At 36.5% G+C, this 288,358-nt stretch overlaps 2 protein-coding genes and 1 long non-coding RNA gene across 3 annotated transcripts; 2 read left to right on the top strand and 1 right to left on the bottom strand.

Moving 5' to 3' along the window:
• The first annotated feature begins 12,404 nt into the window (after window positions 1-12,404).
• LOC311618891 lies at window positions 12,405-17,187 on the top strand. The gene is made up of 3 exons (XR_014794406.1): window positions 12,405-12,697; window positions 13,738-13,829; window positions 16,892-17,187. It is a non-coding gene; the product is annotated as an uncharacterized lncRNA (long non-coding RNA).
• Window positions 17,188-31,744: 14,557 nt separating this feature from the next.
• TSPAN19 (tetraspanin 19) lies at window positions 31,745-44,858 on the bottom strand (the record flags this gene model as incomplete). Its single annotated transcript, XM_084876444.1, has 8 exons — window positions 31,745-31,813; window positions 32,986-33,069; window positions 34,213-34,356; window positions 36,508-36,618; window positions 39,479-39,553; window positions 41,032-41,156; window positions 44,624-44,696; window positions 44,793-44,858. 8 exons carry the CDS (start codon window positions 44,856-44,858, stop codon window positions 31,745-31,747), a joined length of 747 nt encoding a protein of 248 aa, XP_084732570.1.
• A 9,048-nt stretch (window positions 44,859-53,906) lies between these two features.
• LOC311618890 (leucine-rich repeat- and IQ domain-containing protein 1-like) lies at window positions 53,907-281,366 on the top strand (the record flags this gene model as incomplete). The annotated part of the gene is made up of 26 exons (XM_084876624.1): window positions 53,907-54,045; window positions 56,035-56,146; window positions 61,363-61,454; window positions 63,496-63,610; window positions 64,461-64,684; window positions 70,070-70,144; window positions 74,570-76,210; window positions 82,480-82,632; window positions 85,159-85,309; window positions 121,515-121,708; window positions 122,223-122,350; window positions 127,114-127,187; window positions 132,276-132,369; window positions 141,804-141,983; window positions 145,158-145,604; window positions 153,811-154,021; window positions 163,118-163,237; window positions 177,819-177,908; window positions 178,566-178,687; window positions 179,214-179,309; window positions 179,568-179,650; window positions 187,160-187,261; window positions 237,209-237,341; window positions 239,519-239,579; window positions 248,927-249,047; window positions 281,224-281,366. Exons 1-26 carry the CDS (start codon window positions 53,908-53,910, stop codon window positions 281,364-281,366), a joined length of 5,100 nt encoding a protein of 1,699 aa, XP_084732750.1. The 5' UTR covers window position 53,907.
• Between the last annotated feature and the right edge of the window lie 6,992 nt (window positions 281,367-288,358).

Below are 288,358 nucleotides of genomic sequence, written 5' to 3'. Positions count from 1 at the left end.
CCCCAGGTGGTGGAGACCATGCGCGGCATGGGCTTTAGGGAGGAGGACATCAGGGACTCCGTGGCGGGCCAGACATTCGATCGGGTAATGGGGACTTACCGCATCCTCCTCATGACCATGGGCAGGATGGGCATGGGCAGGATGCCGGGCCGCACCGTCCAGGTCAGGCCCTACCGGCCCCCTGACACCGGGGCCGCCACCCCTTCCAGCCGCGAGGAGTCCCGGGCATCGGGGGGCTCGCCAGGACCATCCATGCTGAGGCCCCCGTGCCTGGGGGTGAGAAAGACCTACGCCCTGTCCGCGCCGCCGCCCAGCCTGGAGACCATCCCCTCCTCCCCTCTTCCCCTGGAGCCTGTGCAGGCGCTCCAGCCAGGGACCTGCGGTCCAGCCCCGCAGCTCCGCCCGGGAGGCGCCCCCACCCCCCGCACCAGCAACCGATTCCGCTTCCGCAGCAGTGAGAGCAAGCCTGCAAAGGCGGAGAACCAGGAGGGAGCCCCCCCTGACCGCTCCCCCCAAGACGGCAGCCCCCCAGCCTCTCCCGCCGCCAACACCCGGGCCCGGCCGGGCTTGGCGCACAGGGCCTGGCAGACATTCCTGAAGGTCTTCTGCTGCGGCGTCGACAAAACCAAACCCCGCAGGAAGAGAACCAGAGTCCACCCTGGTAACACTTGAAAGGTGAGGAACTCAGTCGATGTTAATATTTAAGTCATTTTGGAAAGTAGTTAACAAAGAACTTTACATTGTTTCTGATCTCTCACAGTCCACGCGGAGCTGCAGAGCTGCAGGAGGCCGGGCGCGCTGAGCAGAGGAACAACAGGAGGCGGGGCGGTTGGCAGGCAGTTGTAAAGCAGATGGTGGAGGTCTCTTCGGCTCTGGCTCCCACAGGTAGGTATCCAGCAGCGCCTTGGAAAGCATCTTTTTTTAAATTTTGTTTTATGTTTTGGTTTTCTGTTAGTTTTAGTTTTTTTATTTAATTTAATTTTTATTTATTTTGTTTTTGGGCATTAACCATGCCTCATGACTGGGGAAGACTGCGTGGCGCCCCCTGGAGGTCAAGATGAGAGTCTGCTCTCGTAATGGGCCCATTCCTTTGGCAAGGTAAGATTTATGAAGGAAAGCAATCTATACATCATCTTCAAGTTAGCTGATTACTAAATTAGCTATTTAAAATTAGTTTTAGAAATTAATTGATTACTAATAGTTTATATATATATATATGAAAACACCTACTTTCCTAATTATAAATTAAATTAAGCTTAAAATTTTTACATGTGAATTTCAACATCATATGCTAGTCTGGCCATTATAAGTTAAGAGTTTGAATAGTCTATAAATCAGCCTCAAAACTAAACTAAAAAAAAGTGGGGGGCATTTTAACATGAACTTTGATAATGAAAATATTAAACTTGATTAGATCTAAAACCAGGAATTAGTTTTGAAAATCATCTTTCTTGAATGAGGCATTAACATGTTTTTTAATATCAAAAGTCTAGTGATTTCTCACTTTATGTTATTAATTCTTAAGTTGATGCAATACAAGTTTACTATAGTATTGTTACCAAGCAATAGAGTCTATTTCCTTTCAAAGGCTCAATTAAATGTTTGCCCTTAGCTTACTGTATGGCAGATATCTTTTGCAATTATGCATAGCCACTTCCTCTTGGAATTTAATTCTTTGTTTGCAAACTTACAAACAATAAAAATTAGAAATTCCTGTTACTAACTAAAATTACCTTTCACATTTGTATTCTATATATTTGTTCCACACAAAAATCTTTGATTAATTTTAAGTAAAAGTTAAATCACATGATTTATACATAAAATTAAAATTTAATATTAAAACAGTGAGAGTCACGTCAATATTTTACAGTAAAACAATTAGAAAATAAGTTTCCTAATTTCTCACTCCACTAACTCATTCATTTAGAGGATTTTTGATAGACAATGAGTGATAATTTATTTATTTATTTATTCATTTATTTTTTTAAAGAAACTGCTGTCATGGGAGGCAAACAATTTATTGGCTTCCCTTTCATATTTCCGACCCCATAAATTACTATTCAGGATTAAGTTTTTGTGGAATGAACAAAGGCAATTTAGTATTGACTATATACAAGTAATAAGTATAGGTAGATCAGAAACAATTTAAAGTTCTTTGTTAACTACTTTCCAAAATGACTTAAATACGTATTGACATCTACCTAAATTCCTCATCCAGCTCCTGAGATGCAGCCTTCATGCCAATTGCAGAAGGAGGTAGTTTGTCCTGCTGGAGCACCCGTAGGAAGCGCGGCCCGCCTGCCTGGGGATTGGCTGTTTCCATGGTTACAGTTTGTTTAGTTTCTCTTTCACTTAGGTGGAGGGATTTAGCTGCTGGTGGGTTAGCTGGGGTCACTCACACCGGCCCCCCCAAAAGGCGACCTCCCCTGCAAGGTCGCCAAGGCTGGGCCCCCAAGGTGGGGTCGTGGTGGGAAGGAGGCAGCGCCGCGGGAGCGCAGAGGAGCCGGAGCCTCTGGGTCCAGGGGCCGCGGGCCGCTGCGCGAGGCTCCAGGCTCCAGGCTCCCTCACTTTGGGGCAGTTTGGTGGCTTAGTCACACTTGATCTGCTCCGGTTAACCTTCCCTCAATGAAGGTGCACTGCCTTCCGCACTCCCTTCTCTATTCTTTCTCTTAGTCTATTTTTTCAAACATAAATTTGGTTACTTTTTAAAAGTAGATTTCGCTCCCCCTTTATTATAGTTGAACTATGGTTGAAAGGTAGAGTTACTTAAGATTTACCATGTTTAGCGGCTTTATCCAATTCTAAGTGATTCAATATAAACTTCAAATGTTTGCTGTCGTCACGTCAGAATCAGTCTAGGGCTGCACTCACCTGCCAGGTAACCACAGCCGTTGAGGGTTTGAAAAGCAGCCAGTCCGCGTTGAAATGTGCTGTAGGTGTCAAATGCACATCAGATGTTGACTAGTTAGTTTGCAAACAAGAATGTTGCCTTTTTAGGTTGAACTTCATAACAGTTTTTCACTGATTACATGTTGAAATACTATTTTGGATAAAATAAGTTACATAAAATATATTATTGAAGTTAACTTCACCTGTTTCTCTTTATTTCTTAAACGTTGCTAATAACTAGAAAATTTAAGGTTACAAATGTGCTTGAATATGTAATTGGACAGGGCTGATCTAAAGATCAGCCGACGAGCTCAGGGGGGACATATAGTGGAAGTGACTCTTACCTTTCCCTTAGTCTCCTGTCTTTCTTTCTACATAAAGTTTTGTATACCTGTGTATTCTGCTTTATAGCACGTTAAAAAAAAAAAAAAAAGTTTCACCTAACCTTTGGATTGCACTTTAAGTTGGTTTGATTACAGAATCACATTTTGCACCAGTGGTGGTGTTTTGTTCTCCTTTAGGTGAGAAAGGTTGTGGATGAACTGAGTATTTTTAAACTAGCTTTTAAAATTATGAAAGTACTGCATATTTATTATTTTAAAAATCACTCAACATAAGGTATGAAATGACAATCAAAAGTTCCTCAATGCCTCCCAGCATGTTTCTGTCTAAAAATAAAGGGTGTGTGTGGTTACATAAGAGTGATATTATTCTGCCTCTCTCTCTGATACCTGCCATTTTTAAATTATTTCTCTGTGGCTATATTTCCTGAGGAGGATAGTAAGTGTGCTTATTTTTATTGAAAAACTTGTATAGTATTCTATTCCTTGGCTGCACTATATTTTATTTATCTGTTTTCCTATTGAGTACGTAGGATATCTATACACTTTAGTGGTGTAATTGTAGATTCACATGCAGCCTTAAAAAATAATACTTGTACACAAATATAGCCTTGTATACACTGTCCAGTGTCTCTCAGTGATAATATTTTGTAAACTATATTATAATATCATGACCAGGATATTTATACTGATGCAATCTGCTTTATTTGTAATTATTTGTATGTGTATATGTCCTATATAATTTTTATTATCTGAATAGATTATACTACCACCATCAAGATAATGAACAGTTCCAACATTATAAGGATCTCTCATGTTGACCTTTTATCATCATAACCATCTTCTTCCAACACAATCAGCTCCCAACTCTTATCAACCACTTATATGTTCTCCATTTATAAAATTGTGGCATGTAAAAATGTTATAGAAATGGAATCCTAAAGTATCTCATGCTTTGGTTTCTCAGCATAATTCCATCTTGAATCCACCAAAAAAGTTGATTTTGAGATGGATGAGTAAAATAAGGGAAAAAATAGGAAGGGAGGGAAGGGAAAGGAGGGAGAGAGGGAGGCAGGCAAATCCAAGAAGACAGAGTTCAGAAGTCGAAAGGCCAGGGACTTGAGGAAAGAATGAAAGTTTGGAATAGTCTCTAAAATAAAATAATAGCTGACTAGTACAGTTATTTTCAAAATTATTTTTACCAAGAGCCACAATAAAACAACAACAAAATAGGTTACATTGTAATTCAAGCACACATACATACTTTAGAAACATGTTTGTTTTTTAAACAAATCTTTAGCATATATAGTGTAATTATAGTTTTTTTTTCTGGCCTATTTTAATATTGTCTATCCTATTCTGTCATTAATACTTGATAATCAAGAGGCACTAAATTAACCTTTTGATCTGCTAATGGGTTATGATAAACAATTTGAAGATTATTAGAAAAGGAAATGTTCAGAAGGATTGCTGGGCAGATGAATAGCTTGAGTTTGGGGACCATTTGGTAGTTAAGAACAGAATTTGAATTCAGGATGTCTGAATTATGATCCTGCCCCCATTACTTATTAATGTAATGGCTATGGACAGTTAAGTAACCTTTTCAAACCTGAGTGTTCTCATCTATACAATGACTTTCATGACCTTTAACCTTTTAAGTTACTCTGAAGATTATCCATTTTACAAATGTCTTCTAGTGCCTGCCTTGTTACAGCTACTTAATACTTGGAAGCTAATGATAGTGATGATGATGATGACATGAAGTTATACTGAAATATACTGATTAATGCATATATATTATAAGTATTAAAGATTTAAATGGCCCATCTGGCATGGTTCAGTGATTGAGCATTGACCTATGAACCAGGAGATCATGGTTTGATTCCAGGTCAGGGCACATGACTCAATCCCCAGTCGGGAGCATGCAGGAGGCAGCCAATTAGTGATTTCCTTTCATCATTGATTTTTCTAACTCTTTCTCCCTCTCCCTTCTTCTCTGAAATCAATAAGATATAATATTAAAAAAAGATTTAAATGAAATAAATTTTGATTTTACATGCCATAATTATCCAATATTACATGTATTGTTGCAAAACACAGCTCTCTCTGCTAAAATGAACAACTTGTGAGTTAATGAATAGAAACTAACCTTATATTTTCCCCGTATATAGACTTAGGTTGTTCTCTTGTATTTTAATCTCTGAATATTCAAGCTGATCATATGCACTTTTCCATTAATCATTTCTATTATGATGAGTTTTTCTGTGAAGTTTCTTGGTTCAGGAAGGCAAGCCAGCTTATTCCATGTAATTTTTCCCTTAGAGAATTAAAAGTCTAGGGAAATGGTCTGACTACCATTTTGTAGTCAAACATTGTTCTTAAATATATGGTTCAGACATGATAAGGTATGATAAACATTTGTTAAGCTAAAATGTGTATATAGAACAATGTTGGATTATTATGACACATTAAAGAACCCACAATTTGTATTAGCATATTAGCCTCTTTAATTTTCTTTGATTAGTTCTGTGATTTATTGTAAAGGATGATGGAAGATGCTGATGATACAAAGATCAATGAAGAAATATAAACTGAATTGGACAAAATCAGCATTTCTTCTTTGGAAAAAGATGATGTAGATACTGATTCAATCTCAGAGACCCAGAGTGATGAGAGTGATGCTGTAAGTGTTAAGTTTGGGACTTTTGAGCCCTTTAATTGGAGGAAACTTTTCAGGAGATATTTTACTTTCTCAATGTGTTTTGTATATTTATCTCATGTTTAACCTTAGGATCATCTTTAAACAGTGTAAATTGATAGATATTTAAATATAAAAGTTTATTGAAGACAAAAATCATCCACATTCTTATGTGTATTTTTTGGGTAAAATTGGGATTATCCCATGTTGTGTATATACTAGAAGCCTGATGCATGAAATTCGTGCAAGAGTACGCCTTCCCAGCCAGCTGCCTGGATCCCTCCCTCCCAGCAGTGGCAGCTGCAATCCCAGCATCGTCCTGGAAGGATGTCAATCTAATTAGAATATTACGCTTTAATTATTATACATATTTGTATCCTGATTTTTAACATTAATCATGAACGTTCTAATATGAATATATATGGATGGAAGCAAACTTTATGTGAAAAGATCTATAGGGGTAATGCTTTTTTAAAAAAATCAAACATGCTATCTTTTCACTTGTATATTTCTTCCAATGTTTATATGCTTTAAAAATCTGTTTATGATTCCTTTTCTTACCTCAAAACTCTTAACCCAATGGAAATTTATGATACAAAATGAAGATCTAATTTGAAACTTCCTTGAACATACTTATCTAATGTTTCTAGTGTCATTTGTTGAATAATCATTGATTTATTTTATCTTTTTATACATTTAGTGTTTTACATATAATCTATCCAAGATTATCTTATATTTTCCATTAATCTTAATGTTTTCTGTATTAGTTTTATATTTTTCAATTTCAAATGAGTCCAATTTTCTGTTTTGCAATTTCAAAATCTTCTCAATAAGTTTAAAAAAACAACAACACAAAACTCTCTTGCCAAGCTTAAAAAAATAACTATATTCTCAGTTTTAATTAGGATTTCAATAACCTATACATATTATATTTGAGAAAATTTAATAATTTTACATTATTATGTCTTTTTAACCACACTTAATTTGAGTGAAACTAAATATCCTGATATTTTTCATGTGATTATGAAATTCAACAGAATCATAGATATAATTCATAACACCTGAAAATGAAAAGCAAATTTTTACCATATATATTTGTTTGAAATATTCCCCTTTTTTGCAGTTTTTATTTTTATTTTATTAAAACATTTTAATGTTTGCAGGTGTCCCTCTTCTCTCTCCCCTCTCCCCTGTTTCCTGCTCCCTTGGGCTTCATCACAGTATTGTCAGTGTCCACAGGGTAAGCACACATGTTCTTCAGCCAAAGCTTTCACCTTCTTTATACAGTCCCCCTCCCCTTGGACACCATCCAGTCTGTCCCACATATCCAAGCTTCTGGTTCCAATTTGTACATCAGTTTATTTTATTCATTAGGTTCCACGTATTAGTAAGATAATATGGTACTGTATTTGTCTTTCTCTGACTGGATTATATTGCTTAGCATAATTCTCTCCAGGTCCATCCATTCTGTCACAAAGGGTAAAAGTTCCTTCTTTTTTAGAGCAATATAGTATTTCATTGTATAAATGTACCACAGATTTTTATCCACTCGTCTTGGCTATTGTAATTAATGCTGCTATAAACAGGGATGCATATATCCTTTCTGATTGGTGTTTTGGGATTCTTAGGATATATTCCCAGAAGTGGGATCACTGGGTCAAAAAGCAGTACCATTTTTAATTTTGTCGTCCACAATGGCTGCACCAGTCTGCATTCCCACCACCAGTGCACAATGGTTTCCTTTCCTCCACATCCTCACCAGCACTTGTCATTTGTTGATTTATTGATGATAGCTATTCTGACAGGTGTGAGATGAATTATGTTCTTTACAGCCTTTTACCTCATCTATGCATTTTCTCACATTTTTTATGTGGAATGAAGGAGGGGACATTTGATACATAGTGTTAATGAAAAAGTTTATACTTTCATTATTGAAATTTTCAGGACTTAGTTGAATTACCGGAGTCAGTTCTTCACTGTATTAACATCATAAAGAATAAGTAAAACCGCTGAAGAGCTCATTCTTCAGGACTTAGAAGATACTGATGTTTTAAGTAAGTACAGTTTTTATCTGCTTGAAAGATACATTTTTTTTGTGAGAATAATTAACCTAAAATGTAGAAAATTAAGCTGTTTAAAGTATGTGTTTCTTCTTTCATGCATATATTTAGTCTCTAATATAATATATATAGTATATTGGACTGTTCAATTTAGTTCATTTGTTTTTCTTACTAACCTTCCTTATTTTCTCCAATAAATACTAATCACCAATATTTGTTTAATCAGCCTTAATTAAAACCAGACATTCTATTGTATTACTTTACATTAAAAAAAAACTAATAAAAAATAATAAAGAAAACTAATCATGGGACTATTTTAAAAGTATCAGTTTATATATCTTTTTGGAGAAAAGTATAATTTATATAAAAAGCCTAATAATGTTTATTTTCTTCAACTGATCAAATTTACTCCTGGGAATTATTCTATCTAATAAAAGAGTAATATGCAAATTAACCATCACTCCACCACACCCACCAGCCATGCCCACCAGCCATGCCCACCAGTCAATTAGAGAGAGTATGCAAATAAACCCAACCAAGATGACTACAGCCACAGAGAGCAGGAAGGAGGCTTTGGTTTCCCAGGCGATGGAAGAAGCCAAGCTTTCTGCCTTCCCTTGCCAGCCTAAGCCTGCACTCAAGGCTACAAAGTTTCAATTATAGAAGGTAAACAAATCCAAACAGAAATGGCTGCTGGCCATGGAGTGAACAGGAGGCTTGGCTACCCTCCAGGCTACAAAATTTCAATTGTAGAAGATAAATAAATCTCTGATACCAGGGCCTCCACTTGGGTCGCCAGGGGGATGGCTGGCCTGCAAATCACCACAGACCCCTCGCCCAGGCTGCCCCACGCCCCAAGGGAACTCCCACCCTGATCCGGGACACCCTTCAGGGCAAACCAGCTGGCCCCCACCTCTGCACCATGCCTATATTCTAATAAAAGAGTAATATGCAGATTGACCATCACTCCAACACACAAGCTGTCTGCCCCCATGTGGTCAAAGATCCTGTCCCTATGTGTACACAAGATGGCCACCACAAGATGGCCAGAAGGAGAGGGCAGTTGGGATGCACTATGCCTGCAAGGGAGGGCAATTGAGAGGGACCAGGTCTGCAAGGGTGGGCAGTTGGAGGTGATCAACCCTGCAGGGGAGGGCAGTTAGGGGTGACCAGGCCAGCAGAGGAGGGAAGTTGGGAGCAAACAGGCTGACGGGGGAGCAGTTAGACATCAATCAGGCTGGCATGGGAATGGTTAGGGTGTGATCAGGCTGGCAGGCTGAAGTGGTTAGGAGCAATCAGGATGGCAGGCAGGTGAGCAGTTGGGAGCCAGCAGTCCTGGATTGTGAGAGGGATATCAGACTGCCCTTTGAGACTCGATCCCAGTGGGACAGTCAGACATCCCTCAAGGGGGTGGTGCAGATTGGAGAGGGTGCAGGCTGGGCTGGGGGAGACTACCTCTTCTCCCTCAGCCTCATGCACAAATTTTGCACGGGGCCTCTAGTTCTAAGAATAATTAAATAATAAAAGATTTCATTAGAATTAATTATGGCTTCACTTATAATGAAAAATTGCAACCATCTAAATGTTCAACAGGAGGTTGGTGTGTTCAATAATATACCCATTATAAAGGTATTAAACAAATATTTAATGACATAAATATTTATGATATATTATTTAAATTGTTATAAAATTCAATGTAATTTGTGCAAATAATAGCATAAGTCATAATGTGAATATTCACAGATACTCATCAACAAATATTACTGTGTGAAAATATCTCTTGTAGCCACTGAGAATACAGCAGAGAACAGAATAGGCAAAGCTTCTACTCTACTTTCCTAATGTTCCAGTGTGGACAGACAGGTAATAAACAAATAAATAAATATGTAATGTTCTGGTACAGATAAATGCTATGAAAGAAAAATAAATTCAAAATAAAGGGATGGAGTTTGGAGGTTCCTATTTTAGATAGGGTAGTTAGGGAAGGCCCCTAGGGGGAGGTGCTATTTAAGCAATGACTGAGAAGGTAAGCCACATGAATGTGATAATGAATGAGATGATGAACCGTGAGGATATCTAGAGAGCTGATGTTCTAGAAAGAAGGAATTGTAAATGCCTAGACACATTGAGTGGGCTTAATATATTTGAAGAACAGTAAGCCTTTGTGATTATATCTAAGAATACTAGGGTCTGATCATATAGGGCTCTTATAAATCATGTTGGATTATGACAATAGTTAGAGATGAGAGTTATCCTATATAATAAAAGTGTAATATGCAAATTGACTAAACAGCAGAATGACCAGTAGGCAGGGGCCGGCATGCATATGCTGCCAGGCCAGCCAAAGCATGTGCCAGTGGGCAGAGGGAGGGAAGGGTGATGGTGGAGGGGGCAGCAATCAGCAGCCACGGGGTGATGGGGTGAAGGGGCGGCACCATCCCCTGATCGATCTGTCCGGTCACCTCCCACAGATGTCAGTAGGACATCCCCTGAGGACTCTTGGACTGTGAGGCAGGGGCCAGGCTGAGGGACCCCCAACTCCCGCAGTGCATGAATTTTCATGCACTGGGCTTTTAGTCCTATATAATAAGAGGCTAATATGCAAATTGACCAAACAGTGGAACAACCAGTTACTATGGCATGCACTGATCAGGGGGAAGACGTTCACACAGGAGCTCCCCCTGGTGGTCAGGGTGCTCCACTCAGCCAGAATCCAGGCTCATTGATGGCAAGTGCAGTGGTGGTGATGGGAGCCCCTCTCTCCTCCGCTGCAAGTGGACAATAAGGAGCGATGGGTCCTGGACTGCGAGAGCCCTGGACTGTGAGAGGGATGTCTGACTGCCGGCTTGGGGATTGGGCCTAAACTGGCAGGTATACATCCCCTGTGGAGTCCTAGACTGTGAGAAGGCACCAGCCAGGCTGAGGGACTCCCTTCCTCTAGTGTACGAATGTGGTGTGCCGGGCCTCTAGTTTGAGTAGAAATGATGAAAACGGTCATATTCTAGAAACCATTTTTATGGTAGAAGAACCAAAAGGATGTATTGATGGATTGGTGTGAAAGAAAGAGAAAAAAATGGCTCCAAGATTTTTGTCCTGAGCATCTGTATGAATGGATATGTAAAGACTTGTTATATACTATAGATGCTTCAAATTTTGGCAGTGATTATTTATAGTTGAGTTATTAGAGATTTTAATGGTATGATAATTTATTTTTACTAAGGTTTATACAATGAAAATAAAAGTATATTTCCAACTATATAGCTTAATTATGAAAAATGCCAAAAGTAACAATTATAGAAAACTAGAGGCCCATGGCATGAAGAGATGTGTGCAATAGGCCTTCCTTCCCTTGGCTTCCAGTACTGATTTTCCTCTGGCATTTGGGACCCAGGCCTTCACTCTAGCTGAAGTCTGCCTTTTTTGTCTTTGCTGCAGGCTACGGCTGTCTTCTTTGCTGTAGACCCCGACTGGAGTCTGCCATCTTCGTCTTCACTGCAGAGGAGTCTGCAGTCTTCGTCTTCACTGTGGCCAGCTGCTCCTGAAGATCCCTTCGCCCCCTGCCCTCCCTCTCATAGCAGGCGTCCTGCCTCAATGGGCACTCCAAGCCTGGAGCAGCTGGGCAGCCACCATGTTTCTCCTCCTAATGTGCTTATTCCCTCCTGATTGCCTGGTGGGCATAGTGGAGTGATGGTTAATTTGCATGTTTCTCTTTTATTGGTTTAGATTAGTTATATGAAAGTTTATATAACTATAATTATGGCAGTGATTTAGAAAATTATGAGAGGATCTCCTATACATCTCTAGTCAAATAGGTTTAATAGTTTTAATGAATAATTTTCCAAGAAAATTAAAATTATCAATATTTATTGACAGAAAATAGAAATATTTTTACATCAATAATCTGGCAAGATGGTGGAAATGTATTTCTTTTCAGATGTCTTTAGAAACTAGAAATAATTTTGCAATAGAATTATTACAAACCATCCAGAAGCAAAAATCTGTAGGCTATATACTAATTTAGTTATAAAAAGGTACATATTTTAAAAATACAATTGTATAGTCATAACACATACAGTAGAAGCCAGAGTCTAACTCAGTTTATGAGTATAAATGTATTGATTAGGGCTCCCAGTTTTAGACATCAGAAGCCATTGAGGGTATTTGTTTATGTGTTTGTTTTTATGGGTTAGAGTAAATGTTTTGGTTATTACTGCAAAACAAACTTGGTGATTTAAAATAACAATTTGTTATTATCTTTTATGATTCTGTCTGTTGACTGGGGTTAGCCCAGCAGTTCCTACTTTGGTATCATATGCATTTGGCATCAGATGTTGAGTAAGGCTGCAGTCACCTGAAATCTTTACTGGATTGTAATTGTAATATGGCTCACTCAAGTGTCTGGCAATTTATGCTCATTGTTAGCTGCGTGTTCAGTTGGTGCTATCAGCAGGAGGCCCCTGCATGTGGTTTGTCCCTAGGGCCTGCATGCCACCTGCATGGTGAGAAGTACCATATCAGGAACAACATACCAAGAGACTAAGGTGGGACCTTTTAAGGTTTCTTTATGACCTATTCTCAGATCATGCAACATCATTCCTACCAGTCCTGATGGTTACACAGGGTTAGTCTAGCTTCTGTGCAAGAGGATCTATGCAGAGTGTGCATACCAAGGAATGTGGGAGAAGAATCTTTGGAGATTTGTTATGACAGTAAGTAACAGATTGTTAACAGAACTTAAGAAACAGATTGTAGACTGAGTATCCAACATGTACAAAATACACACGTACATATACATTGCAGAACCTGTCTGCTGCAGAAGCTTGCTATCTGATATAATTAAAAAAGTCAAAGACATTTATTATCTACTATGCACTCCTGTCTCCAAACCAAAGCTCCCTCTATCTATCATGGTTGGGCCAAAAAAAAAGTTAAAATATGGCTTCCTGCTTCTCTTCACACATAATATTTTATAAAAATAAATAATTACACAGATATATCAATTGATAGAACATAAGTCACCCTTAGAAACCTAGTGTAAAGGGGATCTGGAGAACGTTACTTTTTGCTCTACAGCCCCTCACACAGGAAAGCATGCCAGAAAGATTGTGCATAGTTATTGAAGATGAAAATCTATATCTGACAAAATAGTTGTGAATGGAAAGTTAACCAACAGAATGATTAACTTAATAAATAGTTTACTGTTAGGAGACGTTACCATGATCTAACACATTAAATGGATAAGGAAAAGAAACATAACTACATCTACACAGATAATACAAAGACTTGATAAAATAAAACAAAAACTCACAAACTCAAGAAAGTTTACTTCATTTACATGTTAGTAATTATAATCTTTCAAACTAGTACTTTTATTAAAGTGATTTCAATATCTTGTGTAAAATTATATTGCTAGTTGTAGCAGGTAAAGTTCAACTTTTCTTGATTTCTAATCAAGATATCATTACAATATCAAACAAAACATTATTATGTGTATGTGGAGAATGAGCTTTATTCTAGAATATAAAAGAGGATACCAAATTAGTGATATAAAAATTTCTTACATTTTAGAGTAAAAATCATAGATTTCTTTTGTTCTTTATTCTTCATTGCTTTTCTGTGGTTTTGAGTTACTGATCAATAATATGCTATGATAGAATTTGGGATTAAAGAATCTTCTAAGGTTTGAAATTTCAATATTTTGTTCCTTACTCTAATATTTAAAGTTATAATATTTTTTTTCTTTCTCTAGACTACACTTATGGAGCAGTTTCTAATAATTATATGCGCTTAAGGGTAGAATTATCGACTGAACATGAAGAAAACTCATACCAATTAATGAAGGTATATGCTCAACATTTATCTAAAATTACTCATTATTACCTTTCCTCTTACGTCAGATGATATACACTGGTTTCAGTGATTTAAAATTAAGTAGTATTTAAGCAAATCATTTTTAGTTTATATTTTCCTTGGCATATAAAATAAAACAACTCACATTTCAATATTTAAAAATATAAGAAATAGAAATTTGGGGGGGAAAATGAAACATCACTACTTGGGAATTTTATGTGTATATAGATTAAAGAATAGAATTATATTGATTCCCCCCCCCAAAAAAAAACTCTGACCCCCAAAAATGAACATATACTAGTGATATTGACTTGCTTACGAATGTAATGTATTCCAGCAGAGATTTTAAATACTGTATAGAAAATTTCAACTTAGAACATCTTATGTTAGTTTTTCTTTAAAGGTCCTCAAACTTTTTAAAGTGGGGGCCAGATCACGGTCCCTCAGAGAGCTGGAGGGCCGGACTATATGAACTACTAATTCCTACTGTAACACCTTGGCTGCATTCACTGCCCAAAAAACCTGGCGGGCAGGATCAGACTCCCCTGGGGGCTGCATGTGGCCCGCGGGCCGTAGTTTGAAGACCCCTGAAATACTCCTAAAATATAAGAGTAAAGGAGAGTTAGCATTTTGGGTTAAAACTTCCACAAATCTATTCTACAGTTTCTTCATCTTGGCTTCATTTTTTAACTCTCATTTTATCTGACTCTATTCTCCAGAAGATGTTTAAAATAAATGAAAATTATACGTATTTTCTTACTTGCTGTTTTTATAACACTAAAGCTTGAAATATTAACTTAGAATTATACTGGTATTTCATTGGAATAGATAATCTTTTTTCCTTCTAGAGTCTGATGGAATCTAAATATAGAAAAGTATTTATCAGGATTATATCATATATAATTCATATTAATGTAGGTAATAGTCCTAGTTTTTAAACATATTTAATAGATCAGAAATTTGAATATGTGAAAAATACTTCAGATAAGAAAAATAAAAATGTATTAGGAGGTAAACAAATATTAGTAAAAATATTTTTAAAAGATTATCAAGCAGTTTAGGAAATTGCTGTGGATTAATATTAATAAAAAAAACAAATATTAGTAAAAATATTTTTAAAAGATTATCAAGCAGTTTAGGAAATTGCTGTGGATTAATATTATTAAATTGCTGTGGATTAATATTAATAAATGTATTAGGAGGTAAACAAATATTAGTAAAAATATTTTTAAAAGATTATCAAGCAGTTTAGGAAATTGCTGTGGATTAAAATATTTTTAAAAGATTATCAAGCAGTTTAGGAAATTGCTGTGGATTAATATTAAGAGTGACTAGAGTTCTAAAAACCATAAGGTTAAAATAGAGTGAGCTTGCATGGGCAAAACATTATTATTCACCATGAAGATAATGATTATGAACGTGCTTTAGAAGTGCATTTGAGAAGGGTTTGAAGTAAATAATTCAAATTTTGATTTATAGCTATAAATCAAAAAACAACAAGTGCTGGTGAGGATGAGGAGAAAAGGGAACCCTAGTTCCCTGCTAGTGGGAATGCAGACTGGTGCAGCCACTGTGGAAAACAGTGAGGATTTTCCTCAAAAAATTAAAAATGTAACTCTCATTTGATCCAGTGATCCCATTTTAAAAAATATATTCTAAGAATCCCAAAACACCAATCAGAAAGAATATGTTCATAGCAGCATAATTTACAAGAGGTAAGACCTGGAAATAGCCCACACATGATGAATAAAAAGGCTGTGGTACAATTACACCACTGAACACAATGCAGCAGAAAAAAAGAAGAATCTCTTACCCTTTGAGGCAACCTGGAGGGACCTGGAGAGTATTATACTAAAGCGAAATAAGTGAGTCAGAGAAAGACAAGTATCATATAATCTCACTTAAATGTAGAATCAAGTGAAGAAAATAAACTGATGAAGAAAACAGATCCAGAGTCATTGAAACATGCAACAGACTGACATATTTCAGAAGGGCGGGGGGAGGGAGATGGAGATTAAACAAAGAACTTCTATGTATATATGCATAGCCAATGGGCAAAAAATATTGTGGGGACAGTCTGGGGAGGGGGCAGGAGTGGGGTGGAGGGCATCAGTGGGCAGGGCAGGGAGGGAAAGGGGATATATTCTGTCCTAATTCTGTTCCAGAGCCTGCTGCTTTTGAACATGTGGATGAACATATTTTGCTAGGTGGATAAAACTCAATAATATTTTTGATAACTTTTATCTGATTATAGTTATTTTAGGAAATGTAGTTTTTTTTGTTGACAGGAAAATAAAATCATATATAATGCTGTGCTTATTTAATTACATACTCTAATAGTTTTGTTTATGCTTCCTAAAGTACCTTGATTGAAATATGTTTATAATTTTTCTACATATATAGCTGACTGCAGTAAACATACCTAGCCTTGAATTTCCTCAGAATGCAATAACTACCCAGGAGCACACACACACTATAATTTTAGATTAAGTTTAGTTGAGTAGTTTAAAGCAAGTTATGTGTTTTCTCTGTTGACCGCAGTGGAATTTCCATGTAAATTTAAGACTATGTTTTTTTTTTTACTAGAGGCCCAGCTTATGAAATTCCTGCACTCAGGGGATTCCCTCAACTGGGCCTGCGTCCTCTTGCAGTCCAGGAGCCCTCGGGGGATGTCTGACTGATGACTTAGGCAGCTTCTCATGGAAGTGGACCTAAGCTGGTAGTCGGACATCCTTAGCGCTGCTGCAGAGGCAGGAGAGGATTCTGCCACCACCACTGCCCTCGCCAGCCATGAGCCCGGCTTCTGGCTGAGCGGTGCTTCCCCTGTGGGAGTGCACTGATCACTAGGGGGCAGATCTTGCATAGTGACCAGTCATTCTGCCATTTGGTCGATTTGCATATTAGCCTTTTATTATATAGGATTTTTATTTTATCACTTTTTCTTTGGTAATATGTTGAAATTATTTCTTCTTTCAAAATTACTTTTATACTTCACAATAGATCACTATTGACAGTTTTAATCTTAAACATAACATTTTTCTTTATGACTGCAGATGTTGGTGAAATAAATTTTGGATACTGTGAAATGGAAGAAAGCTGTAAGCAATTTTTTGAAGGTTGGCAAGATAAACAGAAAGAACTAGAAAACCAAGAGAAAGAAACTCTCAAAGCTCAGAGGGATGGAGAAGAAAAGTAGTTTCAAGAAGAAGAAAAGAGGCATTACTGGATGAAAGTTTGAAGTTGAAAAGGAGAAATTAGAGAATATGCTAAATGTTTTTGTTTTTAAAATTTCTTTTTTTTTATTTTTTTCATATTTCTTTTTAAACTAGTAGCTACTTATGAAGAGTTTTGTAGTATAGTGTGGATTTACTTTTAATTACTCCTGATAATAAAAGGCAATTAACTGGTTAATAATATTTAATATGGTTTCCTTAATTAGTTTTTATTGAAATTTATTGGAATTTCAGGTACTGCTTTGGATGATGGGAGCCACTAAAGTCTTTGAAGTTTCATAGATAATCCGAAAAAGGTTGACATTTATAGCACAAACTGTGGCTTTTTTATACCCTTCTAATTATAGGAAAATTTAACAGAATTTTGTTGATTATACAGGGCTCTTGCTATAGCAATTAAGTAAAACATATTTGGTTGAAGAGGTTCAACCAAGTAGATGATGGTTTGTACTTCATCTCTATAATTGAACTAACTCCTTGGATTAGACGTTTTCTTGGTGTGGAAGACTTTTGTGTTGTAATTCTGTTTCCTCCAACCTCACCTCAGGAGATCTACACCCTGAGGTCACTGTAGTGGCATATTGAGAAACTAGTGGATATTTAGGACCCTGGTTGTGGGCTATCATGATCCTTAGAATCTCTAGATATCAGGCTGGACAGACTTCTCTGCCTAACATCACTATAGTTGATTTACATGTTACCTAGAAATTGCTAGATTTGAATGTTTCAAATATAGACATTACCATGTGGTTGTCTAGACAGTTCAGGGTATCCTAGCCTTCAATGTTGAGTACACTAATTTTCCTGCTTATCCTACCTAATAAAAGAGTAATATGCAAATTAACCACCGCTCCCCTGCATCAACCAGCCACAACTACCAACCACACCCACAAACAATGAGAGCAGTATGCAAATTAACACAACCAAGATGGCTACCAGATGGGAGGCTTGGGTTTCCCTGGCAACCGAGGAAGCAAAGCTTTCCATACACTCTGGTGGGCCTAGGCCTCCACTCAAGGATACAAAGTTTCAATTATAGAAATGGCAGCAGCCAAGAATGGAGCAGGAGACTTGGCTCCTCTCCAGGCTACAAAGTTTCAATTATAGAAGGTAAATAAATTCCAGATACCAGGACCTCTGCTTGGGTCGCCAGGGGGCGTGGCTGGCCTGCAAACCACCACAGGCCCCTCAACCAGGCCGCCCTATGCCCCAAGGGAACCCCCACCCTAATCCAGGACACCCTTCTGGGCAAACTAGCTGGCCCCCACCCATGCACCAGGCCTCTATCCTATCTAATAAAAGAGTGATATGCAGATTGAGCATCACTCCAACACACAAGATCAAGATAGCTTCCCCCATGTGGTCAAAGATCCTGTCCCTATGTGGACACAAGATGGCCACCACAAGATGGCCAGCAGGGGAGGACAGCTGGGAGGGACCAGGCCTGCAAGGGAGGGCTGTTGGAGGTGGTCAACCCTGCAGGGGAGGGCAGTTAGCGATGACTAGGCCAGCAGAGGAGGGAAGTTGGGAGCAAAGAGGCTGGCAGGGGAGCAGTTAGACTTCAATCAGGCTGGCATGGGAATGGTTAGGGGGTGATCAGGCTGGCAAGCAGAAGTGGTTAGGGGTAATCAGGAAGGCAGACAGGTGTGCAGTTGTGAGCCAGCAGTCCTGGATTGTGAAAGGGGTCCCAGACCTAAACGGGCATTCGGACATTCCTGAGGGGTCCCAGATTGGAGCGGGTACAGGCTGGGCTGAGGGACACGCCCCCTGCCCCCGTGCATGAATTTCATGCACCAGGCCTCGTCCTATCTAATAAAGAGGGAATACGCTAACTGACCATCACTCCATCACGAAGATGGCTGCACCCACAGCTGAGGCCAAGTTCCTATAAGGAGCCTTAATGAGGGGACCTGAGGCTACCCCCTCCCATACCCCCATGGGGCTTGACAGGGGACCTCAGGCCGTGTCCCCCACCTGGCAGGGCTTGACAGGGAACCTCAAGGTGCACTTCCCATCCTGATGCTAGGCTAGGGGACCTCAGGCTTCTCACCCCCACCCCAGTGCCAGACTGGGGGACCTCAGGCCATGCCTCCCCACCAGATGGGACTTGACAGGGGCCTCAGGCCATGTCCCCCACCCAGTGGGGCTTGACAGCGGACCTCAAGGTTCACCACAGTGCTGGGTCAGGGGAACTCGGGCTGCATCACTGCCCAGCGGGGCTTAATGGGGGACCTGCCCTGCAGGGCTTGACAAGGTCGGGATTGGCTGGGCTGGATCTAGCCCAATGGTGGGGTCTGGGACCAGGTCTGGGTCTCACAGGATTTTGAGGTGCATGTGGCTGGGCGGGAACTTGACTCTAGGTCCCATGGTGAACCCCAGACTGACAGGAGGAAGGTTTTCATATACATTTTACTAATTTTCTTTCATCTTTGACACTTCTATTATAGAGAAAGGGCAAATAGCAATATTAAATTATTTCCTCTAATTAATCCCCTTTTAATGTGCACAAATTTTGCACACCAGGTCACTAGTATAGAAAATAATCAAGTTAAAGTAATTGTAATATTGTAGAACCACTTTGGTCAGATTTTTATTTCTAACAAACTAAATTTTTAGCTTTCCTTTAGCTATATTTTCTTTCCACAAATCAGATAAATATGATTATTTCTATCATAAAACTATGATTTTAAAAATGACATTAACTTTAAAAGACGGCATTTAAATTCCCGTAGTGGGGTCTCCCAGCTGGAGCTTTTTGGGGCATTTAAATTCAGCTCTGTAGGCATTTACTTTTTTTTGCCTCTATCTTATCTTTTTTGTTGTTGTTATTTATGAAAAGTAAAAATATTTATAAAGAAAATGTATTATTTATTATTAAAGTTATCTTTTAATATATAATACTGATGTTAATGCTGGGAACTAAAGTTTCCTTTCATCCAATAAAAGTTATTAGGTTTAGTGAATTTCTAAATAAGTGCTTTGCTATACCTTGAGGCTTAAAATTTCTGGTGGGGCCATTCCATAATTTTATGATGGGTTTTAAATATGTGATTTACTTCCTTTTAGTAGTTCTTTTCTGTACCATTGTTAGTGTCCTCTTCTCCTCAAAACTGCTATTGTAAGCCTCTTTTCTTGAGTTCCACCCAATTGCTCTCTCATTACTAGCATCTGATCACAGAACATGTTTGCATTAATTACAAGCTTCCTCTTCTTTCTAATCGCATATCTATTTAGTATCAATCTCTACTCACCTTCTCTTTTGCCTTTGCTTCTGTATCAGTATCTCAGTAACAAATGTTTCCTCTTTTACTAAAGGTTAGCTTTTTCTCCTCTGCTTTTTCATTTTCCAGTTTACCTGCTTTTTGTTATATTCAAAACACCCCTTTCAACTTCCTCCTTTCTTATTCTTTATAAACATGTTCAGTTTTCTCCCATCTTAGAAACAAAACAAAGGGAAAATCATGAGATTGCCTATTTTATAATATTTCATTTTATCAAGCTCTCTAGCTATACTGATCATAATTAGCTTTTTAAAATATATACATATATATATATATATATATATATATATATATATATATATATATGTGTGTGTGTGTGTGTGTGTGTGTGTGTATAATGGTTTCATTGATTTTTAGGAGAGAGGAAGGGAGAGAGAAACATCTATGTGAGGGAGGAACATGGATGGGTTGAATCACACACACACACACACACACACACACACACCCCAAATTGCAACCTGGGCCTGTGTCCTGACTGGGAATTGAACATGGGATGACACTCACCCAACTAATCTACACAGGCCAGGCCACAGTCCAGCTTCTCAAAAGTGTGTTATTTTTGCTGCATCCATTTCCTTGTCTTGTTCAATCATAAACCTGCTAGTTACTTACCACCACCCCACCGAGTGAGGCTGTTCTTGACAAAACTAACCAATGACTTCTAAGTTACCAAACTCACAGGCTCATTTTCAGTTTTTATTTTGGCCTCTATCATATTTTATGCCAGGAAAAATGTGATTGTTGGCCATTACTCTTTCCATAACTTCTGTGGGACCACACTGCCTGATCGCTGAATGCCAACTTCTGCTGCTCTTCTTCACTCAATTAGAAAATCATATTGTTTCCAGGCAGAGAGAGTAAATTCTTAAGAATTTAACTCAATTCAACTTCTAAAAACTTATGTGCAAGTTTAATAAATGCAAGAACAAAAGCCAATGATGCTGTATTATCTGAGATTCATAAAACAGACTTGCAATTCATTTTTTTATGACTTTGAAAAAAACATTCTGGTGTCTAGATGAGTTTTATATTCTTAATGGCTTTCAATATATGAACTTTTGAAAGGTATACAAGTTTTTTAGTCCTCTTTCTACTTTTGTATATATGCATGTATTTTTGTTTTCTCCGACTTCATATATATATATTAATATATGCTCATTGCTTTGCGGACTTTGTAAAACTGGTTAGCCAAATGACCAGACTATTTAATTAATTTATTTCCTTGAACATTTTCCCAACTATAGCAACTTTAAAATCCCTGTAACATGCATTGTGACCTCCATGTGCAAGGTACTTGAAAGGATATGAAAATGAACAAGACAAAGTCTGTGACATTAAGAGCCTAGAAACAAGCATGGGGATAGAATAAGTAACAAATAATTAGCAATGATGTAGATGCCTTATTTTCACCATTTACAGATGAGAAAATTGAGACACTAAGTTTAAGTAACTGCTTCAAGATGTGACAGACTGGTGAAAGATAGAGCTGTGTGTGAAAGAAGGCACTTTGACTTATACAAACTGCCCTGCCTCTAAGAAATAGTAGCAAATTCATGTGCTGTCTACATTAAATCCATACACCCATATGTCCCATCTGCTTGTTGATATGTTGTATCTATTAGTAATAAAGCAATATAACTGTGGTTGTCATAAATGATTTGACTGGCCTTTGTCTTTGGTTCCTAGTGTTACAGAGAACCGGAATAACCAAACAATGCCAGAGAGTTTGGAGTCACACTTTATTATATGCAGGTCCAGAGGAAAATGTCTCTCAAAATTCTGGCCCCCAACATGGAGGAATTTTCCCTACTTATACGTTTTTACCTTCTTTGACTCCCAAATATGGGGTGTTTCCGGCCTCTTTTGCAAGTTCTTAAAGAGCCCCTATGTGCTGGGGCCTTGAGACCCCATCCAAAGGCCTGGCCTAGTGCCAGCACTGATAACTTCATCGGGGGAAGGTTTAATGGCCTCTCTGAAGTGGGAGTAGTCTTATTTTCCTTATTATTTAAGCAAGCAGCATTTATAGAAGCCAAATAGAAGGGTTAAAATTTCAAACAGCAGTTTTTATATAAGATGGATGCTTCAGTAGGAGGAGAACTAAATCCCTGAATTTCCCTTGTGATGAGTTCTTTGCTATTGACAGTGGACCCCGAAGGTTTTATACAAATGAGGTGACTCATGGTAGGCCTCTAGCTTATGTTAACAAAATGTTCTAGGAATTGGGTAAGTCACTCCAGAAACACCAACCATGTGACTCGAAGGTTAGAGAATGGAGCCACAAGGTATCTTCTGAAGTCCTGACCTCCTGAAGGGTGGGTGGTGGGGGGACCAAAGACTGGAGAGTGAGTTCAACCACGTGGCCAATGATCCCACCAATCATACCTATGCAATAATGCTGCAGTGAAATTTTGGGCACTGAAGCTCCGTGGAGCTTCCTGTTTGAGGAGTCTGCTGGTGTGCTGAGAAGGTGAGGCCCTGATTTCACAGGGAGAAGCCATAGGCCCTCTCTGTTCCTTCCCACACCTTGCCCTCTGTGCCTACTCATTTGACTGGTGGCCTTTGTTTGTATTTTTTATATAAAAATCCATAACCATGAATACAGTATATTTCTGAATTATGGGAGTCATTTTGAACTTGAGGGGTTTGTGGGAACTTCCAAGTTTATAGCTAGTCAGCCAGAAGTGCGGTGGCCTCTTAAAATGACACTTAAATGTGACTGACATCAGAATTGAAATCAGTCTTTTGAGGGACCATGCTCTTTCATTTGTGAGGATCTCCCTAACTCCAGGTGGCTAATGCAAAAATGAAATTGCAGCACATCCAGCAGATTTTACACCAATTGGGTTACAATGGAATAATAACATAACACCATAATGAAATTTCAGGGCCTTTGCAAAAACTCGAAACACTGTTTAACACAATGGAATGTGAACAAAAAGATTTGGTCTTTTCTCCAGAAAGGCAGAGCCAGGGTTCCAGAAGGATTTTAGGGAATGCTTGGAACTTTGGGGAGACAATTTGGAAAAAAAAAAAAAAAAAAACTTATGAAGGGGGCTATTTTTCAAAAGCTTCTAAGATAGAGCCACTAATGTTCACAGATTATAGTTGGAGGATGAGAGACAAACAAAAAAAATTAAAATATCAGATGAAGGCATCAAAATGTGAATTCCCGCCTGCATCTCATTCTATAATAGGAACACATTTCTTTCAAGATACTTTGTTTCTGTCAGGGTCAGCCTGGTTCAGTTGGGTGGGAAGGAGCTTCCGAGGCATAAGTAATTGTGACTTCAGAGTATACTGTATGTGGAATGACTGCAGAGCTCAATTTCATGTAATTTATTTCTTAACTTTGTGTTTTATTCTGCCATTGCATACAGGTCTAAGGATTAAGTTGGGGTTTTGCTAAATCTGTGAACTATTTATTTGCATATTTATTATTTATGATCATTTTTATAGTTCCTAAAAGAGTACTTCCTCACTTCTCTTCCACTCCATAATAACCTGCACACAATCCTATTCCCCAGGGGAGAGGGTCCTTGCCAGAAAACCACTAGAATTGCCAGGAAGTACTGAGTGCTGATTTGATGTAAGTGATCATGATTTTATAGTGTGCTGTGTAGTTGCAATATTTTCTCCAGGAAACTGTAACTACACTGTAGCCAGCATAGACTTGGCTGCTGAGTTTAAGAGAGTTGTGGATAGGGATGACTGTAAAAAAGTTACTGATGAGCGAGAACCAGCTTGGCTCAGTGGATAGAGCGTTGGTCTGTGGACTGAAAGGTCCCAGGTTCGATTCCAGTCAAGGGCATGTACCTTGGTTGTGGGCACATCTATCCCTCTCTCTTCCTCTCTGTAAAAAATCAATAAAATATATTTTTAAAAAAGTTACTGATGAATTGTGAATCTAATTAAATAAAAAAGGAGGTAATCTAATTAAATAAAAAAGGAGGTAAACAATGATAATGCAGAGGGGCCAATAAACCAGAGGACTTTAAGTAAAGGGACTATTTTGTTTTGTTTTGTTTTTAAAATACATTTTATTGATTTTTTTTTACAGAGAGGAAGGGAGAGGGATAGAGAGTTGAAACATCAATGAGAGAGAAACATTAATCAGCTGCCTCCTGCAAACCCCCTACTGGGAATGTGCCCACAACCAAGGCACATGCCATTGATCAGAATCAAACCTGAGACCCTTCGGTCCACAGGCCGATGCTCTATCCACTGAGCCAAACCGGTTAGGGTTAAAATAACTGTTTTTATGGGGCACTGATGGGCCGAGTGTCCAAAAGAGCAAGCAGATGCCAACATATTTTCTAGTCTCACGTTAAGTCTTCTGAATTCAGAAGGCAAATTGGCCCAACTACACTATTTTGTTGGTTTTAGAAAAAAAAATATTTATTACTCAAAGTCAAACACAGTAAACACTAAAACTCATTATATTTTCAATATTCAACAGACTTGAAAAGCAAACTGCCAAATGCTGTGACTTTTTGGTTCACCATTTATTTGGAGTTAATGGTTATGTTAGGCCAATTTTCAAATAAAACTATTTTTGAGATTTTAAATCAAGGCCCCCCTTGAGGCATATCTGAAATCAGACACAGAACTTACCCCATTCTACCACTTGTTGCAGTTCAGTGACTTATCAATACATAAAAATACTCTTCTGTTTTAAAGTCTGCTCTGTTACCCCATGGATCTCAGCCAGTGACACCTTATTCATCAGAGCAATTAGTAAAGCAGGAAATTTATTCTTTAGGGCAATTATGAAACCAGTACAATTTGTTTATTTACAAATGCATAAATAAATTCACTTATAATCTGCTATCTACAGTTTTAAATGCTTTAATAAAATTAAATTGAATAATTTAATCCTAACATAGTAATACCTATTTTATAGGTTTATTTTTATTATATGTAAAAAAAATAGTTAAAAGGTGGTGATAATATCAATTGTGCACCAGAATAAACACATAAAGCAAATATTTGGATGAAGGTAACAAATTTCTGTGTAATGACAGCATCGTTCCTGAATTTCAACCCCGTTGCTAGAAATAGAATTCTCCTTTCCAGGGAGTGTGTGGATGGTCTCCAAGACTAACCCAGGTTCAGTGACTCACAGGACTCAGCATATAATTTCACTTATGGAGAAGATTTACTACAGTGAAAGAATGCAAAGCAAAATTGGCAAAAGAAAAAGGTGTGTGGGAGAAAAGAATGAAAGAAACCAGGAATCAGCTTTGGGGAGTCTTTGCCAGTGGAGTCACACTGCACGCACTTTATTGGGCAATTCATCAGGGGCTCAGTGTCCAAAGTTTTTATTGGAAAAGAGTCACGTAGTATTCTCTGTCTATAAATTCCATGTGTATAGATTCCAGAATCTCAAAGGAAACAAAGGTGCTCAAAATGAATCACATTGCTTGTGTAAACAGTTCAGGCACAATTAGTTACTCTTATTACTTAAGGAGTCTTTTATATCCGTAGGAAACTGCTTATCAGCCAAGATCCCAGGGGCGAGCCGAGGGTCAATCTTGCAAACAGAATATTCCAAGGCTGGGCAGCTCAGGCCTACTATGCTAGCTCTTCTTTGCACAGAGATTCTTCAAGAAATGCCCTTTAGAAGTAATGTTCTTTATTCTGAGTATGAGATCCCAAGAACAAGAGCATCATGCTTTCGTTAATAAATTAATTTGATATAATAGAGACACTAAATCACAGGATCCAAAGCTGGTCTACAGGTAGACTGTGGATGAGGCCCCAGGATGAAAACCAATACTTGCAAAACACCCTCACATTCAGAGTATAATGCAAGACATTCTTGCAAGTCTTGGAAAGAGGATAGACTATGTGATCTAGACAAACTTTAGCCTATACCCTACATCAAGATTTTATGGAGTGGTGATGGTAGAGGGCTTAATGAAACCTGCATGGCCTAAAAATGAAAGAACTCTTGTGTTTTTCTTCTCCCCAATACATGAATATCTTTCTAAAACCTATGTATATAAAAGGTCCACCCAGCTATGGTTGTGATAGTGGGGCTCATAGATTTAATTTAGAGAAAATAAAGATAGGTAATGTTTCTGAAAAATCTGACTTTTCTGATGGTAAATCCACATCTGGTACAGTGTTTATAGATTGACAAAAAGGATTAGTTGGCTTAGAAATAGACTAAAACTAAAAGATGGGAAAATGATGTCAATAATATTTTAATGAATATGGATGAATATATACTATTATAAATATATACATGTATAACAAGTTGATATACTAGAATCCAGGGTAATCCTTTTCTGGTGTTTATGATGAATTACTAATTAAGTGCACAATCTTGGCCAGTTGCTTAGTGGTTAGAGTGTGGGCCCGAGGACCAAAAGGATATAGATTTGATTACCAGTCAAAGGCACATGCCTTTGTTGCAGGTTCAGTCCTCAGCCCTGGTCAGGATTCAAGCTGGAGGCAACCAATTAACGGGTCTCACATCGATGTTTTTCTCTCTCTGTCTCCCCATCCCTTGCACTCTCTCTAAAAATCATTGGAAAAATATCCTCAGGTGAGGATTTAAAAAAAAATTGCAATGGTATCATGTCTCTGAAGTATTACCCCTCTAAGATCAGAAAAAGGAAATAAAAGTATACAAGTACTTAACAAATATTACAAACATTAAACACTTAGGGCTGTCTGACCCTATTTTTATTGTAATATTCTTTTAAAAATTGTTTCATTGAGATCCTTTTTTAAAATTTATTGTTTAAGGAATTGCAAATAGTAATGTCTCTTCTCTCCCCCCCACCCCCCAACCTCCCCTCCACTCCCGGTCTCCTCTACCTCTGGCACTTGTCCACATCCCTCCACCCCCAGTGTCTTGAGTCTATTGATTGTGCTTATATGCATGCATACAAGTCCTTCAGTTGATGTCTAACCCCCCCAACCTTCCCCTACCTTCCCACTGCAGTTTGACAGACTGTTTAATGCTTCTTTGCCTCTGACTATTCTTGTTCAACAGTTTGTAATGTTCTTTATTATTGAGATCCTTTTAATATTTTTACTTTGCCAACATCCCTCATTGGGGTTCCTGGAGAAAGAAGATGTGGGTGTCAGTGACTTATTGATTTAGCAGCTACTAATTACCAAACAAGTTTGGATAATTTATATTTATGATAGCCTAATGCAGTGGTCAGCAAACTGCAGCTCACGAGCCACATGTGGCTCTTTGGCCCCTTGAATGTGGCTCTTCCACAAAATACTACTGCCTGGGCAAGTCTTTTTTGAAGAAGTGGCATTAGAAGAAGTTTAAGTTTAAAAAATTTGGCTCTCAATAGAAATTTCAATCATTGTACTATTGATATTTGGCTCTGTTGACTAATGAGTTTGCCGACCACTGGCCTAATGAAGTCAATACTATTGAGAACAGTCAGCATAGACAACCTGAGAGGGCAATAGAGTTTTATCTGGTGACCTATTGAGTAATCTCACTTAAAGTTCATTAGCATCTGTTGGCCACCGACATTGTCAAGTACTGAGCAAAGCTTTGGAGTTGCAAAGACGATTCAAAATATTCCTACCTTTGAGTTTTTTATTGACTGTGGGGGGTACAGACACATATCAGATCCCTTCAGCAGGATTTTTGAAATTTTAAGTATTAACTTGAAATACATTGCTTCTCTCAAATTCTGTCCCGTATCCATAAGAGGTGACTCCATCCATCCAGTTAGTAAGTCATCTTCAACTCCCCCTTTTCTCTTATATCTCATGCTCAAACTATTGGCAAATTCTGATGACTGCACCAAAAATCATATATAGAATCGATCACTTCTCACCAACTTCACCTCTACTCTCTGGCCAAATCTACTCTCCTTCTTATCTAGGTTATTAAATAAAAAACCAATCTGTTTTCCCTGCTTCCACACTTGTACCTTTTAAGCCTCTTTTTAACATGGCAGAAAGATTGTGCCTACAAACCCAATCTTGTCACTGGTACAAAACCTGCCAATTGCTTCTCATTTCACTCAGTAAGAACTAAAGCCTTGAGAGTGGCTGACAAGCGCCTACTTAGCTCTACCCACACTGGCTTCCTAACCCTTCCTCGAAGTCAAGATGTTTACTTTCGTCTCTGATCCTTTCTTCCTCCATAATTACTGCTTCCTCTTGTTTACAGTGTACTTTCCTTTTATTCTTTCACTGCTTTTGTTTCTTTACTCAAAAATCATCTTCTCTGTGATACTTGCTTTGCACATCCTATTTAAAACTATAATCCTTAGTCCCCTGCGATATTTTATTCTATTTCCTAACTTTTTTCTCTATAGCTCTTCCCATCATCTGATATATTAGTTTTGTTGTTTGACTCCCCTGACTTGAATGTAACCCCCATGAGGGCAATTTTGTTTTCATCTTGTTTTATTCACTACTAGAGTTTCGGTGCAAAACTTTTGTGCACTGGGGTGAGTGGAGGAGGCTGAGATGAAAAGTTCAGGGGGAGGGGAAAGGTCTGGTAGGCACTTGTCAGCCACTCTCAAGGCTTTAGTTTCTGTGTCCCTCAGCCCAGCATGCACCCTCTCCAATCTGGGACCCCTTTTAGGCCCGAACCTGGTGGAATCAGACCTAAATGGGCAGTCAGACTTCCCTCTCACATCCATGACTCCTGGCTCCCAACAGCTTGCCTATCTGCCTGCCTGACTGCCCCTATCCACTTATGCCTGACAGCCTGATCAACCCCTAATCACTTCCCTGCCAGCCTGATTGATGCCCCCAATTGCTCTCCCCTGCCGACCTGATCCCCCCCAACTGCTCTCCCCTGCAGGCTTAGCTGCCCCCAACTGCCCTCCTCTGCTGACCCAATCACCCCTAACTTCCCTCCCATGCTAGCCTGGTTGTCCCTAATTGTCCTCCCCTGCTGGCCCAGTCACCCACAACTGTCCTTCCCTGCTGGCCTGGTCACCCCTAACTGCCCTCCCCTTGCAGGCCTGATTGCCCATAACTGCCCTCCATGCTGACCATCTTGTGTCCACATGGAGGAGGCCATCTTGTGTGTTGGAGTGATGGTCAATTTGCATATTACCTTATTATATAGGATTATATAGGATTGTTTCTCTAGTACCTAGGTGCTCAGCACATAGCAGTCACTCAATAATTGTTGAATGAATGGCTTTCCTTTTTGAAGCATTCTCTGATCCTCTCAAAAGGCATACTTAGGCATACTCTTTCTGCATGTCTAGAAAGAAGATCATATATGAAACATTTTTCATGTCAGACTGTGTGAGTTTAACTATAGGGACAGGGCCAGCAAATGAATCACAAAGCCCAGTGCAAAAAGTAAGTGTGACATTTCTTGTTCCAAAATGATTAAAATGTCAAGATGGGAACTGCCAAGTACTAAACCAAGTGTGGAGTGCTTCTTAGGACAGGCTGTGTGCGCCTGAAGCCAGCCCTGTGGTGGATTTATACATGTGGCTCTCCATCTTCATATCCTCACAGAGAGCAATCCTCCTGGCACAGAGTAGGTGCTCCATAAGGCTTGCATATCCTTATCTAGAAGTATCCGAAAGTATTGCACTTACATAGTACCATCACAAACCACTCTAACTTTTGAAAACATAATGAAGATGAGGAGCCGGAAGCCAGTTAAATGTGTTTTTGTGAGTGATACAATTGGAAGGGGAAGCAAGGAGTCGTTATTTCCCTAAATTCTAAATTGGTTCACTTCTTGTCCAGATTGATTTTCAGACCTAGTTTTCTATTTCAAAAATTTTTGAAAAAGCAAGTTAGAAAGAGATGATCCTGATCTACTCTATTTTATATTATCAAACAATTCTTTATTTTATTCAAGGTGTAAAGCATTATCTTTCAAGGCAATATTTCTTACAACCATAAAGGTGATAGATTCGATCAGTGGTGCATGTGTTTTGTGAATTAACTGTATTAAGTTAAAATAGGCAATTTGGTATCAAGAGAAACCTTTTTTGTTTCCTTGATGCAAAATCAAATATATGTAATCAAATCTATAACATTTATGTGACTACCAGTAAGTCCACTTTCAACTCCTAAGCAGGAGACAGATTTTTGCTGTAAATGTTTTTGTTTAATGTTTTAGAGCAGTGTTTCCCAAACTTTTGACATATGTGTACCCCTTTTATAATTTTCGTAACGATGAGTACCCCCCATACTCATGAGAATGTAGAATTAGGCGCAGCTAAGCACCGTGCAGTGCATATCCCCACCAAACTCTGGTGCAACGCGGACCCCCACCAAACTCTTCCCGTACCCCTGGGGGTGCGCATACCACACTTTGGGAAAATAAGAATTTGAAAATGAGCTTTAAATGTCAAGATAATTTTCCTTAAAGCATGTAAGTCATATCTATTTGCAGGTCACTTTTGAGAAAACGGTAATTCTATTTTCTTTTTTGCTGACTTAAAAAAGTTCCACAGGTCTCTAAAATACTCAATGTACTGAACATATAGATGAAAAGAGATCTGATTGAATTAGTACATGAGTGTGAGCCCTCTGAAGGGGTGGGAGCAATGTAGGATCTTCAGTTACTCTATCCTCTCTTCATTTTCTCAAGGTCAAGACAGCCTTTTGCTAAAAGGACAATAATGATATAAGAACAGCTCACATCTTTATACTAGTTATTTATATTTTTCAAAATACTGCTTTTTGTTCTCACACTATCATTTTTAAGAAAATAGAAAACTAGGTTATTTTTGTTTCCCCTAGGGAATAGTGCATACACATATTCAACAACATTAAGGAAAAAGAGAATCAAGTGAAGAGTCAGTAAAGAGTATTGGAATTCAGAGATCATTTCGAATAGATTTTTTTTCTACCACAATTTAAAAACATTGTTATTTTAATATATTATTGCCACCAAAATATATTCAAATCTCTGAAATTTTAAGTTTATTATTAATTTGTTAGCATTATCAAAAGAAACAAATGATTAGTTCAGTAGAGATGTATCATGAAGATTTTCAATATTCTTTTAAATTTCCTAAATCAGTATCATTTTCTTAAAATTTGCAAATGTAAAGTGCATGCTATAATTGCTTAATTAATATTTTCTATTTAAGAAACTCAAAATATATGGTAGTATTTGACTACATTTTTATTTTAATATATGTGATATCCCCTGTATTCAGAAAGTAAGTCAAGGTAAAGTTCTAAACTGTAGAATATTTTGATATTTTGAAATATTTGATATGTTGAAAAACCAAGTTAGTAAAAAATTCATGGAGTGATGTATTATAATTTCAAAAAATTTATGTTACAAGTAACCAATGTCTCCAATGACTCCTAAACTTCACTAATGTAATTCAGAACCTTTTTGGAATAAAACAATATATTGTAATTATTTTGTGAATTAATGGTTTCTTCCAGGCAAGTTAAAATCCAAAGATCACATTTCTGCAAATATTCTGTTCTTGATATGTCTGAAGAAAGAGACAGTTAATGAGATTTGCAAAACCTGGAAGAAAAGGAAACAATAGCAGATCAAAATGTAATCAATTAGAATAATTTACAACGTCAGCATTTACTGTGTAAGCATTAAAATGCATACTGTAAAGGGAAAAAAAGATCAAATAGAAAAGATCAAGTAGCGTGAGAAATTTCAGGGTAAGGTACATATGGTTGTGAATGAGAAGAGAGAGTCTTCTAGAGTAACCTCGTCGTCACCAACCTCATTTATAGAGGGGACTAGAATGAATAGACGGGTAAATTTTAATTACATTGACTATCATTGGGCTAGCTGCCTTGATGAATTGCTGATCTGTTTTTTGTTCATCTTTATAACCATATCATCAATCTTATAAAACTCCCTCTTTTTGGCACAGGGTTATGAAAAGTAATGTGTAAAAGGTAGATAGTAAATGGAGCACAGGTACCACCACCCCCTCGGTCTTTCCTGACACTCCTCACCTTGGACACAAAAGCACTTCAAAATAATTATGCTAATGTTTGTAAGAATATCTTGGTTTACCATCATTCAGAGATTAAAACTGTTATTCTACTTTGGCCAAACTGCGCATTATATATATTCATTCCAATGTTATAGTCTGCACTGTAATAATCTGTCCACTTACAGTTTTCTTGAATCCATACCCTTTACTTGCTTATCAATTGTCACTGAGACTAAAAAATGAAGTCTTGCTTCTGAATCTCAGCTCTGTAGCTGGCACCCTTCAGATCATGAAATATATCTATGCTGCTTCCACTGTCTCCCTAACATCTAGTACAGTATCTGAAAGACAGCAGATATTCACCACCCTCCAAATTTTTTGAAAGAATGAATTAGCTTCTACAAGTTAATGTCAAACATCTGCCTAGATTTCAGAAGTTTGCCAACTTGCTAACATGGTGCTCTGGCTGCTGAGATAGGAAGTATTTTTTAAATATCACAAAGCAGTGATGATATGATACCGGCCAAGTGACCCCTTGTTAACAATCCCCACTGACTTAGCTGATTTAGGGATATCATCTGCAGCCGGACCTCTCCCTCTCTTGGTGCTAACAGTCTCAAGATCCTGGCTCCTCTTTGATTAACTTATTTGATTAGGTCTCCAGCTGTTTGTTTCATAGATCATTATGTATTATTTATACTTAATATTTTTATCTTTAAACACAGGAACAAAACCTTACCTCTGAAACCAAAAGTCCAAAGTTAATTCCAATTAATGATAAAGCATTAGCTTGATACCATGTGTTGATTTTATTTTCACAACCCTAAGGAAAAAATGTCACTTAAATTAACTTGGAGATTGACATAGTTTTATATGTAATTCTGTTACCAAAAAGAAGAGACATAGAAATTAAACATCCACTAAAATCTGAAAAGCAAGTCAGTGTCTAACTGGAGACAAGGAATCCAGGAAGCTTCATATGATGACAGGACACCTTGCTTGCTACTTTTAAAGATACTAAGATGTTGTCATGGAATTGAAATCAGAAATTTATTGCTTTAAAGGTATTTAATTGCAGACAAGTGTAAGTTAATAGGACCTAAAATGATTAGTACCCAAATAGCAAAAGCTTAAAAAAAATCCTCTAATCCAGCCAGGTGTGGCCCAGCAGTTGAGTGTCAACTCAGGAGCCAAGAAGTCACTGGTTTGATTCCTATTAATAGTTGGAGCATATGCCCAGGTTGTGGGCTCAATCCCCAGTGTGGACATTCAGGAGGCAGCCAATCAATGATTCTCTCTCATCATTGATGTTTCTATCTCTCTCTCCAACTCCCTTCCTTGCTGAAATCAAATAAAAATATATTTAATTTAAAAAAAAATCCTGTATTTATCTATAAATAAATTATATAATTAAAAGATACGTATTAAAATTAGAATGACATTAGTAAATAAACTATCCAAAGTATTAGAAGTTCTTGGGATGGAAATCTCTAGTTTATCAATACTCCATACCTGTAAATAGTCATTGCTCCAGGTGAACCTGTACTCTCAATTATGCCAAATTTATCTGAATACCACTTTTGTCACTGCTGGGGTCCCCTCCCTTCAGTTTCTGCCAATCTCCATACTCTTTAATACTGGAATGGCAGCTCTCTGACCAAGAGTTGCCAATAGTGCCTCCTTCCTCTGCAAGGATTTGGAAAGAAAGGTTGATGGCATAACCAAGTTCTAGTAGCATTCACCAGTAGATCACATACTCCCAGAGAGTTTACTTATTTATTATATATCGGAGATAGTACTGCAATCACTTAAATATGAGCTCAATTTAGATAAGTCATTAAAGAATCAAACACCAGAAATAACATTGTCTTTATAGAAAAATTGGCTCAGAATTCTAAATTGACTTGCAAAATAAAATTTTAAAAGGCACTGTAAAATATTTGCGGTGGCTTTGACTTATCTTTACCTCTAAGTAAGTTGCATTCAGTGGCTCATCACAAAACCGCTTTCTTAATGTAGAATTTGTGCAAGAACATGGCACCTGTTCTGGATTTTCTTTATTCTCATTCTTTATCCAATCTGTGTAATTGTGTTGGCCACAACACTGCAACTAGGAAAAAGATTTTATGAATTTTAACATAAAATATTCAAAATGCAGTTAATTATATAATGCTCATCACATTATGTTTTCATGATAAATTTATTCTCTGTTAAAATGTAGTGAGTTAAGTAAAATAACTACACATTTGTTTAATCTATTACATTGTTGCTGCTATTGTTGATGTCAGCAAGAGGTAAAGATCTCTACTTGATAAGTGGACTTTGTTTGGCTGAAATTGTTATATATGAATTTATAGGAGTCCAGAATGAAAGGTATGCTTGATTCACCAAATCTATAACCATGTTTCGAGTCAGAACATAGAAGAAAGAATCCTCTTCTGAACTATAGCAGTTATTTTTCTTTATATTTACCCCCCCTATGCTGTCATCCTCTTAATATACATTTAGAGGATTAATCTACTTTCTTTAGGATTAATATGCGATGTTAACTTTCAATTTTGTATTTTGTGGAAAAACTGCAACAAAGAACCAAAAAGGTAATAAGGAAGATAGTCATAGAGATGATCAAACATCTAATAAATGCCTCATTTCCTATCCTATTGAGTTGGGAGGATGTGGAAAAAAATCAGTTTATATATTTGACACATAGAAAACAAGAGAAGGTTAAAGTGAATGTTTCCTTGTTTTCTAAACTTGTTATTGAAAGTTATAACATCAGTATTGTCTATGTTAGGGGTGTCGAACTCAATCAGAGAAGGGGCCAAAATCTAAAATCCAGCCTAAATCGCGGGCCGAATGGTTTACTGAACAGTCATAAACTGACAATGTCATAAACTGACAGCGGAGTGCAGTGATGACAGCGCGGTGCGGGCCACATTGCAAGGCCTGGCGGGCTGGATTTGGCCCGCGGGCCTTGTGTTTGACACATGTGGTCTATGTCATAATAAGTACCAACAATTTTGATAAGAACTTGGGAATGTTGAATGACTATAATAGTGCTTTAGAGTTTGGATATTAAAAGTTAGTTAAATCAATTCAACCTCCATATAATATACCAATTATATTCATGGTTACAAACTTTAAGCTGGACTCTCATTAATGATAGTAATGTCATACATAGAATTGTTTTCCCTTTTATCATTTTATGACAATAAAAAAAGGTTGTAATGCAATATGGAAATAGAATATCTCTACATTTCACATACATCAGAGAAAATGTATGCAGAATAAAACATTTACAATTACATTTCAATTCTCCCAAAGTGAATTTTGTTTAGTAAGGGTACTAAACATAACGAACTATTCCTACATGAGGCAGTTAAGAAAACAAAATCTAGTGCTGGATTGTCTGGGACTGGATGTTGGCTCAGCCACTTAGTAACTGGGTGACGCTGGCTTGGTTCCTGAATCTCCCTGTCCTACATCTATAACATGAGGATGATAGTTTGACCTCATTGGTTGGGAGGATTTAGTGAGTTAAAGCACTTACAAAAGGAGCTGGTACTATGTAAACGTTTGCTACTTTCTTTATCAAGCACTTATTATGCTCCATTCCAGGTGCTCATCTTTTCCTGTAAATTAGTTGGCTGATCATACCAATTCCCTTCACTGCCCAGAAATAGCTGAACTGTTTAATAATAAAACCCCAACAACATTAGCTAATAAGTATTAGCTGCTTACTCTGTTCCAGATCTAATGCTTTCTAAATATTCTCTGTACTACTTCATTTATTCCTGCCAACTAGAGGTAGGAGTTATTCTGCCCATTTTACAAATATGAAATGTGAAGTTAAGAAAATTGCTTGTCCGGGATCACAAAGCTACTGTGGCAATCCAAATGTGCAGGCTCAAATGGGAGCTAGCATGCTACTCTGCTGCTAGCTAGGTCTGCGCTCCCACTTACCCCCCTAGGGTGCAGGAGGACTAATGACTCTACTTGGCAAAGACCACCAACACTTTTCTAGGGAAACAGGTTAAACTGCACATCACTTAACCCAGAAAAGGAGCTGTAAATAACAAAAGGAAGACACAACTGACATCTGTAAGTGGAGACAATGCAATTATACTCTATTTGTTTGGGAAGAAATAAAAGAACGTCTCATTTCTCAGTCCCTATCCTCTACCCTTCCCTCTATTCCTCTCTACCATACAGTGATTGTCTCTGACATTTAATTTTTAGTTTTATGCTAATTTTATCTTACTTTTTTTTGTAAAGCATCCAGAATAGTCCATTTAAGTATGTCTTCAGGCACATCTTTAGATCCATACTGAGAAATGACTAAATCAATTTCATCATGCCATACTTGGTGAACCTGTTGAAAATTGTATAAAAAGTGAAAATTTGATGGGAACTTTCCTTATGTCTCCTCATAAAAGGGTATTCAAAGTTAGTTTTTTGTTTTCTGCTTATTTCCAAAAGCTTTTTTTTCTTCCTTATACCTATTTTTAGCAATCTCAGTGAGTACTTATGTATTTGGTTTTACTTAAGCATTCAAAAGTTCATGACTTTCATAAGTATTCTCCAATTTGGTTCTCAAAAATGCCAAAACTTAGGAAGAACAGATACTATTCCCATTTTATGAACAAGAAGACAAATACTCAGAGAATAATTATTTGCTTTGTTTACATGAATAAGGAAGAGGAGCTGAGATGTCTATATATGTTTTATTTAAATTCCAGCCTAATAACATTTCCTTATATTTTGCTGTCTTTGAATAATGAAAATTTAATAACTGGTGAGAATATTATAATAATTAAAACATCTGAACAAGTCAAATCCTTATGTAGTTACTTATATATCTATGCTTTAATATGTGTAAGATTAGAATAACAAAATGTTACTTAGAGCTATATGTTATCTAACTTATTCTCTAAGTTAATTTTTACTTAGAATAGAAAATGATGTTTTGCATTCTATAGTGTTGCCAGGAGAGGACAGACTCAAGGTCTCATTTACCCTCTAAGCATTATTTGGGAGATCCAAAGCACTTAAGAATCACACCTTCGTACATAAGAGTAAAATGAGTTTCCTAAATAAACTGTGTGACTACTATATAAATAAAATTCCCTCACACATATTTAATTTGACAAACATCCTTTGAAGCCCTGGTGCATTCTCCAACACTGAATTAGGCATTATGAAAGAAGTAAGATATTTAGAGGCTCCTAAAAGTTTAATTGACTTTGAATGTAGAAGAGAAATCAGTGTAAACGAAGCTGTTCTTCTCTGGGATGAGTTAATAGGGGTTCAAGTGCAGGCTGTCATTTGGCCACGATATACTTAAGCAAGTATTTCTCCTCTCAGAGCCTCTGGTACAGTTTTCTGTACCAGAAAGTAGAGTTAACAGTGCACCTCTAAGAGGATCAATAATATAATGCCTAGAACATGCTTATCACAGTCCTGGCTCATGGTAGTTATTATTAAACTAGAGGCCTGGTGCACAAAATTTGTGCATGGGTAGGGTCCCTAGGCCTATCCAGCAATCAAGGCCGATTGGGCCTTCCAGCTGCAGGCCTGGACCTCCCTTTGTTTTGTGTTGCCCTTTGGGGCTCAGTGAATGTCATAGTGAGCGATCAAATTCCTGGTCTCTCTGTGGAACTCCCAAGGGGACACTACATATTAGACTTTTATATATATATAGATGATCTTTATTATTCTTAAAGTAGATAAAGAATGCGAATAATACTTAAGTAAATATGGGTGAGAGTGGTACACTACATTTCTGTGTTAGGGTTTCTTAAGTATTATATTATAATCAGGTTTTATCACTAGTTTTATACCTAGTTAGAAGCTTATTGGTTGGGAACTAGTGCTTTTCCACCAAAGCAGCTTTATAGAACTTACCTGCTGTACAGATACACACACACACACACACACACACACACACACATTTTGGATATAGAGAAAAGAAATTTTAGCTACTAATGCCAGGCCATTAACAATAGGCCCTGAGTAGTTAGATACTCAGGATAGATGCTAAGTATAAGATAGTTAATAAAGGTGCAGGGCAATGGTACCCTAAAGGAAGATTTTGTTGGGTTTGGCCAGTGGTCGGCAAACTCAATAATAAACAGAGACAGTGCAATGACTGAAAGTTCTTTTGAGAGCCAAATTTTTTAAACTTAAACTTCTAACGCACTTCTTCAAAATAGACTCGCCCAGGCTGTGGTATTTTGTGGAAGAGCCACACTCAAGGGGCCAAAGAGCTGCATGTGGCTTGCAAGCGGCTTGCAAGCCTCAGTTTGAGGACCATGGGGTTTGGCCATTACATAGGTACCTTCTTAAAGAGATAATTTGAATGCTAGGAAGCAAGGAATTAATCAAGAGCTCATTTAAAATTAATGAGGGGAAGAAAGGGGGCTGTTGAGGAGCTACTCTATGACAGGAACTTTAAAAATTATTAGTTTCTTTGTAAGGTAAATAGGCACCAGAGGCTACAGATGAAGACAAGGCTTCAGGCTATTAAGTATCTAGTCATATACAAATCTGTATGACTTCAAGTCCATGCTCTTTTTACTATAGGACAATTCCCCTAATACAAAGAAAACCCAGACTGCCCAGAAACAGATATTTCTTGAAGGCTTAAAAGTAACCTTAGGCTGTAATAGGTAGGTTTTGTTATGAAGTTTCTTTATGCAATTTATTATGTGTTATTTTGAACTTACCTAATTAATTTAACTATCTTACTCATGGCCATACTGGTGCAAAATACATAAATTATTCAGTCTATCTTTTTTCCCCCAGTCTACTTAATGCAATTAGTAAACTTTAAATGAATAAAAGTTGAAAATATTTATTTATAGAAGAAAATACAGTAAAGTAATTGGGTCAGCAGTGATAGCCAGGATGGGCTGGGGGGCCAATTTTGGATTTCCCACACTCAGCATCTTCTTCTCTACCTCCACATTCTCTATATCCAAATGTATATTATTTGTACATTCTCAATCTTCTGCAAACAAGTAAAAGACAAGTTCCCAAACCCACCCTTCCCATCTGACACCTGGTCCCTTCCTGTACAGAATTCTAGTACTTTCGTTGACTCTTTTTACCCCGAGAGACATTTACTTTTAGCTTTGAATATAGGCTCACAGGTTTCAAAAATCTAACGTATTCAATTTTCTTTAGATTAAAAAAAAAAAAAAAAAAAAAAAAAAAAGCTGATCTTTCCATACCTCCTCTTTCTTTGTGAAGATGAGTGCTGAAAGTACAACCTGAACACCAAGGGCCCACATTAACAGCACGGCATACTAAAACAGAAGAAAAATAGAGATGACAACTCTGCTTTTAACATATTTTTATTGATAGATGCTACAATGATGAGAGTGTACACCATATGAAATACTCAGTCTTAAAATACACATAGGTATTGCTGAAGTTTCCGGTTCTCAAATACAATATCAAAATTGTGAGATCCTCCTTCCCCCCAACTGGTGGGCGGAGTTATGACATTACCAGCTTCTGCTGCCAAGACATTGAACCACCAATCAGCGCATGCCAAGTGCCGTGGGGCCCACCCCTTCCAGTTCCTTTCCTTACATGGACTATCCACTCATACACCTGTTACTGTCTCTTCCTTCTGTTCTGCAACTGGCAGTTCGGTTGGGTCCCTCCCTTCTCCCCATTCCAGTTTTCCTGGTTTCTCTACTTCCTGCGTAATGAATCTTGCTCATTACTGAAAAATAAACCTCCCTTTTACTATATACCTTGGTTTCTGACTCCCGTTTCCTGCCCCTCAAGTTTTACAAAAATTATTAAAACAACACAGCAAAAGAAAAAAAAATATCAATGAACATTTGGATAAGCAAGAGAGAAAGAAGTGATAGAACCCTCACAGATTATGTGGTCTAAGGAGATGTCGTTGATGCCGTCTTCATTCAGTTCTAAAACCATCACAGAAGGAAATTCAATTAGTCAGTTCCCTTGACCAGAGTAGACTGAAAATCAGTGTCTAGAGTGGCCACCCAGACCTTTAGTGCTACATGAAAAGTAAGTATTTCTGCACTCTTCCCAGCAAGACACAATTACTGCAGTTAAATTTATTAGCTATCTTCTTGACAGGCATTCACCTGTGAATTAAAATTAATTAGATTGAAAAGAAATGTTAAACAGTATAGTCCATCTAAGTGTGTTAGTTGTGATCTATAGCTGCCACATGTATGATAAATGGCTCATGTTCGGTTTATATTCCTGAATGTAATTTACCTTTTCTTGTTATGTCTTGGGAGAGAGAATACTAGCCAGAGGCTAGAGTTTGCTCTTCTCAGCAGTTACATTTCTTTCGTTAAATAATAAATTTTTATCTCAGTTATAAGTCAGTTTTCTACATGGCATGCGCACAAGGAGAAAATGGGCTGACCACAGAATGTGTTTCCTATTGCATGCTAAGCTACAATGCTTGTTGACTTGAATATACTTTATACTGATATTAGTCTTCGTATTCCTACATTAGTTAATTGTAGTTCACCTTAAAAATCAGATCCCTGTTGACTCTGTACTAAAAATTAACGTCTAAGTGCACAAGTATTGAAGTACAGATTTGATCCATGGAAAACTCTCCCCTCAAATTCTACCTAGAGCACTTTCTTGGAAGGGGTGGATTTATTGCCTTATGCCCAAGAGAACTGTACTGAAATGCTGTGATACCATAAATCATTCAGTTCAATTGTGTGACTTAGGCATTCAAAATCAAAGATATACTTTCAGGCTATTGAAATGAAATACATACCAGAATTAGGAGCCATCTGACTTCATATTGAATTCCCAAATAACCCAAGAGAAAAAGAAAAACAAAAGCTGATCCAGTTCCAATCAAAATTCCAAAAATAGTCACTATCAAGTGATTACTTTCATCTGTGGAAATAATAAAATAACTTAGTATTAAGTAATATTTGTTTTCTGTTTAGTAATAAATGCAGCAACCCAAATTTTCTCTAAGCAGCTGTTGCCTAACTACTAGGATTCTTTCTCACTCTTTAAAAAATCTTTTTCTAGACCCTCTTACTTCCTTACAGAAACTTTTCTTCTTTTAATGACATGATGGAGAGTAAAGGGAGAGGAATCCACTCATTCACAGGATAAAGAGGAAAGCCACAGGGAATAGAAAAACAGAAGGGAGAAAAAGAGAGGAACTCCACTGTGGGGTCTGAGCTCTGAAGCTGCTCTAGTGACCAATCAGAGGGGATATCAGGACACAAAGAACTGCAGCCTTTATAAACCTTAAGAAAGAGGGACTTATTTGGTCTCTCTACCCATCCCAACTCTGTGCTTGTTTCCAATAAATTGCGACCTTTTCCTATATCACCTTATGTCTGTGGTTTCATTCTTCAAATCCACCTGGACAAGAACCTGGGAAATCACTTTTGCATCCTGCCCAGAGGAAAAACCATGTGTTCTAATTTAATTTTCATGTTTAATTAAGATGAACTTTTGTACAACTAATGTACATTCAAATATGCATTTATTTATTTATTCATCAAAAAAATGTAAGTACCTAAATTATTTCAAAAGCTACCCTGAGTTTATTGCTAATATGGCCCTATTAAAGCTATATTTTATTCTCTCCACATTTAGATAGAGCTTTCTGTACAAGAGGAATATCCTATATAATAAAAGCCTAATATGCTAAGTATCCAGTTGTCTGGTTGTCCATTCAATCAATCAAAGTATAATATGCTAATGATATGCTAAGGCCACTGAACCACTGGCTATGATGTGCACTGACCACCAGGGGACAGACAGTTGACCGGTCGACCAGTTGCTAATATGTGCACTAATTTAATAATGTAGTAACTGTGTGCAACTCATTTTTTTTTCCTTTTCCCCCTCCATTTTGGACTTGACAGATAATTCTCATTAATCCTAAAGTTCTTACTTATGAAAAACCCCTGCAAAGATAGCCAGAAACATATTCTTTAAGTTTTTTTGCAAACAAAATGGGTATTTAATGTAACAAATCAGAGAGAGATTGCTTCACCTTTCAGAAACCCCAGTTCTTTCTATATAGGATAATTCTTAGGCTATTAAACTTCAGTCCAGAATGACCACATCATACAATGATACGGTAAAATAAGGACAGAATAAAGATCTAACATATTTTAAATAAAGTTAAATGTATTCACTTAACAGTAAGTGAACTCATATTTTGAAAATATTTAAATATATGTTTACATAAATATGTAAAAATAAAAAAATATTACATATTAAAATATATTTAATAAATACTGGAGGCATGCACAAGATATCTGAACAAACACCCTGGGGAAAGTATGGAGATGCATTTGGGCCTTTGCAAAAATCAGAGGTGGGTGATGTCTCTCCCTTTGGAATCTGACTCCTCTCACTTTTTTTCTCTAGACCAGCTGTTGCCGTACTTTAATTTATAAGATAAAATATGGCTGCTGATAGGTTCTGTGTTTTACAATCTTGGGTACCTTGTGTGAGATTAATCCTAGAGTCTTTTGACCTCAAGTTCAGAATTCTATGGGAAATAGTGATATTGAGATAAAATTCGCATTAAACATTGTGTAAGTTTAAAGTGTACCATGTGTTGGCTTTACTATAGTAGCCTTAACGAATGCCTTTAGCCTATCACATATTTATCATTTCTTTTGGTATTGTGAATAGTTAAGATTTAGTCTTTTAGTAGCTTTGAATTATAATACAGTGTTGTTGACTACAATTACTACGTTGTGCATAAAATCGCCAGAACTTGCCAAAACCGGTTTGGCTCAGTGGATAGAACATTGGTCTGCAGACTGGAAGGTCCTGGGTTCGATTCTGGTCAAAGGCATGTACCTTGGTTGCGGGCACATCCCCAGTAGGGGGTGTGCAAGAGGCAGCTGATTGATGATTCTCTCTCATCGATGTTTCTAACTCTCTATCCCTCTCTCTTCCTCTCTGTGAAAAATCAATAAGATATATTTTTTAAAAATCACCAGAACTTATCTACTAATTATGTTTGTACCCTTAAACAATATATCTCCAATTCCACTGCTCCTAAGCACTGATAACTACCATTCTACTCTGTTTTTACAAAGTTGTTTTTTTAATTCTACATACACTGAGTGTGGCCAGATTATGATGATCTCTGAATACATACTAATCTGGCCATTCAGTGTATATTCTATCCTACCTAATAAAAGAGAAACTTGCAAATTGACCGCACCTTCGCTACGATCACAAAGCCCCACTCACCAGCTAATCAGGGAGAGTATGCAAATCAACCCAACAAAGATGGCGGCTAATTTGCATACCCAGGCCAGAGCAAAGACTGAAGACAGCGTAGAAAGAAGCCAAGCGCTACAGAAGGGAGCGAAGCTGAGAAGATGCAAGCAAGCCAGGTGAGGGAGAAAGGAGTAAAGCAGGCGGGCTGGGGGAGAAGGGAGGAAAGCAGGTGGGGCAGAGAAAGAGGAGGAAAGAAGGCAGGGTGGAGACGGCAGCAGAAGCCCTATTGCAGGAATCTTTCTGCAACAGGCCTCTAGTAATATAAGGTTAATATGCAAATTGTCCCCTTGACAGGCCGGCCAACAGCCCATGTCCCCTCCCTTTGGCCAGGCTGGCTGGGCCCCACCCATGCACAAATTTATGCACCAGGCCTCTAATATATGTAATTAATCATTGAGTGGCCAGATTATTATGTGTTCACAGATCACTCAGTGTGTATGTCATATCAAATAATATTTGTCCTCTGTCTGTCTATATCACTTAGTATAATATTTTCAATGTCTGTCCATTATATTACAAATGGCAGAATTTCCTTCTTTCTCATGGCTGAATAATATTCTTATATATGTCTGCCTATCTATCTATCTATCTATCTATCATCTATCTATCATCTATCAATCATCTATCTATCTCCTATCATCTCTCTATCTCCCATCTTCTTTATTCATTTATACATGTTGTTTGTATAGGAAATATATTTTATTTCTAAACATGTGGTGATGAGAATAGATGGTAACTGAGGTTTAGAAGATAATATTTAACTTGGGCAGTGAATCTATGTTGATCTTCATTATTTTTTTCAAGTCTACCTTGTAAAGGTCCAGCGTTAGTAAAACAATTATAATCTTGCATTTCTCTTGTTCCTCTTGTCCAAAATTCCTAGTTTTCTCTCCCAAAATGTGCTCTACTTTATGGTCTTGGATTTAAGTCCTGTCATTTGACAGGGTGTTTCTAAAACCAAATGACAAAGACCTTCAGAGGAAAAAATTGAATTTCAGAGAAGTACTGCCAGCTGCTGAAAAAATCATGCATGCAATTGTTTAAAGTGCAATGCCTTGTTTAATTCAGAGAGAAAAATGAAAATGGGTACATACTTAGAGCAGTGAAAAAATTATTTCTATCTAATAAAAGCCATGCAGCAAATCCCATGAGTAAAAGTCCAAGAACCTGCAAAAAAAAAAAGTCAATGTGATTTTTAGCAATTGCTAATAAAAAAAAAATCATTGCATTTTTTCTAGACCAAATAAATTTGAAGAATCTTACCAGGAAAGCCCCATTAATGAGGTTAAGAAAGTATTTTAAAATTAATGATTTGCTTTTCCTTAGCATTCTTTTTCTCCCAAGAAAGTGATGATTCTGAAAAGATAAACAAAACTTGTAGTATGAACACTTTCCATAGTAACAACTTTAAATTATTCTGATAATGTTGTTTATTTGTACATTTTTCTTTTCATACCAGTGGTCAATATCACATTCCCTTCTGCCCTCTAAATATAAGAAAATATTCACCTGATCTTGAAACTATACTTGTCTTTCTCTATCTGCATTTTTTGGCTAGACAGTTGAGAGAGACCAAGAGGAATTTGTATAACATGTCAATAACTGGTTTTCTCAACTTTTTGCAATTTTCATAAAGTAAAATATTTTATTTGGTTTGTAAATTTTAATATTCTTTTCTCCTTTCCTTTATCTCTTCACTATAGGCCAGGTGTGGGGGTAGGGGTGGGGTGGGGGCTCAGTCCAGTCCACACCCTCTCCAATCCATGACCCCTTGGGGGATGTCTGACTGCCAGTTTAGGCCTGATCCCGATGATCGGGCCTAAACCAGCAGTTTGGACATCCCTCTCACAATCCTGGACCTCTGGCTCCTAATCTTCGCCTGCCTGCCTGTCAGGTCACCCCTAACTGCCCCCCCTGCCAGCCTGATCACCACTCATTGCCTCTGTGTGCCAGCCTGACCACCCCTAACTGCCCCTCGTTGCCAGCCAGATCGCTCAAACTGCCCCCTCCCTGCTGGCCTGGTCACCCCCAACTGCTCTCCCTGCCTGCCCTGGTTACCCCCAGCTGCACTCCCCTGCTGGCCCAGTTGCCTCTAACTGCCCTCCCCTGCCAGCCTGGTTGCCCCCAACTTCCCTCCCCTGCTGGCCATCTTGTGGCAGCCATCTTTGACCACATGGGGGTGGATATCTTGTGCCAAGGTGTGAGGGTCAATTTGGATATTACCTCTTTATTATATAGAATGCCCCTATTGTTTCCCAGAATAAAGTCAGCTCCTCTTGAGGTCTTGCTGGCCTGATCTCAATTTTGGCTTATTTTCTTCTTTACATGTCTTTCTTCCTATGCAGTTTCTGAGGTCTTTATGTGAAGAGAATTTGTCTGGTATACCATTACAACCCCATAGTTTAGCACATAATAGGTATTCAGCAGATATCTGTTGAATGAATGAATGTATTAAATTATTTAACTTGTCTATATTAGGGTACACAGTATAGGGAATGGAACTAACTTAGATTATTTTAACTAAATTTTTCTACATGCCAATTTTCCTAAAACATCTATGAAAAAACCAACACCCCATTGTTTTTGTTGTTGTTGTTGCTTTATTACATATCAATGTTTTAAAATTTACTGATATGTTTATGAATTTGGAATTTTTTAAAAGCATACTTTTACAAAATGAGAAGATAATAAAAACAGGTTCTTATAGAAACTGATAGAAGAAATTTCTAAATGGTGTTACATGGTATAGAAGTTAAAAAAAGTGAGAATTCAACACTCTCAAAGACAGCCAATTTGATAAGGAAGATGTTACAGTAACTTCAAAATAGCAGGGTGTTAGTCCATAGTTCTGCAGGTCAGAGTCAAGATCAGGGTGCCAGTATGGCTGGGTGAAACCCTTCTTCCATGTCTAAAACTTTTTGTATCTTCATATGGTGAAAGGGGCTAGAGTACAATGTGGGATCTCTTTTATAAGAGCACCACTCCCATTCATGAGGACTTCATTGTGACCTAATCACCTTCTAAAGATCCAATCTTTTAACACCATCATAGTATGAATTGCAACGTGAATTTGGGGGATGCACACATTTATTTATTTTATTTTTTTAAATATATTTTATTGATATTTTACAGAGAGGAAGGGAGAGAGATAGAGAGCTAGAAACATCAATGAGAGAGAAACATTGACCAGCTGCCTCCTGCACACCGCCTACCGGGGATGTGCCCGCAACCAATGTACATGCCCCTGACCGGAATCAAACCTGGGACCTTTCAGTCTGCAGACTGATGCTCTATCCACTGAGCCAAACTGGTTTCGGCAGGATGCACACATTTAGATCAAGGAGTTCATGTGAAAGAGTTAGAACACAGAAAACAGAGTGTCTAAGCAACGAATCAAGGAAGCCCAGGGTCATGTTTGCACAGAATAGTAAGCGGATATGTCATGTGCTGATCTGTCCACAAGCCCCAAATACTGGAAACCATGTCAATAAAAATTGTAGATGTGCAAACACAAAAACTCACAAGTCAGTGCAGGTCCTATTTAAATGTTTGTAGCATGAATGATCTATATTTTCTATTGCTGTAGGCAAATAATTTGTTTTTAAACTTAATCAAATAAAGCCCTGGTGCAGTATTTCTTTTGTCCATTTTTTGATTGGTTAATCAATGCAGGGGTGATTTTAATAGTATAAATGCTTTATGGAAGGATAATATATAATATTTGACCTATTCATAGTGCCATTTTAATGAATTAATACTCTAATTGCTTTTATTAAGTTCCTTCTAAGTTCCAAGAGATAGGAACACAAAAATGATTCAATAACAAAAGAAGCCAAATATTAAAACTTGAAATATTTGTTGGGGTTGAACGTATTGGGGGACCATAATTCTGTCATCAGTGCAGAAGTCAAAGACAGGGAGACAATTTTCAAAGCTAACACACTAGTTCATGAGAAATGAATGTGATCTAAACTGCAAGATGGCAGTGGAACAATTCCAGAATATGAGGGATCTAATAGGAAATAGAATTGCCAGCACTTGGATGTTAGAAAGAGGCCATGAGGAAACTTGACCCGGATTTGTAGAGCTTAGATATGTAAACTATGAGCATTATCCCGTACCCTAAAATGTGTCATTTCTACTGGTTCCCTTGACCATCAAAATTTTGCAAATTCAGTACTAGTATGCTGTCACTCTCAAAATTACCAATAAGGAAAGAAACTCAGAAAAGTAAAATAACTTGCTTGATACCATCCAGTTAATATGTAGCACAGCTGAGATTCAAACCCAGAGATATATACCATGTAAGTCATCATCTGTAAATTATCCTTATAATAGCACATTCCTCATAGGGGTGTTGTGAAAATGTAATGAGATTATGTTTTTAAAGCACTGAACCCAGTGTCTAGCTAAATGCTAGCTATTAATCTCATTACACCACATTTTAGTATAGAAATATTAAGGTTATACAAGGGAGGTGGGCATGGGGATGGGAAATGGGAGGGGAACTGTGGAAAAGTGATAGACTCTGAAGCAGGTCATGGCAGCTGCAGGAAGAGAGCACAAAGAAGACCCTGAAGGTTTGGGATAGTCTTTAAGTGGGAAAAGAGAAGCAGAGGTCTAAGAATCTAATACTTTGATTTGCCTATTTAAAATATGATGGCTTGCCTTAGCCAGTTTGGCTCAGTGGATAGAGCCTTGGCCTGTGGACTGAAGGGCCCCAGGTTCAATTCTGATCAAGGGCATATGCCTGGGTTGTGGGCTCAATCCCCAGTAGGGGGCATGCAGGAGACAGTCAATGATTCTCCAACATTGATGTTTCTCTCTATCTCCCTCCTTTCCTCTCTGAACTCAATAAAAACATATTAAAAAATATATATGATGGCTCAATAATCATCTTGCAGAAAAAGAAACAAGCCAATACATACTATGCTGTTATTTGAGTACTACAATGATATTCTGGAGTATTTAAATCACATCACTGCCATATGAAGAATAAGTCATCTGTTGAAGAATACTATTAATCTAAAGCCCACCATCAATTAATATACTCAAATAAATCCTATTTTTATCAGATATCGGAAGCATAAACAGTTCTCTATATCTTTTCATTCCCTCAATAAATATTATATATTCTAGGGAACTATTTTGGGTTAGGGTAATAGGATATAAACCAAGCAGACATACAGATGATTTTCAAAGAAGAACAAAATGTAATTTCAAAAAAGTTACTTTTGAAATGAAAAAAAATCTACTCAAGTTAAAAGGTAATTGGCAAACTAACATACACAATTTTAGGCTATAATTTCTAGGAAGATTGCAATAAAATAGATTTCTGCTAAACAATGCATCATTAAATAATAGTTTCAAATTAAATTGATATATAATCTGTAACTATTTGAGATAATTGCTATATTTTTCATTAATTAGTGATATTAATTAGTGATCACTAAGGTGTGGCTAATTGATATAGTTTTCAGCCTTTTTCCAAAGTAAAAAACCATGAAGATATAACAGGAGTAGTAACACTCATCATGGATTAATTCATCTCAGAAGAACTTTCAAAATTTTTATTTTTGCCCTCAATTTGTTTGGCAAGGTAAGGTTTATGAAGGAAAGCAATCTATACATCATCTTCAAGTTAGCTGATTATTAAATTAGCTATTTAAAATTAGTTTTAGAAATTGATTACGAATAGATTATTTATATATATATGGAAAAGCCTACTTTCCTAATTATAAATAAAATTAAGCTTTAAATTTTTTACATGTGAATTTCAACATCATATGCTAGTCTGGCCATTATAAGTGAAGAGTTTGAATAGTCTATAAATCAGCCACAAAACTAAACTAAAAAAAGGGGGGGCATTTTAGCATGAACTTTGATAATGAAAGTATTACATTTAATTAGATCTCAAACCAGGAATATTTTAGAAATATTTTGAAAATCATCTTTCTTGAATGAGGCATTAACATGTTTTTTAATATCAAAACTCTACTGATTTCTCACTTTACGTTATTAATTTTTAAGTTGATGCAATACAAGTTCACTATGGTGTTGTTACCAAGCAATAGAGTCTATTTCCTTTCAAGGGCTCAATTAAATGTTTGCCCTTAGCTTACTGTATGTCAGAAACCTTTTGCAATAGCCACTTCCTCTTGGAATTTAATTCTTTGTTTGCAAACTTACAAACAATAAAAATCAGAAATACCTGTTACTAACTAAAACTAACTTTCACATTTGTATTCTATATTTGTTCCACACAAAAATATTTGATTAATTTTAAATAAAAATTAAATCACATGATTTACACATAAAATTAAAATTTAATATTAAAATAGTGAGAGTCACGTCAATATTTTACAGTAAAACATAATTAGAAAATAAGTTTCCTAATTTCTCATTCCGCTCATTCATTTAGAGGATTTTTGATAGACATTGAGTGATAATTTACTTTTTTTATTTTATTTTTTTATTTTTTTAAGAAACTGCTATTTCTTGGAAGGCAAAGATTTTATTGTCTTCCCTTTCATATTTCCGACCCCATAAATCACTATTCAAGATTAAGATTTTGTGGAATGAACAAAGGCAATTTAACATTGACTAGATGCAAGTAATAAGTATAGATAAATCAGAAACAATTTAAAGTTCTTTGTTAACTACTTTCCAAAATGACTTAGTAAACATTAACATCTACCTAAGTTCCTCATCCAGCTCCTGAGATGCAGCCTTCATGCCAATTGCAGAAGGAGGTAGTTTGTCCTGCTGGAGCACCCATAGGAAGCGCGGCCCACCTGCGCAGGGATTGGCTGTTGCCGTGGTTACAGTTTGTTTGGTTTCTCTGGGCTGTCTTCCACCTTGGTGGAGGGATTTAGCTGCTGGTGGGTGAGCTAGGGTCACTCAGACCACCCCCCTCCCCCACATACAAAGGCGCCCTCGCCTGCAAGGTCAAGGCTGCCCCCTTCCCCCCCCCCCCCCCCCCGCAAGGTGGGGTATTGGTGGGAAGGAGGCAGCGCCGCGGGAGCGCAGAGGAACCAGAGCTTCTGGGTCCAGACCGGCTTCAGGGCGAGAACGGAGGGGCCGCGGGCCGCTGCGCGAGGCTCCAGGCTCCAGGCTCAGTCTCTTTGGGGCATTTTGGTGGCTCAGTCACACTTGATCTGCTCTGGCTAACGGTGCCTCAATGATGGTGCCGTCCCTCCCTCCCTCCGTCTTTCCTTTCCTCCCTCCCTTCTCTATTCTTTCTTTCTCTTTATTTTTTTCGTACATAATATTAGTTACTTTTTAAAAGTAGATTTCGCTCCCCTTTTATTATAGTTGAACTATGGTTGAAAGGTAGAGTTACTTCAGATTTACCATGTTTAGCGGCTTTAGCCAATTCTAAGTGATTCATTATAAACTTCAAATGTTTGCTGTCTCCATGTCAGAATCAGTCTAGGGCTGCACTCACCTGCCAGGTAACCACCAGCTAAAGGAAGCGGTTGAGGGTTTGAAATGCAGCCAGTCCGCAGTGAAATGTGCTGTAGGTGTAAAATGCACATCAGATGTTGACTACTTAGTTTGCAAACAAGAATGCAACCTTTTTAGGTTGAACTTCATAACAGTTTTTAACTGATTACATATTGAAATAATATTTTGGATAAATAAGTTAAATAAAATATATTATTGAAGTTAACTTCACCTGTTTCTCTTTATTTCTTAAAACATTGCTAATAACTAGAAAATTTTAGATTACCAATGTGCTCAAATATGTAATTGGACAGGGCTGATCTAAAGATCAGCCGAGGAGCTCAGAGGGACATATAGTGGAAGTGACTGTAACCTTTCCCCTAGTCTCCTGTCTTTCTTTCTACATAAAGTTTTGTATACCTGTGTATTCTGCTTTATAGCACATTTTTGTGTGTGTGTTTTTTTTTAATTTCACCTAACCTTTGAATTGCACTTTAAGTTGGTTTGATTACAGAATCACATTTTGCGCCAGCGGTGTTGTTTTGTTTTTTAGGTGAGAAAGGTTGTGGATGAAACAGTTTTTTTAAACTAGCTTTTAAAATTATGAAAGTACTGCATATTTATTACTTTAAAAATCACTCAACATAAAGGTATGAAATGAAAATTTAAAGTTCCTCAATGCCTTTCAGCATGTTTCTGTCTAAAAACAAAGGGTGTGTGTGGTTATATAAGCGTGATATTACTCTGCCTATCTTTCTCATACCTGCTGTTTTTTAATTATTTTTCAGTGACTATATTTCCTGAGGAGTACAGTAAGTTTGCTTATTTTTATTGAAAAACCAGTATATTATTCTATTCCCTGGCTGCATTATATTTTACTTAACTGTTTCCCTATTGAGTACATAGGATATCTATACATTTTAGTGGTGTAATTGTAGATTCACATGCAGCCTTAAAATATACTTGTACACAAATGCAGCCTTGTACACTCTGTCCAGTGTCTTTCAATGATAATATTTTGTAAACTATATTATCAATATAATATCATGACCAGGATATTTATATTGATGCAATCTGCTTTACTTGTACTTATTAGTATGTGTATATATCCTATATAATTTTTATTATCTGAATTCTCACTTATCTACCACCACAATGAAGATACTGAACAGTTCCAACATTATAAGGATCTCTCATGTTGGCCTTTTCTCATCATAACCATCTTCTTCCAACACAATCAGCTCCCAACTCTTATCAACCACTTATATGTTCTCCATTTATAAAATTGTGGCATGTAAAAATGTTATAGAAATGGAATCCTAAAGTATCTCATGCTTTGGTTTCTCAGCATAATTTCATGTAGAATCCCCAAAAACGTCGATTTTGGGATGGATGAGTAAGGGAAAAAAGAGGAAGGGAGGAGAGGTAAAATGAAGGAGGGAGGGAAGGAAGGAGGCAAATCCCAGAAGACAGAGTTCAGAAGTCGAAAGGCCAGGGACTTGAGGAAAGAATGAAAGTTTGGAATAGTCTCTAAAATAAAATAATAGCTGACTAATACAGTTACTTTCAAAATTATTTTTACCAAGAGCCACAATAAAACAAACAACAAAAAATAGTTTACATTGTAATTGGAGCACATATACAACTTTAGAAACATGTTTGTTTTTTAAACAATTCTTATCTTTAGCATATATAGTGTAATTATAGTTTCTTTTCTGGCCTATTCTAATATTTTCTATCCTATCCTGTCATTAAAACTTGATAATCAAGAGGCACTAAATTAACTTTTTGATCTGCTAATGGGTTATGATAAACAATTTGAAGATTATTAGAAAAGGAGATGTTCAGAAGGATTGCTGGGCAGATGAATAGCTTGAGCTTGGGGACCATCTGGTAGTGAAGAACAGGATTTGAATTCAGGATGTCTGAATTATGATCCTTCCCCCATTACTTATTAATGTAATGGCTATGGACAGTTAAGTAACCTCTTCAAACCTGAGTATTCTCATCTATGCAATGACTGTAACGATCTTTTACCTTTTAAGTTACTCTGAAGATTATCCATTATACAAATGTCTTTTAGTGCCTGCCTTGTCACAGCTACTTAATACTTGGAAGCTAATGATAGTGATGATGATGATGAGGAAGAGGTGAAGATACACTGAAATATGATTAATGCATATCTATTACAAGTATTAAAGATTTAAATGGCCCATCCAGCATGGTTCAGTGATTGAGCATTGACCTATGAACCAGGAGATCATGGTTTGATTCCAGGTCAGGGCACATGGCTTAATCCCCAGTAAGAAGCATGCAAGAGGCAGCCAATTAGTGATTTCCTTTCATCATTGATTTTTCTATCTCTTTCTTCCTCTCCCTTCCTCTCTGAAATCAATAAAATATATTTAAAAATATTTAAATGAAATAAATTTTGATTTTACATGCCATAATTATCCAATATTACATGTTATTGTTGCAAAAACACCGCTCTCTCTGCTAAAATGAACAACTCGTGAGTTAAAGAATAGAAACTAGCCTTATGTTTCCCCCGTATATAGACTTAGGTTGTTCTCTTGTATTTTAATCTCTGAATATTCAAGCTGATCATATGCATTTTTCCATTAATCATTTCTATGAGGATGAGTTTTTCTGTGAAGTTTCTTGGTTCAGGAAGGCAAGCCAGCTTATTCCATGTAACTTTTTCTTTGTAGAGAATTAAAAGTCTAGTAATAGACCTAACCAGTTTGTAGTCAAACATTGTTCTTAAATATATGGTACAGACATGATCAGGTATAATGAACATTTGTTAAGCTAAAATGTGTATATAGAACAATGTTGGATAATTATGACACATTAAAGAACCCACAATTTGTATTAGCATATTAGCCTCTTTAATTTTCTTTAATTAGTTCTGTGATTGATTGTTTGAAGGATGATGGAAGATGATGATGATGCAAAGATCAATGAAGAAATAGAGGCTGAATTGGACAAAATCAGCATTTCTTCTTTGGAAAAAGATGATGTAGACATTGATTCAAACTCAGAAACCCAGAGTGATGAGAGTGATGCTGTAAGTGTTAAGTTTGGAACTTTTGAGCCCTTTAATTGGAGGAAACTTTTCAGAAGATATTTTACTTTCTCAATGTGTTTTGTATATTTATCTCATGTTTAACCTTAGGATCATCTTTAAACAGTGTAAATTGATAGATGTTTAAGTATAAAAGTTTATTGAAGATAAAAATCATCCATATTCCATATGTGTATTTTTTTGGGTAAAATTGGGATTATACCATGTTATGTATATACTAGAAGCCTGATGCATAAAATTCTTACAAGAGTACGTCTTCTCAGCCAGCTGCCTGGATCCCTCCCTCCCAGCTGTGGAGGCTACAACCCAGGCTTCCTCCTGGAAGGATGTCCAATCTAATTAGAATATTACGCTTTAATTATTATAGATATTTGTATCCCGCTTCTTAACATTAATCATGAACATTCTAATATGAATATATATGGATGGAAGCACACTTTATGTGAAAAGATCTATAGGGGTAATGCTTTAAAATAAAAATCAAACATGCTATCTTTTCACTTGTATATTTCTTCCAATGTTTATATGCTTTAAAAATCTGTTTATGATTTTTTTTACCTCAAAACACTTAATCCAATGGGAATTGATGTTATAAAATGAAGATCTAATTAGATCTTCTTAAACACACTTAACCAATGTTTCTAGTGTCACTTGTTGAATAATCCAACTTTTCTCAATTGATTTATTTTATCTTTTTATACATTTAGTGTTTTACATATGATCTATCCAAGATTATCTTATATTTTCCATTACTGTTAATGTTTGCTGTATTACAGTTTTATATTTTTTAATCTCAAATGAGTCCAATTTTCTGTTTTGCAATTTCAAAATCTTCTCAACTAAGTTTTAAAAAAAACAACAACACAAAACTCACTTGCCAAGTTTCAAAAAATAACTATATTCTCAGTTTTAATTAGGATTTCAATAACCTACATATGATATTTGAGAAAATTTAATATTTTTACATTATTATGTCTTTTTAACCACACTTAAGTTAAATGAAACTAAATATCCTGATATTATTCATGGGATTATGAAATTCTACAGAAACATAGATATAATTCATAACACTGGAAAATGAAAAGCAAATTTTCACCAAATATATTTGTCTAAAATATGCCCTTTTCTTGCAGTTTTTTATTTTATTTTATTAAAACATTTTAATGTTTGCTGGTGCCCCCCTTCCCTATTCCCCCTCCCCCGTTTCCTGCTCCCTTGGGCTTCACCACAGTATTGTCAGTGTCCACAGGGTAAGCACACATGTTCTTCAGCTAAAGCTTTCACCTTCTTTATCCAGTCACCCTCCCCTTGGACACCATCCATTCTGTCCCACATATCCAAGCTTCTGGTTCCAATTTGTACATCAGTTTATTTTATTCATTAGATTCCACATATTAGTAAGATAATATGGTATTTGTCTTTCTCTGACTGGATTATATTGCTTAGCATAATTCTCTCCAGGTCCATCCATTCTGTCACAAAGGGTAAAAGTTCCTCCTTTTTTAGAGCAATATAGTACTTCATTATATAAATGTACCACAGATTTTTATCCGCTCATCTTGGCTATTATAAATAATGCTGCTATAAACAGGGACTCATATATCCTTTCTGATTGGTGTTTTGGGATTCTTATGATATATTCCCAGAAGTGGGATCACTGGGTCAAAAAGCAGTACCATTTTTAATTTTTTGAGTAAACTCCATACTGTTGTCCACAATGGCTGCACCAGTCTGCAATCCCTCCACTAGTGCACAATGGTTTCCTTTCCTCCACATCCTGACCAGCACTTGTCATTTGTTGATTTATTGGTGATGGCTATTCTGACAGGTGTGAGATGAATTATGCTCTTTATAGCCTTTTACCTCATCTATGCATTTTCTCATATTTTTTATGTGGAATGAAGGAGGGGATATTTGATACATAGTTTTCATGAAAAATTTTATAATTTCTTTCATAATTGAAATTTTCAGGACTTAGTTGAATTACCGGAGTCAGTTCTTCACTGTATTAACATCATAAAGAATAAGAGTAAAACTGCTGAAGAGCTCATTCTTCAGGACTTAGAAGATACTGATGTTTTAAGTAAGTACAGTTTTTATCTGCTTGAAAGATACATTTTTTTTGTGAGAATAATTAACCTAAAATGTAGAAAATTAAGCTGTTTAAAGTATGTGTCTCTTCTTTCATGCATATATTTAGTCTCTAATATAATATATATAGTATATTGGACTGTTCAATTTAGTTCATTTGTTTTTCTTACTAACCTTCCTTATTATCTCCAATAAATACTAATCACCAATATTTGTTTAACCAGCCTTAATTAAAACCGGACATTCTATTACTTTACATTAAAAAAACTAATAAAAATAATAAAGAAAACTAATTATGGGACTATTTTAAAAGTATAATTTATATAAAAAGCCTAATAATGTTTATTTTCTTCAACTGATCAAATTTACTCCTGGGAATTATTCTATCTTATAAAAGAATAATATACAAATTAACCATCACTCCACCACACCCACTAGCCATGCCCACCAGCCACGCCCACTAGTCAATCAGAGCTAGTATGCAAATTAACCCAACCAAGATGGCTACAGCCACAGAGAGCAGGAGGAAGGCTTGGGTTTCCCAGGCAATGGAAGAAGCCAAGCTTTCCACTTGCCCTTGCCTGCCTAAGCCTCCATTCAAGGCTACAAAGTTTCAATTATAGAAGGTAAACAAATCCAAACTAAAATGGCTGCTGGCAATGGAACAAGCAGGAGGCTTGGCTCTGCTCCAGGCTACAAAGTTTCAATTGTAGGAGGTAAATAAATCCAGATACCAGAGCCTCTTCTTGGGTCACCAATGGGTGGCTGGCCTGCAAACCACCACAGGCCCCTCACCCAGACTGCCCTACATCCGAAGGGAACCCCCACCCTGATCTGGGACACCCTTCTGGGCAAACCAGCTGGTCTCCACTTGTCAACCATGACTCTATTCTAATAAAACAGTAATATGCAGATTGACCATCACTCCAGCACACAAGCTGTCTGCCCCCATGTGGTCAAAGATCCTGCCCCTTAGTGGACACAAGATGGCCACCACAAGATGGCCAGCAAGGGAGGACATTTGGGAGTTATCATGCCTGCAAGGGAAGGCTGTTGAGAGGGACCAGGTCTGCAGGGAGGGCAGTTAGAGGCAATCAACCCTGTAGAGGAAGGCAGTTAGGGGTGATCAGGCCAGCAGAGGAGGGAAGTTGGGGGCAAACAGGCTGGCAGGGGAGCAGTTAGGGGTGATCAGGCTGGCAGGCAGAAGTGGTTAGGGGCAATCAGAAAGGCAGGCAGATGAGCAGTTGTGAGCCAGCAGTCCTGGATTGTGAGAGGGATGTCAGACTGCCCCTTTAGACTTGATCCCAGTGGGACAGTCAGACATCTCTCGAGGGGTCCCAGATTGGAGAGGGTGCAGGCTGGGCTGAGGGACACTCCCCCCCTCTCTGGCCTCCTGCACAAATTTTGCACAGGGCCTCTAGTTCTAAGAATAATTAAATAATAAAAGATTTCATTAGAATTAATCATGGCTTCATTTATAATGAAAAATTGCAACCATCTAAATCAGGGGTCCTCAAACTTTTTAAAGTGGGGGCCAGATCACGGTCCCTCAGAGAGCTGGAGGACCGGACTATATGAACTACTAATTCCTACTGTAACACCTTGGCTGCGCTCACTGCCCAAAAAACCTGGCGGGCAGGATCAGACTCCCCTGGGGGCTGCATGTGGCCCGCGGGCCGTAGTTTGAAGACCCCTGCCTGAGACTATGCCCTGAGACTGTGCCCCTCACAACACATCCAAGCTCCAAGCTGTGGACTTTGCATATGAATGGCCCTCTCTGTTGCATTTTAGCAAAATTGAAGCCTGGGGCAAACAAATCCAAGGAGGACAGGATTGTGTGGTTCAAGCTGTAGCTTCTGAGACAGAATTGGCCTCAGACAGCAGCTGAACTGCACCTCATTGAGACCCAGAAACCAGAGTTCTGGTGCTCAGTTTCAATCCCTCACACCCATAGGTGACACATTCGGGAGAAGGTCTCAGTAAGCACCAAAGCCCCACTGAAACAAGGCCTGTCTCTAACACAGCAGTTCTTCCTTTATAGACACAGCAAGTCCTCACAGACAATTGGCCTGGAGGTCAGTTCCTCCTAGTGTACCAACAGCAATCAGGCTTACTTACATCAAGACTTTGCATTAAGCCCACAAAGGATATAGCAAAAGCGACCAACTCAGGTGATTGGGGAAGCTGAGCTACTGACCCCTATAGGTCACAAACCACACAAAGCCACTCTATCAACACAGGGAGGCAGCCAAAAGGAGACACAGAAGCATGACACGAATGGAAGATATGGAGGAGAGTAAACTACTTGCCGACACACAGTTCAGAATCACACTTATAAGATTACTCAAGAATCTTCTAAAAACCTTTGAGAAATTTGATGAGACCTCCAAGAAGCTTTTTGAGACCTTCAAGGACCTTAATGAGAATTCCAAAAAAATGGAAAGGACCAGCCAGAAATTAAGCATACAAAGTCTGAAATAAAGAATATACAGAAACTCAACTATGGATCAACATGTCCCAAGAACCAAACCAAAGATCTGGAATATAAGAAAGCAAAAATCACCCAACCAGAGAGGCAAAAAGAAAGAAGAGTCCAAAAGTGTGAGGATAGTGTAAGGAGCCTCCGGGATGGCTTAAAACGTACCAACATCTGGATTTTTGGGGTGCCAGAAGAAGAGAGTGAGCAGAACATTGAAGGCTTAATGGAAGAAATAATAACAGAAAACTTTCCCTACCTGGTGAAAGAAATAGACCTACAAGTTCAGGAAGTGCACAGGACCCCAAGCAAGAGGAATCCAAAGAGGAACACACCAAGACACATCATAATTAAGATGTAAAGAGCAAAAGACAAAGAGAAAAATCTTACAAGCAGCAAGAGAAAAACAACTAGTTACCTACAAGGGAGTACCCATATGACTGTCACCTGATTTCTCAACAGAAACTATGCAGGCCAGAAAGGGAGTGGCAAGAAATATTCAAAATGATGAACAACAAGAACCTACAACCAAGATTACTCTACCCAACAAAGCTATCATTCAGAATAGAAGGTCAGATAAAGAGCTTCACAGAGAAGAAAAAGTAAAGGAGTTCATCAATACCAAACCAGGATTACATGAAATGTTGAAGGGTATTCTTTAAGAAGAGGAGGAAGAAGAAAAAGATAAAGATAAAAATTTATGAACAACAAAAAGACAGCAAATACATACCTACCAACAAGTGAATATAAAAATCTAGAGAATAAAAAAAAAAATCTGAAGAACAAAATGGACTGGTGAAAATAATAGAATCAGGGACATAGAAAGGGATTGGACTAACAATTCACAGGGGGAAATAGGTCAGAGGGGTGCGGGAAGAGATTGGACAAAAATCTTACACCTATAGATAAAGACAGTGGCGTGGGGAAAGGGTGTGGTGTTGGGTTGGGAATCAGGTGGAGGGGAGTTAAGGAGGAGGGGGAGAGAAATACCTGTAGTAACCTGAACGATAAAGATTTATTTTTAAAGAGTACATATTTAAAAAATACAATTGTATAGTCATAACACATACAGTAGAAGCCAGAGTCTAACTCAATTTATGAAGATAAATGTCTTGATTTGGGCTCCCAGTTGTAGACATCAGAGGCCATTGAGGATATTTGTTTATGTGTTTGTTTTATGGGTTAGAGTAAATGTTCTGGTTATTACTGCAAAACAAACTTGGTGATTTAAAATAACAATTTGTTATTATCTTTTATGATTCTGTCTGTTGACTGGGGTTAGCCATGCAGTTCTTGCTTGGGTATCTTATGCATTTGGCATCAGATTTTGAGTAAGGCTGCAGTCACCTGAAATCTTTGCTGGATTGTAATTGTAAGATGGCTCACTCAAATGTCTTGCCGTTGATATTAATTATTACCTGGGTGTTCAGTTGGTGCTATCAGCAGGAGGCCCCTGCATGTGGTTTGTCCCTAGGGCCTGCATGCCACCTGCATGGTGAGAAGTACCATATCAGGAACAACATACCAAGAGACTAAGGTGGGACCTTTTAAGGTTTCTTTATGACCTATTCTCAGATCATGCAACATCATTCCTAACACTCCTGATGGTTACACAGGGTTAGTCTAGCTTCTGTGCAAGAGGATCTATGCAGAGTGTGCATACCAAGGAATGTGGGAGAAGAATCTTTGGAGATATGTTATGACAATAAGTAACATATTGCTAACAGAACTTAAGAAACAGATTGTAGACTGAATATCCAACATGTACAAAATACACACGCACACATACACTGCAGAACCTGCAGGAGCTCACTATCTGATATAATTAAAGAAGTCAGAGACATTATCTACTATGCATTCCTATCTCCAAACCAAAGCTCCCTCAATCTATCATGGTTGGGCCAAAAAAATGTTAAAATATGACTCCCTGCCTCTCTTCACACATAATATTTTATAAAAATAAATAATTACACAAATACATCAATTGATAGAACGTAAGTCACCTTTAGAAACTTAGTGTAAAGGGGATCTGGAGAATGTTACTTTTTGCTCTACAGCCCCTCACACAGGAAAGCATGCCAGAAGATTGTGCATAGTTGTTGAAAACGAAAATCTGTATGTGACAAAATAGTTGTGAATGGAAAGTTAACCAGCAGAATGATTAACTTAAAAAATAGTTTACTGTCAGGAGATGTTACCATGATCTAGTAACACATTAAATGAATAAGGAAAAGAAACATAACTACATCTACATAGATAATACATAGACTTAATAAAATAAAATAAAAACTCACAAACTCAAGAAAGTTTACTTCATTTACATGTTAGTAATTATAATCTTTCAAACTAGTACTTTTATTAAAGTGGTTTCAATATCTTATGTAAAATTATATTACTAGTTGTAGCAGGTAAAGTTAAACTTTTCTTGATTTCTAATCAAGATATCATTACAATATCAAATGAAACATTATTATGTATATGTGGAGAATAAACTTTAGTCTAAAATATAAAAGAGGATACCAAATTAGTGATATAAAAATTTCTTACATTTTAGAGTAAAAATTAGATTTCCTCTGATTTTTATTCTTCATTGCTTTTCTGTGGTTTTGAGTTACTGATCAATAATATGCTATGATAGAATTTGAGATTAAAGGATGTTGGAAGGTTTGAAATTTTAATATTTTGTTCCTTACTCTAATTTTAAAGTTATAATATTTTTTTTCTTTTTCTAGGCTACACTTATGGAGCAGTTTCTAATAATCATATGCGCTTAAGGGTAGAATTATCACCTGAAAATAAAGAAAACTCAGATCAATTAATGAAGGTATATGCTCAACATTTAATTAAAATTACTCATCATTACCTTCCCTCTTACGTCAGATGATATTCACTTGTTTAAAGTTCACTGATTTAAAAATTAAGTAGTATTTAAGCAAATCATTTTTTGTTTTATATTTCCCTTGGCATATAAAATAAAACAACTCAAATTTCAATATTTAAAAATATAAGAAATAGAAATTTGGGGAAAAAAAGAAAGAAACATCACTACTTGGGAATTTTATGTGTATGTAGATTAAAGAGTAGAATTATATTGATTCCCCCCTTCCCAAAATTCTGACCCAAAAATGAACATATACTAGTGTTTATTGACTTGCTTAGGAATGTAACGTATTCCAGCAGAGATTTTAAATACTGTATAGAAAATTTCAACTTAGAACATCTTATGTTAGTTTTTCTTTAAAGATATAATTGAGTACGCCTAAAATATAAGAGTAAAGGAGAGTTAGTATTTTGGGTTAAAACTCCCACAAATCTATTCTACAGTTTCTTCATCTTGGCTTCATTTTTTAACTCTCATTTTATGTAACTCTATTCTCCAGAAGATGTTTAAAATAATATGAAAATTATATGTATTTTCTTACTTGCTGTTTTGATAACAGTAAAGCTTAAAATATTAACTTAGAATTATCACACTGTTATTTCATTGGAATAGATATTTTTTTTCCATCTAGAGTCTGATGGAATCTAATTATAGAAAAGTATTCATCAGAATTATATCATATATAATTCATATTAAAGTAGGTAATAGTCCTAGTTTCTAAACATATTGGATAGATCAGAAATTTGTATATGTGAAAAATCACTACAGGTAAGAAAGATAGAAATGTCTTAGGAGGTAAACCAATATTAGTAAAAATATTTTAAAATTATTATCAAGAAGTTTAGGTAATTGCTGTGGATTAATATTATAGAGTGACTAGAGTTCTAGAAATCATAAGGTTAAAATAGAGTGAGCTTGTATGGGCAAAACATTATTATTCACCATGAAGATAATGATTATGAATGTGCTTTAAAAGTGCATTTGAGAAGGGTTTGAAGTAAATAAAGTTATAGCTGTAAATCAAATAACAAGTGCTGGTGAGGATGAGGAGAAAAGGGAACCCTAGTTCCCTGGTAGTGGGAATGCAGACTGGTGCAGCCACTGTGGAAAACAGTGAGATTTTCCTCAAAAAATTAAAAATGGAACTCTCATTTGATCCAGTGATCCCATTTCTAGAAATATATTCTAAGAATCCCAAAACACCAATCAGAAAGAATATATGCACCCTTATGTTCATAGCAGCATAATTTACAAGAGGTAAGACCTGGAAACAGCCCACATGCCCATCAGGAGATGAATGAATAAAAAGGCTGTGGTACAATTACACCAGTGAACACAATGCAGCAGTAAAAAAGAAGAATCTCTTACCCTTTGAGGCAACCTGGAGGGACCTGGAGAGTATTATACTAAAGTGAAATAAGTGAATCAGAGAAAGACAAGTATTACATAATCTCACTTAAATGTAGAATCAAATGAAGAAAATACAGTGATGAATAAAACAGATCCAGAGACATTGGAACATGCAACAGACAGGCATATTTCAGAAGGGCGATGGGGAGGGAGATGGAAAGAGATGAAACAAAGAATTTATATGTACCGTGTTTCCCCGAAAATAAGACATCCTCTGAAAATAAGACCTAGTGCATGGAAAGATAAAACATCCCCTTAAAATAAGACTTAGCACAACTTTGGGAGAAAAAAATTAATATAAGACACTGTCTTATTTTCAGGGAAACAGGGTATATATGCATAGCCGATGGACAAAAAAATACTAGGGGGACAGTCTGGGGAGGGGGAGGAGTGGGATGGAGGGCATCAATGGCCAGGGCAGGGGAGGGAAAGGGGATATTTGTAATACTTTCAAAAATAAAGTTTGAAAAAAAGTTGTAGCTATGTGTATAGATATATTTTTATATTATTATACTGATAGCTAGACGCTCTATTTTGGTTCTCTTTAATCACTGGTATTCTTCTAACCTCTTAGATATTGTCTGAAATAGAAAAAGAAGAATTTCTGAGAAGTAAAACCCACAGTGACCGTCCTAATTCTGTTCCAGAGCCTGGTGCTTATGAACATGTGGATGAACATATTTTGCTAGGTGGACAAAACTCAATAATTTTTTGATAACTTTTATCTGATTATAGTGATCTTAGGAAATGTAGTTTTTTTCTTTTGACAGTTAGGAAAATAAAGTCATATATAATGCTGTGCTTATTTAATTATATACTTTAATAGTTTTGTTTATGCTTCCTAAAGTACCTTGATTGAAATATGTTTATAATTTTTCTACATATATAGCTGACTGCAATAAACATACCTAGCCTTGAATTTCCTCAGAATGCAATAACTACCCAGGAGCACACACACACTATAATTTTAGATTAAGTTTAGTTGAGTAGTTTAAAGCAAGTTATGTGTTTTCTCTGTTGACCACAGTGGAATTTCCATGTAAATTTAAGACTATGTTTTTTTTTTACTAGAGGCCCAGCTTATGAAATTCCTGCACTCAGGGGATTCCCTCAACTGGGCCTGCGTCCTCTTGCAGTCCAGGAGCCCTCGGGGGATGTCTGACTGATGACTTAGGCAGCTTCTCATGGAAGTGGACCTAAGCTGGTAGTTGGACATCCTTAGCGCTGCTGCAGAGGCAGGAGAGGATTCTGCCACCACCACTGCCCTCGCCAGCCATGAGCCTGGCTTCTGGCTGAGTGGTGCTTCCCCTGTGGGAGTGCACTGATCGCTAGGGGGCAGATCTTGCATAGTGACCAGTCATTTTGCCATTCGGTCGATTTGCATATTAGCCTTTTATTATATAGGGTTATTATTTTATCACTTTTTCTTTGGTAATATGTTGAAATTATTTCTTCTTTTCAAAATTACTTTTATACTTCACAATAGATCACTATTGACAGTTTTAATCTTAGACATAACATTTTTCTTTATGACTGCAGATGATGGTGAAATAAATTTTGGATACTGTGAAGTGGAAGAAAGATGTAAGCAATCTTTTGAAGCTTGGCAAGATAAACAGAAAGAACTAGAAAACCAAGAGAAAGAAACTCTCAAAGCTCAGAGGGATAGAGAAGAAAAGCAGTTTCAAGAAGAAGAAGAAAAGAGACATTGCTGGATGAAACAATTTGAAGTTGAAAAGGAGAAATTAGAGAATATGCAAAAGGTTTTTGTTTTTAATATTTCTTTTTAAATTAGCAGCTAGTTTTGAAGAGTATTGCTGTTTTATAGTATATAGTGGGTTGACTTTTAAGTACTCCTGATAATAAAGGCAATTAACTGGTTAATAATATTTAATATGGTTTCCTTAATTAGTTTTTATTGAAATTTATTGGAATTTCAGATACTGCTTTGGATTACAGGAACCACTAAAGTCTTCGAAGTTTCAAAGATAGTCCTAGAAAGGATGATATTTATAGCACAAACTGTTGCTCTTTTATACCCTTCTAATTATAGGAAAATATAACAATTTTGTTGATTATACAGGGCTCTTGCTATTGCAATTAAGTAAAACATATTTGGTTGAAGAGGTTCAACCAAGTAAATGATGGTTTGTACTTCATCTCTATAATTGAACACATTCCTTGGACTAGACGTTTTTTTTTTTGGTATGGAAGGGTTTTGTGTGTAATTATTTCAGTTTTCTCCAATCCCACCTCAGGAGGTCTACACCCTTAGGTCACTGTAGGGGCATATTGAGAAACTGGTGGATTTTTAGGACCTGCTTGTGGGCTATCATGATCCTTAGAATCTCTAGATATCAGGTTGGACAGACTTCTCTGCCTCACATCACTATAGTTGATTTTCATGTTACCTAGAAATTGCTAGATTTGAATGTTTCAAATATAGACATTACCATGTGGTTGTCTAGGCAGTTCAGGGTATTCTAGCCTTCCATGTTGAGTACACTAATTTTCCTGCTTATCCTACCTAATAAAAGAGTAATATGCAAATTAACCACCGCTCCCCTACATCAACCAGCCACACCCACCAACCACGCCCACCAAACAATCAGAGTAAGTATGCAAATTAACACAACCAAGATGGCTACTCAAGGATACAAAGTTTCAATTATAGAAATGGCAGCAGCCAAGAATGGAGCAGGAGGCTTGGCTCCTCTCCAGGCTACAAAGTTTCAATTGTAGAAGGTAAATTCCAGATACCAGGGCCTCTGCTTGGGTCTCCAGGGGGCATGGCTGGCCTGTAAACCACCATAGGCCCCTCACTCCAGCTTCCCCACTCTCCAAGAGAACCACCACCCTAATCCAGGACACCCTTCAGGGCAAACCAGGTGGCCCCCACCCATGCACCACGCCTCTATCCTATCTAATAATAGAGTAATATGGAGATTGACCATCACTCCAACACACAACATCAAGATAGCTCCCCCCATGTGGTCAAAGATTCTGTCTCCATGTGGATACAAGATGGCCACCACAAGATGGCCAGCAGGGGAGGGCAGTTGGGAGGCACCAGGCCTACAAGGGAGGGCAGTTGGAGGTGGTCAACCCTTCAGGGGAGGGCAGTTAAGGGTGACCAGACTGGCAGAGGACGGAAGTTGGGGGCAAACAGGCTGGCAGGGGAGCAGTTAGACATCAATCAGGTTGGCATGGGAATGGTTAGGGGGTGATTAGGCTGGCAGGCAGAAGTAGTTAGGGGAAATCAAGCAGGTAGGCCGGAGAGCAGTTGTGAGAATCCAGAAGTTCTGGATTCTGAAAGGGATGTCTGAATGCCCGTTTAGGTCCCATATTGGAGAGGATGCAAGCTGGGCTGAGAGACACCTCCCTCCCCCCCCCATGCATGGGTTTTGTGCACTGGGCCTCTAGTCCTATCTAATGAAGAGGGAATACGCTAACTTACCATCACTCCATCACGAAGATGGCTGCACCCACAGCTGAGGCCAAGTTCCTATAAGGAGCCTTAATGAGGGGACCTGAGGCTACGCCCTCCCACACCCCCATGGGGCTTGACAGGGGACCTCAGGCCGTGTCCCCCACCTGGCAGGGCTTGACAGGGGACCTCAAGGTGCACTTCCCATCCTGGTGCTGGGCTAGGGGACCTCAGGCTGCTCCTCCCACCCCAGTGCCAGGCTGGGGGACCTCAAGATGTGCCCCCCTCCCCACCAGATGGGGATTGACAGGGGACCTCAGGACATGCCCCCCACCCAGTGGGGCTTGATGTGGGACCTGAGGCTATGTCCCCTGCCAGGCAGGGCTTGACAAGGGCGGGACTGGCTGAGTCTGGATCTAGCCCAATGGTGGGTGGGCCAGCTGGGTCTGGGTCTCACAGGATTTTGAGGTGCATGTGGGTGGGCGGGAACTTGACTGTGGGTCCCATGGTGAGCCCGAGACTGTCAAGAGGAAAGTTTTCATATACATTTTACTAATTTTCTTTCATCTTTGACACTTCTATTATAGAAAAAGAGCAAATAGCAATATTAAATTATTTCCTCTGATTAATCCCCTTTTAATGTGCACGGATTTTGTGCACCGGTTCACTAGTATAGAAAATCAGTTAATTGTTATATTTTAAAACCAGTTTAATCAGATTTTTATTTCTAACAAACTCTAAATTTTTAGCTTTTCTTTAGTTATATTTTCTTTCCCCAAATCAGATAAATATGATTATTTCTATCATAAATTTATGATTTTTAAAATGACATTAGTAGGTTATATGAATTCCTAAATATGTACTTTGTTATACCTTGAGGTTAAAATTTCCAGTGGGGCTGTTCCATAATTTTATGATGGGTTTAAATATGTGATTTACTGCCTTTCAGTAGTTCTTTTCTGAACCATTGTTAGTGTCCTCTTCTCCTCAAAACTGCTATTGTAAACCTCTTTCCATGAGTTCCACCCCATTGCTCTCTCATTATTAGCATCTGATCACATACATGTTTGCATTAATTACAAGCTCCCTCTTCTTTCTAATCGCATATCTATTTAATATCAATCTCTACTCACCTTCTCTTTTGCCTTTGCTTCTGTATCAGTATTTCAGTAACAAGTGTTTCCTCTTCTACTAAAGGTTAGCTTTTTCTCCTCTGCTTTTTCATTTTCCAGTTTACCTCTGCTTTTTGTTATATTCAAAACACCCCTTTCAACTTCCTCCTTTCTTATTCTTTATAAATATGTTCAGTTTTCTCCCATCCTAGAAATAAAACAAAGGGAAAACCATGAGATTGCCTTTGTTTATAATATTTCATTTTATCAAGCTCTCTGGCTATACTGATCACAATTAGCTTCTTTAAATATATATATGATGTTTTTATTAATTTTTAAGAGTGAGAAAGGCAGAGGGAGGGAGGGAGAGAAACATCTATGTGAGGGAGGAACATGGATAGGTTGACTCACACTCCCCCTACCCCCAAATTGCAACCTGGGCCTGTGTCCTGACTGGGAATTGAACATGGGATGACAGTCACCCAACTGATCCATACAGGCCGGGCCACAGTCCAGCTTCTCAAAAGCGTGTTATTTTTGCTGCATCCATTTCCTTGTCTTGTTCAATCGTAAACCTCCTAGTTACTTACCACCACCCCACTGAGTGAGGCTGTTCTTGACAAAACTAACCAATGACTTCTAAGTTAGCATACTCACAGGCTCATTTTCAGTTTTTATTTTGGCCTCTATCATATTTTATGCCAGCAAAAATGTGATTGTTGGCCATTACTCTTTGCCATGACTTCTGTGGGACCACACTGCCTGCCTTGATTCTCTTCCTTATATGTTTGGAATTTCCTCCTTGATATCCATTTTAAGTTTCTTTATTCTTTTTCCTTGAATATGACATTACCAAGGCTTTCTTTGTTTTTTAATTCTTTATTGTTGAGAGTATTACGTATGGCCCCCCCCCCCATTGTCCTCTCCCAGCCTGCCCCTGCACCCCAGCCCAGGCCTTCCCCCCCACCTTTCCATTGTCCTTCTTTTCTTATTAATCTCATTCATAGCCTTAGCTGTTTACAACCAAATCTATATTTATAACAAAAGTAAACTAATGACATAACTGTCCTACTGATACTTCACACCTAGAACTTAATGTATCTAAAACTGAGTGCATTGTCTTTCTTTCTGAATCATGTTCCTCCCATGGTGTTCTTTATTTTGATGAACAGCAATGCTATCATAGCCCGAGCTAGAAAGATGAGGACCTTTTTAAACTCCTCCTGCTGTTTTATTATCCTCTTCTTAAAAAAAAATAGTTGTATTGTCTATCCTTTCATCCATATATCTACTGCTACTCCATAGTTCAGGGTGCTCTAATGTCTAGCTTTGGATGTGTATTATGTTCTCTAATTGATCTACCTATTTTTTTATTTTCCACAGACTCATACACCATAGAGCTGTGAGGAGGATAGTTTTTTACATTCTTAAATTCCGTCAAAAGTTCCCATAGCTCACATAAGACAATTTTCAAAGAAATTTTCCATTACCTTTATATCCAATGAGTTGGCAATTTGTGGCAATTTCATGTTCACATTATCTTTGTATCTGTTCTTGCTCCTGCCACGCTATCCAGAGGCCCTCATTAATTCTCACATGGACTTTGCTAATATCTATCTTGCTGATCATATGGTGTCTCCTGGGTTTTCTGTCTCTAACTCTAGCTAATGTGACATCATGATTTTCCTAAACACAGAGGTGTTGTCATTTTTTTTTTTATAGTTCAAAAGCATTTAATGCATGCCTAAAGTGTCTGTCAAACTTCTTGAAAGTTTACTAATTTCAAATACAATTTTCTGCATGAAACCATTCACGATCTACCAATTATAACACCTATTCTTACCATGATTCTATATGATATTCTCTCTCAATAAACTTATTCTGCTAAACTTGAAGTAATGTGTGAACTTGTGATAATGTTCCCATATTAAAGGTTAGTTTTTAGAGTAAAAGAAATTATATTTTGCTTATTTTTGTTTATTCTTCAGATCCTTCACAAAATATGTGCTAGTAAAATGTTATTAAAAGAAAACCACACCCTAGCCATATGACTCGGTTGGTTGGAGTATCATCCTGCACACCAAAAATGTTGCAGGTTCAATTCCCAGTCAGGGCACATACCTAGGTTGAGGCCCACATGGTAGGCAACCGATCAATGTTTCTCTCTCACGTCAATATTTCTCTTTCTCTCTCTACCCCTTAAAGAAATGTTAGCCAGTGAACTGATTTACTATGTGAATTAAGTGGGATGGTGTGGAGAGAAAAATGTTGCAATGCAAAGCCCATCTTATGAACACTATTTGTTACTTTGATACTGTCCAACACTATTTCTACCTGATGCTCTTTATTATATGAATAAACCTGCTCGCATACATAAAATGACTTTCCCAGGTTACAAACATCTTTATGTGTTCAAAATGGGAGCCCCGGGTGTTATTTATATGACTCTGTAGGTTGAGATTAAAGTTGTTATCCTAGTACTAATAATTGAGCACTATTGAATGAGTTGTTTTAACCATTATTTACAAATACATGTTGTGAGAATCATGTATAATGAACAATGTTTTCTGACATTTGAATATAATATTTTAATATTAACATGTGTTCAGCAAGAACAGGCCAAGCTGAATGATGAACTCCTTGAAGAAGAGAAAATGTGGAAAGAGAAATTTAAACAACATGAGGTATCTATTTGTTGTTTTTATTGAGTGCAACAGTAATTTTCATTTGAAATAAATTACTATGCCAAAAATGAACATTTTAAAATATTGCCTAGCTAGTGTAGGATTTAAATTACCAAAGTTTTAAACATTCATTAATCATTAGAAACTGTTTTTGAAATAGAATGTCCTGATTAAAAAAAAAGAAGAAGAAAAAGAAACTGGTTGGTGAGTGAATATGTCTATATAAAAAAATTATAATTAAAAATTTTTTTTCTTTATTGATTATGGTATTACATAATTGTCCTCATCCCCCCATTACCATTCCAAACCCCTCCCCATGTATGTCCCCACCCCCCTGTTGTTTATGACCACTGGTTAGGCTTATATGCATGCACACAAGTCCTTTGGTTGCTCTCTCCCCCTTACCTCCACCCTCCCCTACCTTCCCTCTGAGGTTTGAGGGTCTGATCGCTGCTTCTCTGTCTCCAGGTTTGTTTCTGTTCATCATTTTATGTTGTTCATTATTTCCCCTAGATGTGTTAGATCATGTGATAAAAGAAATACCCTTATAAGAACCAAAACTGAGACAAGCCATAATGGTTATGCTGAGAGGCAAATTAAATCAGTCTGTAGTGAGTTCCTTTCTGGGCTAACAGTTCTTTTGAGTCCCAATTTCAATGTGCACATGGCAGCCATGATATTTCAGATCTGGTTGGTGGACAAATGGTGGTGATGCAGGTCCAACAGTCTCTGGTTTGGTCTTGGGCATCTTTCAGCGACACACAGCTGCTGTCTGCTTGTATGGCAAGGCGTTGTGAGTGTCTTCCATCTCTGGACTGTTTCTCTTCTGTCTTCATGATTGGAGCACTCCTGTCAATTCCTCTCTGTTGCAGGAATCCACATGGTCTCAGAGTTGTTTTCTGAAAATATACAAACATATTCTCCACCAAAAGTTAATAAAGGGATATTTTCTGTAAATTTGACTTGGGATCCTTCTTCATTTTTCCCCCTCCACCAAGTGATTTTCCTCTGGCTTGTTTTGACACCATGTGTGTTTTTCATGGGTATCTTGTTGTTAGCATTTCAAATGAAAATTAATTTTCTAAAGTACAAATTTTCTAGATGAAATTTACTTGCAGGATATTTTTCCTTACATATTATTTTTCAACTATTGCCCCCTTTTTTAATTTAAATATTAGAAGGCTTTTGGAAATTTTATAATGTAGTCTTGATAACTTTTACATTTTAATTATTTGCTTAAATATATGACTGCTTTAGGTTCATTACATGTTATGCAACTTTACCATGAGATGAACTGCCAATAAGAATTTTTGTTAACACTTTAGGAACAGCTTTTTGTACAGTACAATCAATGTTTCTAGAATATTCGCTTATTTCAATTAGCCAATTTAATTTCCTCTGAGAAATACTTACAATATTAATCTTGGAAAGAAAGATTGGAGCAGAAGCAATGGGGTCTGAAGACATAACAGTTGAAATGGTTTTAAATTATCTTTTAAAAATCATTCTGAACATTTAAAGATGATTAATGATCCCCAGTTAGAATCAATACAAATAAAATTACACCTGACTATTGAAATTAAAGACAAAAGGAGAAATATTATTAAAAGCAGCCAGAAGAAAAAAAAAGGCACATTACATAAAAAAGAGGAAGAGTAACAGCTGTCTTCTTAAGTAAAATGATGGAAGGGAGAAGATAGTAAAATAAAAACATTAAGTGCTAAGTGTTAATGATTTTTGATAATCAGTATTCTTTGAATCCCAAATCTTAACTACTTTTTGGATCAGTTTGATTTTCTATATGTATCAAAATACTTGTCTAGAAACATTTTTGGATAGAAATTTTTCTCAGACTTTGCATCCTTGAAATGTTTTAACTTTTGCTTTTAAATCTAAATAATTTGTTTCCTTGGGTTTACAATCCAAATTTATTACCATTTAGTTTTAATAATTTAAAGGTATATTTCCATTGCAAATTTGTTTAATTTTACATTCATCTACAAATATTTACTGGCTTTTAGTTGTCTGCCAGACACTTCTATAAGTGCTCAAGATACAGTAATCTTATCTAATAAAAGAGTAATATGCAAATTGACCATCACTCTGCCATACCCACCAGCCATGCCCACCAGCCAATCAGAGTGAGCATGCAAATTAACCCCAACCAAGACGGCTGCAGCCACAGAGAGCAGGAGGGAGGCTTGGGTTTCCCAGGCAATGGAAGAAGCCAAGCTTTCCACCTGCCCTTGCTGTCCTAAGCCTCCACTTAAGACTACAAAGTTTCAATTATGGAAGGTAAACAAATCCAAACAGAAATGGCGGCAGCCACAGAGGAAGCAAAAGGCTTGGCTATGCTCCTGGCTACAAAGTTTCAATTGTAGAAGGTAAATAAATTCCAGATACCAGGGCCTCTGCTTGGGTCACTGGGGGTGTGGCTGGCCTGCAAAGCACCACAGGCCCCTCACCCAGGCCGCCCCACGTCCCAAGGGAACCCCCACCCTGATCTGGGACACCGTTCAGGGCAAACCAGCTGGTCTCTACCTGTCCTCCAGGCCTCTGTCCTATCTAATAAAAGTGTAATATGCAGATTGACCATCACTCCAACACACAAGCTGTCTGCCCCCATGTGATCAAAGGTCCTGCCCCCATGTAGATACAAGATGGCCACCACAAGATGGTCAGCAAGGAAGGGCAGTTAGGAGGGACCAGACCTGCAAGGGAGGGCAGTTGAGAGGGACCAGATCTGCAAGGAAGAGCAGTTGGAGGCGATCAACTCTGTAGGGGAGGGTAATTAGGGGTGGTCAGGCTGACAGAGGAGGGAAGTTGGGGCCAAACAAGCTGGCAGGGGAGCAGTTAGACATCAATCAGGCTGGCATGGGAGTAGTTAGGGGTGATCAGGCTGGCAGGCAGGTGAGCAGTTGGGAGTCAGCAGTCCTGGGTTGTGAGAGGGATGTTTGATCCCAATGGGATCAGGCATAAATGAGCAGTCGAACATCCTTCAAGGGGTCCCAGATTGGAGAGGGTGCAGGCTGGGCTGAGGGACACCACCACCACCACCACCACCACCCCGCCTCCATGCATGAATTTTGTGCACCAGGCCTCTAGTGTATCAATAGAAAATAACCCATGCCTTCAGGAACCTTACAGTTCTTAGAGTTCTGAACAGTCATTACTATGTACATGAATGTAGTGTGTGTGTGTGTGTGTGTGTGTGTGTGGGTGTGTGTTACCTCAGCTCTTTATCTTCTGCCATTTTCTTTGTTTAGAGAACATTTTTCTATTCCCTTCAAACTTTCTCAGTTCTTTATTCTGGAACTTCTGCTAGTCATGTGAGTTTCTGTGTTGATCCTCTTTATACTTAAACACTTCTGTCTTATAGTTCATGTCATTATTTTGTACGCTGCTTAGGGAAAACATCATTTTAGAAGGTTTTCTTTAGGCAGTCAGCTGTTAAGCCATTCCATTTTTATTTATGTTTGAGTCCTTTTAAAAAAATTTTTGAGCACTTACATTTTATTTTTAATGAGCTTACTTCTGTTTAAATATGTTTTTTAACTTTTTATTTATTTAAATTTTTATTTTCTTTAATCACTATCTTTTCTTAGAAATTGGTTCTTCTTCTTAAACTGTTTTTTATTACTTTTTGTCAGTTTTCATCAAATATTTGCTAAATTTTGTTGATCTATTTATTTTTGTTTTACAATTCCAGTGACAATTGTATTTTCTCACCTAACTCCAAATAGTCTCATTTAATACAATATGAATGCTTCTCAATGTTCTTAATAGTTATGAAAGAATAAGATGTGTGACTAGGCTAATTCTGGAGTCCCTGTGCTAGCTCTGGGAGTCTCCTTTATCAGAACTCCCTTCTCAGAAAGTTGAATTCCTTTTGTCCTACACAAATTTTGGCTTGTAACTTCTCTTGCTTTTTCTCTTGTGTCATTAAATATATATATATATATGTATGTTTTATTGATTTGAGAGAGAGATGGGAAGGGAAAGGAAGAGAGAGATAGAAATGACTATCAGAGAGAAACATTGATCAGCTGCCTCTTGCAGGCACCCTTCTGGGAATTGAGCCCACAATTCAGGCATATGCCCTGTGCCCTAACAGGGAATTAAAGCAGTGACCTCTTGGTGGATGGGATGATGTCCAAGACATTGAGCCACACTGACTGTGCCATTTTTATTTGCTTTCTATCTTCAAAGAATTCATCAATATTAGAGTATCAACTTACAAACTTGATAGAAGCTCTTAAATATCTAAAAAAGTAATATCCTTTTAAAAATTAGTTTTTCTAAGAGAATTGTATATTAATTTTATTATTATTTTAGTTTTAGTATTTGTTTTTAATATTTTTTAGATTATATTTCAATAATATCACACATTTAGTTTATGCTGACTACTATTTACCTTTATTTTAGGAGTTTATTAGGAATTTGCATTTGCAAATGGAAGAAGAAAGAACAAGATTTAAAGACCTGCAGGAAAAAGAAAAAATGCGTTTATTAAAAATGCAGCATAATGCAGCTGTAAAAATTCAAACTAAATATAGAGCATTTGTGGTCTACCGAAAATATGGCCCAATTATAAAAGAACAAATAGAAAATAAGAAAAAAAAAGCGCTAGAGTGGAAAGAAAAGGAAGCAAAAATACGACAGATGGAAGAAGAAATACAAAAAAGATTAGAGGAGGAAAAAAGGAGAGAAGAAGAAATACAAAGGCAGAAGCAAGAGGAAAGAAAAAAGAGAGAAAAAGAATATGAAGAAAAAAAGAACATTCTGAGACAAGAAAAAGAGCAACTACTAAATAAGGAAAAAATAAGATTAAAAGAAGATGTAAGGAAACAGCTAATGATAAGTAGAACATTAAAAAAGGGGGACCATAATGCTACACATTTAACTGTTGAAGATAAAGAAAAGAATAAGGATGAAATACCCAAAATGCTAGGAGAGGAAAAGTCAAAGAAGTGGGAAGCTGCTCCCCTTTGGCTAGATGAAAAGTTGAGTGAGAGAGAGAATATAGATAGACAGTTTGTACTGAAAGAATCAATACCAGTGCAATTAAAAGAATCTATATCAACCCAAGCAATTTTGGCAGAATTTAAAATGGAAGAAAAAAATGAAGACCAGGCAAAACAACAATGTTCAGAGAAATTGGTCAAGCAAGAAGGAAAATATGAAACCATAGACCAAAAAACTGAATTGGAAAACCCAGATCTAAAGGATTACGTGAAAGAACAGTTTCAGCTACAAGAGTTAATCTGTCCAATACAAAAGGAAGTAACCATGAAGGCTGCCATAAACGAGAATATAATACAAGAAACCCAAATAATATTGGGACATAATCAAGAAGTTAATGAGGTGAAAAGCAATGAGTCACAGAAAATAACCAAAGATAATCAACAGAATAAGACACCAGAAGTAGAAAAAGAAGAAATATCACAACAGAATGGAACATTATATGAAGTGGATGACAGTTCAGTGATTTCACTGAAACAAAAACTACTACCCCTAACATTAGAACATTCTGAATATATAGGTGAGAATGGAATACTTCAAGGAAAAGAAATTGATTTAAAATCTGAAGAAACTAAGGAGAACCCAAAAGGCAATGCTCTGAATAGTGACGTAATCATTGGCGGCAGTGATGCTCTGATAAATGTTGAAAGGAAAATAAGCAAGCAAAATTATATTTTAGGCAGACATGCTCCTTGTGAAGACTTGGGTGGCAATTATACAACAAACTCCTTGGTTCTTAAAGAAGTAATCTCTCTAAAGTCTCAGATTAAAGAAATTCCAGAAGAATGTCATGAAAATAGAGCTGAAAATAGAGCCGAGAGTGTTGTGACCTGCTGTGTATCAGAGCCAACACTTCTATCTTCTATTGAAGAAAAGAGGCAAGCTTGGATAAAATCTGTTAAATCCTGGTCAGACATTTTTAAGCAAAATCAACAAAAGAAGATTGTTAAGAGAAAGAGACTTGTGAAATATCCAGCCAACACGATGCCCCCTTTGAATACACAAGAAATTCTTCAATGTGGCCCGTGGGATACTTTACAACAGGTATTTTGTAATTTTATAACATATCATCTTACTTAATGGCAATTCATTTTATAACTGTAACTTTTAAAATATTAGTGGAAGGCATATTCTATCTTATTTTTTAAAAACATATTTTTTATTGTAGATAGCATTAAATATGTCTCCCATTTTGGAAAGCATATTTTATATTCAATAATTATGTCCTTTATGAAATATTGCTTCCAATTGAGATCTCAATTAAAATTATTAAGGGCATTTTCTCCCTCAGCGAATCACTTTAAAAGCTTTTATTTGTATGTTGAAGCCTGTGTTTAAGGGCCCTAAAGTCATCGTTAAGTTTCTAAGAGTGGAGGCATCTGGGAATGTAAGGTTGGATGAAATAGGAAATTCCTGTTATTCAGTTAAGCATTTGCTGTAGTCTTGAGCAACATTACCACCTAGTGGCTGCTTTTGGAATGAAACCAATTTCCCTGTACTTGAAAATTGCCATGAAAGAACTGCATATAATCATAGAAGACTCAAGAATTTCTATAAAAACATTATTTAGTCATGTGCAATGTGAACATGGTGGATATATGCCTGAAATTTAAAATAGTTGTCACCAAGTGCTACTAATTTTCTGTGTTTATGGAACCCATAGTTTCAATTAAAATTAAGACAGAAACTGACACGTGTAGAAAAACAGGGAAGAATTTTCAAATAGTGCAATATCAAAAAAAAAATCTTATCATTAAAAAAAATCATGTATTTATCCAAGGGCCTGAAACTCACATGTATTTAATAAAATTAGTTTCTTCATATAGACAGATGCCTAGGAAAGGAAACATTCACATTAATTTACATGCGTTTTTTATTATTCACTCAGCAAATATTCATCTATCTAATAATCAGTCAGTATTTACTGCTGGAACAAAGGGATGAATACAAAACTCAGTCTCTGCCCCTATGGAACTTATTGTGGTAGAGAAAAAGTTATTAAACAAATAACCTGCAGACAAATACAGATCTTGGTAACTACTGTAAATACAATTTCAGGGTATTCTGTGAGAAGAGAAGACAGTGGGATTTTAAGAGATCCATGGGGTGTCAAAGAACAGTGTAAGGAACAGGCACTACTTTTCCTCTCTTTCCTAAGCAATGCATTTGCCATGTCTATCAGATTTATAGAATCTCTGATTAGCTCTTCTGTTTGTTTGTTTGTTTGTTTTTAACCTTTGGCTACGTTATCTTTGGAATCATTCTTTTTCTGCTTTCTCAAAGATGCTGCTGGAGGCTTTTTGAAGTAATGATGTTAGCTACTAACTCTTTTATTTACCCTAATTTTCCTCATGAATGTCTGTCTGGGCTAAGCATTGGTAACAGCTTCATATACTTGTTTGGAAGGTAAAACTGAAGTTAGGGAGACAGCAGGGCTCCCCTTCCTTGTGGGTCTTTGTTCAGTTCAAGAAGAAGAGCACAGAGGAAGTTAAAATGTGTGAACTCCTTCTCTTTGGCATTTCTTCTCCTGACCACTCAGTTCCTTCCCTGGAACTCTTGTCGATGTACATAAAGTGAGGATTAACGCTTTCTTTTACTTCTCAGAGTGCAGTTAGCATCCCAAACTGCAACGTGTACACAGATTGCCTGGGGTTGATTCTGATTCCGTAGGTCTGGTGACCAGTCCCAACGCTCTGCCTTTTTACAGTGACCCTGGGTGATGCTGTTGGGGCTGGTCCATCCACCAGCTGGAGTAGCAGTGTTCCAAAGGATCCTGAAATCCTCTGACCACTTCTCAAAGCAACTATCTCAAACATTTAATTTGTCTTTGAAGCCTCAAAATATATAGTATAGGGATGAAAAATATGTGTAAATGTGCAATATAAATATTGAAGTCTTGTAAAATACCATTTTGTAATGACTCTAGCAGATGACTTATCATGGTGTTTTCATTCACCACTGCTGCTGACCTATGATTCACTTTATTACTTTGATTTTCTAAACTCATAGCTTTCCATCTTTGATCTTATCTTGAGCACCCATTGCCATAATTGGAAGGTCTTCTGGAAAGGATCTTCAGAAAAGAAAAGTTTACTCTTCTGGAATTTCAGTCAGTAGTTAATTTAATTTGCTTATATTAATCTCTCACTTTAAGCCTTTAGGACACAAATCAGTTCTGCTTCTTGTATTGCCAGACAAGTAGTGGTTTTGATCAATTGACTATGGGGTGGATGAATGGGAGCATGAATAAATAAATCTGGCTGACTGTTCATCTTATCTCCATATTATTAGTAACTTCACAGTTTCAAAAGTGTATTGATTAAAAAGGAAATTGATATAAAATTATTTGAGAGTAATTTAATAAAGTACTAACAAGTGATGTAACAGGTAAGATCAGGGTTCTAATTTTATTTCCGCTATTTACCGTCTCTGTTACCTTGTGCAAGGCACTGGACCATTATGCATTGCAATTTTGTCTTCTGTAAACTGGGAAGAGCAATGCCTACTTTATAGGATTGTTGACAACAGTCTAGGGCTCCTAATTGTCATTGTCAAATGTGGATCCTAAGTACTTGAAAAAAAGGCAAATTGATGTTTGAGAGCTGCCTAATAGCCAGTTTCATCAAATAAATTCTTAAATTGAAAATGCTGGGCCATCCACTCTATGTAATAATATCACAAAAGGATATAACTGAAGATTGGTGATTATTGACAATTAATATATTTTATTTTTTTTCCTAGTTTTACTATTTTTTTTCTTTTATTTTTTGGTATTTGGCTCAAAGTGGTAACTTGCTTTAAATAACAACCAGAGGGGGAAAAAGGTCACTGAATATAAGGATATATGTATATTTTTAATTCCTCACCTGAAGAGATGTTTTTCATTGATTGTAGAAAGAGAGAGAGGAATAGTGAGGAAGAGAGAAAGAAACATCAATCCAGATGTGCCCTGACTGGAAATTAAACCCAAAACCTGGATATGTGCCCTTACCAGGAGTGACCCTTCAGTGCATGGGATGGCACTCTAACCAACTGAGCCACACCCGCCAGGGCAGAATTCTTTTATATGGCTTTATAACATGAAATAAATTATAGTATTTTAGCAGCTGGTTTATTTTTAGACCAGATGACTCACTTTCCTTATACAAGGCAAATCATAATAAAGTGATGATGGTACATAACTTATGTGAAGTAAGATTCTCTTTTATTTAATCGTCTAATTATACCTCACATTCAGTCTCTGCAGCCTGAATTTTTAAACAATATTATTTCTTCAAGTTTAATAGATTTGAGATGTGGCACAGAACAGATGTTCTGTAAAGTAAAACATAGTCATTGCTTTTGTTACTTTTGTATTTTCAATTTACCATAGGCGACTGATACTCTTTGGGTTGAACTCAAGAATAATTGAGAGTAAACTCCCAAATATGTATATATACACATACACCCAAGACTGTAATTAAATCTTGGAGCCTTCAGTCCACAGGCCAATGCTATATCCACTGCTAGAGCAGTATTTGTCTTTCTTACCAATTATTTTGGTCTTTTTTCTTACTTTCATTATAGGTCTCCCATCTGGATCACTTTCCTTCTGCCTAAAATGTATGCTGTAGGCATTGAAATATTGTCTCACTTTTGTTTGAGTGGGGAATGGAGGTTTTTATCCTCATTTTTGAAAAATATTTTCACCAACATATATGTTTAGATTATGACTAATTGAGAAATTCCTAAAATAATTATGAAACTAAAAACTTTATTCACCCAAAGTTTTAAAGATATGGATTGTTTCTTTTGCTACTTAAGCAAGGAATAGACTTAATCACTTCTTTATTTTTTTTATATCTTCATGAGCACATGATCTTCCTATTCACTCGTGTAAATATGTAAATTAAAAACTTTTTGTTTAATATCATGCACAAAAAATTTCAATATTAAGAAAAGTTATCAAACTTAAAATTTTATACTTTTCTAGCTTTTTCTGATGCAATAATGCTTTCAATTTCAACTGAACAATTTTGAATTTCTGTTTTGATTATATATTACTAGACTCTTCTTATAAAGCTAATAATTTTTAAATTGTTTTTCACCATGTGGGAAACCTGGTTTTAGGATTGTTGATGTGACAATATGAAAGTTTTCATACTATAATTTGATTTTTATATAGTTACTAGAGGCCCGGTGCACAAAATTTGTGCATGGGGGAAGGGGTGTCCCTCAGCCCAGGCTGTACCCTCTCCAAACTGTGACATTTGGGGCAGTGGGACATCCCTCTCACAATCCAGGACTGCTGGGTCACAACTGCTCACTTGCCTGTCTTCCTGATTGCCCCTAACCACTTCTGCCTGCCAGCCTGATCACTCCCTAACCACTTCCATGCCAGCCTGATTGAGGTCTAACTGCACCCTTGCCAGCCTGTTTGCCCCCAACTTCCCTCCTCTGCCAGTCTGGTCCCTCCCAACTGCCCTCACCTGCAGGCTTGATTGCCTCCAACTGCCCTCCCTTGCAGGCCTGCTCCCTCCCAACTGCTCTCCCCTGCTGGCCATCTTGTGGTGGCCATCTTGTGTCCACATGGGGGCAGGATCTTTTGACCACATGGGGGCAGCTATCTTGATCTTGTGTGTTGGAGTGATGGTCAATCTGCATATTACTCTTGTATTAGAGAGGATAGAGGCCTGGCACATGGGTGGGAGCCAGCTGGTTTGCCCTGAAGGGTGTCCTGGATCAGGGTGGGGGTTCCCTTGGGGCATGGATGCAGCCTGGGCAAGGGGCCTGTGGTGGTTTGCAAGGCTGGCCACGCCCCCCAGTGACCCAAGCTGCGGCCCTGATATCTGGAATATATCTTCTACAATTGAAATTTTGTAGCCTGGATCAATGCTAAGCCTTCTGCTTGCTCCGTGGCAGCAGCCATTTCTGTTGGGGTTTATTCATCTTTTATAAATGAAACTTTGTAGCCTTAAGTGGAGGCCTAGGCTGGCCAGGGCAGGTGGAAAGCTTTGCTTCCTCCATTGCCTGGGGGCAACCCTGGCCTGCTCTCTCCAGCCCCGTGGCTGCCGCCATTTTTCTTGGGATTTATCTTCTACAATTGAAACTTTGTATCCTTGAGTGGAGGCCTAGGCCAGCCAGGATGTGTGGAAAGCTTGGCTTCCTTCCATTGCCAGGGAAACCCAAGCCTGCCTCCTACTCTCTGTGGCGGCAGCCATCTTTTTTGGGTTAATTTGCATACTCACTCTGGTTGGCTGGTAGGCATTGCTGGTGGGCATGGCTGGTGGGTGTAGTGGAGTGATGGTTAATTTTCATATTACTCTTTTATTAGGTAGGATTTCAGTGCACAGACTCAATTATAGTGAAATAAATAACAACATTATTACATTACTAGAGGCCCAGTGCATGAAATTTGTGCACTGGTGGGGAGGGGCATTGTCCCTCAGCCCAGTCTGCACCTTCTCCAATCTGGGATCCCTCTCACAATCCAGGACTCCTGGCTTCCAACCACTTGCCTGTCTGCCTTCCTGATTGCCCCTAACCGCTTCTGCCTGCCAGCCTGATCACCTCCTAACCACTTCCCTACCAGCCTGATCGATGCCTAAGTGTTCCCCTGCTGGCCTGATTGCCGCCAACTGCCCTCCTCTGCCAGCCATATTGTGGTGGCCATCTTGTGACCACATGGGGGGGCCATCTTGTGTGAGGGTGTGATGGTCAATTTTGCATATTATCTCTTTATTATATAGGATTCATCAGCCCTTTAACTTAGGTGAGAAATCTTGAGTTTAAAAAGTGCAGTGAATTTTCATAATAAAAAAATATTTTTATCTGATATATTCTTGAAGGACGATAAATGTAGCCCTTAATATATATAAAGTTGAATACTTTGATATTGATTTCTATTTTTAGCCAGAGAGTTCCTTAAGAAAAAAGCCTTATGAAGTAATGAGTCTATAGTAATAACTTGGTAATATGAAATATTATAAATGCATGGTCTTCAAATATTTGAAAAATATAGAAAAAAATATTATTCATGACTTTTTTCCCCCACAGATACTATATGGTTGGATATATTACATTAGTCAGTAGTAAGGAATGATTCATATCTTTATAATACAGAAGATGTGTAATAGAATGTTGTTTGTATTACATGGTTCAGGTCTCAAAGTCCCCAAAGTCTCATCAATGTGTGGCCTCAGGCTCAGACTTGAAGCACAGAATCATCTCATTTAAGTCAGATCCAGGTGGAGATGGTCTGCTCAAATAGAGGACACAGAGATTGTTACTGTTAGATAATGTTATGCACTCTAATTTTTTTTTTTAATTTCTAGGTTACAAGAGTAACATTTCAAGATTTGCCAGGTTGTAGTCTTTCCACACTGGCAGAGTGTGCCAATCTTCAGTTTCTCTCTCTTAGACGCTGTGGATTAAATTCTTTGCACGGCCTGAATAACTGCAAAAAACTGAAGTACATTGATGTACAGGTATGTCCTGTATTCTCATTATTTATCTTGAAATAAAATATAAAATGAATTCATCTTTACATTTCCAAAATGACTATTTTGAAATAAAAAGCAACATTTACTAAAATAACATGTAACTCATGTTGTAAAGAGATCAAGGGCCAACATTTCTGAGAGCCATAGAGGGAAAACGATTAGGAAGTATAACCTGGGAATTGCTTATCTCTGTGTGTGGATGATCTTGTTACTTTTTGCTATATCACAAATGGCCACATTACTTAGCAAATTAAAATAATAACCATTTTGTTTGTTCATGGTTTGGGGACCATGGATTGAGGCAGGATTGTCTGAGTATTTCTTTTGCTTCATAGTGCGTTTACTGGGTCTCATATGTAATTTGTGGCTGGGACTGTAATGTCTAAAATGCCTTCTGCTTATGATTTTTACCTTGGGAAGTTATCAATTCCTTAATAAGGACACAGGCTGGCTCCACGGTAATGCTTTTCTATGACTCTTGATTCTGTGCACTGGGCTTTTGAGTACATCCTCAATGCACGCTTCCTTGTCCTCAAGAAGTGTGCTATTTTGCAGCTGATAATTTTTCTCAACCAGTTTCTTTCCCATAGAAGGTGGAGCACCTGAAAGCTTCTTTTCATTTTGAATTATATTCTTTTCAGTTCAAACTGGTGGTACTTTCACCAATATGATTTTCTTTTAAAACATTGTGGGCTTTCTCTGCTTCTCATTAAGTTCACTCCATTAGACAAAGGCTATCCTCATAAATATTTGTGAGAGAGTTGCTATGGTCTATTTATAAAAGTCCATTTATCTTTCTGAGGTCTTAATAGAGAGATGTTGCTGATGCATCCTTGACACGTGACCTTGACACTGAGACCAATATATATGTATTGAAGAGATGTATATGTATAGTAAAAATATAAACCTATACATGAGATGCATACTTAATTCGTGATATTAGCGTTCTTGGGAGATGGAGGAACTGAGGAGGGAAGGTGGGGGGAGATTTAAATTATTTCAGTGTTGTTGTTTTTTTTTTTAAAAAAAAAAACAGTTTTATATAGGACCAAATGTTAATTATTGTTTATTTAAATTGAAATATCTTGTTATACTAGAGACCTGGTGCATGAAAATTTGTGCACTGGGGCGGGGGGGGGGGGGGGGTGGGAAGTGTGCCATCAGCCCAGCCTGAGCCCTCTTGCAGTCCAGGACTTCTCGGGGGATGTCCACAGGCCTAAGCTGACATCCCTCTGGTAGTCTGGGAGCCCTCAGAGGATGTCCGACTGACAGCTTAGGCCTGCTTCCCAGGAGGAGCAGCCTAAGCCACAATTAGACATCCTTAGCACTGCCGCAGAGATGGGAGCGGTTCCACCACTGCTGCTGCACTTGCAGCCACCAGCCCAGCTTATAGCTGAGCAGAGCTCTCCCTATGGGCGTGTACTTGCCACCAGGGGGAAGCTCCTGCGTTGAGGGTCTGCCCCCTGATGGTCAGTGTGCATCATAGTGATCGGTTGTTCTGGGTCATTCCATAATTAGGGTCAATTTACATGTTATCCTTTTATTATATAAGATGATTCTCTGTATTTTCAATATTTTAAAAGATTATATTAATAAATACAAAATTAGTTAATTATTTATTAGATTACTAGAGATCCAGTGCGTAAAATTTATGCCTGGGTAGGGTCCCTAGTGGCTGCCAGTTGCTGGCCAGGGCCTCCCTTCCCCCGGCCATCTACCCTCCCCACCAATCTGATCACCCCGCAACTGCCCGGCCCATCCTCTGTGCCCCTGCCTGGCTCCTCTCGCTCTGTCCCCTGTCCCCTGTCTGCTGGCAGCCCTGTTCCCGCTGCTGCTGCTCCCATGCACTGATGGCACTGCTAATGGTGCAGAGTGATTGGGGCTGGCACCCACAGTGGGTGCAAGTAGGGCCGGTGCCATCAGAGGGTGTGAGCAGCTGCTACTGCCCCGATCGCCTTCAGGAACAGGGGGAGGTGAAGAAGCCCTCAGGAGCGATTGGGACCAGCAGCCGATTGCACCTGCTGATGGTGTGAGCAGTGGCTCTGGTGAGTGCCAGCAGCAGGTGCGCGCCCTGGGCAGGACCATGGCACATGGGAGTAAAGAATTTTCAGCACCCACCAGAGGTTTGCCCCGATGATAGTGATTGGCACCCCACCTCGGCCTGGTGCCCCCCACTCACCTGCTCCACCATCCCACTGCAGCCAATGCCCCCCATGTTCTGTGCTCTGCCACCTGCTGCTGAGGCCCACCATGTTTCAAACATTCCCCCTGGTGGTCAGTACACATCATAACGACTGGTTGTTCGGCAGTTCTGCAGTTTGGTCGGTTTTGCAAATTAGGGTTTTATATAGATAGATTCTATATTTTCATGTAGATAGTATAACATTTTGCATGGTTATCCTAAGTTAGACAATTAGATATTCATTTGGAGATTCTATCATTTTTTTGCAAGCTTTAATTTTTTTATTAACCATTGAAATAAAACTAATTACATTTGTTTTTTTGTCTTAGGAAAATAATATTGAGACTATCGACTGTGAAAATTTGGAAAATCTCTGTGTTGTTCTTCTCAATAAAAATAAACTAACTTCTTTGCATGGTTTGGATGGCTGCACTAATATCCAAGATCTTGAACTTTCACATAATAAAATCACTCGAATTGGTGAGAACAATGGAATTTTAATATATAGACATTTATTTCTCATGATAATGTTTTTTTCATTTATTCATATTAATGAATAGGCCACCATCTATTATTTGTCTATTATATTCATGCCACACTTATTTAACCTTTTATCCTTACTTACTAAGGAAATAAAATAATTCTTAAGTTTTACAAAGGGAATATGCTCCCACCACTAACAAATGGGTAATTGTTAGCAGTTCTTGCTATTAGAATATGCACCTTCCTGTTCCTTTCCTTATAACCAGTATTGATCTGAGCTCTAATGGGGAATATAGTACCCCAGGTTGATGCCATCATTTCTTATGGATCCTATGCTTTCTGGTGGGAACTGCCAGACTTATTTGTGGTAAACCCTTTCATCACTCCTTTGCTTGCCCACATGCATCACTTGTACTAATCTTTTATTCTTTAGCTAAGGCTACTAATACAACCTGCAAGAAATAATTCATCTTCCTAATCTTCTCCATCCCTCCATTTGTATATCTATATACCTATATATTTGTATCTGTTTCCACCTTCATACTTTATAATCCATTTAATTCAGCAACAAAACTTTTTTTTTTTGTTTTTTGTTTAAAGCCAGTCCTTCTAATTCTATAAATATACTGGTCAGTTCCTCTGGTACCTTACTCCATCATTTATCACCTGTTTTATGTCAAGTTATTCCTCTTGCCATTCACTTCTATCCTCACCTCATTTCTCATAAATTTTGCTGTCAAGTTTTGGAGCATTCTGTTGTTGCTTTACTTGTTACTACTCAACTTCTCTATTCTACCAAATGAAATTAAACTTACTTCTATATGTTTCCAGTGTGATAATCTATCCTATATAATAAAAGGCTAATATGCAAATCAACCAAACAACAGAACAACTGGTCACTATGACGCACACTGACCACCAAGGGGCAGATGCTCAACGCAAGAGCCAGAAGTGGGGCTCATGGTTGGCAAGTGCAGCAGGCCTAGGGCAGCACTTGGATATCCCCTGATGGCTACTGGACTGTGAGAGGGCACAGGCCAGGCTAAGGAACCCCCGCCCCTGTGAGTGCACACATTTTGTGCACCAGGTCTCTAGTAGTATACATAAAAGAATAAATGACTGAATGACTGGTTAACTGGTCGCTATATGATGTGCAGTGACCACCAAGGGGCAGACGCTCAATGCAGAAGCTGCCCCCTGGTGGTCAGTGCACTCCCACAGCAGTAGCACCGCTCAGCTGACCAGCAGGTGCTAGATGCCAGGTTCATGGCTGGCAAGCACAGCTGTAGCAGCGCGAGCCTCTCCAGCCTCTCGTAGGGCTACCACGCGGAGGCAGTGGCAGGCACAGTGGGTTCAGGATGAGCGGGAGCAGCAGGGGCACCCAGCCTGGGCTCGGACTCCCTCCTGGCCACCTGCTGCTTCGTGCACATGCTACATCCCTCGGGATGTGGGACTGCTGGTTTCAGCCCGATTCCTGCAAGCTGGGCTGGGCTGCAAGGACAGGGCTGAAACCCGCAGTCCGACACCCCCCGAGGGTCTTGGATTGCGAGAGGATGCATTTCTTTTCGGCCTTGGGTTTTGTTCCCCAAAGTGAAACCTGAAGTTTTTTTTTTTATCTTAGTGATTATGTCATGAATTTAAAATATAATTAGTTATTTTTTTCCCATTTGATTCAGTATTATTTTTGATATGTTATACAGTATGTTTACAAAGAGAAACTGAATTTTTAAAAATAAATTTTTATTGACTTCAAAGAGGAAGAGAAGGGGAGAGAGAGATAGAAACATCATTGATGAGAGAGCATCATTGATTGACTGCTTCCTGCACAATCCCTACTGGGGATCAAGCGGCAACCCACAACCTGGGTATGTGCCCTGACCAGGAATCCAATCCGTGGCTTCTTGGTGCATGAGTTGATGCTCAACCACTGGGCCACACTGGCTGGGCTGAAACTGCATTTTAAAAAGGCATACTCAAAGAGATTTTGCTTACATGCCTGTCTTTTTCACTCTTCTCTCATCTATTTTTATATATAGACTAGAAACCTGGTGCATGAAATTCGGGGTGTATGAAGGGGGTGTATGTCCCTTAGCCCTGCCCGTGCCCTCTCACAATCTGGGACCTCCTCACGTACGGTCCCTTGGCCTGGCCAACGATCAGGGCCTATTGGGGCTTTCTTTCCCCTGGTTGACAGCAGCTGGCCCCACCCCCACTGCTGCCACTGCTTGCCATACCTGCGGTGCTGCCTCCCACTTCCCCTGCCACCAGTCACCTCCCTCTGCGGGGACAGGCATGGGTGCGATTGCTGGAAGGCACCGCACACCACCACAGCATCACTGGCTGGTGGCCGGGGCCTCCATTTGTGAGGGGATCATTTCTGGGGCTCCCAGATCGATCACCATGTAGAGGGAGACCCACCCACCCTAGCACTGCTGGCTAGGTAGCCTGGGCCTCCCTCTTTGAAGTGATTGCAGAGCCCCCCGCCCCCATCAATCACCTCACTGGCCAGTGGCAGGGCCTCCATCTTTGGGTCAATTGATCGTGGAGCCCTCCCATCAATTGCCCCGAAGAGGCTGGCCTGGGCCAATTGTATTGCCCCCGCCTTGCCTGGCCTGGTGCCAGTGTGTGTAATAGTGTGGTCGCCCAGAAGGTTGTGTGGATGGTCCTTCTGCTGTTCGGTTGTTCAGTCGATTTGCATATTATGCTTTTATTATTATAGATGATTTTGTATATACGTTTACTTAACATATATATGTGTGAATATAGTAACATGTATTTCAAAAGTATATGTATATATGTATGCATACATAAATATGCATTTTCAGATATATAAAAATATACTTATATATGCAAATCCTTTCTTTCTCAAATATAGAATACTTTAAGTACTGTGCCTTTCTTGCTTTTTTCACTTAACAAGCCATATGGCTTTATAGTATTTAATTTGTAGATATATCAGAGTGTATTTCAACAGTCCTTGGTTAATGGACATTGAATGGTTTCCATTTTTCTACATTGCCATAATGACTTCCCTTGCACCTATGTCATTTCACACTTTATCAGATATATTTTTGTTAATTTCCCACACTATATATTGTTGGGGCAGAGGACACCTGTGATTTAGGAAGACAGTGAAAGATGCATTTTATATGGGTTGTATAATTTGTATTCCTATCACTAATGCATGCTAATACCAATTTATGTTGTTCTTTTTTTATTTAAATATTTAGTTTCTTTTTCTTTTTTAATGTTATTAACATGAACATTGAAATCTATAGATTTTCCTCTGAGTACTACTTAATGCATAACTTCTGATATAGAGGTATTTTCATCAGTTCTATAATTTTATCTTTTAGCTAAGATTTTAAATTTGCAGAAGAAAAGGACTTTTACTTTATTTTTTTCTAGTTTTATTGCATATAGTCAGAGAATATTTTTATGCTATTTGTACTTTTTGGAACTTACTGTGGTTTTTCTAATTGTGGTCAATTTTTAGGAATATTTCATGTATACTTGAAAAGGAAGTTATTTATTTTTATTTCAACATAGCTCTACCTTAATCATTTGTTTTAGGTATTTTTATCTACTTCATCTACCTTGAGCTATAGGAGCTGAGGTAGCTTAAACATGTCTGTTGCTTATTAGCATATCTTTTTTTGTATCATTTGGTTTCTGCTTAATGAATGTTGCTCCATGCTGTTCATAGATCTTCTTAACTGAGTTATCTTCACTGTGAATTTTAGCCTAGAAATTTATGTTCCTTATTTTTTGTCTCTCTGTTGCTTTCTGAGATTAAATTCTGTCTTGTCTAACAGCTTCTTTATGTTCATATTTACCTTTTTGGCAACTTAAAAAACAACTTTCTTTAATTTTTCTGAATCACTGCGTTTTAGGTGTGTCTTTGTATACAGCATAGATTTGTGTTTTAGATTCTGATCCAAGCTTAAATGTTTCCCCTCACATAGAGACCATGGTTATTTATATTTATTAGCTTAATTTACATAATTGGTCTCAGTTCTGCCATGGCACTCAGGTTAATGCTGTCTCTTACTGGTGGGAGGTCTGTTGATAATACATGGGTTCTTCCACCAATAGGGCACCTCATTTCTTACTTGTCCATTCTGTTTCCCTAGGATTCCCTCTGTGGATTCAGCCTAGAACGTGTTGGCTCTGGATACTTACTTATTGCCCCATTTAGAAAAAAATCAGCTTGTAATTTCTTTATTTCCCATTTAAATGGGAAGGGTAATTTGTAGGTACTTTTATTTCTTTTTGCTCTTTATGAAAATCTGGAGGAGGTATGGAGACAGTTGGATCTAGGCAGTCACAATCATATCCCATTTATTGGGTCGGCAACTAAGTAATTGCGGGTTTCACACATATATGGCTTCAGTTGAATTTTTAGGTTTGCAGACGTAGTACAAATGTAAAACACATTTTGTTATTTGATAGTTGGCTATTCAGCTGTTAATCAGTAAAAAAAGTTTTTTGATCTGTTTTGTAGTTTTCGTTTGGCATTCGTTAAAAAATGGAAAATCAAAAGGAACATTTTCGTCATATTTTGCTTTTTTATTTCCTCAAAGGGAAAAACGCATCGCAAGCTCATAAAAAGTTATGTGCTGTTTATGGTGATGAAGCCTTAAAAGATCGGCAGTGTCAAAATTGGTTTGCCAAATTTTGTTCTGGTGATTTTTCACTCAAAGATGAAAAACGCTCTGGTCGTCCAGTTGAAGTTGATGACGCCCTAATCAAAGCAATAATCAATTCGGACTGTCACAGTACAACACGTGAGATTGCAGAGAAGCTTCATGTATCACATACATGCATTGAAAATCACTTAAAACAACTTGGCTATGTTTAAAAACTCGATACATGGGTTCCTCACGAAATTAAAGAATCACAGTTAACGCAACGCATTAGCAGCTGCGATTTGCTAAAGAAACATAATGAAAATGATCCATTTTTAAAACGACTGATAACTGGCGATGAAAAATGGGTTGTTTACAACAATATCAAGCGGAAAAGATCATGGAGCAAGCCAGGTGAACCAACTCAAATAACATCAAAAGCTGATATTCATCAAAAGAAGGTTTTGTTATCAGTTTGGTGGGATTACAAAGGAATTGTCTACTTTGAACTCTTACCACCCAACCGAACGATCAATTCTGATGTCTACATTGAACAACTAATGAAATTAAACAATGCAGTTGAAGAAAAGCGGCCCGAATTGACAAATCGAAAAGGTGTTGTATTCCATCATGACAATGCAAGGCCACACACATCTTTGGTCACTCGGCAAAAATTAATGGAGCTTGGTTGGGATGTTTTGCCACATCCACCATATAGTCCTGACCTTGCACCATCTGATTACTTTTTGTTTCGATCTTTACAAAACTCCTTGAATGGTAAAAATTTCAATAATGATGATGATGTCAAATCGTACCTGATTCAGTTTTTTGCTAATAAAAACCAGAAGTTTTTTGAACGTGGGATTATGATGCTGCCTGGAAGATGGCAAAAGGTCATTGATCAAAATGGGCAATACATTACAGAATAAAGTTATTTAGTTCCATGAAAAAATTGTCTTTGATTTTCTTTAAAAAATCCGCAATTACTTAGCTGCCGACCCAATATTTTAAACATGAGGAAAATATAGTTGTTAGCACAAAGGAAGCTTTTGTTTTACAAATGCTTCAAAAAAAAAAAAAAACCTTTGAAAATAGTATAATGTAGTTTAATTTGTTCATTTTCCTGTGTGTCTGTGTTGCCTACTCATGACTTCTCCATATGGAAATACTGATACTTTTGATACAAAATTTTTATTTTAAAATTTCAATGTAATATACATATAGGGATATTTTGTTGTTTTTGTTGGAATGAAGACAAGTGCATTGAGATGTATGTTACTGTATTGGCACTCAGTGCAAACACGCTTAAAAAAAAAATTGAAAGGCTATTTGTAAGAAGAAATGCTTGAACTCTCATTCACTTTACTTTCACTGCCAGCAGTGCTGTAGGGGATTTTTTGTAGGCAGTGGATTTCCTGGGGTAGGGTATCTGCAAGATTTATGTGAAAACTGCCATCCTATTAATTGATGTACCTGAGGTATCTCTATGTGGTATAGAGCAAACAAGGTAAAAGACATTTTTGCTGTCTGTTGGATACAATGAAAACACTATTTATTGAGTGTGAGGAGAGTATACCTGAGAAAGTAGGTTTTCTGAAAACCAGTTGGAATCTGTTTTTCATCTTCAGAAAGTGCTTATAGAGATTCTGGTTAAGCTAAGTGAAAAGCATAGATTTTGTCTTTCAATGATAAATTGATGCTGAAAACTCTTATGAAAGCGCACAAAGATAGATTTGTGTTTATAAATTAATAAGTTACCAACCTATGCTATATTTCTTATGTAGGTGAAATAACATTGGAAGCAATACCAGATATTTTATATCTGTAGTTTCAAGTTTAATTTGTTTCTAATTCTTCCTAAGCTGTAGTTATTGCAGTATTTGACATGTAATATTAGTGCTAGTTATACTTTTTATGATAAAACAATAATGAATATTTTCATTTGACCTTCTTTACATTTAAGTGAATGAGAATAGCTACTGTATCAATTTATTTAAGACTATTATTGGAAATTATTCATGCTGAGAATTTTCTATTCTAATTAAACTGTTTATAGAAATAGAAACACACTATGAAATTTACTTTTTGAATGTTTGGGGAAGGGTGTGGGAGAGGGAGGGGGTCATTGGGGAACAAAAGGGGGACATCTATAATACTTTCAAAAATAAAGATACATTTTTAAAAGGTAATTTAAAATTTAATTCTCTAAATTAATATTACATAGTTAATATATTTTTATTATTACCTTTAATGTTTAAACATATTGAGTGTGCTGTAGCTTTGGAAAGAGTTAGTTTTAATCATTATTATTAACTAGAGGCCTGGTGCACAAATTCATGCACCAGCGGGGTCTTTTGGGCTGGCCTATAGAATTGGGTCAAGATCAGCTCTATGACATCCCCTGAGGGGTCCCAGATTGCAAGAGGGCACAAGTCAGGCTGAGGGACCCCACCAGTGCATAATCTGGGCTGGGGAGGGATGTGGGAGGTTGGCCAGCTGGGGAGAGGTTGCTTGAGGACTCCAGGTCATGTCTGGCCCATCTTGCTCAGTCTCAATCAGCTGGACCCCAGCAGCAAACTAACTGATCAGAACATCCGCCCCCTAGTGCTCAGTGCACCTCATAGTGAGCAGTTGAGCAGCCTTAGCATATCATTAGCATATTATGCTTTAATTGGTTGAATGGATGACCAGACAGACACTTAGCATATTAGTTTTTTATTATATAGGATTATAACTAAAATATATAACATTTTAATTTATATTTTAGTTATAATCCTATATAATAAATCACACACATATATATATATATGAATTATTTTCTAGCCAAATTTAGTAAAAAATAAAGTATTACATTAGGATATATATAGGGTCATATAAGTTTTGAAGTAATTTAAAGAATACCATGTACATTTTTCTGTAATATCCTATGATTGGTTATATATTGAGGGCAAGTTTTGATAGTAGAATATTTTTTACTTAATGCGCAAAATAATTGATTTAGTTTAATTAAGTTCACTAGGTTGATAATTTTATTTATTTTATTTATTTTTTAAATATATATATTTTATTGATTTTTTACAGAGAGAAAGGGAGAGAGATAGAGAGCTAGAAACGTCGATGAGAGAGAAACATCGACCAGCTGCCTCTTGCACACCCCCTACCGGGGATATGCCCGCAACCAATGTACATGTCCTTGACAGGAATCGAACCTGGGACCTTTCAGTCCGCAGACCGACGCTCTACCACTGAACCAAACCGGTTTTGGCTAGGTTGATGATTTTAAAGATGAATTATTTTACTCAAACAAGCTATTTTATTATGCTGTTTTATTAATATAAAGTGTTTTATGATTTTTCTTTGAGTTACATGACTATCTTTTATAACTCAGTTAACTTGGGTGGATTTCAGTTTAAGAGTTAAGATTTGTTATATCATTATTATATATCATGCTTTCTTTGGTAAAGCATTTTGTTTTGTGCAAATAATGTGTAAAATTATTCATTGAATGGATGCTATAACAGTGATTATTAAAGTTTACAAAATCTCTGTGGGAAACCTTTTGTATTCTGGGTTAGTATTTTTTTAAATATATTTTATTGACTTTTTACAGAGAGGAAGGGAGAGGATAGAAAGTTAGAAACATCGAACAGTTGCCTCCTGCACATCCCCCCTGGGGATGTGCCTGCAACTAATGAACATGCCCTTGACTGGAATCGAATCTGAGACCTTTCTGTCCAAAGACCAACGCTCTGTCCACTGAGTGAAACTGGTTTCGGCTTGAGTTAGTATTTTTACATATATATTTTAATGAATAGAACAAAGCAGATGAAAAATAGGAGATGTAGAATTTATAATCTAGTTTTCTTTGATCCTCTCATTTTTATGTCAAATTTTATTGACTTTCTAGAAGAAATGTTTGAAACTAAATAATTTTTTAAAAGTTATGCATAATGAAAAAATTGTTTTATAAATTTTTACAGAAATACAACAAAATAATAAATACAGTAATAGATTATTTTTTACCACTTGGCGTTATTTTATGCTATACTAGAGGCCTGGTACACAAAATTCATGCACTGCCGGGGGGGGGGGGGGGGCGTTCCTCAGCCCGGACTGGGCCCTCTCGCAGTCCCCGGGAGCCCTCAGGAGATGCCTGACTGATGGCTTAGTGCTGCAGTGGAGGCGGGAGAAGCTCCTGCCACCGCTGCTGCGCTCACCAGCCATAAATCAGGCTTCGGGCTGAGTGGTGCTCCTCCTGTAGGAGCACACTGACCACCAGGGGGCAGCTCCTGCATTGAGTGTCTGCCCCTGGTGGTCAGTGCACATCATAGTGACTGGCCATTCCGCCATTTGGTCAATTTGCATATTATTCTTTTATTATATAGGGTTATATAGGATTATTTCATTTGATTTCCCTAGTTTGCTATGAGTTAGATATTGTTAATTTTTTTTTTCAGGTAAGATAACTGAAGCACAGAGAGGTTCAGTATTTTGTTTAAGATCACACAGTTAATAAATGATAAAGTCAGTATTTGAAACTCAGCAGTCTACCTTAGTATCTAATTTTTTAATTGCATCAAAATACTGCCTCTCTAATAAATATACATTTAATATTTAAGATTTTTACTTTTTTGTTACATTGTAGTACAATTCTTTATGCTGAAAAAAGTGTAATGACTTCGAGCTTTATTCATTAATGAATTTACTAATGAGCAAATTTATTAAGCATTCATTATGTGCCAGCACTTTTCCAGGCACAAGAACATAGCACTGGAATATTGCTGAGGACGTAGCAATAAACAAAACTATTAAAGATCCTGATTTTCACCAGGATTATCTTAGTGATAAATATTTATATAGAGAGAAAGAGATTAGGGGTAAACTGCTATACTTCATTGATTAAATATTGGAAAACATGAAAATAAGTATGATTTTAATATGTAAGAGAAAATAATTACTTTTATTTTCTCATCTATAAAGCTTCTTTCTGATCAGCTATTTTAGGAAATCTTTAATCTGGAATAAATGTTTCTTTGATGTGAGCAATTAACCTGTTCATTTATAAATTTCAGGTAATAATCTTCCTAGAAAATATTGTAAATTAATAGAGCTACTAAGAGGTTTGTTTTTTTTCCTTTTTTTCCCCCTCTTTGTTTTGTTTTTTTCTCTGCTGTCTTATTTTCACTTCATATCACTTTATGGAAAAGTGACACTAGTATATAGTAAGTATGAAAGATACTGAAATAATTCAGCATTTTCACATAGCTTCATTGCTATATCATGGCTCATAGGAAAATATGCCTGGGCTAAATCTTGCTACCAAATGTCTCTGGAACTTTAGAAAAATAGTGAGGTAAAATAAAGCTCTGGACAGTCTGATCGCTGCTTCCCTGTCTCCAGGTCTGTTTCTGTTTATCAATTTATGTTGTTCATTTTTCCCCCTAGATGCGTTAGACCATGTGATCACTGTCAGGCCTCAGAGGGAAGGTAGGGAAGGGTGGGGGCAAAGGGAAGAGATCAACCAAAGGACTTGTGTGAATGCATATGAGCCTAACCAGAGGTCATGGACAACAGGGGGTGGGCATACATGGGAAGGGGTTTGCGATGGTAATGGGGGGATGAGGACAATTATGTGACACCATAATCAATAAAGAAATAAAATAAAAAGACATATGGTTAGATTTAAAGGAGAAACAGGTTTTATTTTGCTAGTGCTAAATTTTTATCACACACACTCCTCAATGGTGTTATTTCTCTGCACATTGTGTAAAATTCTAAAGTAATTTTGGATTGTATTAAATATAATAATAAAATACTTTTATTATGCTAAAAAAATAAAATAAAGCTCTGGATATTTTGCTTGTAGAAATGTCCTTTGTTACATATTTAGTGAATCCTTTGGGTTCCATTAGATGGTGCTAGCTTTTTAGATTTTTTATTTTATTTTTTAAATTATATTTATTGAGATAACTTTGGTTAATACAATTATATAGTCTTCAAGTGTAAATTTCTATGGTACATGATCTGTGTATTGCATTGTGTGCTCAGCACCCTGGGTTAAATCATTGTTTGTCACCAAACATTTGGCTTCTTTTACTGTTTACTACCTTCAAACCTCCTTGCTTCTGGTTACTACCATGCTGTTGTCTGTGTCTGTGAGTTTCAGTTTTAGATCCCATACCAGGGGCCCAGTGCATGAATTTGTGCACCTTGAGAGGAACTGTGGGCCATGAGGCTGCTGAGGACACAGGGGCGGGTCTCGGCCCATCCTCTGTGCCTCGCCTGGCCACTCCCTCTGCGTCCCCAGTTCCCTGTCTGTGGCCACTCTCATGCGCCAATGGTGCCGGCCCAGCTCACAACTGTTGACAGTGCAAACTGACTGGGGCTGGCACTGTCGGTGGATGCAAGCGATGGCTGCTGCCCCTCAGGAGCAGGGGAGGTAGAGAAGCCCTGAGGGGCGATCAGGGCTGGCAACCACCACTCACACCTGCTGATTGTGCCGAGCAATTGGGACTGGCACTGGGTACCAGCAGCGGGTGCAAGCAGTGGCTCCAGTGCTGGCATCAGGTATGAGCGCTGTATGTGGGAGCAAAGAATCTTCAGTAACCACCAGCGGCTGGCCCTGATGACAGCAACTGATGTCCCGCCTTGTTCCGGCGCATCCCCTGCTCACCTGCTCCACCATCCCACCACAGCTGACACTCACCCCTGATCGTCAGTGCACATTGTTTAGTTGTTTGATTGTTCCACCATTTAGCCTATTTGCATATTAGGGTTTTACATATATAGATATGAGTGAAATCATATGGTTCTTAGTTTTGTTTTGTGTTCTGATATTCTCAAGATCTATCCATGTTGTCGCAAATGGCAGTATTTCATCTTTTCTTATGGATGAGTAGTATTTCTTTGTATATATGTATATCTTCTTTATTCAGCCATCTGTCAAAGAACACTGGTCATTTCCATGTCTTGACCACCATGAATAATGCTGCAGTGAACATAGGGATGCATATATCTTTGTGAATAAATGTTTTCAAATTTTTCTGGTAGATACCCACGTGAGGGATTGCTTTGTTCTTATTTTTTGAGGAACCTCCATACTGTTTTCTGCAGTGACTGTACCAGTCTACATTCCTACCAGTAGTGAACGAGAGCTCTTTTTTTCTCTATAAACTCTCCAACCCTTATTACTTGTCCATTACCAGATGGCTTCAAAAAATTAAAAAAGTGGCACATTTTATGAGGCCAACATAATCCTAATACCAAAACTTTGTAAGGACAATTCCCAAAAGAAAACTACAGACACAACTATCCTAAACAAAGTACTGACATGGCAAATGCAAAAATACATTAAAAAATGATACATCATTATCAAGTGGGGTTTATTCCAGGGTAAAAGGATGGTTCAACATATGCAAATTGATCAATGTAATACACCACATTAGCAAAATAAAGATAAAAATCACATATTCTCTTCAATAGATCCAGAAAAGCATTTTATAAGCTACAACATCCATTTGTGATTAAAACACTCAAGAAAATGTACACAGAAGGAAAGTACCTCAATGTAATAAAGGCCATATTGACCAAACCCTCAGCTAATATAATACTCAATGGTGTCAAAGTGAAAGTTTTCCCTTTAAAATCAGGAACGAAACAGGAGGTTCACTCTCACCACTCTTATTCAACATAGTTCTGGAAGTCCTAGCCAAAGCAATCAAAAAAGAGAAGGAAAGAAAAGACATCCAAATTGGGAATGAAGAAATGAAAATGTCACTTTTTGCAGATAACATGACTTTATATAGAAAAACCTAGTCTCCACCAAAAAAAAAAAAAAAAAAAATAGAAACAATAAACAAATACAGTAAAGTTGCAGGATACAAAATTAAATGAATAAAAATCCACTGCATTCCTAAATTAGTGATGAAGTTTCAGAGAAAGAAATGGGGAAAAAATGATTCCTTTTGCAATTGTAACAAAAAGAATAAAATATCTAGGAATAAACTTAAAGCATGTGAAGGATATACATACTGAAAACTACAAAACATTATTGAAGAGATTGAAAAAGACACAATGAAATAGAAAGTTACTCAGGGTCATGGATTGGAAGAATCAATATAATAGTTAAAATGTCCATATTACCCAAAGCAATAGACATATTTAATACAATCCCCGTCAAAATCACAATTTTTTTCTGCCCTGGCCAACATGGCTCAGTTGTTTGGAGTGTGGTCCTGTATACTGGCAGGTCCAATCCCCATTCAGGAAGTGGAAGGAAGACAAGATATCAATCAATTTTTTTCCTTTCCTTTCCTCTCTCTAAAGTCAATAAAAATAATCCAATGACATTTATTAAAGAAATAGAACCAAAAAATCTTCAGATTTGTATGGAAGCACAAAAGTCCTTGAATAGCTGAAGTAATACTCTAGTTTTGAAACAGAACACAATGCCTCATACAAAGCTGAAAGGGATCTTACAGATCTGCCAGTCTTGGCTTGGGCTTAGTTTACACATGGAAAAACAGACCCACATAGTTTTCATCTAACTCCTGGCAGAGGTGGGGCTGGACTCCAAGTTTGCTGATTCCTGTTTCAGTATTCTTGTTTCCATGTGACATGTATGATCCTGAAGCACTTTTTGCATTGAAATTAAAAATCTCAAATCCACCTCAGCGTGTTTGTAGGTGACTGTCAAACATATTGAGCAGCTAAGGATATAGATGCTTACGAAATACTTATTTAGTGAAAACCACCAGCCTAATTTAACATTTGTAGTTTGGCTGTTCCTTACAAGCGAGTTTTTTGTTTCTTTCTTTTTTTTTCTTTTCTTTTTCTTTCTCTCTCTCCCTCTCTCTCTCTCTCTCTCTCTCTCTCTCTCTCTCTCTCTCTCTCTCTCTCTCTCTCTCTCTCTCTCTCTCTCTCCTGTGGCAGGAATGTTTTTGAAGACTTTGGCTCATTTCAGTGGGAGGAATTCTTTGAAAAAAGATATTTGTAGCAAGTATATCCAAATGCTAATTTTGCCATGGGCAAGGGCCCTTTGCCGGATAAACACACTTGGCTTCAGTTTTATTTTGTGAGGCCTAGAAAACTTTTAAAGAGCTAATAAAGAATACATTGAAGAATATTTAAGCAATTCTTTATATTTATTACATTTAAGTCCTTTGAAAGTTTTTTTGGCTATCGTTTGTTGTTTTGTCTTGGATGTGGAATGGAAGAAATATCAGAAATTTTTACTGGGAGAAAATAATTTTCTTAGATATGTTGAGGAGTAATGGTATTCTAAGGTAAGGCTTGCTATAAGTCTATTTTGCTCAGTTCTTGTTTTCCATTCAATAGCAAAGAATTTCTAAGATTAAAAGAGGGAGGGTGGTTATTTTTTCTAACTTCCTCCCCATCTCGATTTTCCCTTTTGATCCAAATGCACGGACTGGATCAAATTACTGCTTATTCAGTTATATATAGATGTTTATTCAGTAAGTATTAATACCCTATTCCTTCTTTAAGGTTTAGCTCAAACAATTCTCTTTGAAGACTTATTTGGTCACAATTATAGTTTTTAAACTCCTTGTTTTCAATGAACATAATTGTTACAGGAAAGAATAATAGCTATCATTTCTAGTATCCAGCATGTGAAAGTGTTATATAAGCTCTATTTTAAAATATTTTTAATCCTCCCAATAACATAAATCACCCCACTCCACAGATTAAGGAACAACGACTCAGAGAAATTAACCAAGTTATTTTTATTAATACTAGAGGCCCGGTGCATGGAATTTGTGCACAGTGGGGTTCCCTTAGCCCAGCCTGCACCCTCACCAATTCGGGACCCCTTGGGGTATGTCTGACTGCCGAGGATCGGCCTAAACTGGCAGTCGGACATCCCTCTCACAATCCTGGGCCACTGGCTCTTAATCACTCACTCACCTGCCTGCCTGCCTGATCACCCCTAACTATCCCCCACCAGCCTGGTTGCCTCTAATTGCCCCCCATCTGCTGGCCTGGTCACCCCCAACTACCCCCTTGCCAGCCTAGTTGCTCATTATTGTCCTCCCTCTCCCGGCAGCCTAACAGCCTCCAACTGCCCCCTTGCTGGCCTGGTAGCCCTCAACTGCCCCCCTGCTGTCCTGAATGCCCCTAGATGCCCCCCCTCCACTGTCCTGGTCACCCCATGCAGTCTGCTGTTTAGTCATTTGATCATCTCTCACTAACCACCCTGCCGGCCTGATAGGCAGCCATCTTGTGAAGGTGTGAGGGTTAATTTGTGTATTATGTCTTTATTATATAGGAAAACTAGTTTTGAAATAGGTATGATTATTGAAATTTAGGATTGCCTGCCTCGGAGCCTATTCAGTTTTCATTATACTGTACTGCCTATTGATTAAATGGGGGTACTGAATATGTCAGCATAGCCATGGAGAAAATTATGTACATGACTCCCTTGATGATTTTAGATTGTTTGTCTTTAATCTTATATACAATATTTTTGCTTTATAAATATTGTTGAGGCCATGAAATTTGGCACACACAAATTTATAACTGTTAAACATTTCTGTTAAATTGATCAATTTAATCATTTGTAAATGTCCCTGTTCACATGTATTAAAGCTTTCTGCTTTAGTCTTCTATTTCTAATATAAGCAAACTAAATTTCTTTTGGACATAGGAAGGCTTATAAATTTTTATAAATGATTGAGGGCCTCACTCAAACAGCTTTCATTTATGTTCGTTATATCTATTAATATTTTCAATATTTGCTGTATTAGACAAATATTAGAAAACTTTGTTTTTATTCATTCAGAGTTTAAAATAATACTTTTATGCCTTTGCATTCATAACAGTTTTATAATTTTAACTATATTTTTTTAATAAAAAGATATAGTGAAAGGAGGGCCATTGTTACAGGTTTGCAAATTTCTTTAATGTTTTGCTTAACACAAGACAACTGGATTTCCATAGTTTCTTCTCTGTTCAGGTTGTTATATCATATCTCATATAGCCTTTGAAAAATTATACTATGTGCTCTTGAACATTAAGAATAAAAAAGTAAATAATGTCTTAGAATTACTATGAAAATAGCTTTGACTCCATAAAAACTTTAAAAGCATCTCTAGTGTGGGAGGTTCCTCTGGACCACACTTTGAGAATCACTGCTATAGTACTTTCTTAATAGATAATTTTCTGTTATTTTACTTATAATATTTTTACAAATTATTTTTTTTGTATGTATTTTTTATTAATGCAAAAATTTGTAGTTTTCGTTATTATTTTAACAAGGCTGTCTACAAATCAAAGGCTAACTTTGATTTGTAGCAGTTAGTCCCTAATAATCAATTGTATAATTCAACAATTAAGTGCAATTATTGATACTGAGTTTAAATTTATTATCTTACTATTTGATTCTATTTATTCTTTTGATTTGCTTGTTTTTTCTCTTTGGTTTGATTAACATTTTAAATTATCCAATGTTTCATTTCTATTACATTACCAGTTATATAGTATCATTTTACTATTCTTTTGATTTACTATAGATATTACATTATGCCTTCTTGATTTACCAAATCTAAATTTATTTGGTACTTTCCTCTTTTCCCCCAAAGTAAAGTCATAGAACACTTAAACTTCATTAACTCCCTTCCAACTGTGTGTGTGTGTGTGTGTGTGTTTGGAATGAAGATATTATTCTTTTATAATTAGTCATCATTTGGATTCACCCACGTTTTTAAACCTTCCATTGTTCTCTGTTTCCTCTTTCATTTATCATATTTCTTCAAGTGCAGGTCTGCCGGGATGAATTTTTTTTAGATTTTATTTGGTTAAATATGTTTTTAACATAGTACATACACATTTGTATATGTACATATGTATATTTTGTGATATGGACTTAATAGTTGGCATATGTTTTGCATAGTGAATGTATTCCATTTTATACTAGCTTTCCCTGTTCAAGCTGATATGAAATAACCTAATTGTTGGACCTTGGAAGATAATAGTCTTTTCCCTTTTTAAATTTTTCTTTTGGTTTATTATTTTCATGAGTTTACACTGATGTTCCTACTTGTGGTCATATTAGAATTCATTCTGCTTAAATCTATCATGTCTCTTAAGTCTGTGGATTGGCATCTCTATACAGTGTTGAAAAATTTTGAGCATTTATATATATATATATATATATATATATATATATATAGAGAGAGAGAGAGAGAGAGAGAGAGAGAGAGAGAGAGAGAGAGAGAGAGAGATCCCCTTTATATTCCATAATCCTATTATAATCTTATAATTATATTTATATTTTTTTACATTTGTTTTTGCCTCTTTATGCATCACTCTGGATGTTTTCTTGGGACTATTGAAAGGTTCAAGTTGGTGGTACACAGGCAGGCTAAATATCAATCTTGGATGGATAAGAGAGAAAAATTGAATTTTTTTAAATGAACCAATGGATGCTATCTTCCCTCAGTTTGTACACATTTGAGAATGCCTATCATTGCCTTCATACTTAAATAAGAATATATTTATGCATTCTATTTTTAGGTCACACTTTTACTTGGTACTTTGTAAACATTGCTTCATTGAATATATAATACTAGGAGCCCAGCAAGTGAAATCACATGGCACCGCCCATCCACCTGCAACCCTGCCTTGACACCCGAACCTGTCCACACAGGGTTCCAGCATGCCTTGCCCAGCCCCCAAACCCTCTGGCCTTCTCTGGCTGCTTCAAGGCCCGCCCTCAGGCCCTTGAGTTGCCTCGGGCTGGTCCTGCCTCCTCTGGGCGCCTCCCTGCTTCCAACCCATCTTTGGAGCAATGCCCCAGCTAATATGCTAATGGTCCTAATTTTGCCCATTACGGCATCCCCGTCATTAGCACATTAGCTCTTTATTAGTATAGATTATATTTTGCTGTGGTAAACTGATATACTAACTTTATTAGTAGAGATTATATTTTGCTGTGGTAAACTCTCTTCATAACTGATTTGTGTCTATATTTCTGAATAACATTTTCTTTATCTTTGATCAATAACTCACCCAAGAAACATCTTATTTTCAACAAATAACAAATTCACACAAATTTAAAATTTGTCTTGGAATGTAATTTATTTTTCAAACTAAAGATTAAATTATTTTTTTCAATTCTGGAAAATTTTGGAGATATATATATATACACACACACACAGTAGAGGGCTGAAGCACAAAATTTGTGTACTTAGGAGGGTCCCTCAGTCTGGCCTATGCTCTCTCACAGTCTGGGAGTTCTCAGATGATGTCCAGTTGACAGGGAGCAGACCTAAGCCAGCAGTCGGACATCCTTAGTGCTGCAACTGAGGCAGGAGAGACTCCCAGCACCACTGCTGCACTGGTCAGCCTTGTTTCTTCATATTTTATTCTCAATGTGATTATTTCTGCCTTATTTAGCTTTCTGAGTCTGTTTCTAAATTATTCGTCTGTTATGTTCATTTTGGCACATTTGTTTACCGATATCTGTTGTTTAAATATCGTTGGTCCATTTGTTTACCTGCATTTGTTTTAATATATTTTGTCTATTTGTTTACCTGTATTTATTGTTTTAATAATTTTGAATTGTTGTAACATTACATTTCTTTAAATTTGCTTCCATAACCCAAAGCATTTTTAACATATTTTCTTTTTTTGCATGCTTTCTTCAGACTAGAGTACTTATTGTAGTAGTTATGTGTTGTTGTGAAGCAAAGTATCCCGAAGCTTAGAATTTAAAACCACAAACATGTATTACCTCATATTTTCAGTTGGTCTGGAAATTAGGATTCGCTTAGCTGAGTGGTTTTGGCTCAGGGTCTCTCATGGAGTTGCAGTCAAGCTGTTAACCAGGACTGCCTACATCCCACAACTTAAGGAAGCTGAAAAAACTACCTCCAAGTCACTCACGTGGCTGTTGGCAGACCTCTCAGTTCCTTTAAATTTTTAGATGATTTTCTTTGTTTTTTTCTTATTAGAATAATTTTTAGGTTATATAATCAATAGTTGCTATCTTTTTAAATGCATATTCTCACTGTTACATATAGGCCAGTGTTTTAGAGATCCCTCCAAATATCCATTTTAACATTTCACCAAATTTCCTTTAAAATGTTCATGTTAAAATCTAAGTATGTCTTACTATTTATGTACAGAATTCCTCCACTTTGAGTATATAACAAACCCTTTTGGTGGATGACAGAATCATATTTTCCCTTGTTCTTTTACAGTTCAACCACCTTTTGTTGTTGGTAACAGTCAGAATTAAATACAGAATAACAGTTCTATCCAATGTTTACTTTGATTTTTAAAAAGATATATATATATATTTAAAAATTTTACACAAGAAATGCATTCTCATTTAAAATTTATAAAGATAAAGCAATATACAATATAAGCATTGAAATTTTATATCTTTACTGACACCTTCTCTTTATTTTGTAGGAGTAACCACTGTTACCAGTTATTTATGAATTAGTCAAGCCTTGTCGTATGCAATACAATTATATATGTGTAGATTTAGATTCAGGTATACTCAGGCATTAAAAGTCTATTTATGTAACTTAGGTTTTACATATAGTAATAAATCTTAGACATTCTTCTATATTAGAATACTTCATATTGAAGATTATATATTTTCATTTCATAGATACTCCATAATTATTAACTATTCTTTTTACTGATAGTCATTTAACTTCTCTATATTTCTTTGTTTTTAAATAACATGGCAAAGAATCCCTCTATATATTATTATATAGTTTTGTATGTATTACTGTATATTGGACTAGAGGCCCATTGCACGGATTCATGTGCTAGGGTGGGGTCCCTCAGCCTGGCCTGTGCCCTCTTGCAATCTGGGTTCCCTGGAGGGATGTCAGACTGCGGGGCTCCGCCTGATCCCAAGGCCTGGCAGTCTGATGTCCCCTGAGGGATGTAGTATTGTACGAACCAGCAGGTGGCCAGGGAGGAGCCTGAGCCCAGGCCAGGCACTGCTCCTGCTCATCTCGGCCCCCACCTTGCTTGTCACTGGCCCTACTCAGTAGCGCTGCTGTGAAGGTGGGAGAGGCTTGCTCTTCTGCAGCTGCACTTGCCAGTTGTGAGCCCAGTGTCTTGAAGAGTCTTGCATTGAGCTTCTGCCCCCTGGTGGTCAGTGTGTGTCATAAAAACCAGTTGACCGGTCGTTCGGGCATTTGGTCACTTAGACTTTATATAGATAGATAGATTCCTAGAAGCAGAAATGCTCAGTCAAATACATTACTGTATCTGAAGCTTGAGATCATATTAATTCCATCAGATTGAATCTCTTTTGTAGAATCGACTAATCATTCCTTCTCTGTATATTGATTGAAAATCGTGTTGTCTTGCCCTAGCCAGTTTGGTTCAATGGATAGAAGGGTCCCAGGTTCATTTTGGTCAAGGGCATGTACCTCGGTTGCAGTTTCAATCCTTGGCCTGGTTGGAGTGCATGCAAAATATTTCTTTCTCTGTTTTCTCCCTCTCCCTTCTATTCTAAAAATCAACAGAAAAATATCTTTCGGGTGAAGATTAACACACACAAAAATTGTGTTTTCTTAATATTTGAAATTAGCTGATAAGCTTTATTTTATTCTTCCTATTCAAACATGTTCTATATTGATATTTGTTTTTACATATCCACACAACACTAGATAGAAGTATGTGTGGCATATACAAAGAATAGCAAGGGGGTCAACATGTTAGACTGAAACAAGAGAAGAGGACAGTAGTAGAGAATGAAATCAGATAATGTTTTGTGGAACATTTTAAGGACTTTGGAGGAACATCTCTCCATTATGGAGTATCTAAAAAGCAGTCTACACTCATCTTTTTCTACCTCCACTACACTGTAGCTCCTAAGTGGATTATTCCATCGATGCCTCTAGCAAAAGCTGCCTCAGCATACAGTTTTGACCATGCTGGCTCACACTCTTGACTATATAATTTTTTAATTATTTTAAATTTTATTGGGGTGACATTAGTCTTCATGAACATATAGATTACATGTGTAGATTACTAATTTACAGAATATGTAAATAGGACCATGTGCCCACCATCCAAAGTCAAATCTGTCACCTCATATTAGGGTCCCTTTCTTCCCCCTCCCTCTGGCAACTACCACACTGCTGTTTGTGTACCTAAGTTTTAGTTTTATATCCCACACATGAGGTAAATCAGATAGTTCTTAGCTTTCTCTGTTTGATTTATTTCATTTTGCATAATGTTCTCTAGGTCCATCCATGTTGTTGTAAATGACACTATTTCATTGTTTCTTATGGCTGTGTAGTACTCCATTGTGTATATATACACCATATCTTCTTTATCCAGTCCTCTATCGTAGGGCACTTTGGCTGTTTCCAACTCTTGTCTACAGTGAATAATGCTGCAATGAATGTAGGGGTGCATATATCTTTGTGTATAAATGATTTTGAGTTTTTTGAGTATATACCCAAGAGTGGAATTATTGGGTTATATGGTAGCTCTATTTTTAATTTTTTGAGGAATCACCAGACTGCTTTCCATAGTAGTTGTACCAGTAAGTGAATGAGGGTTTCCTTTTCCCTACAACCTCTCCCACACTTGTTATTGCTTGTCTTATTGATAATGACAACTGTAACTGGTGTAAGATGGTATCTCATTGTAGTTTTAATTTGCATTTCCCAGATTGCCAGTGAGGTTGAACATCTTTTCATATATCTGTTGGCTGTTTGTATGTCTTTTTGGGATAGGTATAATTTCAGGTCCTCTGCCCACTTTTTGATTGGATTATTTGTTTTGTGTTGAGTTTTATGAGTTCTTTATATATTTTGGAAATTAAACCTTTGTCAGAGCTACTGTTTGCAAATATCATCTCCCATCTGGTTGGCTATCTGTTTGCTTTGTTGTCCGTTTCTTTTGCTGTGCAGAAGATATTCAGTTTGATATAGTCCCATTAATTTATTTTTGCCTTTACCTCCCTTGCCTTTGGGGTCAAGTCCATAAAATGTTCTCTACCATCCAGGTCCATAAGTTTGCTACCCATATATTTTTTCTATGTAACTTACAGTTTTAGGTTTTATGTCTAAGTCTTTGACCCATTTTGCATTAATTTTTGAGGGGACAAACTGCTATCTATTTTCATTAGTTTTGATGTGGCTTTCCACTTTTCCCAGCACCATTTATTGAAGAGTCTATCTTTACTCCAGTGAGCATTTCTGGCTCCTTTGTCTAAAATTATCTGTCCATATATGTATGGTTTTATAGCTGGGCTCTCTATTCTGTTTCATTGATCTGTGTATCTGTTTCTCTGCCAATACCGTGCTGTTTTGATTATCAGAGCTCTGTAGTATATTTTGAAGTCAGGTAGCATGATACCTCTAGCCTTGTTATTTTTTTCAGAATTGCTTTGGCTATTCTGGGTCTTTTGTGGTTTTATACAAATCTGATGATTTCTCATTCTATTTCTTTAAAAAATAACATTGGGATTTTGATGGGGATTGCATTAAATCTGTATATTGCTTTGGGTAAAATGGATATTTTAACTATGTTGATTCTTTCAATCCATGAGCATGGGATATTTTTCCATTTTGTTGTATCTTTTTCAATTTCTTTTAATAATGTTTTGTAATTTTCAGAATATAGTTCTTTCACATAGTTTAAGTTTATTCTTTTAAAAAAATATATATTTTATTGATTTTTTACAGAGAGGAAGAGAGAGGGATAGAGAGTTAGAAACATCGATGAGAGAGAATCATCGATCAGCTGCCTCTTGCACACCCCCTACTGGGGATGTGCCCGCAACCAAGGTACATGCCCTTGACCGGAATCGAACCCAGGACCTTTCAGTCTGCAGACCGACGCTCTATCCACTGAGCCAAACCGGTTTCGGCTTAAGTTTATTCTTAACTAGGTATTTTATTATTTTGGTTGCAATTGCGAAAGGAATTGTTTTCTCTATTTCTTTTTCTGAAGTTTTGTTGTTAGTTATACAGGAAGGCAATGAATTTTTGTACATAAATTTTGTATTCTACAACTTGACTGTATTTGTTTATTGTTTCCAATAGTTTTTTTTTTTTCCAGAGTCTTTACAGTTTCCTATATACAGCATCATGACATCTGCAAAAAGTGACAGTTTGACTTCTTCCTTCCCTATGTGGAGACCTTATATTTCTTTCTCTTGCCTTATTGCTCTGGCTAGTACTTCCAGTACTATGTTGAATAAGAGTGGTGAGAAAAGACATCCTTGTCTTGTTCCTGATTTTAGGGGTAAAGCTTTCAGTCTTTCACCATTGAGTATGATATTGGCAGAGGGTTTATCATATATCGCCTTTATTAAGTTGAGGTACTTTCTATTCCTATTTTATTGAGCATTTTAATCATACATGGATATTGTAGCTTATCAAATGCTTTTTCTGCATCTGTTGACAAGAACATATGATTTGTATCCTTTTTTGTTGTTGTTGTTAATGTGGTCTATTACATTGATTGATTTGTGAATGTTGAACCATCCCTATGCCCCTGGAATGAATCCCACTTGATCATGATGTATTATTCTTCTCTTGATATACTGTTGTATTCGATTAGCTAGTATTTGGTTAGGATTTTTGCATCTGTATTCATCTATAGTTTTCTTTCTTTGAGTTATCTTTGCCAGGTTTTGGTATTAGGGTTATATTGGCCTCATAGAATGTGTTAGGAAGTATTGCCTCTTTTTAAATTTTTTTGATGAATTTGCAAAGAATAGGCTTTAATTCTTCCTTGTACTTTTGATAGAATTCAATGGTAAAGCCATTTGATCCTGGACTTTTGCTTTTTTGAAAGGTTTTTGATGATTGTTTCAATTTCCTCACTGCTGATCAGTCTATTTAAATTTTTACAGTTCTTCATGATTTAGTCTAAGAAGGTTATATTTTTCTAGGAACTTATCCATTTCTTCTAGATTACTGAATTTGGTGGCATAAAGGCTTCCCTAATATTCTAGTATGATCCTTTGTATATCTGTGATATCTGTGGTGATTTCTCCTTTCTCATTTCCGATTTTGTTTGTATGGGTCTTTCCCCTTTTTACCTTAGTGAGTCTAACCAAGGGTTTATCAATTTTATTAATCCTTTCAAAGAACCAGCTCTTTATTTTATTAATTTTTTACAGTATTTTTGTTTCTATTTCATTTTAATCTGCTCTGATTTTTATTATTTCCTTTCTTCTGCTAACTTTGGGTTGCTTTTGTTCTTTCTCTAGTCTTTTTAGGTGTGATGTTAGGTTGTTTACTTAGAATTTCTCTTATTTTTTGAGATACGTCTGTAGTGAGATAAACATCCCGCTTATTGCAGCTTTTGCTGAATCCCAGAGGTTTTGATATGTTGTGTTATCATTCTTGTTTATCTCTATATACCTTTTGATCTCATCTTTTATTTCTTCTTTAACCCAGTCATTTTTTTTTTTAGTACTATGTTGTTTAGTCTCCACATATTTGTAGAATTTTTATTTATTTATTTTTACCTCCTTTTTGAAGTTGATTTCTAATTTCATGACATTGTGGTCAGAAAATATACTTTGAATAATTTCAATCTTTTTGAATTTGTTGATGCTTGTTCTATGACTCAACCCATGGTCTTATTCTTGAGATTATTCCATGTGCACTGGAGAAGAATGTATAGTCTAACGTTCTGGGATGAAATGTTCTTTGCTTAGGCAATCATTTTCCACCCTTTTACTTTGAATCTATCTTTGTCTCTGCTGTTTTGATGTATCTCTTGAAGGCAGTATATGGTTGGGTTTTGTTTTTTGATCCACTCTGCTACTCAGTGCCTCTTTACTGGTGAATTTAAACTATTTACCATTAGAGTAATTATTGATGTATGAGGATTTTCTATAGCCATTTTATTTTTTGTTTTCTGGTAACTCTGTGCCTCCATTGGTTCTTTTCCTTTATGCTTCTATCTATTGTTTTTGTTTGGTGGTATTCCATACATCTTTCTTCTGTTTCCTCTTTTTTTTTAAACTATATGTCTTATTTGAGGAATTTCTGTGTGTGGTTGACATTAGTTTTATAAAAAGTGAAGTTGCATATATATACCATAGTTCTTCCATTTTGAGTACATCTGATCTTCATCTTCCTTTACTGTCTATACCTGTCCCTCTTCACCTTGTATGTTTTTATTGTCACAAATTATCCCTGTTTATGTTGTGAGTTTTTGACAATCCTACTGGTAGTGTTATGATCTTATGTTCTTTGTTTCAGATAGAATAACTCCCTTGAGTATTTCCTGCAACGGAGATTTTCTACTGATAAAATCCCTCAGTTTCTGTATTTCTGGGAATGTTCTTATTTCTCCTTCATATTTAAAGGATAATTTTGCTGAATATAATATGCCTGGCTGGTAATTTCTCTCTTTTAAGCATTTGAATATTTGGTTCCACTCTCTTCTTGCGTGTAGAGTTTCTGCTGAGAAGTTGAGTGAAATTCTGATGCATTTTCCTTCTTTTTTTCCCCTGGATGCTTTGAGGATTTTTTTTTCGTTGTCACTAATTTTTTACAGCTTCATTACCAAGTGCCTTGGAGAAGGCCTCTTTGGATTGAGGTAACTAGGTATTCTATTTGCTTCTTGGATTTGAGGATCTAGTTCTTTCCTTAGATTTGGGAAGTTCTCATCTACTATACATTTTAATAGATCCTCTATTCCATACTCTCTCTCTTCCTCCTCGCCTATGCCAATGATTCTGATGTTTTTTTTTGTTTGTTTTGTTTTTATGGAATCAGAGAGGTCTCATATGGCTATTTCATATTTCTTTATTCTCAGGTCTCTCCCTTCTTCCCTCTGCATCATATCTTGATTCCTATCTTTAGTATCACTAGTTCTTTCCTCTAACTGGTTGGTACTGTTTTCTATGCTCATCAGTTCACTCTTAATATCTTTAATTGCCTGCTTCATTTCCAGGATTTCTGCTATATTCTTTTTATCAATTCAATTTCTTTAGAGAAATACTCATTTTGTTCATTGATTTGTTTTCTGAGTGAGCTGAATTGTTTGTATTTTTTAGCATCTCATTGAGTATTTTCAGAACTGCAGTACTGAAATCTTTGTCATTCAACTCACATAATTCTGTATGTTCTAGCCTGTTCTCTTGGGATTTTTCATTTTCTTTCTGGTCATAGTTATGTTGTGGTTGTTCTTTGCTTTCCCGTTGATCTCTGAGGAGGTCTTTCTACTCTCTTCCAGTAGATGGCACTGAATTGCAAGATATTTTTTTCTCTTTGGCCTCACAGTTTTGAGCCTCTGCAGCTTCTGTAGGGCTGTATTGCCTCTGGTGCTTGGGTATGTTTGTTTTCCCCTCACAGTAATGGCAGTCCCTGACCTCCCAGGGTCTAGCCCAAGCACCCCTTCTGGGGTTCAGTCACAGAGGGAAACTGTCTCTACTCCTACAGCTCTTGGCCTATCATCTATCTATCTATCTATCTATCTATCTATCTATCTATCATCTATCATCATCTATCTTTATAAAAGGATAATATGCTAAGTCCCTTTGACCATCCTACTGTTTACTATAACACGCATTGACCACCAGGGGGCAGATGCTCAATGAAGGCACTGACATGACGTGCACTGGGCATTTACAAAGAAATGTCACTACAGACCTGGTGCCAACAAAGTAACATTCAGCTTTCCCCAAGTGGGATACAGGCCCCTTCACCACTCCAGAGCGACACCCCACCAAATTGCATCCAATGCTACTGAGACCCCATGGTGCAAAATGTGGCCCACTGCCCAGCCCATCCTGGAAACAGCTGTTGTGGGTTCCAGATTGTGACATCACATAGCAACACATGGCTTCCTTTCCCTAGTGACTAGCCTCCTTGGAGTTTCTTCAGCCCAGGAACACAACTTGCTTTATAGCCAGGTGCAAACATTTTGCAGTTTAACAAAATGTCTATTAAGCATTTTCCCATGCCTCATCTCATTTGATCCTCACGGAAGTCCTAGAGTAGGTAGGTAGGAGACTCAGTAGAATCCTATTTTCTTTTCATTTGTCAGAAAATGGAGATTTAGAAAGTTTAGAAACTTGACCTAACTGAAAAGAAATAAGAAGTGGTGGACTTTGAAAGTGACTTTAAGTTTTCTCACTGCACAGAGTATAGTCACACAATGCTACAGTTAAATATTTTACTCTTTGTTCTCGCTGCATGACCTACAATAATAATCTGCCTCATGTTGATATTTATTGCTGTGTTGCCAACAATTACCTGAAACAGAAGTTGGGGTGCTTCACTGGGCTAGTAAAAGTTTAGCTAAATCAGGAAACAAGTCTCATTAAGCGAGTTTATTCTCTATATATACAAGGCTAAGTTGATTCATGCACGCTCAATACATATAAAGCTCTGGCTGGCACCAATCGCACGCGTACATTTAGATCTGTCATTGTTGATTGTGAATTTGGTTGACACTTCTATTAGAGAGAAAGGGCAAATAGTGATATTAAAATATTTATTCTCATTAATTTTCTTTCAATGTGCACTAATCCGTGCATGGGGCCTCTAGTAGACTATACACTCCTGGACACAATCCAAGGGCAACTGGAGGGTAAGACCTTGTAATCTGATCAGTGGCAGGGCTTGGAGATCTACTTTCTCTCCTGAATGTGGGCAGCCTGGCCCTGAGGTGCGGAGTGACTCTGTAGGGAGCCCTGTAAGCATGCAACTCAGATCACACTCACAACTCGCACCCACAGCTCAAACACTCACTATGTGTGTGTGCGATCACACAGTGCCGCCACGCCAGTGGCTGTCCCAACAGCCAGCCACCTATTGGGTCAGCTCAGCTCGCTCTTGGTCCAGAGTGGCTGAGGAAAATGCCTGCGATTGCTGCCTCAGTTTCCAGTTGCTGCGCTGCAGTCATGCTGTTGTGTTGTGGCCGTGTTTAGCTTCCCTCCCTTCTCCCGTCTCCCAGCTTATCCCAAGGAGCCCACCTCAGTTCCAGTGTGTAGGTCTCTCAGGTGTGCATCTGTGTTGAGCAGGGACTTTTTTGTTGAATTATAGGTGATTATTTTGTTGAAATGTTAAGGGGAGAGGATAGACAAGCCTTTACGCTGCCATTCCTCTGATGTCGCTCAACTGTATATAAATTAATGTAAATAAAAATGCTTTTGATAATTATAAATTATATAGTTTTAGTTTTGGTTTTACTAACCACTATCATCATCCTTACAGTAATCAATTTGCCTTTTCCTCTATTATTCTTCTGATTGTTCTCCTATTTTATCTCCAATTTCCTTCCTCTTCTTATGCCAAATCCTTTATCGTTTTTCATTGTGTAACCTAATTTGTCATTCTGGATTCTCTTTTTGGATGACCTTTGAAAAGTTTCACAAATGTATTCTTCACTTTAAATGAGCTAATTGAAAATTATATTTCTGATTAGCTTTGAAATACTTAAGGGCAATGTACATCCCTTTAAAAAATATTGAGCTTATTCAAGTAGCTTTCTTAGGACATTTAAATATTTGATAAAGGACATTTGAAGTTACACAACTATAAATTAATATTAATTAGTATTTCATTCTGCCTGTAAAGCATTTATCTGCTTCAAGGTATTTTTTTTTATTTCAGCAGACTTTAAATTATATTGTGGCTGATACATATTAACTATTATATGTAATATTCTATTTATAATCCCTTGGAATTGATACTATATAATTGGTTTATTATTCTAACTTAGTCAAATATCTAACAGGGCAGAAAAATTTACCCTGACTGACATCAGATAGTAATTTTCTCTAATCATAATTGCTATTTTATATTACAGGAAAAATACTTGTACATTAATCTTAGATAACAATTTTTAAAAAATGCAATATTACTGCTTAAAATTAAATTTCAGTCTCTCTCTTCTTCTTTGGGTCTTCTAAGCATTTTCCTGCTTCTCTTGGATATGGTGTAATTTATTTCTCACTATAAAAATTTACTTTTAGCATAAAATATATTATTCTAATAATAAATAATCATTTATAACTTTATTACTTTCACTCAAATTATTAGAGATACTGCAATTTTAAAATATAATTTTTCTTGAAATGCATATAAAGTATTTTATAATACACTCATAATCTTTACAATTATATTATCACCACTGAGCCAACCCAGTTAGGGTGTGAATTTTAAAAAATATGAAATAGAATTAATGTGAGATCTTGGTAATGTTAGTTTACTTCTCCATTTTTGGTGCAAGCAAGCTGTTTGTTCTTTCTTTCTGAAAATCACAATATATAATCAAAGGAACATATTTAGTTAAATGTTTTACATTTTTCCAGGTTGAATTGATTACCTACACTCCAGATATTAGTTTCTATACCTAATTAAGTTTCTTTCAAGATTATTTTTAAGTTTGTTATCAAGTAACATTTTTGGTAAAAAAAAAAAAACATACAAAAAATCTTATGTGTTTTAATATTTAATTGAAAATATTATGTGGACTCGGACAAAAAAAAAAAAATCAAAATGGAGCTTGATTCTCCAAGATTTAGCCTCAATGACTCCCATAGGTACAATACTCACTGAAGATATTTTGGGACAATGGAAACTAAAAATAAAATAAATGGGACTACATCAAAATAAAAAGCTTTTACACAACAAAAGAAACCATCAACAAAACAAGAAAGCCCACTGCATGGGAGAACATATTTGCCATTGTTATCACTGATAAGGGTTTAATCTCCAACATTTACAGGGGACTTATACAACTTAACAAAAGGAAGATAACCAAATCAAAAATGGGGAATGGGCCATAAAAGGTACTTTTCAAAAGAAGAAATAAGGAATCCAAGAGACATATGAAAACATGCTCAAAGTCACTAATCATCTGAGAGATGCAAATAAAAATGACAATGAGGTACCATCTCACACCTGTCAGAATGGCTATCATCAACAAATTAAAAGACGGCAAGTGCTGGCGAGGATGTGGAGAAAAAGGAACCCTCATGCACTGCTGGTGGGAATGCAGACTGGTGCAGCCACTGTGGAGAACAGTATGGAGTTTCCTCAAAAAACTAAAAATGAAACTCCCATTTGATCCAGTGATCCCATTTATTTTTTTTAAATGTATTTTATTGATTTTACACAGAGAGGAATTGAGAGGGACAGAGAGTTAGAAACGTCGATGAGAGAAACATCGACCAGCCGCCTCTTGCACACCCCCCACAGGGGATGTGCCCGCAACCAAGGTACATGCCCTTGACCGGAATCGAACCTGGGACCTTTCAGTCCGCAGGCCGACGCTCTATCCACTGAGCCAAACCGGTCCCGGCCAGTGATCCCATTTTTAGAAATATATCCCAAGAAACCAGAAACACCAATGAGAAAGGATATATCCACCCCTATGTTCATAGCGGCACAATTTACCATAGCTAAGATTTGGAAACAGGGTAAATGCCCATCAGTAGATGAATGGATTAAAAAACAATGCTAAATTTACACAATGGAATACTACACTGTGGTAAGAAAAGAAAGAATTCTTGCCATTTGCAACAGCATGGATGGAACTGGAGAGCATTATGCTAAGCGAAATAAGCCAATCGGAGAAAGATAAATGTCACTTGATCTCACTTAATTATGGAATATAATGAACAACATAAACTGATGAACAAAAACAGATTTAGAGACATAGAAGCATCAATCAGACCGTCAAACCTCAGAGGGAAGATACGGGAGGGTAGGAGTAAGGGAGAGAGATCAACCAAAGGACTTGTATGCATTCATATAAGCCTAACCAATGAACACAGACACCAGGGTGGTGAGGGCATGAGTGGGGTGGGAGGGGAGGAGGCAATGGGGCAATAAGAACACATATAATGCCTTAATCAATAAAGAAAAAAAAAAAAGATATTTTGCTTACCAGTACTTATCTAGACCTTAAATTATATTTTCAGCTTTCTAGAATTTTTTATTTCATATAACAGGGTAGTACTATGTGGAACATATATAGCTCATTGTTTAATCTAAATAATATTTTCTAGTTTTTTAATATCTACATAAACATTTTTTCCATTTTTATTGGGAAATCATTGACATACATCACTGCATAAGTTTAAGACGTACAGCATGCTGGTTTGATTTACATATACTGTGAAATGATTACCACAATAGGATCAACTAACCTGCATCTCCTCATATAGATGCAGTAAAAAAAAAAAAAAAAATTATCCTGTGATGAGAACTCATAGGATATACTCCCTTAACAACTTTCCTATATATTATATGGCAGTGTCAGTTGCAATCATCACGTTGTACATTATATCCCTAGTACTTATTTATCTTTGTACCTTTTTATTTCCTTCCTCTAATTTTCCATACTATATACTCTTCTTCTGGTAACCACAAATCTGATCTCTTTTTCTATGAGGTTGTTAGGTTTTTGCTTGCTCATTTGTTTTTACATATCATATAATACAAATGTAATATGCAAATTGACCCTAACAACAGAATGGCTGGGAATGACCAGTTGCTATAATGTGACAACCAGGGGGCAGACTTTCGATGCAGGAGCTGCCCCCTAGTGGTCAGTGTGCTCCCACAGGGGAAGCTCCGCTCAGCCACAGCCAGGCTGATCGCTGTGAACATAGTGGCAGTGGTGGGAGCCTCTTCTGTCTCCTCGGCCGCACTAAGGATGTCCGACTGCAGCTTAGGCCTGCTCTCTGTGGGCCTAAGTCACAGTCAGACATCCCCTAAGGGTCTTGTCTGTCTGAGCGGTGTGTGACTGCTAGCTTTAGGCCTGATCCCCCGGGGAGTGGGTGGACCTCCTCTTCTGCCCCCTGAGTGCATGAATTTTTATGCACCAGGCCTCTGTTAAGTAAGATAAAGTCTATCCATGTTGTCACAATGGTCAAATTTCTGTGTGTGTGTGTGTGTGTGTTATGGCAGAATAGTTCTTCCATGAAACTTTTATAATCTTTCTAAACGTTTTTTTCTAATACTAACTCCCGAGGGTTTGTTTAAACCACCTTCTGAATTTTTTTCCTGTAACCACTGAGCAATAGTCTTAGCCTCCTCTAATGTTCTTTAGTTAGAATCATATTTATTTTAAGTTTATCTGAGCAAAGTGAGGCCACTTGTGATAATCTTGAAATACATAAAGAATATGCTGACATTTCTTAGGTTTATTTTTATTTTATATTTTAAATTTATTTTTCAATTACAGTTGACATATTATATTAGTTTCAGGTGTATATCATAATGATTAGACATTTATATACCTTTCAAAGTGATCACTCTGTTAAGTCTCATACCCACCTGATAGCATACATAGTTATTACAATACTAGTGGCCCGATGCACGAAATTCATGCACAGGGATGGGGTTCCCTCAGCCCAGCCTGCACCCTCTCCAATAGGGAACTACCTCTGCTTGCCTACCTGATTGCCTCTAACCCTTCTGTCTGACTGTCTGATTGTCCCTAACCACCTCTGCCTGCCTAATCACCCCTAACTGCCTCTGCTAGCCTGATCACCCCTAACTGCCCTCCCCTGCCTGCCTGATGTCACCCCCAATTGCCCTCCCCTGCTAGCCTTATCTCGCTCCCAACTGTCTTCCCTTACTGGCCCGATTGCTCCTAACCCCCTGCCGGCCAGGTCTCACCCCCAAATTCCCTCCCCTGCTGGCCTGATGGCTCTTAACTGCCTCTGTCTTGGTCCCCACCACCATGGCTTTGTCCAGAAGGAAGTCAGACATCTGGAAGATGGCCAGTTGACCCAGTCTAATTAACATATCACCCTTTTATTAGTATAGATAGATTATATAGGATAGGATTGCTTAAAGCACATGTGTCAAACACAAGGCTCGCGGGCCAAATCCAGCCCGCCAGGCCTTGCAATGTGGCCCGCACCGCACTGTCATCACTGCACTCCGCTGTCAGTTTATGACATTGTCAGTTTATGACTGTTCAGTAAACCATTCGGCCCGCGATTTAGGCTGGATTTTAGATTTTGGCCCCTTCTCTGATTGAGTTCGACACCCCTAGCTTAAAGGGAGGAGGGAGCCTTTTTCAGCTGGAGGAGATGCTATTGGAAGATAAAAATACATGATCCCTATATCTGGACTTATAGCCAACCATATGCACTATACTGCCAAACCAGTTATTAAAAAATTGAACTGCTTTCTTATACCTTACGGCTTACACCAAATAGCTATTGCCCTTAAAACTTCTCCTCAGCCCCTTCACAGTTCACCCAGATTAAGTTGATTGGTCAGTTTCTATGCCAGTCAGCATCAAAAGCTCCACCTCCTAGGCAGCCATTGGCTCCTCACACTTCACCTAGATTAGGTTCTGCTTGGTTGATTTCTATGCCAGTGAGCATCAAAAGCTCTGCCTTCTCGGCAGCCATTGGCTCCTTGCAGTTCACCCAGATTTGATTCTGATTGGTCTGTTTCTAGGTCAGTCAGCGTCTCTGGGCTATTTATGGGCCTAATCAGAGAGGCGGGGCTGATCAGCATCTGCCCCAGGCTGCTTGGAAGCCCGCTGAACTGCTGACCTCTTGGAGACAGAGTCAGAGAGAGAGAGATAGATAGAGAGAGAGAGAGAGAGAGAGAGAGAGAGAGAGAGAGAGAGGGCCTTGCCAGCAGTCTGGGGTAGCTGCTGATCAGCCCCACCCCTCTCTCAATCTCCAAGAGGTCAGCAGTTCAGCCCACTGGCCAGTCCCCACCCACCAGAGCCTGTTGCATGCACAGCCTGGCGTTAGGCTGTCCCTTCGGTCATTTTGGATGTTACAGACCCTGCCTCTTTATATATATAAATTATTGACTATATACCCTGTGATTTACATCTCTGTGTCTATTTTTTATAACCAACAATTAAAACTTTTTAATCCCTTTCATCTCTTTTCACTTATCCAGCCATCGTCCTTGTCATCTGATGACTGTCAATTTGTTCTCTGCATTTATGAGTATGTTTCTGTCTTGTCTATTTATTTATTTATTTATTTTTATTCCATATATAAGTAAAATCATATGGTATTTGTCTTTATCTGACTTACTTCACTTAGCCTACTATCCTCTGGGCCCATCTATGTTGTTCTCTTTCCTGGCTGAGTGATATTTCACTGTATATGTATACAGTGAATATTCTTTATTTGTCTATCAATGAACACAAGTTGCTTCAGTGATCCATTGGTTATGATATGGTGTACCTACTTCATTTGGGAGTTTAAGGTAAATATCTCAGTGGAAGTGAAATGCTATTCTAATGTTATATATTCAAACTTAAATAAGAATTCTAATTAAAAATGTCAAATTACTATTTTGTAGACCTGAAACTAATACAACCAATATAAGATTATATACCAATTATTGTTCAATAAAACATTTTTTTAAATTTAAGTTCTTTATATATTTTTAAATTATTAGATATGTGTCCTTCCCCCCCCACCATTGACCCCCCCCCCCCCCCCGGCTGCTCCCACTCCCAGCACATTCCCTCACCCCCCTACTGTCTGTGTCCATTGGTTATATTTATATGCATGCAGACAAGTCCTTTGGTTGATCTCTTACCTGCTCCCTCCCCACGAACCCCCATACCCTACTTTACCTCTGAGGTTTGACAGCTGTTTGATGCTTCTATGTCTCTGGATCTATTTTTGTTCATCAGTTTATATTCTACAAATGAGTGAGATCATGTGATATTTATCTTTCTTCAACTGGCTTATTTCATTTATCATAATGCTCTCCAGGTCCATCCATTCTATTGCAAATGGTAAGAGTTCTTTCTTTTTTACAGCAATGTAGTATTATATAGTGTAGATATACCACAGTTTTTAAATCCATTTATCTGCTGATGGGCACTTAAGCTGTTTCCAAATCTTAGCTATTGTAAATAGTGCTACTATGAACATAGGGGTGCATATATCCTTTTATGAGTATTTCTGGTTTCTTGGGATATATTCCTAGAAGTGGGATCACTGGGTCAAATAAGAGTTCCATTTTTAGTTTTTTGAGGAAACTCAATGCTGTTTTCCACAGTGGCTGCACCAGATTGTATTTCCACCAGCAGTGCATGAGGGTACCTTTTCTTTCACATCCTCGCCAGCACTTGTCCTTTGTTGATTTGTTGACGATAATTATTCTGACAGGTATGAGATGGTACCACATTGTTATTTTGACTTGCATCTCTCAAATGATTAGTGACTTTCAGCATGTTTTCATATGTCTCTTGGCCTTCTATGGGCCCTCTTTCAAAAAGTGTCCACTTAGGTTCTTTGCCCATTTTTTGGTTGGACTGTTTATCTTCCTTTTATGAAGTTGTATAAGTTCCTCATAAATGTTGGAGTTAAACCCTTATTGGATACTAGAGGCCCGATGCACAAAATTTGTACAAGAGCGGACCCAGGCTTCTCTTGCAGAAGGAGGCCCAGCCCACCCACCACAGCGCATTGGTTGGAGGCCTAGGCCTTCCTCTTTGGGATGATTGTGGAACACCCCTCCAGCTCCCCCCCCCCCCCACTTCCAATTGATCTCCCTGCTGGCCAGTGGCCTGGGCCTCTCTCTGAGGGGTGATCATGGGGCGATGTTTAGGCCCTGACCAATTATATCACACCTACCTTGGCTGGCCTGGTGCTATTGGGTGTCATAGCATGGTTCAAGATGGCCATCTGAATGGTCGTTCCACTGTTTGGCCTTTCAGTCAATTTGCATATTATGCTTTTATTATATAGGGATAACATTGACAAATATGTTCTCCCATGCAGTGGGCTTTCTTGTTGTTTTGTTGATGGTTTCTTTTGCTGTGCTGAAGCTTTTTATTTTGATGTAGTCCCATTTGTTTATTTTCTCCTCAGTAACCATTGTCCTAGGAGCTCTGTCAGTAAAGATATTGCTATGACAAATGTCTGCTATTTTGCATGAATTTTTCTAAGATTTTTATGGTTTCTGGTCTTATGTTAAAGTCTTTTATCTATTTTAAGTTTATTTTTGTGTATGGTGTAAGTTGGTGGTCCAATTTCTTTCTTTTTTTTCTTTCTTTCGTTCTTTTTTTTGGCATGTATCTGTCCAATTTTCCCAACACCATTTATTGAAGAGACTGTCTTGATTCCACTGATGCTCTTGTCTCCTTTGTCAAGTATTAATTGAGGATAATTAATGTCTTGAGTAGATTTCTGGGTTCTTTGTTCTGTTCCACTGGTCTATATGTCTGTTCTTGTGCCAGTACCAGGCAGTTTTGAGAACAGTGGCTTAGTAATATAGCTTAGTATCTGAAAAATAAATTTTAAAAAATCAATCCCTTGAAACTGAGTTAAAAATATTTTTTAAAAAGAGTCCTTCTCTATCTGTCCATTGTCCCATTGTTATTTGAAAATAAAACATTCTGTGCCCAATGTATACCTTTTAGAATTTTGTTCACTTTTTAATTGATATATGTCATTCAAAAATATATCTCCCAATACAAGTTTAAATAATAATACATTTTACACTCACACATTTTTCAGTAGGAATTTGGTCTAAGTCTTTACTGATATTAGCTTTAGAAAATATAAATGCACAATTATTCTAAAACTCTCCTTTAGAATCTTGAAAAATTGTGATACAATTGATCTTGGAAAATTTTTCTTCTAGGTGGTTTAGAATCTTTAAAAAATCTCCAGCAACTAATTGTGGACAACAATCAGTTAATTAGTACAAAAGGCCTTTGTGATACTCCTACCATTATCTACCTGGATTGTTCACATAATCATCTTACTAAAGTTGAGGGTATTGAAAACTGTGGATTGCTTCAAATACTGAAATTACAGGGAAATTATCTAAGTGAGGTAAGGGCTTTGAATTCATTTCTGTGATTAATGAACAATCATTTCTTTTGATGAAAATATCAACCACATATTTCAAAAGCAATTTTGATTATTTTATTTTGTCTGTCAGCTGTATTTTCATTTTATTTTAAACTATTGCACACTTTCCAATATTTAAACAAATGTTTACCAGAGTTAGGAAATTTTAAATTTAATTTAACATTACTTTTTCATAATACCAAAATATAATAAATCAAATATTTTAGTATGTAGTGTGATCAAATTTTCTATCATGTAATTTTAACTAAAATTCAGCATAAAATACTTTCTATACAAAATTTTAATGGAGGTTAATTCTTAAAATTTTAATTTATACTAAAATTTTCATAACATCATAATTTGATTTGTGATATACACTTTACCAGAATATATCTGTTGTTAGTTTTAATAAATTTTACACTTTTAAATTTGGTTAAATAATAAAAATATTTTGCTTAATATAAGCTATTGATAAATGACACAAATTTAAATATAGATTCCATCCTTGGAGAATCATGTTCTACTACGAGAATTGTACTTGGATGATAACAGCATTTCAGTTGTGGAAGCATGTTCTTTGTATTGGCTGCCTTTGCTACAAAACTTGACTCTGTCTCAAAACAGGTAAAAAATGAACTTTACTTAATAAATGCAGTAAATGATTACTTAATTGTGTGGTCTTCATACTAAGTAGAAAAGCTGTTAGTTTTTTTCTTAATAATTCATAGAAAGTGCATTGCAATGAATTGGTACTTAAATTATAAATAACATTTCATAGAATTTAAAAAATTAAAGTGTAGACATACCCTTGAATTTTAGTAGACTTTTAATTCTCACTTATCTTACTCATTTTGTTTCTTCTCAAAATGTACTTGTAGAAAACTCTTAGAGCAGGTTTGTTTATATTTGTAAAGAATATAGTCCTTGGAAAATACAGGAGGTAGTTAATTTAATTTAGAAGGATGTCTCATTCTCTCAAATGGTACTTATTAAGTCCTGGAAAAGGATTTTTAATCTGCTCTCAACTTGCATGTCTTTTTGTAACTGTTAAGATAGATTTAAATTCGATTTCCCTAAGGATATAAAGTAACACTTAAAAAAAATACCTTAACATTAAATCGAGATGGGTACCTGTCACAGGAGATCCATTTGAAACCACCAAACATCTGGATCTTTGCAGAAAATAACTGTTGAAACCAAAGCAGGAACAAAATATGTATATGCCTCCCTCTGTTTAATATTTCATTGAGACTGTTCAGACTAATATGATTAATTTGTTCATGAAAGGCACATGGAGTAGGGAAAAGGAACCAACTTTAACATAAATTTCTTCTTTGAGTTATATAATTCTTGCAAAATAAGTAAACAAGGACAACCCAATGTTAATATGTGTATCCCTCCCACCAAAAAAAAAAGTTTTCTCTTAATCTCTGCCTGAATACTGTTCATCTTTTAAGCATATCTGCTCCAAATGGTTTACTTTATATGTATTATATACTATTCTACTATTTGACAAATCAAAATAGATTGTGTATGCAAAAATACCTTCAAATTGTTTTAATCAGATCTAAAATATTAAAGGTGATTTGACTTTAAAATGATATTTATTCCAGAATCAGTTCTATCAGATAACACTGTTTTGATTAAGTTGGGCCATCCAAAAACTCATTGGATCTTTATTCAATATTTCCAGATAAGAGATAAAATTTTAATAGAAATACTTAGCTGTGCTTTGGATATATGCAAAAAAAAATCAGTAGAGGACATATTTAGAATATACTATAGAAATGTTTCTCAAGCCACAGTGATGAGCATAATATTTTTAAATATTAGGAATATTTAAATTATGAACAATTCAATATTTAAATTTGAGATAGATGCCTTTAATTTTATTGAGCCATTGAGATTATCAAAGAAATATTCTACCTTTAAAAGTTAAAAGTAATTCTGACTAATAGACTTTTGCCCTATCAATCTGATATGACTAGGATTAATATATAATAGACTATTAAAATTTATTTTAGAGATGATAACTATAATTGGTATACTTAAATAAAATTATTTATTTATAATTTTGTTTGCTTAGCTTTATACTAGTACATTTTATATATTGAAATAACGTTTGCTATTTGTGGGGGATACAAAACTAAGTAATATATGTCCTTTCCCTCAAAAAACTCTTAGGAATAAAGGAGCTTAATCTTGAACTTAATATATTTAAAGAGAGATTAAGTTATATAATATGCTTTTTAGAACATTATAATAATGCTATTACATATGTGAATTTAGTTTTTGTGGGCCTCTCAAAGCTCTTTGTACATGCAAATGTCTACCATTTTTGGAGGATGACCAGGGGAGTATTAAGGGGGCCATGGAAATGTGATTGATCTGAATGGACATATACAGTAGAAAATTTATTTCCTAAAATCATAGCAAAAATAATTTTCAACCTTAGGATTTTTTATAATAAGCTAATATGATAAACTGTAAAAAATATTCATCTTACATTAAGTTTTCACATATGCATTGACCTTTTCAGAACCATATCAGGTTTGATAAAATTCAGAATCAGCAGATTTAGGTTTGAATTCTTAATCCACATTTATCTGTCATGTGACATTGAATAACTCTTTTCTCACTACATGACTCTCACTGTTTTCATGTGTAAAAAAAGATAGTAATACCTACCTAACCTATCTTATGAGGTGTAATGATGATCCAAAAGGAAAATGTATGTGAATGCATTTGCAAACCTGAAAAAAAATTATAAATTAGATATTTGTATTTGTGGCTGGTATGTTTTTTAAATTTTATATATTCTTCTTTTAGTTTTTGATAAATATTTTCATCACAAGGAAGAAATTATATCCATATGCTCTTTTTCCAACAAATGAAATACATATAAAAAATGGTACTTAGCACATATTGTTTGAAATACTTGTTTCATTCTGACTTCTGTTTTAAATTTTCATTAGGACATGTGACTGTTTTAAGTTTGACGCAGTGGAGTTATAACTGGAGGACTCTCTGGCTTCACAAGCCTTTCTATTTCCAGTGAGACTCTAAGTAGGAGCAGAAAGTGGAAACTATTACCCATCGGCTGCTCATTGTACAAATCTTTTGCTTTTTGTCGTCTTTGAAATTTATATCTTTTTTATGCCCAAGGCTAATGTGATAAGGTCAAATAGTATTAGGTTTTCACTAATGTCCTTTGTCTTTCTGGTTTGAATTTTCTTAGGAAAAAATATACACAGAATGTCAGTAAAAGTTCTAGAGTTTGTGTGTTTTTGTGTTTTGTTTTGTTTTAAGATTCTATTAGGTTTCTACCATCCTAATGAATAGTTGTTAAGGTGAATGAATAGCCAGTTTTCTTGATTAAAATTTCCAAAAATGAAAATGTGATTCTAAAAGCATGGCTATCAGAAAAGATAAAATTTCAATATTATAAAAATATTTTATCAAACAAAATATTTCTTTACTTGAATAGGTATTTGCAAAGGTTTTTTTCTTTAATTCTAAAACGTTCTTAGTTACTTTTACTTGTATTTTACCTATATGTTATTATGTAACTAATTGATGGAAAAGAATATATACTCTGAAAAAAGAGAAAAACTCATTATCGACTCACCTTTCCAAATCCTTTAATAGAAGAACAAATAGTTATTATTGGAAATATATTAAAGGTAGGAAACAAATAAGAATGTTCTTTTAATAAATACATTTATTAGAATTATATTTCATTTGAATAACTTCAATTTCCTTGAATAACTCCAAATCACATACCTAAATAGAATGTGTCTTAATGTTAGAGCTTAAATCCATGAAATATACAGTGACAGAGTTTTAAGTTCCTTTTTTTCTCTTTATTTATTTTCTTTGTTTTTCTGTGTACGTGTGACATTTCAGTAAATTTTACTATTAAAGACTCTATGTACAAATAATGAAGTAAATGTATAAATGAAATGCCAATACTTTTCCACTTTTTCTTTTATTACCTTGGATTCCCCCACTGGACATTGTTTTTAAGAAGTAGTGTGTATAGGTTTAGTATAAATAGTAATATTGTACTTAGGATTGGCTACATTCAGAGAGATCTTCCAGCCTGTTATTTAGTCTATGTTTTCATCAGTAGTATCCTCTGTCTCTCTGCTAATACAGAACAGGATAGTACAAGAGAGAAGTCAAGGTCAGTACAACCGATAGTTTTGTGTCAGATCCAGAAGCCCTCCAGTAACATTATTATTCCGTAACCTTCTGAACTTAAATAGTAGTATATATATATATGTATTTCAATTGTTAAGAGCTGGTAGAAATAAAGATGAAGACATCTGCCAGGCCAACTGAAGGGGCAATATTTTTTAAAAGAACAACACAAAAAGAACTGGAAATTAATGCATACTTTTTTGTACTACAAATACTCCTTCCATTGAAGCATATTTTGAACAGTTATAGAGTTCCAACATTTATAATGGGAATTAGTTCAGAACACAATTGTCTTTGTGATGAGAATATATATTATATGAAAGAATTTTTGTTTTGTTTAAAGATTCAGATGATTTGACTTAATTTTTATTTCCAAATATCTATTCTGTAATAGAATAAGGTGATATTATGTTCAGAGTAAGTGTAGACTTGTCTTAGAAATGTAAGTCAAACTTAAGTTAATTTTTCTTTTATGACTTTTGTTTCCAATGATGTGATATTTTAAATATTATGTTTCTTACTAGAATATAGGCTCTTAATGACAATTTTAACTTAGAAAGCTATAGAAATTTTTAAAAGTAGGAGGAAAGTTTATCATTAGAATTTGAATATGCATAATTTAGTTGAGTGTTGATTTTAAATATTCATATATTTCTGTCAGATTTGTCTATACAATTGTTATAAAACATTTTCTATTATTATTAGTGACTCTAATCAGTCATCTTGTAAAAAAGTGAAGATAAGTATCTTTATGATTTTTACCTTATAATGGTTTAACATAGAAAAAATATACAAATAATATAAATTTGGCCTTATACAAAGACAAAAAAAGTAACAATAAAGCATTTACTTGTTTTTATTTAAATGCCACATATACATTAAAGTACATGATATTTGTTATTGAAATTGGCAATTCCATGGTAATTTCTCCATAGAAATGAATAAATTTTTTTTGTTATAAAATAAATACTTAAATTTTATAATTATTGAATTTTAATAAGTACTGTTAATCAATGATATTATAAATTTATTTTAGTGTACACATACTATTCCATATTCAGTTACATATAATTGCATATCATATAATTGTACTATATGATTTATAATTATATAGTTAGTTCAATAATGTTAAGGAGTTTCCAATTTAAAACTTCTATGAATTCAATTTTTTTGTTTGTTTTCAGCTTGACAAAAATCACACCACTTTTTCATTTCATTTCTCTGGAAAAACTGGATGTCAGCAATAATTGCCTTTCTGGTAAGTTTATAATAATATATAATTTTTTAAAAATTGAGTTTCTGTTCCAAATAGCATTGAGGAGCTGCTTTAGATAGATGCTTTAATAGTACACATACAGAGGAGGAAAATTTTCTCCTCTAACCTTCTTAACTTCCTAGGCTGAGACGGAAGAATTAAACCGACACAAGAAAAAACAGGAAAAAAAAAATTACATGTCTTAATTGCAGGGTTTCCCTCCCACATACACATATACATGGGAGTTCCTCCAAGAAAAATAAAGAACCCAAGAAGCACTTAGAATTGAACACTTACCTAGAGTATTGAATAAGAGTAGTAAATTGTGAAAATGTGACAAGACAAAGGTGCTTGGTTTAAGGAATTTAATTAAATAAAAAATTGACTAGGAAATAAGGGTTAGTTTAACAAGTTTGTGCATATTTCTCTCAGCCTCTCTTCTTGTCCTTGTGAGAAGAATCTCTCTTTCCTCCTGGTATAGGGTGGGTATTTTCACACAGGAATTCATCACCTGCTTTACATAAAGAGAAGAAAGGTAGGGGTAGTTTCACATCTGCTGTTTTATAAGTTCCTTAAAGAGGCGTGGTGAAGTAATTCAGTTAATATATTCTTTCCACCTTTAAAATCATATCACTTTCATATCTTTCTGGTAGAACTGGGCATATGTCTCAATTATATTGTTGTTTTAAATTCATGTATCTTTTAACTATGAAGTAAGTAGCATAGTAAAGGCGAGTAAAAAAAAAAAACTTGTCTAACTTGTGCACTCCTCACAGGTATATAATAGACACCAATTTAAAATGTACTAAATTGAAAAATGATTCATTCATTTGGCTGACTCATCCCCCAAAGTTTTCCCATCCCTACTCCCTGTTAGTCCCCTCATAAAGACAACTATAGTTCTAATTTGTCACCATAGGTTAATTTTGACTGTTATACATCTTTATATGAATGGGATCAAATAGTACATTATCTTTTGCTTCCAGTTTTCTTTGCTGAACATTCAAGAAATATTCCACTATGTCATTTATATATGTAGTTTGTATTGTTTGTTTTGCTGAAGTGTAGTCCATTATATGAATATAGAATATATCACAATTTGTTTGTTCTCCTGTTGGTTGATATTTTGTTTGTGGTTTGGAGATACTATGATTATAAAGTTCCTGTGGAAAAACTTATGTAAATCATTTTGTGGATGTATGTTTACAGTTCTCTTGGGTAAATGTTTAAGAGTATAATTGCTGGATAGCAGATTAGGTGTATGTTTAACTTGATAAAAACTGAAAAAAAGGCAAATAAACACTGTTTTCCAAAGTATTTGTAACATTTTACATCCCCATATGCAATGTATGAGACTTCCAATTGCTCGATTCTATAGGGGGTTTTATATTTCATTATTGTTTTAGTTTGCATTTTCATGATGAAGAATGATATCATGCCTCTTTTCATGCATTTTTGATGACTTCTGTATATTTTTATGTTTAGTGAAGTATCTTACCATTTTAAAAATTTGCTTATTGCTTTTTTGCTTATTGATTTATATAAATTAAACTATATTCTGGGTGAAGTTATATTTTGTAAATATTTTCTTCCAGAACTTTTTAATTTTATATGTAGATGAACAGAAGTTTTACGTTGTGATAATATTAATTTATTATATTTATTAACTATTTTTCTTTGTGTCCTTGGTAGTATTTTTCCACCTCCAGAATGAGATGGTTTTCCATGTTTTATAGTTTTCTTATAGAAGTATGATACTTTTAGTTTTTTACCTTTGGATCTTGGACCTATCTCAGATTAATTTTTATGAATGGTATGAAGTAGGGGGATAAATTCAGGTTTTAATATAGATATTTAATTGTTTGAACAATTTTTGTGGTTTTTAAAAAAAATATATTTAATTGATTTTTTTACAGAGAGGAAGAGAGAGGGATAGAGAGTTAGAAACATTGATGAGAGAGAATCACCGACAGCTGCCTCCTGCGCAACACCTACTGGGGATGTGCCCACAACCAACGCACATGCCCTTGACCGGAATCGAACCCGGGACCCTTCAGTCTCCAGGCCGAAGCTCTATCCACTGAGCCAAACCGGTTTCGGCATGAGCAATATTTGTTGAATAAGCTTTTTCAACATTGAATTTGGTGACTTTGTCAAAATTGATTTACATTTAGCTAGTTTGGATGTGTTTCTATTAACTGCTTTTCTCTTAATGATAGGTCATATTCTTTTTCTTTGTATGACTAGTGATTTGTAACTGTATGTTGAACATTGTGCACACAGTTTATTTACTGGGTCTGGGCATTGTTGTCTTCCTTTTATTAGGCATACTGCTTATTAATGAGGATTTTTTTCAATAGATGGAGTTATCCATATGTTGATGATATGTGCGATTTGATATGTATGCTTTTTTGTTGTATTAACAACAAGCTTCAAAACTTCATATGTCAAATTTGCTGAAGGTGTTAACATCATAGATATTTTTATACTTAAAAATGTCGAATTTTATGCCAAAAAAGAGCTCTTGCAGGAAGTTTTAATTCATTACTTCGGGAAGCTTATGGTGAACATGGTCCATCTCAAGATACTTGTGAATGCTGGTTTAAATGCTTTAAAAGCGATGATTTTTATGTGAAAGATAAAGAACGTCAAGGTCAATTAAAAAGTTTGGAGACCAACAATTACAAGCATTATTGGATGAAGATGCGTGTCAAACTCAAAAACAACTTGCAGAAAGATTAAACTTTGCTCAGCAAACAATTTCCAATTGTTTACAAGCAATGGGAAATATTTTAAAGGAAGAAAAATATGGGTGCCACATCAACTGAACAAAAGACAAGTGGAAAAGCAAAAAGTCATCAGTAAAAATGTTGCTTCAACAGCATGAAAGAAAGTCTTTTTTTGTATCGAATTGTAACTGGCAATGAAAAATGGATTTATTCTGAGAATCCCAAATGCACAAAATCATGGGTTGATCCAGGTCAACCATCAACATCGACTGCGAAGCCAAATCGCTTTGGAAAGAAGACAATGCTCTGCATTTGGTGAAATCAGGAAGATGTGGTGTATTATGAGATTCTAAAACCAGGTGAAAATGTTAATACCAACAGAAAATAATCAATTTGACCCATGCTTTGATGGTGAAACAACCAGAATGGGCCAGAAGACGCAGTAAAGTAATTTTGCTTTATGATGATGCACCATTACACACTTTAGACCCCTTAAAGACAAGTTACCCTAAAAGATCTTGCCTGGGAAGTCTTAACCCACCCACTGTATTCACCGGACCTTGCTCCTTCCGATTACCACTTGTTCCGATTGATGGCGCACACACTTTCTGAGCAGCACTTCAAAACATATGAAGAAGTGGAAAATTGGGTCTCTGAATGGTTTGCCTCAAAACAAGAAAAGTCCTATTGGTATGGTATCCACAAATTATCTGAAAGATGGGGAAATGTGTCGCTCGCAATGGACATTACTTTGAATAAAGCACTTTTGATGTTTCTCTTGAAAGTATTGTGTTTTCTTTAATTACAAAACCCATATTATTAACCAGTACCCTAGTAAAGGCTGTTAAGTTTGCCCTAGCCAGTTTGATTCAGTGGATAGAGCATTGGCCTGCAAACTGAAGGGTTCCAGGTTTGATTCTGGTCGAGGCCACATGCCTGGGTTGTGGGCTTGATCCCCAGTAGGGGGCATGCAGGAGGCAGCCAGTCAATCATTCTCTCTCATCATTGATGTTTCTCTTTCCCGCTTCCTCTCAATAAAAAATATTTTTAAAAGGTTGTTAAGTTTAATTCTGGCAGACAGTTAAAGTATTCATGGATAATTTGTTTTTGTCAGCCTTCATTTTATTCTCTCCTAGAACAACTCATTTTAGTTTTCAACTCTTAGTGCATGCCCCTACACCAGGCCATTTCATTTCCAATGCACAGTTTTTTGGATTTTAGTTGAATCTCTACTCAGTTTGGCCTCATTCTGGCTGGGCTGAAACCACCATGTCTTTCATCTGTGCGTGAACTTGAATGTCATCATTCAGCTCTTAGCCCTACAGAAGGTGATCTCTGCTAGATTTCTCAGTCTTGCCTGCCTATGTAACGCCTCGCCCTCCTCTAGAGACCTGCAATAAATCTTCACATAGACTCTTCTCCCACCTCCCACCCCCAACATATATACACACAGCTTCTTTTTTTTTAATAATATATTTTATTGATTTTGTACAGAGAGGAAGGGAGAGAGATAGAGAGCTAGAAACATCGATGAAAGAGAGAGTCATCAATCAGCTGCCTCTTGCACACCCCTACTGGGAATATGCCCGCAACCAAGGTACATACCCTTGACCAGAATCGAACCCGGGGCCCTTCAGTCCCCAAGCCTACTCTCTATCCATTGAGCCAAACCGGTCTCGGCCACACATCTTCTTATCAGTACTTTTTTTACCATAAATTCCAGCTTCAGTTCTAATCTTTGCCTCCTCACTCAGCAAAATAGCTTCTTTGCTTGTTTTCCACTTTCTTGCTCTGAAGTAATAACATGCTTTCAGGCAGAAAACTACTGTGATTGCAGGGTCACCATGTGTGTTTCCCTTCTCCCAGAGTTAGGCTTAAAAACAGGTGCTTTATATACATTGTCCAGTTTTATGATGGTTCTCTGTGGGAGAGAAATTCTGAGATTGACCGACTGTTTTTATTTTTGAAAGTTTAATAGGTCCATGTAATTCTATTTAAGAATATGTTCAATTTTACCACTTATCCTATTACTTTAGATTTCACTTTTTCTAATTTTGTGTTTATAACCTGGAATGAACTGTTTTAAGCCATCTACACACATTATTTTATTTAATCCTCACTCTGTGAGATAGGTATGAAACTGAATTATAAATCAGGTGTATGATTTATGATTTACTTGAGTTCACACAGCTGTGGAAATATATATTCTGGCAGTAGAGTCTTAATATAGTCTGTATATTGTTTTCTGCAGAACAAATAATTTTTGTTGCTTATTTAATAGCTAATTAAATAAAATGTTCATTGATCTGTGATTTCTTTATCTGAAATATTTTGTAATGATTCTTACTGTTTATTTTTATAGATCTCACAAGTACCCTAAAGTGTTTTGATGCATGCTATTCTCTCCGTGAATTGAATGTCACTGGAAACCCACTTCTTCAAGAAATAAACTGGAGGTAAAAAACAAGACAAATCTGTTGTACCCTATGTGCATACTTTATTATAGTTGTAGAAAACAGAAGTTGATGAAAATCATTTTGAGTATACAATTTGCTTGGGAAAAGTTAATAAAAATAATTTAAAAGTTATTGAAGACAAAATAGTTTTGTAAGAATAGTTTGAAAATATTTTTCACCTATAGTAATTTTTGGCATTTTATGAACCAACGCAGATTCAAACTGATAATTCTGATCCCTATTGCTGATTATGTAACAGTGTTAGTATGACGTTAACTTGTTTTTATTTATGAAAAGACATTTATTTGTTGGGAATTACTTTTTATGAGTCACCTAAATCTCTTAAAATTATCTCCCTTCTGTTAATATTTTGATTTTGTTTTAATTTCTTAAAATAAAAAGTTTGTATCTATTATATGTATTATAAGCATCTGTGATTTTATGCCTCTCTTTGAGACATTGCAGTACATAGGTGTAAATGAAGAAAGTATTCTGTAATTTTGAAAATTAATTTTCCTCTTCAAAAAATTTATTCTAATTGAAATTCTCATATTATGATAGCACTGTTTCCCCTACATTGACTAGCATCTTTTATATAATACACTTTTTAAAAGATAATTTACATATATTAAACTTCATCAATTCTGTTTATGAATATGAATATTGCATAAAATCCACCACAAGCAAGACACTGAACATTTTTATCACCCCAGAAAATAACCTCATTCGCTGTTGCTGTCAGTTCCCTCTCCTGGGTCTTTAAAAATGTCTCTCCTCTGTCTTTATGGCTTCCATGTTTTTTACCTAAAGTTAGCTGACATTCTTATCTTCATTCCTCTGTCTCTGGATACTTTTCTGAAAAATCCTTAACCAAGCATATGTTTAGACAGGAAGGGGTGAGGGGGGGGAGAGAGAGAGAGAGAGAGAGAGAGAGAGAGAGAGAGAGAGAGAGAGAGAGAGAGAGAGAGAGGAAAATGATTGGTTACCTACCATATGCACCCAACTTGTAACCTAGGTATGTGACCTGACCAGGAATTGAACCTGCAACCTTTTGGTGTACAAGACAATACTCCAACCAACTGAGCCACCTGGACAGTTAAAAAAATGTGTTTTTATTTATTTTAGTGAAAGAGGAAGGGTGAGGGAGAGAGAAGAAAAACATTGAGTCTGCAACATTTGTCCTGAGTGGGAATCGAGCCAGTGACTTCTCAGTGCCTGGGATGTCACTCAACCAACTGTACCACACTGGCCAGGACTGTCTCTGGATATTTTTAAGATGTTCTCTTTATAAATGCTTTTCAACATTTTGATAATGATGTGTTCGGTAATTTACTTCATCCAGACTATTTTTCAATTTAAATTTTAGGTATTGTTATTCATCTTTAGAAGTTTCATTTATGCCTTTTACACCATTTGTAATTTTTCTCCTAATCATGCTCATGTTTTCCTGAATCATCTTGAACGGAATATTTATAATGCTGTTTTTACATTCTTGTCTGCTAGTTCCATCAACTTTTACATTTTGAGTTTGGATGTCAATGGTTTCTTTTTTTTTCTTTTTTTCTTTTTTTTGACTGGGTCATATTTTCCTGTTTCTTGTATAACTGGTCAATTTTGGTTGTATTACAGACATTTTAAATTTGATATTGTTGATATCATATTTTAAAATAATTAAATGGCAACTATTTTGTTTCTGACATGCAGCAGCTAAGTCACTTGGAATTAGTGAGATGTGTTCAAAGCTTGCTTTTAAGTTCTGTGGGAAATATTTAGACTAGTGCTAATGTAGTTCCCTGCTATGGTGCTGAGTTTCTGAGTATTCTCCCTAATACCTCTTATTTGCTTTATTTCAACTTTAGTTGGTCAGAATTATTTTGAGCCCTGTGCCCTATGTGGATTCCTATCATGTTTTTGCCTTTTGCTTTCACACCCTCAGATCATTGCTCATTTACCCAGATCCAGGTGAATTGCATCCCAGAATACTGAGACTTGGGTTTGTCCACTTTGGTGATGATTCTGGCCTAAACTTGTGTTTCTTTTAATGTTCAGAGCATGCATTTGTTAAAAGATTCAACATGATTTATTATACATTTGACATTTGTGTCGTGTCAGGTCATGGATACATCAAGGCCGAACAAAGTTAAAAATAGACTGGGTGTGCAACCCAATACAGCAAGAGGAGTCGGCAATATGCAAGCATAGGGAAAAGCAATCATTTATTAAAGTTCAGGTAGAAACATTTGTTTCAGGATCCTCAGAGTTTGGATCAAGTCAGCAAGTCTTATCAATTCAAACATGTAGTAAAAATACAACAGTTTTGAACAAAATATAGAAAAGAAGGAATTTAACATTTAAAAAGGGGTTGGTATGACATCCGACTTTAGGGCAGAAGCAGTTGACTCTTTGCTCTGACTTGGTTTCCCAATGATGCATGACCACAGTCAAGGAAGTTCTGGTTCTGATAACTTCAGAAGGATTATAGAGTATCTTACAGAGGAACCAGTGATCTGGTTATGTTCAAAATTTCTATATCTGGTTAAATTTACCTGCAGAACAAGACAAGAGAGTTTAGGGAGTAGTCTCTACTGCCTCCCTTGTCTGAGGCCTCTGCTAACCTCTCTAACACTCTCTTTCCAGATGTACAAGGTTGGGAAAATGTAAGTTTACAGTTGGAATAAAAGAAGATAAAACAATAATTAATAGCTATACAAGTATAAACTCTGTTTTGTATACTCACAACTGTAAACCTACTTTTTCCCACCCCTGAATTGGTTTCCTGTATTTGTTAATTGGTCTTTAAAGAAAATTGAAATTTTACACCAAGTCAAACACCTGTTTAATTTGCTACTTGTGATAACTTGTGTATCACAGTAGAGATATTGCCTTTGCCAGAAAGTTTTTTTTTCTTCTTTCAAAGCTCGGTTTCCGCATAAATTTTTAATATTACAATGTTGTTTTTTAGGAAAACTTATATGAATTCACATGTTTTAGAACAGAACTTGTCAATTTCTGCTTTACAAACATGCTTCCAAGTATAGTTTAAGTTGTGTAGAATAGGAGAAAGAGTATAATCCACTGCAATGATTCTCAAAGGCTTATCCCCAGACCACCAACTTTATCATCATCTGGGAATCTATTAGTAATGCAAAATCTTGGATACTATCCAGACTCACTTAATTAGAAACTAGGGGATGATGACTTATCTGTCCTTTACTGAGCCCTTAGTATGATTCCATACACACTAAAGCTTGGAAATCACTGTGTTTTAAACAAGTACATTCTAATCCTGCCCCATACTGTGTGATTCTGGGCAAATAACTTTCCCAAGTCTCAAAATCCTCATTAATAAAGTGATGATAAAAACCTGTGCCTGTCTTATAGGGTAGTTGTGAGAATTGAGTGGGATAATATACATATTTTTTAAGAACAATTCCTGGGAACACACAAAAATCTACCATTGTCTATTTCTAGGGAAACGAGACTATATTTAGGTCCCCAGTCTCCAAGTATTTAGGGGGTGCCTACCATAGGTAAATAGTATCATACTATGTTGGACATTATAAAGGAAATTCAATGTAACCCAAGAATTCAAGTAATTTTTGTGATCTTGTGAGGGATAGCAAAGAATGATAACCATGAAAACTAATATAGCAAACACTCAAATAGCACTTATTTTGTGGCAGCACTGTTCTCATTTAATCCCTACAATATGCATAATTAAATTATTAATTGGTATCCCCATTTTATATTTCAAGCAAATTAGTTCACGAAAAGACTAAATAACATTGAAGGTCATACAACTAGCAAGTGGAGGAGCCCAGGTTCAAACCATGCAGTGAGGTTTCAGAGTCTGTGCTCTTAACTCTTAGATTTTAGTACCTAACACTAATAATTATTGAAGGTATAGATATGGTTTAGAAATTTGGGAATACCACCTTAATTTAGTGCAATGAAGAAACATTGCCTTCCCTGAAGAGGAAAACTTTGAGTTAAACCTCTCAAGTTTGGTAAGACTTAAAATCAAGTTTAAAAAAATTATGCAAACACATAAAACATCCTGATGAAGGAAATAACTGAGAAAAGGAGGTCAGTGACTGTGTTAAAAGTCTGTGCTTTTCTTGCTTGGGAATTTAAAGCATTAACCCCAAGTCTTGGGTCCTTATTTCTAGGATCCAGATCTTAGAGTGAAATCTTCCATACAGAAAGAAGAGTATAATTATGTCCAAAAGACTCTACTTGTCAGGAAATATTATTTATAATGAAAATACCTGGTGGGCTGTTTTTAAATAGCTATCATTTTCCAAAGTAACTATGTAGATGAAAAATAAAATAAGTAATTGTGCCCATGATTCAGAGCCACATCTTTAGGGGCAATGGTTTTCTATTAGGTGTTGGACAGGTAAGACATGGATTCTCCTGCTGATCCAGTATCAGTTTCCATTCAAGGAGCTGTCATGCTTCCAGTTACAACTAGAAACAAAACTATCTATAATAAATATAAGTGTAATATGCTAATTAGACCAGACAGCAGAACTACCTTCTGGACGACATTCAGGACAACCTTCTAGACAAAGCCAGACTACGAAGGCTGGGGCAAGCTGCCATAGCTGCGAGGGCTAAGCCCCTTACACAAATTTTGCGCCTTGGGCCTCTAGTCCTATATAATAAAAGGGCAATATGCAAATTGTCCTAGCTGTGGAATGACGTCGCTGTGATGTGTACTGACCACCAGGGGGCAGATGCTCTACAGAGGAGCTTTCCCATGGTGGTCAGCCCTAAGCCTTTAGTTGAACATTCCCCAAGGGCTCCTGGGCTGCCAGAGGGATGTCTGACTACCAGCTTTGGCCTGATCCCTGGGGACCCGGCCTAAGCCGACAGGTAGACATCCCCCAAGGGGTCCTGGACTGCGAGAGGGCGCAGGCTGGTCTGAGAGACACCCCAAGAGCTTGAATTTTTATGTACCAGGCCTCTAGTGTCCTAAATAATCTTCAAATTTATTTTTGTTTATATGAAGTATAAACACTTATTTTTTAATAGAATATGATTTTGGTAAATATATTTATATCAATCTATTAAAATCTAAATATTTTATTGAATTTATTGGGGGGTGTCATTGGTTAATAAAATTGTATAGGTTTCAGGTGTACAATTCTATAATATATCATCTGTGTATTTTATTGTGTGTTCACATCCAAAGTCAAGTCTCCTTCCATCACCATTTATCTCCCCCTTACCCTCTTCCACTTCCCCCCCACCCTCTCCCTTCTTCTCTAGTAAACACTATGCTGATGTCTGTGTCTATGACGAATATATTTTTATCAATCCCTTCGTCTTTTTCACCCAGCCCTGCAGCACTCCCCCAGATATATATATATATATATATATATATATATATATATATATATATATATATATATATATATCTGTCTGTGTGTGTGTGTATGTGTGTGTATGTGTGTGTATGTGTGTGTATATATATATATATATATATATATATATATATTCACATGTTACACTTAACTATATATACTTTACAGTCTTGAAGAAAATATTTAATTAGAAATAATACTGAAAGAAAATAGGTAGTATTTATATTATAAATATATACACAATTTAGCTATTATAATTTTTATATTTAAATGAACTTTTCTGAACTAGAGTAATACCAACTTGAAAATAGTACATATCAAATTTCACATATTAGTTGGCTTAATTTTTCATAATTTTAAAAAGACTCATTTATCTAAAGGGTTTAATATCTCATAATCTATAAAATATGGATTTACTAATGAAAGTACCGACTCAAACTTTAACCAGTATGTTCCAATGAACTTTACATAACCCCTTGATACCAACAAAGGGATTAGTTGTAGGTTTTCCCAATTGGCTTTTTACTTTCATGTCTAGCCAGTGATGGCTCGAACAAAACTGATGTGCTAAAAGAAAAAAAAAAAAAAAAAATATATATATATATATATATATATATATATATATATATATATATATATTTAGAACTTAAACCAGAGACTCAGTTTGGAATCTCCTTTGGGAATGTGTTTCACTTATTAATGATTAATAGAGCTTCTTAAGTGACAGAATATTCACCAGGAAGTTTTCACTAAATGAAATATTGATTCAGCCTTTGACTAAGAGAAACTCAGCTGGAAAAAAACTAATGTTGAGATACACTTTATTCTTATCCACGAATAAGCTTGTTACAGCACTTTCTAATATATTTATCATAGACTTTTATAAGACCATATTTGAATTTAATTAAAGACAATCCATGCATTATTGTTACAGATCTGAAAACTGTTCATTTAAAAAAAACAAACAAACAAACAAAACCTAAAGAAAAATATTTTAAAATAAAAGACTAACTCCACTTTAGTTATTATATAAATCACACATTTCAAGATGTTGTCACACTTGTGAAGTGCCCAAGCAAATGAATTTTTTACATTCAAATGAAGTTCAAAATATTCTGACTAATATAAATCATTTGGTAACTTTTTAATATAAAGATGATAAATGTAACATTAAAATATTCCAAAAGTAGAAATTCAAGTCCTGTTGAACCACCAACTCTAGAATTATTCCCTATAGCTAAAATGGTATATTTAATTAATAATATCTATATCAATAACCATGTCTAAAATATAGTATTTGATAATAAAAGTATCATTTTGTCCCTTGATGATGTGATGTCTGCTAACATCAGAATAGAGTCCACGTAGTACCAACTGCACACCTAGACACAAACCTAATGTTCACTATTACTTTTGAATTTATTTATTTTTAATTATTTTGTTTGTAACATAAACACTTATTTTATTTTAATTAATATATTATCTTCACTTTTTAAAAAACATATTTTATTGATTTTTTTACAGAGAAGAAGGGAGACAGATAGTTAGAAACTTCGATGAGAGAGAAACATTGATCAGCTGCCTCCTGCACACCCTACCCTGGGGATATGCCTGCAACCAAGGTACATGCCCTTAACCAGAATCAAACCCGGGACCTTAGCAGTCCGCAGGCCAATGCTCTATCCACTGAGTCAAATCGGTTTTGGCTATCTTCACATTTTTAAATAGGAAACTGGTTTCATCTATATATTTTATATGTACTCTCTATTTTCAGTCTCACAGGAATATTTTTCTAAGAAACTTTCATACCATTTATATAAAACCAATGGCAGCCCTGGTCCAATCATCCCCAACTGCCCTCCCCTGCCAGGAATCTTGTGGTGGACCTCTTGTGGCAGCCATCTTGTGGTGGCCATCTTGTAACAATGTAAGGGTGGCCATCTTGTGGAAGCCATTTTGTGAAGACATGAGGGGGCATTGGGTGAGGGCACAAGGATGCGAGGACCACGTAGGCTTTCATTAGCATAGAATGTTCATCTGTGATCAGCACCTCTAATTACCTCATCACCTGTGATGAATAGCTATTATCTTAATATTAGAGTCCTGGTGCACAAAATTCTTGCATGGGAGGGGGGTACCCTTAGCCCAGCTTCCACCCTCTCCAAGTCAAGACCCCTTGGGGGATGCCCAATTGCTTGTCCCCAGGATCGGGCTTAAACAATCAATTGGACACCCCTCTCATAATCCTGAACCACTCACTGGCTCCTAATCACTCACCTGCCTGCCTGCCTGGTTGCCCTTAACTGCCACCCTTGTTGGCCTGGACACCCCACGCATCCTGCTTGTTCAGTTGTTTGGTAGTCCCTCACTAATTCCCCTGCCAGCCTGGTTTCCCACTCAGCCTGCCTGGTGGTAGGCGGCCATCTTGTGAGTGTGTGAGGGTCAATTTGCATATTACCTCTTTATTATATAGGATAACATTCTGTTTTTAAACCAGACCTTCAAATGAATCCAGCCAGAAACACAATATATGCTATTTATTTCACATTTTTTGGTAAACATGGTAATTTTTTGGCAAACACTGGTAACTTCCAATCTACTAAAAAAGGCATTTGTTTTTCATGGGGGGATGTAGAGAGGTAGGGAAGCTAATCATCTATATCCTGAGAAAGTAAAATAATAAGAAGTATAGTATTCTTTCTTTTGACTTTTATAAAGGGAGATGTAATTATACATCTTTTGTGATAACTTTTACCTAATAGCAAGACTATCAACATTATAACTATTTACAGTATGCATGGTGACATTTGTTGGCCCTTTGGACCACTTACTTAATTAAGTGATATCTTCAGATGTGGATTAGGCCTAAACCAACAGTCAGACATTCCTCTCACAATCTGGGACCACTGGCTCCTAACTGCTCACCTGCCTTCTTGCCTGATCACACCTAACTGCTCCCACGCCAGCCTGGTTGCCCCTTAGTGCCTCTCCACTGGCCTGGTCACCCCTTGTTGCAACCCCTGCTGGCATGGCCACCCTCAACTGCCCCCCCCCTGCCAACCTGGTTGCCCCTCACTGCCCCCCCCTCTGCTGATCTGGTTTCTCCCAATTTCCCTCCCCCCCGCCCCCCTCTGTGGGCCTGGTCGCCCTATGCAGCCTGTTCAGGCATCGGTTTGGTTGTTCTAGATGTGATGGTCGCTTAGCCTTTTATATATATAGATAGTTGTAAAATATAATTTCAATATATAATTTTAATGAAGTTTGGTTATTAATTATTTCTCTCATGAATTGTGTTTGATGTTGTATCCTAAAAGTCATTACCATGCCAAAGGTCATTTAAATTTTTTCCCTATTTTATTTTCTAGGTAATTTGCATTTTATATTAGGTTTGTGATCCATTTGTTAATCATTGTAAAGAGGTTTTTAAAAAATTATTTATTGTTTAAAGTATTACATATGTTTCCCCTTCAAGATGATATGTGCTCCGTGCCCAAGCCCTGTAGCCTGGGGAGTTCCCAAGGCAATGGCAGGGGTTCTCTGTCCAGGAAAGCCTGGTCTTCCAGCTCCTGAGACTTTGTGAGATCTAACTGTCTCTCTCACACACACGTACATACCACACATGTCCACATCTCACACGTACACACATGCCTCTTTCACTTCCTCCCTCACTCATACCCTCTCCCTCACCGCGGTCCTGCCAGCTGCCATCTTGCTGAGCTTGTGAAGAGTTTTAAGGCCTGTGTCTATACTTTTTTTTTTTTTTTTTTTTTTTTGCATGTGGTTGTCCAGTTGTTCCAGGACCATTTAGTTTTTCTCCATTGTATGCATTTGCTTCTTTGTCAAAGCTTAATTGATGATATCTGCACAGGTCTAATTCTGGGCTCTCTCTTTTGTTCCACTGATCTATTTATCTATTCTTTTCCCAATGCTACTGTGCTCTCTTGATTTCTGTATTTTGATAGTAAATATTGAAGTGAAGTAGTGTTAATCCATGTATTTTGTTCTTTTCCTTCAATATGAAGTTAGTTTTTTTGGGTCTTTTCAATATTTTTTTTCTTTCAATAGGCATTCTTTGCTTAAAATATTACCTGCTCTAAGAATCCTTAATGGTGAAACTCTAGACTCTTATTCAAAAAGCCACATTGAAGAATACTATCAATCAGAGTTAGGATGTTTCCTGTTACTTTGTCAGTCCCAGATTACAGAATTCAACTTACTAATTGAAAACTATATTACTGGAAAAAGGTAAGACTGTTATCTTTACCTTGGCATAATTAAAATACATAATGCATTTTGTACATATGATTAAAAATATTCTGGTCAATATAATCATTCCTTTTTTGGATTAGAACAGTGTGTTTTAGGGATAGTCTCCCTTCAAAAAATCTGACATCATTTTTACATTGTTTGAAATACATCAATATCTATTTTGAATGCTATTTAAAAGTTAAAATATTAGGTAAAATAAAATAAAGCATGAGGATAGTTTCAACATAAGATGTAAACATTTATTCAATCTTTCTATTAATTATAAAGTTATTCAGCAATTATTGTAGACAAAACACACAATCAGAGAAAAATTAGATAAATAAATAGTTGCAATGAAGTAAGGCAAGTTTTATAATATAGATAATATTTATATATACAAGGAGTATCACAACAATATAATAAAAGCCTGAGTGACCGTTATGGTGAAACAACCAGAATAACCGGTGGCTATGTTGCTCACTGACCACCAAGGGACAGATGCTCAATGCAGGAGCTCATGGCTGTTCCTCCACGGCAGTGCTAAGGATCAGTGAGCCTAGCGTAAAGAGTAGCGAGCAGGTGGGTGGTAAGGGTGAGGGGTCCTGGAATTCAAGAAGGTGCAGGCAGGGCTGAGGGACACCCTCCAAGTGCATGAATTTCTTACACGGGGTCTCAAGTATTTTATATTTCTATTAGAGGCTCAGCGCACAAAATTTGTGCATGGGTACAGTCCCTAGGCCTGGCCTACAATCAGGGCCATCTTCCCCAGCTGCCTGCAGCCGGGCCCACTCCCCTCTACCACCCACCCCAGTTCCCCATTCACCATCAGCCAATCGGAGCCTGTTGCCTGGGGGAAGGGACCAAGCTGTCAGCCATTTTCACCCACTTGCTGACCCTGCCCCCGCTGTGGGCCACCCTCTGTGTAGGGCAACTGGCAGGGCGGGGGCCTTGGCCTGGTGCCACCCATGTCCCCTGCCACCCACCCCCTGCTCCCCATTTGCTATTGGGAAATGGGAGCCTGCTGGCTGGGAAAAGGGACTGAGAGGTGGTCAGTGTACTTCATAGTGACTGGTCAAGCAGTCGTTCTGGTCATTCCAACAGTAGGATCAATTTTCATAGTACCCTTTTATTATATAGGATAGAGGCCCAGGGCACAGGTAGGGGCCAGCCAGCCTGCCCTGATTGGGGCCTGGATTGGGGTTGGGGTTCCCATTTGGGAGCAGGGCCAGCAGAGACAAGGGGCTGTGGGCAGTTTGTAGGCTGGCCATGCCCCTGATCCGAGTGGGGGGTCCCCGCTAGGGGGCAGAGCTGGTGAGGGTAAGGGGCCATGGGTGGTTTTCAGGCTGGCCATGCCCCCAGTTAGGGTGGGGGTCCCCACTGGGGGCTTAGTTGGCCGGGCAAGGGGCCATGGTCGTTCTGGTCTCTGGTCGTTCTGGTCATTCCGCCTCTTTGATTGTAGGTTTTATTATCAGGGTATTAGGGGAGCACAGTGGAACAAAGCAGTCCTCACCTTCAGGGTATAGAAACACAGTAAAATCCTAATCAAATAACATAAAAGAAAACTCATTCCCCATCCCAAATTTTGAATGCATTATTAGCAATGAATTACAAATGATCTTTCAATAATTTTTTTCCTAATTTGCATTGCTGCAGAAAACACAAATGAAAAAGGAAAATGATCTCCTATTTCACTTATGATGAAGCTTTATTATAACTGGAACAATAATATGGGCTTCCAAATGTCTTAATTATGAAATTGTGTTCTTAAAATATTACTATTTGTACTTTCATAGATACTCATCTATATGATATAGTTTTGCTATTTAAATGTTTTAAAATATAGTCTGTTCATGTTAAAAATTAACTTCATAGTTTCAAAATAATCCAAATTTTCATGCATAATTAATGTTTACTTTGAAAAATTACTCAGATTATTTAGATTTATAGTTGCATAAACCTCAACTTATATCTTTTTGTAAATGTAGGATAATATACAATTTTTTATGTCAAAGTGATCTTTGATATCCTTCATGATAAAATGTATATTTCTCAATTTCTTTGAAAATTTATTGTCATTAGCATTGAAAATGGAAAATAGTATTTTATATATTTGATCATAAATGGTGGTAAATTTAAAACCTAGCCATAAGCATTTGATATTCTGATATTGAATTGAACCTTTCTGCATCAATAGCCAACAAAATTAATGAAATATAAAATATAAAAAATATATTGGAGGAGTGCATATAAACATCCAATCCTTTGTGCTGTTAGGGATTATCTAATTATCTCTACATCATAGAAAATATCTTTTATTCTGTATGCTATTGATAAAATTTTATACATATTTTTGTATTTTATACTGTTTCAGAATAAATTTAAGGCAGCTTGGGGTTATATACAGAAAATATATATTTGAAGTAAGTAAAATTAAAAATATGGGGTTATATTCAATATATTTGAAGTAAGTAAAATTAAAAATATTAAAACAGAAATAAAGGAAGATAAATAAAATGTAGACAAGAATAAGGTTTATATAAATGCAGAGTCCTTTACGTTTGCTACTGAGAGCTGTAACCTGGCAAAGTGGAAGTTTGATTGCTTACACAAGCTATAACCTCAATAATTCAGAAATCAAACAATTGTTCAAGAGAATAACAACCATTTATGACTTAAAGTATTTGAATTTTCTTTGGAATGCATTATTTTTCCAGATAAAAATGGGAATAAAAACTTTCCCATAATAGAAGTTCTTTGTTTAAAAGTCCAATACAAATATTTTGCATGGCAAGTGTCAATGTAGAAAGTACTTTTAACTATATTTAATAAATAACTTCTCCAAATTTAGGCAGACATGATTTCTCATGTTTATGGTAGGGAAAGCATAGATTTTTCTCATTCATTTGAACCAAAAATACCTAGAATAAAAATGGCCCTAAAATTTCCAGACATTTTGTCTGGATTAACAGATCTATATTAACTAAACAAATATTTTCAAATTTTGTTAGAAATTATATCAATTTTTATCTAAGCAATCAGAAGTTTTAAAATGAATGTTATAGTCAAGTTTCACATTCATATCAGGCCACAGAGGGAAAATTTCAAAACCTGTACAAGTTTTGATATTTGCAGATATAATCTTGTTATTAATTGTTGTCATTATTTGTTCAGAAATATATTCACCTTGGATGATGCAGAAAATCTCTGTCATCATTTTAAGAAGTTAATGGAACTTAGTAATCAATTTCGATATGCACATGAATTTGGAGATGTGGGTATCACCAACAGAGGTGAATCAGAAGCCCAGCAAAATAATTTGGCTCCTACAGACAGTGACAGCATTCTGCAAAATGGAATCCTTCACTCTTATGCAGACAAACGTAAACCTGACTTACCAGATATTTCTGAAAAACAGATGGACTCTGGTTCTCATCATTCCCTTTTAACCCACTCCTTATGTGAAGACACGGAAGGGATGAATCAGGAAAAAATAATAGACCGGAAAATAGAAGACAGCAAGGCAAGCAGTATCCCCACCAAAAGAATCCCAGTCATGGAAACAGCGATGACGAGCTTCCTGCTGAAGAATCACCCAAATATTGAAAATTATGGAGAAATGTAAGATTTATAGATAACTTTTCTTTTACAGTATATATTTTTTATAGCGAATCTTATCAATGTTACCAAACAATAACTTGGTAAAGGATTTAAATCATTATTATATTTTATATTAATCCCCTTAATTATATTCTTATAATATACACACATTTTTAACTAGTGGCCTGGTGCACGAAATTTGTGCATGGGACGGGGGGCGGGGGGGGGGTTATGCGGGGGGAGGTGTCCCTCACCATGGCACCTTCTCCAATCTGGGACCCCTCGGGGGATGTCCGACTGTCCCACAGACCTAAACCAGCAATCAGACATCTCTCTAGCAATCCAGGACTGCTGGCTCCTAACAGCTCACCTGCCTGCCTGCTTGATCACCCCAAACCACTCTGCCTGCTGACCTGATTGCCCCCAACTGCCCCCCCTTCCAGTCTGATCACTTCTAACTGCCACACACACACACACACACATACACACACACACACACCCCGGCTGGCCTGATCACCCTTAACTGTCTCCCCTGCTGGCCTTCTCACCTCCAACTGCCCCCCCCCCCCCTTGCTGGCCTGCTTGCCTTCAACTGCCCCCCATGCCGGCCTGATTGCTCCCAACTGCCCCCCCCCCCGGCAGCCTGACCACCCCCAACTGCCCCCCCCCTGCTGGCCTGCTCATTCCCAACTGCCCACCACACCCCCACCCCCCGCCGCTTCTGCCTCAGTCCCACAGTTCTGCCACCATGGCTTTGTCCAGAAGAATATCTGGAAGATCTCCCCTCTTTTTAGCATAGACTATAGCACAGATTAATTTGATTGACTTGTGGCAGATTCTGATTTAATTGACTAGTTTTTCATTAAAAACTAGTGAATATAAAATTATTTTTCTGCTTTCTAATCCTATATAATAAAATCCTAATATGCAAATCGACTGAACAGCAGAATGACCGGTCACTATGACGTGCACTGACCACAAGAGGCAGATGCTCAATGTAGGAGCTGCCCCCTGGTGGTCCGTGTGCTCCCACAGGGGGAGCGCCGCTCAGCCAGAGGCCAGGCTCCCGGCTGGCGAGCACAGCAGCGGTGCGGGGAGCCTTTCCTGCCTGTGCTGCAGGGGAGCTGTGAGGAGCTCGGGGCCCCCTACTACAAGAGCCCGGACTGAGAGAGGATGTCCAACTGTGGCTTAGGCTGGCAGGCGGACATCCCCCGAGGGGTCCTGAACCACAAGAGGGCACACACAGGGCTGAGGGATACTCCCAACCCCCAGTGCATGAGTTTCACGCACCAGGCCTCTAATGTCTACATAATTAAAATAAAATTTAAGAATAAAATAACATACTGTATTATTTTATAAGTCAGAGAAAAACAAATATCATGTGACTTCACTAAAGAATCATATAAATGAACAAACAAAACAAAAAACAGCCTTATTGATACAAAGAACAGATCGGTAGTTGCTAGAAGGGAAGAAGAACGTTGGATGGAAAAGATGAAGGAATTGAGAAGTAGAAATTGGTAGTTGCAAAATAGTCATGGAAATGTATAAGTGCAATAAGGGAAATAAAGTCAATAATATTGTAATAACTATGTATGGTGCTAGTTGGGTATAGGGAATATCAAGGGGACCACTTTGTGAAGTATCTGATCACCGAACCACTATGCTTTACAGGAGAACTAATACAAAATAATATTAAATGTGAACTGTGATTGAGAAAAGAATTAAAGAAAAATATTACTTATTCTAAAAATAATAAGAATTATCAGATTCTTAAGAATTATTCTAAAAATACTTTCTAAATATTCAGATAATTTAATTTTTAAAAATATATCTTTTCATATTCTATTTATTTGCTCATTGATCCAGTAAACATTTGGTAAGCATCTATGCCAGTATTAGAATCCATGTGCTATAGTTTTCTTTGAAATAACAATTTTAAGGTTGGGCAATATTCTTTTAGATTAATAAAATAAATCCCCATCCTATCTAATAAAGGTGGAATATGTTAATTGACCCTCATACCATCACAAAGATGGCAGCATCCACAGCCAGTAAGGAGAGAATATGCTAATTGACTGCCCCACCTTCAAAGATGGTGGCGCCCACAGCCCCAAGTTGGCAGCACCTAGTCCTCTCAGCCCTGCTTGCCTGCCTCCGGAGTCCTCCAGTCCCTTCAGTCCCCCAGCCACCCATGGCCAGCCTGAGGCACAGGCAAGCCTCAGATGTTGGATGCCCAGCCACCCAGGGCTGGCCCAAGGCTCAAGTAACCAGGGTTGGCTGAAGCTTGTGCTGCCTGCAGTGGCAGCAGGAGTGATGGGGTGTTACCTTCCCCTGATTGCTAGGTCACCTCCCACCCCTGAGGGTTCCCAGATTGAGAAAGGGGGCAGGCCTGGCTGAGGGACACCTCTTCCAGTGCATGAATTTTCATGCACCGGGCCTCTAGGTTAACCGTAAAAATCTTTTAAAAAGAAATGGTTGGCTTTATTTATTTATTTTAGAACTGCCAGACTTGTTTTTACTTTGGCCTGTCAACTTTTTCTGTTCTTTTTGCTTTGGGCCTCAGTGTCAAGCCAACAAAATTAAAACTGGTCAAATTCAACTTCTCCTTAATAACAAGGCTGAACAGGGTTGAACATGGATTATCACAATAGCTAATCTTGCTTTTCCCAATCTTCATTCTTTCAGGAGTTTTCAGTGCTAATGGTAATTTATTTTCTGGGAGCTATATTAACAGTTTTCATATAGTGAAACTAACATGTATTTCCTAATATTTTTTAAAAATTTTACCTAAGAAGTCTAACATTTTCTGACATTTTACCAATTTACATAATTGATTGCTTTTGCTATGTAGGAGGAAATTTTTTTTTCTTCTATCCTAATAAGTTTTTAGTTGAGACCCCTATAACAAAAGATAGATGAATGAGAGAAATGTATATATGTTAATTTATTTAATATAACTTTTATGTTACATAGGAGCTTGCATTAAAATGAGGACCCAAAGAAATAGTTAAACCTGAGCATTTGTATATTAGGTTCAATGATGAATGAATGGTCCTAGAAAAATATGATATGACACAGGCTATGAACTAAGAGTAGTAAACAGGAAATTTAGCAAGGGCTGTTCATTCATGTCCCTCTTGTCCTTTATTTTGGGATAAAAATGCTTTTTTCCTCTGGCTATCAGGAGGGCAACTCTCCTGTGAGGATTTTCTGACCTGCTTCCTGGGAAGGTCAAAAACCCCTTCTTCCACATGCCTTTCAAAGCTTCCAAATTAAAATATTAACTATGCCAATGCACCAAATTTTGAAGTAGCATATGAGGGGACCAAAGTTTTGTGGCCCCCAAAATATGCCTTATGAGGTATTAATTTTAAGCTGGTTAATATCCTAAAGGAATTTAACTAAATAATTTTCTCTAGGAATGGTGATATCATCACAGATAACTGTAATTTACCATAAACTAATGTATGATAGAGAAGAACGTGACAAGGTTCATTTATTCCAAGTCCTCTCTGTGACCCACTGTCTTTTCATTTCTATCTGAATTGCCTTCCTGCCCTTTGAAATCCCAAACCACAACCCTGCTCCTTTACCCTTTGCTCCAGAATGGCATAGAAACCTCAACTGCCCAATGCCTTTTTGGGTCTCACATCTTATGACTCACCTGATTATATATTGAAATAAACTTGGACATTTTCTCCAGCCAGAAGAACTTTATTTTTAGGAAGTGTCCCATGCTCAGAGACAGGTGAGGGATGCTCAAAGACCTGGCTCCTCTATGTTGTCTAGTTAATGGGTTATACATGGGAAACATAATTAATCATGGTGACTAAGTAACTATGGTCATGGTCTCTTCTGATTGATTGGCACTAGGGATAAGGAGTAGTTGATCAGTGCATCTGGTCCTGGTGTCAGCCATGGCTTTTCTGGGCATTGAGCTGAAATAGACTGAGGCCTACATGTTATCCCTAGTTAGATGGAAACACTGTTTCTGTGGTCAACACACCTAGGCTTTTTCCCCCTAAGATTATTTGATGCTGATCAGAAAGAACCTCATTGTACTGAGGGCTTAATGATTAAGGGAGTGGTTCTACAAGAGAGGAGGCAGGTGATTTGGGGTGCTGGATGTGGCCAGTTTGCACCAAAATGAAAGAAAGGAGAAAAGGTCATATTAAAGAAATGAAGTTTCTGCATGGTTATATCTTTTTTGTTCCACCAACACATATCCTATTGTGTTGATAACTCTAAACACACATAAACAATATTCAGAACTTCTAAATCCATCCTATTTAATAAAAGGATAATATGCAAATGAACCATCACTCCAACACACAAGATGGCCACCCCATGTGGACACAAGATGGCCACCAGAAGATGGCCAGCAGAGGAGGGAAGTTTTGGGTGGATCATGCCAGCAGGAGAGGGCAGTTGGGAGGGACCAGGCCTGCAGGGGAGGGAAGTTGGGGGTGATCAGGCCTGCAGGAGAGGACAGTTAGGGGTGACCAGGCAGTAGAGGAGGGTAGTTGTGGGGGACCAAGCCTGCAGGAGAGGGCAGTTGGGAAGGACCAGGCCTCCAGGGGAAGGCAATTAGGGGTAGCCGGGCCTGCAAGTGAGGGCAGTTGGTGTGATCAGGTCTTCAGTGAAGGATAGTTAGAGATGACCGGGCCAGCAGGGGAGGGAAGTTGGGGGACCATGCCTGTAGTGGAGGGCTGTTAGGGGTGACCAGGCCTGTAGCTGTGGGCAGTTGGAGGGACCAGGCCTGCAGGAAAGGGCAGTTAGGGGGGGACCAGGCCTGCAGGGTATGGCAGTTAGGGGCAATTGGGCTGGCAGGGGAGCAGTTAGTTGTCAATCAGGCTGGCAGGGGGATGATTATAGGGTGATCAGGCTGGCAGGCAGGTGAGCGGTTGGGAGCCAGCAGTCCTGGATTGTGAGAGAGATGTCAGACTGCCTGTTTAAATGGGGGTCCCTTGAGGGGTCCCAGATTGGAGAGGGTACAGGCTTGGCTGAGGAACACATACCTCCCCACCCCCCATGCACAAATTTCATGCACTGGGACTCTAGTATATAAAATATCCAAATGATAATAAGGAAGGATGAAAAACTGAAAATATTGACATACTAAACATGTAAAGAATAAAGGAAAAATAAAATGTATACCTGCTTGCTGAATCTTGCCACTGAGTGATTCAGGAATATTTGCTGTCAGTTTTAGAGGTGTTTCCTAAGTGATTTACATATATTCTTAAGCTAAGGACATTTTTATTATGATGATTTTTGCTAAAAATAGGTGATGATGATGATGATGATGATGATGATGTAGTGTAATAGGAGTTGTTTTACTCAACATGGAGATCATCCTATGTTCAGGAAGCCCTAAAGTAACCTTTATATATCTTCACTTTCAATATATGCTTTCAATATAATGTGTTAGTGTCACTGAATAAAATATCCCTCATCTACATTTTCCCCTCTTGGGAATTTTTGATGATATTGGGCCAAGAAATTCAGACACACAATGACTGGTCAGCTTTAGAAGAAATTCGTGGTTACAATCAGTAAAACTTCTGTGTATCTGGTGAAAAATATCTTATATAAAAGCCTAAGAGACTGGAACTACTGATCGCTATGATGCACACTGACCACCAGGGTGCAGACACTCATCACAGGAGCTGCCCCCTGGTAGTCAGTGCACTCCCATAGCCAACCTCCCGCAGTGGGCCAAACTCCCAGTCTCTCCCCCATGGCCACCAACTTTCCATGGTCCTTCCCTCCAGCCCCCAGGCTGGAACAGGAAATTGGGAGTGGGTGGTGGCAGACGTGGCCCCTTTCCCAGGGCTGGTTCCATCCTCAGGGCTGGCAGCCAACCTCCTGTGCTCTATCCAGTGGCAGCAGCGAGGGAAGGGAAGGAGGAGTGGGGGAGGCAGAGAACCGCACAGTGGTGGGGCTCTGACAATGGTGGCATCAGCATCTGGCGTCCATTCCTTCCATGCCCGGCCTGGTGACTGTCACCTCCTGTCCTGACCCTGCTGGAGCCTTTGGGCCCCAATTGACCTGGCCCCCATCAACCCTGATGACTGGCCAGGCCTAGGGACCCCACCCATGCTCAATTTCTGTGCAGCTGGCCTCTAGTAAAATACAAGGTTAAATGTGTTAAAAGTTTCTCATTCTTTACCAATTATATACATTGCAAATTTTTTTTGGACTCTTTGACATTTGAAGTACCTTTTATATATATATAGTGCTTTAAAATGGTATAACTTATTTTTTGTTCAAAAGATGAAGAAACGAATTGATGGTTCGATGTGAGTTAAATCCATAGCAAAATGTACAAAATTCTGTTCACCCTAAGAGAAGGAAATGATTTGTTGGATTGTGACATTAAAAAACAAAATTCAACCCAGTAAATTTGAAGATCTAATTGGCTTTATTAAGTGATTCATGAATCAACGGGAAGGGAGCCATGGGGGTTTGTATAAAATGGAAGGTTTTTGTAAGAAGAAGCAGGGGGCAAGGTGCCTATTAAGAAAGAAAGGAAGGATTATTTTGAAGCCAGGGCATCTTTTCTTGGGGGAAGAGAACAGGAAAAATTTTATCATGCAGATAGTCTCTTATTTGTATGAGGAACAGCGGGGCAGCATATGACTGTTTCCTTTATGGGTGCTTGACCAGAAAATTACAGATGGGTTGATTAAGGTTCTGGTTCTGGGAGAATCAAATCTGTAATTAGATTAGGTATTAAACCTGAATTTGTTATCATGGGCTTTTAGCACAAGGATGCTATTTGGGGTCTGTGTTTTTCTTTAGCAGTGATTATTTGTGTCCAAGTATTAGGAGTACAAGCAGTTTATCCAAGGCCAGTGGTCGGCAAACTCATTAGTCAACAGAGCCAAATATCAACAGCACAACTATTGAAATTTCTTTTGAAAGCCACACTTTTTAGACTTAAACTTCTTCTAATGCCATTTCTTCAAAATAGACTCGCCCAGGCCATGGTATTTTGTGGAAGAGCCACACTCAAGGGGCCAAAGAGCCGCATGTGGCTTGTGAGATGCAATTTGCCGACCAAGGTCCTAGGCCAAAAGTTTTATCCATTAACTTGAATTTTCTATTCATAGCAAAATAGTTTGAAGGCTTCTAAAGGCTTTAGGTAAGATGATGGTGATGATAATTGTGGTGGTGGTAGTGATAATAAGAATAGTGCCAAATAATGAGAATATGGTTACATTTTTCCTTTCTAATTTTCCATAAATGTGTAACTATAAAAAAATCTAGTCATGTCTGACAGAGTTTATCACATAATTCCCCTTTGCTTTAAGTGACTAGAATGGGGTAGAAGAAGATAGCATTGGGTTTGACAATAATAAAATCATTAAAAACAGTTTCACGGAAGCACTGGAGAAGGATATTATGCAAGAATTAGTTTTCCTTCATAAGACTTTTAAACTAAACTGAGGGATTTGAAGAAATATTAAGATAATAGTTAGCATTTAGACTAAACTCTTTATCTCTATAAGAGTCCTGTGTGAGAAAGGAAGCATATTCATTTAGGAAGAATTAAATAATTAAGCACATTGAGAATCCACTTATAATCAATATATATTATTATTAAAATTTTGCTAATGTTGATAGGCTGCCTAAGGGGATATGGAAAAAGCCAGGCATGGATTTGATTTAGTGCCTGAATTTGGCAAACATGTAGGTTTGGAACATGTTAGAAGTAACTACTGGGCTTTGTAAGGGTCTGATTTAAGTATTTGATTATGAGCATGAAGGAAAGTGAAGCTAGTAAAGACCTCTTCAGGATAGGGGGCTCTTCTTCCTCTGATCTGTCCGCTATGAACAGGATCTCATCCTTTCTTGCCAACCTAACATTGGTTCCTATTTTTGTCCCCTCTTTTCTACATAATCTCTTTTACTCCCTATCTACTGGATCATCATCCTCAGTAGCATGCAAAATCTAGGTAATATCTTCCTCCTTAAAAGAAAAAAAAAAGTTCCTCGTAATCACATCCCTCTCAAAGTTACCGCCCCATTTCTCTCCTTCAGACTTGGAAGTTTCCATGCTATCTTTACTTCTATGACTAAAGTTAAACAAAAGGTGATGTCTTATTTTCAAATAATTTATTTAGTCCAAGTTTACAAATATAGCTGATAAGGAAGGAACTCTTATCTACAACTATGTGTTTTTAGAAACTAAAAATGTTTTCTTTTCTCTTCATAATAGTATGGCAGCTAAAGTCATCCAGGCATACTGGCGTGGTTACACTGTGCGCAGACGGATTCATTTATCTACAAAACTGCATACTGCTTCATCAGGACTCCTGAGATCCCAGCCAGAGTCCAGCATCAAAAATCAAACTATTTTAAAGGAAGAAAAAGTACAAAACACTGTGAATATCCAAGAACAGATGGAAAAGGCTGCAATTGTCATTCAGGTTAGTATTAATCTTTTGGTGAAATATCAGAAGAGATGTAGTGGTCATCTTTCACTGGGTTATTCTATCCCAGGGGCCAAGTGCATGAGTTTGTGCACCTTGAAAGGAACTGTGGGCCACGAGGCTGTGGTGGGCACAGGGGCGGGTCTCAGCCCATCCTCCACACCCCTGCCCTGCCCCTCCCACTGTGGCCCAGGGTCCTCTGTCTGCCAGCAGCCCCGGTCCCACTGCCTCCTCTCCCATATTCTGATAGCACCGACCATGCTCACATATGCTGATGGCATATGTGTCTGGGGCTGGCACCAGCAGTGGGTGCAAGCAGGGCCAGTGCCATCAGCAGGTGCGAGTGGCAACTGCTGCCCCCATAGCTCCTTAGGAGCAGGGGGAGGGGGAGAAGCCATCAGGGGTGATCAAAGATGGCAGCTGCTGCTTTCACCTGCGGACAGTGCGCTGGCAGTGGGTCTGAGCGGTGATTCCAGTGCCAGGAGCAGGTGCGAACAGTGGACGGGACCACAGCATATGGGCGCAGAGAATTTTTAGTAACCAGAGGCTCTCCCTGATGACAGGTACCAGTGCCCTGCCTTGGTCTGGTGCTCCCACTCGTCTGCTCCACCAACCTGCTGCAGCCAATGCCCATCATGCTCCACACTCTGCCCTCTGCTAACACCTTCTATGTTCTTTGTGTGCCCCCTGGTGGTCATCATACATCATAGCAACTGTTTTTTTGTTTTGTTTTGTTTTTTTGTTGCTCGGTTGTTCCTCCATTCAGTCTATTTGCATATTAGGGTTTTATATATATAGGCTAGAATCCTGGTGCATGAAATTCATGAATGGGATGGAGGGTCCCTCAGCCAGAGCTGCACCCTCTTGCAATTGGGAACGCTTACTCCTAACCACTCACCTGCCTGCTTAATTGCCACTAATCTCTTTGCCTGCCTGTGTGATCGCCCCTAACCACTCTGCCTACCTGATTGCCCCTAACCATTCACCTGTCTGTCTTATCTCCCCTAATCACTCTATGTGCCTGTCTGATTGCCTCTAACTGCTTCTGTCTTGGCCCCTGCAACCACAGTTTCGTCTGGGAGGATGTCCAGAATGATCTGGACTGGAAAGTCGTTTGGCTGTACAGTCTAACTAGCAATTATGCTTTTTATTATTATAGATAGCAAGCAGGCAACTCTCAAATCTCAGTGATTTTCAATTACTAGATTTATTTGTTATTTATGTTATTAATAGGTAGGAAAGGTCCTCGTCTCTCTGATTTCTAGTGGGGGTGGATTTCTTGGAATATTCTGACAAAAACAATTTTTATGAGACTCACACTGGGGGATGCATAAAGTAGAAAGCTTTATTTTCATGGAATTAAATCCCTGAGTTTCCAAAGTTCCATTTCCCTTTGCTTAGTCAGAGTACAAGTGTATCTGGTTTTTAGTAGGGCTAAAATCATAGTTAGTGTCCAGAGTTTCCTTTACATATCTGTATAGTCCAATACAGCATCAGGGTAGCATAATTTGTGTTCCCTGCTGCATCCATCAGTCCATTTCATGTGGGGTCTGCAGGTTCACATGGCTGTGGTGGAAACACAGGCAAGTGCAAAGAAGCCAACAACAAACTAAGAACACAAGAGTAGAACTCCTTTGTTTAGGAGATTATATATTCTCAAATTTTCACCTGCTTGCAATGGCCACACTCATTCTGGCCAATGATCTTTGCTTTCAGGTGTGACTGACAGACAAGTACCTTCCCTACATCACACCAGCCTTACTGGGCATGTGTCTGTATTCCTATGTTGGATCCCTTCCCCTAGTGTTTTGCATGGAATAGGACAGTGGTTTCCTGGGGAGTGCAAATTTGCAGCTTCCTGTTAAATCTGCCCAGACAACAGGCTTATGACTGGCTTCCTCCTTTGCTCCTTTCCTAGCTCATTACAGTGGTATCAATGTGACATGTGGGCTGAAGGTTGTTCATCAGTTTAGGTTGTTAATTATATTTTAGAAATGAGTGAGATTATGTGATACTTTCCTTTCTCCAACTGGCTTATATCACTTAGAATAATGCTCTACAGGTACATCAATGCTGTTGCAAATGGTAAGAGATCTTTCTCTTTTACAGCAGTATAGTATTGTATCATATAGATGTACCACAGCTTTTTAATCCACTCATCTGCTGATGGACACTTAGGCTGTTTCCAAATCTTGGTTATTGTAAATTGTGCTGCTATGAGCATAAGGGTGCATATATTCTTTCTGATTGGTGTTTCTGATTTTTTTTTTGGATATATTTTTAGAAGTGGGATTACTGGGTCAAATGGGAGTTCCATTTTCAGTTTTTTGAGGAAACTCCACACTGTTTTCCACGGTGGCTGCACCAGTCTGCGCTCCCACTAGGGGTGCACGAGGATTCTTTTTCCCCTAAATCCTCGCCAGCACTTGTCTGATGATGATAGCCTTTCTGACAGGTGTGAGATGGCATCTCATTGTCGTTTTGATTTGTATCTCTCAGATGATTGGGGACTTTGAGCATATTTTCATATGTCTTGTGTCCTTCTGTGTGTCCACTTTTGAAAAGTGTCTAGTTTAGTACTTTGCCCCCTTTTTTGATTGGATGGTTTATCTTCCTTTTGTTAAATTGTATGAGTTCCCTATAATTTTAGAGATTAGGCCCTTATCGGATATAACATTGGCAAGTATATTCTCCCATTATGTAATCCCATTTGTTTATTTTCTCCTTAGTTTTAATTGTCCCGGGAGCTATATTAGTAAAGATATCACTATGACATATGTCTGATATTTTGCTGCCTATGGGTTCTTCTAGATTTTTATGGTTTTCATCTTACATTTAAGTCCTCTATCCACTTTGAGTTTATTTTGTGTATTGTGTAAGTTGATGGTCTAGTTTCTTTCTTTCTTTTTCTTTCTTTCTCTCTCTTGCTCTCTTTCTTTCTTTCTTTCTTTCTTTCTTTCTTTCTTTCTTTCTTTCTTTTTTTCTTTGCTTGTATCTGTCCAATTTTCCCAACACCATTTTTTATGAGAATGTCTTGACTCCACTAAATGTTCTTGCCTCATTTGTCAAATATTAATTGAGCATAATGGCTTGGGTCAATTTCTGGGGTCTCTGTTTGGTTCCATTGGTCTATATGTCTGTTCTTGTGCCAGTACCAGCCAGTTGTGAGAACAGTGGTTTTGTAATATAGCTTGATATCTGGTATTGTGATCCCTCTAACTTTGTTATTCTTTCTCAAGATTGCTGCATCTATTTGGGTCTTTTTTTGTTTTTGTTTTTGTTTTTTGTTGTTGTTCCATATGAATTTTTGGAGAATTTTTTTTCTAAGTCTGTGAAATATGCCTTTGGTATTTTAATGGGGATTGCACTGAATCTATAGATTGCTTTGGGTAGTATGGACATTTTAATGATGTTGATTCTACCAACCCATGAACACAGTCTATTCTTTCATTTGTTTATGTCTTCCTCTAACCCTTTTTTCAACGTTCTGTAGTTTTCTGAGTACAGGTGTTTTACCTCCTTAATTACGTTTATTCCTAGGTATCTTAATTTATTTTTTGGTGCAATGGTAAATGGGAGTGTTTTTGTTGTTTCTCTTTTTGTGAGCTCATTATTGGTATATAAAAAAAAGTGATAGACTTCTGGGTGCTAATTGTGTATCCTGCTACAATGTCAAATTCATTTATTAAATCTAGTAGTTTCTTGATAGAATCTTTAGGGTTTTCAATGTATAATATCATATCATATCTTCTGTGAATAGTAACAGTTTTTATAATACTTCTGCTTTCCCAATTTGGATGCCTTTTATTTCTTTTTCTTGTCTGATGGCTATGGCTAGCACTTCCATTACTATGTTGAACAAGAGTGGGGAAAGTGGGTATCCCTGTCCTGTTTCTATTATTAGGGGAAATGGTTTTAGTTTTTGCACATTGAATATGATATTGGCTGTAGGTTTGTCATATAAGGCTTTTATTATGTCCTGGTATGATCCCTCTATTTCCACTTTGCTGAAAGTTATCAAGAAAGGGTGTTAGATTTTGTCAAAAGCTTTTTCTGCATCAATTAATACAATTATGTGATTTTTGCCTCTCAATTTGTTTATGTGATGTATCATGTTTATTGATTTGCAGATATGGTGCCATCCTTGCATACCTGGATGCTATGCCATCCAGATTTCTTGAATTTGAATTTAGTAGATGTTTTGTGTGTCTTCTAGGTTAGGTGTTCTAGGAATGCACCCTACTTGAGATATTTGGGTTTTCTTAATGAAGTTGCGTCTTGAATGTTATTGTTCCATTTCTGGATAGTGTCTCCTCTCAGGGTGTCTGGTTATATGGCTCACTCTCTACCATGTTATACCAACTGTTGTGGAGGTGCTGACTGAACAGCACAAAATATAATACGACAAGATACAACACAAAAGAAACAGAGCATGAATATACATAAAACACTTATAACCTCAATAAAAGTGACCACTCTAGAAAAGAGAATTAAGAGAGAGGAAAGAGAGCAAAAAATTTATCAAGAAAAAAAGAAGGTAGAAAAAAAGAAAAAGAAAAAGGAAAAAAAATATATAGGGAGAAAACACCACAAACCAAACAATTAAACCAAAAAGTGCAAACAAAAAACAACCAGATAAAGGGGGAGGTAGAATCTGTAGAGGTGGAGCTTAAATACAGAAAATAGGATTAAGGAATTTGATGAATAGGGAAAGGGCCATGGTTTAGTATAGAGGAGGTAAAAAGAGAATGAGTGGATAAGAAGATAAAATTTAAAAAAAAAATGATTGATTAATTGATTGATTGAAAAGGAGAGTAGATGAGATAGCAGATAGGCTTTAATTTAATAAGTAAAACTAATTAACAAATTAGGAGAAGAAAAGAGCAAGAGAAGAGAGGAAAAGAAAAAAGAGAAGGGGGCATGGAGTAGGAGTATGGCAGAGGAAATTAGACATGTGACTATGCCAACAGAGACTATAATAGTAATAATGCATCAATAAATCAGATAAAGAAGATCAATTTTTAACAAGGGGTAAAAAGAAAAGAAAGAAAAACTAAAATAGGGACAGGAGGAGAAAAAAACGGATGAAAAGGGGAGACGTAAAGAAGAAAAATGTGCAAAAAAAAGAGATAAAATGAAATAACATTAAAAATAGAATAAAGAAAAATAATATTAAAACATTTTAAAATAAAAGATAAAAAAGAAAGTGTCATTTGCTTCATCTGAGTTTTAATGCCCTATGAGAGCTGGTTTAGGACCCCACTCTTCTGTTCCATCTGCCAATTATGGGCTTTCGTTAGGTACTTAGATGCTGACCACTGTCTTTGGTGTTTAGTCCCATGTTGAAGTTCCAAGTGATCCACCACCCCTCTGTTTGTGTCTGTCTCCAAGCAGGCAGGACCAATCTGCCTGCTTTTCTTGTCTGCCAACTGTCAATCTTAATTACTCAAGCATCTGTTTATGACAGGGCTTTGGGTGGAGGTGGTGCTGTTTGGTTTTCTGGGAATGAGGTGTTTCTTCCTTGACCCAGAGCTACTCCTCTGTAAGTGGCCCAGAATATTACTCTGGCCTGAGTTGGTCAGAGATCCCTGTATGGATACCAGTGGGGCTGGCTGGCAACCTGGAGTTTTTATCAGTCTGGTTCCCAGGAAGTATGGGTAATCAGGCCCCTCTTCCAACCTAGTCACTGAGGGCTCTTTGCGTCTCTTCAGACCCTTTGTTTCCTTTGTAGCTCAAAATGCAGGCAGGGTGTGGCCGCTGTATTACCTAGCTTGAGGCTACTGGGTGGGGCTGGCTTTTCAGGAGAAAAATATCCCCTTAGGTTGTAAGGTTATGAATGTCCCAATGCAGGATCCTGGCCAGGTCTCCCTGCCCTGCTTCCCTCCACAGCCTCTCCCCAAGCTCTGCAAATCTGTGCTGTTCTCCCTGCACCAAAGTCTCAGGTGAGAGTTTGCAATTGAAAAGTCCTATGAACTGGATTTAGTGAATAAAAGCAAAGGCAAAGCAAAGGCAAAACAACCATGAAACCTCTGGTTTCTCTCCAGCCAGCACCGTGCTGTTCCGGCCACTTTTCAGGCCACCTTTCTGGATGCAGCCTTTAGCAGCTCTGGTCTTAGATCTACATTCCTTGGCTGCCAGCAGCCCTGTGGACTTTCATTCCACAGGCGGATACTATGCCTGTCCCTAAGGAACATGGTTTTGGTGCAGTGATCTTCCTCACCCTCAGCCTGGTGGTCCAATGTCCCTCTCCAGCCCAGATTCTGTTCCTACCACTCTCCAGGTGTTCTCTGCTCTTCCTCATTGTGTATCCTCCAGGCTTCTTTTGATTACAAAAGGAAGCAAAAGTTAGCCTTTCTTTGTAACTTAGAACATGTCTCTTGCTGTACATCATGGTACTTAAAATCATTGAAGTCATCTCAGCTCTATTTTCTCTTGAGTACAATCACCTACTTTTGAAAACTGTTCATCTGAAAATATTAACTCTAGGCTGCCTAATCATCCTGGAGAGCAGTGCATGGTACAGTAGAAACATCCTGGGCTTTAGAGCAAAATGAAGATTTCATGAATGATGCGATGACTCCTCTCTGCTTACCAAAAAGCCTTCTCCTCCTCTTCCTAGCATACAGCTAGTTTCTTATACACTGTAGTATGGCCCCTTTTCAATCAGTAGAACATGAGTGAAAGGTATTTCCACCACTTCCATGCCTGGCTCAAAAAACCTCCCACAGACATTCCTACATATTTGCTTCCCTTTCTTATTGGCTGAAATGTGGACAGCCTCTGAGGTATCTTGGGAAGCTGTCTTTTGTATATTTGAACGCTATCTGTTGAGATTATAGTCTGCAAAGCCTGGATATGTGAATTCCTCTATGCTAAAATGGCCCCCCATTGTGTTGTATATTCTCTCGATGTTTGTTATATGGTCAAGAAATAAATAACTTTTTTTGAGCTACTGTGTATTCTTATTATAGCATTTAGCCTATTCTAACAAAGTATGTAAGATACACATTGAGAAATATATAATGCTCAGTGTAAATATGTAGGAGAATGGAATTCTAGGTATAATGGGCAGTGGAAATAAAAAGAACATAGAATTTCATATTACTGGAATAATAAGAAGTCATAGCACAGTTAGACTAGATACAGTTGTCCAGGCAGGAAATTGAATTGAATGTGTGAAAGAAAAATGAATCAATCATAGATGTATTACTTGAAAAATTGAGACCTTGACAGAAACAAATAAGAGGAACCTAAATATTATTAATTACATATTTATTACATGTGACATTATTTGTCATAAACTAGAGATGTCTGGGGCTTGAATTCCTGATGCAGATTCATGAAGAAGATATCTGTATGTCTCACACCAGAAAAACACATGCTATGTATTATAGGCTAGAGTTTTGTAAATGTTCTTTCCCCAGTGAGTTAGGCTGGATCCATTGTGAGCTCAGTGAATGAATCTTTGTCATTAGAGATCTGGACTAAATAATTTCCTTTATACCCTCTTTTCTCTATATCAGTACCTGACCTTGCTATCTTCTATAACCAATCTTTTATAACCAACCTATCTTTCCCACCTCATCACTAGATTATTTGGGGGGGAAATCAAATCTTATAATTCCTTTTGTAAATATATAAGTATAAATTTCTATAAAGATTTATTAGTTTAAACTTAACTGCAGTATATTACTAACCTAAAAACTGCTAATTATTTCTTAATATCAGTCATTGACCAAGTCTTGGCTAATTGTTGTAGAGGTTGTGGTTTGGCTGCTTAGGCTGGTTGCTGCTGAGTTTGTGAGTGATTTCTGCTATCATATATGGTACCTATATCTGTTGTCTGTTTGTAAATCCCACTTCTCAATATATGTAATTTTCAGAATAATGATATCAATATATCATTATCATTAACCTTATGGAAAAGATATTTAAGGAATCTTTGATAGTTAAATGTGTCTTTTGAGTATATATTACTAGGGTTATACTTAAATGAATCTATTTTAAAGTCACTTTAAATAACTTCTGTGTGGTTATACCTGCAGTATGAAACATATCTTTGTATTTTTTAGGAATTTTTTTTCATATATATTTGTTTTATAATTATCATAAGTATGTGCCCAGTTTCAAAGTCAAATCTAAGTGAGGTTAGTCACAGAAGTCTGGCTTCTATTGCTGTAACTTCCACCCTCTATAAGTTAATATTTTTATAACTATTATTTTTTGAATGTTAGAAACCACATACATGCATATTTGAATATATACAGATATATTTAAAAATATTTACACATAATTATTAAACATATAATTATATTTAAACTATTTATACATATATTTAAATGCATGTATTATGTATTTATATACAGTCTTTCATAGATAAGTTATGATATGCATTTATCTGTGAAAAATATTTCAAATAAGAAGAGACAAAATCATCCCACTCTGTCTACCTTGTTCTTTATACTTACTATATCTGGGAGCATACTTCCTAGCAGTCTATAAAGATACTCACTTTTAACTAAAAAGCTGCAGGGATCTTAGGGTTACAATTAGGGAAGTTTACCCTACTCCAAGGTTATTGAGGAATCTAAATGGTTTTATTTCTATTACTTTTGTGCTTAGTTTATTTGAAAGAAGAATTAGTTAATTGTTATAGTCCAGGATACTATTTCTCTAATATGACAATTTATGTATGGTGGCTTTTTCCTAAATATGTGTTAGTTTATTTTATATATAATCATTTAAAAATTAGCAAAATTAGTTTTCCTTTGTATCTCTTTCTTCTTAGTTTAGAATGGGTCCTGGAGGAATTATCAGATAATTGATTGGTTGACCTACATGTGCAGTTGAGGGAGTTTTAAAGATTCTTTTCTGCTGACCACAAGGGAAGTCTCCTGAGATTCAAAACTTTAGACACATGCAGTTGTTTAATTTATCTTGCAGTTTTAAGTGTCACATAAAGTTCAAAAAACAGATTACTGAGCCATTAAACTAAGGTCTAAGATGTTTTATCTTCCTAATGGGATAATACAGAGAATCTGGCTTGGAGTTTGATCTATAACCTTGTATAACATGCTTTAAATTTTTGTTTAGGCGGTTTGGAAGGGCTTTTTTTTCCGAAAGAAACTGACAACAGCTCTAGAGGCTATTAAGAATGAAGAATCTGAAGAAGAATATGAAGAAATAGATTTAGAGGATTTTAAATTTGGCGAAGTAAGTAATAATTATAATATAGAAATACTGACCATATAATATTTTTAGTATACTATTTTGGAGCTAAACCAGTTTCTAATGTTTATAATCTCTGAACACTGTTATAGTTTTTAAAAAAAATAACACTAGAAAAGGTATTCTTCTAATTTCTTAACATCTAATTTACCTTACAGTGTGTAATCGTGGTTATAGAATATTGACAAGTGTTCTAGGATTGTATCAATTATTTCTTATTAAATATAACTATGAATTTATATGTACCCTGTTGTTTTTTTTTTTAAGCCTTTAATACTTTTTTGTTCCCTAGAAAAATGAGAATAACCACCTTAAATTGTTATTCATGAACTCCACAAAAAGGTAGCAAGCTTTACAGACATACTCACCACTTCTCCCCTGTGGCTTCCATAAGTTCCAACCAAGTTGAGCACACTTTTACTTTTTATAGCACTTGCCTTTTACATCCTTAGTTTTGCTCATTCTGTTCCCTCCTCTCTAGACAGTTAACACCAGCATAACCACCAGTCGGATTAAGATAAAGAACATATGAACATCCCAAAGACTTCCTCATGCTTCTGTAGTATTCATACCTCCTTTATCATAGATTAGTTTTGCCTATTTTTGAACTTTCTATAAGTGGAACCTTACAGTATGTGTTTTTCTTTCACATGATATTATGTCTGTGAGATTCATCTATGTGGTTGAATGCAGCTGTATAAATTCCACTCTTTTGAATATACCACTTGTAATTCCTTATTTGAATGTACCACTTTCAAAACTCTATTCTACTATTGAGAGATTAGTTATTGTTGAATTATTTCTAGTATTACCTATTATGACTAACGATGCTATGAACATTCTTTTGCATATATTTTGATATGTATATTCACATTTCTTTTAGAGTTTCTGGATCATAGTCTTTACCTATGTTTAGTAGATAATGCCTAACATTATTTCAAAGTGATTGTATTTATTTGTAGCTCTACAAGCAGAATATGAGAATTTTAGACTATCCTCACCAACAGTTTATATTTTCATGACTTTTATCCGTATTCCAATAAGTTTTGTCATGGTATCTTATTTTAATTTGATATTTTCTCATAATTAGTAATGTTGAGCATCTTTTCATATACTTCCTGGCCATTTAGATATCCACATTTGTGATATGATCAAGTGTTAGGGTATATTACAGTTAGGTTGTACACTTTTTTCTTACTGACTTATAGAAGTTCTTTATATATTCTGAATACTCCTCTCCTTTTCTTTGCAAATATCCCTTATAAATTCTGAAGCTTATTTTTTATTCTCTGTTCATCAAAATGGTTCATTTTGATGAATAGTCTATTTCTAGTTTTAAATTAAAAACAAAAGTTTTTAACATGTAAGAAATCTTTGCCTACACCCACCCAGCTCATATTATAGAAACTATATGATCTTAACTTTCAAAAGTTAAGTGTATGATTCATCTGGAAGTAATTTTTGTGAGTAGTGGAAGAAGGGGGTCGAGATCCCCTCCCTCCCATAAGCACACATTTGGTTATCTCATTGACTTAAAACCATTTGTTATACAGACCATACTTTTCAGAATGGATTGCAGCAGAAGCTTTGTTTAAACTCAGGTAACTGTATGTGGGTTCTCTTACTTTTTCTCATTGTTATATTGCTTATCCTTACACCATTAATTACTATATACTTTATAATAAGTTTTAATATTTAGTCTTATAAAAAGTTTCAATTTTGTTCTTTCTCTTCAAGAAAGTGCTACTAATGCTCTATTGATCCCTTTTCATTTCTATACAAATTTTGGAGTCATCCTGTGAATTTGCACAAAAAATGTTAGGACTTTTGTCTTAGGTTGTGAATCTGCAAAACCAATGTGGGAGACCTGATATCTTTTAGAATATTACATTTTGAAATCCATGAACACAGGATATTCCACCATATATTTAGGCCAATTAAGGTTTTTGGGCACAAGGCTCTTATAGTTGTCTTGTACATTTTTATTTATTTATTTATTTATTTTTAAATCAATCTTTATTGTTCATATTATTACAAAGGTTCCTCATTTCTTCCCCCCTCCACCAGGTTCCCACCCCAAACTCTGCCCTTTCCCCATCCCCCATTGTCCTCAACCATAGGTGCACAGTTTATGTTCAATCTCTTCCTGCATCCACCACTCCCCTTTTCCCAGAGAATTGTCAGTCCACTCCCCTCCCGTATCTCTGATTCTATTATAATCAACAGTTAATATTGTTCATTAGGTTTTTTAATTTCCTTTTTTTTTTAAAATTAATAAACTTTTATATTTTTAAGAATAAATTTTAAAATCTAATAATTTTAAACCTTGTTTTTTCTGCCGGGGGAACTGAGAAGCAAACTTGTTTACATGTAAACTTGCCCTTAGGCTATCAAAAGATGTAGCCATTCAAGTGTAAGTGGACACATTGTTTAAAGATAGCTGCTGGCTGGAATTGGATTACCTGTTCTGGATGGGAAGGGCTTGTCCTCCCCTTTCTCCATTAAAATTAAGGTGTTAGCTTTAAAACCTCTTTTTGGCAAGAGACCTTAAACTTTCAGAACTTTAAATTTTTCAGGTAGTAAATCAATTACTTAGCATTTTCTCAAATCAATAATACCTCCACATGCCCACGGATACACTTCACACAAAAGACACTTCCAAATAGGTCAACCAACCTCATCCAGACCCCACACAAGGCACTCACAGATCAACACCCCAGCTCTACAACAACTCAACACATCCAGATCTAAGCCTTCATCACTTGATTCAGCAGAACCTCAAGTTCCCCAAAAGTTTCCAGCCATGTCTGAGAAGCAGCCCTGGGGCATGGGCAGGCAAGGAGCGAGCTGTTCCGGGCCCAGCTGCTCTGGGCCTGGCATCTGTTGCTCCGGGCTGCTCCACAACCAGCTGCTCCGGGTCTGGCCGCTGCTGCTTGGGGACTGGTTGCTGCCGCTCCGGGCCTGTCTACTGCTGCTCCGGGCCTGTCTGCTCCCGACCCGGCTGCTCCGGGCCTGGCCGCTCCCAGCCTGGCTTCTCCAGGGCTGGCTGCTGCTTCTTCGAGCCTGGCTGCTCCCGACCCAGCTGCTCTGGGCCCAGCTGCTCCGGGTCTGGCTGCTCCGGGCCTGGCCGCCCTGTGCTTGGTCGCTTCTGCCCCAGGCCTGGCTGCCACCGCCCCAGGCCTGGCTGCTGCTGCTCCGGGTCAGGCTGCTGCTGCTCCGGGGCCTGGCCACTCTGGGCCTGGCCTCCGCCGCTCCAACATTGTCTTTTTTTTTTTTTTTTTTTAACATTTTTTTAAACATGTCGGCCTGGAGATTTATGTTGCAATGTTGGCTGCTGAGTTGAGTTCTGTCTTAATCTTCGATTTTTCAAGGTCTTCTTTGTATTCTTTCTTAAGTAATTTTACTATCTTTTTGCTATCACTTGATTTCTTCGCATTGAAAACTTCTTTGGTTTCTTCCTCCTCGTCCTGGAAGCTCAGCAGGCTGGCCTGCGGCACCCCTTTGTTCTCCTCGGCCTCCTACTCAGCTTCTGCCTGTTGCCGGGGTTAGCACCACTCAGGAAGCAGCCCCCAGCATTGGCTCTGTGGCCGGCAATCAGCGGTCCCCCCCCCCCCGGGGGCCTTGTCGCCCGGCTCTTTGCTGGCGCCCGGCTTGCTGATGCCAGGTGGCAGCTCCCACTCCTCATTGCACTCCTCCCAGCCTGGAGCCTTTGTCTCCTTCCCGCCAGGGCAGTCTAGCATCAGAGTCAACAGTCCATCCTCGGCGCGCAATGTGCGCAACTCTGGGGGCTCTGCCCTTCGCCGCTCCCCTGGGATTCTGCCTCACAGCCCAGGCTCCCTCTGTTTAAGCCTGGGTCCCCAGGTTCTGGCCTAGAACTGGGGTTCAGAGCAGTCGGAACTGGGGCTCGGCACAGCTGGAGCTTTTGTCTCCTTCTTGCTAGGAAAATCTAGCATCAGAGTCAACAGTCTGTCCTCTGCATGCAATGTGCGCGGCTCTGGGGGCTCTGCTTTTCGCCGCTCCCCTGGGATTCCACCTCACAGCCCCATCTCTCTCTGTTTGAGCCTGGGTCCCCAGGGTCTCGCTTAGAACTGGGGTTCAGTGCTGTCAGTGTCTTGTACATTTTTTTAAAAAAATAGATTTTATTGATTTTTTACAGAGAGGAAGAGAGAGGGATAGAGAGTTAGAAACATCGATGAGAGAGAAACATCAATCAACTGCCTCTTGCACACCCCCTACTGGGGATGTGCCTGCAACCAAGGAACATGCCCTTGACCAGAATCAAACCTGGGATCTTTCAGTCTCCAGGCCGACGCTCTATCCACTGAGCCAAACTGGTTTCGGCTCTTGTACATTTTTGGTTATATTTTTTCTCCCTAGGTAGTTGATGTTTTCTGATATTATATTTATTTTTATATATTAACCTTATATTTTGCCACTTTGTTGAAATCACTTATTAATTTTGGTAGTTTATCTCTCAAGTCTTTTGAATATTCTTGTGTATACAATATAGTCATCTCAGAAGAATGACAATTTTATTTCTTTTTTTCTAATTCTTATACCTTGAGTTTATTTTTCTTGCCTAGTCCTGACTACTACCTCTAGTAAACTGTAGAATATGAGCAGACATCTTTTTTTAGCTCCTGGTATCAAGGTGAAAGCTTTTAGCATACTACCATTAAGTAAAGTATTTGTTAATATAGGTTCTTGAATTTGATTAAGGAAGTTACCTTCCTTAGTATCTTCTTACCTTTCCAAGAGGTTAATATGTTTATCAGGATCATGATCATGATGATTTTATATATCATTTGAATTTTATCAAATACTTTTTATGCATATACCATCGATTTTTCAAACATTAATCCTTGTATTCTAGAATAAACTAATTATATTGCATTATTTGTATTGATTTATTTTTTAAAATATATTTTTTATTGTTCACACTATTACAGATATGTATGCCCAAGTCCCCTTTTGTCCCCCATTCACCCAGCACTGCCCCCCTCAGTCTTTCATCACACTATTGTCTGTTTCCATGGGTTATGCATATAAGTATATAAGTTCTTTGGTCTATCTCTTCTCGTTCCCCACCCCCTTCTATCCCCAATATATGTCAGTTTGTTTCATGCCTTCATGCCTAGGGTCTTACTTTATTGCTCAATTAATATTTTTCATCAGATTCCACAGATAAGAGAGATCATGCTGTATTTATTTCTCTGATCAGCATATTTCACTTAGCAGGTCCATCCACACTGTCTCAAAGAAACCCTTCTTTTTTTACAGCAGCCTAGTATTCTATTGTGTAAAAGTACCACAGATTCTTTTTTAAAATAAATCTTTATTGTTCAGATTATTACAAATGTGTTCCTCCCCCCCTCAATTGCTCCCCTCCACCAGGTTCTCACCCCACCCTCTGTCTTTTCCCCATACCCCAGTCCTTTCCCCATCCCCCATTGTCCTCATCCATAGGTGCACAGTTTTTGTTCAGTCTTTTCCCACACCCCCACTCCCCTTTTCCTGGAGAATCGTCAGTCCACTCGCCTTCCATACCTCTGATTCTATTATATTCACCACTTAATATTGTTCATCAGATTTTTTAATTCCCTTGGTTTTTAGTTTCACTTGTTGATAGTTATATATTTGTTGTTCATAATTTTTACCTTTAACTTCTTCCTCTTCCTAAATAACCCCCTTCAGCAATTCATATAATTCTGGTTTGGCGGTGATGAACTCCTTTAGCTTTTTTTTATTTGTAAAGCTTTTTATCTGGCCTTCGATTCTGAGTGATAGCTTTGATGGGTAGAGTATTTTTGGCTGTAGGTTTTTGCTATTCATCACCTTGAATATTTCTTGCCATTCCCATCTGGCCTGCTTGGTTTCTGTTGAGAAATCAGCTGACAATCGTATGGGTGCTCCTTTATAGGTAACTGTGTGCTTTTCTCTTGCTGCTTTTAATATTCTCTCTTTGTCTTTTGCTCTTGAGATTTTAATTATGATATGTCTTGGTGTGGTCCTCTTTGGATTCCTTTTGTTTGGGGTTCTGTGGGCTTCTTGGACTTGAGTCTATTTCTTTCCCCAGGTGGGGGAAGTTTTCTATCACTATTTCTTCTAGTATTCTTTCGGTATCTTGCTCTCTCTCTTCTTCTGGGATCCCCATAATTCTGATGTTGGTTCGCTTGAAATTGTCCCAGAGGTTTCTTACACTATCTTCAACTTTCTGGATACTCTCATCTTCTTGCTTCTGCAGAGGAATATTCTCTAGCTCTTTGTGTCCTAAATCTTTGTCTTGATTCTTGCAATCTTCCAGTCTATTTTTAGGACTCTGTGTAATATTTTTTATTTCAGACAATGTTTTCTTCATTTCTAGTTGATCCCTTTTTATTTCTAGTTGATTCCTTTTCATATCCTCATAGGTCTCATTTATTTTATCAACCTTTTTTAGGATATTCTTGAAAAGCCTTGTAACTGTAGTTTTGAACTCAATGTCCATTCTTTTCTTTTCCTTCATCTCCTTCCTATGTGTCCTGCCTCTTGTCTGCATTTTAGTTGTTTTCCTGATTTGATGGAATGGTTTTGTGTGCTAGGTGTTCTGGTAGAGCCCAGTAGCACAGCCTTCCCTCTTACCTGCGGTGGACAGTCTGGGTGTAGCCCTTTGTGGTCTGTGTGTGCAGTCTTGTTGTTAAGCCTTTCTTATTGTTGGTATCCCTGGGAAGCGTTGATCTCCAAGCCAATTGGCTGTGAGGATCAGCAGTGTCTCAGCTAGGAGGGCTTCTGTACTCCGCTTGGATGGGGCGGAGTCTTGGGGTGGCACAGACAATCTTTGGTTCTCTGTCAGTCTTGCCTTAGAAAAGTTCTTTTTACCGTGAATCTCGCAAAATTGGTTGCAGGCTCGTGCACCTCTTTGGTAAAGGCGCGGACAAGCTTTGGATTCTGGCCAGTCCCTCCTTAGAGAAAGCCAGCCTCTGGGAGAGCTTTTATGCTCAGCTTTGATGGGGCAAAGTCTCGGGGTGCTGCAAACAACCTTTGTTTTCCTGTTGGTTCCTCCACAAGTCCTACAGTAATGACCTCTGGCTTCACACACCTCTGAGAGATCGCTGCCCACTGCCTGACAGTCTGGCCTCTCCCTGACTGGGGTCGTCTATCAGAGCAATAGGGTGATTCTATTTTCCTCTCAAACAAGAAAGCCAGCTGCATGTTAGCTGTCCTCCCTCTCCACGCACCGGGAGTAAGCCAGTGTCTTTTTGCGCGAACAGTTCTCCGCACCTTCACAGTTTCTGGGGTCAGCGTGCCTTCTCTCTCCTTCCCAGATGGCAGAGCCTCCTCTCAGCTAGCCATCTGGTGCTTCAGGGAAATGCCTCCCCTGTTTTCCAATTCTAAATTCAAATTTGTTGTGGTAGACTGCATTCCGGTGTCTATCTTATGCCGCCATCTTGGTTTCTCCAAGTACCACAGCTTTTTTATTCACTCATCTCCTGATGGACACTTTGGCTATTTTCAAATCTTAGCTATTGTAAATAATGCTGCTATGAATATACGGTTCATATATTCTTTCTGATCGGTGTTTCAGGGTACTTAGTATATATTCCCAGAAGTGTGATCTCTGGGTCTAATAGAAGTTACATTTTTAATTCCTTGAGGAACCTCTATACTGTTTTCCATAGTGGTTGCACCAATCTGCATTCCCATCAGCAGTGTACTAGGGTTCCCTTCTCCACATCCTCACAGCATTTGTTTGTTGATTTATTCATGATAGCCATTGTGACAGGTGTGAGGTGATATCTCATTGTGGTTTTAATTTGAATTTCTCTGATTATTAGTGATGTTGATCATCTTAAGCTCCAGAGAATGTTAGTATCTTAATTATATCAAACAATTAATTTTGACTTCCCCAGAGGGAAACACTAAATGACTATCTCCATGTTTCAAGTCTGTTAGCTACTTTAACATCTTTGAAAAGACAGTCCAGAACAAAAGTTGCCATAAATCATGCATAATTGTTACAGCCCAGTGAAAAAAATTGTCTCCTAACAATATCTACCCCATTATTCAACGTGGCAAAGTTTCCCATAAATATGCACTCCAGTGGCCATTCAAAATAATCTGACAGAGTTTAAGACTAAAACCATTTGGTTATCCTCATGATGCAAGTAATTAAGGTTACTATTAATAGCCCAGGTGCTTTTACCTTTAAGTTTCTGTATTTACCTTCCCACTAGATTGAGGCTTTAATCCAGGCACAGCTGAAGTATTAGATGTTACAGACTCCTTCTTGGCTTTTGATGAAGAAGTTTCATGCAATTCTGCCATCTAAAACAACCCTGGCCAGTGAGTTGAGGCTGACTTAAATACTTTCCAGGGCCATAGTGTTGTTTCCTTAAACATTCAAAGGTAATTTGTGAGCAGGACACCTTCCAGGTGGCATTTGTCCAGTCCGTGGGATGACTGAGAATGGGGGTGGAGAAAACATTCAGAGATTATGTACATGGGAGCTGCAGGATTTTTGCTCTCTTCCTGCTGTCAGGCTGTCACCTGTTGTCATGATAGACTTCCCAGCAAACTTAAGGGAAATGATTACCAAGTTGTGTTCCACAATCTCCTGGAAAGGGATGGCAGACCTGGCAATAGGTTAAATTTAAGGTGTTTGCAGCCATTTAGGAACATTTTTCTTGTGGGTGAAGCCTTCAGGGATAGTTCTGAAGGAAAAAAAAAAGTTTGTTAATTTCTCTCCCTTCCCTATACCTCTCAGAATATAAGGTATTCCCTTCAATAGTTCTGAGAGGTTGTTTTCTATCTATTTCCTCAAAATTTCAGTGTTCCATTTCATTTAGCTATAATACTATTCCTTTTCTAATCATCACTACAGTTAGACCTTTCATCTGACAGGGTGGGGAACTAGAGGAAAGGGTGCGTTTTTATAAAACTTAACCATATAGCTTATCCTAAGTGCCCTTTGGCCAGGCCTCACCATGAAGATATATCAATAATGTTGGCCTGAGACTTGCTATTGGGGAAAATAACTAAACATTTTGCACAGGAGTGGTCAGGATAGAATTCTGAGCAGTCAAAACCTGCCGTGCATTTTTCCTAATTATTACTTAGGAAGAAGTTGTAATGGTTAATCCTTGCTGATCCCCAGTTAACTGATCAAGCTACTTTTATTAAATTGCATGGACAGAAGGAAGTGTGAGTGGGTAGAGTCCCACTATTAGCTTTTCGTTGAGTGGGTTTTGTAATAAAACACATATAACTGTCAGATTCCAATGGTCTAGAAAATTGAGAAATTATGATGACAAGTTTCAAGGGTCACATTTATATGGCCAAAATCAGCTGGTAGATAATCTGGAAAGGTATAAACAATGGTAAAGTATTGAAGATGTAAAGTGTGACGTCAATTTTCCAAGAGCAGGCAGAGACAAGGATCCACAGAAGGGGACCTCCTCCACCGTAAAACGATTAAGTAAATTTTGCAGAAGTTGCAAGCATGGCAAGCACTGGCAGCCTCACCTCAGAAACAGAATCAGACCCAATTATTGATATGAGTCTACTCGTCTCATGGAGAATGGGCCTCGTCATGGACATCCACATGAGTAATCAGAATGGTTCTGTTCAGTAATCAGGTGCAGCTGTGATCTGTTTCCCTGGTGTGTGGGCCCCAGAGTGCCTTTAGTCAGCAAGGCTGTAGCTTTCCACATGGCAGATCAAACTCTGAGGCCACTGGCTACAGCTCAAGATTCAGTTGAGTTTCAGCCTAGCTGAACCAGGCCAAAGCATTCAGGGGAACCAAAGTGAATTGAGGTCTCTCCAAGCCAGCAGTTTTCCTGAGAGGTATGACTTCCACTTTTTCATGTATAGCTGAGATGCCAGTGGGGCCACACTAACAAGTGTGGCTTTTGGGGCTGAAATATCTTGTCAGTGATTGAATCTGAGTTCTCAAACTGAGAACATCAGGCCAGACAGTCACAAGGTCTCAATGGGTCAATCATTTAGTTTCTAAAATAGTCCAGTAGGATGGCAATAGCTGGTTTAAATATAAATATACCTGATGTTTGGGTAAGAAAGGCCACAAAACCAAAACCGCAAGGATGCTTCCTGTTGGAGGACAGAGGTTCCAAATGGCCAATTCATCAGTCAGAGAGACTTCTATTATCTGCATTACCAAAAGGGTCTAATATGTTGTTGGACCCCCTTTTTTTTGTGGTAAAGAGCTGAATAGACAGGAATTTTTTCTTGGCTACTGGAGAAACTGAGCATTGTACATTTACCCCCATAGGCAAGTCCCTAGAAACTACTGATAAACAGGCTTCTGTATTCAGGCCCCAGAATTTTTTTCAGATCTATCAGCCAGCCCCTGAATGCAAATGTGTGTGTTAATACCATAATCAGGACCATTGAAACAGGATTTTTTAAAAATGATATATAATTCACATATAACCTGCAGGATCTCATCTATATGGTGAAAGCTTTGGACATAGAAGGTAGAGATGCTCACATTAAATCCTGACCTATTGGTGGTTGCACAGGTGACAAATCACAAGAGTCTATCACACTAGCACTTCTCTGCCTGCAATTTTCCTTATTGGGATCATCTCCTACAGCACTTAGGGATGGAAAAGTAAAACATGTAACAGGCCAATTTGTAGTCTACATAGAAGTAAAACGACATTATAAAAGACCCTACCCAAAAGATAACTTTAGCTCCGTCCTCTACTATGAACCATGTCCAAATCCCGTCAGTTGAATCAATGTGCCAAACACCCCATGAATCTGGGTAACACTAAGTTAGGTTCTTCTAAGGTATGGTGAAAGATAAGGTATCTCTTGTCCTCCCAGCCTGTTAGATACACAAAGACCCTTAAAAATACAGTCTGGGAGAAAAAAGATCTGTCATAAGACATGCAGAAATGTGGGAGACTCATGGAGAATTGTCTCCTAACATTGAACACCGACTACATACTACTCGTAATGATCCTCTGAAGCATTGACGAGTAGGACATTTTCCTAGTCCTTGAGTACTCAATGTATCACCTTATAAGATGAATTATAATATTTTAGCAGAAGTTTTCATGAGCCTAGGTCTAAATCTCCTTTTGTTGAAAATGTTTCCACTTTGTCAAGAAATGTATATAACAATATAATAAATATCTAAAATATTAGATCTGATGTGGCATAGTGATCTACATTGGCACTTTATTTTGCACTCTTTAAGTTATAAAGTAAATTTTAGTTGCTATTTTTAGTTGTTGACTTAATTTAACAGAGTTTAATTTTCTCTTTTACATATGTTTAGAAGCCAACAGATAAAGTTCTCTTTAAATTTAAACAACCAATCCTCTTATGAGTCCCTAAACCCAGAGGAGAAGAGGAAAACTAATATATCATAAACACAAAACAAAAACCATAACAATCAAATTTGGATTTAGTGTGTGTGTGTATGTGTGTGTGTGTGTGTGTGTGTGTGTGTGTTCTGTTTTTTGTTGTTGTTTTGTTTTGTTTTTGTCTAAGACCAAAGTCATTTGATAAGAGTGTACGAATAATGTTTGAAGAGGATATAACATGCATTATACAAGGCAACTTTTAGCTCTGGAGTTCATATTTGGATCCCAAATTTACTTTAGAGAGAGTACTACATATTATAGTACACTGAGAGACAATAAACCAACAAACAAAACCCAAAGTATAGGCAAAGGAAAAGGCAAAAGAAAAGTGACATACTTGGTTTAGTGAAAAGAGGCATCCATGGAAAATATAACAGAAATCTCCAATAATATAAGCTTTTCCACTGATGATGGAGAGGATTTAGAAAATGAGATTTAAGATTCAGAATGAGCTAAGTTTTCAAACTGTAAGGATTTTGAGATGCAATAGGAGTTATCATGAAATATTAGAAATAATTTTTGAGGGGATAGCAAGAGTCAACTTGGACAGAAGAAGAAGGAAGTGTTGGGGCAGAGTGGTGGGTCATGAGGGAGTAGGGGAAAAATCAAGTCATGATTTTTAGAATTTCTAGGACTTGTTTAACTCTAACTGACCTGTTACTTGGGACAAGTTTGATCTTAGTGACTTCACTGGATTGCATGAAAAAAAATATATATTAATACTCAAACATGTGTATTACTTGCAGCTCCTCTTTCTGATAGCCTTATAGTCTAGTCTCTCAAAGTTGGGTTATAGAATAATGATTTCTCTGAACAAAAGCCAAATAGTATATGTATATCTTATCAAATGCTCTATTGTGAAAATAGTTACAAATTAATCTAAATTCAAGTTCATTTTTAATATATAAGTTTGATAATAGTATTTAGTAACCAGAAACCTTTCCAGATCCTCAGTTGTGAGTTATAAAATATCTGAACAGAAGGTTTTCTTAAGCCATAACTGGCATTTGTATAAATATCCAGTGGTAATCATGATCTATTAATATACATTTTTAAAACAGTAGTATATTTATAATATTGGCCAATTCCTCCCTGACATTTTGAAATATTTTCCCCTCAACATTCTAGGTACTGCCAAATAGACTTGATATTAATATTTGAACTCATATAAATCATTAGTCTTGGTAACATTATTTGGTTATTATTACAAAATTACTAACATTTTTTTTAAACATTATATATCAATGCTTTCATCTTCTAGAAAAAGTTTAACGAATTTACTAGACTTTAATGTCTGGCTCCCAAAAGAGGAATGGGGAAAATTGAAGATGCAGCGGGGACACCAGCCCTTGAAATCCCCTAGAAATCATTTATCTGGCAGTGCAGGGGCTTGCAACAATAGAGCAGGTGCAACAACAAAAGCTCTTTGCACCTCTGTGATCAGAAGCAATAATCTACAATTAGAGAACAGATCACAATATTTGGAGGACAGGGTCCTCATTGTCTATCCTCACTCCTACGAGCTGTGTGCAAACTGCTCCAGAAACACATGAGCAGCTGCCTGCCTCAAGGTTGGGGATGGAAGATAGATAGCTGCTACTGTGGTGAGGGCTGACATTGACCAAAATTAACCTCCATTTACCATCTAATTTTCCCCTGGAAGTTACAAGCCTTCCATAGACTCCAGAATCACAACATAATTACATCAATGGAGAGCCAGGTTCCTGGTGCTTTTTACTCCACCATCTTCCCAGAATCCTTAGGAACATTGCCTTTTATAATATTGTCTCCACATCTTCGCATCTTCTCTGTTCTCACCAGACTAAGAATACTAATTTGATCATAGCTGATATGCTGTAGATCTTGATCTTTCCTGTGATATATCTGGATTTGCCTTTACTTGTCATACAAAAGAAATCATCTAAAAATCTGAGCCCAGAAACCTGTTTGCACTTTTACATCAAATAGCATTCTTAAACCAGATCTAACTAGGATCAAACTGTGATATATGCATATGTCAATGATCTCTTCCTTGAAGGAATTGGACAATGTACCTATTTAACACTAATCAAAGGTGTCCTATTTGCATAGATATTCAAATAATATAAATTTGATTAGGTTTCCTAAGTCTAGATGCTATATAAGTGAAAGCCTTTCATTGCAATGCTAGCCTGTAGTCAGAGTATCTTAGTCTTGCTTTCCCAATGGTCTTTCAGCAATAGTCAAGGAATTTTGCAGTTGTATAAATTGAAAATTGCACTCCCATCTCCCCAGAACATAATCATATTAGCTTTTAAGTCACAAATATGTTTGATCATTTTAGAACCTTTTAAGAAACAAATTTATTGGTATTCTGATCATCCTTTTTTTTTAAAAAAAAAAAAAAAAACACACAAAGATTCTAAAAACGTTGTAGAGTCATGGAAGTTTATTCTAAATCAGATTAGATCATTCAAGCAAATAAAATTTGGGTAATTATGTCCAAAGTTATGCAAACTAGGGTAACTAGCATAGTCTCATTATAGAAAGATAAATTTGTAAATTACATAAATGAAATAAATATATTCTAAGATAAAGAGTAAAGAGATTAAAAATGGGAGCTTTCAAAATTTAAATTTATCGTTTTTTACTTCAAACACATAAATGAAAGGATACAATATTAAGAACTGTGTTTCTTATATTGCTGTAAAATTATTTTTCCATCTGTTCAGAATATTTGTGAAATCTTGAAAAAATATCAAATAAAAACTATCTTATAGTGTTTATAGAAAAATGGATACTAATGTGTTTACTATACATTTTCAACAGTGAGGTTTAATGGAAGATACTACAATTTATATTATAAATAACTAATAGATTATTTCTCTCAGTAACGTCTAGCATTGTCTCAGAGCCATAGTTCTCAAACAGTTAAATACACTGAGCAGTCTGCACCTCTCACTGTTAGAGCACTTGAGTACTCAAGTTCTCACTTTATTCCACCGGGGATAAAAAAAAAAAAGTCTTATCCCATTTTTTAGAATGATTGCATTAAGCAGATGCATAACATCTCACAATAACAAGTAGAAAATCTTCCTGTAAATAAAAATTCTAATATGTTTTCTTAAATTTGGTAGTATTGTAAGACGATTTAGAAATTCTTTGTAAAAGTTACGCAAGCTAACTTATGTACATTAATGCTATTATTTGTACAGGCTGCCTTAGAGAAAGAATGGCTAGCTGTAGATTCCGCCTGCTTCCCTTCACAAACACAGCCTCTACCAAACCAGCTGCGCTGGCCAAAGGTAACATGTCATGGAAACCTCTTAGTGCTCGATCTGTGCTCATTTCTTAGGGTTGTGCTATTTTGCAGTGATTAATAATGCAATTTATTGACTTGAAAAACACAATTACTTTTAGAAGCCTCTGACTTCCTCCTCATCCCCAGATGTAATTATTCATGTAGCTTTTCTTTCATTTGCTCCTAATTTTTTCCTTTATTTTGGATTTCTTTCAACACTTTATTTCACAGTAGCAAAAAAAAAAAAAATGATGCAGTTCAGCTGCATATTTGGCAGTAGGCTAAAATCACTAGTTGAAAGCACTTTTAAAATATAAAAATATGCATTAACAAGGCAACAGCTGAAGATTCTCAGTCAGAGGTCAATGTACTGCAATATCTGTTATTTATTTGATAATCTTTGAAGTTTTTGTTTCCTGAGGTTTTTAAAGATCTTTGCAATTAATCATTTTGTATATGCAAACTATACCAAAAAGCATATTCCTAGTCACTACAACAAAAAATACATCTTTATTACTTAAATTCCATTTTATTATAATGATCAATTTTCATGCATTTTCCTTAGGAGGCTACTTGCTTTCTGCTACATGTAAAACGATACAATATAAATGCTAGGATTTTTCAATTTATTTTATATTTGTGTACATTTTCTCATGATAAGTTTCCTGGAACCTTAAACTGTGATGATACTTCACTTGATTTACCAAGTCGTCCAGCCCAAGCATGGATATGTAATGAGAAAGAAAATACGTTTTCATCGGAACACACACAGTTCAGTGGCAGGTAAGCCAAATCCCTTCTTGGACCAACCCATGAATGACATATTTAAGAAGAATATTACATTCTTTGCAAAAGTAGGAAAATAATGAAAACAGGAGCAACTTTACTTGTTTAGATCATGGGGCAACATTTAGTGTTAAAATACAGTTATTTTATGGAGTTCTCAATGTAATAAAAATATGTAAGGAAGTAGATTCATTCAAGAAACTACAAAACTTGTGTCAGTAAAATACTGAAACTCTTGTACAAGTAAACTTTTAAATACTATTATATAGGTTGAGATAAAAATTAGAATAAAAATTCTGGTGCTGCATTTCTTTTCCACAAAAGGATTGAAATATGCTTCAAGTAATTGCAATGTAAACATTTTAAATTAATGGCAGACATTTATTGCTTTTCAAGATAAAGCTTTTCTGTAACTTAAATGGATTTTATTTTCAAGTTTGAGGCAACATAAATAGCTTGTAGTTTTAAAAAGTGCTCATATACTTGTGTTGATTCAGTTTTGTGGGGTTTTTTCTACTGCCAGGTCAGAAAATAGCACTTTAGCCCAGGCACCTGAATCAAAGACCAGCAGAAAGAGTTTGCTAAAATCTGAAAAAGAGGAAAAAATTTCAGAAGAATGGTATGTGGTCTACTTTACCCTAAAATATTAAAGATTTTTAAAATTGAAAGACTTTTAAATGTCTAAGACAGATATTTTTCAAGATTTCAAAGATACCTTTGTTAGTTTTTAAGAAACTATGTATCTGTTAAATTTCACATTTTTAAATGGAAATTCAAATTTGCTTTAAGATAATATAATTCAGAAATGTATATTTATATGTATATGTTTATTGCCTGGATATTTGTTTTGCCTTTATTAATTTTAATCTTTTAATAGGGGCTTTAAGGATATTTCCACTGCTCAGCAAATGCTGAAGAGAGCACAGAAAATGAAATCAAAGAAATTAAGGAAAAAATTAGGTGGGTATTCAATGCTCTTTGAATAATAACTGTGTGTTTGACATGGAATATACATCCTTTTAAAATATTTTTACCAAATTGTACTTAATAAGAACAGAAATAAAATGCAAATTATGAGTATTTCTGAGGTAATAATTCCAAAAATAAATTAAATTATGTTATTATAGTAAATTATTTGTTATACTCTTAAATGTTTTTACTTTTTTCTATTTCTTAACTACTTTGCTATTTGATTTGTCTATCTATTGTGCACTCAAAAATTATTCTGTAATTTATTATTGAGCAGGTTTATTTTGGCAAAAGTTGATTTTAAAGAGCATCTGCTTCATGTGCTTATTCCTCTGGGTGTTTTTAAATTGCATGTTTAGTCAATAAACTATTTATGTAAACTCATCAGGTCCATGAACTGTCATATTAGCTATGAACTTGATAATTTGGAAAAGAAGCACAGTGATATGTATCTTTCATGATTATGTAGAACTTGGGAAAATAAAATCTATTTTAGTTATAGAAAAGCATCTTTTCTTCTATCCGACTTGTCAGACTATTCTTTAAATCATTTGTTGTTCTTTGGATAACTGTAATCATGTTAGCATAATTACTTAATATGTGGAGTAGTTAATAGGTGGCAGGGTGAGAAATAGCAAGTTATTATGACTTTATATCTATAATTTGCAAATTGCATTTATATTTGCACTTACTCATAACCTTCTAAATATTTACTATGAAATCATAGACTTAAAGCATACAAAGAAGCATTCAAAAGGTTAATTTTATCTTTATTATTTTTCTATGTATTATTATTTATTATTAGTTCAATAGTACAATTCTAGGTAGCATATGTAATATATATTTATTATTACATATTGAGAAAAGAAAAACAAATAAAAATAACCAAACTACTGTTAGTTTTCAAAGAATAACTGATATGGGTTGGCATAGTATTTACTAGCCATTGATAAAGTACTGGTAATTCATTTTTATATTTGCAAATGTTCAACTTCTCTTTTTTGGTGTTATATTAGTGATATCTTAATTTTTTATTTTTTATTTTTGAGATAACTAGTATTTATTGTTATCTACTAAAAATTTGTCAGTCTTATAATATTAAAATTAATGTCAGCATATTTTTAGTACTATAACATTAGTTGTTTTGATAATAAAACTCATGTGGCAAGTTCAAATATTAGAAGTGGCTACAGAACTAATTCAATCAATGTTAAACAATTACTAATTTATGCTCAATATTTATTTTAAAAAGTATTTGCATGGTTTCTGATACTGAAGCTAAGGACAAGTTTATTCTATTAGACTCAGCCTCTGGAAATATATAGATTTTTTCTTACTAATTCTTATAATTGAGCAATTGTTTTTTAAGTTGAGCATAGTAAATAATATGTTTTCGCAAAAGTTTGAGTAAGGAATATATGCTTATACATAAAAATAATTGCTTTAATGGCCAAAAATTAGACATAATTATTATCAGGCAAAAATTAAACCTCTTTTTATCTGTCACAAGGGGGCATGGTAGGGTAACAAACAAAAAAGTACAACTAGACCTCTAAATTAACAATTGCATCTTAAATTTAACATTTTAATAGTGGTAATTAAGCATGGCCTATTAGATAAAAATCCAAAATGGCAGTTGTATAATTTTTATTGGGATCTTTACTCTAATTACATGACTATAAAACCAATTGCATTCTTATTACTGTGTGAAGTTCTGAATCTACCTGTTAAGCTTTTGTTTTACCAAAATACTATTAGATTGATGAAATAAAGTTTTTTTTTAATTGAGTTCTAAAATGTAAAACTTAATGATAACCTTAAATTCTCCTCATTCTGTTTCTCTACTCTCCCCTCATAACAGATACACATCATAAAAACAGTCAAAGTAAGATTAAAAAAGAGAGTATCAGTGGGCCCTTCTTCATTATGATGCTTTAATATTCCACAGATTGATAATTTTGTATTTAACACTGTAACTTGAGTCTTGAGTCTTCTTCTTTACACAATAAAGCATTTTTCTCATACTTTTCCAGTTTTATAGTTTAATCAGTCTCTGATGTGCTATTATTTATTTATTTGAATATGATCAAAATAATGACCATAATTTAAAAATTCTACTCATTAATAAATTAAGATAGTATTTTAAATACTTAAATTCTGATGGAACTCAAAAATTTACTAATACTTTTCAAATGTAAATGGAGATATATCTTACATGGACAGCTTGAAATTTTCAAGCCACCAGAGGGCAACATTTTCCTTAAAACTACTGGAGACTAACCAGTTCTGTGGAGGGTAGGGAGGGTGACAGGTGGGGCTTCAGATAATAGAAACTTTTAATTAAATGGAACAGTTACATCCTAAATCTAACACAGCTATAGTTTTCAAGGAGATGAATCATAAATGCATGGAGTATGGAAACTTTAATTCAACTTTCTGCCATGAAAACCTTAGAGCAAGTTGCTCTGTAGAAAGCACTTAATAATATTTTCTTCTTTTTTTTTTTTAAATATCTTTTTCATATATTTATTAGCCAAGGGATATATAAGACAATAATATTTGATTTATGATGAGAGTGAGAATAGGGCAAAAGGCATGGGGTCAATTATTTAAAGAAAGTTGCAGGTAGAGTAATAATAGCACTGAGAACACTGATTAATGAAGAAGCAAGGGGCTTAGGAAACACACAGTGTGGGCAGCCATCAGGGGAGATTCAATATTGATGGCTTCTGATGTGATAAATGAGCCCATTTGCTTTAAAGAGAAGAAGCAGGAGGAGGAGGGGGAGGGCCAGGGAGATTGCCCGGAAGCCACAGGAGAAAATACAAAATTGTGAGAAGTTACCGTGATATTTTTTTACTCAGTTTGGGTTCTGATTATTGTTATTCCCAGTAAGTTGATATTTCCCTCATGATGGACATAAGCACAAAGCAGTTATGACTAGTCTTGTTTTTGTGGGGTTTTATATGCTTGTCTTTTTGTTTTTACTGTTGCCTTATGCACAGAATTTCAGCATAACAGATTCCTAGGGAATTTTAGAGTTTGGTGCTGTAGTCAAACACATGTGCAAGGTGAGAGTTGCTGGTTTATTGAAAACATGAGGGTCAATAACCTTAAGGTAGTGAGTAAACTAGTAAAGACTGAGATGAGCCAAGTGGGGAAAAAGAGTGAGTGAATGCTTTGAGGTGGATCAGTCCTCAGAGAGGGTGAGTCCTGGGCAGAGGGATTTTGGTAAAGAACAGGTGACAAGAAGCTTAAGGGCTATGGACATAAGGCTGAAGACATAATGTCTCTAACATTTATCATGCTTATGCATTTTGAATTTCATAATTAGAGAAAAGAAAGAGCAGGTTGGAGAAAACAAAGTTGACCTATAATAATAAAAGGGTATATGCTAATTAGATAGGACATCATTCCGGACGTCCTTTCGGACTAAGCAGGGGGTCAGAGGGAAGCCAGTGCTGGCAGCGAGGGAAGGAAGGTGTACTGTTGCACGGATTTCGTGCATCGGGACTCTAGTATAGTTATAAATGTCAAGCCACAAGCACTGATAAGTATCATTTTGCATCTATTTGGAACACCTAGCACAGTGTTACGTACATGCTAAGCATTCAATAATTAGTTGTGTTTTGTTTTTGTTTTTTCAATAAAGAAAATAGCTTGAGACTGCGTTGGTAACATTTAGTTATAGCCAACAATTAAGCCTGCTAGAAAATAAGACAGGCTAATTTTTAAAATATGAATTAAGCAGTTCATAGGCTATAGCAAAGAGAACAGGTTGTAAAATGATAAGGCAACTGAGAAATATTAAGCAGGAAGCATGAAAGGGGAATAGTGAAGACAAAACTGTGGTAAAATGAAGTTTATTAAAGATGTGTTTTGTTTGCTTCAGTGATTTCCAACAAATTTACAATAATTTTTATCAAGTCTTACTTTCTTATATCCACAAAATGATGATAAAACTCATTTGAATAGTAATGTCCTTGATGCCAAGACTCTATTTGTTCCACACTGAATTCCCAGAACTTAATACCCTGCCTGGTATATGGTAGATGTTCAATAAATAACTGTTAATCAAATCAGAAATAAGTTATATAAGAGTCACATTTGACTTTGAGTACATGTATGATTGTGTGTGTGTGGTAGTATAGTCATTTAAGTGCATATTTATAATTGGGAAGGCAAATTTAAATTATTAAATATTACTCCTTATAAGATGATGAAATATAATCTTTCAGTCTTAACATAAAACTTATTTTATAACACTGTTGTTCTTGGCACATAAAGAAAATGGATAATAACCAGATTTTCAGTATGAAGATAGTGAGAATAAATCAGTGAGCTAAGGTCAGGATTATAGAAACTAAAATGGGATTCCACAGGGAAGGAAATAATTTTTAGTATATTCTAATTTCTAAATAAAATCATGTTGTTTAAATGGGATAATGGAGATAAAATTAAGTACAGTGCCTCATACATACTAGAAACTTGGTTTACTTATGGGTTTCTTTAAATATTTTATTAAGATCTATTAAAACCTATTTCCCAGACACTGGGAAAGTCATATTGGGAGCTATAAAGACTTAAAAAAAAAAAAAAAAAAAAAGGACAGACTATTGATAATATCAGAGGAATCAATTTAAATGTATAAACCTGACTTTACAATGGAAGAAAAGATGTCACACGCTGTACTATTTGCAATATCCTTATCTCTAAGCTTTCTTACTCAATTATGTAGTTTTTGAGGGTAAGAATAGTGGCTTGTTTACAGTGCTATTTCCAAGGACTATTAAAATTAAGTGATTCCCTCCCCCCAGAATTACTATGTTTTTGTTTATCATTATCTCTTTGGAATTTGAATTAATTTAAGTTTTAAATCAATTTAAGATGGTAAAATAAGAATGTTTTGAAATAAAATACTAAAAATGTACCACTCTTTATGTGCTTTTGATGAATAAAATTATCTTACTGAGTAAATAGAACTAGACAACTATTAAATATTTTGTGCATATTTGCTTATTTAATCTTGATGATAGTATGAGGAAAGTGTTATTGTTATCCATGTTTTACATAATAAGAAATCAAGTCACAAATTGTTATTTCCCCAAGGAAGTGCCAAAGTACTTATAAAAGATCAATAGGTTTTATTCTATGGGCTATGTAGAATAAAATGAAATCAATTATGGATCCATCAAACTTTTTTCAATATATTCCACCTTATTATATGAAGGATTCATCATTTAAAAGAATAGAAAAATTGGAAATATTATTATTTATATTATTATTATTATTATACTATGCTTGCTAGCTGACATTAGTTGAGCACCTACACTTATGTAGACACAAGTTTTGATGCTTTACACACATGATCTCATTAAATCTCACAGTAATACTTCAAAATCAATTTTTTTTTTTCTATTGGACAGAAGAGGAGGCAGAGAGTGACAGCATTTTTACCAGAGACATAGAACTAGTGTAAGTTTGAGCTTGAATCTAACCCAGGTCTGTTGAATTGTAATGCTTTTACCTGAGAAAATACATATTCAAATGGAAAGGCAAGACAATCAGAACAATGTGAGGAAACATCAGCAGGTTATAATTAGGTGTCATTACAGGTATGTGAGCCCATGGTAATCTGTCTGCCTGAATGACTAATGCTCCTTTGGCATGCCATTATGTTTTTCTGTAAATAACTTAAATGATATATAATACTTATTCTATTAATTTTAATATATACATGCAAGGATTCCTATTGTTCTTTTTGATGGTTCATATTGAATATATAGAGAAGGATCCAAACGCATAATAATTCATGTCACTTATAATTATGAGATGTGCCCAAATATTGACCAATTTTCCCTAATATTAAGAAATATAATCTCTATGAAGTATATAAATTATGCTTAGTAAAGATAAATTATTATTAGAGGGATAGTGAAAACCTTCAGTTTGCTCATGCTAGAGAATAACTCTGAAGATACTGTTTTTCAGATTTATACTCTAAAACACATGCTGTCTTTGGGGTTTATAATGCTTAAAATCTTATTTTCCTATCTAGTATATTTAATTCTATTACACTAGGTATTAATCAAAGATTTTTTAAAAATAAATCTCTGTTGTTGAAAGAATTACATATGTCCCTTTTTCCCCCATTGCTTTCTCCAATCCCTTGCAAGTTATGAAGAAATGTACATTGAACTAAATTGTGGTTTAATGCTAACCTACATTATATTATTTGTTTTTATTGAAGTGTATTAGTTTCAGGTGTACAACTAAGTTAACCTACTTTAATGTAAAAGTTTCCACTCTATTCTATTTTCTATTAATTAATTTTTTTTCCGTTTCTTACAGTTCATCAACATGCAAAAATCTTTTGTCTTATTTTAACTTACCAAATCCCCAATTTTACATTCTATAGAACCATTCATTCAAATAAAAAGAAATATATAGGGCCCTACATTTACAATGATCCTATCTATCTTGTAAAATTACTAGATTTAGAATTATATTGGGTATAAAAATATATAGGATTTTTTACATTTTTGTTATAAAATATAATAAATTAGAGCAATAAATAAACTATTAATTTATCTGTAAAATTAATGAATAATCATTTTATATCTGTTCCTTGTATCTTCCTTCCATCTCACCTAGCCCGGTTTCTCATAGTTTACAGGAGAAAAAAAATAGGGTATTTGATATTTCCTAAAATAATAGCTTTTGCCAATTATGAATTTATGGGGATTGAATTTATTATAGCAGAAATATTAGGGATTTAAATAAGGAGCTAAAATAATAAACAGTGAAGCAACTCACCAAATAAAAGGATGATGCCATAATTGGAAATTTTAAATGTAAAATTTGTTCACATTATCAGTGTTTCTGTTTTCTGTATTAAATAGTAACTATGAGAAGCATCGATCAGACCTTCCAACCTCAGAGGGAAGGTAGGGGAGGGTTGGGGTAAGGAGAAGATATCAACCAAAGGACTTGTATGCATGCATATAAGCCTAACCAATGGACACAGACAACAGGGGGGTGAGAGCATGAGCCGGGGGAGTATGAAGGGGTGGGCAATGGGGGGATAAGGACACATGTGTAATACCTTAATAAATAAATAAATAAATAAATAAATGTAGCTAATCTGTGTTTAATCAGATAACCAATAGTAGCTTGAAAATCTTCCTCTTGAATTTTTTGGAATAGTTTGAGGAGGATAGGTTTTAGTTCTTCCTTGAATGTTTGGTAAAACTCTCCTGTGAAGCCATCGAGACCAAGACTTTTGTTTGCTGGAGTTTTTTTTTTATTACTGTTTCAATTTTATTAGTTGTTATCAGGCTGATTACTTTTTCATATTATGAGTCTTTAAAAAATAATATCAATTTCACAGAGTTTTATAGAGCAGGTATCATATTTAATATTATTATAAAAATATATAGCTATTTCAGAGAAGGAATGATCCAGGGCTGACCTTCTGTCTTATCTTCCTATTTTGCCCAGATGCCACTGTGCGCCTAGCATTATTCAAAAACAATGAAAATAAAGTTTCTGCTACAAAATCACTAAAGAAGCTACAACCCAGGAGACGTGGTTATTTTGAAGGTATGTTTTAATCAGAGAGTCGGTAAACAATATAAAGATGAAAATGAGTATTTAAAACAAATTTTTAAAATCCTCAATAATACTAAAGGACATATATGATAAGCTATAACTAAATCAAAATCAAAATATGGTTCCGGAGCTAAAATATGAATTTAGTGTATTGATTAATTAGCATAGTGTTTTAGTATTTATTGTATATCAATGCTTGCATAAATTTGAATTCCTTCTATTTTTTGTGAGAGTCTTGTAATGCCTAAGTCAATGGAAGTGATCAAAAATTGAAATGATATTCTAATATATTTAATTTACTACCAATTTACACAAACTGTATCAAATGTTTAAAATTTAAATCTGGAATTTAATGGAATTAAAATGTGTTTTCAATGTAAAATAAGGCTTCACTTTTAGTACGGTTTTGTTTTCTTATCACAATCTTACCTTCTTCATTCACTATTTTAAAGAAAAAGTGGAGGCGAACATTCTTGTCTTCTTGTTCCTGTCAAGGGAAGCACTTTTAGTTTCTGTCCTTTGAGTATGATGTTTGCTGTAGGTTTGTCATCTATGGCCTTTATTATGTTGTGGTATGATCCCACTATTCCCACTTTGATGAGTGTTTTTATCAAAAACGGATGCCGGATATTGTCGAATGTTTTTTCTTTGTCTGTTCATCATGTGATTTTTATCCTTCATTTTGTTTATGTGATGTACCACATTTATCGGTTTTCAAACATTCTACCAGCTTGTACCCCTGGAATTGCATCCCTTGCACTTGGTCATGGTGTATGATTTTTTTTTAATAAATTGCTGAATCTGATTTGCTAGTATTTTGTTCAGGATTTTAACATCTATATTCATCAAAGATATTGGCCTATAATTTTCTTTCTTTGTAAAGTCTTTATCTGGTTTTGGAATTCGGGTAATGCTGGCCTCATAAAAACAGCTTGGAAGTCTTCCCTCCTCTTGAATTTTTTGGAATATTTGAGGAGGATTGGTGTTGGTTCATCTTTGAATGTTTGGCAAAATTCACTTGTGAAGCCACCCAGTCCAAAACTTTTATTTGCTGGCTTTTTAATTTTTTATTACTGTTTCAATTTCATTAGTTGTTATCAGTCTATTCATGTTTTCTGATTCTTCCTGATTGAGTTTTGTAACATTGTATATTTTGAGGAATTTGTCCATTTCTCCCAGATTGTCCAACTTGTTGATAGCTGTTTGTAGTATTTTCTAATAATCACTTATATTTCTGTGGTGTCAGTTGTTATTTCACCTCTTTCATTTCTGATTTTATTTACATATTTGGGTCTTCTTTTCTTGATGACTTTGAGTAAAGGTTTATCAATCTGTTATATCTTTTCTAATAACTAGCTCTTGGTTTCACTGATATTTTGGCTTTTTATTTGTTTGTTTGTTAGTTTAGTTTCTATGACATTTATTTCCACTCTGATCTTTATTATTTCATTCCTTCTATTTACTCTGGGTTTTTCTTGTTCTCTTTCTAGTTCTTTTAGTTGTAGCTTTAGATAATTTATTTGATATTTTTTTCTTATTTCTTTTTATATATATATATTTTAAATTATATTTTATTGATATTTTAAAGAGAGAGGTAGGGAGAGGAATTGACCATTAGCCTCTGGGCACACACCCTACTGGAGATCATGCCCACAATTTGGACATGTGTCCTGACCTGGAATGGAACAGTGACCTCTTGGTACATGGGACCATGCTCAGTCCACTGAACCATACTTTCTGTGCAAGATTTTTATATCTTGAGATAGGCCTGTAATGTTATGAACTTCTCTCTCAGGATTACTCTCTCTGTGTCCCATAGATTTTGGGTTACTAGGTATTCATTTTCATTTGTTTCAAGGTATCTTTTGATACTGATGAACAAAATAGGTCTTGAGGCATGGATGCATGGAACAGACTGACAGGTCCCAGAAAGAAGGGGAGTAGGAGGGAGATGGTAAGAGATTAACCATGGAATTTACATGTAGATATGCACAGCCCGTGGACACAAATAATAATGTGATGAGGCCTGGTGGAGGGGGGCAAAGGTGGGGTAAAAATGGGGACATCTATAATACTGTCAACAATACAACTAATAAATAAAGCCCTGAAAAAATGATACAATAGAAGAAAGAATGGAAATTCTGCTAAAATTAATACCAACTTGACAGATATTACCTATTTAATAGAAGTGTTGTTATTTTAAAAAGAAAATGCCTAGGGCAAAGGATAATTGGGGCATTTTTTCCCTTTAAATTAGCACATACTTAAAAATCAGAAGAGAAATATATCCTAACATGTTCTTTTAAATTTTCTCTTTTTAAAAAAAAAAACACACATTTTATTGATTTTTTACAGAGAGGAAGAGAGAGGGATAGAGAGTTAGAAACATCAATGAGAGAGAGAATCATTGATCAGCTGCCTCTTGCACACCCCCTATTGGGGATGTACCCACAACTATGGTACATGCCCTTGACCAGAATTGAACCCGGCACCTTTCCGTCCACAGGCAGACGCTCTATCCACTGAGCCAAACCGGTTTCAGCTGAATTTTCTCTTTTTCCTATGAAATGTGAAGCTAAGTAACTATAAAGAATAGTTTATATGTGCATATGGTATTCATTTCTGTGCTAATATAAAATACTAGAGGACCAGTGCATAAAATTCATGCATTGGTAGAGTCCTTAGTGGCTGCCTGCTGCCGGCCAGGGCCTTCGTTCATTCTACGCTGCCCCCTGGCCGTCAGTGCACATCATAGAGAGCAATTGAACTCCCAGTTGGTCGAACTCCATAGAGGATACTTTGCATATTAGGTTTTATATATATACTAGTGACCAGGTGCACAAAATTTGTACATGGGGGGAGGGTGTTCCTCAGCCTGGCCTGCACCCTTTTTAATCTGGGACCCCTCAAAGGATGTCATACTGCTGGTTTACAGGGTTTGGGCCTAAACCAGCAGTTGGACATCCCTCTCACAATCAGGGACTGCTGGCTCCTAACCACTCACCTGCCTGCCTGCCTGCCTGATTGCGCACAACCACTCTGCCTGCTGGCCGGCTCGCCCCAACTGCCCCCACCCCCGTTGCTGGCCTGCTCACCCCCAACTGCCCTCCCTGCTGGCATGCTCACCCTACCTCCCCTTCCTACTGGCCTGCTCACCTGCAGCTGCCCCACTGCTGGCCTGCTCAATCCAAACTGCTAATAATACTTAGTTGTTGGGGGTTAAATGAGATCCTACTTGTAAAATGCTTGCAAAACACAGTATAAATACATAGTTAAGTGCTTGCAATATTTCATTGTTAGCAACATTCATTTCAACAGTATAGCTTTATTTTTCTATTATTTTGAATTGGTAGTGTTTATTATATTTTTTGCTAAGTACTGTGCTAAGAATTTTATATAACTCTCTGATTCAATCTTAGAAATTCTGAAAAATATATTGTTACTGTCAACATTTTACAGATGAGAAAACTAGTTTTGAGAGCTTGATAAATGACTTGTCCCAGATCATACAGAGAATAAATGGTTGGAGGGAAATGAGAATAATTTCTTTATCCAAAAGAAAAAGTTATCATATATCAAACAAAGATTAAAGAACTAAGGTTTTTAGGTAACCCTGAAGTGTATACAAACTTAGAATAAAAATATTTAAGAAAGGAATAAAGACATTATTAAATTAGGCAAAACTCTGAGAGACTAATCAATTTTGTTATTCTCATAGCTTACATTAATATGATTTTTAAGATACGTTTTTATTGCTTTTGAGAGAGAGAGGAAGGGAGAGGGAGAGAGAGATTGAAACATCCATGAGAAACATCAACATCAATCTGTGGCCTCTTGCATGCCCCCTACTTTGATTGAGCCTGAAACCAGGGTATGTGCCCTAACCTGGAATTGAACCACTAAACTCTTGGTGCATGGGTCAATGCACAACCACTGAATCACACTGACTGGGCACATTGATAGAAATTTAAAAAACAGTTCAGTGCCAACATGATAAAGATCTGATCTGTACCCTATAATAGCTGCTATCAAAGTTAATATTATTATTAATATTATGATTATCTAACATTATAAGTACCTATTAGACTATAAGTAAATATTGACCATATTTTTGAATACCTATTTTAATTTTCAGATAGATAAAAACCTCTCCACACAGCTCCAAAGTAAACACCATATTTTGTTTTCATTTCTTCCTCTTTTTATTTATACATAAATTCTATGACTTTCCTGCCCTAATCTGCTGAAATTTTTAAATTTGCTATTCCTAAAGCCAATGCCAAATTTACACTTCTTACTTTGAACAACATCAGATGCTAGAAAAGCCAGCAAAAAATTGGATCTGGCCCAACAATCTTCTCAGAGAGGAAGTTTTAGTATTTTAATATTTGCCTCTCCAAAACCTGAAACAATTTTACTTGATTTTAAAATCAAGTTTTTAAGATTTCAGTCTGGTACTGTCATCAGTAACATGCCTCCGATTTCTCCTCTTATAAAACTTAATACCAGTACACATATCATATGTCCATATACATCATAGATATTCAAATATTTTTGTATTAAATTTTTGGGTATTAAAGGCATTAAAAGACCTCTAATTTCTATAATTCTATTCTGAGCATTTCTAATCAAACCATCTTCTTTTGTGCTTTTTTTTTTAAATTATTATTATTATAGGACTAGAGGTTGGGTGCATGAAATGCATGCATGGGTGGGTGGGGGGTCCCTCAGCCCAACCTGCATCTCTCTAATCCGGAGCCCTCGGGGGATGTCCAACATCCAGTTTAGGGATCTGGCCAAAACTGGCAGGTGGACATCCCTCTCACAATCTGGGTCCTCTGGCTCCCAACCACTCACCTGCCTGCCTGTCCTAAACACTCTGCTTGCCTGCCTGATCCCCCTAACTGCCCTCCCCTGTGGGCCTGGTTGCCCTTATTTACTTTATTTTTTTTTTTTTAAATCTTATCACCTTCACACACAATTGTATTTGACTTTCTTATTGGTTTCTCCCTCCCACACAATTTTTCTCTCTCCTTTATGTAACACTTTTTCCTACTGACTCATCATTTATAAACTTTTCTTTCCTTCTTTTTCCTACTTCTGTTCCATCATCCTTCTTCCCATCTTTCTCCTACCCTCCCGCCCCACATTCCTTCTTTCCTTTATCTTTACCCCACTTCTCCCTCCCCTTTTCCTTCCTTCCCACCTTAATATTTTTCTTCACTTCCTCACTCGGACCTGCTTTGCTCCCTGCCCCATTTCTCCTTCCTTTCCGTTCTCCCTTTAGGCTCCACCAGCTCCCCTTCTGGCTCTACCACCTGTCATCCTCACACCAAGCCTAGGACAAACGGGGCTGATGTTATCTTGAGCTCTTCATTTATTTTGACCTTGACTCATTTGGAGCAGAGGCATTGTTTTTAAGAAAAAACAGAACAAACATGTCATGTAGGTGTCTAAAAATAAAATGCATTTAAACTAAAAAAAAAAAAACAACAAAAAAACCCATTTCTTCCCTCCCTCTTTCTCTCTCATCCAACCTTTCCATACATTCTTCTCTACTGCCACTGTTTAAATATCTACCTGCCTCATTATTCACTATTATTTATCTTTGTTCTTTTCTGACTCCTGTTTTTAAAATCTGTCCCCAGTTCACAACGATACTTGACTTTCATTATAGCTCCTACAGTTCACTCACACATCCTCTTTCCTTCTTTAACTCTGCTCTCTACTGACTCCGTTATAAAGTTCTTCCTTCCCTTCCTTCTTAAAGCTTCTGTTAGGGTGGGGGTTTAACCAGCCCCAGCGCAGAGCTCAGCCCCAGCCAGGTGTTTGCAGCCCCCCTTCCCGGCCTCCCGCCGCCATCCTGCTCCCATCCCCTGCCCGGGACGCCTGGCCCAGTGAGGGTGGCCAAGGCCCTCCTGGCCCGGTGCTGCTGCCTCCGCGAAGCAGGAGCGCCTCTGCCCAGAAGGACCGTCCGCCTCTCATCCAGGACCGTGAGCACCACCCAGCCAATAGCCTGCGCTGGGGGCCACTGCCCCTCGCTGGGCACACCTGCTTCCCCACCCCCTGCGTTCGCCACCCCCTCCTGAATGCAGCTCCACATTTCCTTCATCTTTTTCTTGTTCCCTTTCTGTATTTCCGTTTCTCCTTTTGGTCTGTCTGCATGCAGGCCTTCCTTCCTTTCCTTATCTGCCCTGTGCATTGCAAAAAATCTCTTCACTTGGCTAATTCTTGTCATCTCAGGCATTAATGCCTTAGCAATACTTTTCAGATTCTATCTTGGAGCACCACTCATTGTGTTTTCACAATATCTGGAGTAAGCTTTTATCTACCATATAATTTAATGTAATATGATATGACAACCTCTTTACTCTTCCCTGTCATTTACCATTTGAGTAAGGCAATACCCAAGTGTACAATCTATAATAACTAATTAAATTCTCACAACCACCTTTAGAGATGGAGGACAAAACTTCACTATTTTTACAAAAGTGAAAATTCGCCTGCATTAACTATAAATTATCATTTAACAAAGTCTTGTAGTTTAATTTTTTATGTTTTTTTTTTTGTTGTTGTTGTTGTTGTTCAATTTGACCAATAGAGAGAAAAGGACACGAGGTAAGTCAGTAGCAAAAATAAATAAAATTGAGCCCTGGCTGAATGGCTTTGTTGGTTGGAGCTTCATCCCTACACCCAAAGGCTGAGGGTTTGATCCCTGATTGGAGCAATTCGGGCAACAAACTATTGATATTACTCTTTGACAGTAATATTTCCATCTCTCTCTCTCTTTCTAAAAAACAATACAAATATATACTTGGGTGGTGATTTAAAAAAATAGATGAGCGATGATAGATAGACAGATAGGTGCATTAATTAATTAAAATAAATGTGAATTGTATGTTGGAATCACAATGTAGAGATAGTTGAAAATCAGGAGTCATATTTTAACTTCTCTTTTTAAAATATAATATGGTTAGTTTACTGTCGAGGTAGCTTAGTTAGAACATCATCCCCACATGCCAATGTTGTGTATTCTATCCTTTACCATAAAAGAATCAACCAATGAATGCATAAATAAATGGAACAACAAATCAATACTTCTCTCTTTCTCCATCTCTTTTTCAATCTCTCTCAATTCAATAAATAAAACAAAATTAGTATGGTAGCCTTAACTTAAAACAAGATTATACCCTATCTTGTCATCCATCTGACTGTAAATGGACCTTTCTGTTCTTCAAATATGCTAAGAACTTTTTTACTTTGGGACATTTGTACTTCATCTTTCTGCCTAAAACTTGCCCTCCGGGTTTTCCCCAGGGGCTTCTCTCATTGTTTAGTTTGCATTTCTAGTCCTGTGAGGAGCTTTCCTTTACAATAAATTCTAAAGTAACCCTTTCCTCTCTATGCAGTCACTCTTTGTCATGGCATCTGCTACAGTTGTGCATTTATCTGTGATTGTCTTATTTATTAATTTAAACTGCTACTTTCGTGTTGTATTTCCACTAATCCTAAATAAAAAAAAAAGCCTAATATGCTAAGTGTCCAACCAGTTGCTATGATGTACTCTGACCATCAGGGGGCAGATGCTCCAACCTGCTGCTGGGGTCCAGCTGATAAGGATTGGGTGAGACAGGCCAGGCATGCCCTGGAGCCCTCCCACAGTCCATCCCCAGCCCTGGTCATGCACTTTGGTGGGGTCCCTCAGCATGGTCTGCACCTTCTTGCAATCCGGGACCCCTCGGGGGATGTCAGAGAGCCAGTTTTGACCCGATCTCCACAGGCCAGGCAGACAGATCGTGCACCAGGCCTCTAGTAGAATATAAGTTCGATGGAAAATAAACCATTACAGTCTTATTCACTTATCCTCAGCTCCTAGAATAAAGACAAGTACATAGTTGATACTCAATAAATATTTGAATAAGGAATGAAATAAGTCTATAAGATGTACTTATAATTAAAACTTCCTAAATATGGTCAAGGCACTATCATACCATCTATAATAATAAAAGTGTAATATGCTAATTAGACCAGACAGCCGTATGACCTTCGGGATGTTCTTCCAGACAACCTTCCCGATAAAGGCAGGGCTGCAAGGTTCCAGGTAAGCCACCCTGGCTGCAAGGGCTGAGCCCCTTGCACAGATTTTGTGCATCAGGCTTCTAGTTTTTTAATATAAGGTTAGAAGTCATTTCAATTTTCTAAAAGGAAAAATATTATTAGTCTATTTTGTTTAGGCTCTAAGAAAGGCCTGTAGAGAAAAGCAGATCTGATCCGTAGCCTCTGTGGCAGCTGTTGATCAGCCCTTGCCTCTGTCTTTCTCTCAGGGCCTGGACAGCAGCGTGCCTCTCTTTCTCTTGGGCCTCCCCTGAGGCTGCTGATCAGCCCCTCTTTTCTGGTCATGCCTGTTGATAGACCCAGAGATGTTGATTGGCATAGAAACTGACCAATCAGAACCTAATCTGGGTGAACTGTGAAGGCAGAACCTAAGGTGTGGGCTGAGGAGGGTTTTAAGGGCAACAGCTGTTTGGTGTAGTGTAAGAAAGTGGTTCAATTTTTTAATGACCAGTTTGGCAGTATAGTGCAGATAGCTGGCTATCAGTCCAGATATAGGAATTATGTATTTTTGTCTGTCAAGAGCATCTCCTCCTACTGAAAAAGGCTCCCCACACATTTAAGCAATCCTATCCTGTATAATTTATCTATACTACTAAAAAGGTAATATGCTAATTAGACAAGGCCGACTGGCCATCTTCTGGATGTCTGACTTCCTTCTGGACAAAGCCGTGGTGGTGGAGGCCAAGGCAGAGGCCATTAAGGGTGATCAGGCTGGCAGGGGGGGGCAGTTAGGCCTGATCAGGCAGGCAGGCAGAGGGGTTAGGGGCAATCAGGCAGGCACGCAGAGGCAGTTAGGGGCAATCAGTCAGGGAGGCAGGTGACTGGTTAGGAGCCAGTGGTCTAGATTGTGAGAGGGATGTCCAATCACCTGTGGGATCGAGCCTAAACCAGCAGTCAGACATTCCCCAAGGGGTTCCCAATTGGAGAGGGTGCAGGATAGGCTGAGGAAACCCCCCCACCCCCCATGCACTAATTTTTGCATTAGGCCAATAGTTCTATACAATAAAAGGCTAATATGCAAATTGTTCCCTCAGAGTTTGACTGACTGGGAGTTCAAATGCTCGCTATGTAGTGTGCTGACCACCAGAGGGTGGTGCAGAACAAAGGAAGGCCCTGGCCTGCAGCCAGAAGCTGGGCGAAGGAAGGCCCCAGCCAGAAGCTGGGGAAGGAAGGTCCTGGCTGGAAGATGGCAATCTGGGGAAGGGAGGCCCCAATTGGCCTTGATTGCCAGCCAGTCCTAGGGACTCTACCCATGCACAAAATTCGTGCACCAGGCCTCTAGTTTTTATATAGGTTTCAATATCTTGCTCTTTTCCTTCTGGCATCTCCATTATATGAATGTTAATAAGTTAAGGTTGTCTCAGAGGCTCTTTGAACTATACTCATTTTTTAATTATTTTTACTTTTTGCTGTTCTGATTGAGTATTTTCTGCTTTCTTTTTTCTTTCTTTTTTTTTTTTTAAATATATTTTATTGGTTTTCTTACAGAGAGGAAGGGAAAGAGATAGAGAGCTAGAAACATCGATGACAGAGAAACATTGACCAGCTGCCTCTTGCACACCCCCTACCGGGGATGTGCCCGCAACCAATGTACATGCCCTTGGCCGGAATCGAACCTGGGACCTTTCAGTCCGCAGACCGATGCTCTACCGATGAGCCAAACCGGTTCGGCATTTTCTGCTTTCTTATCTTCCAAATCTTTAATTTGATTCTGAGAGCACCTTGCATGAGGTACAAAGTGACCAGCAAATGGCTGCTAATTTCCTTTGTTTTGAGGTACCTCAGAGAGGCCATGCTGCAAACCAAGGCCAGCTGTCACTAGTACTGGGCCTGGAACTACTTAATGAGAGGTATGGGGCATGCTAAGACTGGATCTGCTTGTTTGTGAGATTTTTAGAAAAATGTGAAGCATAAACAAAGACAGGCTGTTAATATAGAAAAGCCACTTGAGACATGATGGGTCTGCAAGTTGGATGGGTTAGAGTTCTCAGGGAATCACCAGGGTAGGTGAACACTCTTTTTTTAAATTTTTTAAAAATATATTTTATTGATTTTACACAGAGAGAAATTGAGAGGGACAGAGAGTTAGAAATGTCGATAAGAGAGAAACATCGACCAGCCGCCTCTTGCACACCCTCCACAGGGGATGTGCCCACAACCAAGGTACATGCCCTTGACCGGAATCGAACCTGAGACCTTTCAGTCCGCAGGCCAACGCTCTATCCACTGAGCCAAACCGGTCCCGGCGAACACTCTTACCTAGGTTAGTGGAGACACGGATTTAGTGCCTGCCTGAATGGCTCTGTGGGGGGAGTGTTTAGAAAAGGAGCAATGGCCTCGCCAGCACTTCTGTCTGGGGGAAAGCTGCACCTCCAGCTCTTGCCCTAATGACATAGATCTCAGTTCTGCCCTGTGTGTCCCTGGTGCCTTCCTAGCTGTTTCCCTGGTACTGGAGCTCATAGGTTAGTTGGATAACTTAAACTTTATGTGTGGATCCTTTGAGAGAAACACCTGAAACTCTAGTAGCCCTCCATGTCACTCAGCTACATCCCTGCTGGTTCTTACAGCCAGTACCTATAGGTACTCTCTTCTGGGCACTGGAACCCTGGGCTGGGTGTCCTGGTCTGGGACGTGGACCGCTCGCTCTGCAAGGTGACCTCAACAGCTGAGATATACCTCCTGGTTTTTATTTGCCAAACATGGGCATGGACCCAGCCCCTTCTATATCACTACCCCTCTTACTAGTTTCAATGTGGCTTCTTGATATCTTCTCAGTTGTAGGACTTCTGTTCAGATAAATTTTAGGCAGTTCTGAATGATAGTTGTTAGTTTTAATTTGAATGTGGTTGTAGTTTAGTTTTAATTTGAATGTGGTTGTGGGAGGATGTGTGTACTGCATTTACCTACATCAGTATCTTGACTAGGAGGCTCAACAAGATAGTAAACATATAAAAACATCGAGAAGAAAAGTCTATAACTTAAAAACACAGCTGAGGTTAAGAGCTCAGTGGATGGATCTAACTACTAGAATGAAGAGTTATTGGTTGAAAAATAGTTCTGAAAGAAATATCCAAAGTGAAGCATGAAATGAAAGATCCTAGATAATAAAAGGGTAATATGCAAATCAATTGAACAGCAGAACTACTGGTCACCAGGATACCCACTGACCACCCGGGGAAGACTCTCAATGCAGGAACGTCCCCCTGGTGGTCAGTGCGCGCCCACAGGAGGAGTGCTGCTCAGCCAGAAGCCCTGAGCCAGGCTCCCAGCTGGCAAGAACAGCGGTGGTGGTGGGAGCCTCTCCCTCCTCTGCGGCTGCGCTAAGGATGTCTGAGTGCCCATAGTCGGCCATCCCCCACAGGCTCTGCGAGCGGGCACAGACCAGACTGAGCGACCCCCCCTTCCCCCCCGAGTGCACGGATTTGGTGCATCAAGCCTCTAGTAATATATATAAAAAGAAGAAGGACGCATGAACTGCAAAATCTCTAACACACCATGTAATTACAGACCAAAAAGGAGAGACAGAAGATAATGGAATGGAAGCAATAGTTGAAGAGTTAATATTTGAGAATTTACCCAAAGTGAGGAAGAGCTTCAAGTTATGGATTCAAGAAACTCCATAAATCATAAAGAAAATACATATCAAGAAAATTACACTGTAACACATCATAGTAAATACAAGAGAACAATTTTATTAAGAGCCAGAGGAGGGGGAAAAGTATATTATCTTCAAAGAAGCAGTAATAATAAATGATTTATTTTTAAAATATATTTTATTGATATTTTACAGAGAGGAGAGGAGAGGGATACAGAGTTAGAAACATAGATGAGAGAAACATCCATCAGCTGCCTCCTGCACACCCCCTATGGGGATGTTCCCACAACCAAGGTACATGCCCTTGACCGGGACCCTTTAGTCTGCAGGCCGATGTTCTATCCACTGAGCCAAACCAGTTAGGGCAATAAATTATTTCTTAATGGCAGTAATAAGCACCAGGATAAAATTGTTATGGATTGTGTCCCATCCCACAAAATTAATAGGTTGAATCTCTTTGCCTAAATATTTTAAATGGGGCTTTTAAGGAAGTAATTAATATTAAAGTACACCAGATGAGTGGATCATTGATCCAATAAAACTGTTATCTTTATAAGAAGAGGGAGAGACACCAGGACTGCATACTCGGAGAGGAAAGGCCATGTGAGAACACCTGGAGAAGGTGGCCACTACAAGCCAAGGAGCAAGGCCTCAGAAGAGATTAAACTTGCACGCATCTTGTTTTCGAACTTCCAGCCTTCAGAAGTATGAGGAAATACATTTCTGTTATTTAAGTACCTAGTCTGTGATATTTTGTTATGGCAGTCCAAACTGACTAATTCACAATGTAATGACATCTTCAAAGTGCTAGAAGTTTCACCATGGAAGTGTCCAACAAAACTTTCTTCAAAAATGAAAGCAGCTGCCATTCAGCTCTCTACCTGCTGCTTCTCTGTAGAACCTCAAAGAAGGAGGAGGAGGACTCCTGAACTTTTTAGTCAAAGATTTCTGGTTCCAGGGGAAGATCATGGTACTTTTTTAAAAAAGTTCTTTGTTGTTCCTTGTCTCTGAAAGAAACTTCTGTCCCCACCTGTATTAGGTGCCCATACACTTGCTACCTAGGACACTATCTATGCATCTGGGATAGCCAATACAAATCCTATCAAGGGCTCAGATAATTATTACAAAACATTATAAAGTTCATGACCACAGATTTGACTCTTCTATCTAAAGAAGGCCAAACATGATAACAAAATAACAATGAATTTGGGCTGAGAAGATTAGATTTGAATTTTGTACAGAAATACACTAGCTGTATATTTCATGTCTTGGTCTTCTTAGCTGTAACTGGAAACACTGATTTTTGCTCCACATGATATTTTGAAAGTAAAGTGATAATCTAAGGACTTCCAGAGAATGAGGTTGGGTATGAAAACATTAAAATTTAAGTAGAGGTATTTTTAAAACACACAAATATGGGAAGGAGCAACAGCAATAGGATTTTTTAGTCTATAAAATTAAAAATATGAGTAATAATAATAATAAAGTAAAAGCTTAAACCAGCAATGAAATATGAAAATTACTTCAAACTGAATGTTTCAGGAATTGAAAGTGGAGTTAAATAGTAATTAAAAGAAATAGTTCTAGGTTACCTTTGCAAAATTCTTGAACTTAATTCTGTAGATAGGCTAAAATAGAGTCTCTGAACTCAGGAACACCAGACTTATTTGAGAATCTTGGCATCTTACTAATACTAAGAAGAGTAAATGCAGGTATATACAATAAAAGCTAAGACCCCAAGCACTTCTCCTGTCCAACCCTCAGAATGCTGATCATCATGTTTTGTAGTAAACCTGAGCACCCTTAGCACAATACCTTGGACTGCATGGCTTAAGAAACAGAAAATTATTCCTTACATTTCTGGAGGCTGAAAATCCAAAATTAAGGTTCTACCATATCCGGTTCCTGGTGAGACCTCTCCTATTGGCTTGAGATAGCTACCTTCTTGCTGCGGATACATGTGGCCTTTTCTTGGTGCATGCACACAAGAAAAGAGATCATTCTTTCTCTCCTTATAGGGTCACTACCACCATATGAAGACCCCCCCCCTTATGATCTAATCTATTCCTATTTACTCCCCAAGGACACCATCTCCAAATTACATCATCTTGGGAATTAGGGTTTCAACATAGGAATTTTAGGGATGCACATTCAGCCCATAGTACCATGCCTTTAACCTCCAAGAAAGATATTAGAAGAGTCTTTCTGTCTAAGAGGAAGCATCTAAATATTGACAGCAGATATTTCCAATATAGGACTCAGGCTGGTCATCTTAAGGTAAACCTTTCAGATGATAGGTCTCATTCACTTGTGCAGAATTTTCTCTCAACTTTATAGACTGACACTCTAAAATGGAAGCACACAAGTGAGGATTCCTAAGCATCTAAAAGAAATCTATAAAATTAAAAACAGAGGGAAACACTAATAAACATAATACTCAACTTGAAAAAAAACCAGATGATACCAAGTGAAAAGGTCTTCAAAAATACCATGAATATTCTCATAGACATTATAAAACATTGCATCTATGAAATAAGAGAGAGAGAGGTCAGAGAACCAAAAATATCTCTTTGAAAATAAAAACATGATAATAGAAATGAAAACTTGGCAAAAGATAAAGTTAAAAGATAATATTAACGACATTTCCCAGAAACTTGAGCAAAAATACAACGTTATGGGAAACATGAAAGAAAACAAAGAGAAGAAAATTAGTCTAGGAGGTCCAATTCTTGATAAACAATAGGCAGTCCAAAAAGATGAATATATAGAAGGAAATTATCAAAATAATCATTCAAAAAATGCCAAAACTAACGGATACCAGTTTTCAGAGCAAGAGATCCGATTAAATGTTAGGTACATGAATTAAAATTAACCCATCTTTATGTCACATATTTGAAAAATGTCATTAAAACAAGGGACAATGGAAAGAGCCTAAATGTGCTTCAGAAAGAGAAACATAATTTTCAATGGGTCATTTATCTAAATGTCATTGAATCTCCCAACATTAATATTAGAACCTAGAAGACAATAAGACTATATATTCAGCATTCTTAGGGAAAGTAATTTTCAACCCACAGTTCCAAAAGAGGCAAACTATTAATAAAATTGAAAAATATAATATAAAAGCATGCTGAGTCTTAATTTATCTCCCTTGTAACCTTGCTCATAAAGATGTTGGAGGTCTGCCTTCACAAAATTGAAGAAGTAAACTATGAAAAATAAATACATGAGATTTTGCAAGGAAAACAGGCAATGGAATCTATATAATGATAGTCAAGGGAGATCCCAGGATGACAGCTCAGGCGATCTTAGAGAATAAACACTCCATGATAAGAGAAAAAATCACAAGCAATCTCTGAGAAAATAAAATAGTATTGATTGTCTAATGTGCTGGGCTGTATTTATAAGAGTTAATTACAGGTGAACCCAAAACGAAGAAAGTTTTGGGTTCACCTGTATTATGTACTAATATATAAATTACTAGTGCATGAGCATATAGTAGATATACCCTGTTAACACAGAATTTGGAGACTAACGATTGTACATAGAAAACTAAATGTAAAAAGTTAGGTAACTAAATGTGAGAAAACAAAATTTTACAAGAAAGGAAATGTAACCTGTAACTTTTGTATCATTTTTCTTTTACCAGCTGTGTGTTTGGAGTTCATATTAAATTTGTGAAACACAATAGGCCCTACTCACTAAATTTACTGCACTTAAGGAATAACAAGTCCTAGCCAGTTTGGCTCAATGGATAGACCATTGGCCTGTAGACTGAAGAGTCCCAGGTTTGATTCCAGTCAAGGGCAGGTACCTCGGTTGCATGCTTCTTCCCTGACTGGGTCCAGGTATGGGACTCATGCAGAAAACAAATAATCAATGTGTTTCTCTCACATTGATGTTTCCTTCTGTCTTTCCTTCTATCTTCCACTCTCTCTAAAAATCAATGGAAAAATATCCTCAGATGAGGATTTTTTTTTTTAATGGAATAACAAAGGAGAGGAGTCCACATAGCATGCTTAGTATAGTGATGGCATTGTGATGCCTGGGCACAGCATCTGGTGTCCTAGCCATGCTGTATGTAGGAAATATGTGAGCAGGAGAGATGAGGCTGTGACTGTGTAGACAAGCTCAGTTAAAGGAAGCCATCAGCTCTGGATCCCAGCAGCTTTTATAATCAGTTAGTCATGGAGTCTTCTCAGGCAAATGGCCAGCTAGTAACGCAGTCCACTTAGGGCTATGTAGCAAATGCCAATTCTCTGCCTCAGCTGCACTTCATCAGTATTGGTTACGATCGTTCAATAAACAATCTCAATAATGAAGTAAAAGGTAAAAGTGCTTAGTCTAGTGCAGCTGAAGTCTCACTGATCTTGGATTGATTAAAGATCAAATTATAACAATTTCTTGACCTGAGAATTGAATACTCATATGTCCCTGCACCTAGAGAAGAACATAGAGCAAGTTATTAACCCTTCCTTTCCGGTATTCTATATGGTTCATCTGTAAAAGATTTAACCAAAAATTATCATCTAAGAGATGGGAAGAGAAGGTATATGGTAGAGGTGTTATAAAAGGACTAAATCTTTGTCTTTCATATCGTGAAGTCAATAGGTATTATAAACAATTCAAAAATAAAGACTTCATGATATGTGCAGGCCAAATGTAGGAGAAATGACTAATATGGTTGAATGTGGTTGCCTTTCAGAGTTTAAATTTGAGATAGAGAGGTATAAATCTGCAGATTGCCATTTTTCAGTTTTAAAACGATATGCTTATACTAGAGGCCCAATGCGCAAAGATTCATGCAAGAATGGGCCTTCATTCCTCTGGCTGCCAGCAGCAGCTTCGCTCTGGCCAGAGCCACCTTCCCACCTTCCCACTCTGCCCAGTGGCCTGGAATGGCTGGGGTGGGGCGGAACGCCATCACACCCCACTCCCAGCCACTGGGCACCTCTGTATGCAAATTAACCCACCATCTTTGTTGGGTTAATTTGTATACTTACTTCTGATTAGCTGGTGGGCATCATGAAGGTATGGTCATTCAACATGTTATTCTTTTATTAAGTAGCTTCAATTTACTTTAAATTTTTAAATGATTGAATGAGATGTTTTTAAAACCACCCATTAAAAGGCCTGATCCAGTCATGGTTAGTCATCTCCTGTCTTTGTTTCTTAAATTTCTAACTTTACTATATATCTCTTTTTCTTTATCAAATTCTTTAGGCAGTCTAATCAGTGTCTTTATTTTGTACATTCGGTTCACTCTACAATTATGATTCCTTCAAAAAGTGTTGTGAGCTTTGGAATTCTTTCATTGTACTTGAAACTGAAGGCATAAACAAACAAACAAACCAGCTCCTCCCTCAGAACTCCAGCCTGATAAGAGACTAATAAATTAAAATTTATGTAATCTCATATACAATTCTTTTGTAAAGATATGCAGTGTATACTCTGATCACATTCCCATCATTCTAGTCAAACTACATGTGTTACAGTAATCCATGCTTATCTCTCAATTGCTACACTCAAGAAGTTCTTTTTTCTTTTTTCTTTTTTTGCTGCTCTCTTCTATGTGCCCTTTCTTCAGGGTTTCTCTTTTGAGAAAGAGGAGAAAGAGAGGATGGGAGGGATGGAAGGGGAAAGGAGAGGAGGAGAGAGCTTTGTTGTTCCACTTATTAATGCATGCATTTGTTGATTCTAGTATGTGGCCTGAAACCTGACCAGGGAGTGAACCACAGCCTTATCCTGACTATGCTCTAACCAACTGAGTTACTGGGCCATCACACCCCTTTACAAATTAATTTCCACTCTCTCCTTTCTATTTGTCTGATTACTCCATTCCAGTCATTTTCTCCACCTGTTGCTGTTGCCTAAATATCAGTATTATGTAGAATTTTTCTCTGACCTTATTCTCTATCCAACCCACATATTCATTCACTCATAGAGCAGATGTCTACTTTGTCAGACATTATACTACATCTTGGGATACAAGGATGGATAAGACCTAGTCTTTCTCTTTACAAAAACTACCCTTGAGTCCAGTTGAGGAGGCATGTATAATAAATAGACAAAAAAAAAACAAACCAAAAACAACATATGGAAATATGAATGAGACCTGTTCTCATGGCCTGATAAAAGATAGAGATTTAAAACAACCTAATTCTCACATAACCTTTATTATAGGCAATGGCAATTAAATCTCTATCTCCATCCTACGCACTTTTACTTTTTTCTAGGCACTTCAAACCCAGCATGTCTAATGTGAACTGTATTATATTTATTCCACTTTGCTTACCTGTTTGATTTTTTTGTTTGTTTGTTTCTGTTCATAGTACCATTAGCCATTCACTCAACCTAGAAAAACCAGAATCATTCCTAAATCTGTTTTTCTCACTAGTTGAATATAAGCACTGCTCCCACATGAGCCATAATATGCAATGTCTCTTGCCTTGAAATAGTATAATAGTCTGCTTTCTAATATTCTCAAGGCTCTTAATCATCTAAGTGCTATCATCTGTTACTTGAACTGCAGTGTCTTTATAAACTGTGACTCAGCGCACAGCACACCCTTTAAAATCTCGCAGTGACTTTCTGTTTGCTCTCATACTAATTCAAAGACTCCAGCATGCAATTCCCTTTACAAACTGTTCCCAAACTGTCTTCCAGCGCCACATTACACCATTTCTCTCCCACCCCTAAATATTCCCTATCCATAGCAAACTGCTTCAGTATATTCCCAACCAGAATGGACTGCTGCTTCTTTACCCAAAGTGACCTGCCCTTGATACTTTTGTATTATTCCTTTATCTCTAATGATTCTTTTTACCTTTCTGGTTTCAGTCTTATATTTAGCCTTCATGACTCAGGCAGATTTCATTTCATCTGGAAGTCATTCTTAATACTACTAGCCCTCCCCTAGACCTTTGTGCATGCCTCTTTAATACTGTCCTATAACTATACGCTTTTGTCTATTTCTTCCCCTGACTGGAAATCCTTCCAAGGTCAGGGATCAGATCTTAGTGATATTTCTGTTTCCTCCCATCCCCAGAATCTAGCAACGGTATTAGATTCATCTATACTAGACACTCAGTAAGTATTTGTTGAATTAATAAACAGTTCTGACTTTAAAAAAATACCTGTGGGTTCTTAGAAACACTCCTCCTGCCAATTGCTATTACTCAAAGTCAGATATTGGCCTATTCCCAACTTAAACTTACAACTCATTCAGTGTTCACATTCAAGCTCTAGGTCCCACTGTCTTGAACCTTCTCGATCTATTTAGCAAACTTGGAAATTCATTTAATCATTTCCTACTTGAGCTCAAACAGCTGTGAGGTTTTGAATTTTGAAAAACTTCATCATTGTAAAAAGTATCCCTTCATTTTAAGGTTTTATAGTTTTTAAATTTTTTTTTTTTTTGAAAAATAGAGATGAGTATATTAAAGTAAAAAAAAAAGTTTTATATTTTTCAGAAAACTAAATAATTTTTATATTCTGAGATTTTATAGTGTTTTAATAGAACTGTGGGATTCCCTATGTTTTTCCTAAGGTTTCCCTACTTTTTACAAGATTTTTCAAGATCATTACTTTAATTTAAAAGATTATTACCCAATGGTTAAGAGAATGAGCTATGAAGTCAGACTAGTAGGTGTAAATACAAACTCCACCCTTGCCAGGGGTGTGACTTAAATCATACACTTAGCTTTGCTGTATTTGTTTCCTTATTTATAAAATTGGTATAGTGAGTAAAATAATGTATAGGTCTCAGAGTTGAGTAAATTAATTAATAGATGTAAAATGCTGGGAACAGTACCAAATGCATAGTAAATTCAATACATTTTAGTTGTTGCTATTATCAAGAACTATAGCTATTTATAAAGAAATTTGCACAACTTAAAATTTGATTACGCTAATTGGATAAATTTTTAAAATTTTGAAATATGGTGTATATGTTGTAAGGCATTTTATTCGTATTTTTAGCCAATACTTTTTCCATGGAAAGAGATTTTTCAGGTGAAGGTAAATGCGTGTACCTGAATGAATAGACAAGATTCAGATTTTGGTCAATGATCCATTTAACTTTAAATTTTAGCTAGACAAATTTGATAGGCAGCTTTAATCCAGATTTTTGAAATTGATGTCAATCAATCAATCAGTCACACTTCTGGCATTAACCTACCACCCCTAGTGTATATGCTATCTCTTGTCATTTCTTTTTTTTTTTTTCCCCCCACTCTCTATAAGGTCTTGAACCTACATAACCCATTGAAGCATGAATTAAAGAAGAAACTGATATCTCTAAACATTCCAGTAATAAATCTAATTATAAAAATTAACTTAGTTTTTATCCTCCACTTAGAGATAAAATATTTTGATTTAGTTATTGATATGTTTTATAAGATAAAATTAATTTTGAAATTTTACTGAAAAGTAAAAAAAATTAATACTTTAAGAATTGCTGAGTTGGAGCAGTGAATTGATTTTATATAATCATTGTGATTCTATAATTTATAATTTTAAACAATTTTACAGTGTTTATCAATATTACATAAAATATTATGCCTTAAAATTTTCTAAAATAGTCTATGATTCTTTGCACCAATGACTTTTAATTGTATATGAGGTTTTCCTACTTAGAGAAAAATAATTATATTAAATACTACTTGGAAATTAGTTAAATGAATATTATTATAACTAATATTTAGACTACTATTATTAACTTAAATCATTTACTAGGGACAATATTTTATCATCACTCAATATTAATCTCAAAGTTGAAAGTTTTCAGAATTGTCACTGATAAATGAATGCTGATGTTCAAATGGAATAGTGTTTGTGGAGGTGTATACTTCAAAGCTGCTTTTCAATTTCATATTTTGCTTGTTTTCATTCTCTTAAATTTGCACATGTACATATTAAAAATATTTTATCTGATGAAATGAGTTCTTATTCTTGGCACATAATTTTTTCTTAAATTGCTTTTTATCAGATCCAATATTGAAACCCAGACTTAGATTTGAAATATTCTTTAAATTTAATTTAATGTTTATTTTCAATGTATTTCTGTTAATTTTAGAAGAGTAAATATTCAAATATATTAAGTAAGCTTTTCTATTGCTATTTGTTGGTAACTTATATATTTAACTATTTTAATATTTAAAAATATATTTTAAAATAACTTGAGAGTTCATAAGAAAAATCCTCTTGCATTTGGAATCATAGGGCCTAAAATATTTAAATATATTCTCCAAAAAATATTGATAAAATTCATATTATGTTCCTTCAAAGAAGAAAAAAATGTTCTTGTTCAAAAAATATGAATAGCTCCAAAAAAGTCATCTAATTACCACTGAGTTTAAAATATTTTACTTTGGGAAGAACATAAAAACACCTAAATCATTTTTCTACAACTCATCTCACCAATAACTAGAAGAAAATGTTGTAGAAATAGAAACAATGGCCAGAACTGGTGTCTAAGGAGAATAGACCCTTTTATGCATTTCTGTTTGACTATTAACTAAAATTGTGTGCCAAGATTTAGGTTAGCTGAAACCCCCTACAAACTGGGCTTATGGAAACAGTAACTGATCCTTCTAACATTGTGATTTTTAATACACCACAAGAATGCATTTCCCAAAAATGGGTAAGATCCCTATCTTGCAATGTGATGAAATGCTTTAATTTTTTTTTTTTTTTTTTTTTTGTAGTAGAAGAGAAACATCTTTCTTAACATTTTAAGTCAAATAGTGACTATGAGCTCACACAATAGAGCCTGGCACATTAAAATATTTTCTCATCTTTTAAGGGAATTTCTTAAGGGTTATTTTAAGGGAATTAATGGCTCTTCACCACCCCTTTAACATGTAAAATGAGTAAGTTACTTGTGTCCAGTACATCCAAAAAAGAGCCAGGATAAAATAAACATAAGGGGTTGGATATCTTGGAAAAAATCTGTCATGGGTTTGGGTTAATCATCTCCAGAAGAAATTCAACTTGATGCCTGAAATGTAAGACTTCTTGGAGAAAGCAGAAGGGCCTGAGGCAGTGCTGATCTGAGGGCCTGCTCTCCACGGGTCAGAGCTGCTCTGCTGGCAGAGTGCAAACCCAGTTCACAGCCCAGGCCTCCGAAAAGCTGGAAAAGACTGCAGGGGCCTTCCAGTGCACGCACTCCAGCTTTGGTTACAGGGTTTTAATGGCCCAGCTTCTTATTATAAAATAAAACTTATAAATAAAATCTGTGCCTGATTTTCCAACTTTCTGTCCATCAGTAATAAGGTTGCTTCCTTTCACATTTGGGGAATAAAAAATCTATTTCTTAAGTTTTAGTGATCATACCGAATAATGTCAATATAAAATAATACCTTTCTTTGGTACAATTTTTATAAAGTCCTATTCTTAGGCTTCCGGATATTGGAAAGTGAGTTAGTCAAACAATGCTTTTGCTTAATTCTCTTCTGTCAGTTTTTATATGTTTTAAAAATATTTTTTCCAGCCATACACTTCTCTCTACATAAAGTTCCTATCACTACATGCATTGGGAACTGTGCAAAATGATCATTTTAATTTCAAGTAATGATTGTGTATTCTAGGGAAACTGATCAAGTGCTAAATGAGTCAAATCAAATATTTACTCATGTTGCTCCAACTTTTCCCTATCTTTCTTTTTTTCATCATCAAAGATAGACTGTATTCACCTGAAGTAATATCAGGTGTATATAAAAATAGAAAAAAATCTGTTATGGGCTTGGATTAATCATTATTATATAGGAAGAATTATATGATTTATACAGCATAACATTAAAATGTGGTGCTAAATCAACATGGCAAGTTTCAAGTCTACTTTAGAAGAAAAATAGCAGAGAGAAATAACTTTTAAGTTTTCTGTTCTTTACCCTTAGTTTTGTTGCACCTAACTGCCAAGGGAGTTATATTAGCCTTGGACTCAGATAAGCTATTAATTAAAATATCTGTGCATGTCCTAAAGATGGTTCCTTTTTTGTAGATGTATAAGATTGTTTACTTATACTGTTATAATCTATTTGTACTCTGTAGATATTTTTAAATTGCTGTAATTATACAGACATAAACTGACATACCAGCAAAGAAAGTTCAACCTTTAAACAACGTAGCAGTCAATCATCTCAATGAATAGAGTCCTAAGTGTTGAAGCATTTCAAATCCTTTTCCATTTGACCACTCGGTGACCTGATAACTATTTCCTGTCCTAACTAAGGTTGTGACCCAGGTCTTAGAGTGCGAAACTCAGATAATTTTAGAAACAAGTCAAATGCCATAGAATCAAAGTAGATGACAGTTTAAAATTTTCTCTTTTAAAGTGGGATTGTGTATGTTAAATCGGAAAGAATAAAAATGAAATGTATTACCTTCTATTTGTTCATCATTTTTAGCACTGCCCAAATGATTGATTTTATTGTCCATTAGGATGGATTAATGACCAGGTGCCTCTAAAAGATTAACTTGCAGTAAAGTTCCTCATTTCTTTTCTTCTAAGGCAATTCAGATCATTAAATAAATAAATAAATAAATAAATAAATAAATAAATAAAACACTATTTCAATTACTCACCAGAATAGTTTGAAACAGTGATTTTAAAAATAACTTCAGTTACATATGCACATGCTTATGCGAATAGGTGTGTATATGAGTATAGTCTTGTCTTTATTAATATTCATAGCTATACTAGTAGAAAGGCTAAAATTATGAAAGAATAACCACAGCCACAAAAACCATTTATACATTTCAAAAAGTATGATAGGAATGTCTCTAACCATCTATTTGAACTGCTAACACACCTTTGGCAATTGGATTAAGGGAATGAACAATCTCACAGTGCATTCTGCTGACCTGAAAATGTAATTGACTTATAGATTATTTTTATTATTTTCAGTTTTCCCATAATTTGGATGTGAATTACAATGTTATGATATATTTATTATTTTAATGAAGTAAAAAAATTGTTCCCTTAAATTAAGTTTTAATATTTAACATGCTTGCTGCTTTCTCTTCTTATACAATTAATAAACTTATTAATTAAAAATATATTAGCACTAATCTTAAAATATGAATTTTTTAAAAGTAAATATTGAGAAGAGTCTCTGAAATTTATGCAGTTTGAGCTGTTTAAACAAAGCTGAGATTTACACTTCCATAAGGATTATATGATTTATCAAACAATATAAATTCTCAGATTTGATTATACACATCCTAAAGAATTATTATAGAATAAACAACTAAAAAACAATGGGTTTGATTAAACATTGAGAGAAGTATTATATTGATGGTATTTTAGAATGTGATGTGTCAGCTTACTCATAAGGACCACACTCTTCTGTTGATGATATTCTAATTATACAGCCATGAAAAAGGAGAGTTTTACTCTGATGCAGTTGAAAATCGAACTGTCTCCAGTTTTAATCTTTCAGTTTTTCAATTTGGTTTATTTGGAATTGTCATGAACCTGGGTGTGTGTTGTGTGGGTATATATATACTTTAAATAATATTAACTGTAAGAATTTTGAAGAGTGAATTATAAACACATGTAAAATAAAATCAAGCATCAAATTCTTGATTTTCTTACAGCCTGGAATTTATGTGAATAAAAAGAGCCCTAGAATACACAATTTTCAAGCATAATTGTGGAAAGCATGTGAAGAAATAACATTTATAGTAAGAATAATCTCTCAAGGATTTTTATTTAAATTAAGCAATACTAAAATAGTAGCATAACTAAAGATGTTTTAAATATTTACCATTATATTAAAAAACATGGATTAAAAATAAATTTTCAAATGTGATCTGAGGTTTCTTAAAATGTTGTGGTGATAATTCATAAATTCCAAATTGCTGTGAGGAAATATGAACTTATCAATATTGTATATCATGTATCTCCTATAAAATAGAATGCAACTCTATTACATATATATTTTCTTTTTTCTATTTTATTTAAATGGATATTTTAAGCTACTATTTATAAATAAAACTTTGTTTCATTTTAATTACTTATTGTAATTTTTTATCTTGTATCTAAAATTACTATTCTGAATTTAATTGCTATCATATAAGGAATATACAGTGATATATATATAATAATTAACAAAATGTATAATCATTTAATTTGAATATAAGACAATTTTATGTTATATTAAGCACAGTATACTTTATACATTAAATATTTGAACTTTAAATAGTACTATCACTATAGTCCAAACTTTAAAATTGCATTTGAGAACAAATTATAAAATGAAGTGAATGACAAATGCATGCATTTAAATGAAGGTCAGAAAACAAAAAATTATTGAGCATTTACCTGCTTAAAAAAAAAATTACAGTTATAAGTTTAAAAACTGGAAGGGATTAAGACTAGAAAGTAAGCTGTAATACCAGAAAGAAAGAACTCAGATTTAACCTACAGATGACCTGGACTTGTTTGTTCAGATGACAATTCCAAAAGTGTGTAGGGAGTATTCCTGTTTAATACAATTATTTGCCGCAAGCCTTGACCTCAGTGACTGTCAGGGACCAGATCTGAATTGGCCCATTCTCTGATATGGTGATATTGCTTCTGTTGCCTCGATTGTGACCTCTGATTGCATGGTACCCTTGAGAGTTCTATGTAACAAGCGTAACTCCTGGTTCTTAGCCAGGAAAGTTGGTCTGCCTATACAGATTTGTCAGCCTTCTTAGTCTCAGTTACACATGCAGTCTATCCTTCCGAAAACTAAAACTGTTATTTTGTGTATATATGTCTGAGTGGTTTAATAGTGGCATTTTGCATGTAGTTAAATATGCAAAAAATTTGTTTTTCAAATGAGAAATCTGAGATTTATTAGTCTTTAAAACAAATGTTTGTTTATTTCTCAAGCAGGTTTATTATTTCAGTGTATTTTTAAACTTTTTGTATGCAACGTTTATTTACCACATATCTTTGCCTGTCTCACCACCTCTCCCTCCCCCTATCTGTCCCTGTCTGAGGTACAGAAAGTTGATGTAGAGAGGCAGCATGGCATAGTATAAGGAGGATAGGACTAAAATAGGAAGCCCGCTGCTTTAAATCATAGCTTCACCACTGTCAACAGGGCTAACTACTTAATTCTTTGAACCTCCAAATTCCCACCTTAAAAATAGGGAGCATCACTCTTATTTTATGAGAATTAAATTTAAAAAATGCAATATAAAAGGTATGCCACAACTCCCAGCACATATTGTAATCATTATTATTATGGTGATTTTCTTTCTTTTTTTAAAAATATATATTTTATTGATTTTTTACAGAGAGGAAGAGAGAGGGATAGAAAGTTAGAAACATCAATGAGACAGAATCATGGATCAGCTGCCTCTTACCCAGTGTTTTTCAACCTTTTTTGGGCAAAGGCACACTTGTTTCATGAAAAAAATCACGAGGCACACCACTATTAGAAAATGTTAAAAAATTTAACTCTGTGCCTATATTGACTATATATAAAGTAATTCTCTTGAATAGGAATCAAATAAACACAAAGAAAGTATTTTATAATTACTTTATTATGAAATATTAAGTAAACAAAATAGTGAAAAATTATAAAATTCTTGTCTTGTCTGCACCTACGGCACACCAGGCAACATCTCTAGTGTGCCGCGGAACAGCGGTTGAAAAACACTGCTCTTACCCACCCCTACTGGGGATGTGCCTGCAACCAAGGTACATGCCCTTGACCGGAATCGAACCCGGGACCTTTCAGTCTGCAGGCCGACGCTCTATCCACTGAGCCAAACCGGTTTTGGCTATGGTGATTTTCTTTTTTCAAATGCATCCAAAAGGAGGGGAAAACATAATGGATACAGGATAGGACCAGAATTTTTATAATCACTTTATGGGGCGAAGGCTGTCCCATGCACAGCAGCCCAAATAGAATAATTTGCATAGCTTTCTTCACAATTTAACTGAAAGCTAGGATCAGAATCACTCAGAATCATTTGTTTGTCAGTCATGTGCTGAGACATGGTTTGGTTATTTGAAGTCAAATTATAAATGGGCGGTAGAGTTGGAAATTTAATCTAAACATTTTCATGCTGAGATTATGGTTTGTCCACCAGATGAATGATTTTCCAACTTTATATGTTAGCAGGAAAACCTTTCTTTGAATGAAATATTACCCAAAATTCAATATTGTGTGTGAAACAGCTAAGAGTACATCTGCTCTGGTTTGGGAAGTGGGTCTGATCTCCTGGCTTCTTCACAGAGCGGCCAGGGAGATGCATTTGCAAGCCTTCGAGGGCTTCACAAAACACATCGTGAGGACAGTGTGCCTGATTAGACCGCAGAAAAGAGTAATTCCCTTCCTATTCACTCCTATTGGACATAGGGCTGACAGACTTTTCCCTCGTGCTTATTTCATGCAGAAGTACATGCTTAATAGTTACAGTCAAAATTATTTATTGTGTATGCTGCTGAAGTTCAGGACTCTGTCGGTTCACAGCTATATCCTCAGCTGTTAGAATAGTAAACACTCAAAAAAATTTAAGCAGTTCATATAAAATATATCCAATTTATAGCAGAGCAACCCTAAAAAATTATATAGCATAAATCTTATTTGGGATAAGCTTATATAATGATCCAAGATTGACTGTTATGGACAATTGCATTTTATATTATGGAATACAGTTTGCCAATAAAATATTATTAAATTATTTAGTATTTAATTTATTTCAAGATATGCATTTTTTTTTACATGTTCACCTCTCTGCACTTAGGTAGCATTCATAGTAGATGGAAGCTTAGAAGTTGTTGTCAGCCAGAGGGCAGTTGACACACATGAAAACATCTACTTGTTATTTTCCAGTAACATCAAGATCAAAACATCATAAATACCATGAAATAATATAGTGTTATAAAATTTGGAGAGCATTTCAATAGACTTGATATAAGACTAGCATGTCCAAGAATGAGCCTCTCCCCACTCCAGCCACCCCATGCACTGTGGCTGCTTTATTCTTCCCATGGAAATATCCTCTCAAGGCTCCAAAAGTAGAGTTCCCATGCACCTCATATACCTCATACATTTAGTAACCAAAGGATAACGGTCCTACATAGTAGGTGCTCTTCAGCACTCTGCTCCAGTTCAAAGCCAGGATCCTTTCGGATTGGTCAGTACCATGCCATAAAGCTATAAACATTTTAGTATCACTCCTGTATCACATCAATCTTTTAAGATGATTCAACTCTCTTGGTAAGGCATAGGAATTGTGATCCCCAGATGAAGAAATAAGGCCCAGCAAGGCAATGTCACCTGTCCTGTTATGCAGACCTCATTCTAAACTGATGCCTTAAATAATAGCGACAGAACAAGGTGAAGAATCTGAAATATAAGCAAGCACAGGCACTGAATTTGTGCAATTGAGCGGCCACATTAAAATAAGCAAAATCCCAGTAAAAGATAAACAGGCAATTCAGACATTCCCTAGTGCCAGGGTATGCGATCTGTTAGTGAAGTAGCCATACCGAAGGGTGGCTAACTTGGGGCCTCCAGATGGAGCTAAGACAGCGAAAGAGGCTGGATTCCATCGTGAATCGCAGCACTGTCCTGACCGCCCTGACGTCACTCTGTGAGTGGAGTGAATGACCCTCCAAGAAGTGCCCTTGTATTATAGACTGTACCTAAACTTCTTTCACCATTCTCAAAGATGTTGTATGTATTCCTGCCACAATGTGAACACTGAGAAAAATGTAGAAGGGAAAAGGGTTTAAGTAAAGGTAGGTAAGTATAGAAGGCAAGTAAATATGAAATAGGAAGTAATTGAAGAATTAGAAGAAATCTTGAAAAGCGAAAGAAGAAAATCACATAGGTTTTGATATCAAGCTATTAAGCAGTGTGAAAGCATCTCAAAAAGATACATGAACAGTAGAAAAAAATATGTATGTAGTGACTAAATAAAAAAAAAAAATATTTTTGACAGAAAATACAAAAGTAATTCTTGACTTCCAAATTCTACATATGAGGGTAGACTAAATCGGGACCTGAATGTTCTTTCTCTGGTGGAAAGATATAAAATATGATAATATATTTAAGAGATATTCTGATGGGAGCTTCAGACTAATTCTAAATTCTTGGCTGCACCACTCACTTTGCAACATTATAAGGAGCCTCTCTGAGCGGAAGCATCCTCCTATTCAAAGTGGCAATACCATTGTGCAGCTCGGAGTCCTGTGAGGGAATGTGCTGAAGTGTGTGGGCCACTTGGCCTATAAGTTCTTACTAGACAACGGCACCTGGTACTGCTGCTAGAAGCTTATCTCCACCTCCAGATGGCCCCCCAGCCAACTCAGACACATGCTCTCTACTGAAACCCATCTACTGGCCTTGGCATGTTGAGCTTTTACCTCCACAGTAATAGTCAAAGAGATGGCTGTTCCAGGGCAATGTAGTGAACTTAGTATTCATGTACAGCTCACCTAAAATACTGCAGTGGAAAAAAATATTTAAAATAGACTTTATCATTTCAAGCAGTTTAGGTTCATTGCAAAACTGAGCAGAAAGTAGAGTACCCACACACTTCATATACCTCACACATACACAGGCTCCCCGCTGTAAGCAAACGTCACCAGAGTGGTGCATTTCTTATCATCAGTGTGCTTACACTGACACTGTATCACCCAAAGGCCATAGTTTACATTAGGGTGCACTTTTGCTACACTCTTATTTCCATGGCATAATGACATATATCCATCATTATTGTATCATTCGAAATAACGTCACTATGCTAAAAATGCTGTTCTCTCCTTTTTAGCAACAAAGGTAGAGAACTCCTCAAAAATTAGAAACAAGAAAATGTGAATATAAGCATGAATAAGTCTTGGTATGTAATGTACAGCATGATGACTACAGCTAATTCTGTACTGAATACTGATCATTTACTGGGAGTAGATTTCAGGTGCCCTTACCTCACACACACACACACAAACACGCAAAATAACTACACGAGGGTATTATATGTCAACTAACTTGTCAGTACTAATCATTTCTCTACATATATGTATATCAAGTCATCAGGTTCTGCACCTTAAACATAATTTTTATTAAAAATAAATGTTGAAAATTATAAAAGAAATAAACACAATACTATACAGCTAGTTGTAGCAAGTAATAGCTTAGGAGTGATCTCTCCAGAGTAAGTGGGAATGTGTCTTCTAGTACCTGGCAGAAGCAGTCAAAATCTTTCTGAGTTGGATAGTTTAAAGTCACAAATCTAAAAATTTATTTATTTATATATATATATATATATATATATATATATATATATATATATATATATATATATATATGGGTAATATGCTAATTAGACTGGGAGACCTTCCAGGAGAGCAGTTGGGGGCCATGAGGCAGCTGGGGAAGGCAGTTGGAGGCGATCAGGCTGGTGTGGGGGCATAGTTGGGGGTGAGCAGGCTGGCAGGCAGAGTGGTTAGGGGCGACTGGGCAGGCAGGCAGGTGAGCGGTTAGGAGCCAGTGGTAACGAATTGTGAGGTGGATGTCCGACTGCTGGATCATGCCTAAATCGGCAGTTGGACATCCCCTGAGGGGTCCCAGATTGGAGAGGGTGCAGGCCGGACTGAGTGACACCTCCCCCTGTGCACCAGGCCACTAGTCTCTATACTAATAAAAGGATAATAAGCAAATTGGTCAGGACTCCCCCACAGTAACTACTGATCAGCAGGCTGCAACAAGGAGGCGATGAGGCCAGCAGAGGGGTTAATGTGGGACGACCAAAGGACTGAGCAGCAGGCTGCGTGGGGTGACCAGGCCAGCAGGGGGGTGGCAGTGAGGGGTGACTGGACTGGCAGGGGGGACAGTTGGCAGTAACCAGGCTGGTGGTGGTGGTGGGGGCAGTGAGGGGTAACCAGGGTGGCAGAGGGGGGCAGTGAGGGGTGATCAGGCCAGTAGGGGGGGCAGTTGGGGGCGACCAAGTTGTCAGGGGAGACCGTTAGGGGTGATCAGACAGGCAGGTAGGTGAGCAGTTAGGAGACAGTGGTCCCGGATTGTGAGAGGGATGGCCGGCGGTTGGACATCCCCTGAGGGGTCCTGGATTGGAAAGGATGCAGGCTGGGATGAAGGGACTATCCCCCATCTCATGCACGAATTTCATGATTCGGGTCGCTAGTATTATAATAAACTAAAACAGTCAAAACATTACTAAGCATTTGAAGTAAAACACACTAGAGTGAGACCAAATAGAAAGAAACTAGAGAATCAGTTCATTGAATCATGAATGTAGTAGATTTATCAGCTACAGAATAAAAATGTCTTTAACTTGATGAACTATATAGTGTATTACATATTTTCATACATCAATATGTACTTTAAAATATAATGAAGCTAGTAAAATATAAGAAACTAGCAAAATTAGGAAGCTTTGAAAAAACTGGATAGCAGTTCTAAAAATTAAATGTGATTTAAAAAATCATAAAAATGATTTTAATTAATATAAACTCAATAGATGGATTAAACATGAAGTTAGATTAATTGAAGAAAAATATAGTGAGCCTGGTCTACTGCATTGTCTATACAATTTTAGATTCTTACCTAACGTTATAGACCTGAGATTTACTCAAGACTCATATGACCTAAAGTACTGGCTTTTTTTTGAGAGAGAGACTTAAAAAAAAAAAAAATTCTGTCTTCTGCCTCTATAACTCAAATGAATATATTAGTAGGCACTTTTAACCCCTATGGACATGAAAAGAAAGCACTTAGCTGTGGTCTCAAATAGTTCTAAACTCACGAGTTTGCCTTAGTATTGGCAATATAGTAAAAGGGCACATGAAAATATATAGAAAAAGTTATATAGAAGGTTCAAGTTATATGTATCAATAGTTGGAGTTCCAAGAAAATAGCCAAGATAAAATGAGGCAATGGAAATATCCAATAAGATAATGAGTGAAAAATTTCCTGAACTAGATGAAATATATTTATCCATAAAGTCAAGAAGTTGAGTGAATCATAAGCAGTATAAATTTTAAAAGAAGTCTATAGCTAGAAGCATCAGAACAAAATTGTACACAATATAAAAAATTTTAAAGTAAAGAAGAAGATTGACAGCTAATGTCTTTTCAATGATTGGGTAATTGTATAAACTATAGCCAAACTGGAATTCATCAGAATAAGGACAAAAACAAAAAAAAATACTTTTATAACAAAAACTGAGTTTATTACTATAATAACAGATGCATATTAAGGAAATTTATTTAAATGAACAGTTCTATTCACAAAATCTCACATGAAAGATCCTCGGTTTAAAGAAGGGTAAAAAAAAAAATTAAAATAAATAATGTTGGTAAAATATAATGTATGATTTACAATGATAATGTCTTATGAAATTAAATGTATCACAATGAAAATATAGATATATTAATAATTAATCATATTATTTTATATTACAATATTAATTACATTTTCTGGGATGATGAATTAATTGGTTAATTTTAGATTATGTTAACTACATGTTATGATTTCCAGGGCAAAAACTAAAAATGAATACTTGCAAACAATATTATTTCCATACTAGTAGAAAGAAAACAATAACAAGAAAAGAAGTACTCAATTCAAAATAAAGCCAAGATGTAATGAAAAAGGACATAGTGTATTCAGGCAAATAAAAAGACAAAACAAGGTGATATATATGTGTATTATTTTTTCAAATATATATCAGCACTTACAATACAGGTGAATCATTAAATAACCCAGTTAGCAGATAAAATGTTTTCTACATTTTAAAAACACGACAAAGAATTGACACTACTCAACTTCAACACTTACTAAAAGCTACAGTAACCAAAATACTGTGATGTTGGCAAAAGAATATAGAAGACATTAATGGAACAGAACGGCATCACAGAAATAGACTCACACAAATATGGTCAACTGATCTTTGACAAAGAGGCAAAGGCAGTCAACTGAGTAAAGATAGTCTTTTCAACAAGTAGTTGCTAGAATAAGGGAATGTCCACATTAAAAAAAAAAAAAATCATTGAATCTAGGCACAGACCTTTTACCATTCACAAAAATTAACTCAAATCAGGTCACAGAACTAAATGTAAAATGCAAAACTCTAAAATTCTTAGGTAATATAGGGAAAAAATGGATAACCTTATGTATGGCTTTGACTTTTTAGATATAATACCAGAGGCACAACGATGAAATAATTTGTAAGTTAGGTTTCAATAAAATAAAATAAAATTCCTGTTTTGTTAAAAGCAATGTTAAGAGAATGAAAAGACAAGCCACAAACTTGGAGAAAAATATCTGCAAAACATGTATCTGATAAAAGATTGCTACCCAATATATACAAAGAACTCTTACATAGCCACAAAAAGAAAGCACATTGACTTTTAAAAATGGGCCAAAGACATTAGCAGACATTTCACCAGAGAAGATACACAGATGGCAAATAAAACTATGGAAAAAAAAAATCTCCATATTTTATTTAATCAAGAAAATGCAAATTACCACTACACACCCATTAGGAGCGCCTACATCTAGAGCACTGACAAAACCAAATGTTGGTGAGGATGTAGAACAACAGAGCTCTCTTCCCTGCTGGTGGGGATGCAAAACGGCATAGCACTTTGGAAGACAATTTTGAGTTTTCTTTTAAAACAACACAAACTCTTACCATCCAGTAGTGATACTCTATGTCATTTACCTAAATGAGTTGGAAAGTTATATCCACACACACACACACACACACAAAAAAAAACTTGCCCACAGATTTTTATAGCAGCTTTATTCATAATTGAAAAAATATTTGGAAATAACCAAGATGTCCAGTAGATGAATTGGTAAACTGCAGTACATCCAGATAATGGAATATTATCCAACGCTAAAACCAGATGAGCACACAAGTTAGACACGGAGAAAACATCAATGCATAATAATAAGTGAAATAAGCCCATCTGAAAAGACTGCATACTTCCTGATTCTAATAATGTAACATTCTTAAGAAAGCAAACCTATGGAGTCGATTATAAAGGTCAGTATCACCAGGGGTCAAGGCAGTGGAGAAGGGATGACGAGACAGAGAGTGGAGGATTTTTCAGAGCAGTACAATAACCATAATGATGGATACATGCCATTATACATTAGTGCAAATTCATAAAATCTACGGTACCAAAAATAAACTGCTATGCAAGCTGTGGACTTCCAGTGATTATGATGTCTCAATGTAAGTTAACAGATCATAACTATGTACCTCTGGATAGGGGACGGAGATATGTTAATAATGGCGGAGGCTTTGGTTGAGTAGGGGCAGAAAGTATATGAAAAAATTTCTATACCTTCCTCCTAATTTTGTTTTAGTCTTAAAGTTGTTCTAAAAACGAATTGTTATTAATTAAAAATAATAATATAAGGCAAAACTTAAAGAAATACCAGGGGGTTTAAAATTTCAAACTATATTGGAGAAATTTCAAGGTATCTTTCTTAGTAATTTATAGAACAACTACTTAAAAACTCAATAAGCACATGGTTTGATAAACCAATTTAATAACATTTGCATAAAAGAGATCTATAGAACACACAACACCTGGAGGATGTACATTATCCTCAAGCACACACAGGATACTCACAAAACTTTAACATGTACTAGACTTAAATCAGTTCTCAAAAATTTCTTAAAGATTCAAAAGCAAGCAAAGCTATTCTATAATATTTAATACTTTAGTGATTATAAAGGAAATCAAGAATGTCAATGTTATAAACTTCAGCATAGTGGTTACCCCTAAGAGAAGTAAAATATTTTGGAAAAATAGTGTCCTATTTTTTGTTTTAATGATCAAAGGTCACATGAAATATTTATGCATATTTTATTTATACTAGAGGCCTGATGCACGAAATTCATGCAAACGTAGGCCTTCCTTTCCCGGCTGCCGGCCCGGCTTCCCTCTGGCACCGGCATCCCTCGCAGCCCCAGCTTCATCCAGAAGGTTGTCTGGAGGGACATCCGGAAGGATGTCCATTCTAATTAGCGTATTATGCTTTGTTATTGTAGATAATTATTTAAAATAATTTATACAATTTTCATAATTATGTGTATATCAGTAATATATTTATTTATAAATTTTGACATTGTAGTCACATGGAATATACATTTTGCATGCATTGTATATATCACAGTAAAATAAAAGTAGTTAAAAAGCTCCCAGTGCTCACTTTTGCAGCACAGATGCAGTGCTAGAATTGGAAGGATATGGAGCTAGCATAGCCTCTGCCTAAGGATGACATGCAAATCCAGGAAGCATTCTATATGTTGCTTTATTTTCTAATGGGTAACAATAACAAAACAATGTCTCTGATAAATAGGATGACTTGTCCAATTGTGGGCCCTTCAAGCTTAAAATCCCACCCTCAATTTCTCCTCTAAACAAAGGAAAGAGCTTCTACAAATCAGTATTTCTATAAATGTCTTAAAGCTAGAAATTAACTTTGTTATAGGAAAACCTACAATGCCTTATCCTGACTTCTTTCTCCACTGCAGTGTGAGTGGATCCATAATGCTTTTACCTATCTTTTCAATTAAAGGTGAAATCCATGAATGGAGGTCCTTAATCCTTTACAAATGAAAATTTGCTACATAAAGCAAAATTCTAACTTTTTAAAGATACTATAATAAAATATTAAAAATTTGCTCTAATGGAGTATGCAATTAGAACATTCTTACATCTTCAGCAGGCTATGAGGATACTTGCTGAAATTATTACCTAAAGAATACAATAATTTTGGTACCAGGTTTATTAATCTCTAGTATGTTATCACTCAAAGTGTGAAGGAGAATTATTCTTACTTATTTATTGCTTTTTATAATGCAAGCAATATTTAATATGCATTCAATATTTCATATGATGTTATTCCTGTCTATAACAGAAGCATATCTGTATTCTAAAGTTTGACAAATACAGAAATTATTAATAACATTTGCATAAAAGAAATGTATAGTACATGCAAAACCTATTAGGTGCAAATCATTAATGGACATTGAGAAATGCATTATGAATGTGTAGACATGCGCCATGAGTCATAGCTATAAAAAGTTATTACAATGATATTTTTTAAATGTTTAATTGTTCCATCGAGCCTCTATATTAATGTATCAATATAATAACACTTTCTTATTTTCAAATAAAACTAGTAAGGAAATTAACAATCTCTACTTGGCCTTCAATTAATAATACACAAATGAATAGAATTACAGATTTTTTTTTTTACCAAAGAGTAAAAACTATTCGATATGTCAGGGACCTGAAGTCTTAACACTATTCCAAAACACAAAAAAACTCCCAAACAAACCCAAAACAGTAGGCAGTAAAATTTATGTGGCAACTAAGCTTGTATTTATTATTTTAAAAGTCAAGCTACTTACATCATCAGGTATTATTCTATCAGGTGGGCCATGGTTGGGATGACCTGCTATATTAACACTCCCTGAGGGAGTCTGAGTTGGATAGAGGAATATTTTCTGAGACTAATTAAATTGAGAAAATGAAACAAGAGAGAATCATGTCAATGGAACCTTTGTCATGGTTAGTCCTGAGCAATTGCTCAAAATTATTTGAAATAACTTCAAATCAATTAGGACTGTATACCCTTCTTATCTTTTATTTTTTTTCTTTCTTAAAGGCACAGTAAAGTCCTTATATATTATGAAATAAAATATTTAAAAATACCTGTTACAGATTTAGAATTCTGATAAAGAGGATTTCCGAGACTTAATCTCAGAATAGTGTTCTGTATAGCTTTGTGGTTAATACTGGAATCTCCCCCTCCTGCCAGGGACTCCCTGGAACCTTGTTCTGGGTCTGGCTTTAGAGAGTTCTGCAGATAGTCTCACCTCCAGGGTAGGGGAGTCTTAGTGTGTGGCAATTTAGATACTGTGTTTCCCCGAAAATAAGACATCCTCCGAAAATAAGACCTAGCTCATGGAAAGATAAGACACCCCCTGAAAATAAGACCTAGAGCAACTTTGGGAGAAAAAATTAATATAAGACACTGTCTTATTTCCGGGGAAACAGGGTAGCACAAGCATATGCATAAGAGAGTTCAATCCACTTTTTAAAAATAAAATGGCTACAGTTGTTAAATCATTAATATATATTAGGCAATTATGTAGTCTATTATTATGTATTATTATAGACATTTTAAGAGGAGAAAACTGAGACAGAAAGAAGATAAATAATTTGCCCAACATTACAAGGCTAATAAGTGAAAAAGCCAACTTATTCTGTTCAAGTCAGTGGCTAGGCAGATAGATTATTAAAGTGAAGTAATCTAAGGACCAAATTAATTTATTCTGTAATTAATTTCTCATATGTCACAGTTCCAGCGCCTCTTCTAATGGAAAATTAAGTGGTGTGCCTGATTCACAGGAAGCTGTAGAAAGCAATTTTACCCAGTGGTAGTTCTAAAAGCAATATCCTATTTACACTTAGTATTTCTTAAAAATGAGTAAATCTGCCAATACTGTGGCAGAGAAGAATCAGTATTACTGATTTTCCCTTTTACTTCAGGCTTCAGTAGGTTTTGGCACATCATTGTCTGATTACATCCTTTAAAACTTTGATTTTTTTTAATCATAGATTTTTCTAATTTTAATTTTAAAATATTACATTAAAATAATATTTATTTGATGATTGAGGTTTTTTTTGATAACAACAAACATGGAGACATATTATAAGTTAATATCTCTATGAATTTACCAACTTTTGATTTTTGATCTCTCACAATAGAAACCAAAGAACCATCTTTATATGTTATATGGTACTCTGCTAGATAGATATGAATGAGGAGATACAGATCAACTGAATAATACAAATAGCAAAACCTATGCTTTCAGATAGAATTGTACATAAGTTGAATACAGACACTTATTGTAATTGGTTGATAAGTACACTAATGTCCACTTTGTAAAAGAGTATTTCTGTTATTCCATAGAGATTCACTTAAATATAGTAACTCCATAATATTAAATGTTCTGTCTACTGTCTGCAGAATCCATATATTTTAGAAGATATAATTTAGTAACTCATTTTTATTTTTCTTTGCTTTCATAAAAAAACACATTCATATAGTCTATGTACTTACTACCCAACCCCCAAAACAGATGAATTTTGGAAATTAATTCAAATGTCAGGGACTAGCAAGTATTTTTCATTCTAGTACTTTTTTTTTTAACTCTTCCTGCCATAAAATACAATGAAATATGTAAAGCAGTGATTAGTGCTGCAGTTAGCCTTTCACCCTTACATATAGCTTTGGCTCTATTCCCAAAATTTCTGTTTTTAAACGTTTGTACAAACAATCCTTTTCTTTATTCATGAAGTCATTTTTCCTTAGTGATCAATTACATATATATTTAATATATTTTAAAAGAATAGGGATGTTGCTTGTCACACACAAGTGGCTCTTAGAGAATTATTGGTTACATGCCAGTGCTGTCAACATTCCAACAACACATTGGATTGGTTAAGGAAGAAGCCATAAACAGCCTATCAACAAGTATTTATACAAATGTTAATGAATTTAAAATTCTATTAGTGTAACATTTATGCCAAACTCCAATTTTATTTGTGCTTTATTTGTGAGGTATGATGCAATAACTTCTTTTAATAAACACATACGGACCACTTATACTTTATAATGTAAATCACATTTTTAGTATTTCCAGCATAAAATACATAGAATCAGCCATTTATCAACGTTACCAAAAATATTTCCATCACATGAAGCATTTTGCTCAGCATGCAACCATGTCCTCCAAAAGCTTTTGGTAAAGAAATGAACTCATCTCTATCCATGAAACTAAGAGTATTTTATTATTATATTACCGAGGAAAGCCATTACAGGAAAAGAAAATAGTCATGGGAAAATTGCCATAAGTATAAAAATCTAAATAATTAGTCCTTTCTGTGTGCCCCAAATGACAATTGAATCTTAATCTCCCTCTGTATATATTATGCTATATTTGAAAATTTAAAAAACTGGTTTATTTAAAGCATATGGGTTTAATGAATCCTTATTTTGCTTTTCATAAAAAAAATATTTCCATTAAAAAAAAGAGTTTATTTCTTTTAGTGAATGTCTTAAAAGCTGAACAACTTTTTCTAGGGTTGCATACACGATGAACATTTTATAAAGTAGCCTTATATGACAGAGAAGTTTTGATGTGTTATTTTTTTAAATTTAATACTTTTAATTGTCAGTTTTTTAAAACATCATTAAATCATTTATTCAGTAACAACACTCAACAGATAATAGAAACAGGCACGCATATTCATTTTCATTTAGTCTGAATAACCAGTTTCACTTAGTAATGCTTTCCTAAGTTTTCCTATGGCTGGAGAAGATAGCATTTTAAATCATCCATCTTTTAAAAATTGAAACGACTTTCTAAACAGGCATTAAGAAAGGAAGTGAGGTCTGTTGTTATTTCACCTCTTTCATATCTGATTTTATTTGGGTCCTCTCTCTTTGTCTCTTGGTGAGCCTGGCTAAATGTTTATCTATCTTGTTTATCCTTTCAAAGAAACAGCTCTTGGTTTTATTGATCTTTTGTATTATTTTTTTGGTTTCTTTGTTGTTTATCTCTGATCTCATCTTTATTATCTCCTTTCATCTGCTCACTCTGGGCTTTTCTTGTTGCTCTCTTTCTATTTCTTTAAGTTGTAGGGTTAGATAATTCATTACCATTTTTTTCTTGTTTTTGAGGTAGGCCTGTAGAGCTATGAACTTCCCTCTCAGGACCGTTTTCATTGTGTCCCATAGATTTTGGATTATTGTTGTTTTTTTTTTTTTTTTCATTGTCATTTGTTACGAAGGTGCTTTTTATTTCTTCTTTGATCTCTTTGGTAACCCAATCATTGTTTAATAGCAAGCTATATAGCTCCAAGTGTTTGTTGTTATTGTTTTCATTGTTACTGTCGTAGTTGATTTCTAATTTTATGCCATTTTGCATTGCTGGTGGGAATGCAGACTGGTGTAGCCACTGTGGAAAACCAGTATGGAGTTTCCTCAAAAAATTAAAAATGGAAATCACATTTGACCCAGTAATATCACTTCTAGGAAAATATCTCAATAAATCAGAAACACCTATCAAAAAGGATATGTGCACCCCTATGTTCATAGTAGCACAATTTACAATAGATAAGATTTGGAAACAGCCTAAGTGCCCATCAGCAGATGAGTGTATTAAAAAACGGTGGTGCAGCTATACAATGGAATACTATACTGCTATAAAAAAGAAGGAACTTTTACCATTTGCAATAGCATAGATGGAACTGGAGCGAATTATGCTAAGAAAAAAAGCCAGTCAGAGAAAGATAAATATCACAGGATCAAATTAATATGTGTGATATAATAAATAACAAACTGATGAACAAAAATAGATCCATTTACAAAAACAAACAAACAAACAAAAAACAACAGACCATCCAACCTCAGAGGGAAAGCAGGGGATTTGGGTGAGGGGTAGGGCAGGGGGCAGAAAGAATCAACCAAAGGATTTGTATGTATGCATATTAGCATAACCAATGGACACAGACACAGCGGTGGGGGCTTGACCTGGGTGGGAAGGGAGTGGCTGGGGAGGGATCAATTGGGAAAAAGAAGACATTCGTAATTCTTTAAACAATAAAAAAAAAAAGAAAGGAAGTGAGAACAATTAAGGTTTAATTACTACAAAAAACAAAGACTAACACCACAATTGTAGGACATTTAAATAGGAAAATTATAAAACTATATAAAAATTATATATACACATTATCTCAAAATACCTTTTCTAATTTGGTAACTAAATATTTTGAGATTAAAAATCAACCAGTCTAAGCATGTTTAAATAAATTAGTTTTGTTGAAATAAACATATATACACAAGGATAAGTACTTGGCATGTAGAGACAGGAATAGTGAACACTTCCAATTTGTCAGTATTTTAATGGCTAATGTAAGTTACCTTTCTTCAGAAATTTTTGGTTAAAACTAATTTTAATTTTAAACAATATACTTTTGTTATTTGTCTTTTTAAGACAAAATACTTACTAAAAATGATAGGTATTAAGTTTGCACCAGCTAAAGAATAGCATTTATTTATCCAGATGTAAAATTTTTAAAACATACAAAATCAATATATAGTAGGAAAATATGTAAAAAAAAAAAAAAAAAAAAAAAAAAAAAAAGAAAGAAAGAAAGAAAAAACACAAGAAACTATGCCCCATTAAAAATATAAATGTGCTTCTATTGATTATGTGGACATAAAAAACTAAATATTCTGACTTAAAAGTAGATTCTATACAATTTCAAAGTAGTAGGCATTGTTCACTATCCTGATATAAAGAATACTTAAGATATATTTCAGTATATTTCTATCTCAAGCAGTAATATTAGTATTTCTTAGGAAAAATGTAGTGTATTCATGGAAAGGTAGGCATTGTCCTATATTTAAGTTTTCCAGTTTGACTTCCATTGAAATGATTTCTACCACTTATAAAAACAACACACAAAAGTAAAAAGATGAGGTAAACATCTTACCATTTTAAGAAATGACTTGAAATTTAATAATCAGATATTCTAATGCCTAGGTTCTGGAAGAGTGCGTTAGAAGGTCCTACATAATAATGACATGTATCTGAATCACATAATGAACAGCAGGTTTCTTTGTCTTCTGAGCAGGCAATAACATTCTTGCCTGTTATTACAAATTTTACCAAGACTGTTGCTTCAGTGTAGATTTACTGAGGCACTGTGCAACAGCTACAGTGCCGTTCCAAATTGCCATGGGATAGCCCCCCTGGAAAGAATGTCCAGTAAATTTCTTGAACCTGGCAAGTGAAAGAGGAATAGGAGGAAACATTTCTGGTTCGAAAGAACCAAAATGAGTCATTGTCTAAGGAAAACTGCTGCAGGAGAACCCAGCAGTTAGGGATATTATAAGTAGCATCCAGAAACCTAATAGCCCAGTATCTACATCATCTTCGTTCTTCAAGTTTTCAGCATGTAATTCCCTCATGTTTGTGGGGAATATGTAACCCGGATGGGGTGGGGGTCCCCACTGCCCCACACACTATGGGGTGAGGTGGTCTAAGCTTGGAAAGCTGGGACATGGTTATCTGCCTTTCCCAGGGGGGAAGTTGGTGGAGTTTTTCCAGTAGAAGACCCAGCACAGAAACTTCCCTAATCCCTCTATCTCCTCTCCATGCAGGTGATGCCACTTTAGTTGTCAATTTTTACTCCAATCTAATTTGACTCATTGAAATGAAGTTTCTATTAAAATAATTAAGCTAATCATCTATACCAGTGGTCGAGAAACCACAGCTCGCAAGCCACATGTGGCTCTTTTGAGGTGGCTCTTCCACAAAATGTCATGTACAGTGTGATTGAAACTTTGTGGCCCATGTGCAGAAGTCGGTTTTCAGCCTGACTGAGTTTATTTTGAAGAAGTGGAGTTAGAACACTCAAGGGGCCAAAGAGCCGCATGTGCTCACAAGCCATGGTTTGTCAACCTCTGATCTACACTAATAAAAAGGAAAATATGAAAATTGACTGTATCTCTGCTATCCCACAAACCAATCAAGAGCAAGTATGCAAATTAACACAACCAAGATGGCTACGGATACAGAGCAAGCAGGAGGCTTGGGTTTCCCTGGCTGGCCTTGGCCTCCACTCAAGGCTACAAAGTTTTAATTATAGAAGATAAATAAATTCCAACAAAAATGGTGGCAGCCATAAGCTAAAGCAAGCAGGAGGCTTGGGCTGCCCCTGGTGATGGAAGAAGCCAAGCTTTCTAGCTGGCCTTGGCTTCCACTCAAGGCTACAAAGTTTCAGTTATAAAAGGTAAATAAATCCCAGTTGCTAGGGCCTCTGCTTGGGTCACTGGAGGGCATGGCAGGGCTGCAAACCACTGCAATCTCCTAACCCAGGCTGCCCCATGCCCCAAGGAAACCCCCACTCTGTCCCAGGAAACCCTTCAGGGCAAACCAGCTGGCCCCCACCTGTGTACCAGGCATCTATCCTAGCTAATAAAAAAGTAATATGCAAATTGATCATCACTCCAACACACAAGATGGCTACCCCCATGTGATCAAAGATTGCTACCCTCATGTGGATACAAGTTGACCACCAAAAGATGGCTAGTTGGGAGGGACCAAGACTGGAAGGGAGGGCAGTTGGGTATCAAGCCTGCAGGGGAGGGCAGTTAGGGGTGACCAGGCCAGAAGAGGAGGGAAGTTGGAGGCAACCAGGCCTGCAGGGAAGGGAAGTTGGGGGAGACTCAGTTGGGGGGACCAGGCCTGTAGGGAGGGCAATTAGGGGCAATCAGGCTGGCAGGGGAGCAGTTAGGCATCAATCAGACTGGTAGGGGAGTGGTTAGGGGGTGATCAGGCTGGCAGGCAGAGTGGTTAGGGGCAATCAGGAAGGCAGGCAGGCGAGAAGTTGGGAGCCAACAGTCCTACATTGTGAGAGGGATGTCCCATACTGGAGAAGGTTCAGGCTGGCCTGAGGGACATACCTCCCCTTGCATGAATTTTGTGCACTAGGCCTCTAGTCCTATATAATAAAAGCCTAATATACTAAGTGTCCAGTGTTGTGTTCAACCAATCAAAGCATAATATGCTAGTGATATTCTAAGGCTGCTCAACTGCTTGCTTTGGGGCAGATGTTCTGACCTGTAGGTTAGCTTGCTTCTGGGGACCAGCCAATTAGGACTGAGCAGGACAGGTCAGATATGCCTTTGAGCCATCCTGTTGTCCCTCCCCGGCTGGCCAACCTCCTTAATCCCTCTCTGGCCTCAATCGTGCACCAATGGGATTCATGCACCAATGGGATTCATGCACCAATGGGATTCGTGCACCAATGGGATTCCTTGGCCTGGCATGCACCCATTTGCAATCTGGAATCCCTCAGGGGATGTTAAAGAGCCAGTTTTGGCTGGATCCTGATCAATGTAGGAGCTGCCTTCTGGTGTTCAGTGCATGCCTACAGAGGGAGTGCTGCTCAACCAGAAGCTGAGCTCATGGCTAGCGAGCGCAGTGGCAGTGGTGAGAGCCTCTCTCACCCTCACAGCAGTGCTAAGATGTCTGATTGCTGGCTTAAGCTCACCCTGTGAGAGGGCACAGGTTGGGCTGAGGAACCCTTTCCCCCAAGTGCATGTATTTCATGCATCAGGCCTCTAGTGTTTAGATAATGGGGTATCCTTCACAATGCACAGGTTTGTATGCACCCTAAAATTCCAAATTCTAGCTCTACTTTTCTCAGGGCTCTGAGAGGACATTAGTTAACTGTGGCAATGACTCCTTTACTTCACCAATATTTATTGAGCACCATACTTCTATGTCCCATTTAAATAGCTTATAATCTAGTAGCCAAAACAGACACATTGAATAGGAAAGTAGAATATAATGTAGTAGATATTATTACGGGATCTATAGGATCCTTTGGAGGACATCTCTTACCAAAATTGAATAAGAAATGCAATGTTGGAAAGTCAGGGGCTTACCCCAAAGAATGTAATTTCTAAGCTAAGATTTGCAGGCCAATTGGCTGTGGGGACCAGCTGTGACTACAGTAAAGAAAAAAACAATAAAGCTGAGATCTAAAGACCTGAAGCAAGAAAATGGTTGGTAAAGTGGATAATACCAAGAATAAAGTCTATAGACGAAAGCGATCATTTTGAGCAATTATATCTGGTTGATTGAAGCAGGTGCCTAACACGTGAATTTCTTGAAAGTATATGCAAGGCTTGTGTGCTATGCAAAAAAATTTGCACATTATCTAAAAGTAGTGGAAAACTAGGAGTTTAATCTATGAAGTAGCATAATTAGACTTGTACTTTAGCAAGACTATTTGGTATATGGAGATAATATATGTAGGAACAGACCAAAGCAAATAGACCAGAGAGATGCTGTTACAGTAATTCAGAGGAGGTAGTGGTGGCCTGAATTAAAGTAGTAGCAATGGGAATGAAAGAGTTGACAGAATGAAAATAATTGAGGAGGTAAAATATATAGTTGGGAGGTAGAATTCTGGTTCAGAAGAGAAAAACACCTTTTCCAAGCATGGAAGCAAGTTGGAAAAGGTGGTTTAATACATGGCTTCAGTCTTTTGACATACTCACTTGAAATTACCTGGGCATATCTAAGTAGAGAGGTTATAGATAAATACATTTCTGAAGTTGATAGGGAGAGGTGATTGAAGAAGTTAAATGAATGTCCTCATACAAGAAATAAAATAAGATGGAGCCAGGATAGGACCCCAACTGAAAATCCTGAAATTGGAAAGGGATGGCAATGAAAGAGGAATCCTTTAAGGAGACTGAGATTAAGACAGAGGTCTGAAGAAAACATGGAGAGTATATGAAACAAAATCCAAAGGAAATAAGCCTTTGAGAATAAAGGAGTGGAAAACAGCACATAATATTATAGAGGAGTCAGCAAGATAAGAACTTCAAACAGTCCCAAAGACTTAGCAGCATTAGTGATCTCAGTGTGAACAGCTCCAGTGGAACGGTGGGGGGGAGAATCCACATGGCAGTGGGCTGGAGCATGAACTGCAATGAGTCATTAGACTGGACAGTATCTACTATTTCAAAAAGTTCATCTGATTAAGGAAGATGAGAGAAGAGGGGAAGATAGAAAGCCATTTTTGAGAGGCAAAAGAAAGAAAATACCATGAATTCTAAATTACAGCAATGAATCCTAAATTACATGGAATACCTGGGATTCAGAGCATAGTTGAGAGCATTAGCCTTAGGAGGAGGGGTGTCTCTTATTGTGACAGATAAGAAAGGCACTTTGCACATATGTCATTACACACTCATTTCTGCTTTAAGAACGTACACCTGGATAAAATTGGGGAAGCAGAGATGGAAATGAGGAGCCAGGTGTTAGCATGTGAATTTGAGCAAGTTTCTGATTAGATGTTGGTACTTAAGAAATGAGCAGCCGGGGTTGACTACAGAATATCTGGTCTAAATGCCTTGGGAATTCAGGAGGAAAACAGACTTAATGGAATGATAATGATAAAACTAAGTTGTGATTCTAAAATTCAGCTGGATATGAAAATATAAATAAGATACAGGTTGGTGATACCTAGTCTTTTAGACTGCCAGCCTCATGAGATAATATACAATACAATATCTACCCTAGCCGATCTTCTTCAGAAGCCAGCACAGTGCCAGGCATAGAGTAGAGAATGTGGTCTCTTAAAGTCTTGTAGAATGGGAGCACCATCATCTTTGAAGGAGCCTGAGAGGAGCACTCGAAGTTTGGTTGTTGCAAAGTCCTTCTGAGGAGCAAGTTTTAAGACAAAGTAAATGGCCTGTATAGTTGAATTTAGCAAAGAGGTCAATGAAGAGAAAGAATATATGCAATAAAAAAAAAAAGAATCAGGTACTTATAAACATAAAAAATGAATATATGTGCTTGTCAGAGAAGAAAATTTTAAGCCTTCTTAATAAAAGACAATTTCAAGTTTATAAAATCAGATTGCAATAAATTAAGAAGGGAACAGAAATTAAAGAAATAGAGACAGAGAGTAGACTTCTCTTACAAAAAAAGTTAACCAATATCTTTTAGCATGTAACACAAGGTATTAGAGGATTATAGAATTTGTCCCTGAAATCTTATATCTCATTTTAGGAGTTTACTGAATTGAGAGCCACAAACTTATAAATTATCCAGTGGTTATTTTTGGAAAGTGGGATTTTTGTAGATTATCTTTTAAAAAAAATATTTTATTTATTTTTTAAATTGTCAATAGTGAGACTATATTGTTTTTATAATTTAACAGTTTAAATAAAAACAATTGACTTTGTGTTTTGAAATAAAGGGGGCTATATAGACAATAGTAACTAGTGGAGAACAGGAAGCAAAGAAAGACATTTTTCTTAGGTTGATGATATAAGTTAGTGAGGCAAGTCCCAGAGAAGTAGGATAGCACAGTAGATAAGGGTTTCACTTTCTTCAGGCAAAATGATGTTTCTTGTAAACTGAAAGGAAATACTTATAGGGCAGCCTGGCTAAATTAAAAATTCGTTAAGTAACCCAGTTCACTACTATTATTCGTACAAAAACTAGTCCAAAAAACAGGACTTCTTCTGCATGTTTCAATGAGTAAACCTAAGTTTTTCTTCTTCTCAGTGGCAGGAGTGATCCTGAAATGGGTTAGCCAAATCACTCCGGAAGCATCTGAATTGCAGTATCTTTGACTTCATTCAGCCAACTTCATCACTGTGTTTGTTCTGTTTCTAACACTGATCTTGTGCCAATATACAATCTGTGCCTTAGGGTTAAACTGGTTAATTTGAATGGGACCCTTACAGTGAAATCTCTCATCTTTACTTGGGAATAGTTGTCTAGAATCTTGGTTGAGTTCTGATGAAAAAACCACTTAGTATGTATAGAGTGTTATTGTACAGTTGAGGAACACTTTCCAAAATGACTGCTTAAAAAAGAGACTATCAGTATGTGCCACTCTTTTTAAAAAGCAGGAAGCCATAGATAGTTCTTATTTTTAACTAAAGTACACTTCTTACAAAAGGATTCTCTGAATAATAAGAATAAGGTTACAGCTGTGGGAGTGTTTCATTAATAGGGTCATTGAGTCCCCACTATTCTCTGTCACTGCACTCATGGTTCCAAAATCTGATCTGGTCAACCAAGGAAAGCATATAAAAGGCTGGGCCTCTGCTGGAGAAGAGACTTAATGCTGAGCAGTAACTGGGTGTGATAACACCAAGTCTCCCCTCTGTTTGAGTCTCTTTTATAGTTTCTGTAGACCTACCTATAAGGCCATTTACCAAAATGGTGTCTGGTCATGGGTTCAGTGGTTAGCCCTGGTATGTGAAGTATATGTGCCTCCAATATATCAAATATGGGTGGGTTAGTTACAACTCAGGATGCAAGGGTGTGGTCATTTTAGAAACGTAAGATGCTATGAGTACTAAGAGGTTTGAGTAATTACATTCTGATTTTTAGCTGATGATCTATAGCAAAGGAATAATTCAAATTAATAAATTGACAGTTTAAATATCAGGTTTTTAATTACAGCATTTTTGTGAGTTTGATTATCATCAGTTATTTTTCAAGAGGTACATTTCTCTGGTTTATTGCCAATCAAGCCCAAAACATTGTTATGGCACAAAAAAAAGAAAGAAAGAAAAGAAACCAGCCCTAAAAAATCATGTTCATGAATAAAAGCTCTGAAACAACAGATCAGCAGCATAACTCTGAAATGCATGACATTAATGTAGCAATGTCAATAATTTTAAAAAATACAAATATATATATAAAATTTTACATTTTAATGCAAGGGTTGGATTCTTCTTTTTTTAACTATTTTATTTTGTATGCTTGTTACCTTGTATTCATACCTAGTATAATTTATCATTTTCATATTTTCCATAAACATTTTTATTGTTATGTTTCACACACACACCCTTTTTGAAATAGGCATTTTGGCATAAACACATATAATCCTGGCAGATATTGTATTCCCAACTTAAAATATTATATTACCTTACACAAACCAAGTTTAAGTTTTATATAAAACTAGAGGCCCGGTGCATGAAATTCACCGATTGTCCCTCAGCCCTGCCTACACCCTCTCCAATCTGTGACCCCTTAAGGGATGTCCAACTACCTGTTTAGACTGGATTCTGGTGGGGGTTGGGTCTAAACGGGCAGTTGGACATCCCTCTCACAATCCAGGACTGCTGGCTCCTAACTGTGTGCTTGCCTGTCTTTTTGATTGCCCCTAACGGCTCTGCCTGCCAGCCTAATCACCCCTAACCACTCCCATTCCAGCCTGATTGATGTCTAACTGCTCCCCTACCAGCCTGTTTGCCCCCACCTGCCATCCTCTGCAGGCCTGATTACCCCTAAATTCCCTCCCCTGCAGGGTTGATTGCCTCCAACTGCCCTCCCTTGCAGGCCTGGTGCCTCCCAACTGCCCTCCCCTGCTGGCCATCTTGTGGTGGCCATCTCGTGTTTGCATGGAGGCAGGATCATTAACCACCTGGGGCAGCCATCTTGTGTGTTAGAGTGATGGTCAATCTGCATATTACTCTTTTATTATTTGTGTAGAGGTCTGGTGCACGGGTGGGGGCCAGCTAGTTTTTCCTGAAGTGTGTCCTGGATCAGGGTGGGGGTTCCCTTGGGATGTGGGGTGGCCTGGGCTAGGGGCCTATGATGGTTTTCAGGCCAGCCATGCCCCCTGGTGACCCAAGTGGAGGCCCTGGTATCTGGAATTTATTTACCTTCTACAATTGAAATTTTGTAGCCTGGGGTGTAGCGAAGCCCACTGCTTGCTCCATGCTGCTGTCATTTCTGTTTGGATTTGTTTACCTTCTATAATTGAAACTTTGGAGCCTGGAGTGGAGGCCTAGGCTGGCCAGGGCTGCAAAAGCTTGTCTTCCTCTATTGCTGGGGAAACCCAAGCCTCTCTCCTGCTCTCTGTGGCCACAGCCATCTTGGTTGGGGTTAATTTGCATACTAGATATGATTGGCTGGTGGACATGGCTTGTGAGCATGGCTTGTGGGTGTGGCTGAGTGATGGTTAATTTGCATATTACTCTTTTATTAGATAGGATTAAAATTTTGTTTTAATACCTTCATTATATTTATGAAATCTGCATGTGGATAAAACTAGTATGAGAACAATTGGACTTTAAAATAAGCCTAAAGGACATCATAATGGGTAGATATATCTTCTTTTTATATTAGAACTAGAGGCCCAGTGCACAAAATTCATGCACGGGTAGGGTCCCTAGCGGTTACCTGTTGCTGGCCGGGGCCTTCCTTTGTTCTGCAGCACTCCCTGGTGGTCGGCGAATGTCATAGAGAGCAATTGAACTCCCAGGTAGTTGAACTCTTGAGTGGACACTTTGCATATTAGGCATATATATATTCTTCTGTCTACCAAAAATAATTATTTGAATTTTCTAATTATAAAAATAGCAAAACAACTCTTAAAAAAATATTGGTTGCATTAAGACATTTACTTTATTTTTCAAAATAGGTAGGTGTGAAACTCTAGCAGGAAAAGTTACTTTGTGACTGACTTTTTTCTTACAGATGATTTAGATCCCATGAATTATGTTATTTTTTCCCTTTCTATGGCAAAGTTGTTACCCTAATTGAACTGTTTGGTCAAAATTTGATCTCTTTAAATAACAAATAAAATGTCCATATTTCTTTCCCAGGTAAGGAAGAAGAATTTATCTGCAAGGATGCCAAGGCACAGGAAAAGTTAGAAAGGAGTCAAGAATATACATATCAGTGGCTTCACACACAGGTTGGAATTCATGAAACAACTAGTTCCAGAAATTTGAAATGGTAAGGTCATTTCCCTTAAATTAGATTTTTGTATTGTAAACATATCTTGAAAAGTTAAACCTAGGTTAACTGTGCTAAAATAAACATGACTTATAGCCAAAGGCCAATGTACCATGAAGTCAGGTTATAAAATGGCTTCTTATATAGAATAGATTTGATCACTTTATATATTTCATTCTAAAATGTTTAAGAAATTCTTTCTATAAATGTTTAATAACAAGAAATAAACTACACAAATGATTCTATTTTATAAAGTAAATGCATAGTATATATTAACTGTTTATAAATATTATATGTAGTACAAGTTGTATTTTGTTTTATTTTTGTTATCATTTATCTGTGGTGGTTAAAATTATAATTCAACCCGGCTGCTGCCACTTTATCGGTCATGTAACTAATTTCCAATGATGTCCCAAGTTTTCAGTTTCCTCTCCTTTATAGTGAAATTATAATGTTTTATCTGCCTCTCAGAATAGAGGTGAGCTCACAAGATTGAAGATATTAAATGTTTTATTTATCAATAAACAGGTCCAATTAATTTTAGTTACATTAATGTCTGTATTAGTTTTCAAGGGCTGCCATAACAAAATACCACAGAATAGGTAGGTTAAACAGCAGAGGTTTGTTTATTCACAGTTCAGGGAATTACAGACCCCAGATCGAGGAGTCAGCAAGTTTGGTTTCTTTGGAGGTCTCTCTCCTTGGCTTGCAGATGGCTCCCTTCTCCTTGTGTCCTCACATGATCCTCCCTCCTCTGTGTTGTCTATATTCTAATCTCTTATTCTTATAAAGATACCAGTCATACTGGGTTAGGGCCTAACCATGTGACTTCATTTTACCTTCATTCCCTCACCCTACAACGAAATACAGTAAAGTGCTGAGGTATTGAAGGTTAGGACTTCGAGACATGAATTTTATGGGAACAAAATGCAGCCATTAATAATGTAATATAAAACATACACTTATTTAGCCATTGAATCAAAGTTCTAAGGAAATAAAAGCCTTGAGATAATATTTTGACATAAATGTTCAAGACTTTCATGTGCACAGAAAAGTAAAATATATGCTATTTTAAGCATTTATTAAATGTATAAACCAATACGAAATGTAAATGTAGATGACACTTTGGAAATATTTCCAGGTATTGTGTGTAGTAACTATTTAAATGAGTAACAAACTAACAAACAAAATCCTACAATTGGTGTAATTCATAAGATGAAATCTTTAGGACTACAAACAGATGTAGTATAACCCACAACTTATAATCTATATTAACCAGATATAAGAGGTCTCAGAAATTTTAAAGCATTAGCAGAGATAATGTGAAAATTTTAAAAATTTATTCAGTATGTAGTTTGAAGAAGCTCACACATTTAACAATATCCCTTACTCCTAAATAATTTATATTATTATTTATGGATATTCTATTTTGAAATATAATATGAAAAGGTATAGGCAGCAACATTTTAAGAAATATTATTTTCAAGAATGGAAGTGGGGTTTTCCCCCCCATGTGACAGTGTAAGGGAGGAAAAAGGATGAGAGAGAGAGAGAGACACAAAGAGAGAGAGAGAGAGAGAGAGAGAGAGAGAGAGAGAGAGAGTGAGAGTGAGAGTGAGAGTGAGAGAGTGACAGAGACAGAGACAGAGAGAGAGAGATACCTAAGAAGCTCTGGTGCGCAGGCTAACACTCTAACACTGACCAGGGCAAGAATGGAAGTTCTTGAAAAGCCAAATGTTATACTTTAAAACAGAAGTTAATTGTGAGCAGTAGTATAATGTACTAAACATACAAAAGCTATTTTAAAAGTAGGAAGCTTTGCCTTAATCATAAAGCAAGAAAGATACGTAGATAAATGTAAAGTTTTTATATTTTTAAATAATTTTTAGCCATCATTCTTGTTTCTTTCAGATTTTTGTTTATTGTATGTGTTTATGTTTAGAAAAGAAGGATAGCATTAAAGTGTTATTTAGAAATTTAAATTTTATGTCAAATTTAATTTTAAAATGACTGAAAAATGTAAATTTGTATATACCTTTGCATATAACCCTATTAAAAAAAACTATTATTACCATTTTTTAAATTACTAATTAATCCCAAACTTTTAATTGAACATTTCCTTTACATTCTTTCTCTAAATGTATGCAATATTATTATTTCTGTTTTTGTCACTGCAGCAATCATTTCTTGCCTGAGTTAGATCCAGATGTACTTAATGGTGGAAGAGTTCAGCTTGTGGTAAGAAATGTGTTTAAAGACACATAAAAGTTGTAGACACAAGTACTCAACAAGTGCACTTTAAATGTGTCCTATATTATTATAAATTATGAAAATCTCAACTGTGTTTATTTAGGATAATATCAAAATACTATGTACTAGAATAATAAGATTTTCTCCACTTCTAGTATAACTTTAAAATGCATTACTCTTGACCAGCCAGTATGGCTCAGTGATTGAGCATCAACCTATGAACCAGAATGTCATGGTTCAATTCCAAGCCATATGCCCTGGTTGTGGGCATGATTCCTAGTGTAGGGTGTGCAGGAGGCAGCCAACCAATGATTCTCTCTTACCATTGCTGTTTCTATCTCTTTCTCCTTCTTCCTCTCTGAAATCAATACAAATATACTAATAAATGTATTACTGTAGAATATTATTTCTACATGGTAGATTTTAAAATATTAACATGTTACAGTATTTAAAATAAAATTACTCTAACAGGAATTTGCATAATAAAATATTTTTGAATATTCAAATAATAGAATATTTGAGTGAAAAAGCAAAGTACCCTCACAACTCAGAAAATTAAACCAGATAAAAATTAACAAGTAATTGGGAATTCAGCCACTCTAAGTAATAAATGCAAATGATCAGAAATTTAGGAATAATCAAGTTCTAAACATGCTGAGTAGAGGGTAGGTTCTAAGTAGTATAACTGTATGTGCATTGCTAAAGTCAATTGTACTATATGTTATCGGAAGGGAGCATATGTAGAGAGAGAGAGAGAGAGAGAGAGAGAGAATGGCCAATATGAAGTATAGAGAAGCGGAATCCACAAAATAAGAAATTTTCAGAAATTTACAGTGAAAAGGGTACCCGAATCAATGACAGAAGTATGTGGCCTCCTTGGCAGGTAAAAATGGATGCATCAGATGACCCTAACTTTATGACGCCATTCATTTATAACAGTCAACTAATACTCCTTGTTCAGATTTTATGTTCACAAAGAAAACTGATTATAATTTAGCCTGCTTTGTAGAATTTAGAACAAGAAGATAGTGTAGTTTCTAATAGACACTAGTATTATCCAGAATGGTTATAGTCATCATTCTCACGAACAGCTAACTTATGAAGTTTCCTGAAAGAGCAGCACATTTTGGACAGCCATTAGCTAAAATTAGTGTTTATGAAAATATTTATAGAATTTAAGTTTGAAATAATCACTCTGCAAATATTTTCTTGCATTTTAATAGAAAAATCACTTCCTGGTCCTAAAATGACCTAACTTTTTAACACGAGGACAATAAAATCCTATGGGTTGTTTTTCTAAAAATACAAATTAAAAATTAAACTTTACAAAAGATTATCTATAAAAAACAGCACATACCAAAAGACAGTAGAGTTATCTATATAAATAAAAGACCAAGCAACCATCACATCTGAAACAACCGAACGGCCAGCTGAACAGGCTGCGTGGGGCTACCAGGCCTGCAGGGGGCTGTTTGGGGGTGATCACACCAGAGGGAGTGCAGTAAGGAGCAACCAAGCTGGCGGGAGAAGCAGTTGGGGGTGACTATGCTGGCAGGGGTGGCAGTTTGGGGTGACCAGGCCAGCAGTGTGTGCGTGTGGGGGAGGGGTGTGCTGTTAGGGGAGATCAGGCAAGCAGGTAGGTGAGCAGTTAGGAGCCAGTGGTCCCAGATTGTGAGAGGGATGTCTGACTGCCAGTTGCAGATCAGGCCTAAACCAGCAGTCGGACATCTCCTGAGGGGTCCCAGATTGGAAGGGTGCATGCTGGGTTGAAGGGGACCCCCCCATGCATGAATTTTGTGCACCTGGTCTCTAGTTTCTTAATATTAGGAATAAATGTAAATATCATCTGCTTCACTAACTTCCAGGAGCGAGGACAGAATGAAACATAATTAAACATTTAAATGCTGGGTTTTGATAAATCCCTATCTTCCAAATAAAATCAAAGCATATTTTGTGACTGACATTAGTGAAAAAAATGCAAAGAAAATATCATTTTACGTGTTTCCAAATATATATTAGAAGGTGTGTTATTGGATAGTTATGTTGCTGATTAGACTTATCCCTACCCTCAAACTCCAGGAATTTCCTACAAAAATAGTTTTAGTTCAAAGATCAAGGACACATATCATGAGATTTTGACATTTGAGTATAAGACATTTAATGGGGAAGGCTTTCAGGAAAAGCTTATTAGAGAAATGAAAGAGGGTGATTGAGCCAGAGAGAAATGTGAACTGCAACGGAGGTGAAGCAGAGGCAGTGAGATTTGCTGGTGGAAAGGCCCCTTTGAGTCCCCAGATGGAGGCAAGTGGACCAGGATTTTTATGCTCCTGGATCGGGGCCTCAGGAGAGGATGTTACCTGGGCAAGCCAGCTCTCTTCAGCAAAGGACAAGTTCTAGAGGTGAATTCAGACGAGAGACACCAGGCTTCAATGTTTTCAGCAGCTAGAGGAATCTGATTCATTTGTTAAAGTTGATCTGAGGGGGATAATGGTTCTGAGAATCATAATGGTTCTCAACCTTTCTACTGCCGTGACCCTGTAACACAGTTCCTCAGGTTGTGGTGACCCCCAACCATAAAATGATTTTCATTGCTACTTCATAACTGTAATTTTGCTACTGTTAATGAATCATAATGTAAATACCTGTGTTTTCCGATGGTCTTAGGCGACCCTGCTGGCTGTTCTCAACTCAGTAAGTCTACTATTCAGGGATACAACAATTTAGCATATGAAAGTGTGTCAATTGTACCCAAGTGAATCTATAAATTAAGAGCAATTCCAAACAAAATTATAGCTGTTGTTTTAGAAACTTGAAAAATTTTATTCAAAAATATGTATTAATGAATTTAAAAAAAAGATTATATAGGTTAACTCCTTAAAAAGAATAACTGATGTCACAAGATAGAAAGATATCCTTAGTACAAAACTAAAGTAAACTTTATGGTACTGGCACAGGCATCAGTGAATAGACCAATGGATATGAACAGTGAGTTCATGTAATATGTAGTAAAGGAGGGAAAGATCACATTCCCTCCTTTTGGCATTTGGCAAGCTAGCATTAAGAAAAAAATATGAGCTATATGTAAAGCATATACACACTTTACAACAGTTAAATGGCATTCAGAAGTTTGAAGATTCAAGTGTGAAAAGAAAGCTATAAAACTGATAAAATAAAAAAGAATATATTTGTAACTTAACAATGAAGAAAGGTTTTTTTTGAAAATAAAACAAGTTATATGGCAAAATTCATGTGTTAAATATTATTTTCTATAAAGGATTTTATAGAAAGATTAACAGATGGTAGACAGGATAAACTATTTTCAGCGCAAAAAACTAACAATAGCTTAATATCTAAATACAAAAGAAGTCCTGCTAATGAACAATACAAAGTCAGGTAAACCCAGTGAAAAAGGAATATTCATAAATAGTTCACAGAGTTCATGCCTGAATGCATAAATTCATAGAAAAATATGCTCAGTTAAAACCGGTTTGGCTCAGTGGATAGAGCATTGGCCTGTGGACTGAAAAATCCCAGATTCGATAAATTGGTTGCAGGCACATCCCCAGTAGGGAGTGTGCAAGAGACAGCTAATTGATATTTCTCTATCATCTATCCCTCTCTATAAAAAATCAATAAAATATATTTTTAAAAATATGCTCAGTTATATGACCAGAAGACTAAAAATTAAAAGTAAGTTATAAGACTATATCCAACCAATGGCAAAAATAGAAATTTGGGTAATGCAAAGTGCTGTCAACAATGTGGAAACACATATACAGCTGGTGAAAAACATACCTACTTAGAAATAAAAAGAAATGAACTGCTGATATAGCAACATGGGTGAATATAAAAAAATATAATATACTGAATAAAAGAAACAGATTCAAGAAAGCACATACTGTATGATTATATTTATATTAAGTTCAAGATCAGAGAAAGCTAAGCTGTCTAACAGTGAAAGAAATCAGAATTGTAGTTCAGTAGTCACTTCTGAGGTTGAATTACTGGAAGGAGGCACAAAAGAACTATTTGATAATCATATTAGTCAGGATTCACCAGAGAAACAAACCCAACTGGGCATATATCTCTCTTTATTATGAATACACTAGTATACCAGTATATACATACATACATATATACACACACACATATATATATACATACATATATATACATACATATGTGTGTGTGTGTGTGTGTGTGTGTGTGTGTGTATGTGTGATAGTATATATACTAGAGGCCTGGCGCATGAATTCGTGCATGGGTGGGGGCTAGCTGGGTGATTGGGATAGTGCTGGCTCAGGGGAGTGGCTACAGGTGGTTGGCTGGGGCCATGGGGGGTTGGCCATCCAGCCCTATCCCCTGTTCAAACTCCCAGGCAAGGGGACAATTTGCATATTAGCCTTTTATTATACATATATTATTATATGTATATAGGACCTAAAATAGCTAATACAATCTTGAAAAAAAATAAGACTTAGACTACGAGATTTCAAGACTCTCAGATTCAGAATGGAACTTACACCATTGCTCCTATAGTCTACCTATCCATCCAACTAGGGAATCTATCTGTTAGCTACCTATCTAAATATGTATATATATATATATATATACGGGGGGGGGGATTTAGCCCAAGTACCCATCAGTAGATGAGTGAATAAAAAAGCTGTGGAACATTTACACAATGGAATACTATGCAGCAGTAAAAAAGAAGGCTCTCTTAGCCTTTGAGGCAAGAGAGAGGGACCTGGATAGTACTATGTTAAGCTAAATAAGATAGTCAGAGAAAGACAAATAACACCTGAATCTAATGAACAAAATAAACTGTTGAACAAAATAGATCCAGAGACATAGAAGCATGGAACAGACCATGGAATTTCAGAGGGAAGGTAGGAGTAGGTGGGTGGGAAGAGATCAACCAAAAATGAGATACCATCTCACACCTGTCAAAATGGCTATCATCAACAAATCAACAAACAAAAAGTGCTGGCTAGGATGTGGAGAAAAAGGAAGCCTCCTGCACTGCTGGTGGGAATGCAGACTGGTGCAGCCACTGTGGAAAACATTACGGAGTTTCCTCAAAAAGTTAAAAATGGAACTCCCACCTGACCCTGTAATCCCACTTCTAGGAATATATCTCAAGAAACCAGAAACACCAACCAGAAAGGATATATGCACCCCTATGTTCATAGCAGCACAATTCACCATAGCTAAGATTTGGAAACATCCTAAGTGCCCATCAGCAGAGGAGGGAATTAAAAAACAGTGGTACACACAATGGAATACTATGCCACTATAAAAAAGAACGAACTTTTACCATTTGCAACAGCAGGGATGGAACTGAAGAGCATTATGCTATGCAAAATAAGCCAGTCTGAGAAAGATAAACATCATATTACCTCACTCATATGTGGGATATAATGATCAACATAATTTGATAAACAAGAATAGAGCCAGAGACAGATGATAGGGGAAGGGTGGTTAGAGAGCAACCAAAGGACATATGTAAAACTTTAGACAATAAAAAAAACACACCTCAAAATTTTCTATACTGTACGATTTCATTTACATAAATAACATTCTCAAAACATATAATTATAGTGATGGAGAACATATTAATGAGCGGGTGTGCCTCTAAGGGGAGTTTTTAGAGAAGATGGAACAGTTCTGTATCCTGATTGTGGGGTAGCTATATAAATGTTTGCATGCAATAAAATAGAAGAATAAACAAACAAAAATATTGTACACGTGAAAATTGGAAAAGTCTTACCAAGATGTTTTGTTTAGTAATGGTATTGCACTTATGTCAATTTCTTAATTTTAATAATCATACTTTGATTATATTTCTTTGGGGCAAGATGGGTGTATAGTATATAGGGAATTCTCAGTACCAATTTTTATAACTTCTATGGGAGTTTTAACTTCAAAGTAAAATGTTTTTAAGTTATTGAAATTTATGTATAAGGCTTGTGCATGTAAATTATAGCTCTGAAATTCATGCACTTGGGGGGTGGGGTAGGTCCCTCAGCCCGACCTGTGCCCTCTCGCAGTCTGGGAGTCCTCGGGAAATGTCCAACTAAGCCATCAGTTGGATATCCTTAGTGCTGCCATGGAGGTGAGAGAGGCTCCTTTCACCGCCACTGCACTGCACTCGCCAGCTGTGAGCCTGGCTTCTGGCTGAGCAGCACTCTCTCTGTGGCAGTGTACTGACCACCAGGGGGCAGCTCCTGCTTTGAGCATCTGCCCTGGTGGTCAGTGCATGCCATAGTGATTGGTCATTTTGCCGCAGGCTGAAATTGGCTCTCAGACATCCCGAGGGGTCCTTGAATGTGAGAGGGTGCAGGCCAGGCCGAGGGACCCCACCAGTGCATGATCATGGCTGGGAAGGGACACGGGAGGTTGGCCAACCAGGGATGGGAAGGCTCCAGGGCTGGTCTGTCCCATGTTGCTCAGTCCCAATCTGCAGGACCCCAGCAGCAAGCTAACCTCCTGGTTGGAGCATCTGCCCCCTGATGGTAATTGCATGTAAAAGTGAACAGTTGAGCAACGTTAGCATATCATTAGCGTGTTATGCTTTGATTGGTTGAACGGCCAACCAGATGACCAGACACTTAGCATGTTAGGCTTTTATTATATAGGATAAACATTTAAAGTTTCTTCCATGTCCTCAAGAGTTTAAAGCAAGGCCTCTCTGCCTTATTATATAAGAGGGGTTTATGCAATGATGAATGGAGGGATATACATAACTCAGCCTTCTGCAACCAAAAATAAAAATGGTTTTAAATCATTCGCATATCTAAAAATACTCTAATTTTTTGAATAATTATATATAGACATACTACAAGACACCTTTAAGTAAACTTTATAAAATTTTTTCTTTTTAAAAAAGATTTTGGGTAATAAGTATTTATTTTAATGTGTGCATTTAATATGTCTTAGCTTCTAAAAATGCAAAATTTAAAAAATAAACATTTAATGAAATATATTTTGTGAAAAAGTTGAAGAAGAAACTTTTTTGTTGTTGTTGTTGTTGTTCTTTTTTAATAAATTAGTCTATTTTTAATTCAGTTGCCTGAGTTGGAGATGAATCAGAATCCAGATACTTAAAAGTCATCTTCTAAAATTTATATCCCTCATTTTATTGTGAAAATATGGAGCAAAAGTAGTACTGACCTTGTAGATGGGGCTCCAAATGTGACCTGTTCAGTAAACAAAGACCAAAAACAACTTTGCAAAATTAGTTTTTAATATTTTCCATTGAATTGCACATAGAGAATTCTTATCTGACATTAACTTAAAACTGTGTTATAACCATACGAACTTTAATATTACAGTGCTTTAAAATTAAATATGTATTTTATAGAAGTGTTCATAGCATCATCAGTCACAATTAGTTTTTAGTACGCTCATTTTGCATAATATAGAGCAAAAGATGTATTATATTTATGATTTTTCTATTTGTTAACAGTAATTGAAATAATGATGCTCAGTTTAAAAACCAGTATTTTCAAAAATAGAATCTGAACATTCATGTATGTGTGGCTGTGTCAGATGCACTAATGCACTCTTGACAAAATTTCTAGGTTTGCATTTAAGCTGCCAGGTGACACCATTGTGAAGTCATGTATTCCTGTTAAATATCTCTTCTAAATTTGAATTGCTGTTATATATAATATGACTGAATTAGTAACTGACATTAATTGTTTTCTATCTCAGAAGCACTTTTTGGATGCAAATGGCTTAGATGACAATGAGATTTTTGGAAGGCATGTATTCACAAATATTTTCTTGACATGTATATATTGTCTTATTTGGGGAGGGTGGATTTCTACTTTCTATTTAGGCATAGTAAATTTACATTATCAAATTGAAGTGAATAAATCCTAATCTTAAAATATTGAGGCTTATAGTCAACACCTCGTTAGCCAGCAGGCAGATCACCTTTGTAGTTAACATTTTTTCCCTTTGTAATGTTTCACAGAAACTGTGGTATTGCTTTGGTATTTTATTCTCATTCTTGGACTGTTTTTTGTTTTATTTTGTTTTGAAGTCTTAGTGTTGGTGAAGCTATTCCCATGAGAACGTTAGACACACACTTTTGTGTAGTTATTGAAATAAATAATTTGTAACACTCTTCTTAGTAATAACAAGTATATATTGGAAGCCAAGTGTTCCTTATTTCATTTTAAACAGTTTTCTGCTGAGGTTTGTTGACAATACAATTGTATTCCTGCCTGACATTATAGAATGGTTTCTATTCTTAGTTTGGCAATAGTAAACTGGCTTACTTAACAATGAGAAGCTCATGCATGTAAGGATGGGAAAGAGGCAAAAAGGGGACTGGAAAGGCGAAAAGACAAACATCTGAATTTGAAAGAGGATGATCATCATTAGATGCTGGTTTCATGAGTTTTTCTAGCTCATCATATAGGGACAGCTTTTTAACCACAGTGATGATTTTATGGCTTTATTTAAATTTTTCTCACATCAAACATTAAAGACAAATGCTTACTCAGAGGATTTCAAAATATCCTGTGGTTTGGGTTAAATTCCAGCTACTTTGAAGCTGGTTTGCTTTCCATCACTTCATTTTCCCCCACTTCATGCCTGAATCCTGATAAATCTTTACTTAATGATATTAGACATTCTGTAAAACAATATTTTATAGGCAAAAAGCAAGTTTTTCAACCCTTAGGTTCAGTCCAAAATAGTAATAAAAGTTCAGATAGTAATTTTAGATACAATAAATTATCTAGTTCTTATGTCCTAGTATATTTTGAATATTTTATATATTTATCATTATCCCCAAATTAGACTTAATGTATAGTATTTTTATATTAATAATAGTTGTAATGAGAAGTAAATATCTTTTGTGACTTTGTAGTATACAAATGTGGGATGAAAGACATTTCAGGGAATTTTACTAATACGTAAAAGTGTTAAATACAAATATTGCAGAACATAACCCAATATGATATTTCCAGCATTCACTTAAGAACTAAGTAATATTCTTGGTAAATAAATAATGTTAAACTGTGTAAAGTTTCATCATTTGCTTTTAAGATTGATTTTCATCAAAATTACTATACTAAAATGTTTTCTTTTGTTGTACAGACGCAAATAGCAAACCTCAATTTTAAAATCGACTCTTATTTGCGAAAAATGCTTTGACATAGTGCATTTGTTCTGCCTGCGCTGCAATAAAGGATTGCGGTATCATTTTGAAGAAGGTTGTTTGACAGAGCCTGTTTGTTTATTTGGGGTAATGTGAGCTGCATTCAGAAAATGCCATATTTTGTTTCATGATTGTATACATTCTCTCCCATTGCTCCCAGGCAAGACTTGTAAGCAGAGAAGACACGGATTTAGAGCTTGTTTCCATGACCAGTGGAAGTGCTTTGTCTGTGAAGAAAGAAAGAAAAAAGCAGGCACACAGACAGTCAGAGGGATCTTCAAGTAAGTTGTGGTTTCCTTCAGAATTAATTTAGAAATCACAAATGAATTGATGGAACCTAATGCCAACAAGCATTCTTTTACATATAGGGGGTAGAATGCCAGCAACCAGAACTGCCCAAAAATGTGTATTTGAATTTTTTTTTCTTTCCTTAAATGTCTTCTTTTGATATAAACAAAATTAAATTATTTCTAAAATTAACACCACAGCTATTTTAATTATATTCTGTTACTCAATGATCTACTCTTCCAGTCCCTGATGGATCATATGGACTTCTTTGATCATGTAGTTCTAAAAGGAATTATTTTAGGCTAATTGTAAAAAGTTGGATTTATATATCAAAGTAGTGTAACTTGGACTTTTGCCATTGATTTAATAGATGTTGTAGGTAGAGTTAATTTTTAAAGGAATTTTAAAATATAGCAGAATTTAGATAATATTATACTGTCAAAAATATGATTTAAAAAACTATTTTCATTGAACAGATGACAGTTTATATTTATTAATGATGGCTTTTTGCATTTGTAAATCTGTCACACATCTATTCCCTTTTGTCATGGTTTCAATAAGAATTGCACTGTGGTTAACTCTGAAAAAATATCAACACTTTAAAATTATCTATATCTTGCCAGGCCTATGTGGCTCAGTGGTTGAGTATCATCCCATGCACCAAGAGGTTACTGGTTCATTTCCAGTGCAGGCAGATGTTTGGGTTGATCCCCATTATGGGGTGTGCAGGAGGCAGCCAATCAATGTTTTATCTCTCATCAATGTTTCTATCTCACTTTCTCTAATACCTTTTCATTCTCCTCTCTCTAAAAATCAATAAAAACATATTTAAAAACAAATAAATAAATATCTATATCTTGTAGTATTTGGGGCTAATAGAGTCTAATTTTTTCAAACTCTTTACTTAAGGTATAAACCCTAAGAATTTTGAAATGCATTTTAAAATATTATTGTATAAAAGATGTTCTTTTATATCATACTAGGGGCCCAGTGCACAAATTCATGCACCTTGAAAGGAACTGTGGGCCACAAGGTTTCTATAGACACAGGGGTGGGTCCTGGCCCATTGTCCGCACCCCCATCTTGCCCTTATCACTGGGGTCTCAGCCTCCTGTCTTCTGGCAGCCCTGCTCCTGCCACCGCTTCCATGCACTGACAGCACACAGTGACTGGGGCCTGCACCAGTAGCAGGTTCAAGCAGGGCTGCCACTGTCAGTGGGCGTGAGTGGCTGCTGCCCCAATCACCCCTCAGGAGCAGGGGCAATGGAGAAGCCCTCAGGAGAGATCAGTTGGTTTTGCTTATATGCATGCACACAATTCCTTTGGTTGATCTCTTTCTCCTCCTCCCCAACACTCCCCAGCCTTCCCACTATAATATGACAGTCTGTTTGGTGCTTTACTTTCTTTGTATCTATCTTTTTGTTCAAGTTATAATGTTGTTTATTTTCTATAAATGAGTGAGATGATGCGGTATTTTTCTTTCACTAACTGGCTTATTTCACTTAACATAATGCTCTCCAGGTTCATCCATGCTGCTGCAAATGATAATAGTTCCTTCTTTTTTATAGCAGTATAGTATTCTATTGTGTAGATGTCCTATAGTTTTCTTTTTTTTTTTTTTTTAATATATTTTATTGATTTTTGTACAGAGAGGAATGGAGAGAGATAGAGAGTTAGAAACATCAATGAGAGAGAGTCATCGATCAGCTGCCTACTGGGGATATGCCCACAACCAAGCTAAATGCCCTGGACTGGAATCGAACCCGGGGCCCTTCAGTCCCCAAGACGACGCTCTATCCATTGAGCCAAACCGGTCCCGGCTGTACTATAGTTTTCTAATCCACTCATCTGCTGATGGCCACTTAGGCTATTTCCAAATCTTAGCTATGGTGAATTGTAGTGCTATGAACATAGGGGTTCATATATCCTTTCTGATTGGTGTGTCTAGTTTCTTGGGATATATTCCTAGAAGTAGAATTACTGGGTCAAATGGGAGTTTCATTTTTAATTTTTTGAGGAAACTCCATACTTTATAGTGGCTGCACCAGTCTGCATTCCCACCAGCAGTACACAAGGGTTCCCTTTTCTCCGCATCCTCGCCAGCACTTGTGGTTTGTTGATAGGTGTGAGATAGTACTGCATTGTCGTTTTGATTTGCATCTCTCAGATAATTAGTGACTTTGAGCATGATTTATTTCATATGTCTCTTGGTCTTCCTTAGAAAAGATTCTATTTAGGTCTGTTGCCCATTATTTTTTATTGAATCACTTATCTTTCTTTTATTAAGTTGTGTAAGTTTCTTGTAGATGTTGGAGATTAAAACTTTATTAGTGATAACATTTGCAAATATGTTCTCCCATACAATGGGCTTTCTTGTTGTTTTATTGATGGTTTCTTTTGCTGTGAAAAAGCTTTTTATTTTTATGTAGTCCCATTTGTTTATTTTCTCTTTAGCTTCTATTGCCCTAGGGGAAATATCATTGAAGTTCTTGTGGCATATGTCTGAGATTTTCCTGCCTGTGAATTCCTCTAGTATTTTTATGGTTTCCTGTCTTATGTTTAAGTCCTGTATCCATTTTGAGTTTATTTTTGTATATGGTGTAAGTTGGTGGTATAGTTTCCTTTTTTTGCACATATCTGTCCAATTTTCCCAACACCATTTATTGAAGGGACTGTCTTGATTCCTTGTATGTTCATGCCTCCTTTGTCAAATATTAATTGAGCATATTGGTTTGGGTCCATATCTGGGTTCCCTATTCTATTCCATTGGTCTATATGTCTTGTGCCAATACCAAGCTGTTTTGAGAACAGTGACATTTTAGTATAGCTTGAAATCTGGTATTGAGATCTCACCTACTTTGTTCTTCTTTCTCAGGATTGCTGTGGCTATTCGGGGTCTTTTTTATTCCCAGATGAAGTTTTGGAGAGTTCTTTCTAGGTCTGTGAAATATGCCTTTGGTACTTAATGGGGAGTGCATTGAATCTATAGATTGCTTTAGGTAATATGGACATTTTAATGATGTTGATTCTAACAATCCATGAATATGGTATGTTCTTCCATCTGTTTACCTCTTCTTCTAGCTCTATTTTCAGTGTCATGTAGTTTTCCATGTATAGGTCTTTTATCTCCTTAGTTAAGTTTATTCCTAGGTATCTTAATTTTTTTGGTGCTATGGTAAATGGGACTGCTTTTTTAGTCTCTTTTTCTGTAAGTTCACTATTGGTGTGTGTAAATGCCATAGATTTCTTGACATTAATTTTGTATCCTGCTACATTGCCGAATTCATTTATTAAGTCTAACAGTTTTTTGATGGAGTCTTTCGGGTGTTTTATGTAAATATTATACCGTCTGCAAATATAAGTTTTGCTTCTTTTTTCCCAATTTGGATGCCTTTTATTTCTTCTTCTTGTCTAATTGCAATGGCTAATACTTCCAGTACTTTGTTGAACAGTAGTGGTGAGAGTGGGCCTCCCTGTTTTGTTCATGTTCTTAGAGGAAATGGTTTTAGTTTTTTGCGCATTGAGTGTGATGTTGGCTGTGGGTTTATCATAAATACATATGATACCACAGCCAACATGTAGCTATTATTATGTTGAGGTATGATTCTTCTATTCCCACCTTGCTGAGAGTTTTTATCAAGAAAGGGTGATGAATTTTGTCAAATGCTTTTTCTGCATCGATTGATATGACTATGTGATTTTTATCTCTCAATTTGTTTATGTGATGTATCATATTTATTGATTTGTGGATATTGTACCATCCTTGCATCTCTGGGATAAATCCTACTTGGTCATGGTGTATGATCTTTCTGATGTACTTCTGGATTAGATTTACTAGAATTTTGTTGAGGATTTTGGCATCTATGTTCATGAGGGATATTGGCCTGTAATTCTCTTTTATTGTGTTGTCTTTATCTGGTTTTGGTATTAGAGTGATGCTGGCTTCATAGAAGGAGCTTGGAAGTGTTCCTTCCTCTTGAATTTATTGGAATAGTCTGCGGAGGATAGGTTTTAGTTCTTCTTTGAATGTTTCATAAAATTCCCCTATGAAGCCATCTGGCCCTGAGCTTTTGTTTGCTGGAAGCTTTTTGATGACTGCTTCAATTTTTTTCCATAGTTATTGGCCTGTTGAACTGTTTGAATTCTTCCTGATTGAGTTTTGGAAGGTTGTATTTCTCTAGGAATATGTTCATTTCCTCCAGGTTGTCCAGTTTGTTGGAATAGAATTATTCATAGTTTTTTGTTTGTTTGTTTGTTTTTTGTTTTTTAACAATACTTTATATTGTTTCTGTGGAGTCTGTTGTTATTTCTCCTCTTTCATTTGTTTTTGTTTATTTGGGTTCTCTCTCTTTGATTTTTGGTGAACCTAGCTAGAGGTTCATCAATCTTGTTTATCCTTTAAAAGAACAAGCTCTTGGTTTTGTTGATCTTTTGTATTGTTTCTTTGGTCTCTATGTTGTTTATCTTCACTCTGATCTTCATTATTTCCTTCCTTCTGCTTACATTGGGCTTTTTTTGTTGCTCTCTTTCTAACTCTTTGAGTTGTAGGGTTAAGTAATAGAGCTATGAACTTCCCTCTCAATACTATACTGCTTTTGCTGTGTACCATTGATTTTGGATTGTTGTGTTTTCATTGTTGTTTGTTTCCACAATGCTTTGATGCTTTTTATTTCTTCTTTGATCTCTCTGGTAACCCAGGAATTGTTTAATAGCATGCTATTTAGCCTCCATGTGTTTGATTTTTTTTATTGTTTTCATTGTAGCTGATTTCCAGTTTTATGCCACTGTGATTTAAGAAGATGCTTGATATGATTTCTATCTTCTTAAATTTTAAGAGACTCCTGGGACCCAGTATGTAATCTATTTTGAAAATGACCATGTGCACTTGAGAAGAATGTATATTCTATGGCTTTGGAGTGAAATGTTCTGAAGATGTCAATTAATTCCATCTGGCCTAGTGAGTCATTTGGGATTAATGTTTCTTTGCTGATTTTTAAAAAAATATATTTTATTGATTTTTTTACAAAGAGAAAGGGAGAGAGATAGAGAGTTAGAAACATCGATGAGAGAGAGTCATTGATCAGCTGCCTCTTGCATCCCCTCTACTGGGGATATGCCCTCAACCAAGATACATGCCCTTGACCAGAATCGAACCCGGGACCCTTGAGTCCACAGGCAGATGCTCTATCCACTGAGCTAAACTGGTTTCGGCATCTTTGCTGATTTTTTGTTTAGAGGATTTATCCAATGGTGATAGTGGGGTATTAAAGTCTCCTACTATGATTGTATGCTGTCAGTCTCCCCCTTGATATCTTCCATGACTTTTTTTAAAAATGTATTTTATTTGTGTGCTCCTGTATTGGGTGCCTAAATGTTTACCAGGGTTATTTCTTCTTGTTGGGTTGTTCCCTTTAGCCTTATGAAATGACCTTCCTTATTTTTTTTTATGTCCTTCACTTTGAGATGTAATTTGTCAGATATAAGTATTGTAACCCCTGCCTTTTTTCATTTTCATTCACCTAAAAAACCTTTTTCCATCCCTTCACCCTCAGTCTGTGTGCATCTTTTTTTTCTGAGGTGGATTTCTTATAGATGGCAAATATATGGGTCATGCTTTCTAATTCTATCCGTTACCCTGTGTCTTTTGATTGGGGCATTTAATCAATTTAAATTTAAAGTTATTATTGATATGTACTTGTTTGTTGCCATTTTTATTCTTTACCCCTGTGTTCCTTCTTCGCTTCCTATTTCTTTATTTTACAACAGACCCTTTAGTATTTCTTGCATTGCTGGTTTGGTGGTGATAAACTCCCTTAGTCTTTTTTTGTCTGTGAAGCTCCTGATTTCACCTTCAGTTTTGATTGATAGCCTTGCTGGGTACAGTATTCTTTGATTCAGACCCTTCCTTTGCATGACTTTGTATATTTCATTCCATTCCTTTCTGGCCTGACTGATGTATTTCTGTTGAGAAATCAGTTGCTGGTCTGATGGAGGATTCTTTGTAGGTAACTTTCTGTCTCTTTCTGGCTGCTTTTAAGATTCTTACTTTGTCGTTGGTGTTTGCCAATTGAATTATAATGTGCCTTGGCATCAGTCTTTTGGGTGTTCATTTTGCTTGGGACTCCGTGAGCTTCTTGGATTTGTTTGGGTTTTTCTTTCCTATATCAGGGAAGTTTTGTCATTATTTCTTTAAACATGTTTTCTATTCTCTGCTCAGTTTCCTCTCCTTTTGGCAACCCTATTACGCAGATGTTGTTTTGTTTTATCTTGTCCCAAAGCTCCCTTAAGCTCTCCTCCTGCTTTTCAATATGTTTTTTCTAGAAGCTGCTTTGCTTGGGTATTTTTTTTTCTACTTTGTCTTCTAGTTCACTGATATGGTCCTCTGATTTCTCTAGTCTAGTCTTAATTCTTTCTATTGAGTTCTTTACAGCAGTGATGTCATTTTTTAATTTCTTTTTTATTCTTCGTCTTTTCCTCTTGGTTCTTAGACATATTGTCATATTTGTCTTCCATTCTTTTCAGCCACTTTATGATTATTTCTGCAAATTCTTTCTCTGACAAGTTGCTTGCCACTATTTTGTTTACTTCTTTTTCTGGTGATGCCTGCTTTTCTTTTATATGTGGGCTGTTTCTTTGTCTCCCCATGTACTCTCTTCTTCACAAGACTGGTTATGTAGTTCTGTCTCTCCTTCTCCCAGGCAAAATCTGACCTTTCTGTGGTGGAGTGTAGAGCTCCTCTGAATCCACGTGGTTGCACCACTTGGAAACTGGTGTTCTCGGGTTTGCAACTGTTTGGTGGGTGCCGTAGTAGTAGATTCCCCCAGGATTTTCAGGCTCCCGATAACATCCACTTTCTCTTTCAAGATGGCGCAGTTTCTGTGGCTGAGCCTGTCATACAGAGAGGAAACCCAGCAGCAATGGGGGCTGCCTGTTCAGGGAAGATCCATCTGGCAGTTCCCCACAGTCTCCTGGAGTATAGCTATCCTTCAATTCACAAACAAACATTCCCTGTGTGACCACACACTCTCCCTTTGTTTTTCCACTCACACACTATCTTGCAATCTGCCTTCCCCTCGGCAGCCATCTTCCTTCCAGTCATTTTTCCAATAATTTTTAGGGAGAGTGTAAAAGAGAGGGAAAGGTAGAGAGAAACATATATGTTAGAGTACATTTCTTAATACATTTCCTAATAAGTTGTAATAAGGCTATTCTCACTGTAATTCTAATGAGTTGTCAATAAGTAGCATTATTAAAAACACTACTTATTTCTAAATCTACTTACTAAGTTACAATTTAAAGATGCCCCTTTGGGGGGAAATAAAAGATTTTATTAGATAATAGAACACTACTTCCTTAATTATTGTAGTTATTAGTTTACTAGATGTCCGGTGCACAGAAATTTGTACACTGGGGTTGGGGAAGACCTTCAGCCTGCCCTGCCCCCTGTCACAGTCCAGGAGCCCTCAGGGGATGTCCTACTGATGGTTAGGCTGTCTCCTAAGCCACAGTCTGGCCTCCCCTCTGTAGGAGGCGACCGGACTGATCAGGGGAAGGCACCACCCCCATCACCTCACTGCCGCTGCCATTGCCAGCTGTAGTGACTGTGAGGTCTGAGCCCTGGTCCTTGCAGCTGCTGTGGTTTTGTCCAGATGGACATCCAGATGGATGCCACCCTAATTAGCATATTACCCTTTTATTAGTATAGATTATAACATCAGTATAATAATAATAAAGGCTCTGACATTAATTTGCCTGGATTTGAATCATGACTTATTTTCTCATACTTAAAATGGAAATGATAATGGTAGTACTTAACCTTGTGAAATTGTCTTCAAGATCAAGTGTAGAGCGTTTAGAACAATACCTGGCACATAAAACTCCTTAATAAAAAATGTTCTTCAAAATTTCACTTACACATAGCTGTAAAAGAAGAAACAATTGAGATAAGATATTGAAGTATATAGACACATGGGATAAGCTTATAAGAAACCTACTCTTAATAGTCACTTGATTAAAAACTTGGCATAGCCTGTTTTTTATAGAAATCTTTTAACCTCCAAAGTCCTTGGGTCCTAGGCCGCCAGGGCTCTGGGCCAAGCACGTACAGCTTTGGTACTTTGACAGCTCTTTTACCTCCAGACTTCCCTGTTTCTCTCTCAAACACTTGTCACCTTATTAAAGCTAAAGGATTTCTTTTAGCTTTGCAAGAGAATAGTTTATGGGCTGCAGCTATAAAACTCTATAGGCCTTTGAACTTTACTAGATATTTCTCTTTTAATGTTGCTATAATATTTGTGACATATATTCTTTAAAAATCAGATAAACTCATATTTAAAATACCAATACTACAATTACATGAAGTTGTGTAACTGTGAGTAAATGATTTAACCTCTAAAAATGAGTTTGTCTGAAAATTATAAATGATAATGTCTATTTCACAAATTTTACTGAAGAAGAAATTTGTAAAAGTATATGTAAAGCATGTGATATATGGCTTAACTTATAGTAAGGACTTAAATAATAGTATGTGGTGTTATCTTGTTTGTTATTGTTGAATGTTTTATTTCACTGTTGCTTAATTTTTAATACCTCACAGGTAAAATTGTCCTCCTTTTCTGTGTATCAAGTAACAACAGAATCAGCAAACTTTCAGCATGCCAGCCATCTCAAATAATACGTTTCTTTTCTTTGTGAATTTCCCGTTTTCTGTCCTTTCCCTTTTAGGTCTCACTGCTCTCCTATGAGAGAGCAAGGCAGTCTCCTGCTACCTAGCTTTTCTAATCTACCTTATGGTTTAAATAGAGATGAAAGAGGTTAGATTATTATTTTTTAAATGCCATTTATAAAATGCATATGCCAAGAGATTTCCTCACTTAGACACTATTTAGAAAAAAATATTTGATTTCCTCAAATGGTTTTGGTTTTCTCAATTAATTTTCTCATTTAATACTTAAAATAAATGATAGATTACAATAATAATAATTTTATTACTATAGCAATTTATAGCTGTACACATTTATTTAAATTATCGTTCTTATTTAGAATAATTATTTTTCTTTGACCACTAATATAAATTAGACTCAGAGAGTTTATTTAATTTGCTTTTGGCACAAAAAAACTTAGCAAGGTATAGTAGCGACTTGAACCTGTCTTTTCGTATTCCAAAACCAGTCTTAATTGCCTTTTATTTCTCTATGGAATAAAATATATGGCTTAGTTAGTAAGAGTATAATATAATTAATGTAATTATTATTCATTCACTCATGAGCAATTTATTGAATAACCATGATCACTGTATATCTAGTTTAGGCTTCCAGTTGCCTCCTAATTATCTCTCCATGTTCCAGAACATGTTCCATTTTCAAAGTGACCAGGATTGAGAATCCACAGTTTCTCTATAATAGTGTAGAATCATCTCAAAGTCAACTTCTTCTTTGAGTGTGTTTAAATTATCTTCTTAGAGCGTGTCTAAATTTAACGTGGCAATAATTTTTCTGAGCATAGAATAATATATATTAAAGAAGTGAAATGACAAACATAGCTGAAATGGGTGAGGGATTTCTTTTTTGTACCTACAATGAGATTTGGGACTTAAGTAAGGAAAGAAGTAAAAGAAAGCCATCTAAACAAAGGGATAAACTGTGAATAAAGAGTTGGGCAAAAGGAAGTTTACAATTGTAAGTACATGAAACACAGAAGTCATTCTTGTATTATTATTTATTTATTATTTATTATTTTCCATATGAGTAACTGTAAACCTACTTTTGCTTCACCCTGTATATATTTGTCGAACATTGAAGAGTCTGTCTGCCTGGACCAGGGGTTCCACATACTGAAGTAATACAAAATAAGGTTGGGTTAAAAATAAAGCCTAGTTTTAGGTAAGTTTGAAAGTAATGTGGAGAAATTAGACTTTTAAAAAAGTCCTCATCCAAGGATATTTTGTCATTGACTTTTAGAGAGAGGGGAAGGGAGACTCGGAAATATCAACGTGAGAGAGAAACATAGATCTGTTGCCTCCTGTGCATGTCTCCTCCAGGGACTGAAGCCACAACCTAGGAATGTGTCCTGACAGGGAATAGAACCCAAAACTGTTTGGTGTATAGGACAGTGCTTCAAGTAACTGAGCCACCTGGCCAGGACTGAAGAAACTGGCTTTATTGCTGATAATGCATAGCTAACAAAGATTTCTGAAAATACTTTCATGCTTTAGAAAGCTTAAGATCAGTTAAAGACAGGTATTTCGAGTCAATCCTAACATTATGCAATGTTTCCAATATATTTACAAAGTACTTTTGTAGATATTATCAAAAAAGATGATCAGAAGTACAAAATGATACAGTTTAATAGATGTCAATACTGAATAATTTATGCAAATGTAGAGACCAAAGGTGGTAACTAAAGCAAAAGTAGATTTCAAAGATGACCATTGAAGTTCACTCCTCATTTTAGTTTTGTAAGAAGCCACCAAACTGTCTTCCAAAGTTGCTGTAACATTTTGTATCTCCACTAGCAATAAATGAGAGCTCCTATTGTTCCACACCCTTGTCACGTCTGGTGTTGTCAGCGGTCTGGATTTTGGTAATTTTAATAGGTGTGTAGTGGCATCTTGTTTTAATTTGAATTTACCTTTATAGTAAGTATTGAAGTTGGGCATGTTGATCGTTACCTAGATCGACTGCATGCCACATTAGGCCCTGTGATGTTTATTTGATGATTTAACAAACGGACGAATGAGTGAATATGATCATCCATTAGCTGAATAAGTGCTAGGAGTAGAGTATCTTATATTTTCAAGCTCCATACATTCCATTAACATAATTTTGAATTTACAAATGAAGAACTATTAGCACGTTGTATATTCATGTACTCCTATGAATGCCTATCTATAATAATTAAAGCATAATGTGCTAATTAGACCAGACAGCTGAACAACCTTCTGGACGTCCTTCTGGATATCCTTCTAGATGACCTCCTGGATGAAGCCTGGGTTGTGAGAGCTGAGCTCCTTGCACAAATTTCATACATCGGACCTCTAGTATGTATATATGCACATATATGTATGGATATCTAATCTGTCATAGCTACAGTATATATATGTATGTATATATATATATATATATATATATATATATATATATATATATATATATATATATATAAAATATACATTTATAATCTCCCACTAAGCAAACTTAAATGTATTGCATATATTTGTGGGTGTTATATAAACCATGCCTCATGATAACAAGCAATTATATGCCTACATTGTGCATAGCACTATCCAGGTCATTAGAAAAGTACAAAGATGGATAAGCCCAAGACCTACATAGGATAAGAACAATATTGAAGGGCCAATGCACCTAACTTCACTACTTACTATAAAGGCAAATTCAAATTAAAACCAGATACTACCACACACCTATTAAAATGACCAAAATCCAGAGCACTAACAACACCAAATCCTGGCAGGAATGTGGAACAATAGGAATTTTCATTTGTTGCTAGTAGAAATGCAAAATGGTACAGCTACTTTGGAAGAGAGTTTGGTGGTTTCTTACAAAACTCTTATCCTATGAACGAGTAATCATGTTCCTTGGTATTTGCCCAAAGCAGTTGAAAGCATGTCCACACAAAAACTTGCATATGAGTGTTATAACAGCTTTATTCATAACTGCCCAAATTGGAACGTAACTAAAATGGCCTTTAGTAGGTGAATGGCTAAATAATCTGTGATACATCCAGATAATGGAATAAGAAATGAGCTACCAAGCCATGAAAAATGGAGGAAACTTAAATGCATATTGCTAGGTGGAAGAAGTATATCTAAAAAGGCTACTTACTGTATGATTTCAACTATATGACATTCTTAAAAAGCAAAATTATGGAAACAGCAAAGATATAAATGGTTGTAGGGGTGCAGGGGAGGAAGAAAGATGATGAGAGTTAAGTACATGGGATTTTTAGGATTGCAAATTACTCTGTCTGATATTGTAATGATGAATACCTGTCATTTATTATTCATTTTTATAAACCCACAAAACGCATAAAACCAAAAGTTGACTGTAATATAAACTATGGACTTTGGATGATAATGATGTGTCAATTTAGGTTCATCAGTTTTAACAAAGATTACCTCGTTGATGAAGGATGTTGATAATGAAGTAGGTTACGTATGTGTATGTGTAGTGATGGGAAGTGTATAGGGAATCTCTATCTTCCCCTCAATTTTGCTGTAATTCTGAAATGACTCAAAAAACATAAAGTATTAATAAAAGTAGGGGTCGAGAAAAAATGGAAAGTAAAAGCTCAGAAGTGTCTTTTTTGCCAGCTGTTTCCTGAGACTTACTTAGGAATAGGTGGAATTTAGATTTAAGTTTTATAAATGTAAATTTCCCAGAGCTAAGAAGGCAGAAAGCTATAGAGTTGAGACTCAAATCTGTGTCTCCTGTTTCCTGTGTAAAGATATCCATTGTTTTCCACCCAACTTTTCTTTATCATAAACTTTTTATTTCATTCTATCTCAAGGTAAAGATGGAGCAAAAATATACATTTTTATTTCCCTAACTAAAATAAAAGAACTAAGGCAGCCCTGGCTGAATTGGCTCAGTGGATAGAGTGTCAGACTGCAGACTGAAGTGTCCCAGGTTCAATTTCTGTCAAAGGCACATGCTTGGATTGTGGCTTGATCCCCAGTGGAGGGTGTACAGGAGGCAGCCAATCAATGGTTCTCTCTCATCATTGGTGTTTCGATCTCTCTCTACCTCACCCTTCCTATCTGAAATCAATGAAAAATATTTTTTTTTAAAAGAACTAAGGTAAATGAATATATCAGGCATTGTTGCTTTTATCTTATATCATCTTATTTTTCAATGGATAGTGTCTTCTCCAGAACAAGGGACCATATTTCCATTAACATCCCATGGACTTCTCTTAGGTTAATAAATGGTTATAGATATTAATAAAAGTTTGTAATATAAATAGCCCTTTATTGTGGAATTTAAATGCTAAACAGACTTCCTTTCATATTTTGTTGGACCCAACTAGTTTTTTAAGTTTATTGTTTATTCTTTTTCTCCCTTATAAATGTATGTACCATGAAGGCATGGAATTTAATGAAGTACCCTACGTACCTATAAAAGCTACCTGGCATATGGTAGGCTTTTTGATATATATTCAGTGAATTAATAAATGGATGAATGAATGAATATGGCTGTCTTTTAACTGAATAAGAGTTTGAAAAAGAATTCTTACATTTTCAAGCTCCATAGTAGGGTAGAAGAAAAAGAGGGGTAGAAGATTGACTGGTAGATCTGTAATAGTATCTTCCAAATCTGAAAGCATATGAGTTATTCAAAATGCTGGTATTGTTATTGGGGAGTCTATCCACATAGTAAGTAATTTCTCTCAGGTGTGTCTACCCAGTCATGAGCTACAAGTTCCCATGGATCCAGCCTACATGAAGCCAATTTTGTCATTTGTGCATCAGAAATAATTATGGAATGCTCCCTGAAGGTCTGGTGCATTGCACAGGAGAGAGTGTACTAAGCAACACCAGCCTTTATGGAGTTTGTAATCTATTCTACATGAATATATGCTGTGGAAGTTTGGGTCCAATCAAGAGGTAGCTTTCATACAATAGGTTACACAGGAAAAGGTTAAAAAATAGTATTTACACTAGAGGAGTACCTTAAATATATAAGGAAACTCTCCATGGTGCCCTGGGGCTGAGTTAGAGCACCCAAGGAAGGAAAACCTTGGAAGGGGTTCAGACATCACTGAAGAAGGTATGATTCAGCCACCAGACAGAAGAGAAGTTCCCTGGTTTGGCCAGACCCAAGCTAGTTTATAGTTCCTGAACAGACAATAGGCAGCTCTCTGCAATGCTGGGTGGAGAGCAGGTGAGGAGCCATCAGTAACATGGGCTGCAGTAAGAGTGGACCTTGCTAGGGCAGAGGTGTGGCAGGCTTTTGTTTCCCTGTGGAAAGGATAGCACACAGGTTATCATGAGGTCCAAGCTTTGCAGTTGCAGAAGGATCATGTTCAGGGCCTTCTTCAGAGTCTTCACACCCACCCACAAGGCCAACCCTACCCCATCTATACCAGAAATTGCAAAGCTTCTTCCTCTGGCAGCATCCCTTCAGCACCCTATACTGAGAAAGCTTAACATTTTTCTCACTTTAAAGAAGTGCTTATAGCCCTAGCTGGTTAGGCTCAGTGGATAGAACATTGGCCTTCAGACAGACAGGTCCTGGGTTCAATTCCAGTCAAGGGCACATGCCTGGGTTGCAGGCTCTATCTCCAGTAGAGGGCATGCAGGAGGCAGCTGATCAATTATTCTTATCATTGATATTTCCATCTCTCCCTTTCTGATGTCAATAATTTTTTTTAAAAAGAAGTGCTTATAAATTATTATCTTAAAAATGTACTGAGGTGGGTAGTAATTGCTACAAGGCAACCTATCTGTAATATATAAAAGCCTAAGCAACGATTCAACCAGTTGCTATGATGTGCACTGACCACCAAAAGGCTAACACTCAAGGAACAGGCATGGAAACATGGAACAGACTGATGAATCTCAGGGGGAAGGGGAGTCGGGGGTGGTGGGGAAGGAAGGCGGGAAGAGATTAACCAAAGATCTTATATGCTTACTAGAGGCCGTGCACTGGTGGGGTCCCTTGGCCTTGCCTGCAGGGATTGGGCCAAAACTGGCTCTCCAACATCCCCTGAGGAGTCCCTGATTGTGAGAGGGTGCAGGCCAGGTCAAAGGATCCCACCTGTGAATGAATCTGTGCACCGGGTCTCTAGTAAACTTATTAAATTATTATTTTTGTACATATACCAATGCCCCCCCCCTCCCGTACATACCCTCCCTTTCCAAAGTTTTGTGTCCATTAGTTGTACTTATATGCATGTATACAAGTCCTTCGGTTGATCTCTTAACCTCCCTGCTGTAATTTGACAGTCTGCTTGTTGCTTTACTGTCTCTATATCTATCTTTTGGTTCTTCAGTTTATAATGTTCTTTATCATCCATATATAAGTGAGGTCATGTGGTGTCTCTCTTTCATTGACTGGCTTGTTTCACTCAGCATGATGTTCTCCAATTCCATCCAGGTTGCTGCAAACGATGAGATTTTTTTTCTTTTTTATGGCAGCATAATATTCCATTGTGTAAATGTACCATAGTTTTTGGATCCAATCATCTGCTGATGGGCACCTAGGCTGTTTCCAAATCCTAGCTATTGCAAATTGTGCTGCTATGAACATAGGGGTGCATATATCCTTTCTGATTGATGTTTCTAGCTTCTTGGGATATATTCCTAGGAGTGGGATTACTGGGTCAAATGGGAGTTCCATTTTCAGTTTTTTGAGGAAGCTCCATACTGTTCTCCACAGTAGTTGCATCAGTCTACATTCCCACCAGCAGTGCACAAGGGTTCCTTTTTCTCCGCAACCTCACCAACACTTGTCGTTTGTTGATTTGTTGATGTTGTCCATTCTGACAGGTGTGAGATGATACCGCATTGTTGTTTTGATTTACATTTCTCGGATAATTAGTGACTTTGAGCATGTTTTCATGTGCCTCTTGGCCTTCCTTCTGTCTTCTTTTGAGAAGATTCTATTTAGATCCATTGCCCATTTTTTAATTGGGTCATTTATCTTCCTCTTATTAAGTTGTATAAGCTGTCTGTAGATGTTGGAAATTAAACCTTTATCAGTGATATCATTTGCAAATATGTTCTCCCATACAGAGGGCTTTCTTGTTGTATTGTTGATGGTTTCCTTTGCTGTAAAAAAAGCTTTTTATTTTGATGTAGTCCCATTTGTTTATTTTCTCTTTAGCTTCCATTGCCCTCGGGGAAGTATCAGTGAAGAAGTTCTTTTGGCATATGTCTGAGATTTTGCTGCTTGTGGATGCCTCTAGTATTTTTATGGTTTCCCGTCTTATGTTTAAGCCCTGTATCCATTTTCAGTTTATTTTTGTGTATGGTGTAAGTTGGTGATCCAGTTTCATTCTTTTGCATGTATCTGTCCAATTTTCCCAACACCATTTATTGAAGAGACTGTTTTGACTCCATTGTATGTTCGTGCCTCCTTTGTCAAATATTAACTGAGCATAGTGATTTGGGTTGATATCTGGGTTCTCAATTCTATTCCATTGATCTATTATATATGTCTGTTCATGTGGTAGTACCAGGCAGTTTTGAGAACAGTGGCTTTGTAATACAGCTTGAAATCTGGTATTGAAATCCCTCCTACTTTACTCTTCTTTCTCAGGATTGCTGTGGCTATTCGGGGTCTTTTATTGTTCCAAATGAACTTTTGGAGAGTTCTTTCTAGATCGGTGAAATATGCCTTTGGTATTTTAATGGGGAGTGCATTGAACCTATAGATTGCTTTAGGAAGTATGGACATTTTGATGATGTTGATCCTACCAATCCATGAACATGGTATGTTCTTCCATCTCCTTACATCTTCCTCTATCTCTTTTTTCAGTGTCGTGTAGTTTTCCGCATATAGGTCCTTTACTTCCTTAGTTAAATTTATTCCTAGGTATCTTAATTTTTTTGGTGCGATGGTAAATGGAATTGCTTTTTTAGTCTCTGTTTCTGCAGTTTCTCTGTTGGTGTATAGAAAAGCCATGGATTTCTTGGCATTAATTTTGTATCCTGCTACATTGCCAAATTCATTTATTAAGTCAATTAGTTTTTTAATGGAGTCTTTTGGGTTTTTTATGTACAATATAATGTCATCTGCAAATAAGGATAACTTTACTTCTTCTTTTCCTATTTGGATGCCTTTTATTTCCTCCTCTTGTCTAATTGCAATGGCTAGTACTTCCAGTACTATGTCAAACAGGAGTGGCGAGAGTGGGCATCCCTGTCTTGTTCCTGTTCTTAGAGGGAATGGTTTTAGTTTTTGCCCATTGCGTATGATGTTGGCTGTGGGTTTATCATACATAGCTTTTATTATGTTGAGGTTCGATCCTTGTACTCCCACCTTGTTGAGAGTTTTTATCAGGAAAGGGTGTTGGATTTTATCAAATGCTTTTTCTGCATCAATTGATATGACTATATGATTTTTATCTTTCAATTTGTTTATTGATTTACGGATATTGTACCATCCTTACATTCCTGGAATAAATCCTACTTGGTCATGGTGTATGATCTTTGTGATGCTCCACTGGAGCCGATTTGCTAGAATTTTGTTGAGGATTTTGGCATCTATGTTCATATGGGATATTGGCCTGTAATTCTCTTTCATTGAGTTGTCTTTATATGGTTTTGGTATTAGGGTGATGCTGGCTTCATAGAAGGAATTTGGAAGTGTTCCTTCCTCTTGGATTTTTTGGAATAGTCTGAGGAGGATAGGTTTTAGTTCTTCCTTGAATGTTTGGTAAAACTCTCCTGTGAAGCCATCTGGCCCTGGGCTTTTGTTTGCTGGAAGCTTTTTGATGACTGTTTCAATTTCTTCCCAAGTTACTGTTCTATTGAGATTTATAGATTCTTCCTGATTGAGTTTTGGAAGGTTATATTTCTCTAGGAATATGTCCATTTTCTCCAGGTTGTTCAGTTTGTTGGAATAGAGTTGTTCGTAGTATTTTGTAATAATCCTTTATATTTCAGCGGGGTCTGTTGTTATTTCACCTCTTTCATTTCTGATTTTGTTTATTCGAGTCCTCTCTCTTTGTTTCTTGGTTAGGCTGGGTAGAGGTTCATTTATCTTTTTTATCCTTTCAAAGAACCAGCTCTTGGTTTTGTTGATCTTATGTATTGTTTCTTTGGTCTCTATGTCGTTTATCTCTGCTCTAATTTTTGTTATTTCCTTCCGTCTGCTTATACTGGGCTTTTCTTGTTGCTCTTTTTCTAACTCTTTGAGTTGTAGAGTTAGATCATTTGTTACCATTTTTTCTAGTTTTTTGCAATAGGCTTGTAGGGATATGAACTTCCCTCTCAAACTGATTTTGCTGTGTCCCATAGATTTTGGATTGTTGTGTTTTCATTGTCATTTGTTTCCAGGATGTTTTTAATTTCTTCCTTGATTTCTCTGGTAACCCAGTCCTTGTTTAATAGCATGCTGTTTAGTCTCCATGTGTTTTATTTCTTTGGATTATTTTTATTGTAGTTAATTTCCAGTTTTATGTCATTATGATCTGAGAAGATGCTTGATATGATTTCTATCTTTTTGAATTTGAAGAGATTTGCCTATGTCCCAAAATGTGGTCTATCTTTGAGAATGTCCCATGTGCACTTGAGAAGAATGTATATTCTGTGGCTTTGGGGTGGAATGTTCTGAAGATGTCGATTAATTCCATCTGGTCTAGTGAGTCATTTAGGATTGATATTTCTTTGCTGATTTTTTGTTTAGATGATTTGTCAAAGGATAACAGTGGGGTATTAAAATCTCCTACTATGATTGTATCGCTATTAATCTCTTCCTTAATGTCCTCCAGCAGTTTTTTAATGTATTTGGGTGCTCCTGTATTGGGTGCATATATATTTACCAGGGTTATTTCTTCTTGTTGGATTTCTCCCTTTAGTATTATGAAGTGGCCTTCATTATCTCTTGTTATCTCCTTCACTCTGAGATCTAATTTGTCAGATATAAGTATTGCTACCCCAGCTTTTTTAAAATTTTAAGTTGAATTTTAGAAAGCTATAAGTTATTTTTAAGACCAACATGCCTACTGAAATGATTTGGCTTAGAAATATTCTACTATAAATACTTAGTAGATATCTTAATGTCTCTTTCTATATATATGCTAGAGGCCTGGTGCATGAAATTCTTGCACGGGGAGAGGGAGTTTCTCAGCCCGGCATGCATCCTCTCCAATCTGGGACCACGAGGTGGATGTCCGACTTCTGGTTTAGGCTCAATCCTGCAGGGACAGTTGGACATCCCCCTCAAAATCTAGGACCGCTTGCTCTTAATCACTCACCTGCCTGCCTGCCTGATCGCCTCTAATCCCTCTGCCTGCCTGCCTGATAGCCCCTAACTGCCTCTGCCTGCTCACTTGATTGCCCCTAACTTGCCCCCCTGCTGGCCTAATTACCCCTAACTTGTCCTCCTGCTGGCCTGATCGCCCCTAACTTGCTCCCCTGCCAGTCTGATTGCCCTTAACCACCTCTGCTTTGCCCCTGACCTAAGCTGCAGTCTGGCATCTCTCTGTGGGAGGCAACCTGGTGGATCAGGGGAAGGCGCCCCCAATTACCCTGCTGCTGCTGCCACTGCCGTCATGAGTCTGGGCCCTTCGCAGCCACGCTTCAGCTCTTCCCAGCTGCTGCAGCTTTGTCCAGAAGGACATCCAGAAGGTTGTCCTAGAAAACACCTGCCCGAATTAGCATATTACCCTTCTATTAGTATAGAAATATTCTAAAAAAAAACAATGTCCTATTGAAAATCCAGTAACATTTCATAGGGTAGCATTTGGAAACTATCTATAGCTTACTTTAGCTCAGAGATTTTCAACTGGGTTGCTGCAAGAATTTTGACAGGCAGTACCTGACCATTTAGTTAGGCACACTGACTTCTTTTCCCTTAGACTGTCAAATAAAATAAAATAAAATGACAGCAGTCAACACAACAATGACCATCCAGTATGAATGCACTGATTTGAACCATTAATGTATAGCCCATATATTAGATTTGCAACTTATTGGTCACATTGCATAAAAAAAGTTGCAGCTGATTGGTTAATTCTTAGTACTAGAAATCCTTAAATACAAATATAGGCACCTGATTTTTTAAAAAGTCACTTTGAAGCAATAAGGGTAGGTAATTACTTTTTTTTCATGGTAAGTCAATAAAAACTATAGCTATTTTTGTCAGATTGGCAAAAAATATATTTTTGATGTGCTATAGAATTTTAGTAATTAGTTTATGTGCCATAAAATGGAAAAGGTTGAAAATTGCTGCTTTAGCTAAATGTTCACTTTTAAGGAAAAAGTTGTTGCTTGTAAATTTACAGTTAAAGACATTAAGGGGGGGGGGGTGTTAAACCAATAGGCACAATTTAATAGTTTATCCAAAAAGTAGTAAAGTCTATGAAGTTTATTATATCTCTAAAATGCTATTACAGGAAAAACAAACTATCCTCTGTATGAGAAATTTTAGTTTTCAATTTATAGGACTTATTTGTATATCTGATCGTTCTCATGCAGAATATTAATCAGAGAACCAGGCCTGCAGTCTCTCCTGAGGAAAGCAATGTATGTTTTGAAGAGATCTCTACTCTACCTATGTGCCCAAACTGACAGGCAACAGAGGGGTTCTCTTTTAGAAGTTAAGACTAATAATGCTTTAAATGCACCCTGAATAAATTCTACCTTTGAAGTTATTAGTGGCTGTTTTGTTCAATGAACATTTATTAAGCACTTAATATATCTTAGGTATTTTTTATATTGTAGAGGTAATTTCAAATTCAATTAAATATTAAAAATTCTAAACTTTAAAAAAATACGGTCAACCTATATACCTTATAATTATGCCTAATATAGCAAATGTTGCAATTTTTTAAAAAGTAGAGGTTAAATTTATTTTCAAAATAAAAAGATATATATTATTTTTGTATTTCAAAAATATAAGCCGTATCTTATGTAATATAGCTTTGATTTTTCTCTGTGAAACTATCCTATATAATAAAAACCTAACATGCAAATTGACCAAACTGTAGACTGACTTGTCGCTATGAAATGCACTGACACCAGGGGGCAGATGCTCAATGTAGGAGCTGCTTCCAGCCCACAGGCCTCAGGCAAGCCAAGGCAGGTGCCAGTGGGGATCCCCCCCCTGAACTGCCCCACAGGTTTCCCCACAGAGGGAGGGGACTGGTGGCAGCAGCAAGGGGCAGGGCTGGTGAGTGGCAGTGCCAGATGGGCCAAGGCAGGTGCCAGAAGGGGCACCACCCCCAATCATCCCACTGGTTGCCCCTCAGAGGGAGGCCTTGATCACTGGCCAGGCCTAGGGACCCTACCTGAGCACAAATTTTGTGCACTCCGCCTCTAGTTAATAATAATTCCATCCAATCAAAGATGTATTTAAAAATTTCCCTGTTAATTTTTAAGTGGGAGGACCCACATCTGAGGTTACCATCTATCCTCTCACTACTCCTTCAGTTAGGAAACTTGATTGGATGAGAAATATTGTCTATTTTCTATAATTATGTGGCATTTTTCTACTACCAAGTTTTTTACTTAAACTATAAACTTATAATTTAACATAAAATATCAGGCCAAAAAGATAGATAGATATATACACACACAGAATTTTACCTCCTAATTCTTGCCATGTTACAATTTTCATCCAGTTACAAAAATGATTTTCAAACTGTAAAGCATCATAAAAAAGTCATTTTATTTTCATTTATAAATATAACTAGAGGTCCGGTGCATGAAAGTTCATGCATTGGAGGGGTTATCCCTCAACCCAGCCTGCCCTCTCACACAGTCCAGGAGCCCTCAGGGGTGGGAGGTGACCTGGCAATCAGGGGAAGACGACACCCCCATCACACCTCTGCTGCTGCCACTGCCGGCAGCACAGGCCTTGGCTGGCCCTGGTTACCTGAGCCTCAGGTGGCTCTGGGTGGCTGGGCAGCCAACATCTGAGGCTTGCCTGCACTTCTGGCCAGCCCTGCATGGTTGGGAAGCTGAGAGGACTGGGGGACTTTGGAGGCAGGTGCTCTGGCAGGGCTGAGGGGACTAGATGTCACCATCTTGTGGCTGTGGGTGCCACCATCTTTGAAAGTGTGGCCATCAATTAGCATCTTCCTTCTTTATTGGCTCTGGGCACCACCATCTTTGTGAGGGCATGATGGTCAATTAGCATATTCCTGTTTTACTAGATAGGATACCAATCACTGATGCTGCTTATATTTACCTCCCCAATTTGTTATTGGTGCTCTCTAAATCTCTGCCACTCCTTTGAAATTTCCCTTTTTCAAGGCTCCAAGGTCTCTAGCATTTTGACCATTATAGCAGTTCTGCTACTTCCTATTGATCCTTCATATTCCATAAATTACATTCACAAATAATAATTTCTTCACTGAATGATTAAGAACATTTTCACTTAACTTAATTTTCTGTTACATAGAGTGATCAAAGGAGACTATAAGGTTATATTTAATCTGGTTCCTACCTGCATATTTTTCATTATAGACTGAAACTGCATATAAATGAAATATTTTAAAAATGAAAGTGATATGTATCTTACAGACTTGTAATGAGGATTAAAAGAAAGGGTAACTATGAAGTGCTGGGACATAGTAGACTTAAATTCCTACTGCTCTATCAGTGTGAATTTTCAGGAAAGTTGTGAGTGAACTGATGTTGACAGAATTGAACAGCAATGGATGATAATAAAATATTGGCAATAGCACATAAAACTCTTTTAATAAATTTGAGAGTAAAATAATATAATTGTGTTTAAGAAAAAATTATTGATGTTAAATTTTAATTAACTTGCATATATCTGATTAACTAGCATACTTATATATGAAGGTATTTTGCTTACAAATCTTCTAATAAAATAATTATGTGACAGCACTATCTATGCCAATTATTGCAAAATTTTGTTGTAGAAGAGATGAAAATTGAAGATAAGATTTTCATTTTTAAAAATTCAAATTTCAACTCTATTCTAGATGGTACATATTTTCCCCAGATAAAAATAAGGCAAGGATAAGATTTTGTAAATAATTGTGGCCACATTAAACATTTTTGTTTTATATATGATGAAATCTGGCTCTGTTTATTCTCTTCTTTTTTGTTTTATTTTTCTACATTTTTTTTCATATTATTTATGTGCTAGAGGCCAAGTGCATGGATTCATGCACAGCTGATCCCTCAGCCGGGGCTGTGCCCTCTCCCAGCCTGGGATCAGCGGAAACCCAGCAGTCCAGCATTCCCTTGAGGGATATACTAGTGCTGAAGAGGCAGGTGGCTGGGGAGGAGCCCCTGTCAGGGATACTGCTTATCCTGGCCCCACTATGCCTGCTGCCACCACCACCACTGATGTCCAGCTGAGCAGCACTTACACTGTGGAAGCACACTGACCACCAGGTCAAAGCGCACTGCATTGAGCATATGACCCCTGGTGGTCAGTGCGCATCATAGTGACAGGTTAACTAGTCATTCTGGTCATTCAGGTTGTTCAGTTGTAAAGGTAACTTAGGCTTTTTTTATATATATAGACTAGCGGCCTGGTACAAGAAATTCGTGCTCAGGGGCGAGGGGGCTGTCCCTCAGCCCAGCCTGCACCCTCTCCAATCTGGGACCCCTCGAAGGATGTCCAACTGCCCGTTTAGGCCCTGTCCCAGTGGGATCAGGCTTAAACAGGCAGTCGGACATCCCTGTCACAATCCAGGACTGCTGGCTCCCAACTGCTCACTTGCCTGCCTTCCTGATTGCCCCTAACCGCTTCTGCCTGCCAGCCTGATCACCACTTAACCATTCCCATGCCAGCATGATTGATGTCTAACTGCTCCCCTGTCAGCCTGTTTGCCCCCAACTTCCCTCCTCTGCCGGCCTGGTCACCCCTAACTGCCCTCCCCTGAAGGCTTGATCACCCCCAACTGCCCTCCCCTGCTGGCCATCTTGTGGTGGCCATCTTGTGTCCACATGGGAACAGGATCTTTGACCACATGGGGTCAACCAGCTTGTTTGTTGGAGTGATGGTCAATTTGCATATTACTCTTTTATTAGATTATTATTTTTTAACATTGATTAATAAAATTATATAGGTTTCAGCTGTATACTTCTATATCATCTTCATATCATATTCTGTGTTTACCACCTAAAGACTTAACTTTTTACCCCATTCCCTTAAGTCAACTTTCCTACCTCCTCCCACCCACTTTTCCCTCTGGTAATCATCCTACTATTGTCTGTGTATATGAGGAATTTTTTTTTCTTCTTTTTTTTTTCTTCTTCTTAAACCCTTCACCTTTGTCATCCAGCCCCTCAACCCCTTTCCCTACAGTCAGCTATCAGACTTTTTTCTGGATCTATGAATCTCTTTCTGATTGGCTTGTTCGTTTATTGTGTTCATTAGCTCCCATATATAAGTGAAACTATATGGTATTTGTGTTTCTTTGACTGGTTTATTTCACTTAGCATAATAATTTCCAGGTCCATCCATGCTGTCAAAAAAGATAAGATTTACTTATTTTCCCAGCCAAATAATATTCCATTGTGCACATATACCACATCTTTTTTATCCACTTAACCTACTCATGGGCTGCTTCCAAATCTTGGTAAATGACACTGCAATGAATATATGGGTTTATGTCTTTTTTCAAATCAGTATTTCAGGTTTATTTACTATATTCTAAGAAGTAGAATTGCTGGGTCAAAGGCAATTCCATTTTTAACTTTTTTGTGGAAATTTCATACTCTTTTCCATAGTGGCTGCACCAGTCTGCATTTCTGCCAACAGGATACAATGTTTCCCTTTTCTCAGCATCCTCACCAACACTTATTTGTTGATTTATTGATGATAGCCATTCTGACAGGTGTGAGGTGATATCTCATTGTGGTTTTAATTTGCATTTATCTGATGATTAGTGACATTGATCATCTTTTCGCGTGTCTATTGGCATCTACATGTTTTCTTTGGAGAAGTGTCTGTTCAAGTTCTTGGCCCATTTTCTAATTGGATTGTTTGGTGTTAAATTAATAAGTTCTTTATAAATTTTGAATGTTTACACCTTATTAGATATATTATTGGTGAGTATGTTCTCCCACTCATTGGGTTCTTTTTGTTTTGTTGATGGAAACCTTTGCTACACAAAAAAAAAACTTTTTAGTTTTATGTACTCCCATTTAGTAACCTGTCAATATAGAAGTTAGAGCTACATCTCAGAAAGCAAGACTTGGTCTCTATTAATGTCAAATTTAAAACTTTGAGACTATTTTTATAATTGATTAATCAGTTTACTCTGATTTTTCTTGGGCTCAAGTTTTTGGTAGGAACTTTAAAAAATAGGTCTGGATATTTTGTCCCCAAAATCTGACAATTAATTAAACAAACACATTAACATTAACATGTCAGCCTGAAATTATTCCAGTAACCAGAACTGGAATATCAAAAGTATATTTAGATGGACAGTGGAATCATCTTCTAATAGATACATATTAAAAATCTACTACAGAGTTGATTGATGTCCTTTAACAGTCAGACACTGCCTATTTCCACAATCTGAAACAGTCAACAATGATTCCAGCCCTAACCAGTTTGGTTCAGTGGATAGAGCATCAGCCTGCAGACTCAAGGATCCCAGGTTCAATTCTGGTTAAGGGCATGTACCTTGTTTGCAGGCACATACCCAGTAGGGAGTGTGCAGGATGCAACTGATCAATGTTTCTCTCTCTTCAATGTTTCTAACTATCTCTCTCCCTTTCTCTCTGTAAAAAAACCAATAAAATGTGTTTTTTTAAAAACACAATGATTCCAGACACAGTTAAGTGAAATTTATTAGTAACTATAGAATGATGTTTATTGATCTGAAACAGTAGTTAGTTTCACCAGCACTTGACATTGTCCAGAAAAACAAAAACAAATTTCAACTGTATCTGTGTGAGAGAACTGTTTGTGCACATGTCAGCTACATTTATTATTATTTATTAAACATCACATTTTCCATTTTTGAGGACAGGATCCATGTATGTCCTATTAATCATAGATTAAAGCATCATGTTTCTAAATGCAATGTTTTAGTTTTTCCTTCATGATCATTCTCTTAAATAAGTTGTTTTGCTCTGACTTTCTGTTGTTGTTATTGCTTTCAAACCAATTTCTTACACTAGCTACTATGGTGTGAAAATAAATGGGTATGGTCAAATGTGAAATGCATTTGTTAAATGAAGGAAATTGAAGTGCATATTATAACAACTCCTCAGGCTAGTCATGTTTATTGTTGCCAAATGTCTCCCTGCTAAGAACTAATAAGCATGAAAAGGGATAATGAAAGTTTCCATGAAAAATTTTTGGGAAACCTATCCACAAGTGTTCACTGGGAATTTGAAAATAAGTATTTATTTTGTACAAGTTCCACATGAGGGTTGTAAAGATAGAATTATGAGAACAGCATCAATGGAAAGCAACTACAATATGATAGTTGCTAATGTTCTTTGGCACATGGAAGAAAATTGACAGGGCAGCTGTATTGAAATGCAGGATAGAACAATGCCTGCTACATAATAGGCACTAAATAAACACATGGTAAATGAATGTGTAAATAAAAGCAAGATTTTTATTTAAAGCTCTCAGAGACCACAAGTGCCTCTGAGAGCTTGAAAATCAAATTTTGGTTTTAAATTCCAAAAGATAACTGCTTAGTAATAAACATTTTGTAATTTTCTTAGGATACATATTTTTTGCTAAACATTTACTCTGGCAAATTAATGTGGGAAAAATGGGATAAGACAAGATTATTAGAAATTAAAATATAATAATTGGGTTGATGAAAGAACTATGCATATGAAGGGAAATTATTAGCATTATTTATGCCATTATCCTTTATTTACAAATACTTATGGACACTTAGTTGTAAATTTAATGAAATTTAAAAGAGTTCTGAAGAGAATTAAAAAAAGAAAAATGATTGGAGAAGTTGGGAACAGATCTTCCCCGAACTGACAAAAGTAAAGGGACATAGGACCTGATTTTTAGGTCCAACTGTGTTCAGTAGAAACTGAATGCCTAGATAGCTTATAAACTGTTAAATTTCATTCAAGCTTCTTATCGAGTTACACTTGTTACTCCCTAATTAATTTATAAGCTTAAATACAGTAGTTTCACATTATTTGTGGTTTCACTTTCCAGGGTTTAAGTTACTGTGGTCAACCACAGTTCAAAAATATAAAATGGGAAATTTCAGAAATAAACAATTCATGTATTAAATTGCGCATCACTCTGAGTAGTAGCAATGAAATCTCACTATGTCTCGCTTTGTCCTACCCAGGATATAAATGATCTCTTTGACTAGGTTATCCAGGTTGTATATGTTTATACCACCTGTTCATTAGTCACGTAGTAGCCATCTTGGTTAGCATGTCAACCAATGTGGTATCATAGGGTTTGTGTTTAAGGAATCCTTGTGGTTAAGTACTATCTTTGACTCCAGGCATCTTTTGGATGAGGAGGAAGCACTGCACTCTATCTACTAGTTTGGGAATAACCTGAGTTATAGAGAATAAGTACGAATGAAAAGTTTGTGTTTTAATTAATTTAAGGAACATGTGATAGAAGGCACATCTAGTTCTGGGGAAAAAAAAATCAGAAAACCTATTTAGATTTTATAACTGAAAATCAATCAATCAAAAAAAATTACTTTAGAAAAAAAGTGTTGAACCATATTACTATAAGAACCACAGAATTTATAGAAAAAAATAGCATTTTTAGCATAACATTCTAATAATCTCTATGTGTGTATACACAGCCACAAGGTATCCTTAAGAAGACACAAACACAGTAGTGTGTCAAAAGTAATAAATCCTAGGAAATCAGTGCATAGTATAAGAAGACTGTAGATCAAATGTGAATGCTAGTTATTATAAAAGATCAAGAAATAGGCAAAATACAAAAGGAAAAAAATTATACAATATCTATCAAAATAAGATTTCTTACCACCTGTAGTATGTATTAGCCTTCATCCTTAGGGGTTATTTTTCAAAATAAATGCACCTAGATAAAGCTAATTAATATGTCACACATGTTGATTTTTTAAAAAATAGGCATTGTGATTTTTAACATTGATAACAAATACTACAGATATTTTTATGATTATCAAATGAGTCAAACCTAACTTTTCTTATTTATATGTCTTTTAAATGTTGGGTAAGAAAAATAACTATACATATCATTGTCCAATTGGGATTTTGAGAAACATATTTTATTAATCTCTTTATAAATTATATAAAAAACATATTCACTGAAAAAGCTTGAGAACAATTTAAGAACCAAGCAATATCACCACATTACATTGAGGAAATCTGGATATGATATAAGCAACCTGCTTGTTGTTTTGCTTTGTTTTCATCCTTAATGTTAGACTTAAAACTATCTACCTGAAGTTCACTGTAAATGACCATTATTACTTGAGGTTGGACATAGAAATGGCCTTAAAAAGTAACCGTTATTTGAATACTATAATACCAACCTCAACCTCAAACTGGGCAAGTGTAACTCAATCATAGCACTTAAATTGATATAAACGCTTTGCTGCTAAAAATTTGTTCTGGTCACTTTCATTAAACTGCTGAATTTTTTTTCTCTCCATGCTTTACTTAGGCTGTATCTGCTGTTAAGCAATACAATATGGCAAGGACTTTGAAATTTTTTCTATGTCCAGACACATAGTGTTGAGTGTATCAATGAAAAATCCAATGACGTATCACTCTACCTCATGAAATTTCTATTTTGACTTGTTTAACAAAGTTTTTTTTATACATACCAGAAGAGTCATTCAAAGCGTTTTACATATTAAATTACTTATCAAAACACAGCATATATAGACCTTGACATTTGTTAAAGAACAAGGATTTAACAACAAAAAAAGAATTTAAAGGACCAGAACAAATCTTTAGCAGAACACAGATTATGTGGCAAAGAAGTGACTTTTTGAAAGATAAAGCACCCTTATCAAGACATACTTTCAGCATATATATGAGACAATTGTTCATGTGCATGATCACCTATAAATATGCAACAGACTGTTTAAAAAGCATAAAATCTATAACAATAATGTTGCATGAAAGAGAGAAAAAAAAACAAAACATGTCACAGTTCCTTTAGCTATAACTTTTTATTCCAGGAACACATCAGCAGATCTAGCTTTAATAATAATTTTAGAGGCAAGATTCTCTAACTATTGTATTTTCATGTGAGTAAGTAATTTTACAATGATTATACATTGACAGAATCAAATTGCTACTTTCATTTCTAGAGTAATTATAGGACGAAGTAATAGCTTTGCTATGAATGCCAATATGTGGATCCTTTATAGATATGCTGTTTTACTTTTCAATTTATTTTCTATAGATCTGGTAGTTCAAAAATATATACGATTAACAAAAAGAATCTCACAAAATCAAATGAAAGAATAAGCTATATTGATTACTGCTCAAATTGTTCATTTACATATTGCCAAACAATAAAAGCTTTTAATCACATCTAAAATATAGTTTTTAAAAATATATACATTCACATAACTATTTATGTAATTTTAAATACTAGTTTTCTACAGTATTTTCATTTCACTAAAAATATCCTTCTAATGTTCATAAAGTTATTTTGTAATATCACATGATATGGTTTTTAAATAATAATAATTATTTGCTGAAGGAATTACACTAAACAATGGAAAACTCACAAACTGCCTTTTAAATATAGGGTTAGATTGTGGGTAAATAAAAAAAGACTTGAAGATTCATTAACACCTTCAAAATAAAGATAACAGAACAGTGTTAGGAATAAAAACTTGTACCATACTGTAAATATGTAGTCAGTAAACAAAAAAAAAAAAACAAAAAAGAACCCTTTAGAATGCAGAAATAGTTAAAAATTAGGACTTCAGCCCTGGCCAATGTCCTAGAGGTTGTTGTTTCGATTCCTGGTCAGGTCATATGCCCAGGTTGTGGGCTAGATCCCCAGTAGGGGGCATGCAGGAGGCAGCTCATTGATCTCTTTCTCTCTCTCCTCTCCCTTACTCTCTCCTAAAATAATAAAAATATATTTAAATTTTTTTAAAGAATTGGGACTTTGTCTAAAAATAAAAGCTGTTTTAATGTAATTCCATTAATCTCGTTTTGAAATAATTATTTTAGAAGCCTATAATGTTACCTATACAGATTTCAATACTTTGTCCATTCTTCTTACCTATTATTGCCATCTTTGATTAAAAAAAAAAAAAAAAAAAAAATATATATATATATATATATATATATATATATATATAATAAAGGCATTAAATGATGTAAGATTATTTCATCAAAAAGATTAACCAATAATAATAAACTATCTTATTTAATTATATTATAAAATACATACTCATTTCCATGCTTGAATTATGCTTGCATGAAAATTAATTAAGCTTTCTCTATTGGAACACAGCATTTGTGGTAGCCATTTCTGAAAATCCACGTATTCTTTTTAATCTATTTTTTCTTAAGTAAATATATCTGAATTCTAAATGTGTCCCGATAGCTCTACATTTCTCAGACATCCCTGCTCCCCCATCCTTCCAATGCTAGCATTCTCCCTAAATAATGTGTTCGTGTACATGCATGCTTGATATCCAGGATGCAGTATATTTATCAAAGAATGTTTACTGCTGGGGCAAGATGAGGGTTTACTACTGTAACAGTGTTTTGTTTTGCTTTTTTTTTTTTTTTTCCTTAAAAAAGAACAAAGTATACTAACATTTTGTTATTTGGAAATAATTTGTTTTCCATATGTAACTAGTAAACATAAAGTAGATAAGCTTTAGCATAATTTCTTATGTTTTTTAGGCTACTATTTTATCATTAGGAGATTCTTGCTTTAATATCGCTGCTGCTTGAAAGAGTCCTTACAATCTGACAAAGGACTACTGACTGACTGACAGGGAGTAGCTTCATGCAGGCTACATCTGGCCAGTACAGGAAGCCAGCTCCATTGGCATCTCCGAGTTGTTCCTCTCTCTGCGGTGATTGCCTTCAGGAGTGCCAGCTAGGAAGGCCTCTAACCCCTGGTCTGTGTTCTGTTTCTAACTCTATTACAGACTTGTGCCATAGGCATTAGCCTCTCCATACCTAGCATACCCATTCCCAAAACAATACCTTTTATTTTTTGTTCCTGCCTGTCGGTAATGTTCTCTTTGTAGACTAAAAGTAAAATATTCTATCTTTGTAGAGGCTCATTAAACTCCTTTGTATTTGTGTTCCTAATCACATTTTTAGGATTAAAAATAAAGAAGTAATACTATATTTTTAAAGAGCTTGTCAGTATAAAATTGACTTTTAAAGTGAATATTCACCATCATATTGCACCAAACCTGAAATTACAGACTAATGTCCACAGTCTAATGTTTCCTAATATATCTATTTGGATATATATTTTTAAATGTTAAAAAATGTAGTTATAAAAGTATTTAAAAAAAAAGAATTAGACAATTTCCCTCTAAATTTATTTAAAGCACAAAAGTATGGCGATGGAGAGTCAAGTGGTTTAAACCTTTGCCTAAAGCCAGCACAGCACTGAGAAAGCTGTGGAATGCTTCACTCTGCTGCTTTTCAAACCCTTTCCCCACACACCCAGTCCTGTGTGCTTGCTTAATCCTCGGGAGATTTAAAGCAGATGATCATAGTTCTTCAATAGTATTCTTGATACAGTGTTTTGGGATCTTGCCCAGTAAAACATTCTTAATCAACTCTCCCGTTCATTCAACTGCTATTTGTCTTTAACCTCTACCAATTTCTGTTACTTTTCTCTGGAGAAATTCTAATTTGTTGAATATAGATAATGATTTCTTCTATTTTATAGCACAGGCCTTACCACCTCTGCAGCATAATCAGAAAGGCAACTGCCACATCAACCCTATAATGCACAGGTTTCTCCCCTCAATTATAAGACGAGGATCAGAGGTTATGACATATCCAGAATGACAAAGCTGTGTCATATGCAGCCAGACTAGAACCCATGAATATTTTTAGATTCTAGATCTAATATGCTTTCCAGTTCACCAATGTGCTTTTCATTTCACCAATAATTCTTTATCTGGAAGTGGTTAATTCAATCAGTTGTTAATTCTAAAGCTAATTTTAAGATGATGATTATTTATGAAAATATAAGCAATTATAAAAATTTAAACTCTGAAAATATAAATAAATGTAAGTATCTAAATACTGAAAAGATATGTTATCTATAATAGTCTTGAAATACCAGAGATATTTGAAGTGTAGGTACAAGAAAACTGTCATAGCTAGTTAAATCTTTAGTTCCTTTTATTTAACCTAAATATAATTCATGCAAAACTTTGATTAATTTGCAAACAAAATGAAAACTCAATACTTTTTTAAAACTCAAAGTTCACATAATTCTATAATGCATGTTGTTGACAAATACATTGCTTACTTAAATAAGTTATTTGGATCAAGTTAAATGAAAGTATACATTTGATATCACTGTCTAGGTTTTTCAATTAAAGGAATACTTGCACCAATGATAGCCAATGCAGGACCTTCTAAGAAAGAACGGATATCATTCCGTGACAATCCTCTACAACTCAGTGGTGGATGGGGAAGTGGCAGAAAGAAGGCAAAAACTTCAAACTAATTCTTCAAGTTTCAGCATGTGGCACTTTATTTCTTTTGAAGAACTCTATGGATATTTGTTCATGTTACCAATTGGACACAATGTTTTATTAGTCTATTGTACTGTATTTCATTTGCATTATTACCTATATTTTAATTTGTTTTATGGTGGAGTTATATATTTCCCAATCTGTAAAATGCAGTTTTGCTGTTGTTGCTATATTCATGTAGAATGGCCTCCAGAAATTAATTCTTGAACTATTGAAATGGAATTTGCATATTCAATTTAAAAAAAAAATTTCATGATTTATGTATTAAAGATATTTTTAGTTATGGATAATAAGTTATAATATTATCCACATAAGAGAATATAATTATATTTTATTGACACTTTATAGTACTAATAAATAATATATTAATACATTTTACTTTACCAGATCATTATAATTAGCTACTTCAAAGATAAATATATATGAAGTAATTAGAAGTAGACAATGAAAATGGCCTTTTTTTGTTTTACTTTGTCATCTTAAATAAATTAGAGTTATGCTAAGAAAATATACATTCCATTTAAATTAAAATAAAATTAAAATATTTATCAATTTAATGATTGGATATTTTATGTGTAACTTTTCATTCAGATGTATGTTGTTATTACTTATGAAATGTAGATACTAATTCTGGTTCATGAAAATTATTGTACTGACTCAAAAATACTTTATCATTTTAATTTTTATTATGGTACCTTAAATTATTGTTTAAAAATATTTTCAGAGCACAACCTTAAAATTTTTTTAACATTAATATGTTGTCTAAAATGACAAGCCAGTTTTATTAAACCCTTACTATTGTGTAGTTAATACTCTGTGATATCACAGTAAATACAAGGTGCAGAAAGCTGCATTGACATTTAATGCTCCTTAGGGCGTTTACTCTCGGGACAATGAGGCCCTTTCCACAAAGCAAAGTTCTCCAGTGACTTTCCAGGGTGACGCTGTGGAATAGAATCCTGTGAACTTTAGTTTTTATTCCTTTATTTTTCCTTTGCAATTAAATATTTCATTTAAAATGCACATATTTAGAGATGCATTTATTTAATTTGTGCCTCTCATCTACCCTTGGAGCTCTATTGCATTTCAAACCTATAAATTTTTTTTAACTTTATTGAGGTAGAAATGTTAATGAGCCTTGAGCTGTCAATCAATATAGAAAACTTAGATTCAGATGTTGTGGCCTAGAAATTGAGTTTTGGAACATAAGCTCCATATGTAGTTGCGTTATGAGCATACTGTTATGCCATCCTTTTACTAACAGTATCCACAAACCAACATAACGTGATGACAGAAAATATTTTATCTCAGTTTATTATGAACCCTGCAGGGAAAAGCTACATTAAAGCTGATATTAACAAGGTTTTATGGTTTGTATACTCAAATCAATCCAATGAAAATGCAAGGATGGTAAGATGCTTATGATTAAACTGTGTGTTTTTAAAAATGTTTTTATTGATTTTTCAGAGAAAGAGAGGGAAGGAGAGGGAGAGAGAAACATCAATGTGAGAGTGAAACATTGATGGGCTGCCTCCTGCATGCCCCCTACTTGGGATTGAGCCTGCAATCTGGGCGTGTGCCCTGACCAGGAATTAGTGGGCAATGTTTCAGTGCTGGGAATGATGCCCAACCGAATGATACTGGTCAGGGCATGATTAAACTGTTTTGGTGCCTAAAAATAATTGAATCTATAGTTTTCTTATTCTGTGATCCATGTAATTGTTTCATAATAATATTATTATTTCTATCCTCACCCAAGGATATGTTTACAGATTTTAGATAGAAAGGGAGAGAAAGTGAGAGAGACATCAATCTGAGAAAGAAACATTGATCAGTTGCCTCCTGTAAGCATCCTGACCAGGAACCAAACCTACTTACCTAGTTAGGTATACCCTGACCAGGAATCAAACCCAAAACCTTTTGATATACAAAACAATGATCAACCTGATCAACCAACTGAGCCACTGGCCAGGGATCATAATAAAAAAAATATGTTGTTAATTGACTTTAGAGAGAGAGAAAGGGAGAGAGAGAGAGAGATGGAACCATCCATGAGAGAGAAATATCCGTCAGCTGCCTCCTACACACCCCGTACTGAGGATCATGTGCCCTGACCAGGGTAGAACTGGTGACCTCTTGGTCCATGGGTCAATGCTCAGCCATTGAATCACACTAGCCAGGCTCCATAATATTAATTTTGAGGAAGATGATGAGTATTGATACTCCTTAAATTTTAGGTGATGATATGTATACATACATATAGGTATATATATTTAAGTGTATATATATATATATATATATATATATATATATATATATATATAATAGTTTCCTAATTATGGCATTAAATTTAAAATCTGCTGTTTATTGTGTCTAGCCTTAAAATGATCATTTAAAAAAAATCTTTCAGAATTTAAACTTACATTAATATTAACTTATTTGTTTTGATAAAAATAGTAAACTTAAATTTGAAGTTAGCAAAGGTAAATTTGAAACACTTTCTGCTATCTTTAAAGGCTAGAAAATTATTGAATACATTTCAAATTATATTTAATTTTTTAAATTTTAACAATTGCATAAAACCTGAAATAAATCAAATTAAGAGATATTCTTTTTTGTTTGTTTGTTTTCTTGGGGAGACTTTAAGGTAAATATTTATCTTTAAGATTTGGGAAGATAAAAACATGAACCTAAATGTCAGTTTACTAAATGACAGATTGACAGTGATGGGTCTAGGCAATGCTACTCTTGAAATACATAACCTGAAGTTACATTTTGTTCTTTTCTGCACCCTTTGAACTAACTCCAACCCCTTTCCAATTCAATCCTCACCTTCCTACCTGCCCTCTTCCCTCAGCACTACCACATGCAATGATCATCCCTCACTTCCAATAGGAATGGTAAAGTGAACCACTGATCACAGAAAGGCCGATAAAAGTATTAGCTTGGTAGGGTGTTTGGTCATTCTAAAATGTCTTTATTTGAGAGTTCACTATATACCATAGATGTCTGGAGATTCACCTTCCCAGGGTTCAACCTGTCAACAAGACTTTTGTGCATATAGTTTATTATAAGATGTTAGTAGGTGTTTGGGGGAATATTTCAAACCTTAATTTCTTATTGTGCTCATAAATTGTATTAAGGCACCATACTCAATTTTTTTTTTTTTTTACATGGCAGAATAATATGACAAAAGCCAACGCACTGCTATAGACACCATTCTGCTTTAGAGGCAAAAGAGAGAATATCCTGGGATTCTTGGAAATTAGTGTTCAGTTTGATTTTTTTGTATGTTTGTATGTTTGCTTTTGAGAAAAAAAGGGAGAATTTATTTTAATCTGAAAAATTATGTTGGGAAGTACAGACAGAAATCACAAGGTTTTTGAAATTAAAATTGCAATTGAACAATAAATATCAATGTTTTAAGAGATCTTGTCTAACTTTAAATCCTCCCATCATCAGCATAATAAACTTTGGTTCTTATATTTCCTGATTATGTTGTTTAGTTATTGAGTTGACCATTGCCATGATTTTTTTTTTCTTATTTCATAATGTGCTCCTGTTTCCTCTAAATTTTATCAAAATCTGGGCATTGACATAAAGTTTAGAATAGTAAAATTAAATATATAGGATTTTTTAAAATCCTTACCTGAGGATATTTTTCCACTGTTTTTTTTTAAGACAGTAGAAGAGACAGGGAAAGATGGAGAGAAACATTGATGTGAGAGGAAAACATTGATTGGTTCCTCCTGCAAGAGCCTTGACCATGGCCCAGCCAAGGAGAAGCCTGCAACCCAGTGTGTATCCTTGACTGAAATCCAACAGGGAGCCCTTTGGTCCACAGGCTAAGGCTATGTAGGATTTATTGGCTGAAAGGACATCTGCGGAGTGAGTGGGGTCCCTCTGGCAGGTGGGGTCCCTTGGTCTGGCCTGCAGGGATTAGGCCAAAACCAGCTCCCCAACATCCCCTGAGGGGTCCTGAAGTGCAAGAGGACACTCTGCAAAGTTGCTGTCGTACAGGGTGTGGAACACAAACACAAGTGTGCAGGAAACAGATTTGGGGCTGACAGTGTCCCAGCAACATATAACCCACAGCCAAAGGTGGAATCGTGTAGCCCCGTGAGGAATCAGCCTCCCTCCGCTCTGGTTTCTTGAGTCACACAAGAACTGCTGCTGCCAAGTCACTGCAGCTTGGCAGCTCCTGCACTGAGCATTTGGCCCCTGGTCAGCGTGCGTCATAGCTACTGGTCAATTGGACACTTAACATATTAACCATATATATAAATTATATATATATATATATATATATATATATATATATATAAATTAAAACGGAATTATATATATTTAATCCAGTTTTAATTTATATATAATTATATATATAATTTATATATATATATATATATTTACTATGAAATACTGTTTCTACTATCTTTAAAGGCTAGAAAAATATTCATCATCTGTATTAACGATATTTATTATTGTACTAGGAAAGGTGAGTTTTCTATTGAATATACTTTAATTTAGAGGAAGAAGATGACCCCTGAGTATTCTATAGGATAATGTTGTTAAAGCATATTTCTATCTGAGCACTAATAGGACATCTAATTCTACTCTCCAGTTCAGTGTAAAATGAAATCCACTGCCTATCATTGTATCTTTGCTTACCTAGATGACTTTTGTCATTGATGATTGTAAGAGTCAGAGAAAGCATGTTTCCAGCAGATGAAGATCTACAATCTAGATCTATGCTGTCCAAAACAGTAGCCTGCCACATGTAGCTACAGGGTACTGTTAATAAAGTTAGTCTGAATTGAGATATGAAGTATAAAACACAGCAGATTTCAAACATTTAGTATGATAAAATAATGCAAAATTGCCTAATTATATATTGACTGTGTCAAAACAAACTACAGGAATGGGCAAAAGCAGGTTAAATTACTAGCCATCATTACATAAAAGATAAATCATAAACACAGATATGAAAGAACAACAACAATAATAAGACAAATAAGACAAGTAAATAACACAATAATAAATAAATAATAATACAAGAATAAACTGACTCATACCTACTTTGACAACCCCTGTATTTTGGCTTGAATAAAATAATTTCATCTATTTTTTATTTTGCTAAATGTGAATGCTAGAAAAATTTAAATTACATATATATTGCTATTGTATAGCACTGATTTGCATGCTATTCTGTGAGATAACTTAGGTAGAGTTTATTGATGCAGAAAAAATTAATAAGAGAATAGATAAAAGATAGTGATCACAGGAAACAGGGCACAAAAATCTCTATTAAAGAAAAAGAGAACTTTTAGTTTATTAAACATAGTGAATATTATGAAATAAAAAGGTAGGATAACCTTCCTTATAGTTTAGTTACAGACGTGAAGATAGCATAATTGGATTGAAATTTATGATATATTTTAAATTTTTGTTTTAATAACAGACTGTCTTATAAAGTCAGGTTGAAATCTTTATGTTACTGGTAGCAGGAAATAGAATAAGTATCCACCTCGTAGTATATGTTGCACCAGGTTTTACATATGGATAGCTGTTAATTTTGCAAGTGGCATGATTTGAACTGTGACATAAATTGGGTCTTTTAATGGGAGCCATATCATATTTGGCATCTTATTATATTTTCAATCCAGTTTTAATTTAAGGCACAAAATATAAAAGCCAATATCAGTTACATAATGAACATAATGCATTTGAAAATAACAAATGTGCCTTTTAAGAACATGAAATCAACACATGCTTTATGCAGTACTGCCAAACCACCATTCTTCCTTTCCCTCCAAATATCATATAGATCATCCACTGCTCTTAGGAGCCAGAATTTTTTTAAAAATATATTTTATTGATTTATTTTTACAGAGAGGAAGAGAGAGGGATAGAGAGTTAGAAACATCAATGAGAGAGAATCATAGATCAACTGCCTCCTGCACCACGCCTACTGGGGATGTGCTCGAAACCAAGGTACATGCCCTTGACCGTAATCGAACCCGAGACCTTTCAGTCCTTAGGCCAGCACTCCACTGAGCCAAACCGGTTTCGGCTAGGAGCCAGAATTTTACCCAAATCAAAAATTGAAAAACTTGACATGTGTCTTTTCACTTATGACTTGTATCCCTGCCTGCACTCTAAGGTCAGAGTCCTCTCTAGTAGATCTGGAATGACCACCTCCTTGCAAGAAGGAGATCATGAAGCCTCTTTAGAGCTCAGGGAGGAGGAATTAATAAAGCAGCAGGAGAGAGCACCACAACTGGCAGTGTCTGCTTTAACACTGCATGGTCAGAATGAGGGCTTCTCTGGTTCTTGCTCAACTTTGCTTTTGGAAAATAATTAGCCAGGATACTACAAAAAGACAGATCCTTCCTATAATGCTTTTGATGAAAGTAAACCAATTCAATGAACATTACAGCAGGTAAAGTTTTCCTCTTATTCCCAGGTTTATTTTTGCCCTGACTGAATGTAATCTTCATAGGATCCCTCCTTTTTAGGAAGTGTTGGTATAACCACCTTCACATTGCAAGAGCAAAGGTGAGAATACACTTCAAGACTAGGCTTTCCTGCTGGGGGCCTAGGTGACTGAATATAAAATAATATTTTGAACATGTCATTGGAATTTCTGAAAAATAATTTTCTCCTACAAAGGCTATGACAGATACTTTCAAGCTTGTTTTAGGATCCTCGTAGAATTGGCCTAGATCAGCATTATACGATACAAATATAACATGAGCTACATATGTAATTTTAATTTTTCTAGTAGCCACATCACAAATGTAAAAATAAAATGATAACATATTTTATTTAATCCAATATGCCCAATGTGTTATTTTTATCAAATGAAATTATAGAGCCATTATATTATAAGGAAAGTTTTAGTTATACTATCCCTTAAAATACATATCTTGGAGAAAAATAAAAATGACTTCTGATTGATACCTAT

This window comes from Pipistrellus hanaki (assembly GCF_964339955.1).
Source record: "Pipistrellus hanaki genome assembly, chromosome: 3".
Taxonomy (NCBI): Eukaryota; Metazoa; Chordata; class Mammalia; order Chiroptera; family Vespertilionidae; genus Pipistrellus; species Pipistrellus hanaki.
Note: the sequence above shows the minus strand (reverse complement) of the source record. Positions and strands in the feature narration are given on the sequence as shown.